This window comes from Macrotis lagotis, chromosome X (genome assembly GCF_037893015.1).
Source record: "Macrotis lagotis isolate mMagLag1 chromosome X, bilby.v1.9.chrom.fasta, whole genome shotgun sequence".
In the NCBI taxonomy this organism is placed as follows: Eukaryota; Metazoa; Chordata; class Mammalia; order Peramelemorphia; family Peramelidae; genus Macrotis; species Macrotis lagotis.
Window position 1 is genome coordinate 278796327 of NC_133666.1, and position 250611 is coordinate 279046937.

Below are 250611 nucleotides of genomic sequence, written 5' to 3' on the forward strand. Positions count from 1 at the left end.
TTGTACCGGGGGCTGCCAGCCAAGCCCCGTGCCAGCCCCGATTCCTTCTGACTCCGCTGGTCTGCCCTCGCTAGAGTCCCACTGCGGACCAGGGTTTTCTGTTGGAACCTTCTTCAGACTAAAGACACAGTGTGGGATAACTAGACTCGTAATTTAACTTAATTCTCGGCTTTCTAGGAAAATTTCAACTGAATCTGTAAGAGGACCTCAAAGGGGGAGGAGGGGAGAGCTATGGGGGACGGCGGGAACAGGGTGCTTGTTTTTCCGTTCGAGGAGGAGTTGAATGCTTAGGAAACTATGTCAGAGCTGTGAAATGCAGTCCGCATCTGTGCCCCCGGGCACCGGAGGGGCCTGTGGGCACGCTCTTTTCCTTGGGGAGTGAACCTTCCAAGAAAAGTCTGCACGTCAGCTTCACCAACTCGGGCAAAGTATGAGGGGATTAAAACAGATTAAATATCAGCTTTTTTTTTCCTTCACAGAAATGGGTAGGGTCATAAGATTTAGTTTAGTCCAACTTCCTTATTTAACAGACCAGGCAATTATGCCTTTAACTTTGTTGCAATTTTGTTATTTAGTCTGTGGATGCCTTGTCCTTAAATAGGAATAAGGGACATTTTTTGCTTATGGAATAGAAATTTAAGTATTAGAGATTTATGAACAGAAAACAGAATTTAGATATATTAAGTGATTCTTTTTTAAAAGAGAGAACAAGGATTACTGTGTGTTCCTTGATGCAAGGTAAAAAGTTCAATAGCAATCAAAAAGACTAAGTATGGAAAGACAAGAGGCTAATAGAAGATTAGAGCAAATAAGTTTCTACTTAAAAGAAGTTCAATTAGAACCAAGAAAGACTAAAGCAAATCTCAGAGGACGTTACAGTTTCACACTGCTCTTTATCAGAAATTAATAGCAAATTAAACTCTGAAGGGACTTTTTTTTGTTTTTAGGTTTTTTTGCAAGGGCAATGGGGTTAAGTAGTTTGCCCAAGGCCAAACGGTAGGTAATTGTTAAGTGTCTGAGGTCATATTTGAACTCAGGTATACATGACTCCAGAGCCAGTGCTCTATTCACTGTGCCACCTAGCTGCCCCTGCCCAAGTTTTAACAGTAGTCCTTAAAATACTCAGAGATGGTCAAAAGCTTAACAAGAAGTATTGAAATGAGTTCAGCAGAACTGAATGATCACAGGACAACACGAAAGGAATAAGCATTTATTCATCACTATTATATACTCAGGTAGTTATGGATACTATTATTCCCCTTTTACAACTGAAAAAACTAAGGCATGAGTTGCTTGACATAAACAAGGCTGGATTTGAACTCAGATCTTCCTACTCAAGACCCAATTAGCTATCCATTTTACCACCTAGCTGCCTATCTGACAGCATAAAAAACTGTCAAAATAAAATTATATTATGAATTTGCTGACACTGTCCAAGATCAACAAATTTGTATTGACAGATGGGGGGAAGTGTATCTCTCAATCTAAATTTGTTATACTTTATTTGGTGACAGGTCCACAAAATGGGTGCTCTAACAATGGATACAATTTATCTTGATAAAATTTTCAACTATTTTATAGATTGCTTATGTGTTATGAGAAATCCCCCCCCATAGATATATTTCCTTTGGATATGGAGTGTGTGTGTGTGTGTATTATGTATATATGTATGTGTATGTGTATGTAAATTTTGTTTCCCCTAGACTGTGATCTCTGTTTTATTTTTGTCTTCATATATTCAGTCCTAGTACAATACTTTACACGTAATGGAGCTTTAGTAAATACATGGTTGATTTTTTTTAAGCTTACTCTAATTCTTATTACAGCTTATATTGAATTTATCTTTGTATGATTTTGTTTTGCATAATACTAGCCTTAATAAATGTTTGCTGAACAGCATAACAATGTAAATTAAAGGATCATTAAAAGGAAATCTCTGAGTAATTGAAAATAATAACAAACATTTATATATTATTGGACAGACTTTCAGAATTCAATAAATTGCATATTTGTTTTTATCAAAAGAACTCAATACAGAGGAAAGGTTGAAAATCACTGTAAAGCAAAGATGAAATAAATTAATAAAATATATTTTTCAAAAGGGACAAAGCAATTTAATTTTTACTAAATAAACATACATAGACTTCCAGTGCCAAGACACTAGAGTGACGAAGGAACCCTTTGAAGCCCTCCCAAATTCTCCTCCAAACAACTAGAAAACCACCTCATATTTGATGTAGGAGCAGGGAAGCAGTATAGCAGGAAAGTCTGTATAGGGACCGGGGGAGTCAAGGTCCAGGAGCAGCAGCCAGTCTCACTGCAGGGACCTGAGCCTGGCTCAGTCCACCAATGAGGTCCCACCCTCCAGCAAACTAACAGACCTCGAAGAAAGCAGTCTATGCAGCAGAGCAAGGTCCCATCCAAAGACCCCACCCCCTATATAGGCCACCATCCAGGTCTTGGCCCCATTGCTCATAGAGGAGAGAAAGGGGTAGTGATGAAGACCTGACCCCCAGGGATGGTCAGCAGCAAGACCCTACCTTGGGGGTCTGTAGTCTTGAAAGCAAGCAGCAAGCCCTAAAGGACAGTGAAAAACAGTAGTAAGACCCCCATAGCCCCAGCATAAAAAGTGTAGGACAATATAGGACCAGAGCCCAATTCTTACATAAAAACATCAAGTCACAAAAAAGGCTGAAAAAATGAGCAAAAAAGCCAAAAAACAAAAAGAGCTGGACTATAGAAAGTTACTATGCCAATAGGGAGGATCAAGGCATAAACCTAGAAGAGGTATCAAAATGGCTACACATAAAGCCTCAAAGAAAAAATGTTATTTGGTATCAGGTCCAAAATGAATTCCTGAAAAAGTTTTTTAAAAGATTTTAAAAAGCAATTTAGAGAAATAGAAGAAAAATAGGGAAATAAATGAGAGTAATACAAAAGAATTACAAAAAAAGACAATAATATGGAGAAAGATATGCAAAAATTTGCTCAGGAAAATAACTCCCTAAAAAAATAGAATTGGCCAAATGGTAAAGAAAGCAAAAAATTTCGCTGAAGAAAATAATTCCCTAAAAATTAGAATTGAACAAGTGGAAATTAATGATTCTATGAAATATCAAGACATGATAAAAGCAAAAATAAAAAAGTTTTAAAAAAGAAAATTTGAAATTTCTCACTAGGAAAATACCTGACCTAGAAAACAGATCCTGGAGAGATAAATAAGAATTATTGGACTACCAGAAAGTCATGTTCAATCAATCAATAAATAAATCCTGAGCAACTGCTTTCAAGAAATTATCAAAGAAAACTGCCATGATGTATAAAAACCAGAGGACAAAAGAGAAATTGAAAGAATTTAATGATCACCTCCTGAAAGAGATTCCAAAATGATAACTCCAAGGAACTTTATAGCCAAATTCCAGAATTAACAGATCAAGGAGAAAGTATTGCAAGTAGCCAAAAAGAAAGAATTCAAGCATCATGTAACTAGAGTCAGTATTACTCAGTATTTTGCAGCTTCCACATTAATTAAATTAAATTAATTAAGGGCAGCTAGATGGCACAGTAGATAGAGCCCTGAAATCAGGAGAACCTGAGTTCAAATCCAGCCTCAGACACTAGAGTGAGGAATGAACCCTTTGAAGCCCTCCCAAATTCCCCTCCAAATAACTAGAAAATCACCTCATATTTGATGTAGGAGTGACACACCTAGCTGTGTCCCCTTGGGCAAGCCACTTAACCCCATTGCCTTGCCAAAAAAAAAACTTAAAAAAATTTTTAATTAAAAGACTCAAGCTGAATAAAAATTTGACCTTCAAATACAAGACTTATGGGAAAGATAAAAAGGGAAAGAAAGAAAGAAAGAAAGAAAGAAAGAAAGAAAGAAAGAAAGAAAGAAAGAAAGAAAGAAAGAAAGAAAGAAAGAAAGAAGGAAGGAAGGAAGGAAGGAAGGAAGGAAGAGAAAGAAAGAAAGGGGGCGGCTAGATGGTGTAGTGAATAGAGCACCAGCCTTGGAGTCAGGAGTACCTGGGTTCAAATCCAACCTCAGACACTTAATAATTACCAATTACCTAGCCGTGTGGCCTTGGGCAAGCCACTTAACCCCATTGCCTTGAAAAATCTAGAAAGAAAGAAAGAAAGAAAGAAAGAAAGAAAGAAAGAAAGAAAGAAAGAAAGAAAGAAAGAAAGAAAGAAAGAAAGAAAGAAAGAAAGAAAGAAAGAAAGAAAGAAAAGAAAGAGAGGGAAGGAAAGAGAGAGAGAGAGAAAGAAAGAAAGAAAAAAGGAAGGAAGGAAAGAGAGAGAAAGAAAGAAAAGATTTATAATTCTATATGGCAAGATACTATTTGTTATAATTCTATATGGCAAGATACTATTTGTTATAATTCTATATGGCAAGATACTATTTGTTATACTTTACTTTGGGAACAGCTAGGTGGTGCAGTGGATAGAGTACTGGCCCTGGAGTCAGGAGGCCCTGAATTCAAATCCAGTCTCAGACTGGGTGACCCCACTGCTTTACTAAAAAAAAAAAAAAAAAAAAAAAAAAAAAAAAAAAAAAAAAATCTTAACTACTTTATACTATAAGAGCAATTAGAAGTAATAAAAGTAGATGAAGTGGATATAAGGTGACTTTGATGGAATGATAGTCCAAAGAACAAAATAAGAGAGTGAGAAAGAAAATTACACTGGAAAAAGAATGGAGGTGATTGAATAGTTTAAATTATCCCACATAAAAGAGGTATGAAAGAACTATTATAAGGAAGAAGAAGATAGAGGAGAGATGGCAGACAAAACTCTCATCAAACCTGGTTTAAAGAGGGAATATATCTTAACTTATAAGGAACTAAAAAGAAATGGGGATAATAAAAGGGAGAGAGAACTGATAAAAAGGAGAGTATATTGGGAAAAGCACTGATCAGAAATAAAACATTTATGAGGAGGAAAAGAGGGGAGCCAAAGTGGGGAGAGGGGGAGAATAAACAAGTCAAAAATAGAATAAAGGGAAATGCACAATTAGTTATCATAACTATAAATGTGAATACGAAGAATTCACCCTTAAAAGGAGCAGATAACAGAGTGAATCAAAAAACTAGAATCCTACAAAATGTTGTTTCCAACAAACACATTTGAAGTGAAGAGATACACACAAGGTAAAGCTAAAGGGATGGAGCAGAATCTATTATACTTCAACTGAAGCAAAGAAAGTAGCGATAGCAATCATGATCCCAGATAAAGCAAAAGCAAAATATATCCAACTAAAAGAGATAAAGAAGGAAACTATCTTACTGAAACATATCACAGACAATGAAGTCATATCAATCCTAAACATATAAACATGAAATGGTATAATATCTAAATTTTTGAAGAAGTTGAATGAGTCACAGTAGAAAATAGATAATAAAACTATATCAGTGGGTGACTTCAACTTTCCCCTTTCAGATCCAGATAAATCTAGTTTAAAGTATATGAGAAAAAAATTAAGCAGGTAAATAAAATTCTGAAAAAAATTAGATATGATAGCTCTCTGGAGAAAATTGAATGGGAATAGAAAGTAATATACTTTTTTCCTCAGCTACATATGACACCTACACAAAAAAGACCATGTATTAGGACATTAAAAATCTCACAACTAATTGCAGAAAAACAGATTATAATGAAATAAAAATTACAATGGAAAGAAAGATTAAAAATTAATTGGAAATTAATCTAATCCTAAGAAAAGTGTGGGTCAAAGAACAATTCATAGAAACAAATGATAATTTCATTAAAGAAAATAACAGTGAGGTGGCATACCAACATTTATGGGATGCAGCTAAAGTGATACTCAGAGAAAAATTTATATCTCTAATTGCTTCCATCAATAAAAGAGAGAAAAAGCAGATCAACGAATTGGGCATACAACTAAAAAGAACCAAAAAAAAGAAAAAATTAAAAATCTCCGATTGAACCCCAAATTGGAAATCAAAGGAGAGATTAATAAAAATAAAAGTAAGAAAGTTATTGAATTAATAAATAAAACTATTAAGTTGGTTTGTATAAAAAACAATAAAATAGATAAACCATTGTTTGATTTTTAAAAGCAAAGAAGAAAACAAAATTGCTAATATCAAAAATGAAAGGGGTGAATTCACCACTAATGAAGAGAAAATTCAGACAATTGGTAGGAGTTATTTTGTAAATTATACACCAAAAATTTGATAATTTAAATGAAATGGATGAATACATACAAAAATATAAATTACCCAGATTCACAGAATAAATGAAATATTTAAGTAACCCAATCTTAGAAAAAGAAGTTGAACGAGCAATCAATGCATTTCCTAAGGAAAAAATCCCCAGGACCACAAACAAAAAAAATTTAAAGAGCAATTAATCCCAATATTATACAAGCTATTTGGAAATAGGCAAAGGAGTCCTATTAAATTCCTCTTATGACACAAATACAGTACTGGTACCAAATCAGGAAGAGTCAAAGCAGGGGAAAAAAATTATAGACCAAGTACCATAATAGATATTGATGCAAAAGTTTTAAATAAAATATTAGAAAAGAGATTGCAGCAATATTTTACAAAGATCATATACTATGACAGGGAAGGGATTTATACCAGGTATACTTGACTACTTCAATATTAGGAAAACTAACAGTATAATTGATCATAACAATAAAAGTAACAGAAATCATATGATTTGTTAGAAAATCCTAGAAAATCAACTAAAAAACTACTTGAAATTATTTTGGTAAGATGCAAGATATAAGATATACCTGCATAAATCATCAGCATTTCTGTATATTACCAATAAGTCCAGCAGCAAAAATTAGAAAGAGAAATTTCATTTAAAATAACTGCAGGGGGGTGGCTAGGTGGTGCAGTGGATAAAGCACCAGCCTTGGAGTCAGGAGTACTTGAGTTCAAATCCAGCCTCAGACACTTAATAATGACCTAGCTGTGTGGCCTTGGGCAAGCCACTTAACCCCATTGCCTTGCAAAAACTGCAAAAAACAAAAAAAACAAAAAACTGCAGACATATAAAATACTTATGTACCTGCCAAAATAAACCCAAGAACTATATGAACACAACTATGAACCTCTTTCCACATAAAGTCAGAATTAAATAACTGGAAAATTATCAATTGCTCAAGGGTAAGCTAAGCCAATATAATAAAAATGACATCTCCCTAAATTAATGTTTATTCAGTGCCATACTAATCAAACTATCAAAAAAAACTTATAGAGATAGAAAAAATAATAAAAAGTCAACTGGAAGAACAAAATCTCAAGGATAACGAGGAAATCAATTAAGAAAAAAATACAAAGGAAGATGATCTAGCCATACCAGATCTCAAACTGTATTATAAAGTGGTAATTATTAAATCAATCTGGTACTAGTTAAGAAATAGATTGGTAGATCAGTAGGATAGATTAAGTACAAATTATATTATAGTAATTGATCAATTGTATCTGATAAACTCAAAGATCCAAGCTTTTGGATCAAAGGTTCATTATTTGACAAAAACTACTAGGAAAACTGAATATAGTATGGCAGAAATTAGATATAGACCTCATATCATATAGCAAGACAAGGTCAAAATAGGTATATGATTCATATTTAAGGGTGACACCATAAGTAAATTAACAGAGCCTGGAATAGCTTATTTGTAAGATTTATGGATAAAGAAAAGACTTCAGGATCCAATAAAATATAGAGAGAATTGAAAAAATGTAAAATAGATCATTTTGATTATATAAAACTTAAAATTCTTATACAAACAAAACCAATGCAACCAAAATTATAAGGGAAAGTAGATAACTGGGGCGGGGGGGGGTGGACAGTAAATTTTTGCAACAAATATCTCTGATAAAAATTTCATTTCCCAAATATATAGAGAACTGAGTCACATTTATAAAAAAAAAATAGAAGTCATTTTCCCAATTAATAAATGGTCAAAGGATATACACAGGCAGTTTTCAGATGAAAAAGTCAAAGTTACCCAAAGTCATATAAAAATTCTCTAAATCACTACTGATTAGAGAAATGCAAATTAATGCAATTCTTATAAAACACCTCACACCCATCAGATTAGTTTTATCAGATTAGTTATCAGGTAGTTTTCAGATGAAGAAATCAGAGCTTTCTATAGTCATATAAAAATGCTCTAAATCACCATTGATTAGAGAGATGCAAATTAATATAATTCTCATAAACCATTTCATACTCATCAAATTAACTAATATAAAAAGGAAAAATATTAGATATTGGAAAGCATATGGAAAAATTGAAGCCCTAAAGCATTGTTGGTGAAATTGTGTCCTGATAGAGCAATTTGGAATTACTCCCAAAGGGTGATAAAACTGTGCATACCCTTTGATCCAGTAATGCCACTACTAGCTCTGTTTTCCAAAGATATCAAAAAAAAATGATCTATTTTTACAAAAATATTCATAGCAACTCTTTTTGTGATGGCTAACAATTGTAGAATAAGAGAATATTTATTAATTGGAAAATAGTTAAACAAACTATGGTATATGATTGTAATGGAATATGGTTGTGCTATAAGAAATGGGATTTGGGGAATTTGGCTATAATATTCCTGAAAGTTTTTATTTTGGGATCTCTGTCAGGAGGTAATTGGTGGATTCCCTCAATTTTTGCCCTCTGTTTCTAGGTTATCAGAATGCTTTTCCTGGAGAATTTCTTTAAAAATGAAGTTTAGAGGGGCAGCTAGGTGGCGTAATGGATAAAGCACTGGCCCTGGAGTCAGGAGTCCCTGGGTTCAAATCCAGTCTCAGACACTTCATAATTAGCTAGCCATGTGGCCTTGGGCAAGCCACTTAACCCCGTTTGCCTTGCAAAAACCTAAAAAAAACCAAATGAAGTTTAGACTCTTTTCCCGATCATGGCTTTCAGGTAGTCCAATGATTTTTAAATTATCTCTCCAATATGAATGTAATGAAATATTGTTGTTCTATAAGAAGAAACTAAGAATGATCAAACTCTAAAGGATCATAGAATGAATTACAGGAACTGAGGCTGAATTAATGGAGCAGAATCAAGAGAACATTGTACACATTAACAACAACTTTGATGAATGCAGCCCCTCTAGTACTTCAGAGAGCTAGGACAACCCTAGGAGACTGGCTATGGACAATGCTATCTTCATTCAGAGGACAAAAAACAAAACAAAACAAAACAAAAAAATCCTAAATAATCTGAAGGAACACTACATTCACTTTTTTAAAAATTTATCTTATGTATTTCTTTCCTATCTCATGGTTTTCTTTCTTTTCCTCTAAACCTAATTCCTCATTATAAAAATGACTTATCTGTAAACATGTTAAACACAATGTGTATGTACAATATTTACCTGACCATTTGCTAAATTGTTTTTCCAATGAGCTATTGTACTTTTTCTTCTTGTTTTGCATTCTGTTGGTTTTTTTATTGTTTTATTTGTTTCATTTATTTATTTTTATGTTATATTGTATAATTATACATTTATTTATTACATATTTATTGTATATTTGTTTGTTTTATTCATTTTATTATTTTATTAATTTCTCAGAGTCATCAGCTTCCTTTAGCTCCATTCTACATTTGAAGATATTATCTTATTTAGAAAGCTTTTGTATCTCCTTTTCCATCTGGCCAATTCTGCTTTTTAAGACTTTCTTCTCCTCATTGATCTTTTAGACTGTTTTTTTGATTTGACCTAAACTGGGTTTTAAGATGTTATTTTCTTCAGTATTTCTTTGTATCTCCTTCACCAAACTCATGACTTGGTTTTCATGATTTTCCAGCATTGCTCTCATTGCTCTTTCCATTTCTCCTCTACCTCCCTTACTTAATTTTCAAAATCTTTTCTGAGTTCTTCCATAGACTGACACCAATTCATATTTTACTTGTAGACTTTGGTTATAGAAGCTTTTGACTTTGTGGCTTCTGGGTGTGTATTTTGGTCCTCCATGGGACCAAAATAATTGTCTATGATCAGATTTTTTTTCTTCTTCTATTTGCTCATTTCCCCAGCCTATGACTTGATTTTGACTCTTTGTTAAGGTGGGACTCTGCTTCCAGGATGGAGGATGCACTTTCCCAAATTTTTTGAGGATTTTTGCAGTTATTTTCAGAGATTACCCCCCCCAACCTCAATTCCTTGAAGACCCTTCAGAAGCTCTGACTGCTCTCCTGATCTGTGCTCTAGATTGTGCTTGATCATAAGCACTCCCCTCTGTCCTAGTTCCTGTTCTGCTATGAGAGTAAAGCTCCCCTTTCTGGGCCTGGGATCTGAATGTGGGCAAAGCAATAGAGACCTGCCTCAGAGACAGCAGAGAGATCCCTGAAGTCTCCCCCATCCCTGGGGTGAGTGCTCTGGAAGCAGTTGCTGGGCATCTCCACAGCCTTGTTCTTGGTTCCTGGGATGGGTCTGCACTGAGGCTGGTGCTGGGCTGGACTGGGTTCCACTCTCACTCTGGTATAGCAATTTCCCACTGAACTTCCAAGTTGTCCTTAGCAATCCCTGGTCTGAGAGGTCTGGTAACTGCCCCAGCTGCCATGGAACCAGGTGCAACCCAGACGCCCCTTGGGCTGTTCCTGGATAGCTGAAGCCAGTTTACACCAGTGGTCAGGGCAGGTCTGGGCACCCAGGCTGGTAGGCCCTTTCCAACCCTAGCAAAACAGACCTTTCCACCCATTTTCCAAGTTGTCTTGGGTTGAAAATTGTTTCAGTCAATCTTTCTCTGGGTTCTACCACTCTAAAATTTGACTAGAGTCATAATTTAAAAGCATTTGGAGTAGTCTGGGGGAGTGCTGCCGGGATTTCCTATCTTCTCTCTGCCCCCCCTTCAGTCCTTCATTTTTGAAGAGGACCATGCATGACATCAAGTAAATGACCACATAACATACACATAATTTGAATTAAAGTGAAGGGCCATTATGCAAAGACACCATTCTTCCAATCTCTTCCAGAACTGCATGAATCCAATGGTCTGATATAGTAGGAAGAAGACAACTGATGTTAGCCTGAATATAATGGGAGACATTGGCCTTTTAGATGAAGGTTTTTCCCATATCACTGAGACACCTCATTGCTGCTGCAGTATTATCAGGCATAGGGGTTTGACTTAGCAACATTTAATCAAAGTTCCACAACTAGTTAGCTGTACCCCCTTTGGATCCTCATTCAAGCAGAAACATTCCTCATGTTAGGCAACAAGTTTTTTATCAGAAGGTATATTCAATGTATGGAACTATGGTTTCACACATACTAGGCAACAAATCTTCATCAGTAGGATAAAACTATCCTAACTTGTTTCATGACAGTCTACTAATGTGGAAATGTTTTACATAAGAGCACATATATAACCTATATCTGATTACTTACCATCTCAGGAAAAGGGGAGGAAGGGACAAAGGTATAGAATTTAGAACTCAACATTTTAAATAAAATAATGTTTAAAAATTGAAATATACATATATATAAATTTCCAGAGAGAGAAAGAGAGAGAGAGAGAGAGAGAGAGAGAGAGCGCTCTATACGGTGGCTGCTATAATTACTTTTCAACACAATTTCTAAAATTTCTATAATTCTAAAACAGCTCCTTTTAGGGGAATACTCAATTTTTCAAGCCATATGATCAATTTTTCCTCAGATTGGTCCTCATATTTAGCTGAAGGTGAAATTTACACCTGAAACTAATTTAAATAATAAATTTCACAGTGTTTTTATGGGCTGATCAGTTAATATAGTTCTGAAAACAGTGTTCTAACAGTGTTTCAAAGGCAATTATATACAAACGGGAGATGAAGAGGCAGTCCTCAAATAATCACATGAAAAATGCTTAAAATCACCAACAATTAGGAAAATGAAAACCAAAAACAACTCCATTGTTATAGTTCACAAATATCATATCAGCAAAGATGATTCCCCCCAATAAAAAAGAAAAATGCCATCTGTTAGAAAGGCTACAGGAAAGTGAACACTTTAATGCACTGTTTTTGGAACCACACATGATGCAAGCACTCTGGAAAACCATTCAAAATGATGGTCCAAAAGTCACTAACTCCTTGATTCAGTGTCCAAAAGAGACCTAATATAAAGGAAAAGGATTCATATACATAAAAATATCCACAGCAGCAATCCCTGTCGTTGGAGGATGAGAGAGAGAGAGAGAGAGAGAGAGAGAGAGAGAGAGAGAGAGAGAGAGAGAGAGAGACCGAGACCAAGGAAGTGTCCATCCACTGGGAAACAGCCAAACAAACTACTGTACATGAACAATGGAATGAAATTACTATATAATATCGTTACTTTGAAAAAGTCATGAATAAAGACAACATAAGGTTTTAAAAAAGTGAAAGTTAGAAATGAACTCACACCAGTTACAGCAGTTACTCAAATTATTTAATCCATTCCAGTGAAAACATTTTACTTTGAAAATTAGTTAACACAGCTGCATATACAAATGGAAGAGCAATAAGTTTCAAAAGTGTATAAAATTTTCTTTTCAAAACAGATTCTCTTAATTTTACAACTAAAAGTCCATAGTTTGAGGGGGACCTTTCTCATTCTCATCCCTTCTGAATTGTTCTCATCTTGTGTCTTCTCCCTTTCCTTATCCATTCGTTCTTTTTACTCCTTTTTCAACTGTTTCAGCCTGTGTGGAGCAAGCTGCTCCTGCCACACCATATTGGAAGCTAGGAATTTTGAAGTGAGACTTTCCACCATGGCAAATTCAACAGCTTTAGTTGCTGTCACTTCTCAGATGTGTTTTCCAGAACTAAGAAGCTGGCCTTGTTTCCCTGCTACGAAACTGTCCAAGTTCAACATTTGCTATGATTCTGACATGTCAATTAGTCTGGTGATATTTGGCATGACCTTTCAGATTATGCCATCCAGTTCCTTCTTGAAGTCTCAGACAAGGCTGGCACTAGGAATCATGTCCACAAACAAAATAGTTTAACCACTAAAAGAATATTATGAATGGTTAAGTTCTACAATATTTTGTTTGATGGTTATCTGGTACCAGTATAACCAGGCAAATATAAACAGCTCATTTTCATCATACTGCTTCACATACTGTATCAGTAAAGAATAAAAAAAAAGTTTGTCTGTTGATAAGTGGTATGTAGATATACATACCTTATTTGGCGGCTTAAAGGAATATGCTAGATCAATTTGCTGAGAACTTAAAATGGCCTATGTTGCAGATAAAATACTATTTGACGGGCAACTAGGTGGTTCAGTGGATAGAGCACAAGCCCTGGAGTCAGGAGTACCTGAGTTCAAATCCAGCCTTGGACACTAAATAATTACCTAGCCATGTAGCCTTGGGCAAGCCACTTAACCCCATTGCCTTGAAAAAAAAATCTAAAATAAAATGATAAAATAAAATAAAATACTATTTGTCAACTTGGGGAAAGTCTATAAAAACATATATAAGATTGGAGGAAGTGGTATTTGGGAGACATGTGAACATTTTAATCCAAGTTGTCTTGGATTGCAAAATTGTTTCAGTCAATGTTTCTCTGGGTTCCATCACTCTAGAATTTGACTAGAGTCATAATTTAAAAACATTTGGAGTAGTCTGGGGGAGAGCTGCCAGGATTTCCTATCTTCTCTCTGCCCCCCTTCAGTCCTTTTTTTTTTTTAGGGTTTTTTGTTTGTTTTTTAGTTTTTGCAAGGCAATGGGGTTAAGTGGCTTGCCCAAGGCCATGTAGCTAGATAATTATTAAGTGTCTGAGGTCCCATTTGAACTCAGGTCCTCCTGACTCCAGGGCCAGTGCTCTATCCACTGCACCACCTAGCCACTCCCAGTCCTTCATTTTTGAAGAAGACCATGACATCAAGTAAATGATCACATGACATGCATATAATTTGAATTAAAGTGAGGGACCATTATGCAAAGATACCATTCTTCCAATCTTTTCCAGAACTACAGTAGAATGATGTAGAATGATAGTCATCTGTCTCTATAGGTTTGCAGACTTATTCAAAACGTCCTTAAAATAAATTCAAGTTTTTAAGATAATTCATATTAAACTCTCCTTCTCTAAACTTGAAGCTGAGTCTGTCAGCTCTGCCAGAAATCTGAAGAACCTATGAAGTGGTTATTGACTACATTTCCTTTTTCCCTTTTTCATTGCTACTAGACTTTATGAGGTTAAAAATAATTCTCTTTATGTTCAATTTCAATTCCATGCCCATAGCATATGTAACAACCTAGATTTTGCACAGATCATCAGGATCATTAAACTTTTTTTGTCTGGGCAAGTTTTATCCCAGGTGAGAGAAACATTCCAATCCCTGAATCTGTCAGCTCACAGAGTAAATACCATTCTTGCTCAGACAATGCAGTCAATCTCCAGGCTGAAGGCTATCTAAACTCACATGCATGATTCAATATGATGATGAAGTTAAGTCTCTTATAGTTTCAAATCTCCTGTTAAATGTTACTTACATCACTATATCAATAGTAATAGCTTTTCCATAAATGGATTTCTTCAGCATAGAACCTTCTAAGTTTTCTGGTACAGGTTCATCCTCTAGCTGGAACATTACTCATTTGAATTTTATTAATCACAATCGCTTCATAAGTGATTGTAACATCATACAACAGTATAAGCAATATGAGCAGCTTGTTTTCCTTCTTAATCTGTGATCACCAATACATTCTATTACCAACTCACATAAAACATTGATAGCATTATTAAAATCTCTTTTCAAAGATATCATAGAATAACAGCTTTAAAAAGCAATAATAAACTCCAGACTTTGCACTACATATCTTCAGGGCAGGTGGTAGAACCAACATGAAATGCTGTTATTTTTGTCTAATTGATTTGATTTCTGGGTATTGGTTGGATAGAAGTTATAAGTGACTAATTTTATGAAGATTATGCTTGTGAAATCAGGACTAGTCTGCACATTCCCAGGTTGGGCAACATGGAGACCTGCATGCCTTGCCAAAAAAAAAATTGTGGGGGCCTTTTTTTTGGAAAGTCAATGGGGTTAAGTGACTTGCTCGTGGTCACACAGCTAAGCATTATGTGTTTGAGTTCAGAATTGAACTCAGGTCCTCCTGACTTCAGAGCCAGTGCTCTATCCACTACCTCTGTCCTCAAACATTTATAAAAATATTTCATTTAGACCTTGAACAAGAAAAATTTCCTCATTCTCACAAATCCCGGCAGTTGTATTTTAAATGTTTTCCACAAAACCCCCTTTTCTTTGTATTTGATTTCCCCTACTTCTACCCTTTTCTCTTTTGCAAAAAGTGTTATCCTAAATCTATACAGAACACTGCTGATATATTAAGGGGCTTTGAAGAGTTACAAAAACTGAATCAGTGCCCAGAGATGCTAAAGCTATTAGTAGCACACAATCTTCCTTAACATACTAATAAATCTTTTTCTTAGTGAATCCACCTGGAGTTTGAAATTCTGAGATCTCCAGGATCACAGATTGAAAAATTCCTCAAAAGTAGTCATTTTAATTTCCCAATAGTAAAATTTTATTGTTTTGTTTTTCTTTCCATTTACAGTTATAGTTGTGCATATTTTTCCCATTTCTGCTTAATTTACTTTGCCTGGATTTATATAAATCTTCCATGCTTTTCTATGTTCATTATATTCATCATTTCTTAAAGCATAAAAAGTTCTGTTACATTCATATGCCACTTTTTACTTTTTACTTGGGGAAGCTAGATGACCTGAGGCCTAGAGTCTGGAAGACCCGAGTTCAAATCTGATCTCAACCACTTAATAGGGTCGGCTAGGTGGCATAGGGGATAAAGCACCAGCCCTGGAGTCAGGAATACCTGGGTTCAAATCCGGTCTCAGACACTTAATAACTACCTAGCTGTGTGGCCTTGGGCAAGCCACTTAACCCTGTTTGCCTTAGAAAAACCTAAAAAAAAAATAATTACTTAACTGTGTGACCTTGGGCAAGTCAGTTAACTCCATTGCCTTGCCAACAAAAAAGAATATGTCAAGTAGTGTGAGATAATTAAAGTGCTTGGAGGTTCAGGTAGTTTTGTGGGATCATCAGATTGCATGTGGAAAACTACTTAATATAAGGGTAAGAATTGAGGAGGAGGCAGAGGAAACAGTGAACCAAGTCCTGCTCTCCTTAATAAAAGGAGAATAACCTTGGGTTCAATAGACAACGGTTACCATGATTTGTAAAGGATGATAATTCTTCAAAAGAGAAGCTGTTGAATGATGGTGGCAAAGGGGTAATTTTGACCAATTGATTAATTAAAAAAATAAAAGCCTCCCTATATTCTATTACAATTGATATCCTCCAAAAGAATACAAGTTTCTTGAGATCAGGCACTGTGTGCCTTGCACATTTTTATTTACTTGAAATATAGTTTTGTCATCATTTCTGAGGGACTTCTTAGTTCTGATGCCTTTTTTATAAACTGATTAGGGATTTATCCTAGATTTAGACAAGAGCTTTGGGAATTTCAATTTCTATTTTAGCACAGCTTCTTTTTCTCCCTAATCATACAAATCTGCATTAAGTATAGTTATTTAGCATTAATTTCCTTTCCTGGGTTACCAATTTTAGCCATAAGGTGGCACTAGTGTACTGTTTATAATGTAGTTTGCCTTGCTAAATTCATCTTACCAGGTCACTTGTAGTTTGATTTTTAAAGTGGAAGCCAATTACAAAACATTGTTATGGTAATTTTAAATGTTTAAATAAGACTCTAATCCTGAGTCTTATATATTTATACATACATACAAATATACATGCATACACCCATTCATACATGTGAGTATCTCTGATTAGGAATTCAGGCACCCTGAGGTGGGGAGATACTGGGGAGGCTAGTCTGTTGCCAAGGATTGTTGATTTTACCTTTCACAACATCTCTCCGATACAATGATACAACGGTCCCTTCTATCTTCTGATATTGCCATTACCTTGGGACAGACCCTGATGATTTCATACCTGGTTTGATCCAATACTCCTAAGTGATCTCCCTACCACAAGCATCTTCCCACTCCAATCTAGCCTCCATGAGCTGGCAAAGTGATTTTCCTAAAGTGCAGGCCATGTCACATGCCCTATATTCAATAAACTCCAGTGTTTCTCTATCAGCTGTAGGAGAAACTAAAACATCTTTCTGCTTTGCATTCAAAATCCTTTATAACCTAGCCCCCTTTTATCTTTCCAGTTCTCATTCGTTCTCTCTCTCTCTCTCTCTCTCACACACACACACACACACACACAATTTTTAATTTTTCCTTATACATTTGGTCTCAGACTCTTGACATGCTCTCCTTTCTCATCTCCTCCTTCTAGATTCCCTGGTTTCCTTCAACAGGAAGTATTTCTTGCTTTCCCCTTAATTCTAGTGATTTTCCTTTGTTGATTATTTCCAATTCACCTAAACAAAGCTTAACTGTGCATAATTATTTCTTGTTGTTCATTTTCTTTTTATTCCAAACATGTAGGGCAATGCCTTACTTTTTTTTTTAGGTTTTTGCAAGGCAAACGGGGTTATGTGGCTTGCCCAAGGCCACACAGCTAGGTAATTATTAAGTGTCTGAGATCAGATTTGAACCCAGGTACTCCTGACTCCAGGGCCAGTGCTTTATCCACTGCGCCACCTAGTGACCCCAATGCCTGACTCTTGACAATTTTTATTGAATGACTGAAGTCAAACCAAGAGGATCAATCCAAACTACAGAGGAATTTGCCAAAGGCACCCGAAAGCCTCAAGACTCCATATCTGATACCCACCAGCCTTCATCTTCATTCAGTAGTTAGATGCAATCACAATTATGGAGGCACAGTTCATTCCACAGAACAGTCTGACATTTCTTCAAAAACTCTCAAAATGTTTGGCTCATCGAAGCTGTACCTTTCTCCCAAAGAGGCAGGAGAAAGGAAATGCACAACAGTCATCTCCATCAAGTCTAAGATGTGATCAACAGAAGAAAAGGTACCTGACTACTATGGGTGATGTCCAAGACCAGGGGCATCAGTAGCAGTTTCTATGAATGAAGGGTTGAGGATGTACCCTGAAGGACCTGGAAGAATGTACCAATTTATATCCCAAATCCTCAGTCTTCTCACTCTCCCTCCTTATATATTCTAGACTACTATACTTCTGCCCCCTTGCTATAGTAATTTCCTCTTGATAATGGGCCTATTACTGATTTTGGAACTTTTGAAACTATCTGAAAATCTTCCCCTCCTTTAACCTTAGTCCATCAATCCATCCATCCCTCTATCAACAACTTCCATTTATCAGGCACAGGGAACAGAAAAAGTCAAAAGAAAGTTCATAAAATAGTGATCAATGGATGGTTGGAAGGAATGGTTTGTTGTCCCTTAATTTTGCAGTATTTTTATACTTCATTTATGTCTTATTGTGTCCTTAGTGGTTACCTATCAGATATTTTATGTATTCTGTAGTGATTTTAAATAGAATTTTATTTCTATAGTTTCTTCCTAGTTTTGTTTTGATTTATTTTTAGTATCTATAGGAATGTTGAAGATTTATTTTGTCTATTATTACATTGAAGGGCAGCTAGGTGGCATTAGTAGATAGAGCACTGACCCTGGAATCAGGAGGACCTGAGTTCAAATCCAGCCTCAGACACTTACTACTTAAGTGATCTTGGGCAAGTCACTTCACCCTGGCTGCCTCCCATTCAGGGCCATCTCTAGTCCTCTACATCCATATCTGGCCACTGGAGAAAGTGAAAAGGAGAGAATGAGGCTGGTGACTTAACATACTACTATCTTACTCAAATATAATTTACTTGCATGTCATAACATCGCCTCCCTAATGTCATGGACTTCTCTAAGAATGAAGGATAAATAATAACAACTAATGCATTGCTGTTTGTTAATTATTATCATTAGTTTGTCTGAGGCAGAGGTTCTCAAACTTTTTGTCCCTTTACAATATTAAAAATTATTAAGGATGAAAAAAGAGAGAAGAGTATCAATAAAATATTAAAATACACAGAAAGACAAAAAGAAATACATAAAGGGATATAAACAAGTAAAATCTGGTGCTATTATGTTAAATTTAATTAATTATAATTAATAAATGATTATTATTTAGCAATTGCTAAATGATAATAATCAATCAACACAAAAATAACAAAAATTCATGTTTTAAAATATGATCTTTTTTGCTCTTTGTGGACTGAACTGTTCATATTGGTAGATAACATAATTTCACAAAAAAATTATTTTACTTGTGAATTTAGTCATTCAATAGCATTTATAAAGCATCTGCCCTCAAACAGCTTACAACCTAGTGGAGGAAGAGAAATAGAACTAATTTGGCTGAGTAGAGGCAACAACTCTCCCTACAATATCCTTCAAACAATTTTAAAATAACCTCAAATCTAATCCTGGACTGCAGAGTCAAGAAAAAGTTAATGTGAGACATTTTTTCCTAGTCTAAGACAATAAAGGACATTGACAGGTGAGGTTTGGGATACCAAAGTGGGGACTAGTCTGAAGTACCCATGGCAGCATTGCAACCATGACAGTGGCAGTGGCAGCTTTGGAAGTTCTCAGTCCATAGATGGTAAGGTGGTCAGATAATTGGTCAGAAAGAAATTATTGAGGATTCTTTGCTGATGCTAGGCACAGGGTCTTCCACTGTTTGCAACTCTATTGCCCATCTACAGTTCTGGGTCACAATTCCAAGGCAGAGATGTGCACCTGTAGAAAATAACAAAGAAATAGAGGGCCCTTGGTCAAAATTCTAAGACAGAGAAGAACACTAGTACTTGTGGCCTTAGGGGAGCAGGGGACCTGGTCACAGTCCTCAAGTTGAAATGAGAGCTTGCATTTTCAGCTATAGGGAAATAGGGATCCTTCCTAGGTAAAGACCAGAGCATAGATCAGAAGAGCAATGACTATATTTCTTCCTATGTTGCTCCATCTTTGAGGCACTGAAAATTTACAGACTGCCAGACTGCCTAACTTTTTATTTAAAGATTTTATTTATTTTGAGGTTTATAATTTTTCCACTAATCTTATTTCCCTCCCACCCCCTACAGAAAGCAATCTACCAGTCTTTATCTTGTTTCCATGTTGTTCATTGATCCAAATTGAGTGTGATGAGAGAGAAATCACATCCTTAAGGAAGAAACAAAAGGTATAAGAGATAACAAGATTAGACAATAAGATTTCTATTTTTTTCCTAAATTAAAGGGAACAGTCCTTGAACTTTGTTTAAACTCCATGGCTCTTTATCTGGATACAGATGGCACTCTCCATTGCAGACAGACCCAAATTGTCCCTGATTGTTGCACTGATGGAATGAGCAAGTCCATCAAGATTGAACATCTCCCCCTGTTGCTGTTAGGGTGTACAATGTATTTCTGGTTCTGCTTTTCTCACTCAGCATCAGTTCATGCAAATCCCTCCACGCTTCCCTGAATTCCCGTCCCTCCTGGTTTCTAATAGAACAATAGTGTTTCATGACATACATATACCACAGTTTGCTAAGCCATTCCCCAATTGAAGGACATTTACTTGATTTCCAATTCTTTGCCACTACAAACAGGGCTGCTATGAATATTTTTGTACAAGTGATATTTTTACCCTTTTTCATCATCTCTTCAGGGTATAGACCCAGTAGTGGTATTTCTGGATCAAAGGGTATATTCATTTTTGTTGCCCTTTGGGCATAGTTCCAAATCTCTCTCCAGAAAGGTTGGATGAGTTCACAACTCCACCAACAATGTAATAGTGTCCCAGATTTCCCACAACCCTTGCAACAATGATCACTATCCTTTCTGGTCATATTGGCCAGTCTGAGAGGTGTGAGGTGGTACCTCAGAGAAGTTTTAATTTGTATTTTTCTAATGAGTAATGATTTAGAGCAATTTTTCATATGGCTATGGATTGCTTTGATCTCCTCATCTGTAAATTGCCTTTGCATACCCTTTGACCATTTGTCAATTGGGGAAAGAGAATTAGTAATATGGTGAAAGAGGCACAAAATAGCCTAAAGAAAATAATAATTTAAAAAACAGAATTGACCTAATGGTGAAAAAAGCACAAAAACTCACTGAAGAAAAAAAAACTCCTTAAAAAGTAGAATTGACCAAATTGAAAAGGAGGTATAAAAATTCACTGAAGTAAATAATTTCTTTAAAAATTAGAATTGGATAAGTAGAAGTTAATGACTCAGTTATACATTAAGAAACAAGAAAATAAAGTCAAAACAATGAAAAAAAGAGAAAGTGTGAAGTATCCCACTGGAAAAATAACTGACCTGAAAAATAGATTGAGGAAAGATATACTAAGATTTATTGGACTACCTGAAAGTCATGATCAAAAAAAGATTCCAGATGGGGCAGGCAGGTGGCACAGTGGATTGAGCACCAGCCCTGGAGTCAAGAGGACCTAAGTTCAAATCCAGCCTCAGACACTTGGAAACAATATAAAGACTAACAGACTGCCTTCTGCAGGGGGTGGGGAGAAGGTTTCAAGAATAGGGGAAAAAATTGTAAAATTCAAAATAAATTAATTTTTAAAAAGAATGTAAACACTTCAATTTAGCCCCTCTAGTTAGGCTTCTCTTGTTTCTTTAATAAATGAAATATTTGCAAAGCACTTAGCATCACCTCTCACCTGTTTGAATTTTGACGTTTCTACTCAAAATCTGATCTTTCTTAAAGAGATCTTAAAAGTCTGCTATTCTTTTTTTTCCTTTTCTCCTTCTTTATTTTTTCCAAATACATGCAAAGATAGTTTTCAACATTCATCCTTTTGCAAGCTATTGAAATTCAAATTTTTCTACCACCCTCTCTTCCTTCCCCCTTTCCCATTACAGTAAACAATCTGATACAGGTTGCACATATAGAATCATGTTTAATATATTTCCATATTAGACATGTTGTGAAAGAAAAATTAGAACTGAGGGGGGAAAATCATGAAAGAAAAAGAAACAACATAATAAAAGAAGTTTTAAAAAATGAACAAAGTATGCTTTGCTCTACAATCAGACTCCCTATTTTTTCCTCAGGATGTGGATGGCATTTTCTTTAACAAGTCTTTCAGGATTATCCTTGATCATGGAACTGCTGAGAGGAGTTGCATCGATCATAGCTGATCATCTCACAGTGTTACACTTAATGTACACAGTGTTCTTCCGATTCTACTCAACTTCACTATCAGTTCATTCAAATTTTTCCAGACTTTTTCATTGTCTGTTCACTCATATTTCTTACAGAAACAAGCTGTGAAAATTGTTCCCCAGCTTTCTGCTAATCTTGGTTGTATTAGATTTATTTGTACAAAAATTTTTCTCTTTCTCTTCATCCTATCTTCTCCCTATTTGTACTTTTCTTTCTCCTTTCTCCTTAACACTCCTCACCAATGTTTTGTTTTTGACTGCTTATCTGTCGAACACTGTCCTTTCCCGTTTCCTTCTACTTCCCTGTGAAGAAGGAAAATCTGTTAAGAGTAAGATTTACTCTCCCTACCTTTGCTATAGTATCCTTTGTGCCTCTTCATGTGTTGCTAATTATCCTCTAATTCCTCCACCTTCTTTTCCTAGTATAATCGCTTCTCTGGTCTTAATTGTTTTTTATTTATTTTATACACACAACTTCTGTCCAAGTATACTCTTTTCACTTGTCTTGATGGAAATACAATTCTCAAAAGTCATAAACATCGTCACATCATAATCAACTTATACCCACATCCTCTGTCCAAGTATCCTCTCTTCCATTGTCTCAATATAAATACCTACATTCTCTATGTTCTTTTCAACTGATCCAAGAGAAATAAATTCTCAAGTGTTACAGGTATTTTTTCCCATTTAGTCTTATTGACTTGCATTTTTTTCTTTCCATTTACCTTTTTTATGCATCTCTTGAGTCTAGTATTTGAAGATCAAATTTTCTGTTCCATTCTGGTCTTTTTTTATCAAATAACTTTGAAAGTCCTTTATTTCATTGAAAATCCATCTTTTACTCTAAAAGAATATATTGAATTTTGCAGGTAGCTGATTTTTGGTTGTGATCTAAACTCCTTTGCCCTCCAGAATATTATATTCCATGCCCTCTGATCCTTTAATTGAAGTTGCTAAGTCCTTCAGCTCCCTATTATTTGAATTGCTTCTTTTTTGGCAGCTTGCAGTATTTTCTTCTTTAGGTGAGAATTCTGAAATTTGGCTATAATATTCTTATTTTTTATTTTAGAATCTCTTTCTGAAGGTGATTGATGAATTCTTTAAAGGGCTACTTTATCTTCTTGTTGAAGAATATTGGGGGAGGGAGCAGCTCAGTGGCAAAGTAGATAGAGCACCAGCCCTGGAGTCAGGAGTATCTGAGTTCAAATCCAGCCTCAGACACTTAATAATTACCTAGCTGTGTGGCCTTGGGCAAGCCACTTAACACCATTGCCTTGCAAAAAAAAAAAAACTTAAAAAAAAAAGAATATTAGGGAAGTTTTCCATCATTATTTCCTGTACAATATTGTCCAGGTTCTTTTTCTGATCATGGCTTACAGGTAGACCAATAAATCATATATTATCTCTCTTGGATCTATTTTCCAGGTTGAGTGCTTTTCCTAAGAGGTATTTTGCATTTTCTTCTGGTTTTTTTCAGCTTTTTGGTTTTATTTGAAACTTAGTGATTCATAGAGTCATTAATTTACATTTGTCTAGTTCTAGTTCTTAGGGTTTTATTTTCTTCAATTAGCTTTTATGCTTACTTTTCCAGTTGGTTAATTTGAATTTTAGATGAGTTATTTTCCTTTTCCAATCGGTAAATTTTACTTTTTGATGACTTATATTCCTTTTTCAGTTGATCAATTTTGCTTTTTGACAAGTTCATTCCTTTTCAAATTGACCATTTTTACTTTTAAAGTAAAATTTTTTTTCCATTTGAACAATTTTACTTTTAAAAGTATCATTTGGGGCAGCTAGGTGGTGTAGTGGATAAAGCACCGGCCCTGAAGTCAGGAGTACCTGGGTTCAAACCCGGTCTCAGACACTTAATAATTATCTAGCTGTGTGGTCTTGGGCAAGCCACTTAACCCCGTTCGCCTTGCAAAAAAAACAAACCTAAAAAAAGTATTGTTTTCTTCAATCAATTTTTCATAATTCTTGTTCATGACTCTCATTTCTTCTATTTTCTTCTTCCTCTGTTCTTTAGTTTTTAAAGTCCTTTTTGAGTTTTTCCAAGAAGTCTTTTTGGATTTGAGACCAATTCAAAAGCCTCTTTGAGTTTTCACATGTAGGCATTTTGCCACTACTTTCCTTTTCTAAGATGGAAATTTTTTGTTGACCCTCTCAGAATAAATAGCTGCTTATGGTTATTACCTCTTTTGCTGATTTTGATGGTTGAGCTCTGCTCCTGGGGCACAAGCTTTTGTGCTGGGGGCTGGCACCTGGTTCTTGGCTTATCACTTGCCTATGATATTGCCCATGTTTTACTTGCTAGCAGTTTCTTCCCTGTATTAGGAAAACCCAATTCAGTCCCATCTATTGTACTAGCATTTCAGGGGTTCAGCCTTGTCTTCCCTGATGGTCTATTATCAAGTTGGCTTGCTAAGCCCTGATTTGAGTTGTGCTGTAGTTAAGAGTCTCCCACTGACTTTCCAGTTTTCCTGCCTATGCTTGGTTATGTTTTTCTTTTATCTCTATGAAACAGACCTTTACTGAACTTCTTCCATGATATCTTGTGCTGAGAACTTGTTTCACTCTTTTTGCTGAGGGTTCTGTAGCTTTTGGGTCTGAGTAGAAGCATCATTTAAAGTTGGTTAGGGAAAAGTTCTATGGAGTTTCCTAGCTACTCCTACCCTTCACACTATCCCCCCTCATCTTGGCTCTACCCCAGAAGTCCTTTCAGTTATTCTTTTAAAAGTCCCCACCTCACCCAACCACCTACAACTCATAGAATTATGATCAATCTTTCTGAGAAAGTTATTTTTGATTTTAAGCCTTTATATTTTTGTCTTGGAATATTGCATTCCAAGATTTTATCTTTTCTTCATATCCTGCTCCTTCCACTCTAGCCCTCATCCTTATATCCCTTCCACTGGAACCCTGGATTCTACCCTGAGAATTCTCAACTAGGCTATCAAGACACTTCTTAGCTAGCTTCATACCATGCCACTACCAGTCTACCTTCCCTACAGCCCTTTCTTCATCCCCTTGATGGTCTTCCCCATTAGAATTCATCTTCTTGAGATCAAGAACTGATTGAATTGCTTGCATTTATAAACCTAGCCCTTCCCATGGTGCCTGGAACTAGTAGGTATAATAAGCATACTCTTTTTATTTATCTACTTATCTGTCTTTATAGTTCTATGGCCAGAGGGTCCAATCCCTAGAGCAAGCAAAATATGACATGGAGATTCAGTGAGGGGGTGGCTAGGTGGCGCAGTGGGTAGAGCACCAGCCCTGGAGTCAGGAGTACTAGAGTTCAAATCCAGCCTCAGACACTTAATAATTACCTAGCTGTGTGGCCCTGAGCAAACCACTTAACCCTATTGTCTTGCAAAAACTAAAAAAAAAAAAGAGAGAGAGAGAGATTCAGTGAACCTATTGTGCCATGTGCAATGGAAGGCTCATTACCTTCTCCCACTCAGAGTATGCATATATACATATATATGTGTGTATGTGTGCATGTATGTGTGTGTGTGTGTATATATTCTCTGACTTTTTCCTTTGGTCTAACTACATAATGAAAAACAAAAAACAAAAACCCAACCTTTTAATTGGCTTCTGAGCTGAAACTGAGTGTAAATACAAAAGGTTGGAGTAGATGGACTCTCACTGTCCTCAATATCTTTCAAATAAAGAGGAAGAAATGCTACTCCTAGGTAGGGAGGAAAAATCAGTAGAAGTAGCCACAGGTGCCTTGTCTCCCTATCAGGTACCATATAGCCAAGAAGCTGTGGTAGTCTGTTCTTTGGGACATAGCAGAATCTTCTGGCAGCCACAGCACCAAGTCCATTGAGGCATAAACCCTGAGGAGTTTGAACCAGCCCAGCAAGGAAACAGCTCAACTAAGCAGGGAAACAATTCATTCATTAGTCATGCCACAGATAGACAAGAACATTTTCTTCCAGCAAGGGAGAAAAGGACTTCCATTGCCAGGGAAGAAATGTCATTCCCCCAGTAAGGTGAGAAGAGGGCTGGAGGAGAAACAATGTTCTAAAGCAGGTCCTTTAAGTTTGAATCTAATACTCCAGGAACTAAGTGAACATGTGAGTGAACAAGCTTGTTGTGGGGAATGCTGATATTCTTTGATCCTTATTATAACGCTCATTAAGTATTACTTTATAAAAGTCAATTTATGTTAATTGCTTAATTGATATTAGGGAGCTATCAGATAGATGATCAATTGATATTGAGGAAAACACACCAAAGAGGGACTTGTGAATGATATTAGAGAATTCCTACCCTGCCATGTTAACTGAAGAAACCTTAGAAGAAACCCTTGGAAGAAACAAGTAGTTTGCCTGGGGCACTCAATCTGCCTGTGCCATTGGGAGTTGGGAAAGTACACCCAAATCTATATTATAAAATATTAGCAGCAGTAGTAGTTCTTGTTTGAATCTGACTTTCATTTCTTGGTTATTTAATCTTATTTTGGGGGGGGGGGAGCACACTACTTTTTTTCCTTTGAAGTAGAAGCTATGGAATTTAGCTATATTACTGAGAGTTTTCCTTTTGGAGTTTCTTTCTATTTTCATTTTGCCCTATAACTAATAGTCTTCATTTATGCTTTCACAAAATATAGTATCCATGTATTTTTTTGTATCTGATAATTTCTTAGGGAATCCTATCGTTCCTAGATTATCCTTCTTTAACCTCTTTTCCAGATCAAAGAACAGAAACCTCATATGTTTTCTAATTTCTAAATGTGCTATAGGCAAACATCTAACATAAAGGCAATTTTACAAAGGAAGAACAAGTCACACAATCTTGACAGGCTCTTTTGCAACAAGACTGCTGGGTGAACTGTCAAACACATGGAGTCTGTAATGATGTAGTTTTCTAACCTACAAGTTAGTACCTAAAAATCTTGAAGTTGGAAAGATTCCTATGGCAAAACTGAAGATTTCAGTCTCTAGGAATTGGAAATTAGGGTAAAGTCTTTATTGTCTGGTTGAATTGCTGGCTAAGGTAGTCCATATTTTAATGAGAGTTGAACAGAATGACAAGAAAATTGAGCCAACAGGAAGCTAGGGAAACCAAAGTAGCATGAATAAATGTAGATTCATAAAATCTGGTCTGCCTTATCCTATATATACAAAGAAAACTGTGATTTCTACATATATGGAGAGCAGGAAGACAGCCAAGACTGGTAGATCACTTTACCTTCCATCTTCAAAAAAAGAGCATTGGGGCAGATAGGTGGTGCAGTGGTTAGAGCACTGGCCTTGGAGTCAAGAGTACCTGAGCTCAAATCCGGCCTCAGACACTTAATAATCACCTAGCTGTGTGGCTTTGGGCAAGCCACTTAACCCCATTGCCTTGCAAAAATCTAAAAAAAATAAAAAAGAGTATTAGGGCTAGAATTATGATGATGATGATGATGTTTGTCCTTTGTTTTCAAAGAAGACCATGAATGACATTGGGGGGGGGGTGATGACATGACAAAAATGTGTTTGGTTTTGAGTGAGGGGGTGCTGTGCCAGGTTAACAGCCTCACTTTCTCCTCCAGTCATCTGGATCCAGTGGCCAGATATGAATCAGGACAACTGGAGATGCCCTAAATGTGAGGCAATCAGGATTAAGTGACTTGCCTAAGGTCACACAGTGTCAGTTGTCTGAGGTTGGATTTCAATTCCTATCCTCCTGACTCCCAAGGACAGTGCTCTATCTACTGTGCCATCTAGCTGCCCTGGCTAGAATTATATCTACCTGTTAAATAGCAGATATTTTAATTCAAGGAGTACTATGCCTTAAAAGCCATTCTCTGGTCACTGAGAGTAGGAAGTGGTACCATCTCATATTGGAAGGGTAATTACAATCTTACTCTTGATCAGCCTGACTCACTTCTCCCAAACATTTGCTACAAAACAAAAGCCAGTTATGGGTGGTGAACAAACCCAATTCTCAAAGTAAACTGAAAAGGAAATTGGAAAAGTTTTATATATTAGTATAGCTTTTAGAGTACACAGTGGAAATTAGTTTTTGGACTTAGGAGAGAAATGAAATCACAAATCAACTAAGGAGAAAATAATCTCATCCAAGAAATATGTTCTTCAAAGTATCTGGGTTTGCAGGTATTAAGAATGAAGGAGGGGCAGCTAGGTGGTGTAGTAGGTAAAGCACCGGCCCTGGAGTCATGAGTACCTGGGTTCAAATCTGGTCTCAGACGCTTATTACCTGGCTGTGTGGCCTTGGGCAAGCCACTTAACCCCATTTGCCTTACAAAAACCTAAAAAAAAAATGAAGGGAGATATTGGGGGTGGGGAGGGGTCAGCTTTCCTTGACTACTTTTGACTCCTGGGACTACTTCCATTCACCATTCAAAGTTCATCTCTTGCCCATCTTGACCTGTCTCTCTCAAATACCATTTCTCTCTCCTCAGTCTCTTTGAAGCTTTTTTCCCCACTGTCACTAAACTGGTAGGTTCAGAGACCTCTTAACCCATCAAGAATCAATGTAGAAGAAAGCAAGGGAGTTTGGACATGCTATCTTTATTCCACCAAGCTAGCCTTCCAAGATATCCAAAAGTCTGGGTATCTTATAACTGAACCCAAAGAGCACTTCTTAATCTCATGAGAGAAGGTCACTGCCCCATTTACCAAATTTCCAATCAATCATGTTGTTACCTGAACCTCCAGCTCTATAATCAATCATATGGTCAATAATTCCTTGATTTATCTTACCGAGGTCTTTATTCTAAACTACCCCCAAAAAACATATATAAGGAACTGTCCTCATGCTCAGGGTCTTGGGCATTAATAGAGGCAAGTTATGGTGCCAATTATTAACAGGTAGCATGTCTTTCTGATATATGTTATCTCTCAGTTTACTCTTTTGCTAAAATGCTAATGAAACACTGTAATAGGTATTGAACCAACTGAACTTAGTTCTTTTAACTGACTATTCTTTTAACTCAACATTTTATCTTCCAGGTCTACATTTGCAAGAGTCATTTCCCATACTTGGAATATGCTCCCTCTTCACCTCTGCCTAAAAGAACCTTCCTGTGCCACCCTAGTTAAGTATAAGTTCTTTTTCTTTTTTTATTAAAGATTTTATTTGAGTTTTACAATTTCCCCCCATCTTACTTCCCCCCTCCCACAGAAAGTAATCTGTCAGTCTTTACCTTGTTTCCATGTTGTACATTGATCCAAATTGAGTGTGATGAGAGAGAAATCACATCCTTAAGGAAGAAACAAAAAGTATAAGAGATAACAAGATCAGACAATAAGATATCTAGTTTATTTCTAAATTAAAGGGAATAGTCCTTGAACTTTGTTCAAACTTCACAGCTCTTTATCTGGATACAGATGGTATTCTCCATTGCAGACAGCCCAAAATTGTTCCTGATTGATGGAACGAGCAAGTCCATCAAGGTTGATCATCGCCCCCATGTTGCTGTTAGGGTGTACGGTGTTTTTCTGGTTCTGGTCATCTCACTCAGCATCAGTTCATGCAAATCCCTGGAGCCTTCCCTGAATTCCTGTCCCTCCTGGTTTCTAATAGAACAATAGTGTTCCATGACATATATATATACCACAGTTTGCTAAGCCATTCCCCAATTGAAGGACATTTACTTGATTTCCAATTCTTTGCCACCACAAACAGGGCTGCTATGAATATTTTTGTACGAGTGATGTTTTTTACCCTTTTTCATCATCTCTTCAGGGTATAGACCCAGTAGTGGTACTGATGGATCAAAGGGTATGCTCATTTTTGTTGCCCTTTGGGCATAGTTCCAAATAGCTCTCCAGAAAGGTTGGATGAGTTCACAGCTCCACCAACAGTGAAAGTACTGTCCCAGATTTCCCACAACCCTTCCAACAATGATCATTATCCTTTCTAGTCATATTGGCCAGTCTGAGAGGTGTGAGGTGGTACCTCAGAGAAGCTTTCATTTGCATTTCTCTAATAAGTAATGATTTAGAGCAATTTTTCATTTGGCTATGGATTGCTTTGATTTCCTCATTTGTAAATTGTCTTTGTATATCCTTTGACGATTTGTCAATTGGGGAATGGCTTTTTTTAAAAATATGACTCGGTTCTCTGTATATTTTAGAAATGTGTCTTTTGTCAGAATCAGTAGTTGTGAAGATTGTTTCCTAATTTACTACATTTCTTTTGATCTTAGTTACCGTGGTTTTATCTGTGCAAAAGCTTTTTAATTTAATGTAATGGAAATCATCTAGTTTTTGGTGATGTTCTCCATCTCTTCCTTAGCCATAAACTGCTTCCCTTTCCATAGATCTGGCAGGTAAACTACTCCTTGGTTTTCTAGTTTGATTATAGTATTGTTTTTTATGTCTAAATCCTGTATCCATTTGGATCTTATCTTGGTAAAGGGTGTAAAGTGTTGGTCTAATCTAAGTTTCTTCCATACTAACTTCCAATTTTCCCAGCAGTTTTTATCCCAATAGATGGACTCTTTGGGTTTACCAAATAGGAGACTGCTATAATCATTTCCTACTATTGCACCTAGTCTATTCCACTGGTCCATCAATCTATTTCTTAGCCAATAACAAATAAGTTTTGATGACTGATGCTCTATAATTTTAGATCAGATAGGGCTAAGCCCCCTTTTTTGCACTTTTTTTTCATTAAATTCCTGGAAATTCTTGACTTTTTATTTCTCCATATGAATTTACTTACAACTTTTTCTAACTCATTAAAGTAATTTTTTGGAATTTTGCTTGGTAGGGCACTAAACAGATAGTTTAGTTTTGGTAGAATTGTCATTTTTATTATATTTGCTTTACCTATCCATGAGCAGTTGATATTTGCCCAGTTATTTAAATCTGGTTTGTGTGAGAAGTGTTTTATAATTGTTTTCAAAAAGTTTCTGAGTCTGTCTTGGCAAATAGACTCCCAGGTATTTTATATTGCCTGAGGATACTTTGAATGGAATTTCTCTTTCTAGCTCTTCCTGCTGTATCTTGCTAGACATATATAGAAAAGTTGAGGATTTATGAGGGTTTATTTTATAACCTGCAACTTTGCTAAAATTGCTAATTGTTTCCCAGTAGTTTTTTGGATGATTTCTTGGGATTCTCTAGGTAGACCATCATGTCATCTGCAAAGAGTGAGAGTTTTGTCTCTTCCTTCCCAATTCTAATTCCTTCAATTTCTTTTTCTTCTCTTATCACTGAGGCTAACATTTCTAATACAATATTGAATAGTAGTGGTGATAATGGGCATCCTTGTTTCACCCCTGATCTTATTGGGAATGACTCTAGCCTCTCCCCATTGAATATAATTCTTGTTGATGGTTTCAGATAGATACTGCTAATTATTCTAAGGAACAGTCCATTTATTCCTACACTTTCTAGTGTTTTTAGTAGGAATAGATGCTGTATTTTGTCAAAAGCTTTTTCAGCATCTATTGATATGATCATATAATTTCTGATACGTTTGTTGTTGATATCATTGAGTATACTAACAGTTTTCCTAATATTGAACCAACCCTGCATTCCTGGGATAAATCCTACTTGATCATAGTGATAACTTGTTGTAATCGTTTTGCTAAGATTTTAAGATTTTTGCCATCTATATTCATCAGGGAGATAGGTCTATAATTTTCTTTCTCTGTTTTAACTCTTCCTGGTTTAGGTATCAGCATCATATTGGTTTCATAGAAAGAGTTAGTCAGAGTTCCATCTTTCCCTATTTTTCCAAAAAGTTTATATAGAATTGGAACCAATTGTTCCTTAAATGTTTGGTAGAATTTACTTGTGAATCCATCTGGCCCTGGAGATTTTTTCTTAGGGAGTTCAATGATGGCTTGTTGAATTTCTTTATCTGAGATAGGGTTGTTTAGGTATTTAATCTCCTCTTCATTTAACTTGGACAACTTATATTTTTGTAAATATTCATCCATTTCACTTAGATTATCAAATTTATTGGCAGAGTTGGGCAAAATAATTTCGAATTATTACTTTAATTCCCTCCTCATTGGTGGTGAGTTTACCTTTTTCATTTATGATACTAGCAATTTGGTTTTCTTCTTTCTTTTTTTAATCAAATTGACCAAAGGTTTATCAATTTTATTGGTTTTTTCATAAAACCAACTTTTGGTTTTATTTATTAATTCAATAGTTTTTGTGAAGGCAGTATTTTTAATAATTCAATGTTATGTTATTTTCATTTCCAACTCTCTCTTCCCTCTCCCATCGTTTGAAAAGGCAAGAAATAGGGGCGGCTAGGTAGCGCAGTGGATAAAGCACTGGCCCTGGAGTCAGGAGTACCTGGGTTCAAATCCGGTCTCAGACACTTAATAATTACCTAGCTGTGTGGCCTTGGGCAAGCCACTTAACCCCATTTGCCTTGCAAACACCTAAAAAAATGCAAGAAATGCAATATCCATTATACATATGAAGTCATGCAAAATATGTTTCCCCATTAGTCATATTCAGGAAAAAAATAAGAAAAATGTTTCAATCTGCACTCTGAGTCCATCAGGTGTCTATTTGAGTCCATCTATCTAGAGGTGGATAGCATTTTTCATCATGGGTCCCTTGGATCTATGGTAAATCATTGTATTGATCGGAGTAACTAAGTTATTCACAGTTTATTATCCATGTAATATGTCGTTCTTAATGTAAATAGTTCTGATTCTGCTCACTTCACTTTACATCAATTCATGTAAGTTTTTCTGAAATCATCTCCTTCATCATTTCTTGTATTATTATTCCATCACATTTATATTCCACAACTCGTTCAGCCATTCCTCAACTGATGGATGTTCCCTCAGTTTCTAATTCTTTGCCACCACAAAATGAGTTGCTATAAATATCTTTGTATATATGAATCATTTTCCTTTTTCTTTTCCTCTTTATAATAGACCTAGTGGGACAAAGGGTAAGCACACCTTTATAACTTGGGGGCATAGTTCCAAATTGTTCTACAGAATGGACAGACTAATATATAGCTCCACCAAAGATACATTAGTGTCCTTAATTTCCCACATCCCCTCTAGCATTAGTAATTTGATGGATGTGAAGTAGTACCTTGGAGCTATTTTACTTTGTATCTCTCTAATTATTAGTGATTTAAAGCATTTTTATATGACTGCTAATAATTTGGTTTTCTTTCTCTGAAAATTGCCTGTTCACATCTCTTGACCATTTATCAATTAAAGAAATGGCTCTCATTCTTATTAATTTGATTCAGTTCCCTACATAATTGAGGAAAGAAATCTTTATTAGAGAAATTTGCTGGAAAATCTTTTTTCCCCTAATGAAGGAAGAATTTCATTTAATGTTGTTGTTATTTTAGTCTCCTGCAATAGACAGAGGTTTTTGCCCATATTCAGCCCTTATTAAATGCTTGTTAAAGTGAAAGAAATTGAGTAAAATCTCTAAATCTCTAGATAATTACAAGCACTTCAGGTTGGCAATATGCCAAGCCTATATATAAAAACTACATAATAATCTGTAAAGGTTATGTGAATAGTTAGAAAAGGGACAGATGAGCTTTAGAATGGGGAAGTAAGGTGATGAACTTAATAAAAAATAATGAAAATGTACTTAAGAGTATGATGGACTCAAAATGATAAATTACAGCACAGAAAAAGGGATTGTCAAGTCATTAGGCTAATGAATTCAACAACCTAATGTAATATTGTGATCAAAAGAAAAAAGGCAACCTAGCATGATCCTTAAGAGGATCATGATTTTAGAGCTAGAAGGGCATCAAGTCCAGGCTCTTCCGTTTATATGAAAAAATTAAGGATTTGAAGTGACTTAGCCAAGACCATGCAGCCAATATGTTTTTAAGGTGGGATGAGACAAGATCTGCCTGATTGCAAATCCAGTGCATTAGCTACTATACATATACTATTTTTAATTTTTAGGAAAGGTCCTTTACTTTGATAATATGATGTCTCTGTAAGTTTCTATGATTTTACTGCAGCAGATCAAAACTCTTCTATACCTTTATAGTCTATGGAATTCTTATCTGAGTTTTTCCATAAAAAATACCATGCAGGATAACTGAACATACTCTACATTTGGAGTTTTTTTTAATTTGCTTTTGTGTTTTTACTATTTTGATGATGATGATGATGATGATGTTTGTCCTTTCTCGAAGAGGACTAAGACATCAAGGAGATGATTCCATGACAAGCACATGAATTGGATTTGAGTGAGGAAATGCTGTGCTAAGTCACCAGTCTCACTTTGTCCTATAGAGTCAGGTATGAATCAGGAGGTTACCCTGGATGTGAGGTAATCAGGGTTAAGTGACTTGCCCAAGATCATACAGCTGGTGTCAAGTATCAGAGATTGGATTTGAACTCAGGACCTCTTTACTTCAGGGCCAGTGTTCTAGTCACTGTGTCATGTAGTTGCTCTGGCACTATATTATGTCTCCATCTAAACTGTATTCTGGGTGGAGCCAATATGGAAGAATAAAGGCAGGAATTTCCACAAGCTCTCCCCCAGACCACTACAAATACCTTTAATATACTGACCCCCTAATCAAATTCTAGAGTGGCAGAATCCACAAAAAGACTGAGTGAAACAATTTTCAAACCCAAGACAACTTGGAAATTCTGAGGGAACAGTCTGCTGCACCAGGATTAGAAAGGGCAGCAGCGCAGCTTAGGCTGTGCCACAGCAAATCGACTCCAGTCATCCAGGAGCAGCCCCCTGGGAGACAGGGTCCCTGGGGGTGCCTTTGTCCATGGCAGCAGTGGAGGTTTCCAGGGATTCCAGTCCAGGGATTACCAAGAACAATCAGGAAATTCAGCAGGAAAACTCTGCTGCACCAGAATGAGCATGGAGCCCAGTCCAGACTTCAGCACAGACCCGGCTTCAGGAGCCAGGAGCTTGAGTCAGCAGGAAGCCACCAGCAGATGGTAAGGGAGTCAGGGGAGACTACAGAGACTCTCTGCTATCCTTGAGGCAGAACTCTGTGACTTTACCCATTCAGATCCAGGTGGCAGTCAGGGGCCCCTGACTCAGGAGGAGGAGCTTTGCTGCCATGGGGTGGGGAGTGTCCCTGAAAACAACTGTAAAACCCTCAAAAGCCTGGGACAATGTGGTCTCCTCTGGAAACATAGCCCAACCTTAATAGTTAAAATCAAGTCACAGGCTGGGAAATGAGCAAACAATAAAGAAAAAAAAATCTGACCATAGACAATTACTTTAGTCCCATGGAGGATCAAAATAAACACTCAGAAGATAACAAAATCAAAACTCTTATATCCAAAACCTCCAAGGAAAATATAAATTTTGAGCTGTGGAAGAGCTCAAAAAATGATTTTGAAAGTCAAGTAAAGGAGTTAAGAGGAAAATTTGGAAGAGAAATGACAGTGATGCAGGAAAATCATGAAAACCAAGTCCGCAGCTTAGTCAAGGAGAGCCAAAAAATACTGAAGGAAATAACATCTTAAAAATCAATTTGGGTTGAATGGAAAAAGTAGTACAAAAGACCAATATGGAGAAGAATGCCTTAAAAAGCAGAATTGGCCAGTTGCAAAAGGTGATACAAAAACTGCCTGAAGAAAATAATTCCCTCAAATGTAGAATGAATGGATTTAAGGGAAGCTGATGACTTTGTGAGGAATCAAGAAACAAATAGCAAGACCAAAAGAATGAAAAACTAGAAGAAAATGTAAAATATCTCACTGGAAAAACAACTGACCTGGAAAGACAGACAGGAGAGATCACTTAAAAATTATTGGCCTATCTATCTGAAAGTTATGATCAAAAAGAAGAGCCTAATTTCATTTTTCAAAAACTTCTCCAGGAAAATTGCCCTGAAGCAGAGGGTAAAATAGAATCCACCAATCACTTCCTGAAAGCGATCCCAAAATGAAAACTGCCAGGAATATTAGAGCCAATTTCTAGAACTCCAAGGAGAAAATATAACAAGCAGTCAGAAAGAAACAATTCAAATATCATGAAGCTACAAGGAAAGCACAAGATATAGCAGCATCTACATTAAGGGCATGATGGAATATGATATTCCAAAAGGCAAAAGAGATTGGTTTATAACCTATAATCAACTACCCAGAAAAACTGAACTTCTTTCAGGGGAAAAGATGGATATTGAATAAAATAGGGGACTTTCACCCTTTCCTGCTGAAACGTCCAGAGCTTAACAGAAAATTTGACCTTCAATTACAGGACTCATGTGAAACCTAGAGAGGGTAGATGTGAAGGGTAAATTATGAGGTATTTAATGATGTTGAACTTCTTGTATTCCTGCATGGGAAAAATGAAACTGATAACTCATATGAACCTTCTCATTTATCAAGGCAGTCAGAAGGAACATATATAGTATGAGGCACAGGAGAGAGTTGAATTTATATATTTTTAAAAGATGGGGTTAATGGGCGAAAAAGGAATGTACTAGAGATGATTTATGTTTTTGTTATAATCTGACAACTTTGTTAAAGATTTTTGTTTCAAGTAATTTTTAGTTGATTTTCTAGGATTCTCTAAGTATACCATCACATACATCACCTGCAAAAATTGAGAATTTTGTTTCCTCATTGCCTTATTCTATTTCCTTGGATTTCTTTTTCTTCTCTTTTTTTTTGCAAAAGTTAGTATTTCCAGTACAATATTGAATAATAGTGTGATAATGGGCCTTGTTTCACTTTTCATCTTTTTAGAAATGCTTCTAGCCTATCTCCATTAATATAATGCTTGCTGATGATTTTAGATATTCACTGTTTATAATTTTAAGGAAGATTCCATTTATTCCTATATTCCCTAGTTTTTTGATAGAAGGAGTGCTATATTTTATCAAAAGCTTTTTCAGCATCTATTGAGATAATCATATGATTTGTTAGTTTTGTTACTGATATGGTCAATTTTGCTGATTGTTTTCCTAATATTGAACCATCCCTGAATTCCTGGTATAAATCCTGTTTGATCATAGTGTATTATCCTGGTGATAACTTGTTATACACTCTTTGCTAATATTTTATTTAAATTTTTATATCAGTATTCATTACAAAAAATTGATCTATGATTTTGTGTCTCTGTTTTGACTCTTCCTGGTTTAGGTATCAGCATCATATTTGTATCATAAAATAAATTTGGCAGCACTCCATCCATTTTTTTCAAAAGGTTTATATGGAATGGAAATTGTTTTTTAAACATTTGGTAGAATTCCTTGTAAATCCATCTAGCCCTAGAGATTTTTTTTTTAGGGAGTTCATTAATAGCTTGCTCAATTTCTTTTTCTAAAATGGGCTTGCCCTAAATGTCATTTCTTATCTCATGATATCCTCACACAGCTCCTCTGGGTACAGAATCTCTCCTAGGGAGGAGACTCCCGAATAATCAATTTTGCTCCTCAGTGTAATATTCTGGAGCTTCACTCCATTGTATGTGGTATTTTTTACTGGGATAGATGCCATTTCAATGGCAGGGATAAGTAAGAAGAGAGAAATGTTTCTGAAAGAAATATTCCTGTTTGCTGCATTTATAAAGAGACTCATGGGGAAAAGACAGAATGATTCCAAATCAAGAGCTGGATTCTTGTTCCATAACTGGCTCTTTTCTCAGCTGCCAAAATTAACTTTTTAATATGAAAAGAGAGAATATGTCTCTAGAGCTAAGTTGCTTATTAAAAAGTTACTATAGATGTTAACTGATTCTTAAGCCAGTCAATAACTAGCCATCCCATATTACCATCAAGTTTGATTGAGGAACTTCTTGTTATTTCCTAAAGGAGCAATACATCCTTTACAAGCAAATTCTACTCCAAATCTGTAAGAGGCAAAACACCCCTTAAGTATTTCATCAAGTTGGGACTTAATTGAACAGGAGACCCCCATGATCCATCCTTATTACATTACCTTGGGAGGTATCAATGTAGGTCCTGAGTTGTGTACTTGCTCTCACTCTCAGTACAATGTTATCTTTTGGTAGGATAATAGTTCTAAAATTGGAAGGGACCTCAAAGGCCATATAATTGAAACCTCTCATTTTGTAATTGAGGCCCAGGGAGATTAAATGAATTGCCCAAGATCATAGAGATAGTATCAGTGGTAAGATCTGAAGCCAGATTTTCTTTATTCTAGAACTTAAGTTCTTCATGGTATGAGATCTACCCAAGTCAGATCCTCCCTAAAAAATTTCTAGATGAATTTGGAAAGAAAAAAATATGAAATAAAGCAGATCTACACGTTGATCTTTCTCCAGCATACTTTTCCATCATTTCTCTTGGGCAGGTCACCACTGGTAATATACTTGCTATTTATTTGCACATACCATGAGTATTTTCTTTGCCATTTGGGTTTCATTTAGTTAATTTTTACAATATCATGGTGAAGTACAAGTTTAATAAAGCACCACTAGAAAAATACTAGTGCTAAGAAATAGGATTTTGTGAAAGCAGAAAACAGATTATGATCTTTGAAAGCACTGAGCAATTTTGCAAATGGAATTCAATCCAATTTCTTCTTCCTACTTAATTCTGGGTCCATCTTTTCCAAATGTTCATCTTCTTCATGTCTTAATAATTTTATTAATTGACTAGAAAGGACTGCTCATCTAGCTTCAAAGCCTAGATAACATTCTTTTTATTTACCCAATCTAAATTGTGGGTATCTATAGCAAATTGATTCCTATGTCATTTTTTTCTTATTTCTCAAGGAGTTTAGTACCTGGCTTACTATTTTCCTATCTTCTTACTGCTTCTATACTACATAGATTCTACTACATAGATTCTCTCAAACTCCCTAACTTTCCCTAGCCTCTTTAAATTTTAAAGCCTATGCCTCCATTCCACCTTGGTCCCTCATAGGGATATTCTCACATTAGATCTTACCATTATGCATTCATAGTTTACTTTTTCCTATTAGAATATTTTCCCTTTCTTACCATAACTTCCTATAACCATTTCTCTGTCTCTCTCAAGCTCTCTCCCTCTCAATCTCTTTTCCTCCTCCCTCCCTTTTCTTCCTCCCCCTCTCTCCTTGCCCCTTCTGAATTCTTTGTCCTGATTAAAGCCTCCAGCCCTCGCATCCCTTAGTACTTTCTCATGTCACTGCCATCAGCTCCATTCTCTTTACTCTTTCTCCAAGGAGCCCAATAGTTAGTCATTTAAATTCTACAATATACTGTTCCTGAATCCCTTGCCCCATATCCTATCAATTCCCATCTTTTGTTCAACTCTAGCCCCATATTATTCCCATCATCTTTCTCTCCCATCAGCTGCCTCCTCCACTCCTGCTCTCCAATCAGGTAAAACAGCTGGAGAAATTCTCACAAAAATGATGACTGGATACATTACAAATTCATGTCACCTGGGCCCTTATGGAAACAACGTTATCCTTTTATTCCTCCTAAAATGCTTCCCTTCATTCTCTCAGAAATGATTTTAAACTTCTTCTCCCTCATCAATCTTCTCCCATTTCATGCTCTGGACACTATTCCCCCAACCAAACTGGACTAGGGACATTACCTCTTACTTCACTAAGAAAAGGGGAGGCACTAGAGGTATTTGGAGAGGTGAGTTTCTAGCTGGAACTTGAAGGAAACCAGACAGGAGGTGGAGATGAAAAGGGAAAGTATTTTAGGAATGGGAGCAACCAGTGAAAATGCCTGGAGCTCAGAAATATTCATGGAATAATAAGGAAGATAGTTATCACTGGTTTGCAGGGCATAATGGAGTGGGGTAGGGGAGAGTAAGATATAAAGATTGGGAAGGTAAGAGAGTACTAGGATATCAAGAGCTTTGAATGACAGGATGTTATGTTTAATCCTAGAGGCAACAGGTTAACACTGAAGTTTGCTGAATAGGGAGAGGGAGGGGTAGCATGGTTGGACCTGTACTTTAGGAAGATTACTTTGGCAGCTGAGAGGATAATGGATTGTAGTGAGATGAAACCTGTGACAGGGTGACAAACCAGCTAATCCAGGTCTGAGTCAATGAAGGCCATGTACAAGTAGGTGGTGACATTGTCAGAGGAGAGAAGAGGCATATCAGAGAGATATTATGAAAGTTAAAATCAATGTGCCTTGGCAATACTTTAGAATGAATGGGAAGTAAGAAAGAGAGAAGAAGAATCAGGCCGAAATTTCAAGTTTAATGACTTGTAGCATGGTGCTGCCCAAATTTCTCCTATCCTCAAAAAAGAAACAAAAACAAAAAGCTTCACTAGACCCTCCATCCCCTCCATCTATTATCTTCTTTCTTCCCTTTCTCCACTAAACTCAGAAAAACCTGTATATATTTATCTCCAGTTGCCCCTTTCTCATGTTTCACAACCCTTTGCAGTATAACTTCTGACCTCATTGATTAAAACTCCTCTCTCCAAAATTACCAGTGATTTCTTGATTGACAAGGCTCATGATCTTTTGTCATTCTCATCCTTCTCCAGCCCTCTGTTGCATATGATGGTGTTAAAAGCTCTCTTCTCTCGGATGCTCTTTGGGCTTTCCTTATACTACTCTTTCATGGTATCTTTTTACCTATCTGATCTGGCTTTCTCTAGGACATCAATCTCACATCACTAATTCAGTGTTGGACATCTCCAACTCAATTTGTCCAAAGCAGAACTCATTGCCTTTCCACCCAAATCCTCCCCTCTTCTAAACGATTCTAATTTTGTTGAAGGTACCATCACCCTTCCAGGCTTCCTGGTTCATAACCTTAGCATGGTTCTTGAATACTCACTCTACCTCACCCATGTTTTCGATCAAGTTGTCACATCATCTCATTTCTATCTCAACAACATATCCATGATCCATTCTCCCCTCACATAGCTTTCCTTACTTAGTTCAGGCCCTTAGTCACCTTCAGCCACTACCTCTTAATTGGTCTCCCAGCCCAAGTCTTTCCCCTACTAAGATAGATTGGAATCTACCTTACGTGCTGTTTTCCTTATTCCAAAAATCTGATCATGACTCCCTTTACTCAGCCAATTCCATTGACTTTTTGTTGCCTCTAAGCCCAAATATAAACACCTATGTTTACAATATTAAATTTAAATTCATTTTTAATGACCCCCAAACATGTTTTTCCAAATTACATGCAAAGATAGTTATCTTTATCCTTTTGCAAGCTTTTGAGTTCCACGTTTTTCTACCTCTCCCAACCCCCCTTTCCCATGCAGCAAACAATCTGATATAAGTTGTACATGTCCAATTTTTTCCAACATATTTCCATATTAGTTATTTTGTGAAAGAATTAGTGCTAAGGAGGAAAAACATGAGAAAGTAAAATCATAAAAGAAGTTTCTAAAAGTGAATATAGTAGGCTTTGCTCTACACTCAGGATCCATAATTTTTCTCTGGTTGTGGATGGCATTTTCCTTAACAGGTCTCTAAAGACTGTCCTTGATCACTGAATTGCTGAGAGGAGCTGTATCCAGCATAGTTGATCATCTCACAATGTTGCTATTAGTGTGTGTGCTCTCCTGGTTCTACTCTGAGTCATTCAGCATCAGTTCATGCAAATCTTTCCAGGTTTTTCTCAACCCAATCATGATTTCTTACAGAACAATTGTACTCCATACCATTTATATACCAAAATTTGTTCAGTAATTCCCCAATTGATAGGCATTTCCTCAATTCCAGTTCTTTGGTACTGCAAAAAGAGCTGCTATAGATATTTTTGTACATATATACATGTACTTTTCCCCCTTTTTATGATTTCTTTGAGTTACAGACCTCGTAGTGGTATTGCTGGATCCAAGGGTATGAAGAATTTTATTGCCCTTAGGCATAGTTCCAAATTGTTCTTCTGAAAGCTTGGATCAGTTCACAATTGCTGGATTAAAAGGAATGCAGTTTTATTGCTCTTTGGGCATAGATCCAAATTGTTCTCCAGAAAGGTTGGATCAATTCACAACTCCACCAACAATGCATTAGTGTCCCGGTTTTTCCCATATCCTAACATTGATCATTTTCCTTATCATTTTAGCCAATCTGAAAGATATTAGGTGGTATCTCAGAGTTGCTTTAGTTTGCATTTCTCTAATCAATAATGGTTTGGAGCATTTTTTTTCATGATTATAGCTTTAATTTCATCTGAAAATTGCCCGTTCATATCCTTTGAAGATTTATCAACTGAGGAATGACTTGTATTCTTATAAATTGGACTCAGTTCTCTGTATATTTTAGAAATGAGTCCTTTATCAGAAACACTAGCTGTGGAAAAAAATTTCCCACTTTCTGCATTCCTTCTTATCTTGGTTGTATTGGTTTTATTTATGCAAACCTTCTTAATTTAATGTAGTCAAAATTATCCATTTAGCAATTTATTATCTCTTCTTTGGTCATAAACTCCTCTGGTCTCCACAGGTCTGACAGATAGATTATTCCTTGTTCTCCTATTTGACTTATGGCATTACCTTTTATGTCTAAATCCTATACCCATATCAACCTTCTCTTAGTTTAGCGTGTGAGATGTTGGGCTATGCCTAGTTTTTGCTATACTATTTTCCAGTTTTCCTAGCAGTTTTTTTTTCAAATAGTGAGTTCTTAATCCAGAAACTCAAGTCTTTGGGTTTATCAAATTGTAGATAACTATGGTCATTTATTACTGTTTCTTTTGTGCCTAATATAGTCCACATATCCATTTCTCTATTCTTTTTTGGCCAGTACCAAACAGTTTTGATGACTGCCACTTTAATATAATTTATATTTAATATAATATAGTCTGGTATGACTAGGTCAGTCTCCTTTGCATTTTTTCCCATTAATTCCCTTGATATTCTTGAACTTTTGTTCCTCCAATTGAATTTTTTCACTATTTTTTCTACCTCTATAAAATAATTTTTGGTAGTTTAATTGCTATGGCACTGAATAAGAAATTTAATTTAGAAACAATTGTCATTTTTATTATATTAGTTCAGCCCAACCATGAACAACTGACATTTTCCCAATTGTTTAGATCTGATTTTTGTGATTCCCAAGTATTTTATGTTGTCTAGTTACTTGAAATGGAATTTATCCTTTTGCTGGACTTTGTTGGTACTCTATTTGTTTTGAAAGCTTTCCACAAGCTTCCCCTAAACTTTGTATTACCAAGTAAAAGGGAATCCCTTTCCAAATTTTGCCAGCCCAACAAACTGGCTTTCTGTGCTTCACTGGCTATCTCCTATGGCTGGAATTCACTCCCTCTTGATGGCCTCTTATAACTCTTTGCACTTCTCAGTCAGTTGTGCAGATGTGGTAGGAAATCATCTACTAAAGCCTTCCTGCTCCTTTTTTTTTATAATCAAACCTAATACATAATTACTAATGTCTTCTTAATCTTTTTCAAATAAAAGCACCACCTGTGAACTTTTTTCTTTGGAATCATTCTGAGTTTTGTGGGGGGGGGGGGGGTTTGGTCCCTGTGCCATGAAAATTCAGTCACTCTAGCATAAAAATTATTTTCTATGTAGTGAGTAAATCTAGGTAACTGTTCTCAATTTCATCCTCATAAAAATCATTATTGCTTCCTCAGTAAAGTGCTTAGGTAGTAGAACTCAAATGTTTTTCTGCCATTGTCAATAAAAATAAAACAAAAATTCTTGCAGAGACATTCCATTTCACATCTGCTTGCTATTTTCCTAGTTTTACCTACAAATTCTCTAGGAAGTATCTGGTTTAGTCAGATCTTAGTGCTGCTCTTAGACTTCTGTGTTCTTTCAGGGTTAAAGGTTTTTTGTCTTAGAATATAAGTAGATGATCTTACGCAATTTTCTTGAATGTTGGGAATTTGTTTCAATGGCAAAAAAACCCCTAAAACAATGTATACCCATATGATAGTAATTCTTTGATTAGTATGATTGAGAAAATAAATATATGACAAAAAGTTATTGCAAATTCAGTAGTTCCTTTAAATGAATTTGTATTTTTAATCATAATAAAACATGTACATATATTGGAAAAATTCATATTATTCAACTCATAATTCAGCTTATAGAGCAATGATTAATATGATAGTGCTTGGTGCATATAAAAATTCAGACATCTTACAATAATCTTATGGGACCTTGACTTTCAGGTTAGAAATCTAGTCTAGCTAGCTCTCTTACTTTATAGATGAAGCCACTAAGCCCCAAGGAAATTGAAACGACCCACTTAGTATTATATAAGTAATTAGTGGTATAGAATCTGTCTGGGAAGGGACTTTAGTGACCATATTACCCAAACCCAACTCAAATAAGAACTCCCTTTACAATATACCAACTGCTGCTTATAGACCTCCAATCTATATTTCACCATTTTTCTGCTCTCTTTAACCCTTGAGATTCAGATCTTTTGTTCATCTAAATGAATTTTATTATTTTAAATAACTTCATAGAAGTACTGCAGAAAATCTTGATCTTTTTCGAATAGAAGCATCATCTGTGATCTTTTTTATTTTTTGGAATCATTCTGGGATTTTTTTGGAACCTGGTTACCAAGAAAATCTTGTTACTATAGCATAAAAATTACTCCTAATATTCAAGAAAAATATTTATCTGGTTATTAATTTAGGTAATACAGCCATTTTATCATTATTAGTACATCTGAATCACAAGTATTGAATAATCCTTTATGTCATTATTTCCTTAAAGTGGTTTAAATTAAATTTCCTTTTCTGTTATTTCTTCTAGATTTTGTTATTGCTATGTAGAAATGCTAATAGACTTTTAGAACAATGCCTAAGAATGGTAGGAAACAAAAAAAAACTCCTTATTTCTGTTTTTCTTGGAAAAAATTCTGTTTCCCCATTTTAAGGTTTTTGTAAATTTACAAAGGCAAGTAGGAGTGTGGTTGGAAGGTCTTTTCACATGGGGCTCAAAGTTTCCTAAGCATCAGGGCTCTAACCTCCAATCATTAATCCTGTTACTTTGCCCTTAAAACACAGGGTCTGAGGATAGGTGGTGCAGTGGATAGAGCACCAGCCCTGGAGTCAGGAAGACCTGAGTTCAAATCTTAACTCTGACACTTAATAATGACCTAGCTGTGTGGCCTTGGGCAAGTCCCTTAACCCCATTGCCTTGCAAAAAAACCCTAAAAACAAAAAAAAATGAAGGACAAGGGATAGCTAGGTGGGACAGTGGATAGGCCACCATCCTGGCCTCAGACACTTAATACTTACCTGGCTGTGTGTGACCTTGGATAAGTCACAACTCCATTGCCTCGCAAAAAACTTCTAAAAAATTTCGAAGAGCCCCCAAAACACAGGGTCTCCCAACAAAGATCGCCAGGGCAGCAACGGGGCAACAAGAAGGAAAACTCACGGCTCCTGCTCCGTGTCTGGCCTGCAGCAGCCTCACATCCGAGCGCCCCGGCACCCGCTACGCGCGGGCACACAGCGTCTGCCCGTCCTTCCCCAAGAGGGCCGGGCCCGGCTCACGTCCTCCCAGTCACGGGGGCCCCGAGGCCGGGCATCGGGACCGCGGGGGGCCCCGCGGCGGGGCGCCGGCCGGGACAGAGGCGGCACGCCGCCGCTCATTTGGCCGGCCGTGGCCGCGGGCGTGTGGGCTGGCTCTGGCAGCGCCGCCGCCGGGCTCGGCTCCGGACTGGGGCGCTCCCGGGGCCCCGGGGCGAGCAGCCTCCCCGCCGCGGGGCCGCGGGGCGTCTCTGGGCCCGATGCCCGGGGCCGCACGGGGTCCGGCGCGGAGGGCGGCGCCCAGGCAGCGGGCCGCCCCGCCGCGGGGCAGCCTTTTCTCCCCGCCCCCGCCCGCAGCCCGCCGAGCGCCGCCTCCCGGGGCCCCGAGACTCTCGGGCACGGCCTCGGGCTGAGGGCGGCCCCGGCGTGGCGCGGGGCAGGGCCCGGGCTCCCCCGCAGGCGGCGCCTCGGGCCGGGCCGAGACTGAAGGAGGCGGGGCCGCGCCGCGGGGGCCGCGCCTCGTCCCCTCCCACCCGCGGGGGGCGGGGCTCCGGCGGGGGCGGGGCTCCGGCGGGGGCGGGGCGCACACGGCGCCGCAGCCTCCGCGCCCGGCCGGCCCCGTCCCCGCCCCTGCGCCCCCCCCTCTCCCTCCAGGAGGCCGGGGGGCGGGGCGGGCCGCGCGGGGGGGGGGGGGCCTCGCGGAGCGCGCAGCGCCGCAGCCCGGGCTCCCGCCCTCTTCCCCGCTCGGCCCCACCCTCCTCCCTCCCGGAGCGGCGGCGGCGGCGGCGGCGGCGGCCGGAGGAGGAGCATGTCGGACGGTTTCGACCGGGCCCCAGGTGCTGGTCGGGGCCAGGGCCGGGGCCGGGGCCGAGGAGGCGGAGGGGGCGGGCCCGAGGGCGTCGGTTTCCGCGGCGGAGGCGGCGGCGGCGGCGGCGGGACCGCGGGGTCTGGCGAGCGGCCGCGTCCGCAGCAGCCTCCGCCCCCCGAGCCGCTGAGGCCGCCCAAGACGTCCCCTCCGCCCGGGGCCCTGCCCGAACTCCCGGCCGCCCCCGACCGGCCGCCCTCGGGCGGGCCTCCCGCAGGTACTCAGCGGCCGGTGGCAGCCTCGGCCCTTTCCCTGCCCTCCTCCCCCTCCTCCCCCGTGCGCCTCGCCCGGGCCCGGCGGCTCCCCTTCCCGAGCGCCCCGGGCCGCGGCCCCCCGACAGGGCTGCTTCTCGATGACTTTGTCCGGCCGGAGCCGGGGAGGGCGGGCGGCGGGCGGGCGCCTTTGTGCCGCGGGGCCGGGCTCGGAGCGCGCCCGCCCCGAGGGAGGGGAGCAGGGCCCCCGCTTTTGGAAGCGGCTCCGGGACCGGCCTTCCTTGCGGCCCCCCGCGGCCTCGGGCCCCTGCCCGGAGCGGCTCGGCCGCGCGGCCGCGCTCCGGGGCTCGCGCCTCCCCCGGAGGAAGGGCCGCGCTTGGGGCCGCGCCGCGCTAACTTTTCACCCGAGGCTCCTCCGCGGTCCCGGGGAAAGCCGGCCCACAGGCGGCCGGAGTTAACCCCTTGCTCGGTTCTTTCTTAGAACACCCGAAGCCCACCAGAGCTCCACCTGGTTCTCAGGATAAAGTCTCCCCGCGCACCTCGGCCATGGCCAAGCCCCAGGTGGTCGTAGCACCTGTGCTCATGTCGAAGCTCTCTGTCAATGCCCCAGAGTTTTATCCGTCGGGTTACAATTCTAACTACAGAGTAAGTATCGGCATGCTTCCGAGGCTGGGCAGCTTCTCACGTGTGGCCTCAGACACTTCACGCCTGTGAACATTTGATTTCGGTATACACGCAGGTTACTGCAAAGGAAAGAAAGAATGGATTTTTAAAATCATATGTGTGATATGTAAAATATTTCAGGGTTAAATTTCTAGGGGGTAGTGTTAAGTGCAAATTTCTACTATCCTTCATATTTTCTAAAACTTCTAACGGTTCACTTCTTCTGAAATATAATTAAGGACCTCTTCAAAACCTCTATTTCAGAAGAAGTGAACCGTTAGAAGTTTTAGAAAATATGAAGGATAGTAGAAATTCAGTATGTCATTACATCTCTTGGTAACTATTATATACAAAAAGCAAAATGTTTTAGCACTGGAGCTCTTCCTTTAAACAAATTATGTGGCTGATATTTTGACTAATTTGATGATCTTTAATGACCCTGTGACTAACCAAAATTTAAAATAGGGCTTTAAAAGCCCTCCAATGGATGCATTTTAAGTATAAACACAATTCAAATATAGCATTTTTAGTAACACAATAAATGAAAAATGTGTGGAAGAAATGTGATACTTGAATTTTATCTTTTTCATTTGTATCAAGATAAAAAAATGCAAAAACTGCAGTCATCTAGGATTTGTAGGTATTAGAAACAGTACTATTTATAGTAATATAAATACTATACTATATGTTTATATATAGTAACATAAATACTGTTTATAAAAAGAAATTTACAATCTCAAAACAGCTTTTAGTTAAAGAGGAATGAGAAGAAATTTATTCAATGCATAGGTTAAAGAATGGTTGATCCCATCTCCTGGCCATTTCACTTAGTAGCTATGTATCCTTTAAGTTTACAGAGCTTCTGTTTTCACATCTGTAAAATGCAATACCTATTTCAAAAGCAGCAAAGCAATTTGGAAGTCTTAAAAAGTTCTCTATAAAGTATAAATTGTAATTATGTTCATTCTTAGATTATAGAATTAGGATTAATTTGTTGATTCAGAAAAATTCTTATGTTGAAGACACCTTGAAAAAAAGTTGAAGTGGTAAAAGAAAATAAGTCTAGGGAGACAAAGAATACAAACTAATCTGTCCTAGAGGATTTGAAAGTGGAAGCTAGTCTCTGAGTAAGTATAGTACAAGTGAGAGTAGACACATAAAGACTTTGCTGAAATTAATTGTGCCACAAAATACAAAGGAAGCTATTGAAGGGTTATGAGAGTCATTCCTTACAAGAGAAATGGGTGAATTTCTCCTCTAAAAGTTGACTCTTTCCCATAATGTTCATTTTTACTCACTACTTAGCAGAAAAATAGTAATTATGGAACTGAACCAGAAGCTAGGAACACTTGGGTTCATATTCTGCCTTTGACAGATGCCACTTAACCTCTCAATATTCTAGGTGGTGTCATTCAAATAAAACCACAAATTAATTTATCTTTGCTGTATTTTTATTGTTAAACATTTTCCAATTGTATTTTAATCTGGTTCACACCTTAAATTTAACACCACTGCTCTTGACAGCCCTGTAAGATTGCAAGTTGCAGCAAAAATGCTGGCCTTTGTTGGTAAAGGAATTTTATTTGTAATATGTTTTGATTGATATTGCTACCTTAACATGATTGGTCATAGCACAGATGACTCCCAAGGTATGGCACTGTAGGTATGCCCAGTTAGCCAGGGCATCACCAGCTCTGAAATATGTGAAGTTTTTGCTACTACAAAGTGAATTTGTAATTAAAAACTACATACAAGGGGCAGCTTGGTGGCTCAGTGGATAGAGGACTGGCCCTGGAGTCAGGAGTACCTGAGTTCAAATCTGACCTGATACACTTAATAATTACCTAGCTGTGTGGCCTTGGGCAAGCCCATTTAACTCCATTTACCTTGCAAAAAAAAATACATACAGAGTAAGTTTTATCACTCAATTACATTTGACTTTAAAGCATTGCTCAATCTCTTCCAGACCCTAGAATTAACAACTGTTAGAATTGTAAGGGAGTTTTAGGATCATTTAATCTAATCTCATTTTTCAGATGGAGCAGCAGGGGAGTCCAAGTTACTTGCTCAGAGACTACTATAATCTGATTTTGGAAGGGATCATTTTTTTTACTTGCTAATTCACTCTTATTTGCCCCACAGTCTTGTTTTGCAACCATATCAAAGCCTCAACTTCAAATAGTTTTTTAGCTACCTAAACCTGACTTAATCTGCCTTGTTTTGATTACAGAAATTCCTGAACTAGGAGGTTTTTCTGGTGTATGTGCCTGAATGTGCTGTTAGAATCTTTTCAAACTTTTAACTAACTAGTGCAGGCAATCTCATGCCATCCTTTCAAACCAGAAGTTCTTTAACCTGGTGAAACCATCTTCTTTTCCCTCCAGCCCCAAATGACTAAAATGACTAATTTTGGGGGTGAATCACTGTATCCTGGCACTGTTTGCCATTGTTTGCTCCTTAATAATGACACTACTGTAAAGATGAATTTGGAAAAGGTTCCTATATTTTGCTACATCTGATTAGTTGATAGTAGATTGTAGATCTGATTATTTCTTCTTTGAAAGTTATTTAATTTGTAAGTTAAATATATCTGGATTTGGATGCTAATTGCTTATGTCCCAGTTGTTTTAAGATTAAATGAGGATGGATTGTTGCTAACCTATTCAGAAGACACCTTGTGGAAGACTTATGTATTTTTAAGAATGGGAACCTTAATGTTTAAGGACTTTAAAAATAATTTTCTACTAGTATTTTTTAAATTAATTTGCCCCTCCTATTCCTACCCTCCATTGAGGAATGTTTACTGGATTTAGTTTTTATTTTTAAATACCTTAATCTCAAAGTTCATAATCAGGCAAAACATTTTCTTACAATAATATGTCTGAAAATTTGTGTCCCTTTCTATATTTTAATTTTGTTGCTCTTTTTTCAGGAGGTGAGTGATTTGTTTGATCTTCATTCTTTTGGATTTAGGATTTATCAATTTGTTTATCAAAATTCTCAAGTCTTTGAAAATAGTTTTTCCCTATAATGTTACTATCATATAAATTGTTTCCTATTTAATTTCACTTAGCTGTGCATCATTTTATAAAGAACTTCCCATTTTCCACAGAAATCATGTATTTCATAATTCCTAATGACACTATAATATTCCATTACAGTAATATAACACAGTTTTTCCAGCAGTTCCCCTAATCTGTGGCTTGCATTGGCAGAGGGATTATCTAAAATTTCATTGTTTGTATGGTTATCTTACAGGATTCTTCCTATGAAGATGGATGTGATAGTTTTCCTACTCTTACAGAATATGTACAGGAGTTTTTGAATCATCTTACAGAACAGCCAGGAAGTTTTGAAACTGAAATTGATCAGTTTGCAGACACTCTTAATGGCTGGGTCACTACTGATGAAGCTTTACAAGAGCTTGTGGAACTCATCTACCAACAGGTATGTGCAAGATTTTCTTTGGTATCATTTTATCTTTTAAATATAGCTTCCTTGGAGCCCAGAGGGAATAGGTAATATCCAGTGCTTGAGAGGCTTAAGCTGTAGCCTATCCTTATGTCTCCTTTTTATGCTTCTGGTATTGCATTAAATCACATTAAGCAGAGGATTCTTCCTATCTCCCTCCTTTTTATTATAGGGTTTAGAAGTAAATAATATCCCTTTACTTTTTTTCCTTCTTTGGCCTAGAGAGTGAAAGAACATGCAGGAACAGTATTTGGAGAAAACAATTTAAATATGATGGTCTCTGACCTCATGAACCTGAAAATCATTACCATTTCCTCCTCCTTTTTCTCCTGTTTCCCTTGTGAGCAATAGATAGGGAATTCAATAAAAGTCATAGAATAGTTTCAAGTTTCTACAGAGTATTTTTTAATTAAAAAAATGGTCATTTTATAATCAATGTCCTTAATCTCTTTCTGCAATAAAGTGATATTCAGAAACTTTTCAATTTATTTAGTTGAACTAAATATTACAATTGGGCAGTGTGATATAATGGAACAGTGCTGAATTTAAAGTGATACAACCAAAATGAAATACTGGCTTTTCAATATATTATGTGATCTTGGGTATGTTACTTAATCCCTCTGGGCCTTCATTTTCTCATTTGTGAAATAAGGGGATTAGAATTGTTCTAGTTCTAAACTTGGAACCTCTATGCTCTTAATGTTTTCCCATTTAGCCCCAAGTTTGTTAGGCAGCTAGGTGAGAGAGTAAACAGATCATTGGACTTAAGAGTCAGGGAGAAGAATTAAGTTCAATTCCCATCCCAGACATTTAACTAATTGTGTTACCTATTTAAGTCACTTAATCACTATCTGCCTCAATTTCTGTAGCTGTAAAAGCAAGATAATATTAGGGCCTACCTAACATGTCATTGTGAGACTCAAAAGTACCATCTATAAATGACTGTAAACTTTAACGTGCTTTATAAATGCTAGTTCATATAATAAGGCTTCTATGATTTTTAAGATATACTTTTGCTCAAAATGGTCATAATATGAACAGAAAATTTACATTTTCTTTTGCTTTTATTTTTCTACATATTGGCATAGATCTTTCCATATCAGTGGAAATAATATTTGACGATTACTGGAGCTGGTTAACTTGGCTAATAAGACTAATAGACTAATGGATCAGAGTTTGAATGTGATTCTTGTATAGTACTATAGTTAGCTTGAGAGAATTTAACAGGCATCGAATTCACCCTTAATTAGCCAGGAATCTTGTAAATGGATGTAGTGAGTCATAGGGAATTGAGTGAAAGAGAATAGAAACTTCATTTCATTCCATCATGTCTACTAAAAAAAAAGCTTAGGCTTCAAAGACTGCTGATAATGGATTTTTGTATGTGGAAAACACAATTTTGGAAGATTACAATCTAATTAAAGCCCTAATCCACATTGTTATGTCCCCATTATTTATTTATTTGTTTTATTATCTTCATCACAATACCCAGGAGCTTTTTAGCAAGCATATTAATTAAAGACCTTAAGGAAAGTAGAGGAAGGGGGAAAAAATCCAAAATACTTCCCATGGTTTTTTTTTTAATTGCCAAAGTTTTGGTTTCTTTTTGATGAAAAAATGAATCTTTTAAAATGTTTTCTGTTGTGTTAGCCTATTAGAATTTATTTCCTGGAGCAGCTAGGTGGCACAATGGATAGAGTACCGGCCCTGGAGTCAGGAGTACCTGAATTCAAATCCAGCCTTAGACATGTACTAATTACCTGGCTGTGTGGCCTTGGACAAGCCACTTAACCCCATTTGCCTTGAAAAAAAAAACAAAACCTAAATTTTAAACCTAAAATTTTAAAAAACCTAAAATTTTAAAAAAAGAATTTATTTCTTTACTAAGTATTTTCAGGGATTCTGTTCAAGTCAAGTTATATTTCTAACTTTGTGTCATGGAGTCAGCATATAATGATAAAATCAGTGTCTTTTTAGATTTTGAGGGATTTTCAGATTTGTGGATTATTTTATCTTCTTTTGCTTACTTTAAAAAAATCTATTAAACTTTATTTTTAATTATCCAGGATTTATATTTCCTCTGTGATACACAAGGAAAGAAAAAACCCTAAACTCTTAGAAATAAGCAAAAAAATTCCCCATATTAGCCCTGTCTAAAGATGTATACCCAGTTTCCTTATTCCTTATGAAGCTATAACATTTGCCTTGAATGAATTTATTATCTACTAGGGAAAATAAGACCAGATACAAATAACTAGTCCAAATAAAAATGAGTTTCATTTAGTTATTTAACCAATTACATGGAGAGATAATTTTCAGCATTCGTTTTTGTAAAATGGTTCTCCTACCCATCTTTTCCTCTCCCTTTCTTAGGATAGCACATAATCTGACACACGTTATACATGTACAGTCTTGTTACACATATTTCTATATTAGTCATGCTGTGAAAAAAAGAATCAAAAAGGGAAAAATCAAGAGAAAGTAAAAGCAAAAACAGTTAAAAAGAAGATATGTTTTGATTTGCAATCAGATTCTATATTCTTTCTCTGGATGTGGATAGTATTTTCCATTGCAGGTCTTTAGAATCATCTTTGATCACTGTATTGTTGAGAAAGGAGCTAAGTCCATCATAGTTAATTTTTGCATAGTGTTGCTAAAAATGAGTTTTGTGGTGTTTTTGTTTTTGAAAACTTGCAAGAGATAAAAATATGTTGGGTCACATAAAACTTGTTTAAAAAGACCATTTTCCCCCTAGTTTTTAACTTTTTACCATTGGGCCTTATAGATGAAATAATATAATAGTAAAAGCATGGTGAAATTAAAAAACATAATTGTATTTAAGGCTAGTGGGGGACAACAGAAGTGCTTACTGTCAGTCTTTTATTTATTTTAAATTTTTAGAAAAGTTTTTTTGAGATTTGGTTTCCCAATCTTACCTAGACTGAAAGTGTAGCAGCCACATACTGCTAATCAGCATAGAAACACAGAACTCCTCTGTTTTTGCTCTAAACTGGTTCAGCCCTTTTTTTAGCAACTTGGTAGTCCTTCTCTGAGGCTCACCATATTGATATCAACTCTCAAGCCGACAACCAATTAGCTTTAGCTCACTATTTCCCTAGCTTAATTTATCTGTCAACCTTAGTGGAGATTACAGGTATGTACTTCCAACTCTCTTAACCCTCTTCTCCCTCATTCCAAAATAGTGAAACCTTTTCCAAAAGGTTTCAATATGACTTTTAAGTTTTAAATATGAAAATATTAATGAAATGGAGGAAAATTGGGTCAAGAAATAAATAGCATGTCTATATTTCTATGGCAAGAATTTTTGGATCCATTTTCCTGGTACACATTTGGAATTCCTGGTAGTATTCCTCAGAAAGATTTGCTCAGAGAAATCAGCTCTTTTATCTGATATTTTAATATCAAAGGATTGAAAGATAGAAAAACACTAAATGAAATAAAGGAATCAAAACTTAGTCCCTGTTTGTTTAAATATTTGGTCAGGAAGTCCTGAGATCAAATCCCTCATCAAACATTTACTACCTATGTGAACCTAGACAGATCACTTTTAGGTCTCAGTTATCCTCATCTGCAAAATGAAGATAATAGCATCTGCTCCCCAGGTTTGTTAACAGAGGATCAAATAAGTGCTTGGAAAAAAACCTTAAAGCAATATATATGTAATATATATAGTTTAACTTTTATGAGACTATGTTTGTAGAGGCAGTTTTTCAGATCCTAGTGGAGGAGTGTTCTTTTTTGATTACCTTGAGCTAGATCCATGAATATTTCAAAAATTAAATTTAAATTTTATGTAAAAAAAGCACTTAAAATTTTGTAGGAACATTCTGATGTAAAATATGTAGCATCTTGCTAACAGAAATTTCTGAAGATGTTACTTGACTGCAGTAGTTTGCAGAGTGCTAGTAGCATTAGAAGTCTTTATATACATAAACAAGTAATCTAAAGTACTAATTTAAACTTACAGTGTCTTTTCAGATGCTCTGAGAGGTAGTTGTTGCAAGTAGTAGAATTACCCTTGTATAGATGAAGAAGCAGTGACTTGACTGCAATCATATAATGTAGAGCTAGAACTAAGACACAGGTCTATGATAAAAAATCAAGGGTTATTTTTCCTCTCTTTCACCATCTAGCAGTACTAGTGAGAGATGAACCATTTTTTTTTACTTTCTCATCACAAAAACTTTTAAGCGACCTAAATAAGTAAAGAAAAAAAGTTGGAGGTTGGGGTGGGGTGAAATGATGATGATCATCATCATCATTATGATCATCATCATCATCATCATAATATAGTAAGAGATGTGATACAGTGTTGTGTAAAGAGTTCCAGATTTGTAGTTTAGAATATGAGTTCAAATCTCAGCTTTCCTACTTATTTACTTACAGCAGTTTTTATAGCTACAACATAGAGTTAGACTAGAACAGGAGTTCTTAAACATTTTTTTTTGTCATGGATTGTCCCCTTTTGTCAGTCTGGTGAAGCCTATGCACTGTGAATGTTGTTAAATGAATAAAGTAAATACATAGAATTATAAAAGGAATGTAATTATATTGAAATGGTTGTGGTGGGTTTTTTTTGTTCATGATCATAGGTTATGAATCCCCTATACTGATGATCTCCAAGTTTGCACTTCTTACACCAATATTCTGTCATGTCACAAGCTTTCCAAATTGATAAATATTGATTGAGTGCTTTGTATGTTGCTAGACTCTTGGATGACTTATGATTTGTTGAGAACAGGCAACAGAAAAACTCTTTCTAAAGAAAATTAACCTATCAGATACAGAGCAATGCATTGACCCTAGGTCAGCCTATAGAGTTCAATGATTGATAGCCACTGTACCTCAAACAAAGAACAAGAAGCTATTGGCTTAATTTTTTTTGAAGTAGTGAAGGGAAAAGAAAGGAAGTCTTCCGTGATGATCCAGTGTTCAAGACATAATCATAGAAAATAGCACCTGTGGAGATGGAGCTTGGCAACTGTTTCATCAGGTTCCATAGCCACATTTATTAGAAATGAAGTTTTTGACTCCAAAGTCTTTGACACTATCAAATGGTTCAATTTTAGAAACTGATGGAATTTTTATCAATGAAATTGGCAATATTGTTTTGCCCCACTGCTGCACCCTAAGGACCGTTAAACTTTTCCATCTGACTTAACAGTTGAAAGCTTCCATGTGTTCTCTCCCCCATTAGAGGGGAGCTCCTTGAAAGACTGTCTTACTTTTTTTCCCTTGTATTCCCAGCACTTAGGATGATACTTTTTGCATGGAGTGGTGCTTAATAAAAGTTTCTTTTATAGATTCACAACATTGAAGGTTAATGAGAAAGATAACTAAATCATGCTTTTTTATGTTATTTCCCCTTTAAAAATTTGTTCTTTTTAGTATCACTGTTAGGGCAACTGGTGGTAAAATATACACAGATCTCACAAAATACCTTCAATGGATGGATACTGACATCATTTTATTGGTATTATGGCCTCTAGTAATAGATCTTAGTAGGAGAGATACTCTTATTTTACTGTTACTCTGCCAACTAGAGGAGGAACTGTATGTGTAGCCAAAAATAGACTTGTCAGTGATTTCACTTTAGCTTTACAAAGCTAGATCTAAGGTTCTGTTGAATGTGGTTACCAAAATTGTGGCAGTTATTAAATTAAGTGCTGATGTGATGAGTAAATAAAAGAATAAAAAACTATTAAGTACTTACTGTGGTCCAAGTACTGTGCTAAGCATTAGGGATACATAGGAAAAAACTCGAGAAGTAACACAATTTGCAATCGAAGAGAACAAGCTGACACTGTCCACTTTCCTTGACAGAAGGAAGAGTTTGGAATTTCCTTACAGCAGTAATAAAATGGCTTGCTTAAGTAACTATAGATTAATTTCTGAATCCAATAGATAGGAAGGCAAACTTTTTCTTTACTAAAAGTTGAATCAGTCCTAAATCTCATTTTATTTTATTTCAATTCTCTTACCCATCAACAAGAAACAGTCCCGTTCCCCCCCACCACCATTTTTTAGTATGTATTTATGCATGGTCTTTAACAGTTTCCAAACAAAATTCCAAAGGATCTCAATAAATTGCTGGTTTACATGGTTACCAAAATTAAACAATTTGTTCTTTATAATAGAATACTTTTATGATATTGGCATTAGGAATATAATTACCTTACTTACATTAACCTTGCTATAATTGAGATTTTAATGGACAATTTTACTTATTTTTGTAAATTGAAAAGGGAATTAAGAACAAGCACAGTTTTCCCTTCTATAATTTCTCATAGACACTTTGAGAAGCTTTTATAGATAGATAATTTAACCCTAGGGTCAGGCATCTAGATCTACAAAAAATCTACATAAATGAAGCATCAAGGGGCTGTTAATAAATTTTTCTATCTACTGTTTCAAAGAAAGCCCAAGTGGTTGATGAAGAAATTATTTACTTGCTTTGAGATAAAATAAGCGGAAAAGCCAGGAATTATTTTCATTCTCTGTTAGGCCAAAGATAAAAATTTAGAATACACTCTCTTATTGGTTATTAAAACCAAGGACAGTGTTCTAAATTAAATATGAAGTTGACTATCCTAATGTCCTTTTGCTGATAGGAGTCTTTAGAAGAGCTTAAAAAAATGTTTTCTCAAAGTGAAAATAACCAGTCTGTTTATATAAAATCTGGCCTTGCAATTAAAACACATTTTAAAGCTTTGCAAAATTATGTATTACACATGTATGTCTGGTATAGCATGAAATATATTGTGATATTTTGCAGAACACATAAAGATATTTTAGGACAGATAAATTTGAGATATTAAGAAACTGATATTTGAAAATGGAAATAAGGATTCATATCCCAGATTATGTTAACCTAGATAATGTTGCTCGATAGAAAACCTAATTTTCAACAATATATACTTCTTTCTTTTAATGTGGTAAATTTTGTCATATGGCATTAATTATGTAAGGCCTTTTATAAGTCTCAAATGGGTGGGACTTTTTTATATATTTGAAATTGAGTTATGAGTTCTTTATAATTTAAAAATTCCTACTGATTTTGATATATAAATTATTATAGATTGTAGTTTCTGGAGCATTATGAATGTGGTTTCATTATACTTTCCTTTAGCTCTTTTGCAGCTCAGAATTTCCCTAACTTAAGCAATGCACCTGCCTCAGACTCCCTCAGTAGAAGGGATTACATATCACACATAATTGAAAAATGATTTCTTAAAAGTATGTCATTTCTGCTATCACTAGTAATCTAATTGACTTGGTGGATTTTGAATGTACTACTTTGTTGAATGTAGGTATTTATACTTTTTTAATGCAGGCAAATTTTAAAGTTCAGTTAAAGGTTGTTTGTACTCTTAAATTAGTTGCATTAAGTGTACATTATGGAAGGCTATTTTCTTACTCCATCAGAAACAGTTGGAGATTTGTCTACTTAGTAATATAGCCAGTTCAGTTCCTTAGGTTAAAATAAATCAATTTCTTAAGTGCATTTATTCCTGGACTATTTGTTGCCATTGTTTAAGGATTTTTTAAAAAATTAATTCACGTATTTTGCTTTGTTTCATATAAAAATTATTGTATCCCTATTTTCTATTAAAGGCCACAACTGTTCCACATTTCTCTTACATGGGAGCAAGGCTGTGTAATTATTTGTCTCATCATCTAACCATTAATCCACAAAGTGGAAATTTCCGCCAGTTACTACTTAAAAGGTAAAGGAAAATGTATGAAATTCATAGAGTTCTAACATGTTTCCATTTTCATTTTAAACTTACAAGTATTAAATTAGCCTTGGAATTACATCCTTTTTGTTAATAATATTCATTTATGATACTTTATTCTTATTCTCTCGATGTACCCAACTGTTGCATTTCTAATTAAGACTAGACAACAGTCTGAAATTGTTAGCCAGGACAAAAGCAAAGTCAACCTAGATTGTATATACTCAGTGTTGGGGCTTAGTTATTCTGTCACCACCCCCTAATCTGCACAGAATACTTCTTTCTTCTAAAAGAAAAATAAAATTAGTTTTTTAAAATGCCTAACTTTTTTATTTAAATTTTTCTTCAAAGCTCATTAATATAAACAAATAATTTAACTTTTGATACTAACATACTTTAAATTACTGAGAGCATATTCAAACAAATTTTTATTAAATTTGATATGCTTATTCAGTTATAGAAATCTATAGGAGTAAGAGACCTATTTACACTGCAAGTTTGAGAAACCATCTATTTAAAGAATCTCCTGACAGAAGGCTAATGGGTTGAAAATATAAGGTTGTCAAGGGGTGGCTAGTGGCACAGTGGATAGAGCACCAGCCCTGGAGTCAGGAGTATCTGAGCTCAACTCCAACCTTAGACACTTAATAATAATTACCTAGCCTTGGGCTAGTCGCTTAACCCCATTGCCTTGCAAAAAACCTTAAAAAAACAAATGCCCCCAAAACCGAAACTATAAGGTTGTCAATTTGAATTTTTTTTCTTTGAAATTTTTACATTTTTGATATAAGAAAGGTTGAATTTAAATTCCTTGACTTTTAAATAGGATAAAAATTTCTCCTTTCTTTACAAGTAAAGCTAAACTTAGATATAAATAGAAACTTCTTAAGTGAATTGAGCTTTTTTACTTAAGCACATAGTACTTCCTGACACTGAAGTCCCACTCTATTGTCTCACTGTGGGATGGAAAAGGCTAAACTTTAAGAGGTTAGCTAGAAAGCACAAGCTCTTACAGATTTCACAAGTGTATATCTGGTAGTAAACTATATGTATACTAAATGTTTTGTCATTTGGGCATCAGCTTAACTAAAATCAAAGAGGCTTGACCCCAGATTGACTGAAGGGCTAAATTGTTTGACTGCAGTAACTCTTGAAGGATTATCTACTAAATTGTAGAGAGATTGTCCTGGAAGAAATGCCCAAACAGGTGAAATCAAGGAATTCAAATTGAAGGATTGAAAAAAATGTATAGGATGGGGAGGATTCAGAAAAGATTTATGCTAGATCAGTATATTCAACCTGTGAGTTTTTTTAAACTTGATTAAACTTTGAGGTTGTTAGTTACCATAAGGAGGCAGTTGGCAGTCAAAGGAGTTCTGAAATCCCAACAGAACACATCCTTACTAGTCTTCCTTTCTCCAATCTTTTCTCCATTTCTGCTTTTGTATATAGCTGCCATATTATTTTTCCTAAAACATATGCTAACTCCCCACCCCCACTCCTATCTCCATGGCTTGTAATATAAAATAGAAAATCTTTAGCTTGCCTTTCACAATCTGACTCCCTATCTACCTTTCCTCTTTCTCCATTCCTGACAACTGGCCTGTTAGCTATTCTCATTACTTGGTGTTAGATTTCCTGCCTCTGCTTTCACAGAAAATAGTTACAGCATTTTGTATTTGCTTATCTTGTGTTTTTTCTTCTCCCTCCTCTCCCAATAGAATTAAAGCAGCTTGAGAACAGCAACTGTTTCTGTCTCTATTCCTACCGCTTGGCTTAATACCTATGCATATTAGAATTTTTGTGTGTTGAATTGCTGAAGTAGATGGGAAAATTGAATTTTATAGGAGTGCATTTTACTGCCATCTTCACTGATTTGATTTGTGCAGTGTGTGCGTGCTCACCACACAAAAATTATTTTTAAGATCATTTTCTAATTTCTTTTGTAGTAGATTTTGTGAGAATATAAAACTCAGAAGTTAACTTTAAGAAAGCATTTTAAAATCTTGAGAGGATTTTGTCTGTGTGAATGATAGGTGTCGAACTGAATATGAAAACAAAGATCAGGCTGCAAAAGGAGATGAAGCTACCAGAAAACGATTTCATTCCTTTGTACTTTTCCTGGGTGAACTTTACCTTAACCTGGAGGTAAGAAAGCACAATTCTTATTATCAATCTATCTTGAAAACTTTTAAATTGTTGAGTAACTTTTGTATCAGCCATTTTGTTGCTTTTAAAAAAAAACATTTAGAAAAATAAATGATTTAGAAGTCAGCTTTTTCAAAAGAGTTTGGAATAGAAGGCACAGTTATTCTTCTAATATTTTAAAGGTTAAAAGTAACTAAAAACTAATTTGTGTTTGTTTTCATGCGTATTAAGAAATAGATCATTGTGTACTGTTGTACTATAAGACAGACAATGGAAACTTCTTTATGTTAATATTGTCTTGACAAAATGATATTCATTGGTTAAAATTGCAATTGGTTAGAAAATATTTGTGGAATGTATTCTTTGAAAGTAATCCACTGCAGAATATCTTAATATTTCATCATTGTACATAACAACCAAAATTGAACTAAAAGTAATTTTTATTAGACTTAGTTACTATTTCTCTTGCACTATGTTTTTGGATCAATAATTATATCATGATCTGTATTGAATTAGGCAATTTCTGCTATTAACAGAAACTACATGCTCTTTACCTATCATTTACAGCTCTTCACAAACTACTATATACCTCCTTCTATTTCATTAATTAAATAATGAAATGATTTAAATTGTAAGACTCCTCAAGGACTTTGAGCAATTTGTTTAACTTTTATGGTCCTCAGTAATTTTCTCCTCAATAAAATGAAGTGGGACTATAGATAATTTCAGATCTCTCTACTCCTAGTTGTAAATCTCACTATTCTGTGACAGGAAATTGGTTGTCTCTTCTTCTGTTATTTCACATAGGACCTGAATTCAACGTGATGAACATAATAGCTCAAGTAGATGGTTCCTTTAAATGCTTCCCAGTACACATGGTAGAGAACAGTATATGAAGTAAACTATAAGTCATACTTTCTTTCCTCCTTATGTTGCCCCATCTCCCTTAAATTCTACCTGATCCTTTGAGATTCAGTTCTAGCCCTACTTCTCTGAAAGTTTACCTGCATTACCTGGCTCTAAAAATAATCTTTCTGAAATAGCATTAACTATTGTTTATCTTCTATTGTAGTCTATACATAATCATATATCTTTGCTTCCTCATCTAGTTTGTTAATTATATGAAGGAAAGGTCTCTCTGCTTTATTTTTAACATTCCATTGAAGTAGTTCATACCAATTAAATGTTTGGTTAATATAGATTGGTTGTTTTATCCTTAAGGCATAATCTACTATGTGGACATTATCTAAATCCTTTTAGTTCCAAGTATTGGAGACTAGTGTGAAGAAGAAGAATGTTTGAAAATAATAATTAACCTTTGTAGTATAAAGGCAATAAATTCCATATACTTAGAAAGTATACTGATTGTACTGATTTCAAGAATTTCTAGTCATTCAATTCTGGTCGCCTTTTAAATTGCAATAGTAATAATAGTCTGTGAAACACTATCCTTAAAATAAGGATATCGTACCTCTTAGTTTTCTATCTGATCCATTTCAAGACCATAAGCACTTAATTATGACATCCATTCTATCTTTATTGAGTTGTTAGTTCTTATTTCATATTTACCACTCTATGACTTAATGAATAGTAACTAAGTGCTTTGTCACTGTGATAAAACAGAAGATAGATAACTGATTATCATGATTTTTGGAGAAAACTCAGAGTTGTTCCTCTGACTCATTTTGGGTTTGACTATAATTTTAATTGGTAAATTAAATAAAATTGGGTTTTTAGGAACCACACCATAAAGTGCTTATTTTAAAGCACATACTTTTGAATGTAATGTAAGTATAGAAGAAAATTTAAAAATTTAAAACATTGTTCTTGAATTCATGGAGTTTAAAATCTGGCAGGGAAATTATATAAACACCATTTAGCCATAATTGATGTAGTATCATTAAGTGCTTAAGAATTACAAAGCAAAGTACTCAGTAAAGTCTACAGGTAAGGTAAGATAAAATAATGATCAAGAAAGTCAGAGGACGACTCATGGAGAAGAAAACAAAATTTTAATACTAATTAAAAAGGAAAAAAATCAAGAGGAGATAGCTATTCCAGGCAGAGGGAACAGGGTGAGCAAAGCCTTTGGTGGTTTATGCGTTTGGGAGCAGAAAGTAGTTGTTTGGAGCAAAGGTTATGGGCAATATCTGAACAAGGGAGGGAACAGATTATAGAGGGTCCTGAATGCTGGGAGAAGAGTTTGGTTAGATTATGGGGAGCCATTGAAATCTCTTGAGAAGAACAGTGGCATGACCAGATATATATGTGTTCAAAATTGTTTTGGTATCAACTTTTAAAGGTGAATTGGAACAGGTTGTATTCGTAAGAATTGTGAAAAGGCTGTTGCAGTAATTTATGTGAGTAGTTATGGTCTATATTAAAATGATAGGCATAGAGTATAAAGCAAAGATATAAAATGTTGAGCTGACATGAGCAGTATTTGATTTCAAAATAAGAGAAACATAAGGGAGACCAATTGTCAAAGATACTGAAGGTGTTGATTTTTATATTATGCATGAGATTGCCTTGCCAAAAAAAAACCAATTAAAAAAAAGTAGAAGATTGTGAAGAACTACCAGGGGTATGAAACCTATAGTGAAAAAAAAGCTTGGCCCATACACAGTTTCATATTCTGTAAGAGAACCACTATTTTTTTTTTAGGTTTTTGCAAGGCAAACGGGGTTAAGTGGCTTACCCAAGGCCACACAGCTAGGTAATTATTAAGTGTCTGAGACCGGATTTGAACCCAGGTACTCCTGACTCCAGGGCCAGTGCTCTATCCACTATGCCACATAGCCACCCCAAGAACCACCATTAAAAGAAGTTTTGACCTTTTAAAAGATTAATATCTATTCTATGCTTGCTCATTCTATATGACTTTAATCCACATCCTCATAAGTTTGTCACAGGAAATCGTAATTTTTAACTGGTATTATGAGGATTACACTGGAGTATATAGTATATAAACCAGAACTGTCCAAAATGCCACATGCAGCCCACAGGGCCCATCTGTGGGTTTACTAAATGCTTTACTAAATGAAGCTGAGCTATAGCAGAGCTCTTGCTAAAATGGCAAACCAAAGAATATTGTCTATTGTTTCAATAAAAACTTTTAAAAGTAAAGTTGGACAGCCCTGATATAAACTACTGTCTACCTGTTATCCATTGTTCTTGCCACATGAAAAGTCCATTAATATTTTCCTAGCCTTTGTTTCCCTGATGATATCCTTGAATATGATTCTTCATAGTTTTTTAATAAAATTTTATTGATAACTTTGTTTTTACCTCATTGAATTTCAGTATCCCTTTATCTTTTCTTCCCAGAGAGTTATCTCTTAGCAAATAACATTTTTAAAGGGGGAAAAAAGCAAAAAAGGGGAGGTAAATCAGCAAAATAAATCCTCACATTTCTTTGTTCTCTATACATTTTTAAGTGATATTCCCCCAATTATATTTAAATATGATTTTAAACATTTGTCGGGTTTTTTTTTTTAGTTTTGTATTCAAGATTCTATCCTTCCTCCCTGTTCTATCCCCTCCCAGGCAGTAAACAATCTGATTTAGGTTATGAATGTACAGTCATGTAAAACATTTCCATATTAGTCAACTTGTGGAAGAAACCATGAACAAAAAAGGAAGAAAGTCAGTAGTATGCATTGGTCTTTATTCAGATGCCATCAGTTATTTCTCTGGAGACAGATAGCATTTTTCTTCATAAGTCATTTGGGATTGTCTTGGATCATTGTGAATCAATACTTTTTTTTTTTAAGTCTGAAAATATATGCAGTGCTGCACAGTGATGAACCTCTGCACAGGATGGAATTAGGGTTAGCTTCTCACATCTTTCCTAAGGCAGTTAGGTGATACAATGAGGGGAAAGACCCGGGCCTGGAGTAGGTAAGACAGGAGCAAGTAGTTTATTCTCTGTTTCAAATTCCTCAGCTGTAAAATGGGAATAATGATAGCCCCTGCCTTCCAGGGTTGTGATCGAGGACCAGATGAAATCATATTTGTAAAGTGCTTAGCAGAGTACCTGTCACCTAGTAGCTACTGTAGAAATGCTGACTTCTCCTCCCCCCTCTCTTATTCTAATAATTTTCCATTTTTCTAAGCTGAACCCTCCTTTGTAAGAGAAACAGAAACTTTTTCTGATAATGAATATATTATTGCATACTGTTGTTAGCCTCCCCACTTTTCTGGCATAAAAGAAAGAGCTATAATTTATTATCTTGATCTTTATTGATTCTCCAAACTGAGCTCCTCTCACCTCCCACCCCCCATTAGAGGTTTTAAATTTCCTTTTAGTGATCCTTTTATTCCTATTCATGTTGACATTCTTTGTGCATTTTTATTCTCCTGTAATTCTGTTTATTTTGCTCTATATTAATTCATACAAATCTAATCCTTGTTTCTCTGAATTCCTCACTCAGTAATTGCTTACAAAGTGTGATTATGTAGTTGTTATACTCTAAGTGTTTAGTGTAAATTAATCTTGTAATTCAGTAGTCAAATGTTTTTAAAATATACTAAGTCATTATATTCCTTTCTTGGAGCAGAGTTATACTAAGAAAACAGTAGCATGAAATCTTCACTTAAAATATTGTTTCCCCCAGACAGTACATAATCTAGCGAATCAATACTGAAAAGTCAGTGTGCAAGGAGCAACTTTATCTGAACCCTGGTTGATTCATTTGTTTCTTTTTTAGGTTTTTGCAAAGGCAAATGGGGTTAAGTGGCCTGTCCAGGGCCACACAGCTAGGTAATTATTTAAGTGTCTGAGGTCACATTTGAACTCAGGTACATCTGACTCTAGGACCAGTGCTCTATCCACCGTGCCACCTAGCCACCCTGATTCACTTGTTTCTTGAGCTCATTGCTTTGAATTCTGTGCAGGGTTTATTTATTCATCAAATGATTGTTTATATTTCTCTTTCCTTTTTAAGTTTCAATTTTTGTGTTGCCGGTCAGCAACCCTATGTTTTAAAACATAAATCACCAAGTAATGTACACACATTACTTCATCTTCCTTATATTTAAGACTCTTTTTAGAACTAAAAACCATTATATCATTATTGGTACAAAAGAGTTGTACCAATACGTTTACTTATAACTTTTAAAGTACTTTTTAAAGCACTCTAAAATCTGACTTTTGCCTGTCTAACCTTTTACATTACTCCTCTTCACAAACTATATTCTGGTCAAACTAGACTACTAGTCATTTCCTTAACTAAATATTCCATCTCCCAACTCTATAGTTCACACAAGCTGTTTCCCATACCTAGAACGCACTCCCTTCTCATCTCTGCCTCTTATATTGTTAACCTTCAGGGCTCAACTCAGGAGCTGTCATCTCTGAAACTGTCACTGATCCCTATGTTTGAGAATATTCTTTCTCAATTTTTCTTGAATTATGCTTTCTTTTGGTATGTGTTGTACTTGACAATAGAATGTAAATGGTTTAATTTGAATCATTGTGTGCCTTTTGCACAGAAGGTGCCTAATTGTTTCTTGAATTTATAATTTTAATCTGTGATACCTATTTCTCTTTATACGGTGATAAACTTTATTTTGCTAGGCATTGGGCTGAAACTAATATTAGCTGAAATTAAATAGTAATAAATATAAAATCTTGCTCTTGAGTACAAAAAATAAATTCAACAAGTATAAGATAGTGAAGACATAGCTATAGATATATGAAAATGTTCTTAAAGTTTTGCTTCTGAAAGAGATCTTGGTGTTTTAGTATACTTCAAGTTTAATATGACTTAATTGGGATAGTGTGGTAGTCAGCAAAGCTAATGTTACTTTGGTCTGTTATCAGGAGAAGCCAAGAAGTTCCCAATATTTCCCCAAAAGTCCCATTGTACTGTGCCCACATGAGACTTCCTCTGGAGTATTTCCTAAATACAGTTGTTTAAATTGGATCTTGATAAGCTAGGGAATATCCAGTGTAGGTGAAGCAGCTTTGAGTCCATATCTTGAGAATTAGTTGAAGCAACTAATGGTTAATCTGGAGTCATGATTAACTTCTAGAGTCATGATTAACTGTGGTACTGATGGAGTTCTAAATGTTGCGGATATTTTTATTTGCAATATTATTGTTTTTGTATAAATAATTCCTCTGATTCTGCTCACTTCACTCTGCATCATTTTATACAAGTCTTCCTAGGTTTTTTTCTGAGCCTATCCTTTTGGCAATTTCTTAGAATTGTAATATTCCATTATGTTAATAGACCATAATTTGTAATTTGTTTAGCCATTTCCACAGCTGACAAGCACTCACTTTGTTTCCAGTTCTTTCAATAAAAAATGATGCTGGAATTGTTTTATGGGTCTTTTGGGGACAGTCTCTTTTACTGGAAGTTGTTCATCAAAAGTTTCCTTTTACTCCAAAATATTGTAGCAGAAAATTTATGCTCTAATAAATGTTGGGCTAGTATTTCAGGCAAAAATTGTAATTATGAATTTCCATACCTTATCTTCAAATCTCACATAGTCCACATTGCCAAATCTTATATGTATCATTACAACAAATCTCATATCCAAATCCACTCCTTATTCTGCTTCAAGATTATCCCAAGTTTATTATAGGACCCTCTGTAACAGTTAAGTACTTTTAGTATATTTCACATCAGTTTGAGAAGCATTGAACTAGTTAGTCTCCAATATCCTTTCCAACTTGAAAAATTCTATAAATGTAGTTGTTTTCTATTTTATGTGTGAATTTTAAAGTGCAACTAAAATATTTCAACTAAGTCTATAAGAGAAGGGAAGGATTAGGTTATAAAACTGCATTTAACCTCTTATTCCTATTAATATTCCCAAATGATTGCCTAATTTAAATTGAATTTGCAAAGAAAGAAGACAAATTTTAACACCTGCAGAAATTCCAATAAATGGAATTTCCCAAACCTATCCTTAATTTTTGCTACAACCTCCAGTTAACTAATTGATTCCCTGCTTTCCTCTCTGTTGTGTTCTCACTCTTCCATTCCCAGTCTTGGCCCTATACTTAAGCAGTTCAGTTTTATTTTGTAGTATACACTGGAATCTCTTGACTTCCTGACCTGTTTGCTACTCATACCTTTCCAAACAACTTACCTAGTTCAGCCCTGTTGTCTGTCTAATAACTTTCTACTCCTATGCTGCTGAAAATTCCTTGAGGAAATCATCAAAAAATGTTGATTGTATGCACTTCAAATTTATTAACTAATTTTAACTGAGTTTTTTTCTACTACATGGTAATTATTTTATTCTTCCCTTGTTAACTCCCTATTATATTCCTCACAGTATGATTCTTGTCTTCTCAAGCCACATTCAGTCTCTCTTCGCCTTAGAAAATTGAGGCCAACCACCATAAGCTGCCTTTTCTCATCTGTTCTACCCCCCCCCTTAGATTATTTCAACATCATCCTGCATTTTCTTCTTTTGTCTTGTCTTGGAAGAAAAGGTGGCCTCTCTCTTTGCCAAAGCCAATGCCATGCTTTTTTGCCTTTGATCATATTCTCTCCTTGTCGTCTCCCCTTTGGAAATCTAGTTTCCCTTCTCTGTCCCTAATATATTTCACTTTGTTCACTGATTTTTTCCCTTCTGCCTCCAAATGTAGTCACTTCATCCTTAAAAAAGTTTCACTTAACCCTGTCATCAATTCAAATTACTGCCCTATAGCTCTCGTGCTTTTTAATAGTCAAACTCCTTCCCTTTGTCTCCCTCCTCTCACTTTTCAAGGTTACCAGAGAGCTCTTTGTTATCAATTAACTGGCCCTTTTTTCACTCCTCATTCTTGACTCTGTTGCACTTGGTACTGTGACTATCCTTTCCTCTGGAATATTCCTAGGTTTCCATGATTCTCCTCCCCCCCCCCCCCCCCCCCCCCCCCCGGTTCTCTCTTGCTAACCATTTCTTTTAAGACCACTTTGCCAAATCATCGTTGATGTCTTGCTTCCATGCATACATATTCACCAGGGCTTTGTCCTGTGCCCTTTTTGGTTCGTATTCTGTCTCAGTGTTCTCATGGATTCCCTAGAATTTAATGAGCCTTGAGATCTCAAATGCTTAGCACAGTCTGACACGTGGCAGGTGCCTAATACATGCTTCTTGACTTGAAGTGATGTACTCAAGGTCATATAGCCAAGTGGTGTCTAAATCAGGATTCAAATTCTTTTCTTCCTGAATTTAAGTTGAACATTATCTATCCTTGTAATGTTCTTAATTTGGTTTTTGTATTACAGACATTTAAATTTCTTATTTTTACAATAAAATGTGGTATATTTGAAATTTTTGAAGAAAATTCCATTTTATAGTAACTTGATCAATTTATAAAGATAAACTTTACAGATACGTGCAAATTATGATAATTCCAATAAGATATCAGTTTATTCAACTAAAATATATTTTTTAGTAAGTTAAACAGAAATATTCTTCCATAACCCTAAGTTAGATTTTTATTAGAGGATAGCAGTGTTTTGATCATTTTGTTTTGTTTCGTTTCATAGATTAAAGGAACAAAGGGGCAGGTTCAGAGAGCGGATATTCTTCAGGTTGGTCTTCGGGAATTACTGAATGCACTTTTTTCCAATCCTGTGGACAGCAATTTAATCTGTGCAGTAAAACTACTGAAGGTAGGGTTTATTAAACATTTTCTTTTATATTTTAATTTTTTTTATCTCTTGCATGTTTAGAATAAGAGAAGTTGAGATCATATTATATATTACAATACACGTTAAGCATTTTTATCAAGGACTTCAGATAAATTTTATGCTCTGTACATTGTAGGGCTAAAGCATAAGCACAGTGTTTGGTATATGCTAGTAGCATGTTTGTAAGTACATACTTATTGTGAGTTGATTAAAAATATTAACACCTGAGTGACTTTTTTGTGAAATGTATTTAATTTTTATAATTTTTCCTGCTGTTTAGTGGGGATGTTTTATACCATGTACATAACCAAAGGTACTGTTACTTTATATTATATATAATATACTCTTAAAGTCAGTTATATGAAAATCTTTCCACTCACATAAATTTCTAAAGAAAATTGCCTGGAGGCATTCCCTCATTCACCTCTTAAATTGTAATAGAGTCTAAGGTAGTTTGCACTGTTTATAGCTTTTGTCCTTTCTAGTGATAAAACTTCCTTTTGCCCTCCTTAACAAATACTCCTCAAATACTTTTGATTTTTCATTAGCCTGAAAATGTATACATTAAAACTTGTATAACATATTCAGTGAAAGCAGAACTTTATTCCAATGAGCAATTTTTGTAGCAACTCTTCCTAAATGCTAAGAAAGAAATATTTTGGCAATAGAGAAAGAGGGAAAGCCTGATAAGAGAAGCCACCTGATACTTGACTATTTAACTTAAATATTTGTCTTCATATGTAGGCCCATGAGTTCAAAACATATGACCCATGAGCGTCCTGTATATAAGATCAGCCTAACAGCCTCTTCACCTTGAAATATCCACAGACACAACAAACTTAGGTTAAACTGATCCCTAAAGAGAACTTCCTACCCATTATCTTTTCTTTCCCAGAAGGGTTATCATAACCCCCCTTTTTTTTCTTTCTTTATTCATAGTTCTTTTTGTTATTCATAATTCAGTATTTCATTTTAGGCAGTTTTACTATTGGTCCCTTTCTCTCCCAACTCATCTTAAGTTACTTTAAAAAAATCTTAACTAAAAATCTTACTAAAAAAATTGATACTATTAGCTTCTCCTAGCTCCTGAACCATTGAAAAAATCCAGAATCTGTACCAAAAAAGGTTCCACTTGATGACTTTCCTTCCTCGGTTATAGTTGACTTTCCTTAATACTGACAGCATTCAAGAAAAATAAAAACTTTATTCAACTTTGATTTTTTTTTATATTTTGGTTTATGGTTGCAGTAGTGATTATTTTCTATTTTTTTCATATTAAACAACAGTATATTTCTGCTTTATAGAGTTGAATGAAGGAACTTTTTTTTTTTTTTTTTTTTTTTTTTTAGGATTTTGCAAGGCAAATGGGGTTAAGTGGCTTGCCCAAGGCCACACAGCTAGGTAATTATCAAGTGAAGGAACTTTTTTGAACTCAAGCAGGCCCTTACCAAGGACTTGCATTTTCCTGTAAGAAAAATGAAAGATAATCAGTTTCCTCATTTTTCTGAAGCAGCTTTTAAAATAAATTTTTGAAACACAGCTCAGTTACACTTGTGCACCAGTGTGTATACATACATAAATATATTTATATATATGTTACACATAATATAGTTTTTAAATATCCCTACCTTTTTAATAATTGGAAGTCTAAGTCTGATGAAATGCTTTATGAATTTTTCTCTAGATTTTGCTCACTTAACTTCATTTGTGAAGTGTTCTTAAGTTTTGTGATTCATAATACTGGCTATATGTAGCCATGTAAAATGTCAGAAAATAACTGAAGCATTTCTTTTACCAAATAAAAGTTGGTTCTTTTGTGTCAAAGTTTGATTTTTATGTGAACAATGGATAAAGGATCAGTGAAAATGCAGAAATAACCATTAAGTTTTGTGCTAATTATTCTCACTTAGGTTTTTATTATGTACATAGAAAATCTTATTTTCTTTTTGGCTGAAAAAAAGGAAAAATTTTAAGATGCAGAAAATGTCATGCTGATTTGGGTGGGGTTATATATTCATTTATTGTAAAAAGCATAGATATATTCCAAATTTCACTAAATGTCACCTACTGTATTTAATACTTAATTGCTCCCTTCGGTATAAGAGCTAAGTCACTGTAGATTCTAATTTTCAGCTTTATATAAAGAATGGAGTTTAATTTTGTGGGTTTTTTTAATTGGTATGCCATTTAGGGTACCCAATCAATTTTTAAAATTTATTGGAAAAAGTTAACCCTTTTTAAATGATTACTGATCTGAAAGCCTAGGTACCAGCAAAATGAAAGAAAAATTGTATGTTTATTAGTGTCATGGCTAAATTGAGAATTTTAGCTGTTCTCCAATCCAGAATAGAGCCATAGCCAGTTGAAGATCCAGAAGTAGTATTAGGAGTTTTGTAGACAATAAAGAAGAAATTAGGGAAATAAGATGGATTGCTATAATGGCAACTAGTGTTAGTTCTTTATTTGCTATTAACTAGAAGTATCATCTTGAGAAAGCCATTTCATCTAAGATAATCAGTTTCCTCATTTTATAACATGAGGTTGGGCTAGATCATCTCTTAAAGTTGTGTCTAGCTCACTGAATCTATATTTGTCAGAGGATATTAGGAATGCAACTAATAATCTTGCTTTTTTAGAATTTCTATAGTTTACTGAATTCTTTATTTTTACTAATAACCTGCTTTCTTAGTTGACAGGGTCAGTTTTGGAAGATGCATGGAAGGAAAAAGGAAAGACAGATATGGAAGAAATGATTCAGAGAATTGAAAATGTTGTCCTAGATGCAAATTGCAGCAGGTGGGAAGAGAAGTGACATAGATAGCAGCCTAATTTTGATGCAATTCATCCCTGCTTTTATTTGTGTGGGGTGTTTTGTTTTATTATACTTTATTTAGGGCCATTTTATCTTAAGATTAAGTGAATTCACTATCATTAAATATTTTGCAAAGATTCAAAAAATTTTCTACAAAGGATTATTACTTTTATTGATTGACCTTTGTTCATCCAGTCATTTTGCTTTAATTCTTTGTGCCATACCCCTTATTCTACAAAAGAATCAATTTAAGACCTTAGTAAGATTTATAGATAACTAACAGAGTAGGGTGTTAGTGTTGTAACTAGGTAAAAGTACCTCATTAAAGATGTTTTTAATTGCAGTTATAACTTAATTTTGGACTTGTTATAATAATTCAGTCAGCAACTTCTAATATTGGATCTATAACTACTGCATTTACAAATACAATTATTGTTCTGATAATGTTATATCAGTAGTCAGATGTATACCTTCTTTTAGAAATTCAGTAAATGTAATTTCCCAAGTAAATTCTATTTCCTTACATAGTTTTCCATAAATAAGACAATAATAGATAACACAAGAAAAAAAGCCAATAATTTCCTATTTATTCTACACATATTTGAATGTCTGTGCTGCTTTGACTAATACAGAATTTTTTTAAAATGGCACAGTCAAAATTCTCAAAGAACTAAATAATCACTGTGTGTTAATGAGAGTTCAAGATGTACTTTAATCTCAGCCTCCATGTTCATTCAAGTTTTAGAAACTGAGATAGATTGACTGTATAGGAAAATTCAGAAGGTAAGGCCAAGTAAAACCCTAAAATTTTAAGGACTTTGAGAAACTAAATTATTTGTAACTAATTGCAAAAACAATTTCCATTATTCTGACATACTATAAACTTGTGTTTATTGCAGAGATGTAAAACAGATGCTTTTGAAGCTAGTAGAACTCCGATCAAGTAACTGGGGTAGAGTTCATGCCACCTCAACATATAGAGAAGCAACACCTGAAAATGATCCTAATTATTTTATGGTATGACAATGTTCAAAATTGAAATACTTTATTTGGGGTATGATTATAATTAATGAATTCGCTGTAATGTTTGTCCCTCTAATTTGATGTTAGTCCATTGTTATAACTTTCTCTTGTCCAAAGTAGCAATCAAAACTGTATCTAAGGGCAGCTAGGTGGCGCAGTGGATAAAGCACCGGCCCTGGAGTCAGGAGTACCTGGGTTCAAATCCGGTCTCAAGACACTTAATAATTACCTAGCTGTGTGGCCTTGGTCAAGCCACTTAACCCCATTTGCCTTGCAAAAAACTAAAAACAAAACTGTATCTAAATGAAAACAAGTGATCTAGATAAGGGCAATAAATAGCAGATTTGTGGGTACTAGAACTATAAAACTCCAGTTCTTTTTATGGACCACATAGATTTTTATCTGCTCCTACAAACTTACCAGTGTAGAGTCAGTGATTTCTTTTTTCAGTATTTTCTTAAGAAGTAATAACTGAATAAAACTATAGTCTATTCCATAAATTTTTTTGCCATTTTAATTCTAGAATGAACCAACATTTTATACATCTGATGGCATTCCTTTTACTGCTGCTGATCCAGGTATGTGGTTTTAATAACAATTTTCTCTAAAGTAGATGATAAAAAGCATCTTATCAACCAATCAGATATAAGATTGGTTGATGTCATGCTTTTTATCTTCTACTTCAGAGAATTCTTATAGAAAAATAAATTTTGAGTTTCTTAAAATGTATATGTAGGGGGGCAGCTAGGTGGCGTAGTGGATAAAGCACCGGCCCTGGAGTTAGGAGTACCTGGGTTCAAATCCAGTCTTAGACACTTAATAATTACCTAGCTGTGTGGCCTTGGGCAAGCCACTTAACCTTACCGTTTGCCTTGCAAGAAAAAAAAATGTATATGTAGGAAGTCACTAAGACATTTATCTCAATTTCTTACTGAATACTACTTTAGAAATAACTGTAACTTGAATTTTTGTCAGTTTAACTGGAGGTGACATAAGATTTCTATGTCTTTTGAAGTAACAGCATTGTTAATTACCTTAATAGTATTATCTAATATTTGACATAATTAGTACTCATACATGTATATAAACAAAAAACTAGTTTTATTTTATCATTTTTAATATATGTTACCTTTACCTGATAATAAGATGTATAAAAAGACTTAATATACCCTAATATAATCCTATTTCCAGGGAACTGTAAAAAATAAAAATTGACTTTTTTAAAATATGTTACTATAGTTAGAGCAGTTTTATCTTATTGGTTATATTTTGTTTAAGGCTAATATTAAAATTATTTGGCACTGTGTTGACGTGCGGGAGAGGAAGTGAGAACAGCACTTATTAAAGTGCCATAACATCATTTGTCTTAACCAGTCTAATTCTTAGGAAAATTCCCTTTAACAAGAAGAATGAGAATTTGTGGAGGTTAATCAAAATATGTACTCATTTGCCAGTTGTCTGGGATTGAGCAAAATTGTTTTCATAGGATTAAAATTTTAAAACTGAAAGGGATCTTATGGGTCATCAGGTCCAATGCCTTCATTTTACAGGTGAGGAAATTGAGGCCAGATTTAAGTGACTTGGCTAGGGTTATAGCTAGCTATAGCTAAAGCTAGCTAAGTTTCTGCAGCAGCATTTGAGCCTGTTTCTTCTTGACTTCAAATATGTTGTTTTATTCAATACAACCAAATGTTCTGTTTTTCCATTTCTTCTAAGATGGAATATGAGTAAACTATAAACATGAAAATGGTATATGTCATATTTATTTTACTGGTAAACTAAAAAAACTAGTCTGATAGAATAACCCACTGTTACCAAGCCCTGTGGGTCTAGGCCTATATCATAATATATATAGGTTTACTCTGATGAAGAAGTACCACATGGTCATTGATTCAAAGTAATAACACATAAAACCAGGAATAGGAACAAAGGGCATATTATTAAATATATCCTCTTCTGGCATCTTTAAATTGTGTCATGCACTTTCATCTAACTTTGTCCTTAATATTTCATTCAAAAAGCACTGTGTTCAAGATACCATTGGTAAAAGGAGAACAAATACATCGTCTCTTTACCTTCATAAAGCTCATTTTCTAAAGCATGTCAGCAAACCACGACCTGAGGGCCTGCCATCTGTGTTTTTGTATGGGACCTAGAAATGGTTTTTATGTTTTCAAATTATATTTTGGCCATACAAAATAAAACATGCTAGATTTAGCTTGAGGGGGCTGTAGTTGCCAATTTCAGGCCTAGAAGGAAAAGTAAGACAATACATAATAAAAGTACACAATGAGAAATGTATAAAATGTTTATAGGATTGAGGAATTTCCTTTTATCTGAGACATTGTGGGGGGGGGTAGGAAATAGTATTGATTTTTTTTTCTTTCTATGGTAAAACTTTTTTAAAATGTTTTTAAAATATAGTATAAGAATTCTACACCTTGTGCTACCTGAAGGATCCTTATCAATGGTGACTATTATATGAATATGACTAAAAAGAGATATTTATTTAGCACTTCAAAATTTGCAGAAATCTTTACTTGCATTTGTCATCTGATCTTCAAATAACCCTGTGAGATAGATGAATAGTCTTCATTTTACTGATAAGCAGTCTCATTGAGCTGTTAAAAGTACCAAAGTTCTTAGTGACTGAGCCAGTATTCATTTTTACTTGTTTTACTTCCAAGTTTATCACCAGCCTCTATTCTTATTCTTACCTCTTAGACCACACATTGTTTATTACAAGGGCTCTTTAACATTTTTTTTGTGGATCCCTTTGTCAAATGAAGCCTATAATCCCTTTTTCAAAAAGAATGTCTTTAAATCCATAAAATACATAGTATTTCAGAAGATTCCCAATTAAATGTTGAAATACAGTGAACAGAATAGTAAAAACAAAAAAATTTACAGACCTCAATTTAAGAATTGCTGTGTTAGAAAGCCTTGTCCATCTTGGAAATATCGCCTAACCAGGTGTATAAACTAGGTTTATAAATTTCAGGATTTTATCATTGTCCCTATTCAGCAGGATATGGGGTATATTTTACATAATTCATATTTGGACAGCAGAATTAAATAAATTATCATATAATATGTGATCAATATTAATAAATCTTAAGTTTTTTTTTAAATAGTTCGCATGATAAAAATGTAATGTTAGTAATAAAACTGGGATTAGAATTCTGTTCCCACAGAAGCTATTTAAATTTTGATGCTCCATTTTCCCAGACTCTACCCTTAGTCTTAGATAATTCACAAAGCAGGGAAGGGATGGGATGAAAGTGTGTGAATTCACATTTTCACCACCATTAGGAGGAAAAGAAAACCACTCTGTCTCATAATTATAGTTGAATTACTTAGAAATATTTGTATATAAAGAATTTTTTTTAAGTATCTTAAGTTGTGATGTTTGTGTTTTTTATATAGATTATCAAGAAAAATATCAGGAGTTACTTGACAGAGAGAATTTCTTCCCAGATTATGAGGAAAATGGAACAGACTTATCAGGGGCTGGAGATCCGTATGTTTCATTTGTAGCTGATTTTTTTTTCTATAAAAAAATCTCTCTATAGTAGAGCTTTTCTAAAATATTCCATCACTGCTATGGAAAGCATTTTCTTAGATAAATTTGGGGTCAAAAAATTAGATGTTGAGGGGCCATATAGCTTGATTACTTAGAGTTGTATTTGTTTGTTTCCTGGTATTTGACACATGACAATTTAAAAAATTTGAAGCTTAGTAATTATCAAGTGAAAACAGACTATAAAACTGTAAAATTTGCTATTTACAGTTTGTGTCAGAAAGTAACTTTTAACTAAAAGAAAAAACATCTTTGCTTCCTTTTTCCCTTCAAAATCTTGTCTGTATTTTCAGGCTTTGATAGCTATTGTTGTTTAGTTTGTAGCAAGTATTTATGTTATTTTCATTCTACTTTCTTCAGTTGTGTTATATATAAGGGTTTATATGTTTACGTTTAAAATTTTTATGGCAAAATAGTAATACATTACATTAATATGCCACAATTTTATTCAGTCAGTTCTCAGCCAGTTGACTTAATGTGTTTTCAGGTTTTTGCTAGAATAAATAATGCTGCTAAAAATATTTTGTACAAAGAAGTCATCTCCCACCAAAGTATCCTTTAAAATATATTCCTAGTAGAGAGATCACTGGGTTAAAAAGTCACAATTTTGTAATTATTGTATGTTGGCAGTAGTTTATTTTATTTAATTTATAAAAAAGAAAATATTTCCTTAATATCATGATACTTAAAACATGATCCCTTCCCTTCCAAAAGTATTCATTCTAGAACATTGTGTTTTTGGGCTCAGTACTTTTAAAATTGTATAGACATATATAGAACTGATGTTTTGCACTTGAAATAAGCACAGGGTGTTAATTCTGAGTAATCTCATTAATATAAAAAAAGATCTGTGATGTAATTAGTGTCTTATGTGTGAATATAAAATATTGGATGAATCCTAGGAGTTGTCTAAGACACACAGAGATTACACAGCTGTCATTAGTGGTAAAATTTGAATAATACTCTGCTATAGTATAAACTATATTCTCAAGACTTGGTGTGAAGGGTAGATTTTGAAGTTAAAAAACCACAGTAAGCATCATAGAATGATAGAATGACTACTACAGTATAGGAGCAAAGAGATGAGTTCTCTGTCACTAACAGGTTGTGTGGCCTTGCCCAAATCATTTAACCTTTCTAAGCCTCAGTTTACTAGTTGTTAACTTCCTACCCTAGAAGTCTGATTCTGAGTAAATGCACTGTATATTTCAGATGGAATAGTTTTTTTAAGGGGATCAAATTTCTGATAAGTACCAGGTGCTATAATTAAAAGTCAAATGGCAGAGCCAAACTGCAACTCTAGTATTCTGTGTTTGGAATCGTAGTTTATGCCAGATTGCTATTGTCAGATATATATTTATGGGATTAGTTTTTAAGAATAGTTTGTTTGAGGGAGAGTCTTTGATGAAATATTTTTATGTTGATACAGTTTAGGTTTTACCATGAATTTGAGACAAGAAAACTTCAGGAAGTAGATAACCAACCGTTTCCATGTCTTAGAATTGAAGCAGCTACTTTCTGAATAAATGATAGGTATATAAATAATTTAGAATCATCATTGCTTCTTTTACAGATACTTGGATGACATTGATGATGAGATGGACCCAGAAATAGAAGAAGCCTATGAAAAATTTTGCTTAGAATCAGAGCGTAAGAGAAAACAGTAAAGTTAGATTAAAGGATATTATCTTTATAAGGCAGTTTAGGTTTGATGATTAGCAAAACAGAAGGAAGCAAGGAAACATGTCACATTTATACCAAATTAAGGATGTTGAGTTTAAGTTACTAATGTATGCAATTTTAATTTTGTTTAACAATGTCTGCCAAAAAGAAAAAGTAAACTTATTTCCTATAACTTAAATTGTGTATATATATCATAGTTTATTATGTACATATTATAAACTGTTTTGGCTGCAATAAAATTTATTTGAAATAAGTGACATGTTGAAAGAAAAATTTTACTGATTAGAAGCTTATCTTACTAAAATACTATTTTCCTTGAGGAAAAAATAAACCTAAGCTTATACATTACTACATAAATATAGCACCTTTTTATTAGCTATGAATAATTCAATTTCAGGTTAAGAAGTATCCACTAACAAATTGGGTCTCAAGTTTGACTCATAATCATGAAAAAAAGCTTTAGCATTCAGAGTTTGAAATCATTATTAACTATTCTTACATATGCAAAATAAATACTACTTAGGTTACCAGGATCTTTAAAAATTATTAGTTTGTGGAAGAAAGTTGACAGCTAAAGCATTTTATAGGAGAAAGCTCAAACAACCATAGTGCTTCTTGGTAAAATTATTTCAAGAACTAAGTCAAGCACACATTCTGTGCTACTTTGGTAACCTTTTTTTTTTTTCCTTTTTAGTTCTATAAGCATAATTTTTTTCACATCGCTAACTTGATTGTTCTCCAGAACAGAACTGGAACATTGTCTTTTGATTTAATTTATATAGCTTCAGTTTTATTTTGTAGTACTGAAAATTTTGTATTTGGGAATTTTAACAAGTTTATTTGTTTACCACTTATAATTTCATTTTTCCCCCTGCTTTATAATTTTTAAACAGTTATTTTTTTCCCTAATACTCTTTTAATTTTAATTTGGTTCTTTACTGATAACTAATTTAAGTAATTTACCTACTATACTTGAACCTGTACTTATTTCCAACTTCCTAAAAGTAGGTAAAAAACAAAAACTTAATGTATAAAAAAGATGTAAATATGCATGTAAATAGTTCTGTTAATAATGCACTGTAACACATTTGAAACATTTGTGTCAGTTAATACAGTTAGCTTTTGGACTAAATTTTTTGCCTGTTTTATTTGTTGAACCATATTAGTTTAAAATGATTTTTTTAAAATAAAGAAGAGTTTGGGTTTCTTTAAGTGAAGTTTTGTAGTGGTTGCCAGGATTTTTTTATTTTTAAATTGCTTTAAAAGGAGCTTGTCCCACATGACATTTGTTATAACAAGATTCTCAGATTTAAACTTTGACTATACTGACCAAAGACAAATTTATTTTCATTTCTTAGATGTTCTATTGATGTTTTTTCTAATATTGCTTTATTTCTTATTTATTCCCCCAAATCATTACCTTCAGTAAGAATCCTCTCTTGTAACCAAAAAGTACAGTTAAGCAAAAACAAATAAACATATTGGCCATGTTTTGACACCATATTCCTCTCTCCACTCTTAAATTTCACCAGTTCTGATTTATTGAAGTAAAAATCGATCTTTTCAGTGTTGTTTTCCTATTTTATATTCTGATAATCCAAAACAAATGTTTATGTGAAGGGGGAAAAAAACTTCAGCTAAAAAAAAATTTCCCCCCCATCATTGTAGTTAAGGAAAAAACCACCAAATAGTACAACAGCATTTCAAAGTATATGCCAGAATGCCTGCCCCAGGTATTAAGGAAGTATTTCTCAAACTAGAACTCAGGAGAGGTGAACATTTCATTTAGCTTTTTGAGGTCGTTACAGATGTTAATATGACCTCTAGCCTTCAAATTATAACTATGGTATCTCCAAGTGTAAAACATTTCCTTCAGACTACAGTTCTAAATGACAGACGACATGCAAACTTAACATGTCCAAAACTAAACTAATCTTCCTTTGAGGAAGAACTTGTCTTTCCTCCAGACTTGAATGTTTTTGGTATTAATATCTATACCTATATGTCCTCAGAATTTCAGTTATTTCCTTTCCTCTCCCCTATTCATAATCAAATGCATAAATCCTATTGGTTCTTTCCCCAGAAAAAAAAATCTTTAATCCATTCTTTTCTTTTAAAAAATGTTTCCACTGCCACTTTCCAATAATTCTTCCTTCCCTGAAACAAAACCTTTTTTTATACATTCATAAACATATTGGCTGTCTGAAAACTGAAAGATGGATAGTTTTATTTGTTACTCCTCTGAAGTAATGATTGCTCTCTGCATTGATCAAAGTTCTAAAATCTTTCAGCATTACTTTGCTTTACAATATTATCTTCCTGCAAATTGTTTTCTTAGTTCTTCTGTTTACTTTGCTCTGGATGAGCTTTTACAAGCCTAACTTCTTTGAATTATATTCATTCATTCCCTTATCATTGAACACCTATTTCTCATCTAGTTCTTTGCTAACAGATTGCTATCAGTATTTTTGTGCATATGAGACTTTTGCTTTCTTTGTAAGATAAACTTATTGGTAGTATCACTGGGTCAAAGGACACAATACTATTTCACTTAGTGACATTTTGCGGTATAATTTAGATTGGTTGGACCATTTCACAAGTTCAGCATTGTATTACTGTATCATCATAGCTGTAATAACTTTACCATTTTGGTCATTTTTACATATCTGATGAGATAAACTCTTTTCATTTACATATCTCTTACTGGAGGCAGCTCATTGACAAAGTGTATGAGTCCTGAACTTGGATTCAAGAAAATTGATTTCCAAGTTTAGCCTTGGGCATTTAATATGACTGTGTGACCCTTTGCCAATTAATTTTTCTTAGCCTCAGTTTACTCTTCCATAAAGAGGAGGTAATGTGAGGATAAAATGAGCTATTTGTAAAATGCTTTGCAAACATTAAAGCCCAGTTAGTTACATTGGGCTATTATTATTTGTGACTCGTAGTATTTTTTCCATATAATTGCTGATAGTGGTGAAAATTGCCTATTCATATACTTTGAATTCATAGGTGTCCTCTATCCTCCCTCTCTTTCCTAGTTTAAATTCTCATTTCTCAGTTGGAAAATTGGTTAGCTTTTCTTCCTGCTTTTGGTATATCTCCTCTCTAATGCATTTTAAGCATTTTTTCTTAAATAATCTAATTCCCTGGTCTGATCTAATGTCCCCAAATCTCACCCACTGAACAAATAAAAACACTACATCATGGTATTCAGGACCCAGTAATCTGGCTATCTCCTCATCTCATAATCAACTACCATTAATCAACTTCCCAAACTGAATAGATAGTTCTGTATTCTCTATATATCTCTTGTCTTTGTTCTTACTTTTATCCTGTGCCTGGAATGGACTCTTTCCCTTCCAAATCCATCTTTATCTCTTTACACACTTTGCACATAACTTTTCTGCACTTAATTACTTTTTTGGATATATCTCTTAGATAGTAAGCTCCCAGAGCCACCTGGTAGAAAGATGATTGGACTTGTGGACTGGTTTTGAGACATTTTTATTACTTGTGACACCAATCAATTCACTTAACCCTCTTTGAGTCTGTTACACAAAATCCCATAATTTTAAAGTTTGAAAAAACTTTTACCATTTCAGTACAACTCTTAATTAAAAAAAGGAAATCTTCTATAACATATAAATTAGTCATCTAGACTCTTATTTAAAGGCCTTCAGTGAAGATGAGTGTAATAACCGCTGAGGCAGCCCGTTTCACCTTCAGATACCTCCTAATTGTTAAGTTTTTTCCTGTAGGCCTAAATTTTACCCTTTGTGATTTTCACCTATAGTGTCTTCAGCTTTTCCCCTCCCAGGCCAAAGAGAACAAATATAATCCCTCATCCACATGATAGCTTTGCAAATATTGAATACAATTATCATATAAATAAGTTTCAGTCTTTTTCTTAAGTCTAAACATTCCCAATTCCTCTGTTGCTCATTATTTGACTTGGACTCCATTATGTATACTCTTTCCCATGTCAAATGTCCTCCTTTAAATATGACATCCAAAATTGACCACAGTAGAACCTGGTCTGACTTGGCAGAGTACAGCTCTTCTGTAACCATGGTCATTAGCTTTATCATAATATATCCCGAGATCCTTTAGTTTTTTAGATTGGTTTATCAAACTGCTGTTCACTGAGCTTGCAAACAAAAGCTTTCAGCTTTTTCTTCAGATGTTGCTACTTAAAAAGTTGATCGTGAAAATCTATATTGAACTTTACATTTATCCCAATTGAGTTTGATCTTATTCAATTCAATTCTCTAAACAGTAAATATCATTATTTATTTTGACTGTCAATCCTTATATTACTTAACTTTCTTTGTATTCTGTCATCTACATATTTAATAGGGATGCCGCTATACTTCTGACAAATGTTAAAATAGATCCCTAAGGTACTCCCATCTTCGAATACTTCCAAATTGACATCAACCCCTTAAATATCATTATTTTGTATGCAGCCATAGAAACAGTACTGAATCCTATCTAATTTTACTATTGCTTTATCCCACATTTTTCACAAAAATTGTTTTTTAAAAAAACCTTAAATGAACTAAATATCTTCATCATTCACCTGATCTACCTACCAGCTTTATAATCTGTCAAGAACATTATTCTAGCATCCAGTGAAGTCTCTTAAAGACTTTGAAGGCAGTTTCTTTCTAAATATTTATCAATTGTCTCTGATTTGTTTTAGAATTTTTCCAGTAATCTAAATCAGGTTCAATGGCAGATTCATAATAATTGCCTTTTTCCACTATGTAGAAACTCCCTTTTACCTATGCAGTCTTTTAAAGATCATTATGCTAAACTAGCACTCATATTTAATTATTCTTTAATTACTCAAGGTAAAAGTTTCAACTAGACCAAATGACCTAAAATCATCAAAGATTGCTTAGTGTTCTTACAATCTCTTAATTTATTTTCGGTATCAACTCCTTAAAATCTTGTTCAATCTTTTTTTTTTTGCAAGGCAATGGAGTTAAGTAGTTTGCCCAAGGTCACATGGCTATGTAATTATTAAGTGTCTGAGGCCGGATTTGAACTCAGGTACTCCTGATTCCAGGGCCAGTCCTCTATCCACCACACCACCTAGCCGCCCCTTAATCATTTCAAATGCAAAAGTCCTCTCTGGCAAAAACAAAAAACAAAAAAAAACCAATAGTAGTGGCAGTAATAACTAGCTTCAGAGGGAATTGCTATGGCTCTGGAGTCTGAGAACCTGAATTCATCTCCTACCCCTAATGTTGCTGTCTGTGTGCCTTGGACAAAATCACTTCAACTTGGTAGACTTGTTTCTTCATATTTAAAATGAAGGAATTGAACTAGATGATCTCTGTGGTCCCTTCTAATTCTTGATTTATGAATTTAATTGAACTAGGTCTTTACTTTCAGCCTGTTGTCAAGTCATCATCATTCCATCTACCCCAAGCAACAGTTCTAGTTCTTGTTGATCCTTTGCTCTTTCCCCTGTATTAGCTATTAATTAAAACAATAGCAACAACAACTTATCTGTAGTTTGCTACATGTTCAGCTTATTCTGGGTGTTATCATTTCTTATACTATTTTATGGGATTCTGCCACATTCATATTTGTTGTCTTTTTACCTTTCTCTACTTCCATCTTAGGATAGTGGGATCTCATCCTCACTTTATTGATGAGAAATGTGATACCCAAAATTGACCTCAATATGATATGGACTGAAGTTTAAGGAGAGGTGGAATTTGAACATAAGTCCTGACTTCACAGCTCATCACTATATGATTTTTAAATCTCAGTTGGTTCCTTGTATACTCACATTTGTCTTTTCAAACATCAAGTTTTCATTAGAAAAATTAAAAATAATTGTATTGTAAGTATTCCCTTTGTCCCTTAAGATTTACATTCTTGTGCTTTCCATCTCTTGGGATAATTAACCTTAAAATTTAGTACTTGGGATCTTACAGCATGGTGTAAATTAACTGGAACAAAATAAATTATTAACAAAACAATTCTTTAAACTTACTACATTTTTAAAAATACTTTCAGTATGTAATCAAGTCAATCCTGTAACACTTGTTTTAAAATGCAGCTCTATTACAACACATATATATTATGGAACAATTAGAACATAAAATTTGTGCTGCTAATGTATAATTTCTTAGAGAAAGTGTGAAAACAGAACCACACCACTTCAAAATAATTTTAAAACTGCAACCATTTTGACACTCTTTCCACAAGCAAATTTCAGGGTTTTTCCCCAAGGTAAAGTGCCATGTTTTCATTTATTTTATGATGCAGTAGAAGTCAGAAGAGAACTGGTCTATACCTATACATTCACTTATGGTTATTAATTATGCTCCTACCTCCCAATTTCATTGGTGAAGCCACCCACCAATTTTGCCAGCTGAAGCCCCATTGGAATCCATTGAATAGCAAAAGTTCCACAACAGTCCCTATTGTAATATTTATAACTATAGTATATTTAATTATAGTATTTAACCATTTAACCTGTATAAAACTGTCTAATCACCATACATTCATCTATCACAATTTATATGACCATTCCCCAATTGATGGACTTTGATTCCTTGTTTTTAATTTTTGACTGTCACAAAAAAGTGATGATATATATATGGACTCTTTTCTTATCAAAGGTTTCCTTAGGGGCAGTTAGGTGGCGCAGTGAATAGAGCACTGGCCTTGGAGTCAGGAGTACCTGGGTTCAAATCGGACCTCAGACACTTAATAATTACCTAGCCGTGTGGCCTTGGGCAAGCCACTTAAACCCATTGCCTTGAAAAATCTAAAAAAAAAAAAGGTTTCCTTAGGGCATAAGCCCAGAAATAGGGAGTTGGGTTCAAAGAGTATAGACATTTCAGGTATTTTATTTCATAATTTTAAATTGCTTTCAAAAATTGTTACATCATTTTACAGCTTCACCAGCAATGTTTAGTGTGCCTCTCCTTCCACAAACCCTTCAGCATTTAACTATTGACATTTGAGGATAATTTTTGCCAATTTTGGAGGATATGAAATGAAACCATAAAGTTGTTTTGTTTTGCATTTCCCTTAGTATTAGAGATTTAGAGCATTCTTTTCCTTCATCTCTTTTGAGCATGTTATTGGTTTTGTTTTAGACACCAAAATATCAGAGAAATTAAGATTTTTTTTTTCCCCATTTGACCACTTTCTTATCCTAGATGCAAAAATGTCTGTGCAGAAACTTTTCAGTTTCAAGTTATCAAAGTTATCTATTTGGCCTTTGTAATTAGCTTTTTTGTTTGTTTGTTTAAGAATACATCTTCTGGGGTGGTTAGGTTGCACAGTGGATAGAGCACTGGCCCTGGAGTACCTGAGTTCAAGTCTGGCCTCAGACACTTAATTACCTAGCTGTGTGGCCCTGGGCAAGCCACTTTAACCCCATTGCCTTGCAAAAACCTTAAAAAAAAATACATCTTCTACCCATAATTCTGAGAAATATAGTTCTCTTCTAATTTTTTATAGTATTATCTTTAATCCTAAGGTGACATCTCCATTTAGAATGTATTGTGGATTATAGTGGAAGTTATTAGTCTAAGCCTAATTTCTGCTCTACTGCTTTCCAGGTTCCTCAACAGATTTTTAATCAAATAAGGAGTTTATTCCTAGGTAATTTGTGTTTCCTACTTTATCACATACTACATTATAAGTTGTATTATTTCTTAATTACCTTTGTCTAGTCTGTTCCATTGATCTATCCCCTCTATTCTTTAACCAGTTCAGTAGTTTTGATGACTGTTGCTTTATAATATAGTTTAAGGTGTGCATGTGTTATTGTCCTTTCATTCCTACTTCTTTTCCTCATTTCCTTTTATATTCTACCTTTTTTGTTTTTTTCAAAATGATTTTGTTTTATCAAATTCTTGTAAGCAACAGATTTTCTTATCCAATCTGTAACATTTTTATTTTATTGTTTAATTCACATTTATAGTTAATGTTAGGTTTGTATTCTTCTCCACCTGTCTCTAATAGTTTTTTTTCCCCATTATGGTTTTTTCCCTTCTCCTACAAACAGTATTTTGTTCCTTCAGTTACATTGATCTTTTTTTAAGGTGACCCTTAAAAAGTGGTTCTCTTCTTTCCAACCCCTCATTCCATCTTCTCATTTGTTCCCTCTTTCTCTTTCGAAAAGGTAAAAGATATTGGTTCCTTTTTCTCTGTCCTGTTTTCACTTGGTTTTATAATTCTCTTCCTTCTAATCCCCAGACCCTTTTTCCTTTCAGTCAATAGATTTTAATTCCTTCTCCTTTTCCAGCTAGTCCTGTTCATTAGTTTTGTAAATTACAATTGTTGTGCCCCTTTCCAAAAATTGATTTTTTTTCTTACTCTCTTCATTTGTCTTCTATTTCTGTTTGCACTAGACCTTCATTCTCTGATTTGTGTCCACTATAATTCTCTCTCTCTCTCTCTCTCTCTCTCTCTCTCTCTCTCTCTCTCTCTCTCTCTCTCCCTCTCATGCAAAGTTTGCAAGGTATTCATTCTATTCTCTGCTCTGGTTTTTGCTACTGCCTTATAGGACTTGCCCCATGGATTCTCCTTTCCATTGCACTTTGATCCCAGAATACCAATTATTGCTAGTGTCAGAGAGTACATATTATCATAATATTAGCTATCAAATCCGTAATTATGCAGCCCATCCCTGATTTATTGTCTCCCCTTATTATCTTTTTCTACCTGTTTACCTCAAAAGCTTCTCCCTAGGTCCATGTTCTCTCCCTCAGATGTTAGTTTCCTTCAGGAGTTCCAATTTCACCCTCCTGAAGTAATATGAGTGAACCCTCCAAGTATCAAATCCCCTAATCCACACCCAGCAAAGGCCCCCATTCCCCTTAACAGATCATTTCTCTTCATTCATAGGGAACAATTCATCTGTGGCATCTCCTACCACTAGCAAAACAATGCCATTTTTCTCCCTCTGAATCTTCCCCTTCTACTTGTTCTGTGGGCTCTTTTTCTTAGCCCACCTTCCCCCTCATTGCTTCTTTGTTTCTCTTCTTTTCCCTCATGTACCTTCCTACATTGTAATATAATCCCACAAACAGTGATTCACCTTTAAGCAGAAGTCAGTAAATTCTTTCTCTAATACCCCGTTTGCCTCCGCACTATTGCCTCCACCTGATTTCCACCCTCCATTTCTGCCTTATATACATTTGGAAAGAAGTGTCTTTTTGGTCTTTCTGCTGTTTACTCTGCAGCTGTTGGTGTCTTTGGCAGCTACATTTATTCATTTCTGTTTTCTGGTTTTCTTTCTAAAACTGTTTCAGATACTTTATTATTAAATTATCCATATTTTTTCCTGTATGGTTAAACTCAAATTTGTAGCTTATGTTGCCATAGCTGTATCCTGACCTTCCTTGTTTTTCAGAATATATTTCATTCTTTCTACATTTTCTTGTGAGTGCAGTATAGTATTTTATTTTATTTATTTATATTTTATTTTATTTATAGTATATTATTTTAATATCCTTTGTATTTGAAGATCTTCTGGTCTCTTATTGAACTTGTTTATGAATTGAATGTGTCTTGAAATTTTAAGTTTAGGGGTTTTTTTGATTTTTTTCTAGAGATGATCTGTAAATTTTCAATGTTTTTTCATTTTCTATTTTCAGAAGTTCTAGGCATGTTATATTTTAATGTTACTATTTTTTGCTTCTCTTCTTTTAGAATGCCCATCTCTTCTATTTGTATTCCCAACTTATATTGTTCTCTTTTATTTCTTTGTTGAGGCTTTCCATTTCCATTCTAGTTTTTTTATTTTGCCCATTATTTTTTTGTTTTTCAGAGCATAAATTTTGCTCTCATAATTTTCCTCTTTTGAGGAATAGTGTGTTACGGTTCCATGTTCTGAAATTCCATAGGATCCTCTGTCTCCTCAAGCGTTGAATCACTTTATTTTCATTCATAGATGCTTGAATTCATTTGTTCTGGAGGGCATATTTCTCTCCTGCAGTTAGTTTTTTTTTTTTACCTATTGGTTTATCATTTTATATTCAAGATCTGTGAGTTTTCTTCCTGAGATCTATGGTTATTTCAGTCTTTTCTCCCCCTCCCAATCCCCAACCCTCGATTCTTCACTTACAGTTCACTTTTGATTCTCTCTGATTGTTATTTCTTTGGGGACTGAATCTCAAAGCTTCTCAACCTCCTCCCATGCTAGACATTTCACAGTTCATTAATATAGGTCATTGCTCCAAATGATTCAGGGTAGTCAGAACTAGTTTCAACTATAATACTATGCTTTTTCCCTCAGACTTAGTGGAGTACCATATATACTATATTCCTCATGCATCCCTTCCTCTATGTTGTCCTGCCCTACTCCCTCTATACCTTAGTTTTTGGGGCCACAAAGTAGGCAGTTCAGAGCTTAACTGCACTGGTGTAGGGTGCTACAGGATTATAGTCTTTAGTAGGCTTCTTGTTCTTAAAGAACCAGGGCTGTGCCTAGCTGGCTATCTTGGCCAAGGGAAATTTCTGCAACCTGGAAAAGGGGTTTTCACAAAACTGAAAATAGGGAGGGGGAATCAGTACATGGAGGTAAGGTAGATTTTATTGTAAACCTGTGTCATATCTTTGGACTTGCTAGAGCAGCCTCTCTACTAGTATCATGAGAGGTAGGGGAGAGGTGTTAAGTGAGCTCAGGATCAGTAACCGTGTATTTGTGTCTGTGTCTGTGTGTGTGTGTGTGTGTGTGTGTGTGTGTGTGTGTAGCCTTTTCTATTCTAGGTTTTCTAGAGCATAGCTACTTTATCTTTGGTTCGTAATTTCTCTTGGAAAGATTTGTGAAGACATGAGGATCAGAGAAAATGTTTAAATCTTTTATTTGTTGATCACATGACCAGGAATAATATACCTTTTTATGTGTCTAAAAGATTTTGAGTGTGATTTCATTTTCCCATAAGCTCTGTGGTTTTTATGGCATGATTTTTCATAGTTGGGTGATTTTTAATAATGCATATATTGTCATAGCAGAAACTGACTTTATTATATACCTTTTGCTGCAATCGCTTGTTTTGTGTGATATTAATTAAATTCACAGTGTTTTCACACAATTTTAAATTTTTTATCATGAAGCCATACTTCCTAGGATATTAGATAACAGGCCTCTATTTTTCTGAGACTAGAAAGAAGTATATCACATAAGTTTTTCACTTAGGATTTAAATTACATAAGTTCCCTAAATCACTGAAGCATGTTTACCTTTGGCTTTTGGAGAAACCTTTCGTACAAAGGGTAGCATAGTTGTAAGTTCATTTTGCAACATTCCATCTTCATTTGGGAATTTCTGTAATTCAACTGTTCATTATAGCGGTATATTTATCAGAGCTCATAATTTCTTCTATGGAAACAAGACTTTGAAACTAACTAGAAGTCAAGTCTGAAGCACTGTGGGGTTATGTTTTAATCTGAAGATTCCTAGATATTACAGGCTCACTCAAAAACTACTTCTTGACAGTTGTTTTGCTACATGGCCTTGAATGAAAAAATGAGTTTGAGTTTTATCAGTAAGAATTACTTTCTTTTTTTGAGTATTTTAGCCTGTGGATCATTTTGATCATGACAAGTTTTTTTTCCTTCATATTAGTGGCCAGCATCTCTTTTTCTCCCCCAGTCTTACTTTTTCCAAGTCCAACAAATCTGTACCCTCTGTAGAAGAATTATTTAACAACCCCTCCAACTGCTAGATGCCTCCTGAGGTCTTCACTTGTATTCTGCTGAGTTCATTTAGCTATTTCACCTTTATAAGTTTATTCATTCTTGGCATGAGTCTCTGGCCAAATGGAACCACTCATATTACAGAACCAATTAAAAGGTGGAGAAACCCATTTCAGTCCAGTTTCAACTCATCCTGGTCAGGTGTTCTGATTCAACTTAAGAGTTGGAAGCATACATGCCTGTCATAAAATTAAAATTTATCTACAAAATTAATCAAAAATACTACTTGTCCCAAGTAATTTGAATATGACTGCCTTCTTCTGATTCCTTTCAGCCCTTTTTAAATTTCTCAGACTTATGAGGATGGATCCAGAACCCTGGACTTGTGATAAAGATGTTTGACAAAATTTTTTGTTTCTTTCATTTTCACTAGATGTTTGCTACTACTGATTTCTGGATTTGTTCAGATAAGTATCTTTTTTTTAAGAATACAGTGCTACTTTACCTATCCTGATATTTTGAAAAGGTTATACCTTTTCAGAATCCTATTTCAATATCATTGCACTAATAAGTCAGTGATTTTTGAGGTCAAATTTACTTCCTTGCATTAAGGTTTTAGTCCTTTAAGTTTTTCCTGGGACTTAACAGACTTTTCTAATGTTATTTTAAGAAATTATTTTAATAACTGCTTCAGTATTTGTTGGGGGAATGACCAGCTCCACTTCTCTTCCTTGGAACCTTTTTGAATGATTCTTCCATTTAACTTTTTCTTCAATGACTCCTTTTTAGTCATTCTTTGAAGAACAACCTGCTCCTTTCTCAGAACATCCAGTCCTCTTCTTAAGGAAAAGCCTAATTTTTTTTTAGATTCAAGTTGTTATCTCTTTCTTTGTAATTTTTTTCCATTTGACCTGTCAAAGGTCAAATATTCCTTCTACTTAAGATATATGTAAAAAAAGATATGTATATATATTTTACATCAAAGCTTCATTCTTTTTTTTTAAACTTAAGGGTAGGGGTGGCTAGGTGGTGTAGTGGATAAAGCACCAGCCCTGGAGTCAGGAGTACCTGGGTTCAAATCCGGTCTCAGACACTTCATAATTACCTAGCTGTGTGGCCTTGGGCAAGCCACTTAACCCCATTTGCCTTGCAAAAACCTAAAAAACAAAACAAAAAAACAAAAAAATAAACTTAAGGGTACTTCATTGTCCTTGATAACCGAAAGTCTGATAACTTGATAAAGAATGCATTTTATAAACTATTAAAGCTGTTATAAATATTAACTGCTCTTTTAATACTTCCTGGAATGTTTGTTAAATTTGTTAAAATGTTTCTGACATTTATGGACACTGACAGCTTGGATTCAGAAATTTCAAAATAGTAAATTGCTTACATCAGAATCACTGCAACAGTCATAATATTGTGTTTTGAGACTTGCAAAATACTATTGCATTTTAGCTTCACAACAGGTTATGAATGAGTTATAGATGCTGCAGGTATTATACCCATCATACAGATGAAGCAGTACTCTGGTGTCCACTTGTCATTACTTACTACAGGACCAACCCATTTCTTTTCTAATCGCACATTTCTTTGATTTTGTTACAAGCAATTTTTCATTGACATATTCCCATCTTTTATAGTCTCTTACATGTGTCTCACAACTTTGCTCTTTGGTTGACACTGATTTTGATTCCTTTGAAATTCTGTTCCATGATTCCACATAGCCTTGGATTAATGTTGATATTTAAAAGATGAGGTTTTTATTTTGAGAAGAATCTGGAGTTTATTCAAACCCACTGTTCAGTTTCTCAAATGCATTCTATCTATCATTAACTCAACACTGGATCAAGCTCATCACACATCTGTATCATTTGTGGCAAAGGATACCTATTGAGAGAGTATTCTACTCACAGCTTTTCCCAGCCCTCTTGCTCAGTGGGGCTTTTCTGTGTGCTTCTGTGTCTCCAACTTGCATACAGTCCGAAGAATGGGTATTCGCTTGGCTTCTATTTCCTGTCCGGATAGAATAATCCTGAAGTCAGATCTGACTTCAAAATAGAAGTTTAATAACAAAGCTAGGTCTCCTATTTATTACCTGCAGCCTTTTAAATGAGGCCTCAGGTGTCTTCCTCTACATCCCAGCAGCTGCTACCCCGTTTATACACCAGAAAGCCTTACAGTGAAATGGGGTGATTTTTGCCCATTTCCTTGATGCAGAATTAGCAAGAAATTGAGGTTTTATATAGTCTTAAGAAAACCTTACGCCGTTCATCCCCCGGACCCCTCCCTCCCTCCCCTGGGTCAGTTGCTGGCGCCTTGGCACTTGGGGGCGCAGGTGCGGCGGAGGCAGAGCGGACCTCGGCCTTGCACGCGCTCCCGATGGAGGCCGCAAACTTGTGGCCTTCGTTTTGTTTTGAATCGGAATCATCCGGCCGCAGTCGCACGTTGAGAGTCCCGCGGCAAAGGCGCTGACGGGCGGGGGAGCCCCGCTCACGCGCGCTGCGGTTACCGCGGGGAGCCCCGCGGCCGCGGCCTTCCCGGCGTGCCCGGCGCTCGCCCCCGGCCGCGGCCCCCCGCCCCTTGGCTGAACCAGCCAATGAGCCTCGGAGCCGCGGGAGGGAGGCGGGACTTCCTGCTCGCTCTCCTGCCCGCGACGGTTAAATCCTGGAGCGGAGAGCCGGAGCCGCGGCGGCGCAGCTCCCTCCCTGCGCGGCGTCTGCGAGGGGGTGTCTGGCGGCGTGCGCGGCGCTTGCCCCTGCCAGGTACGAGGGGAGCCGAGGCTTGGAGCCGTCCCGTGCCCCCCACCGGGGCGGGGATCCCCGGCCGCTCCGGGCGGGGCGGGGGCCGCTGGCGGCTTCCTTTGTTTCTGGCGCGGACAGAGCCCGGATCCTCCCCAGGTAGCAAGCTCACGGGCCCCGTGGGGCCGGGGGGGGGGGATGGAGGGATTAATGCAGTAGGGAGCCGCCTGTCCGGGGGTCCCGGGACAGCGAGGCGGCTTAGCCAAAAAGATCAAGCTTGAAATTCCGCCCTGCGGTGCGGATCCCGAACGCTTGCTTCCACGTAGCTGATAGCGGCTTCTGGTGAAATGTCTTAAGATGGATCTCAACACTGCCGTTTTAAAATCCTATCTTCATTAGCGTCTTTTGTTTTTACATCACCTCCATTGCCAAATTTATTCCTTCTTTTTCCCCAAACAAACCATTACTTTTGTAACCAAGCAAAATCAACATAAATTGTCTGCTTATCTGGCTATAGTTTGTGGCATGCTAGTTTGAGGGTTAAATGTTTGCACATGACACCAGGTGTTTACATAAGCCTTCACTTCTCCCCCTTGACCCCTAAGCCTCCCTCCTTATTCTCTCTCTCTCTCTCTCTCTCTCTCTCTCTCTCTCTCTCTCTCTCATATATATAGTGCTATTCCTTAAGCATTTTATTGAATACTAAAATAAAATGCAAGTTCACATGGAAATTGCCCGTTGCACAGCGGCATACTTTATACACACATTTGTAAGACTACTACTTATTGTCTAGGTAGACAAAGCAGTAAAGTTTTGATTATAACAATCTCAACTACAATTTACTCAACATTCCATTCTAGTACACCTTCACTCTGCTTTGATGGGGAAAGGTATGTTTTCTTATCTGTTCTCCATGACCTTCATTGATATTTATAATTATTGAGTTTGATTTCCTCTTAGTGATTTGTTTACATTGTTATTGTGTATTATTATTCCTTCTCTTACCCCTAATTATTTTGTTTTGTATCCTCACGTTTCTTCAAATTCATCATGTTTTTACTGCATAGTAATATCCCCTTATAGTTCTTATTCTTTAATTTTTCCCAGAACAATCAGTGGACACTTTCCAGATTAGTATATATTGGATTCTGTTTCTACCTTTGATTTTCTTGGAGTAAATGCCTAGGTGTGGAATTACCTTGGGATGGTGTGGTTAGCTGCCATTGTTTGAAATACAGAATTGGTATGTGTCCTATAAATGTTTCTCCAATCAGTATTTTGGTAACTGAAATCTCAAAAAATTTGTTTCTATTCCAGACACATTTTATATAATGTTCAAGGTATGTTTTTAAACAATAGTTGTATATGTGTTTGGGGTTTTTTTAATAGAGGAAAAAAATAGCTACTTTATGGAATAAATCAAGTCAGTTCACCCAAAATGACAGGTACTTTCAAAAAAACTGTTCTTCAGTGTCTTAAGAGAAAACTACTTGGGATCACCTGAGTGCATATGACCTTAAGAAAAAAACTCCATCATTTCATGTTTCTAAATTCTATGAAAAATGAAAATTTCTGAAAGCTGCTATTTTTGACAACCAAAGATTTAGGGAAGATAAGAATGATGAAGTTCTGAAAATAAATTATTGACATGCATTTTTAAAAGTATACCATTCTGAGCTAATCACTGAATTTTTAATTTATATAAATAAAACAAGCAACAAAAGGATAATAATATAAACATAGATGTAATGAATATTCCTTTTATTTAAAGTCCTTAACACTGAACATAGCACCTGGAATATAGTATGCACTTAGTAAATGTTTATTAATCAACTTATTAGGAGCTTTGTTCCCTCCTTGCTTTCAATAAAGACTGAGTGAATAAGGAATTCCATGGAAAATTCACATTTCTGATTTGAATGTATCACCTGTAGTACAGCAGAAAAGGAGTCACAGTATCTAATTTAACCACTTGTTACCTTGATGTCCTCAGGCAAGTCAGTTAATTTCCTCCTTCAGTTTCTTAATCTGTAAAAAACTGCTGGACTAAATAACTTAAGGTTTTATACAGCTCTAAATCAATAAAACTGATCTGTTCTTTTATTTTAACAGGATTAATATGTATTGAGAAAACTGCTATGTTATGGCCTATTTAGTATAGAATTGTCCTTGGAAAATTCTTAACATTCAATAGCAATGGAAAATGAAGTTCATATGGTTCTTTATGAAGATGATTCAGTAGAAGCACACTATATTGATGGCTCCAAATTACAGCTTTCTCCTTGTGGTTCTGAATTCTTATTTGAAAAGGCACCCCCTCCTTCAGCACATCCTTTGCAGCAACCAGAAAGGATTCGTCAAAGGACACAGTTTGTTATTAGTAATTACAGAGTACGTGAGTATAAGATATTGCAATTATTGTTTATAAATATTAAAGGATCATTGAGGGAGGTTGGTGAGCATGAAAAATAATTAGTGCTCTGGATAACTGTCATTCTTTCTTTATTAAGAAATATATCAAATTAATGATTTTACTTGTTTTTCTTTCCATAGGAACAATTACTGCAGGCCCTAGATTTTAGAAATTGCTTTTCTAGTCGCCCTTTTTTACCTGAAAGCATCATACCCTCTGAAAGGAAACAGGTAAGCTTTTGTCTCAGATTTTCTTAATTATAATCTGAAAAAAGTAAACTAAGTATCATTACTTCAAATTTAATTGTTCTAGTTCATTATTGTGGCACTTGGAAATAGAATCACAGATGTGATATTTATAAGCCTGTAGATTCCAGTTTTGAGAATTTCTTTATTTTGGGAGAAGAATTATATGATCTATCGCTCTATCTTCAGATCAATCCTGAGATAGCCATCTTTTTAATTCTTAAAATTCTTTGAAAATTGTAAGGTCTGGGAGTAGAGACATTTAACCATTGGATATAAAAAGATGCTATTTAAAATATTACAATTTCTTGTTCCTTATTTAATACTTTTTAGCAGTGATTTTTGCCCAGAAAGTATTGATTTTATATATTTAGTTCAATTCTTACAGAATGATTACTTAATTTGCAAAGTGCTTGAGACTGAGAAAAATACAAAGACAAATGAGACAATCTTTTTTCTTAAGTGGCTTGCAGTTTAGTAGAGGAAATAAAACAGACAAATATATATAATAGAGTTTAAAACAAAAATGTATGAAAGTTACAAAGTGCCATGAGATTTCAGAGAAAAGGTCAGGGAAGATTTCATAAAGAAGGAGGAGGTATTTAGGCATTAAATAGAGTTTCTACAAGGGCTGTTGGGAAAAGTTCATTTCAGACATGAGAAATAAGCTAAAGGTATATATATAATGAAACTCTTAAAACACCCTTATAGAAATTTTCCACTTTTCTGAGCCACAGAAAGATCAATTAACTTACACAGGCAGTTAAGTATATAGCAAACCCAAGACTGAAATTTGGGTTCTCTGAATCTAAGTCCAGTTACAGCCAAAAAGTGGAGGCCCATGTTCAGCTAAGGAGTTTGGACTTAATGTTTGGTAGACAGTGAAAAACTTTTGAAAAGTTTTTGAATAAAGTAGTGATAATAAGAAACATGTGTTAAGATTAGTTAGATATCAGTGTATGGGATGGATTGAATGTAGAAAAGACAAGCAAAGTCCAAGCAAGAGGTAATGAAGAATGGAACCAATGTGATAGATAATGTTATATTACATCCATTTTATATATATATATATATATATATGTCCATCTGAGTCTATCTATCTGTGGGTAGAGATATGTAATACTTTTAAGGTTTTCAAAGCCCTTTCCATCCATCGATGCTTATTTAAACCTCACAAAAACTCTATGAAATAGACAGTAGCAATAACAATGAAAAAGAGCAATTGGATGCAAGAGATATTGAGAAGGAAGGTTGGCTATGTTTTGGTCCATTGATATGGAGAAGGAAGAAGAAAAATAACTACTGTTTCAGTTCTTGATTACTGGAAGAATTAAGTAAATAGATCAGAAGAAAAGGTAGGTTTGGGGGCAAAGTTAAATTCAGATTGGACGTGTTCAACTTTAAAGTTGAATGTGCACAATAGACAGTATACTGTGAAATGTCAAAGAACCTGACAAAAGAAAAATGTAGACTAGCTTTGTGCCATTTGAATCACTTACTATTCTTGAACTTAGACTGGGCTCCATGGATATTGGATCTAGAGTAATTGTTTCTCTATGTAGGTTTTTTGTAAGGCATATGGGGTTAAGTGGCTTGGCCAAGGCCACACAGCTAGGTAATTATTAAGTGTCTGAGACCGGATTTGAACCCAGGTACTCCTGACTCCAGGGCCGGTGCTTTATCCACTGTGCCACCTAGCCGCCCCCTTGTTTCTCTAGGTAATAGCTTATTAGTTAGCAAAGATTGACCCATTAGTACCTGAGAGAAAAATTTACTTTCTTTATTTATTTCTCCCTTCTACAAAATCTACATGCCAACTCAAGTGGATAGCCCTGTCTCCTGGACATGCCCTGCTTTTTTTCTACTCTTACTCATTCTGTTATTCCCTGTGTTAAGAATTTTTCAGAAGACTATTAGGTCATTTTCTGTAGTTGTATCTGTAATTAGATTAGAGAAGTCAGTTCTACCATTAGAGAAGTCAACTCCTCAAAGACTTGCTCCCCTACCAAGTTCCTATGGTTCCCATATTCAGAATTATCACAGAGTAACCTATTTCTTGGAACCCACCTTTTGTCTGAAGGATTCTGCTCTTTTCCTACCCCAGTGCTGTGCAACCCTTTTCCCTCTTATAGCAATTGCCCAGTGCTACTAAATTGGTCTATTCTCTGCAGGTTCTTCTTCTACCCCTCCCCTCTTTGATTCTCTAATTTTGCCTCTTGCAACTACACCTTGAAGGTCCTTTCCCTCTGCTGGTGAATCCATTTCACCATATTGACCTGATTGATTACTAGAACTTCTTTCTTTCTTACTCTTCCTCCCCCAACAGTGTTGTCCTGATTGATTTGGACTTAAGCAATTAATTGGATGGGGGGGGGGTAGGTGTGCTTGTGGGTCAAAAAATGATGCTGAGTTTATGTGCAAAGATATGATGGTACTTTTTAACAAAAACTTGCTAATTAAGGAATGAGTAGATTTTAAGAGGGGGAAAAAAGATGTGTTCAGTTTCTAACATTTAATTTAAGGTGTTGATAAGTTGAGTAGGGAGATGGAATTTTTTTTTTTTTTTTTTTTTAGATTTTTGCAAAGCAATGGGGTTAAGTGGCTTGCCCAAGGCCACACAGCTAGGTAATTATTAAGTGTCTGAGGCCGGATTTGAACTCAGCTACTCCTGACTCCAGGGCCAGTGCTCTATCCACTGCGCCATCTAGCCTCCCCAGATGGAAATTCTTAACTAGAGCTCAGGATAACAGCCAAGACAGTAGGAATCAATTTGGAGGTAATAATTGAAACCATAAGAACAGATAAGATTGGAAAGCAGAGAGCAGAAGAGGCCAAACATGGTAGAAAAGAGGAAGAGTAATCAGAAGAGAACACTGAAAAGTTAACTCACTAAAGAAAGAAAAGCAAGAAATAGCAAAGTCTTGAAAACCAGAAGAGGAAAAAAAATCACGGAGAGAACTGTCTTTAGTATCAGATGTAGAAAAGTCAAGGAGGATATATACCAACAAGAAGCCTTTAAATCTGATGTTTAAGTAGTTAGTTATTGCTAAATTTGTAGAAACCAATTTCAGTAGCTGGGACCCTTATGGGAAATTGAGTTGGGTTACCCTTAAGGAAGGGTATCTAACAATTGTAAACAATTTGTAAAAGTTTTGAAATAAAAGGGGGAAAAGAGAAAGTCGCATTAAAAGAAGTTTGTGGTTTTTTGTTTTGTTTTTAAAGTAAAGTGGATCTGAACTAATTTGTAGATGGGGAAGGAGGTACTAAAATAAATATTTTGTGGGGCATAAGGGTTCAGGTCACTTTCACATGTTTTGATGTAAGTTCAGGTTACCAGCCACATATGAACTATTTCCCAGATTTCTATAAGATCCAACTAATATAATTGTCTAGCCAATGTGAGTGATCTTTGAAAGTATCTTGACCCTGGCAGGGTAGGGAGAAGAAGATGGTGGTTCTGAAGTTGGAGTTTGTGTACCCAAGTTAAAATCTTACATCAACCACTTACTACTTATGTTAGCTTCAAGTTATTTTTAAGGAACCCTTAGTTTTCTTATCTGTAAAATAAAGAGGATTAAAGTAGATAACTTCTGACTTGTAGCTCTGGGTCTTTGATAGAAGAAAAAGGTTGCTGCATTATGGTGGCAGAATAATGTTCTAGAAGTGATAGTGGGGAATAAGTAGTATGCTCTCACTTTTTCTTAGTTCTTTAACTGTCAGGGCAGAGGAGACTCCTGAGAGAAAGAAGAGAATGGTGAGATCTTTCCTGAAAAGTGAAATTTTAGTTTCAAGAAAATGGAAAGGGGACTATAAAAAAAACAGTTCAAAGGATGAAAAAGCGGACTGGCATGAAGGAAAGGGATCCAAAAGAAAAAAAGTGGACAGAGTGAGAGTAACAGTAGGTTCTGGGAGTAAGACAAGGATCACCTAGAATGAAAGGATAGGGAGGCATTTTTTGGTAGCCTTAAGCCATGAGAGTACAGAGTTGGAAGAGACTTATTTAGAGCTCTGAGTGGCTTCCAATGGCCTGTGTTACCAAGGCAGGGACAAATGACAGAGGCTCCAGAAGGGAAGCTGAGTTGGTCCTAGTCTTTCCTTTATAAGCATCTCTCAGAAGATTAATTATCCATGGAGCAAGGTCTTTATTCTGCCTGGTTCTCATTCTAAGATTGTAGGATTTTCAGAAAATGTTTACTATAATCCGTATTTTTATTTTTTTTAAAAGTCTATTTTCAGTGATATCTCAGAAGTCAGGTGGCCCAGTCGTGATACACATGATGCAGGGATTTGTATGGATGATGGCTCTGTGAAGATTTCTTCTTTAGATGGTCATGCCTATCTTTGCCTACAAAAACAGCAAAATGAATTTACTATACATTTTTTATGCAAAATCAGCCAGAAGTCTCACCCACTAATGGTACTATCAGAAAAAAAGAATAATAGTTTAAAGAAAGTAGATAGACAGTATGAAAAAATAAGCAATAACTGTATGTTTAGAGCAACTGATGATGGACAAAGCTTGAAGAATAAGGAAAATGATTTACACTCCCATATCATGAAATCCAAGGGATTATTGGCAGCAAATAATTTTATAAATGCAGCTGAAGGAAAAGAGATGACAAATTTGTCTCACAAGAAATATATATTTGTGTACACATGGGTGAAGCAGCGCTGGTCTGTGGGCTCCTGTCCAGAAGAATGGAAATACCCTTTATCTTTGGCATTTGACTTGCTTCATAAACTTAATAAAATGTTGAAAGTTGACCAAAATGTCAAACAGATCACAGCAACTGATATTTCAAAGGAAGGTGAAGAGGTTTCAGTTCTTCCCAGAGCTCTTCCTCTCAGCTGTCATAATCCACATTTGCACAGGTAATGAAAGTATTGCTTGTTTTTTAGAAAAGATTTATTGTCAAACTATATGTATTCATATTTTGGAAAATTCTGAAACAATTATGTTTCAAATCTTAAAATGGATGTAGTAAACTTTAGTATTTTTTTAAAGAACTTGATATTTCACTATTTTTTAGTTTATTCATTTTCAATCAAGCTATTTGTTATTTAGACCATGGATCTAGATTCAATCCCAGTAGGATTCAGTTTGTTTTTCAGTTATTTTCAGCTCTTTATGATGACATTTGTTGGGATTTTTTGGGACAAAGATACTGGGGTAGTTTGCCATTTCCTTCTCTAATTCATCCTCCAAATGAGAAAACTGAAGCAAAAAAGTCATTTGCCCAGGGTCACACTGCTAGTAAATTCATTAAGATAAGTCTTCCTAACTCCAAACCCAACACTCTATACACTGATTTACCTAACTGCCCTCTTAAGTTCAGTTAGCTGTGCACAAAAAAAAAAAATCCCATACCATTCATTCTTAAGACTATGTCAAAAATAATGTAATTTATAGTTAAAGCCTCATGTATGTTTTGCTTCTCAATCCTTTTATCTACCCTTTTAAATAGTATATTTATTATTACCACAATGTGAAAATGAGGAAAGTTGAGTCTCAAGTTGTGCCTAGTATACAGTCATTCTTAATCCAAATCCAGTGCACATTCTCAAGGAAAGATAATCTGGATGATTGAATGCCTACCTGTTGCTAGTATTAAAAGAAACTTGACATATTAATGGGGTTAAATCTAAAGAAAGTTCATCATTTTATCACAGAAAAATTGCAGAAGCTACTTTAAAGCCCTAAAATCTTGGTTAGTGCTTATGACAATAACATACCAAAACTTTTGAGATTCCTAGAATAAAAGAATTTATCAAAAGAAATTTAAGGGGCAGCTAGGTGTTGCAGTAGATAGAGCACTGGCCCTGAAGTCAGGAGTAACTGAGTTCAAATCTGGCCACAGACACTTAATTACATAGTTGTGTGGTCTTGGGTAAGCCACTTAACCCCATTGCCTTGCAAAAAAAAAAACCTAAAAAAAAAGAAAAAAGAAATTTAAATAATTTAACAATATGGATCAGTTTTTTAAAAAATATTATTGATTCCTTTAGTTTTTATATCACTTATATTTCCCAATATCCCCCCTGCCCCCCACCAGAATCATACTCTAAATAAAACAAAGAATATAAAAGAGGGAGGAAAGTTCTACTTTCAATCAAGTCTGATACATTATTCTAGTCTATAATCTACTCAACTCTACAAAAAAGGAAAGCTCGGGGCAGCTAGGTGGCACAGTGTATAAAGCAACAGCCCTGAAATCAGGAGGACCCGAGTTCAAATTCAGTCTCAGACACATAATACTCAGCTAGCTGTGTGACCTTAGGTGAGTCACATTGCCTTGCCCCCTCCACCAAAAAAGAAAAAAGGAAAGATGGTACAGTCTAATTTCTCTTCTTTGGTGCCAACCTTGGTCATTATAATATCACACCAGACTGAATTACCTTATCTGTATAATTAATTGTATTGTGATTTATTATGATGATAATACAGAGAAAATCACAAAAGAATTTAAGTTTAGATAAATATTTTTCCACTGGAATTTTCTTTTGAAAATTTAGTTTCATTTTTCATGTTCTAAATTTAGGGAGAAGTCATTAAATGATTATAGTATTATGTCTTTTTTAGGTAAACATATTGAGTATCACTATAAATAATTTTAAATTTGTTTTTACTTTGTAACAGGTGGAATTTCTTTGGTTCATCTTTACAGGAACAAGAAGAATATACCTACCCTGACCTAATAAAAGTAGTATGGGTCAAAGGAAAGGTATTTAGGTAAGATACTCATGTGGTATAGTTTGTTTATTTTTTAAAAAACATGAATTAGGGGGTGGCTAGGTGGTGCAGTGGATAGAGCCCGGGCCCTGGAATCAGGAGTACCTGAGTTTAAATCTGGCCTCAGACACTTAATAATTACCTAGTTGTGTGGCTTTGGGCAAGCCACTTAACCCCCATTGCCTTGCAAAAAACCAAAAACCAAAAAAAAGTTAAATAAAAAACATGAACTAAATTTGAAGTAAAGTGGAAAAAATATTCCCTCTTATTCAAAATTTCATTCTTCCTGACTGAGAAAAGGATTGTTTTGGGGTTTTTTTATGTCCATATTTATAACAAAAAAATTAATTTTAGTTTAATATTGATCTTCTATTTAGACTTACTCATGAAACTGTGAATTCAATAGAAATTTTTCCTGGTGATGGATCCATTCTCAAATCAGAAGGAACTTTTTGGGGAAATTATTTTACTTTTTCTTCAGTGCACAAAGAATCAGAACAAGTAGGTCTATAATCATTATCTCCACAACAATAAGTAGATTTTCTGATACTTCTAGTTTTGTTTGACCTTTTAAATTGCAAAGATATACTTCATGAAATAGTTTGGCAGTTCGCTGTGTCATAGTATATTGTCTGCAAAATTTGTTTTAATATGTCCTCATTATTAGCATGTGCACACTCATTTTCGGGAGCTCATTGACAGTGTACTTTCACTCCACTGTATCTGATTTACCTGTAATCTGTTATAAAATGTTGATGTTCTATCCTGTATTTTCTCCAACATGTGATAAAAAGTTTATGAACAAAAGAAGTTGAAAATAACAGACTTCAGCACTTTGAGCCCATACTATTTCTGGTGTTCACTTAACTCAAAATGTGTATCATATTGTTCTTATCTAAATAACTAATCAGTTACAGTTTTTTAAAGATATAAATTGATTTTAATATTTTGAGTAGTTAATTTTCTGACCAAATGAATGCATGAAGACTGTTACAGATCATGCTAAGTGTTGGTGGAAGATGAAGTGGTTGGCTTACTAGACATAATATGATGAAATATGTTTAAACAATGGTTTTTTTAATTTACCCAGGAGGTAAATGGAGGATGGATCATAATAAACAGAATTTTCCTACCATCTACAACAGGATGAAAAATGGAATGAATTTCTTTGTAAAGCCAGTGGGAACAACAGTTGAAAATGAACTTAAACCTAAACTGTAGTGTTTAAATAGGAATGAGAAAAAAAAGTAAAATATTAATGACATATAATAACACTAGCTAGTATTTTTGTAGCTTTTTAAATTTGCAAAGCATTTTACATTTATTATTGTCCTCATTTTACAGACGAGAAATTGAAGCAAACACAGGTTAATTCACTTATCCAAAGTTAGCACAGCTAGACAGTTTATGAGTCAGGGTTTCATCCAAGTCCGACACTCTTTCAACTGTGCCACTCGCTGCCACCAAGATAGACAGTATTCCTGTGTGTAAAATACAGTAACATGTCTCCTTTTATTCTAAGTTCAACTGTAACAAAGTTGTAAAAATTGTTACTCAATGAAAGTTGTATTTTCCCTATATGTTAAATTCACTTTTGTGTTTAAATAGAAAGGATTGAGGAGAATACAGCATTACCCGATTTTAGTAAGCTATGATTTAAGATTATTGAAAAATATAATTGCAAAGTGATTAAGTTTAGGAAGGTACTAACAATTAGGGGAGAGCAAGGACTGCTCAATATGGTATACAGAACTGAAGTAACTAGATGTGCAAGATGCACAAGTTTAGGGAATTTACCCCAGGTGTTCACGTGGACTAGTGCTGACCTGTGGTAGAGCATTCTGAGTTCATATTAATCTGTTCAGCCACAGTTGAACACACTGCAAGGCACTAACATGATGTTATTTTGGTCCTCTGAAAATAAGGAGAGAGCAAAAATGTAGAAGTAATGCTTGAGTTTCTTCTTGAAGGAAGAGAGAGCTTCTATTAGACTAGAAGAGAATACATTCTGAATATGTGGTGATGCCAATGTAAAAGCATAGAGATAGGTAGTATAGAGTATTATATGACTAAGAGAAAGAAGGCCATTTTGGCTCTATTGCATAGAGCAGGGTGGAGAATGTTATCTTACAAGACTGGAAAAATAAATTGGAGACAGACTGAAAGGATTTCAAAGCCAATCTGAGGAGTTCAAGTTTTCTCCTAAAGACAAAAGAGAGCCACTGGAATTTATTTCAATAGGTATGTAACATGGCCAGACCTACAAAGATCACTCTTCAGCAGCAGTGTCTTGGATAAACAAAACGAGGACTAACTTGAGTCAGAAAGACCAGTTGGATTATTGCAATACTCTAACATGGTAACTGTGTGAGTATAGAGAAGGGGTTCTATTGGGAGAGATGTTGTAGAGGGAGAAAGATCTTATTTGAAGGGTGAAGGAGAATTAATAATCTAAGACACTGAAAATGGTAGGGCCTCCCACAGAAGTAGTGAAGTTTGGAAGAGGAAAAATAGGAGAAGACATATAGTGAGTCAAGTGTGGATTTGTTGAGTTTGAGATGTCTCTGGGACAAAGAGATTGAAATTTCCAATTGGGCAGATGATAATTAAACCCAAATGCGAGATAGTGAGGTTTCCAAGAAAGAATGAAACAAGAGAAGAATGCCTAGGACAAAACCTTGGAGAATATTCATGTTCAATTATCTTTCCACAATTTTAAATAGAAAAAAAAAATGAAATAATATCTATGATTAGAGCTTGTAAAGGAACCAGGAATATACTGGAGATACTTCATACCAGCTGAAAAGAGTTTTCATTGTAAACATTTTTACCTCTGAAATCAACCTACAATAAATCAGGGAGAAGAAAATATTAATGATGGCTTGTCTTTATGAACCATGATAAAAATATTTTCTGTAAAATGCAGTGAGTGATGATGGTCCAATAAGTACATGTTTTTTAAATGTCAATAATTTACTAATTTATTTCTAACTGCATTTTCAGAGAGAAGAGAAAATGTATTCAATAAGAAACCTTCCTCCAGATAGACCAGGAAGTCTGTATTCAGTGTGTTCCCTTATTACACAGGCCTCCAAGTAAGCTTTCCACTTTCTGCTTTTTGAAATACTATATATGTGAAAATTTAGTACATTTAGTACAAAAATAGAACATTTTTTATTACTTAAGGAATAAGATTAGGAGCTGGTAGATAATAAGAAATTGTGTAATCTTGGGTGAGCAACTTAATACCTTTAAGTTTTCTCCATAAATAAAAATATCTAGAGTCACTGATTTCTGATCTCTTTGAGTTCTTATATTCATTGACTCTCAGTATATTTTTTTAACCAAAAAATACCACATACCTAAGACATAGGGACATCTTTACATCTATCTGCCATTTAGAGCTTCGATTGGGAAATAATTTTAAGTTTTGGAGACCTATTTATATCTTCAAATTATATTTATCCCCTGATAAATAATAATTCTGACATAGGGAAGGCTAAAATTGCTTTGAGATCTTTATTCCCATTGTCTTTTAGGTATTGCTATACTTCAGCTACTATGGCTTTGGCTGATTATGTAGCTTTTCCTTAAAGAGATAGGTATCTATCTAATTGACTAGTTCAATTCAGAATCACCTCATAGATGAAACATTAAATGTTCAGAACAGGTAACAAGGGAATGGAGAGGTGGCATGGCATAGAAGATACAGAGCTTACTTTGGACTCAGGAACACCTGACTTCGGTTCATTCTTCAAACATGCTGGCTCTGTGACAATTGAGAAGTTACTTAATCTTTCCAGATAACTGCTCAAGTCTAAAAATTATAAATGAGTAGCCAGTTAACATTGTTAGAGAGAGTTTCTATGCAAGCCCTTCATCAAACAATAAAAAATGTTTTTTAATAAATAAGGAAATTTAAGAAGAATTCTCCCCTAAGATATTAGGTGAAAGGGGAACAATAAGAACTCCCTTCTAGGGTCTTAAATGTCAGTCATGGGGGAAAGAAAGGTTATGGTAAATTCTAAGGGAATATTGCTTTTGATAAAAAATGTTTCAAAGTCCTGTGAACAAAGTTACTATTAAGAGCTAGAATATGCCACTTAAGTTACTTATATTTAACTAATTTTTTTTCATGTTTGCAGAATTCTTCAACATTGTGTCAAAATTAGACTTTCTTTAAGCCATAACTATAATATTTGCTGCTGGAAAATGGTATGTACTTGGCTCAGAAAAACAAAATAATTACCTTAGTCCAAAGCATAGTGCCTTCTACCACCTTTGATCTCTTCTTTTAGAATCTTCTCTTCTTATTTTTTGTAAATAAACAGATCTCTCAGTGCCCTTAAAATTGTTTTGTCTTCAATTTAAATTCCTTCTGTGGGCATTTAGTTACTTTTAACCACTGGTCCCATTTTATCTTTTGAAATGCTATTGTCATTGCCTTCCTCCATCAAATACTGAGATGTAGCTTCAGTACAGCTTCTAGACCTCCTGGTGATTGATGATCATTACCAAGAAGAATAGAACCCTAGAAATGCTGGTAGAACTGTATTATTTCACATTGGGTTTTTTCCTAGTTTCAAACACAATTACCTTAGTATAATCTGACATATTTAGGTTTTATACATAGTGTCTTCAAAGTTATTTTCACCTCACTTGTTTTTTTTGCTGTTTTTTAAGGTGATAATGCTCATAATTCAGTCAATCCTCCATAATATTTTATAAATACATTTGGGCTCCAAATTGTTCTTAACTTCCATATGTTTGAATATTTTTCATTTTTCAAAGTCTGCAACTTATTTGAATAAATTGAGTAGAAATATTATCAAACTTGGTAATTTCTCATTTGTATCTTTGATTTAGGCTAGAGTTTGATCTTTGACCAAACTAACAAGCAGTTAACTTGTCTGTATTATGTTGTAGTCAGTACATATTTTGCCATATTTCAATACCTTCTTGACTCTTACAGAAAGTAATTAACCACATGAAAACATGATCCAAATCAAATCATTATTACGAAAATGAAAATTAAAGGAATTCTGACCTTCTATCTCATAGCCACCATATTGGTGAAGGTGACCAGAAAAAAAAAAGAAAACAATAAATATTAGAAGGTCTCCAGCCAAAACAAGTGTGTTAATTGCACATTGGTGGAACCATGAATAATTCCATGCTTGATCTGTGAATTAAGCCATTCTGAAGAACAATTTGGAACCTTGTCTCAAGCATACCCCCAAGAGATCAAAGAAAGAGGAAAAGGACTAATGAGCACAAAAATATTTATAGGAATTGGGTTTTTTCTATATTTGAGGTTTTTTTATATTTGTAGAAGTAAGGAACCAGAAACTAAGGTGGTACTCATCAGTTTGGTAATAACTAAACCAATTGTAGTATAGTAATGTGTTGGAATACTATGGTACTATAAGAAATACGTGTGTGTTATATTATATGAAGGAAAATTTTCAGTGAAGTTTCAGAGAACTTGTGTAACTTAACAGTTCATGCTCTAAACTGGTTTTCCTTTACAAATGTTAATTAGTGCAACAGAAACAGACTTAACACTAATACATACAAACTTTAGTAATTTATAATGTGGACTTAATTACTTTGATAATACAAGCATCAATCCTCTTAAGAATATACCAGCCTGATTCCTAGAAATTCCAGTAAGTGGGTCTCATTCCAGTACTCACAACAAAGTACCCTCAATGCCTAAATAGAAACCATGTCTCATTCTCTTAGATGGCTAGTATCCATCAGTCATTACTGTCCTCAGACAAACACTGGTTGCTGTAAAGAGAGTGCAGGAGTTTGTCTTGGTTGTCTTCAAGGTCATTTTCTCAACTGTTTTCTGCTGTTTTTAAGGTGATAATGCCCATACTTCAATCATAATCTCCATAATATTTTACAAATAAACTTGGACTCTAAATGAGTATTGCTCTTAGCTTCCATATTTCTCCACTAAGCAAAAGAGAACATATACTCTTTTGTGTGAGACCATTGTTTGTTCTTCATTGTCAAAGAGGACATTAGGGACGTGATGCTATGACAAGCAGGTGAATTGGATTTAAGTTAGGGAGCTCTATGCAAAATCAGCAGCCTCACTTTCTCTTCCAAAACTATCTGGTATATGGAACAGACTGATCACTCAGTCCTCCAACCTGCTTTTAGGTTCTAGCTAGGGTTATTAACTTATTGTTCTTAGGTTCTGATTGGTGGCTTATTACCTAATTTACCTAACCACATATTTTGATTGGTAGTTAGATAAAACTTTTGACAAAATTTTACTATATTTTCTCATTGGTAGTCTGTCATATCTGGAGTTTCAAATGTTTTTGACAGTTACTGTGAACATACATTGTTAAACTATAGCACATGAGTCTTTGTGGTATTATTGAAAAAACCCAACAGTAAAACAAATCAAAGCATCTCAATCACAGAAAGATATTTAAACTAGAATGGAACTGGTTATGCTAAGTTAATGTACTTCATCTCACTACAGCTTGTATGAGGTGAAAAGTGAAGTGAGCAGAAGAAAATGTATACAGTTACAACATTGTAAACAATTTTGAAGGCCTTGAAAGCTTTGTTCAATGCAGTGACTAACCATGATTCCAGAAGACCAATGATGAAGCCTGCTACCCAGCTCTTGATAGTCAGATGATGGACTTGTGAAAGAATGAGACTCTACATACACATTTGTTGCAAAGGTTTTGATTTTTGCTTTTTTCAGTGATGGGGAGGTGGGAAAGAGAAAACTAATTTTTATAGACATTGTAAAAATAAAATAGTAATAAAAATATTTTTAAAAAACAAACATGATTATTAGGTATAGAAGGAGAATTTAAGTACCAAACAAAAGCTAAAATAACTCCACTTTATATAGTTTCTCTGTCTTGGACTTGACCCTGTTTATATTAAACCCACCCATTCCCACCTTGTCTTCTATTTCCTTACTGCTAAAATGCAAAAATAAAAAAGACCTAATCTCTTAAGTGTGCAATTACAGAGCCTATTCTGTTATGAGTCTAGCAGCAGGCTTGTCCAGTCAATGGATATCATATTCCCTATTCTATGTCACTACCCCCAACAACAATCCTCCCAAACCCAAGGCACCCCATACCCATTTCACTTTTGGCTAAATTGAAACCTATGTAAAGCTTTGTTCTTTTGTTCCCTTGGGGAGTCTCTTGTGTGTAAGTGAGGCTGCCTACTTGGAAAACTTAATAAACTCTTGTTGTTGCCTAAATTTATAGTATTGAATTGGGTTCTAGTTCTTGTTTGTGACAGCAATAAAAATTTTGCCCACAATAGGTTTGAGACATCTGAATAGCCTATTAGATTTTTCTTTGGAGTCTTCATGAGTCTTTTTGCCTTATACCCCCAGGTCTCATCTTTACGTTGGAAATACCAAATACCAAATACCACTCAATGTTTTTTTTTTTAACATAAGTAGAGGATCTTGTTAAGTCCTTACATCTTCTGTACTCTACCACTGCAACGAAAACTGGTACAATTACTAAGAATTATTTTCATGGTGATATATAGATATAGATATATATAGATATATATATATATATATGTATGTATATGTATATGTATATATAAGTTCATTGTGAGCAATTCCTCCCAAGATAGCCAAGTGCCCCACTAAATGATGTTTCTTATCCTTGGATGCTAAATGAAATATTGATACTACTCCTTTATTCATATCTCTGTGGAGAACCTGGTATAAGGAGCAGACTGATCACTCAGTCCTCCAACCTGCTTTTAGGTTCTAACTAGGGTTATTAACTGATTGTTCATTTAACTGTAATTCAAGTTTTTGACTTTTCATTTATAGCAAGAATTTCAGTCTGGATGTTACTCCATTAGTAGTGTTTCATTATTTAGACATTTGTATTTAGAGAAAGGTCACAGATTGAGTGTAATGAGATAAATTAATATACATGAATGTTCCATTAGTGCCCAGCTTTTTATTGCTAAGCCTCTTTTTAAAAAACTTAAAAAAAATTTTTAATGAATGAGCATTATTTTTCTCTCTCACACAAACCCACCATGGGGGGGGGGGTCCTTGTAACAGATATGCACCATCATATTGTTCTAAAACAATATGCCTTAATAGTGCATTAGCCCATTGCTTTCATCAGTTTTCTGGAATCATGAATGGCCAATGTGTGATCAAATCCAAATTATTAACAATGCTGTTATTGTATAAATTGATCTCTTGGTTCTGCTCTTCTCTTTGTATCAATTCATATAAGACTCTCTAGGTTTCTCTGAAACTATTCCTTTCATCATTTATCATTACTCTATGTTTATTGTTTGTTCTTTTACATTTATATGCCATGACTTATTTACCATTCCCCAATTGATGAAACCCCCTTTAGTTTCCAGTCCTTTGCCTTAGAAAAGAGCTATTATAAACATTTTTGTACATATTAGTTAAACCTCTCCTTCTTGAGTAGACTTGGCCATATCAAAGCTTTGCCATCTTTGGACCCAATCAAGTACTATACTTTGCTGCAGTAGCTTTCAAGAACTTAGAATCACAGATACTAAAAAGAGCCCATGGAAGGCTTTGAGAAAGTTGAATGGTTCTTTGGAGATTGTACAAATGAGATTATGGATCCACTGAAGTATAAAAAGTTCAGAATACTGACAAAAAAATGTTAAAATGCTTTAAAATTGATTATTTAAGTCTTGCTTAGATTAACTTTTTTCTTTTTTCACTTTATTTGGTTTTAGGTTTCTGGTTCAAATAAAGGGAACATACCAGTGCTTTTGAAAGAAACACTCATTCCCATGATAGGACGTTTTTTGGTATACTCTGATGATAAAGTATTGGCTATCTTTTTGGATGGTATTTCTCTAACCCTAATTTGGAACTTCAGAAACAGCCAGGTAAATATATTCAGGACAGTCTGCCTTTTTGTATTCTGGATATTCTGGGACTTCAACATTGAGGGTATAAAAATAAAGAGCATCTTTCCCCGTTATCTTTCAATAGAAATCTCAAGGTGAAATTTGAACAGAACCCTATCAAAAACCTTTCTCCCTGGCCTTCAGCAAATATCTTTGAAACCCCTCTCTCAGCTTAGCATTACCACATTGGAAAAAAGGAGGGGGGAAGCCCCTTTTACTTGTTAGGAGCAGCAAAAGGAAGAAAGAGGAATCAATTTCATCTTCTATATGATATAGGAGGAAGAAGGAATTTCTCTTTTTGAGACTGGGACAACAGCAGAGAAATTGTTCCTGGTATTCCAAGTTCCAAGATATAACTTGGGAGTTATATGAGAATATGAGAAACTATAATATTGTAATTCAGTAGCTTAAATAATAAGTTGGAAACTATGTTCATAATTAAAGAGTGGACTGGTAGAGTCTATTCTTCTACAGAATACCAAAAAATGAATGTGAAGAAACATCTTTTTTTTTGCAAGACAATGGGGTTAAGTGACTTGTCCAAGGCCACACAGCTAAGTGTCTGAGGCTGGATTTGAACTCAGGTACTCCTGACTTCAGGGCCGGTGCTCTATCCACAGTGCTACCTACCTGCCCTGAAGAAACATCTTAATGGCAACTCTGCTTCCTTTATAAAATATGGAAGCCATAGAAGGGACTATGCTTTCTTAATTTCTTTTGGTAATAAATTGAATTAACTTAATTTTAATTCTCTTTGTTGTTTTATCTCCTTACAAGGATAATTTATCAAAACTAGTGTCTATATCCCAGGGAAAGCAGCAAGTGCATTTAAATTATCAGCTAATTCTTTACTGATGCAATTACTGAACATTTCTATATTGATATTTATATAAGGTAAGATTTTTTTCAGCTTTAGCTTTATGAGGCTTTTTTCTTTTTCTTTTTTTTTTCACTTTTTCACAAGGTAAATCAGGGTGTTGCCTTAGGTTGGTGTAAATTAACTCTTCCAGATGGACAAGATCAGTTAATTCAAATTGAACATCCTGGACAATTTGAAAGGTACTGTATTAAAAACTTAACTTTTCTTCCATATATTCATGTTAGAAAATCAATTATTTACTTATATAACAAAACTGAGTTTATCGTCCAATTGTTAGCAGCTTCCCAAAATAGATATTGATAAAAAAAAAAAGTATTTTCATTAAATAGCAAAGCTTTCTCTTATGTTGGCAGATAGGGTTAACTTAACAGTTGGGTCTTGCTGAAATCAACTCTTTTTAGTCCCAGCTAGTTTTCAACCTAAGAGAAAACGAATAGTCTTCATTCAAGCAATTAGGTGTATGTAATTGTGTTTTGCTACCAATTTACCATTTTGAAATATGGGGTTGATTAGAATTTCTAAGTAAGCTAAACTTTACAAAACTTTTTGTGGGGGGGGGATATTGGAAAGAATGGACTGAAATTTCTGCAAGTCAAATTAGCAGATTAAGTATTATTCAGACACAATGGAGAAAGGTTTTTAAAATTATCTTACTAAAATTATGCCTTCTTTCTTTTTGGCCTACATAATATATTGCCTTTGGTTATCACAACATTTTTACACTATTTTAAAAGTGTGTACGTTTTAAATAGTGATAAAAGAATGCTCATCCACTTTTTTCCACTGACTTTGTTTTAGTTTTAGTATTTGTTGATGTTCAAGGTGTTCTTCCAGAACAAAAAGAGGTAGCTGGATGCCATTAAAAAAAAAAAATATCTTTTTTAAATAGTCTTTAAGGCCACATTTCCACATTTATTTGATAATTCAATGAGTCATTATTATTGATATTTATATGCATTGATTAAAATTTTCCTTTTTCTTAAATTAAGGTAGTGGGTTAAATGACTTGCCCAAGGTCACACAGCTAGGCAATTAATAAGTATCTGAGGCCAATTTGAATGCAGGTCCTCCTGACTACAGGGTTGCTGCTCTATCCACTGCACCACCTAGCTGCAGGGAGCTAGGTAACATAGTCGATAAAGCACAGACCCCGGAGCCAGGAGGATCTGAGTTCAAATCCAACCTCAGGCTGTGTGACCTTGGGCAAGTCACTTAACCCCATTGCCTTGCAAAAAACCAGAAAAAAAAACAAGAAAAGTTCTTCATTTTTAAATTTTATATATTCAAGTTAGCTTATATTAATTTTTTGTAAAACTCTTGTAAAAATAATTTAAAGTAGAAGTTAAATTGAAATTCATTTTGCTTGAGGAGGATGACCTCATAAGTGAAATTGGATTTTCTGTGCCAAGGAATCTAGAGGTTACCCTTATTTTTATTCCTGAACAAAATTGTTATGACATTTCAAGTTATTTTTTTCTTGGTGAAAGAGAATTTTCTTTTTATTATTTAGCATAAAAATAAAAGTTAAATTATTTTTAAATACAATTTAAAATTTTTAGAAATTTTCCTATTTAACCCATTATTTACTTTTTCATTATCAGCCTTTAATGGTATTTTTTTTTCCTTCTCTGAAACAGATGAGTAGTTTTTCCTTCCCTAAAACAGATGATTTCAATGATTTCCTTTCCTAATCACTTGTATTCAAATTAGGTATGTGACAACAGTAATAGCTTGGTGCAGGAGTCTGACTCACACTAATCCACAGAAGATCGTCACATATCCTCCATCATCTCCCCTTCCTGAAGAAAACTGGTATTGATGCTAATTTTCTATCTACTTTATTTGTCTAGGGAATATAGCTAGTACCAAAATCTTGAAAACATGAATTGTAAATCTTGGGAATTTTTTTCCTTTTCTGAGTAAATTATTTATTAGTCTTAATTTAAATCTGGTTGTTTTATAATTTTTCATAACTAATTGATCCTGAAAAAATATAGTTAGTTTTAAACAGAAATGTTAATAAAAATCATTTCACATAACTTAGTAATGGTATCCTCATACTAAAATGCTTGGAGCATAAAGCTATGTAATAGCTACATTATTATTTTTATAGCAAAATTTAAAAAATTATAAAAAACAATCTTCAGACAAAGGATTTTAGACCAGAAATCTAAAGTTCTTTTCAGCTCCAAATCCTGTGATCATACGATTACACATTTTGCCTTCATTATGGAAATCCCAGGTACTGGCTCAAGTATCAGATATTCTTAAGAGATTTTTGATATGATTGTCTTCCCTAAAATAAATCAGTAAATCAAGAAACTCTACGTATTTATAGGAACTTTTAAGTGATGCTAAAGAAGTAGGAGATATGGTCATTGTTCCTACCCTCTTATGTTTTCTCCAGTTAGAAATCAAGACAAACACCCTTAGAGAAGAGTCAGGCTCACTAGGAATTGAGAAGGGAGAAATCTCCCTGAGCTAGAATAAATGGGTGGAGTTTCATAGAGATTTTTCTTGGCCTAGAAAATAAGATTTGAACTGGTGAAGAGGAAAGGTTATTCTTTTGAAGTTGAATAGATTTAAGTGAACATTGGCTTATAATGGTAACAGGTAAGTGAACAACTAACTGGAGTGAAGGTTTCATTTGTGGGGTCTAGTTAGGAGGTTAGAATGTAAGGTAAGATTAGATAGAAAAATCTTCCCAGATATTAGTCATTTTATTGTTCATACAAGCCCATCCTAAGGATGCAAAGGCATATAAAATAGGACCTCACAGAACTCATAGTTAACTTGGAGAGATAAAAAATGAATTTTAAAAAGTTAAATAACAAGAAAAGATGTATTAAGTAATAATTAATAATAGAACTGTCAAAATTTAGACTATTCAAGAACTATATGATTCCTTAGAAAAATAAGAGTAGGATCTAATGTATTTGAAACTTTGTGTAAGTAAAATTGGTAAGTAAAAAAATACCTTCCTGAAATAAACATACAACTTTTTACTTGCAATCTTGTAACAGAAAGTCACAAGGGAAAAAGCATTTATTAAGAACCTTTACAAATATTAATAACCCTCTTGATCTTATTTTTTTTTTTTGCCTTTGCTGCAGGTCAGTTACTTCTGAACTTCAAAAAATACAGAAATTTAACTGTATCCTTTCAAAATAAATTCTTATTGTTCATTGTTACTTTTTTTTATTTTTAAATTTTATTTATTTAAGGCAATAGGGTTAAGTGACTTGCCTCCGGTCACACAGCTAGGTATTTATTAAGTGTCTGAGGTCAGATTTGATCTCAGGTGTCCTATTCACTGCCATTTTTAACATTTTGTTGGATTCTGTGATCCTGAAAAGATCTTTGAAGATCTTTAGTATTATAATTCTCTCATTCTGAAAAAAATTAAGGTCCAGGGGAAGGAGTGATTTGCCTTTTCACACCAAATAAGTGGCAGCACTGAGAGTCAAACCCACATCCTCTGAAAATAAATCCAGTATTCTTTCCGTAGCACCACATTGCTAGACTTGATAAAATAAAAGCAAACAACTTTGCAATTTGTAAAACTGCACATTATAACTTTTTTCTTAAACATTTTTCTCTTATGAAAGTTGCACAATATGCTGTACCTTTGGGTTCCAGTTAAGCAGAATTAATGTACTTAGAGGTCGAAGTTAGCACTGCTGTTAACCTCACAAATACACAGCTTATTCTCTTGTTTGATTTGTATTCATCTTTATCATCATAAGTGACTTATTCAAAAATGTGAAAATTATCCTTACCTCCTGGATTTCTAGAAGGTAGCTAGATTTGGCCATCCTTGGATCTTAGAGCATTATTTAATGTGGTTGTTAATACTTTGTACTTCTTTGGGGAGCCATTTTTTTCCTCCATATCTTTTGACCACTATATCCATATTGAAGAATGCCTTTTGGTCTTACATACTTGTTCCTGATAATATGTTGGCTATCAGTACCTTATCAGAAATATTTGATTCAAAGATTTTTTTTCTCTCAATCCATCATTTACCTTATCCTAGATGTATGACTTCATGTAAACACATTCTTTACACATTTTTCCCATTTAGTTAAAAAAAACAAGTCGCTAACTCAATTGTGGTAATTTTGTTTATACATAAAAAGAACATTTATTCAAATTAACAGATTTCATAAATTCTCTTTCAGCTTCTTTCAAAGTTTCCTGAGATTTCTATACTGTATAAAAGTTAACAAAAGCATAAGTTTGGGAATCTATTTTGCTAGTCAAAAGACTTCTAAAAAATGAAATGTTTACAGAAGAAAGTTCCTTAATTTAAACACCTTAGTTTTATTGGAGAATGACGATGTCCTAAATCAGATATCTACTTGGAAAGCTGAAAAGAATTCTGATATTTCCAAAGCAAGATCTTCAGAAGCCTGTAGCTTTAATAAAAAGAGTGTAGCAGTAGCATTGAAGAAAACATCAAAAATCCTTCAGGATATTGAATCTCTCCTAACCTATTCCAAAAAGTAAAAAATAAGTAAATTTTTTAAGTTTCTTAATTACATTAAAATTTTAAAGTTGTATGGTACAAATAAATGATTCTCCTCAAGAGAATTGTCTGTACAATGAATTATTAAGATTCAGTGAAAAAATTTGCCCTTGTGCTGGTTGCTCAAATATAGTATGAAAATTTTCTAGTTTAATGTCGGTGTATTTCACATTATTTATAAATATTTTTGTATCAGATATTCTAGTTAATATAAATTAAATTTGAGAATACATATTTATAGTAATCATGAATATTATATTGTCTTAAGGAATAAAGAACTATTTGAGAAATGCGAACTATTTAATATCTTTTGATTTCCCAAAAGAATTCATTCATGTAGCAACAAATATTAAGAATATCCTGAGTATACTTTACATTGCTAAATGTTGAAAGACAAAGGTGAATATGACAGTTCCTGCCCTTGAGTAGTTTATGCATAAACAAAATTTGTTTTAGTGATTATATTGTAATAGCCTTGCATAATGTTTTTATTCAAAATAAACAAAACTAAGGATTTATCTACTATCTAGTTTCTCTGATTCAAGGGTTTGATGTTTTTTCTATTAATGTGTTAGAGAACTGTAAGAAATCAGTATAGGAAAAATTTTCAGTCTTACCCATGCAGATTTCCTTTGAGATATCTTAGTGTCAGGATTCTTTTTTCTTTAAGAAACTAAAGAGAGCAATGGGTGGGGGGACAGCAGGAGAAGAACCTCTCCTAGGTGCTCTCTCCAAACTATTTCAAAAATCTTAAAAATATGACTCTCAAGTTTTTGAAAGGCAGAACCCACAGAAAGATTCAGTATGGCAATTCTCCAGCCCAAGGTAACCTGGAAAATAGTGGAAAACTCCGTTCCACAGGGTTAAAGGGACGGCTCACCAGAGTGAAGAAATTTCAACCTCCTCAGAACAGCCGCAGAGCTCCTGGGAGCCATGGGTCTCCGCAGCAGAAACAGTTTCCTGACCTGCATCCCAGGCAGCACCAGGCACAACTTGGAGGATCATCAGTGAGACCTCTGTCAGAGTGAGCCCGAAGCCCAGGCTCCCAAGGCTGTTGTAGCAGTCAGCGAAGTCAGTGCCCAGATCCAGGAAATGGAAGCAGGAGTCAACAAGCTACTCCCTGTCTCCAGGCAACTATGCCGTGAGTGCTCAGCCCACCAAAGGTAGGAGAGGGAGACAATCGAGGTCTATCCTCTGTCCCTGGAGCAGGACTCTAGGGCTTTGACTGCATTCAGATCCTGGTTGAACTCTAGGGCCCCCCCACCCAACCCCGGCTTGTGGTCATTCACAGACCAGGAGAGCAGTCAGAACCTCACACACTGAAGTCCTTGGGGGGGGGGGGGGTCCCAATAATACTCAAAAACTCAGGAAACACCCCAAAACCAGGCAAATGCTAGGGAAATGAGTGATCAGAGAAAAAAGAACCAGACCACTGACAAAAACAAAAATCCCAAGGAGGATCAAAATACTCAGCCTGAAGATGAGGAAGTACAAGCTTCTGTATCTAAAGACTCCAAGAAAAATGGAAGTTGGGCTCAGGCTATGATAGAGCTTAAAAAAGATTTTGAAAACAAGAGAGATAGAAGAAAAATTGGGGAAATAAATGAAAGAGATGCAGGATAAACATGAAAACAAAGTCAGCAACTGAGTCAAGGAGATCCAAAAAAGCTGAAAAAAATAACGTTAAAAAACCAGCTTAGGTCAAATGAATAAAACAGTTCAATAAGCTATTGAGAAGAATGCTTTAAAAAGCAGAATTGTCCAGATGGAAAAGGAGATAAGAAATCTCTAGGAAAAACAAATCCTTCAGGTGTAGAATGGAGCTAAAGGAAGCTGATGACTTTACGAGAAGTCAAGACCAAAAGAATGAAAAATTAGGAGAAAATATAAGATATCTCATTGAAGAAAACAGCTGATCTGGAAAGCAGCTTCAGGAAAGCTAATTTAAAAATTATTGGAATATCTGGAAGTCATGATCAGGAAGAGAGCTTTGACCTCATTTTTAAAGAATCCCTACAAGAAAATTGCCCTGATAGCCTAGAAGCAGAGGGCGAAATAGAAATTGAGAGAATCCACTGATCTCCCCCTGAAAGAGATCCAAAAAAAACCAACCCTCAGGAATATTATAGCCAAGTTCCAGAGCTCCCAAGTCAAAGAGAAAATATTATAAGCAGCCAGAAGGACACAACTCAAATATCGTGGAGCTGCAGTCAGGATCACACAGGACTTAGCAGCAACTACATTAAGTGCTCGTAGGGCTGGGAATATAATATTCTGGAAGGCAAAATAGCTTAAAATGCAACCAAGAATCAACTACCCAGAAAAACTGAACATCCTCTGCCAAGGGAAAAGATGGATTTTGCATGAAACGGGAATTTCAAATGTTCCTGTTGAAACGACCAGAGCTGAACAGAAAGTTTGACCTTCAGATAGGATTCAAATGGAGCATAGAGAACGGAGAAGGGTAAATTATGAGGGACTTAATGATGATGAGCTACATGTATTCCTGCATAGAAAAATGATGCTGATAATGCTCACCTCATTTGGTAGAGCAGGTAGAAGGAGCTTTTATAGATGAAGCATAGGAGAGAGCTGAATTTGAAGATATAATATATTATAAAAATGGAGTTGGTGCCTAAAAGGGAAATGAACTGGGAATAAGAGAAAGGAGAGGTGGAATAGGCTAAGATACTTCATATATAAAAGACTTTTTTTTTGCAATGATATGGAAGGGGGGGCAAGGGGGAATGAGGGAACTTTCACTCTTAGCAGAATTGGCTCAGAAAGCAGCATACACACTCAATAGGGTATAGACAACTGGAGTAAGGAGGAGAGAAGGGGGGGTGGGTGATGGAGGAGAGGCTAGATCATAGGAAAGAAGAGTCAGATATACTGCATTATCTTTTTTTTCCTTTTTTGCAAGGTGCTGGGATTGAGTGGCCTGTCTGGGACCACAGGGCTAGGTGCTTGCTGGGTCTCTGGGGTGGTGTGGGTTTGGGGACCTCTTGGTCTTGGGGCAGGTGCTTTTGTCTGCTGGGTCACTCGGCTGCCCTGAGGCACATTTTGGAAGAGGGATGGGGTGAAGGGAAAGAGAATACAGTATATGGTAGTGGGGAGGAATGGATGGAGTTGCAGTCAGTGGCAGCAACTGTGGCAAAGTATGGAGGTGGCTTCTGTGATGGACTTAAGATGAAGAATGTGATCCACCCGAGACCGCTGATGGTATCAGAACACAGACTGAAACACATTTTTTTTCTCTTTATTTCTCATGAGGTTTTATATTTTTATGGGGGAAGAGGTATTATTTTTGCTCTTAAACAAGAATATTTTAGTAATGTATAAAGAATTGTGTGGTTTGAACAGAGACCAAAGACCTTTAGGATACGGATTTCTCTCATCACATTCAACTTGGATCAATGTATACCATGGAAACGATGTAAAGACTAGTACTGCCTTCTATGGGGGGTGGGGGTGTGCAAGATTGGAGGAAAGGTTGTGGAATTCAAAATAAATTTAAAAAAAAAAACTAAAGAGGTCTCAAAATTTTATGCTAATGACACCCTATATCCATGGCAAAAGAAAACCATTTTTAGAATTTAATGAAGAACCAATTATGTTTTGAAAATGACCAGTAACCACTTTTAGAATTTGTTTACTATTGCTGCAGCAATAATTTTAATTATTTTTTCATTGCAATTGTATATCTTTTAGTATACCATAAACTATAGATTAATTTAGCCTGAAAACTTAACCTGAAACTTGTTTTACCTGTTAAAATGCTCCAGTTCTGAACTACAATTACTTAAAATTTTTGCAAAACATCCTATTTGAAAATAGGAATAATTTTCAAATAATTATGACATTCCATTCTTTTTTAAAATTTTATTCAAATTTTCTGTATAAAATGGAAGGAGTTGAAACTGAAGTGACTATCAATAAAAATACTGTACATGGTGATTTGATCTCAGCTAGGTTCTTAAGAATAGAAAGTTGCATAGAAAAGAAAGCAAATAAAAGTCAGTATGACCTTGAATATCATAAGGGAATTATTTTTGTCTAAATCATTTGATTACTGGTAAGAAATAGCCTTGGGGTATGTTCTTTGGTGAAAAGACAATGTGGCCTTTGACTCACAAATTTACAGTTTTCCCTTCCTACTTTTTCTAAGCAAGCAATTATCCATAAAGGGAAGGGTAGCAATTGGAAAAAAAGATCCTGACAAACATCTCTATAATGAAAAGAGGGCATAGCAATTGAAACCTAAATGTTAGTCACACAATTTAGGTGGTCCTAAGGTAATATATTTCAAACAACATATCCTTCAAATACAAGTAATCTTTTCCTTTAATAAGCTATCCCCCCCACCCTCTAAACTCCCTTATTTCTGTGGATGTAGCCATCATCCTGTATCTTTAAGCACTTAACATCATGACTGCCACATAGTAGGTATTTAATGATTGTTTTCTCCCCCTCCACTCCCTATATAATAAGCTGCCCTGTCCTATCCATTCTACTACATAACTCTTGCATGTATCCCTTTTTCTCCCATCTGTATGCTACCACCATCCTAATTTAGACACATCAGGTTTTCTCTACTTGCACTTTGCCCCTTTTCAATCTATTGCCTGCAAAACTACCAAAATAATCTTTATAAGGCATAGGTTTGATTGGAATATTTTTATCCAAAGTTTCTTTCACCTTAAAAATTATGATTCTGATTATGGTTACTGCATTTGCTTCCACTTTGAATTTGAAGTTGACTTTTACCCTCAGAATCTGTTTCCTCATTTGCATGTAAAGTTTTCTATTTAGAAAGAAAGAACTTGGTAGTACATTCAAGACTTAACTTTTGAATGGCTACTCTATCTTTAGGATAAAATACAAACTGTTTAGTCTGGCTTTTAATGGTCCTTCATAGGTCTGTATTATTTCATATCACCAACTCAGTTATATTCCAACCAAACCGGATATGGATTTGATGCTCCATCTCCTGCCTCCATGTTGTTCAGTCATTTCAGTTGTGTCTGACTCTGTGACCCAATTTGTGGATTTTCTTGGCAAAAATACTGGAGTGGTTTGCTATTTCCTTCTCTGGCTCATTTTACAAATGAAGAACTAAGGCACATGGGGTTAAGTGACTTGCCCAGGTTCACCCAGCTAGTAAATGTTTAAGATCAGTCTTGAACTCAGGAAGATGAGTCTTTCTGACTCCAGACCTGGCACTTTATCTACTGTGCCACCTAACTGCTTATACTATTTTTCCACTTGCCTATAGATTATTTTAGCTACTCCAAATCCTTGTATTCCTTGAAGACAGCCCAAGCAGATACCATGAGCCATTCCCTGACCACCCTCCACTCCTGTCGTTTAAATACTCTGTCCATCCTCCATCCTTACCAGTGTATAGCACCTACTTGTGAGTGTGTTATGTTCTCCAAAACACCTTTAAGGTTTTTTTACTTTGTATTTCTAGTACAATCATGTGATAAGAGTTACTATTAAGAGATAATGTTGATGAATTATACTATACTGAAGCAAAGATGATCTCATTTGTGTATTTCTAAGGCCTTTCAATAAGACGTTACCCATTAATGTTGTCATATTAACAGAAACCTTAAACCCTAATTAGATTTATCATTTCTGGTAAATGTGCTTTTACTATATTGGAATATTTTTATCCAAATTAAAATTTCAGAAACAATACAATTTGACAAAATGCCTAGAGAAATTATCATTTAATAAACAGTGCTGATTTTCCAGATTTAGCAAAGCAATTTCAAAAGGAATTTAGAGAAATAAGAAAATCACAAAATGACAAAAATAATGCATCAGAAATAAACATTGTGCAAAGTAGATTCAAGTGGATTGAGTGTAAGTAGTCACAAGTCACATTAGCAGTCACATTGGTGAGTTTTATAATGGTCTTTCCTGTGAAAACTGAGTATTTCTAAATAAGTTTTAACCTTGTTATTTTCTGAATAGTACTAGACATCTAGTAGGTAAGGCTGGAGTTTTGGCCTGGGTCCTGGTCCATGACAAGTAGCTCTAGGCACTGGCTTCAACATCACACCCTTGAAAAAGGTTCTCTGTTCTTGCTGCTTCTTGGTTGAAGGGGTGACTTCATGGTACCGGAAATTCCAATACAGCTGTTCTCTCAACCAAGTACTAATCAGACCCAACCTTGTTTACCTTCTGAGATCAGATGAGATTGGACAAGAACTTTAAAGGTCAAGTGGAGAAGGGTTCCATGTGAACAGGCGAACAGTTCAAGATGAGTCAGTCAGTCCTGAGAGATAGGTGATCACTTCCAAAACGATGGTTGATGGCCTATCAAAAGGTAGTCAAATACAGATCCTCAAATCTAGAGTGGCAGAGACGGATGTGGTGAGGCTTCCAGTGTAGTCAAGCACCTGATCCTGTAGAAGTTAGTTCCCTTTTCTTTGTGAAGGGCATGGGCACCCTGGAATAGGTGAGGGACCCATTCCCCAAGAGAGGGATGTGAGTCTTGGAAAGCATCTCGGTTCCTGTGTTAAATGAAGTTTTAATTCTCTAGAATCTTAGCAAAACCTTGCAAATGCCAAGAGTGATACAAAATTCGGGGGACATTTTATACAAAAACAATAAAGGATCATAAAAACAAATTAGCCAATGAGATTTCACACAGATGACATGGTTTTACAATATGATCTCTCAAATCTTAAAATATTTGCTCAAAATTGCTATTGATAAGAATTCCACTTATGCTGGAGAGCAAATGTTTATAAATGACAATAGGATTTTCTCTCTGATAATCTCTTTTATCTTGAGTTTTGTTGATCAGGTAAGGAATTTATTGATGCTATCACTGAGAAGACCAGATGGTACTGACAAGAGTGAAGTCAGCATTGTAGGAGAGGATTTACATAGTAGACTGACATTTTATGAACATTAGTTAAAGATTAAGAAACTAACTTCTGATCAGAAATATATAGATCAAGAAATATTAATTCTATCTTAAATATCAGATTAGAATGTACTTGCTTGTCATATATTACCATCACATAGCACAAGCTAGTGCTTGCCTACCATTGTTGATGAGCCATGGTGCCTCACTGACACAGGAGGAATCAAAGCCATTTAAGATCAAGAGACTCCCACAGCAGCAAAACCTGTTTGCTGTAAGTCAAGCTCTGATACAGAACCATTCTGGTAAAGGTAAGTGAGAAGGAAGCCTTGTACAGTATACCTCTCACTATATTAAACATAATTGTGCAACTCATACCTTCAATCATTTGGTTGGTGTGGTCCTCTTGGATACTGAAGGATTGATAAGTAGTAGTTCCCTATAGTTACTTTCACTGAAGGTGAAGTCCCCCAAAGTGAATATCAGGACAGGATCTTCAGTGTATAAAGAACCCATGGGTAGCAACTACAATAATGATGATGGTAACAGAAGTAACTAGGTGACCTGGGACATTAGAGGACAGAATCTATGTACATTGAAAATGGTATGGTCAAACTTGTTATCTGTGTATGTTATTTATGTGCTTTGAAATCTAGTGAAGGACTAACTTATATTTTTGGACTAGAAGACTCAAACTGAATTGAATTTCCTAGCTTCTGCCTCCTTACCCTTATAATTATCATGACTTATAGGTTTTGTCAACTTGTTATTAGGTCAATAACAAATTGATTATTGAAATAAAATGTTTTTCAGCAAGTTAATTCTTCTTATCCCTGACATCTTTCAATGGTACAGACTCTGGATAATAAATTCCAAATTGGAATTTGATCCAAGATTTTTTTTCAATGTAGCTGTTTAAGTTAAAGTGTGCAATGTTTGGCATTCTTTTCTTTACAGAATAAATTAATCTTTTGATGGAAGACCAGGGATTTGACAAGTTGTAAATGATGTATCATGACTAAAAGGAAAATTCAGCAAAAATGGGTTTTCTCTTAAATCACATTGCCTAAGTAGTGGTATAGCACTTGGAGAACACAAGGTTCTAATTTTCCAAAGTTTCTTTCACCTTTAAAATTCTGATTCTAATTCTGGTTACTGCATTTCCCTCCATTTTCTGAATTTGAAGTTGGCTTTTTTTTTTTTAGTCTTTGCAAGGCAATGGGGTTAAGTGGCTTGCCCAAGGCCACACAGCTAGGTACTTATTAAAATGTCTGAGGTCAGATGTGAACTCAGGTACTCCTGACTCCAGGGTTGGTGCTCTATCCACTGTGCCACCTAGCTGCTCCTGAAGTTGATGTTTAACCTCAGAATCTGTTTCCTCATTTGCATGTAAAGATTTTCTATTATTTAGAAAGTAAGGACTTGGTAGCACATTCAAGACAAATATGGGTAGAGAATGCTTTTCCTTCAGTTGCCCTTGGAACTTATCTATTAACCAAGTATTTATTGCATATCTACTATGTGCTAGGTGCTACACATTCTGAGATATTAAGAATTAAGAAATAGTCCCTCAGAGAGCTCACAATCTAGGGAGATGACTTAAGACAATTCTATCAAACTCTACAATTCCTAGTTTTCATGATAGGGTATACACTCAAAGTTATAGGATTGCAGAGAAGGGAAAATAAATGAGATTTTTCCCCCACCTTCACTCCACTCAGTGTCTTTGCCCTAGTTGAATCAATTCTCTCCTAGACAAATATGAGTCCCCTAACTTGTCTTTCTTCCTCTAGTCATATTTTCTTTTATGCCTTCTAATAAATTAATCTGAAGTTTAGATTTGTCTAGGAGAGACAAGGCCAAATGCAAGTATCCCTCCTCCATGAGTGAATCCCTTCAGCTAAAAGTCATCTTTCCCTTAAATTTTTTAAAGTATTTTGTCTTTTGCAATATGAGTTCATTGAGGGTAGTACCATTTTTTAAAAAAACTAGCAAAATGCTTTATATATATATATATGGTAGCCACATATATTTCTTGAATTAAGAGATGGAATAAGTAACCAGAGAAAGCACCCTAAAAGAGGAGTGATTTGGGCTGCCCCTGCTAAATTGAGTGGAATTTGGATGAGTAGAGGGAAAAAAGAGGATACCATAGGCAAATATGAGCAAATAATATGAGCAAAGATAGGGTATAGGTAAGATATAAGGCCTTGAAACCCAAGGCAGGATTTCAGATTTGTATAACCAAGAGTCAAATTTTTGAACCCCAGGAGTAGATTGGAAGATGGTTATGTCAGAGTAATTTGATTTGATTGAAGGTGAAGGGAATCATTCTCAAACTTCTAACTAAATAATTAAGTTCCACGTGCATTGTATAGATACATAAATGAAAATTCACACACACACACACACACACACACACACACACACACACACACACACACACACCTGGGAATCTGGCCCAAATTTAGGGATTTGGGGTCAGATTATCTTCTAGAAGAAATGACCTTGCCTCTGTACCCAATATCACCTAAAATTTGACTTTTCCTAGGGCAAACTTTGGACTGACTAGTAAAGAAGTTCCCTTTAGGGGTGGATAGATGGCTTGGAGGATAGAGCACTGGCCCTGGAGTCAGGGGTACCTGAGTTCAAATCCAGCCTCAGACACTTTTTTTTTTTTAGGTTTTTGCAAGGCAAATGGGGTAAAGTGGCGTGCCGAAGGCCACCCAGCTAGGTAATTATTAAGTGTCTGAGACCAGATTTGAACCCAGGTACTCCTGACTCCAGGGCCGGTGCTTTATCCACTGCATGACCTAGCCACCCCTAGCCTCAGACACTTAATAATTACCTGTGTGACCTTGGGCAAGTCACTTAACCCCATTTGCCTTGCAAAAAAACTAAAAAAAAGATCCCTTTAGCCATAAACCAGAATGAATCTGGTGCTGGAGAAGAACATTTCTTTTGTATATTTGGTACTTTGTTGAGTTATTCCAAGAAATTTTCTCTCACTCCAGAAAAAATAATGAAACTACTTCCAGGTAATAGAGAGAAGGAAAAAGACTTCTTTCTGAAAGGAGTGAGTTATATGAAAGCCTCTATTTTTTTTTAGTAGAAAGCCCCCAATGGGGACATTACCTACCAATAAACTAAGGCATTCACTCTTTTACCCAATTAGAGATTTCGGTTTCTGAGTAACTGTGCAAACATGGTGGTTATCAGAAAGCATTTCCATTTATTTTATTTATATAACATACCTTCAGAATCTCATGGAAGTGAACTGAGGATCAACTGAGATGGTCTGACAACTCTTACAGAAATGGGGTATAGTCTTCTGAAGGACATACCAAATAGGATAATAGATCACCTGGACATACCAGGCTGAGATGATTACAGGGTCAGGATCTGTACAACCACCTCTGTCTTCATACTTACACACATAATAAGTTAGTGACAAAACAAGGACCAACCAAAAGAACAGAGAGTGTCATTTTGCAGGAGTGACAAAAAGACTTCAATAAATCCTACGAGAATGCAAAAAGATTCTTACAGACAAGAGGACACCTGGATTAAAATATGTGGATGACAGGTATGTAAAGGATGTTGACCTATAAATGACCCTTAGAAAAAGACTGTCTTGATACATTGTGGTTTGAAGATTCTATTAATTTTGGAATTTTCCCTTGAACTGCTTTTAATAAATTGTATGTTTTTTTCCCCAATTAGTATGCAAGTTCCTTTAGGGCAGTAGGATAGGAACTGTCTTTGATTTTATTATTATTGTATCCCCAGCACAACACACAGTGCCGGATACAAGTTGCTATTGTCCAGTCATTTTTCATTTCTGTTCAATTCTTTGTGACTCCATTTGGGATTTTCTTAGCAAAGATACTGGCATTATTTGCCTTTTCCTTTAGGTCATTTTACTGATGAGTACACTGTGGCAATTAGGGTTAAGTGACTTGCCCAGGGTCATAGAGCTAGTAAAATCTGAGGCCATATTTCAACTCAGGAAGGTGTCTTCCCAATTCCAAGCCTACCATATACTATCTCCTTTGCCTGCTACCTGTCTGAAACATAATAGATGTTAAATAAATGTTTATTGACTATGGCCAGGATGCTTAAAAAAGAAGAGGTGGTGCTAGGGTTTTGGATTATACAGTAAATAGATGGTTTTCTAGGTGAGGGCTCAGATCAAATTGTGATTTTTAAAATAACTGAAAGAATCAAGGTATCAAAACCCATGGTACACAGATCACATGTTAACTAAGGTTTATGTATCTGACAAACATTTCAGAATCCCCATTTCAAGACAAGATGTGGGTTAGGTGATTGACAGTACAGGGATGTAATTTTGGAACTGGTTAAATGGATTCTCTAGGTCTTTGGGTTTTTTTTTAATCAGTGACTTAGAAGAAAGCATATTCCACATGCTTGTCAGATTTGCAAATGACATGTAAGTAGGAGTAATAGTTAGTTAACATGTTTGATGACAGAGTCAGGATCCAAAAAATAACTCAGGCAAGGACTGAGTAATTAAAATAATCTAATATGATGAAACTGAAATAGGAAGAAATGTATAATTCTACATTTGGGTTCAAAAGAACAACTTTACAATTGTTTACAAATTTACAATTTACAAACACCTGATGGGAGTGACAGAAATAGACAATAGTTTTTAAGAAAAAGATTTAGAAGACTGTCAGTTCAGTATCATTTAATGGGATCATATAGGAGCTAGAGTGATCAAAGACTCACTGAGAGGCATTATTTTCCAGAACAAAAGGGCTAATAGTTCCATTATATACTGCCTTGGTATCTTTTCAAATTCTGAGCTCCACATTTTAGGCCATTCAGAAGAAAACCAAAATGATGAGAAGTCTGGAAAGCATCCTCTAATGTAATCTAAAAGGACTGGGGTAATTGTGGATAGTCTAAAGAAGGGGTAGATAAGAGACACCTTGTGCTCATACCAACCTAGTGAAGTAAGTGTGGAAAGGTACATTACCAGTAGGCAGAAAATTTTTTTAAAAAGTCCTCTCAGTCCCACTATTACATTGTTGGTGGAGCTGGGAACTCATCCATCCTTTCTGGAACTATGCCCAAAGGGCAACAAAAAATGTGCATACCCTTTGACCCAGCAATACCACTACTGGGTCTATACCCTGAAAAGATGATGAAAAAGGGTAAAAATATCACTTGTACAAAAATATTCATAGCAACCTTGTTTGTGGTGGCAAAGAATTGGAAATCAAGTAAATGTCCTTCAATTGGGGAATGGCTTAGCTAACTGTGGTATGTGTGTCATGGAACACTATTGTTCTATTAGAAACCAGGAGGGACAGGATTTCAGGGAAGCCTGGAGGGATTTGCATGAACTGATGCTGAGCGAGATGAGCAGAACCAGAACACTGTACACCCTAACGGCAACTTGGGGGTGATGTTCGACCTTGAAGGACTCACTCATTCCATCAGTGCAACAATCAGGGACAATTTTGGGCTGTCTGTGATGAAGAATACCATCTGTAGCCAGATAAAAAGCAGTGGAGTTTGAACAAAGACTAAATTTCATTAGGAAAAAACCCATTATCTTATTACGTAATTTTGCTATCTCTTAATACTTCATGTTTCTTCCTTAAGGATATGATTTCTCTCTCATCACATTCAATTTGGATCCATGTATATGCCATGGAAACAATGTAAAGACTGGCAAATTGCCTTCTGTGGGGGGGTGGGGGAGAGGGAAGTAAGATTAGGGGAAAAAGTTTCAAAACTCAAAATAAATAAAATCTTTACTAAAAAAAAAAGTTGGGGCGGCTAGGTGGCACAGTGGACAGAGCACCAGCCCTGGAGTCAGGAGGACCTGAGTTCAAATCGGTCCTCAGACAAGTCACTTTAACCCCATTGCCTTGCAAAAAAAATAATAAAACAAATAAAATAAACAAATGTAAAAGCCCTCAGTCCCGTCCAGTCACACGCAGGCATGGATCAGTGCTAGAAATCGGAGCAAAGAAGCCGACAGCCCCAGAGTCCGGCCACCCGCTAACGCCGGCCCAACTGCCGTCCCCGCAGGCCGGCCCAGGCGGCGGCCCTGGCCCAGGCGGCGGCCCTGCCCCGGGCCGGGGCCCGTGCGCGGCCCCCGAGCAGCAGGGCCGGCGGCGGCGCCTCCGGGGCCCGAACGCCGCAGCTCTCTGGGTGCCCGGCGCATCGGACGCTGCGGGCTTCCCTCCCCGCGCCCGGAGAGCCCGCTGCCAGGGGCGCGGCCCGGAGGCGGGGCTCCCGCGCTTCCCCAGCGCCCCGGCCTCCCGGGCTGCGGGGGCGGCCGGGGCCAGCCCGGGGCGGGGAGAATGAGACGCGAGCCTTAGAAGGGATGGAGTTCAAGTGCGTCACCTGCGGAGTTCGGCCCCGCCCCGCCCCGCCCCGCCCCGAGGTCCTCCAGGCGTCCCGGCGGCCGCAGGGCGGGCCCAGCCGCCGAGGCCCCTCTAGCCGGCCCCGCGCGTCTCGCTGCCCCGCCGGGCCGCCGTGGAGCCGCGGGCTCGGCTCCGCACTGACGAGGTGGCTGCGGGCCCGGGCCGGGGCGGGCGGGCGGACCGGAGGCAGCGGCGGGGCGGGCCTGGGTCACGGCGGAGGGCGCTGGTGCGGGGCCGGGGGCCCACGACGCGCCCCCTCTCTGAAGGGTGCGGAGGGGGAGGGGCCCCGTCGGCCTGGGACCCTCCCCCGCCCCCCGCCCCGGGCCGGGAGCTGTCCGCGGCTGGAAGTGCTGAGCCCGAGCCCGACCGGGGGGCGGGGGCGAGGGGCCGGCCCCCAACTCCTGCCCCTTCTCGTCCCCTCAGGCCGCGGGAGAAGATGCCGAAGTCCCCTGGCTGAGTGCGAGGTAGGAGGGACCCCAGGGGCCTCACGCCCCCGGGGACTGGGAGTGCCCACCGAGGCCTGACGCCCCTTAAAAAATCATCGTTATCCAAGTTGTCTGCTGCTGCGAGGCTGTGACTTTGAGGACCGAGCTGGAACATCTCAAAATTTATAAGAATCTTTTTTTTTTTTTTATCAGTTCCTCCATGTGAACCTGCTGGAAGGAGGCAGGGTGTCTGACCCAGGTGCTGTTTATATATATATATATATATATATATATATATATATATATATATATGGTGTTCCAACAGTCTTTTGGAATTTTAAGCTATTAAAGTTATTCCAGTTTAAGATTGTACTAAGAAATTTGGGATACTCTGCTTCATTTAGTCATTGGCATGCTTATCTTACCTTTCAGACTCCTTTGGGAGCAATTGCTGAAAATGATATTTATATACTTTAATTCACCAGTTATTTATGAAACACTTGTGTGCAAAACACAGCGCTAGGCGTTGGGGATACAAACACAAAATGAAAAACAGTCATGGGATTATCAAAAAGCCACCAATTCGGGGGCTGCTAGGTGATGCAGCGGATAGAGCACCGTCCCTGGAGTCAGGAGTACCTGAGTTTAAATCCGGCCTCAGATACTTAATAATTACCTAGCTGTGTGGCCTTGAGCAAGCCACTTCACCCCATTTGCCTTGCAAAATCCAAAAAAAAAAAAAAAAGCCACCAATTCAAGCCATTGGTTTTACAGAGACTATAACTGAGGCTTTTGGAGCTTAGGTGACTTGCCTAATTAGAGATATCATCTAAAATTTAGAACCTCTGATTGGAGATCCTCTACTGTCACTATACTATACTGCTTCCTTCTCTGCCCTCAAAGGACTAAAATATATAAACCAATAAGTATAAGATAATTTGACACTAGTAACTAGGGAGCTCAGGAGAAACATCCTATAGGATGTTTCCCCAAAGTGAGCCTTGAATAAAATTAAAGGTACAGATAGATGAAAGAGAGTGCATTCATGTCTGGAAGGATGGCTCATGCAAAGACAAAGAGATGAAAAGAATGCTGAACAAATATTGACTGATTTGAGCAGGAGGTAGACTTAAGTGAGGAGGAGTAATTGAAATGTCTGGAAATGGAAGTTAGACTCCAATTTTGGAGGTCTTTAGTGCCATGCTGGAAAATTTGCCTTTTAGATTTATACCTTAGGATTATTTTGGCAATAGTTGAAGAATGAATTGGAAATGGGGAGGGAAGGAAAGGAGAGGAACAAATTAGAGGCTATTATATCAGTCTAGAAACAAAAAGGTAAGGTGAACTAGATGGTTGGTTGACTCAGAATCAAGAAAAGAGGATGGCAGTTGCAAGAGAAGATAGACCTGAAAGACTTAGGAACTGTTTGAATAAGGACTTCAATGAAAAGGAAGAGTTATGGCTATCTTTGATGAAATGAACAGGATAGTAATGCCCTCAACAGAATTAGGAAAAGTTAGAGGAGCAGTTTTATCAGGGAAGTTCCATTTTAGACATGTTGAAATTGAGATGCAGTGGAAATATTCAGCGGGCATTTGGTGATTTAGGACTGGAGTTTAGGGAGTGAGTAAAGCTGATAAAGCAAAGCATTGATGCTTTTTTGTTTGTTTTTTTAGGTTTTTGCAAGGAAAATGGGGTTAAGTGGCTTGCCCAAGGCCACACAGCTAGATAATTATTAAGTGTTTGAGGCTGGATTTGAACTCAGGTACTCCTGACTCCAGGGCCAGTGCTCTACCCACCACGCCACCTAGCTGCCCCAAAGCATTGATGTTTTAACTTACAGTAGCTAATAGGATCAGTAAGAGAGTGAATGTAGAGAGAGAAGAAAGACCAGAGGGAATGCATGATAAATACTAGGAAGAAAAAAGGACATATTGCTGGACTAGTATAAAAAAGTCAAAGCCAGTTCCTAGTAGAGACAATATTTTTCAGATAAACACATATCTCCCAAAATCAGGTAAGTTAAATTCATCAAAAATCAGAATTCAGATCAGTCATAAGGATTTTTTGAAATCTCTGGTCCTAGTATCATAATTCTATTAAAATAATTTTTTTTATTATTTTATGGTTAATGGTTAGCTGTAGCATTGCAGAAAATTCAACAGCCATAATTTCTCTTTTTGTGTGAAAAGATCCTTTGGAAAAGTCTTCTAGATTTTTGGATAAATGATCTTTCAAGAAGTACATAAAAGTATTATACCTGATACTTTGGGTCAGAGATTTGACTCATGTAAATTTGCCACAACCCTTTTCTTTGGAATTTTCAGGACCATTAGGTTTGTTAAGCCAGTAACCATCTCAGAAAGCAAAGGCAGGAATGGACTAGAATAGCTAACTTTTTTCCATACTAAGAATCGCTTCACAAATTTGCTTTTCATCTTTGCACAGGGGCCATGCTAATCTCTATATCATTCCAATTTTAGTATATGTGCTGCCAAAGTGAGTGCCATACTAAGAAACAAAAAGCAGATTACCATTATGTAAAGTTGTAATATTTAAGGTCTATTTTTAGACTATAGGATATTTAAGGAGCCCTGCCTTTGTCATCTTTATTTGCTACTAACTGCACATTACAGATAGTAGGCTCTTAATAAATAGTTGTGAAATATGTGAATGAGATTATAAATGATTCATTGTGACTTCTTTTGGCAGCTTTAATTCCAACATCTTCTCCTGACAAGTTCAAAGTATTTAGACCCCTTCCCCACTTTCCATGTATCCCTCTCTTTTCACATCTTATCCATGAACAGGGAAGGGAGATTGGAGGGAAAAGAAGATAACTTCTTCCCTTTTTTCTGTAAGTCCTATATTGTTAGAATTGTCTAGTCAGTTCCAATACTAATGTTGTTCTATAATTGAACCAGCTAAAGTTACTTGGAATTTACATTCACCTTCATAGTGGCTGACAAAAGCTATTGTAAAAAGTCAATGCAAGCAAGGAAAGCCATCTCTATCACCATGTATAAAATACAGATGTCAGATAGCTCTCTTCTTTCACTGAGTTCTTACAAATAAAAATTATTCTGTTTTTCTGTTTTTAGTTCCTGTTAAACTGGGTCTCAGTTTCTTATGATAAATGTTCTGGTTCATGCCCTCATGATGTCACATCAGCCACCTGGACATAAATGTAAGGTTAGTATTATAAGTTTTGTAGTTTGTTAAATAGTTAAGAGTAAAATAAAAATGAGATAAAACAGATTTGTGGAATTACTTAACAAATTTATCAGGGTTTTTTTTTAATACAGTTACAGATATAACTAGGACTGGGTAGCTGGGACTTTGCCTCTGGTTACTGACATGGAGGAATTTCTTTTTCCTGTAATGATTTAGACACTTCTGTCCCAAAGCCTTATGGTTCTGGTATGTCTATTCCCTTATCTGGGTCCCATCACCATAAAATCCCTGCTTTCCTTCTTCTTCTCTAAAAGCTCCTATCTCCTAAAATGTTTGTCTCAGGTAAAAAAAAATCTTTTTTTAGTTAAACTCTGATACCTATTTGAAATTATCAAAGAAAATAGGTATTACATGCTGTTTTCCCCTTCTTTAGTTCTGACTTTTCTTTCACAACATGACTAAATATAGAAATATGTTAAACAAGATTGTACATGTATAACCTATACCAGATTACTTGCTGTTGTGGGAGCAGAACAGGGAAGGGAAGGAGATAGAAAAATGTAACTCAAAACCTTACAAAAATGTAGAACTCAAAACCTTACAAAAAGATGAATGTTGAAAACTATCTTTGCATGTAATTAGAAAATATAAAATAAAATATCATTAAAAAAAACAGTAAGGGAAAAAAATCTTTGTGTTCTGGGTTCTCTCCCTTCCTCCTTTCCCAGTTCCCATCCCCAAGGAGAAGACAAATCTATATAAGCTATCATTTTAAAAAGTACTTTGATAAACTAGAGAACATGTGTAGAAGGGAGAACATAATGTAGAAAGTCATCAGAAGCATTCCATTTAAGGATCAGTAACTAGAAATAATTGTGTCATTAAGTTCCTTTTCTCATAAGACATAATTAATGATGAAAAGTACAGGAAAAAAAGTATAGAATGAGATTTATATTGATTATCAAATGATGAGGGACAGTGCCCATTGCAATATTTAAACTTGTCCAAAATGAGTATAAAAATAAATTTATCTTAATGTTGAAAAAAAGGAAAGGAATCATTAATTGTTGTTCAAATTAATCTTACATATATTCTGTTAAACTTGTGTATTTCCTGGCTTCCTTATGTATACATAGTTCAAATTTAGTTATATTAACAACCTGTATTACATTGATTTAATTTAAGTAAAAACAATTACATAATTTGAAAAGATTGCAAACTCTAAGGTTTTAGACAAATAATAAATATAAATAATCAGAAGCATCCATTTACACTTTGTCAGTAATTTAATCTAATTTAATGATACCTGAAAATTAGATATCTGAAAATATCACCAAGGATATTTACATAATACCTTAAGCTTTACAAAATATTTTATATGTAGAGATGTTATTTTCCCTTTGTTAATTTAATCAATGTTGTTACCATTTATAGATAATGAAACTAAAATCTAAGATAAGTGTAGTAGTTTTGTCACATATAAAGTCCTTGTGTCACATAGGTGATGTATGAAGAGGCAGGATTCAAACCAAGCCAGATCTTTTTGATTCTAAATCCAGATCTCTGGTGGCACAGGGGATAGAGCCTCAAGTGAGGAAAACCACAGTTCAAATTCTGCCTCAGACACTTACCAGCTATGTGATCCTGGACTTAACTTCTGTTTGTCTCAGTTTCCTTAGCTATAAATGGAGATAATAACAGTACCTACCTCTTGGGACTGTTCAGAGAATCAAGTGAGGTAATATTTGTTTAAAAAAAAAAGCATTTAGGACTGGCATTTTATAAATGTTTATTACCTTCCTCCCACTCCCAAACACTGTGCTGGACAGTCTTTCTATAAAAAGGTCTGAGAAGTATGTTAGTCTCAGTTCTCTTCCTAAAACTCTACATACAGAACTTGACTACTACAAAAGGATCAAGAGTTCAGGGTATCTCTAGAGACTTATTCATATATATATTCATTTGGCCTGTCAGTCCACATAAGAAAAACCAAATGGATGAATTACATTGCCCATATATCAACATATGTATAGATAGATAACTTATAAAACTTGTTCATAATTATGTATATCTGGGTCAGCAGTATAGATGGAAATGAGTTGGGACCAGAGTTAAATAGAAGAAAGGAATAGAGTTGGTTGAATTATCTGTGAGTAATTATAAATCTCTACTAACCCTGAATTTCCCAGGAAAATAATGATCTATATTTAATTTTAACCAGTTTAATATTAACCATATTTTTATTTGAACACAAGACATAGAATACAACAGTTACCTTTGAAAAATTAAAAGTGAGTATAGCTCAGAAAGCATGGCAGAGGCTTACAATAGTTGTATATATTTCATCATGAATATTTTTTTTCTGACCTGTGATTTCAGTGGTAGAGGGAGCTTCCTGTCAGAACATTCTCTTTATCAATGCATGCAAACAACTATCTTTCAATTTACAGTCTTGGAATATTTCCTGGGGGCATTAAGAGATTGTTTAAAATTAAATTTTATGATTCAGGGTCTTGTAGCCAGACTGTGTCAGGGGAAGAACTTGAACCCAGGTTCTCCTAGCTCCCAAGTTGGCCCTTTATCTACCATATACCATGTTACCTCTCTCACACACACAGATGATTATCATAATAATATTATCTAACATGTAAGTAGTGAATATTGACACAAATCTTATTCATGGTTTATTTATTCTGTTGCAGGATAGTATGTAAACAACAATAGACTATAAGTTCCCTGATGGCATTTAAAATACAGCATCATGTCGATTGTGATGGCGACTGAGACTGAAAAGACTTTTGCTCTCCTTCAGACATTTAGCACTCTGTCTGTCATTTCCAGTCTTGGTTTAGGTTTATTCTGCTTTGTAGCAGACAGACTTTTTCAGTTTTCTTTCATTCAGCAAAATGACTGGCTTAGAGCCCTCTCTGATAATGCAGTGCATGGTATAATTGGAATGTGGTCATGGGCAATAGTGATTGGACTCAAGAAGAAGAGTGATTTTGGAGAAGTCATTCTGGCTGGATTTTTAGCCTCTATTATTGATGTGGACCACTTTTTTCTAGCTAGATCTCTGTCTTTAAAGGTAAGAAACATATTTCATTTTCTTATTATCCTTCCAAATAATCTCAGCAATGTATTCTTCACATAGTTCTTAAAAACTTAGTTTATTTTGATTGTCTTTCTTTTCAATTGCTTGATATAGTTATAAAAAAATTATTACATAGCATTTATAAAAGTCCAAAACATACAAAGAACTGTTTTTTAATCCAACCCATCATTTTCTTTTTTTATTATAAGCTTTGTCAACAAGCATTTTGTTACACAAGGAACAAAGCAGAAATAGTATATAAAATTGAAAGCTTGTTACATATAATAACAAGATAGTAACAAAATTACCATTTGTATCTACCTTTGAATTTCTATAGATTCTTCTATGTATTTTTAAATGTTTTATTGATGTTGTTTTCTTTTTTATATCTTTCATTTCTCTCACTATCCATTTATTTTGAATTTTACAATTTTCCCCCTCTAATCTCGCTTCCTCCCCACCCCCCCACAGAAGGCAGTGTGTTAGTCTTTACATTGTTTTCATGGCATACACTGAGCTAAATTGAATGTGATGAGAGAGAAATCATATCCTTAAGGAAGAAAAATAAAGTATAAGAGATAGCAAAAAAAGTACATAATAAGATAATGGTCTTTTTTTTCATTAAAGGTCTTTGGTCTTTGTTCAAGCTCCACAATTCTTTCTCTGGATACAGATGTTATTCTCCATTGCAAATAGCTTAAAACTGTGCCTGATTGTTGCACTGATGGAATGGGCAAATCTATCAAGGTTGATCATAACCCCATGTTGCTTTTAGGGTGTACAATGTTCCTCTAGTTCTGCTCATCTCTATCAACTCAGCATTTCTCTCACTATTAATTAACTCTCCCCTTCCCTTAAATGAAAGTCTTCTTCTGTTTATAACAAGTATAGAATAGAAGATCAAATTAATATAGTGACCATCTCTGAAAATTTAAGTTTCATTTTAAACTTTAAACCTATTACTCCTTAGCCAAAGGAGGAAAAGCATGTTTCATCGTCAGTCTTTTAAAATCTTGATCACTGCCTTTATCAAAGTTCCGAAAACTTTCAGAGTTGTTATCCTTTACAAATACTGTGATCATCTCTATCTCTACTCATTTTTCTCTGCAACAGTTACACAGCATTCTCAGAAACCGTCATAATTATAATTTCTTTTCATTCATTTATATCCACATACCACAGTTTGTTCAGCTATCCACCCAATTGATCTTCATTATAATTAAAAAGTACTGCTAGAAATCCTTTTTTTGTATTGATGGGTCATTTTCCTCAGTTTTTGACTTAGGGGATGTGTGAGTCAAAGGCTATGTACAATCAGTGATGGAACTTTTGGGTAGAGCTCCAAATTTCCATAATGGTGGGACAAATGCATTGTTCTAATAGCAACCCCTATTGGTTTGTTTGCCTTTTCAAAACTTTTCTAGCATCACCTATTTTCTTCTTTTTTTGATTTTTATTACCTTCTCTAGTGTTATAAGTAGAACCTCAGGGTTCTTTTAATTCTTATTTCTCACATTGATTGGGAACCTTTTTAACGTTTGTTTATTGATATCTTGCTTTTTTTTTATTTGAAATGTTTATTCAAGTCCTTTTACCCTTTACCTATTGGGGAGTGATTCTTGTTCTTCAATATTGGTATCAACTCTTGATATATTTTGGATTGCATATATCTATCAGAGAAGTTTGCTGCAAAGACTTTTTTTCCTGTAATTTTTCCTTTTCTAATTCTAATTTTGCTGGTGCAGAAATTTTTCGATTTTATGTAATGGAAATTGCCCGTTTTATCTTCTGTGATCACTTATGTCCTTTGTTAATATAAGAATTCTGTCCCTGGACCATTAAAGGTATCTCTTCTCTTTTCTTCTCTACTATTTTCTTTGATAAGAATATATATTTGGTTCACACATCCATTTGGAGTTTATTGTGGTATATAGTATAATATGTTAGTCTAAATCTAATTTCTTATAAATTGTTTTCATGTTATCCTGGCATTTGTTATGTTCTAACCCCAGTAGTTGGTGCCCTTGGACTACTCAACAAAAAACTATAATGTTTAATTTTGGGGGGGGTGTCATTGAACTAATCTGTTTTTTTCTATTTTTAACCAGTAACAAAGTACTTTTGACAATTTTTATTTTATAGTTTAAATTAAAATCTGATCTTTCCTGACCCCCATCATTCCTGCTTTTTTTTGTTATTTCTGGGCTTAAAATTCTTGATCTTAATTCTCCATATGAATATCTTTGGATATTAGTAATATTTGAGTATTTTTCAATTTGTGTTTCCTCTTGAAACTGATTTTAACATCCTTTGACTCTTTATCCATTGTGGACTTGGAGTTAGTTGCTTTTATATAAATTTTAACACCTTTTAAAGTATTTTAGATATCAGATATTCATTTGTTACAGTTTACAATAACAATCTATTTTCTTTTGCTTTTTATTATGCTGAATTTTTGTTCATATATTTTAAGAACCTCATCTTTAATAATTTCTTCTATTTGTTTATTAGAAAAAATCTTTTCTTATAATGCTTCATTTTCTCCCATTCTTTTTAAAGTTTTTAAAAATGGTTGTCTATCATCTATCTGAAATTCACTAAAGGATAGAGTACTGGCCCTGGAATAGATAGAGCACTGGTCCTGAAGTCAGGAGTACCTGAGTTCAAAATAATTACCTAGATGTGTGACCTTGGGCAAGTTACTTACTGCCCCACTGCCTAAAAAATTTTTTAAAAAATTCACTAAAGTATACAAAAAGTTTATCTAAACCCATTTTCTATTAAATTACTAACCATTTTTTCAGGGACAATTGTTAAATAATGAATCCTTTATCCAATTTTCTTCAATTTATCAAAGTCTATTCTTTTTGTAGACATTTGGTATCTTTATTCTATCCCACTAATTTCTTTTTCTATTTTTTTAGTTCAATAATTATTTTAATGTAATCAATTTATGTGTTTTAAAGCTTGGAGGAGATGAGGGGATTTTGTTCTTTTTAAAAGTAATTTGATAGGAGTGGCTAGGTGGCACAGTGGATAGAGCACCGTCCCTGGAGTCAGGAGTACCTGAGGTCAAATCCGGTCTCAGACACTTAAGACCTAGCTGTGTGGCCTTGGGCAAGCCACTTAACCCCATTGCCTTGCAAAAAAACTAAAAAAAAAGGTAATATGATAGATTAATTTCACAATTATATAATTAGAAATTATTTTAATCCATGATTCTAATTCTAATACATTGTACAAACTAAATATTCAAATGATGATTTAGTTTTTAAAAACTTAAACTATTTTTGTAATACCATTATGAAATCATGACTCAGCCAGTAGGTAACTTTCATCAGGATAAATATTATACCAATCCTTTCATTTCTTCAGAATAGAATATTTATTTCCTTTACATTTACCGGTAGATGGCATAGTTCATCCTCAATAAGCATCCACAAAGATTTATTTGTTTATTTTTTCAGTAAAGGTCTTTATATTTTTTTTTTGTAACAACCTACTCTTTTTTTCCTCATTACTCATGCTTGTCTATAAACAAGTTGTATTCTAGCAAGAAACCTGGAAATAAGATGTTCCTTGCTATTTCTTTTCATATCTATTAACAACAGGATCCATTACTTTAAGTGAAGAGATAATCAATACCAACAAACTGTTTAGTCATAGAAAATTACCATCTCTATCTATAAAAGAACAAGTTGTGACTGACAGAGGTTGAAAGGACCAATTCTGGAAGCACTCATGTGATAATTGACCTAGATTTTTTTCCTTCTCATATTAAGAGTAATTTTTACTTTCCATTGAAAATTAAATCTCCCAGTTAACTGTATGATTCCATATTTTTTAACATTCATTTTTTTAAAAAAAATTTGAGTTCCAAATGCTCGCCCTCCTTCCAATCTTCCCCTACCCTTTGCAAGTCCAGCAATATAATATCAGTTATTTGTATTTGTTTCAAATTAGAATTTTTAATTGTTCTTTTCATGCTTTAGATCAGTAGTCCTCAAAACATAGTCTCAAGATCCCTAGGACCCTTTCAAAGAGTCTCCAAAGCCAAAACTATTTTTATAATAATGCTGAATTATTATTTGACTACTAAAATACTTCTTCCTTTTCCAACTACATATCTGTGTGAGGTCAGATTTTCTTCACGTACTTCAACCTGAACAATATATTGTAAAAGATCAAATGTAGAAGCAGGATAGAAATCCAACTGTTTTTTTATTATGTCAAATATTAAAGAGATTTGCATAAATATGTAAGCAATGCCACTTTCTCAATATCTTTTATTTTGGAAATATAATTTTAATGTTACTTATGTTAACATGTAATGAGTTTATTATTGTTATTTTTAAATAATGTAATAATTTAATATGTTATCAATTTTCATTTCTAATATAGTAAATGTGCTATAACCCAAAAAGCTTTTTTGGGGTCCCTAATAATTTTTAAGAATATAAAAAGGTCTTAAAATTAAAAAAAGTTTAGAGCTTCTGCTGTACATATATAAAAATACAATATAATGAATAAGTTTATATAGAAAAATGAAATAATTCAGAGATACAGAAATTTGGAATTTACCAGCATGTGAGATTCTGGCAAAGATTTAAATAATTTTCTACATTACTGTAAAAATAATTGTATTTAGTTTATTATGAGATGATCAGAGCTAACTTACTTGAAAACTAGTTCATCTGTATTAATTTTTCTCATTAATCATTTATTTCAAATATTCTTTTATCAAAGTTCTCATTATTCATAATAGTGGTAGTAATTGCTAGCATTCATATAGTGCCAGGTACTATGTTGCCAAATTATTATCTCATTTGATCCTCACAATAACACTGAAAGATAAATTCTATTATTATTACCATTTTACAGTAGAGGAAACTGAGGCAAGAAAAAGTCACATGACTTGATCAGGGTCATAAAGCTGTACATGTGAGGGCAGATGTTTTAAGGTCTTCTTGACTTCAGACTGGTTACCCATCCCTCCATTCTTTATACTATTCAGATTTGTTTAAAGTCACATGCAAATATGTTCAGAGTGTAATAACTTCTTTATGCCAGTGGAATGAATGTTCTTCAAGGTTCTAGCAAATTGGAAAGGCCTGAAAGTATGGGCCAGGCTTGGCATCTACATGCACCGCTGTTGGGTAGGCAGCGAGCTGAATTTTTTTTCCCTTTTACTGTACAGCAACTAGTAACACCAATCTTCCATGGTGTGGTGAGATTTTAATTTCTATTGATGTACTTGCACTAATAAAATTACAGATATTTTGAAATACTGGAAAAGTGTGCATAATATTGCTACATGATTCTAGTAACATAGAGGAGAAATAAAGTGATAACATAACCACTTTACTAATACGTTGTAATATTAGATTGACTGCTTTGTGTTTAGACAAAACAAAGGGGAGATTCTGGAGACATTTTATAAGCCAAATGCTTCCATTAAATAAAACATTGCAAAACATAAAATGTAATTTTTTTTAGGTTTTTTTTGCAAGGCAAACGAGGTTAAGTGACTTGCCCAAGGCCACACAGCTAGGCAATTGTTAAGTGTCTGAGAACGGATTTGAACCCAGGTACTCCTGACTCCAGGGCCGGTGCTCTATCCACTGTGCCACCTAGCTGCCCCTAAAATGTAATTATTAACTAAATAGTTCCTCAGATCTGATTATGTAAGTAAGAAAATGGTTCCCATTGCACATGCTGCTTATCTTTCTACATCTATAGTAGTTTTGATTCATGTGTTGGGGTGGTGGGAATGAGACCAAAAGAGAAAAAAACTTTACTTGGCACTTCAGTTAAGAAACTGGAAAGTAAGGGGGCGACTAGGTGGCACAGTGAATAGAGCACCGGCCCTGGAGTCAGGAGTACCTGGGTTCAAATCCGGTCTCAGACACTTAACAATTGCCTAGCTGTGTGGTCTTGGGCAAGCCACTTAACTCCGTTTGCCTTGCAAAAACCTAAAAAAAAAAAACAAAAAAAAACTGGAAAGTAACTAGGAAATATTTTTTTAAAAAACTTTCCTTCCCAAATAGAAACAATACTTGATGTTTCTTTTTCTTTCCTCCCAGGCTGCTTTGAACCTTCCACATAGGCCTTTTCTCCACTGTTCTACTCTGATACCTGTTGTGGTCCTGACACTAAAGTTGATTATGCACCTTTTCCGACTTAAAGACTCATGGTGCTTTCTTCCCTGGATGTTATTTATATCTTGGACCTCTCACCATGTTCGGGATGGAATTCGTCATGGCTTATGGATTTGCCCTTTTGGAAAAACTTCTCCCCTGCCATATTGGCTCTATGTGACGATCACTGCATCTTTACCTCACTTAAGTTCATTCATTATGTATTTAACAGGAACCAGAGAGATGATGTCTATAAAACATGGAATTCATATCGATGTCTAAGGGAACTAGGTGGCAGCTTTTTGAGAACACTGTTTTAAAAGTAATCATCATTGAATGTACTCATCACTGAAATGAATTTTTAAATACATGTCACTTCTACAGCAATTGTAGTTTTAATATTTAATTACTTTGGTTCTAGAATTGTTTTGCATGGTAAACAAAATGATTTTAATGTGAAGAATCTCATCTATACATGTCTAATCAGTCATCTGTTCTATATATGTGCAAATATTGTTTCATTTCTTCTAACCCAGATGTTTTATATCCTATTCAGTTTTTCTTGCTTTACTATCAACCTTTTGGGGTTTGGTTTTATTTATTATTTAGGTTATGTTTGTTTCCAAAAGAAATTTTAAGGGACCATTTCCAAGCAATCTTAAATATTTGTTGAATTAAATTGATTGAAGTTATGGAGAATTATGCTTTTGATAGCCTATTTCCTTATGAGAAGAAGCTCAGGGTCTGGGTTGTCCAAGGTCTAGACAGCTATGATTATGTTGAACTGCTTAACTCCTGTGAATCTTGAAGCACTGAAATAACTAAAATTGAATGCTGTTTGTGTGTAAAAATGACTGCTAGTATTTATTCCGAATTTTTATCTTTCCCAAAAATACAACTTGCCAGGTGCTAATTGTTAATTTAGGACAGAACTAGTTTATCTAGAGTATTGAAAGGGGATTTGATGGTTGGTATTGGGGAGATTGGAATTCATGAGTGACATTATCTAATGTTAGAACTAATTATTTAAGGAAATACATTCCTGTTACAATAAAGTATTAGCTGTAATGTAATGGTTATAATAATATTTCCAAAGTATTGTCTATCTGGATCTTTTGCCAATGAATCCCATGGACTGGGATTTTATCTGTTTTAAAAGAGGTACTGTTACTACTAAATATTAATATGTCTACACTGTTTACAGAATAATAGTTAAATGGATTCCTCAGTTATGTCAGCGGAACTTTAACTGACCTTTGATCTACAAACCTAACCTCTAATGTAATATCAAATATAGGATCACATGTATGCCATTAAAATTATTCCAATTGCCAACAATTTGTTTGTATGCTATGGAAAAATAATGTATTAGTTAAACAATTTTTAAAAATTAAATTGCTTGCCACTTAAAAGGATAAGTATAACTTTTCCCAAAATAGTCTAGTTTAAAAAATATTATTTTTTCCTCTATTCCTTTAAATCAATGTCTGTGAAAATGGTTAAGTTTAAAGGAGAAATGAACAACTATAACTCTTAGATTTACATACAATTTAATGCTACCTTCCTGAAGGTCAGTGCATTCAGGGTCACATGATGCACTTTATTGCACACAAAATCCATTGTCTTCAAGATGTTATTTATATTTTCTTATGGATGTGTGAACTGTAATGCCAATAATGATGATGTGTGCCTTAATCTGTGAGAAATTATGAATGATCATGGAGCCTACTTGAGAAAAAATAGATTTTTTTTGATATAACACCAAATTAATATTCAGTAAATTGTCATTAAGGTCTACCCAGGCTCTGACTAATTCATTTAAGACCATTACTGAAAGAGGACACTCTTTTTCTCTCCTTGTTTCCAAATGGGAAAAATAACCTATTTTTCAGAAATTAACAAATCAAAGCTAAATTATACTTTTGTTTACTTTCTTTTAATCAAGTTTTAAAATGCTTCATACTTTTTCTTTCTGCAAATCAGGTTGGAATTAAATCAAAATACAGGATGTCATTAAAGAATGTTACATTGGCATTCGTCTCTTTCCTATTTCTTAAATTCATTGGGGGGAAGGGAATTACTTTGAAAATTAAGTGACTTAATTTTACTAATTAAGAGCGGGTTAAAATTTCTCTTCCCACCATAATCTCTTCTGATCATTCTGTGGAAGCTGTAGTTGTAACTTCTTTTTCCTATATCTCTCAGGATCTTCTCTCATGCTGCATGAACTGTGGAAGCTATACCTGTTAGATCCCAGTGATATATTTGGTGCCAATACTACCACCACAATATTGCATTTTAAGAGTTGGAGTTGTGCTTTATCTGCCTAAATGTGTGTTTACTACTTTTAAACATTTTCAGACAGTAACTCTGCCCTTATAGTATTTTCTGTACCCTCTCACTCTTCTTAAGACAGTTGCCCCTAGAAGCTCTAATTCCTTTTCTCCTGAGGAAGGATGCTGCCCAATCTCTCAGAGGTAGTAGTTTCTTGAAGCACTAATCCCTTATTGTCAGGTCCCCATCTCCTATTTAAAAATGTAGCACTCCTACTATGAGAATGTTATATACTGGGACCCTCTCCCAACACTGAACTGAGAGTTCTTCCCTCCCTTTCTCCATTTCAACCCCTCCCTTTGTCATATCACCCATTCTCTCATAAGCCGTCTTTTTCTAAGATATTTTCAGAAGTTATTTTCTATTCATTGACTTGGGCCTACATCACACATTCACCTCTTCTTTCCTCTTTCTTTTTAGGTATCTTCCTATTATGAAATTTAGTTCCATAAAGAATTTTATTTCACTTATAGATAGGGCGTTTTCAATTTAAGTCCATGATGTTTCTGAACTATTTCTCCACCAATTTTTCTATTTAACTTGTTTCCATTTTTATCTCTTTGTGTACTATTAAAAATAAATCTATTAAAGATTCCTCTGTTGTTATTTTGTTGTTTTTAACCCCATTACTGTCTTGATAGTTTTTCCCTACTTTTTTCTGTGATAGTATATTTTATTATTTATACCTCTTTGGTTGCTATATTTGATGTAATGAATAGACCTGGCATGGAGACAGGAAGGCCTGAATTCAAATCTAATCTCAGATAGTTTACTAGCTGTGTGACCCTGGAAAAGTAATTTAATCCTGTTTGCTTCATCTGTAAAATAATCTGGAGAAGGAAATGTCAAACTACTCCTGTATCTTTGCCAAGAAAACCCCAAATAGGGACATGAAAAGTTGGACTCAATCCACTGAACCATTGTTTCTGTTCTCTGAAGTCTTTGCAAAGCAAATTCTATCCATATTTGGGGAGGGTGGGGAGGGAAGGTAGATAAGTTTCAAATGCCTTTTTATTGGAATCCTTTTTTTTCATTGATGATTAGACTGATTTATAGGGTATATCACCTTGAGTTGCATGTTAAACTCCTTTGCTTTTTCACTTATGCAGTGTTTCTAGTGACAAATAGTCTACAGTATTCAAATTTTCTTTCCTTGCCTTCATGGTGAAGGTCTTTGCTTCTAGATTTTTTTCAGAATTTATTATTGGAACTGTTAAATTTAACCATTTGTGAATTTTAGGAGTTTGCAGTATAGTTTTGGGTTGGTTTTTTGGTGGGGGGTTAGTTTTTTTCTGAATGCCAACCATGGATTTTTTGCATTTGTTGCTTTGCTTTCTATTTTCAAAAACTCTGGACAATTTTCTCATGTTTCTTGTCCTATGGCATTTGGGTTTATTTGGGGTGGGGTGGGGGTTGCATCTTTCTAGGAGATCTATAATCCTTAAATTGTCTCCATGCATCTTGTCTTTGAGGTCACTATGTTTTGCTTATATAGAAATTGTTTTCTTTTAATGTTATTTCCTTTTGCTTCTCTTCTTTCAGATTGTCCCTTACTTCTATGTGTTTTCAATCCCAATAAGTGATGTTTCTTTGGTGGGATATCTCACTGTGATTCTTTTCTGCCATTTTTTTCTACTTGTGCAGGGCATAAATCTTTATGATTCTTATTTCTCCCTTAAACTAATTGCCTCCCACAGTAGATCAGCCAGCCTAGTTTTGAAGCAGCAAAAAGGGATAGGAAGTGACAGGAATGTCAAGCCATCACCACCACTTTGACCACTGTCTCCCCTGAAGCCCCTGTGGAAACAGTCCAGGGCCCTGAACACAGGAGCTTTGGGAATAACAATCGTGCCAGTTTAATTCCTCCAGCCATCATCCTGGGAAGCAATGCCCGGTGAAGATGAAGTCTGGCTCTTATAGCTACTGAAGATCCAAAAAAAGAAGTTCTTGCCACCAAAGTTCTTGACTGTGTCAAATGGTTCAACATCATAAAATCATAAACATTTATTTTATCCATGTAAATAATGTTCAAAAGGAACATTGTTTAGCAGATATGATTTAAGGACTGTGAAATCTTTTTGACTGACTTGTAGCAGAAATCTTCCACATGCATTGTCTCTCCCTTAAGTATGAATTTTTTGATAGCGAGGTTTGTCTAACTTCTTTCTACATCCTCATCACTTAGCATAGTACTTAGTGTTTCATTCATTCATTCATTCATTCTTCTTTCCTGAACTCTTCTGGAATATTCTCCAGTATTTCCATATTCTCTTAGGAATCTACAGGGTTCTCTGCGTCATGATGTGTTGATTAATTTCAGAAATATTTAGATTCATTTAGAATTTTTTGGAAGCCAACCTTATGTTATCAATATTTTCCCTGCTGGTTTCTTTTCTTTTGCTGAGGATTTTTGTTTGTTTGTTTGGTTGGGTTTTTTTAGGTTTTTGCAAGGCAGATGCGGTTCAGTGCCACACAGCTAGGTAATTATTAAGTGTCTGAGACCGGATTTGAACCCAGGTACTCCTGACTCCAAGGCCAGTGCTTTATCCACTATGCCACCTAGCCACCCCCTTGCTGGGGATTTTTAAATGAGTTTTATTCCTTCTGAATTCTTTGGTAGTTTCAGTCTCTTGTTCCTTATATTTCCCTAACAATCACTTCTGACTCCTTCCCTTTTGAAGTTTGTTTCCCTGAGTAAATTTCCATATAAAGTGTCCCAAAAGTCTTAGTGCAGTTATAAGCTTTAATAGCTTATATATATATATTATATATATATATATATATATATATATATGATAAAAATCTCTTTAAAAGCTTAAATTTGCATTAAGGCTTTTTAAGATACCCTATATACCATCAGCTCCTATGCTCCTGACTTTAATTATAAAACTGGAGTTGTATTTCTTTAGAGAAAAAGATTCAATAATAAAAATAAAATTACAATGGAGCAACCATTAAAATTATGTCTAAAGGTAAATTATAGATTTATGATATGAATTTGTGATATGAATAATCACTTCAAATCACAAAATATAAATGGAAAAACTGCTATAATAATTTTTGGATTTAACACAATTACTCAAAACTGGGAAGCAATAAATTAAATAAAATACCCAAATTTCAATGACATTTATCTTGCTCAGTCTCCACCTCAATTTCTTCAGCATTATCTTCAAATCCTCAGTACCCTACAGCAGGATAACTTGTACCAATAGTAATATTTGGTTGTTTACACTCCCCCACCCCCACCCCAGCCACCTATAACCATAGTTCATGGGAGCTGTGAAATGAGAGGACTATTTTAGGTTCCATAAAAGAAAAAACAGCTGTGGTCCCATACTAAAATTCACCAGTCAGTAAATAGGAGAGTATTGTTTGCTATGTTACAAATGCTTCTGTGGGAAAGTTCAGTCATCAAAACATAACTAAGAAAACCTAAAAATTCTGGCAAACATACTTCCAGTTTAACCCCATTCCTGCTTCGTCAGGACTGGTTTCTTGAAAGATATTTTAAAGTGGTGCATACTTGGAGGAAGATGTGTGACATCCTATTTGGAAAAACATTGAGATGGAGAGAGTTCAGAAAAAAAAAGCTTAGGAAGAGAGAAACAGAATTCAGGAGAAAGACAAGGCAAGAGAAGCAAGGTGCAAACTTTAGAATAGCAAAATAATTTCAAAATTAGTTTTCTATGTGCAGTTAGATCAAATGACTAGAGCAGAGGTCAAAAGCAATAATAAATTTTTAAAAAACCCAAGAAGATTGAACTATAATTGCAATCACTCCAACCCAGTCTGTTTAAACAGACTGTGCTAAAAAAAATGAAAAAGATAAAATTAAAGATAATGGCTCTGAATTTAATAGAAACTTTAGAAGTTTTGGAAGTTAAACTCAACATGTGTAACCAATGCAAAACAGGGACCACAAGGAAGCTGAAACAACTCTCAGTCTGACTTAGTCAACAAACACAATCTCCTAGAAAACAAAAATCCTTTTCTTTGATTTGAGCAGAAGTTCATCTGCAAAACATTTCAGAAGAGAGGTCTATGAATGGCATAACCTCACAGTACATGAAAAGCCTTTGAAAGGAAAAGGAACCTTTAGAAAAGTTGTCAAAAGACCCAACTAAGATAATTTATGAGATTCATAAATAGACTTGGAAAGGGGACAACAAATAGGTAAACCATTGAATAAATTTCCTGGCATTTCTGAAGTGTTCTATACACATTACTAACAATAGTGTAAATACCGAATTTAGACTCCCTCATCTCAGTATGCAATAGACATGTGAAGAATGGCCCTGAAATGGTCCTAAAGAAGAAAGACAAAGCTGGAAAGCATGGCTAGACTTGACCAAATAATTTTTTAAAAAATCCCTACTAGAAGTAATACAATTTTAAAGGAATCCAGTTTGATTTTTCAGATTATCTCAGATATGAACATTCTTTTTTTTAACTTAAAAATTTTATTTTGAGTTTTACAATTTTCCCCCTAATCTTACTTCCCTCCCCCCCACCCCACAGAAGGCAATTTGCCAGTCTTTACATTGTTTCCATGGCATATATATGGATCCAAATTGGATGTGATGAGAGATAAATCATATAAAGTATAAGAGATAGCAAGATCAGACAATAAGATATCAGTTTTTTCCCCTAAATTAAAGGTAATAGTCCTTGGTCTTTGTACAAATTCCACAGTTCTTTCTCTAGATACAGATGGTATTCTCCATCACAGACAGCCATACATTGTTCCTGATTGTTGCACTGATGGAATGAGCGTGTCCATCAAGATTGAACATCAACCCCATGTTGCTGTTAGGGTATACAGTGTTTTTCTAGTTCTGCTCATCTCACTCAGCATCAATGCATGCAAATCCCTCCAGGCTTCCCTGAATTCCCATCACTCCTGGTTTCTAATAGAATAATAGTGTTCCATGACATACATAGACCACAGTTTGTTAAGCCATTCCCCAATTGAAGGACATTTACTTGATTTCCAATTCTTTGCCACCACAAACAGGGCTGCTATGAATATTTTTGTACAAGTGATGTTTTTACCCTTTTTTATCATCTCTTCAGGATATAGACCCAGTAGTGGTATTGCTGTATCAAAGGGTATGCACATTTTTGTTGACCTTTGGGTATAGTTCCAAATTGCTCTCCAGAAAGGTTGGATGAGTTCACAGTTCCACCAACAGTGTAATAGTGTCCCAGATTTCCCCACAACCCTTCCAACAATGATCATTATCCTTTCTGGTCAAAATATGAACATTCTAAAAGAAGATAAAATATCACATTCTTAATGATCACTAAAACATTTTAGATGATATGGTAATAGATGAACTATTGATTAGTCCCTACTTTCTTATCACTAAAACATATAATAATGTTTTGTGTATGCATTAAGAATATCCTTGATGAAAACCTGAGAGAATAGGCAGCTGTCAAAAGCAATTTTCTACAACAGACCATCTCTTCATAGCTAAGCAATTTATTAAGAGGTATAGAGAATGTATAATGTATCTGCTGTTTGTTAATTTAATAAAAGCATCTTGTCTCACACCTTATCTTATCTGAATCATCCTATATTCTATAATAGATTTAACTTCTTGGTTCAATTGAACTTCTTAGTTCAATGATCCAATTAAAGACAGCAACAAAAGAGTCATAAAACACTTAAGTGTTTGATATTGTCATGAAGTTCCATTAAGAGTTTTTCTGGGGGCTGCCAGGTGGACCAGTGGATAGAGCACCTGTCCTGGAGTCAGTAGTACCTGAGTTTAAATCCGGTCTCAGACACTTATTACCCAGCTGTGTGGCCTTGGGCAAGCCACTTAACCCCATTTGCCTTGCAAAAGCCCTTAAAACAAAAAAAGAGTTTTTCTGCATTGGTAAAGTTCTCCAAATACCCTTATTCAGGGATGACATTATGCTAATTGTCCCAAGTCCAAGAACACTCTAGATCCTCTTCAAAAATTCAAAAGACATTGAAAACAGATTGGTCTAATAGAAAAACCAAAGCTGATGAAAAATTCACATTAACCAAATTATGATTTGCAGTTGAGTGGTTAACCTACTGAAATAGTCCATTCATAACTGTATCTTGGATACATGTTACATATGGACAAGGATGTAAAATTTGATCACATTTGGAAAACTCTGCCCCCATACTCACACCAATGTTCTCTCTGTGATATATGGCTGTGAATCAAGGAATTCCACAATCTCAAAAGATTATTTTGGAGAAAGATACATTAGGTTAGAACATATTCCTGAGGATAATTTGCACACAAAACATCCTGTGAAATAGAGCATGTCCCAAAAGTTTTTTGGTGCAGTTGAAACTTATCCAGAGCACCCCGTATATTGTAACGGATGAGTAAGACAGAAAAAAAAAAGAAAAAGCATTCTGGTCATATAACTAGAGTGAGTAATTCTTGATGGGAAACTGAGTTCTGCACTGCTTACTCATGAAATATTAAAAGTAAAGAAGGAATGCCCTTTGTGCATTCGGATACTTCTCCAGACTCTGGATATTTACACTGGTTATTCCCTATGCCTGAAATTCTTTCCCTCCACATCTCCACTTCCTGACTTCCTTCAAATCTCAGCTGAAATCCTATCTCTTACCTGAAACCAATACACCTTAACATAGGGCTTTTCCTCAGATGATTATCTCCCATTTATCCTTTCTATATCTGGTTTGTGTACAATTGTTTGCATGCTGTCTCCCTCATTATATTGGGAATGAAAGAGCAAGGTCTATCTTTTGCCTTTCTTTGGAGACCCAGACCTTAACACATAGTAGGGGCCTTAATAAATATTTATTGACTGATTGACTAAATCAATATAGAGGATTTATAGGAGGATTTAAAAAAACATGAATCACCCAGGATGAGAAGGGGTCACAATTAATGCCAGGGCAGCAGGAATGCAACTCTTCAAACTACAGAAGGATAAAAGTGCTGGGCATCAGGGTGGCACAGTGGGAAAAGAATTATCCTCAGACTCAAGAATAACTAAGTTTAAATCCGGCCTTTGTCACCTACTATATCATGTGACTCAAAACAAATCATCTAACCTTTCCTTGACCAGAAACAACTCTACATTTATCAAATGGATAGGAGTAGATTGTTTCTTCACAGGTTGCTGCCTACACCAAGGATATCACCAGCCCAAAACTGCAAAAACAAAATGACAACCCCAGCTTATTTTATAATCTATTTTGAAGGAACAGCTAGGTAGCATAGTGAATAGAGTACCAGGCCTGGAGTCAGGAGGAACTGAATTCAAATCCAGCCTCAGACACTTAATAATTACTTAGCTATGTGATCTTGGGCAAATTACTTAATCCTGTTGCCTTGCGACAAAACTCCCAAAATAATCTATTTTTGAATCAGGCCCATGGAAATCTACAAGTTTGAATTATGTAGTTACCATGAATTTAAATATCAAACTTTAAGATTCATGATTCCATTGATGTGGATGGAGGAAGCATGAAACAATGGAAAGGGCTATGAAGTCAGAAGACCTGAATTTGAATCCCGCCTTTCATGCTTACTAGCTTGTGTGATCCTTAATAAGTCTTTTACTCTTCCCAGGGTCTCAGTGCCCTTATCTAAAATGAGAGGTTTGGGCTCTGAGGTCACTTTCAGCACTAGGTCTATCCTCCTGTGATTTCAAAAGATCATTGGGTCCAAAGTTTTTTTCCCTATTTGTCCATGCCCAAGTCCTTCCAGCTGATCATCTGCTTTATTTTTTTTTTAAGTCCAGGAATGAAGAAGCTTCACATAATCTCTTTTTTGCAAGGTAATGGGGTTAAGTGGCTTGCCCAAGGCCACACAGCTAGGTAATTATTAAGTGTCTGAGGTCAGATTTGAACTCAGGTCTTCCTGACTCCAGGGCTGGTGCTCTATCCACTGTGCCACCTAGCCACCCTTTGCATCATCTCTTGAATATCTATTCCAGAGAATGATAAAAATACTTAACATTTATAGATTTTGCAAAATGCTTTGCATATATTATCTCATGTGATCTTTATTATAATCCTGCAAAGTAGGTGCTGTTATTTTCCCCATTTTACAGAAGAGGAAACTGAGGTTGAGAGAGATTAAGTGATTCACCCATGGTCAAATAACTACCAATTATCTGCAGCAGAATTTGAATTCAGGTCTTTCTAACTCCAGACCCAGTCCTCTATCCACTTTGCCATCTAGCTGCCTAAAACAAGGAAGCATTACATTGTTCATTTCTTTGACTAGAGATGTAGGCACAAAGCCTGAAATCTCTGCACATGAAATTCTGCAGAAACCTACAGCTGGAGGGTGTTCCTTGCTTGATTGCCATCATGGTCTGATAAGTATATGAATGGACAGCAGCACTACATATTCCCTTCAGTTCTTTTAAAAAGGCAAACATTACAGAAGTCCAATCTATTTTACAGCCACATAATAAATGTAATCACACCAGACTGAGCTGATTAAAAAGCAGTAAAAATAGCAAGAAGTTGGTAAAGTACAATGACTCTGATTTTCCAATCTCTAGTTTCGAAATCCAATGGATATTAAACTCACTGAAGGAAGTTGTCTTACTTAGGCTGAATAGAATCTGTTCTGATGCGATGGGTCATGCAGAGCTTGAACATAAAACCAAATGCTTCTTTATTTAGGCAGCAGGTATGGGTAGAGGTGGCTTGCACAGATGTAAAGACTGTATATGAGGAGACTGGAAGCAGGAGTAAAACCCTCATATGGTCTTTGAGAGACACCTCCCTTTAAGTGACCTTGCCCTCCCGAGTTTCTGTCTATGCCCAGGTTATCTACCTGGGGAAATTCCCTAATAGCTCTTGCAACCTGTACTCTCCTTGGATTTAAATGGGGCAGAATTTCTTCATCTTTGCTGGATGACCTTGGTGCCCAACTGGAAGTGTTAAAACAATATCTCTTAAAAATAGCATATATCAAGAAACTTATAAATTTTAAATTGGTATATCAGGGTTCTTAACTTGGGGGGTCCATGAAGTTGTTTAAAAAAAATATTCTGGTAACTGTTTTTTCAATAAGAAACTGTCATTTAACCTCTCTTTAAGCCTATCTTGGATATTTTAATGGTCATTGGCTTGTTTAAAATCCCACTGTTTAGTTCTATTTTTCTATTAGACTTGCATAAATGGCTCTCTTCTCTTATATACTGATTTTTTCCAGACTCCTATAAAGCACTAGGAATATACCAATGATACATTGCCAAAGAAATTACAGTTAATAACTAATCTCTAAAATATCTAATTCTAGATCTTACCATGTGTCCCATTCACATTCTAAACATTCCAGCAATGATAGTAGTAATCCTTTTAAAAATGTGTATATAAACTTTTACACCTAAAGAAACTTTACAAAGAACTCTCCACATTATTTTCAGGCTTGAATTCTCAAATTACTTCTCAACCTGGTAACTGGTTACTGTCATAAGGAAGGAAGGAAGAAAATTACCATTTCTTAAGGTCCTACATTGTGGCATATCTCTTTACATATATATCTCATTTGATCTTCACAACAACCCTGTAAGGTAGGCACTATTATTATGCTAATTTTACAGTTGAAAAAACTGAGGCAGATATTAAGAGGCAGTCAGTCACTTGGGAGAGATAGAGCTGAGAGTGGGAAGGTTAGTCCCTAAATAATTTGCAATCAATCAGCAAGTGATTATTATTTATTGATCTACTTTGTACCTGACACTGTACAAATGACCAATAAGGAAACTCTTCCTAATCTCAAGGACCTTATATTCTGTTTGGAGAACTAATATGCATGTGCATAATTAGATGCAAGGTGTATGCAGATGTGTGGATCTGGATGGGAAGGGCTCCTGCAGAAGGTAAATCTTTGTCTGGGTGCTGAGAAATTCTAAGAGGAGGAGGAGGTCAGAAAAAAGGTAGGGGGAGATCCTGTGCAAAAGCATGGTGACCAGAGATGAAATACCATAACAACAACAGAAATAAAAATATTAATTAACATTGATAGGCAGCTAGGTGATTCAGTGGATAGAACTCTGGCCTTGGAGTCAGGAGGTCAGGAGTTTGAATCCAGACTCAGACACATGCCCCTTACTAGCTGTGTGACCTTGGGTAAGTCACTTAATCCTGACTGCCTCTCATCCAGGCCATCTCCAGTTGTTCTGATTCATATCTGGCCACTGGACCTGGATGACTTGGGAGGAGAAAGTGAGGCTGGTGACTTAGAACAGTATTCCCCCTCCCTCAAATCCAATTCATGTGCTTGTCATGGCATGACCTCCCTGATATTGTGTCTTCAAAAATGAAGGACAAAACATTATTACTATAAACCAGTCACAATACTAAATACTTTACAAATATTATCTCATTTGATCTTCACAACAACCCTGGGAGGCAGGTACCACTGTTAACTCATTTTACAGATGAAGAAGCTGAAACAAAAAAAGTTAAATGACTCTCAGGATCATGCAACTAGATTGAGTGAGGCTAGATGTGAACTCAGGTCTTCCTGATTCCAGGGGCAGGTGGGTAAAGTAGTGGATAGAGCGCCAGGTCTAGTGTCAGGAAGACCCATCTTCCTGAGTTCAAACCTGACTTCATACGATCTGCATGACCCCTGGATAAGTTACCTAACCCTGTTTGACTCAATTTCCTCAACTGTAAAATGAACTAGAGAAGCAAACCACAAAGCATTCCAGTATCTTTGCCAAGAAAACCACAAAGAGGGTCTCAAAGAGTCAGACACAACTGAAATGACAAAACAACTACCTAACTCCAGGTATGTTCTATCTGCAGTCATACTAGCCACATATGAGGAACACAAAATAAATCTATTAAATCATACCAAAGAGTTTTTGAAGGTTTGTCGCATAGAATTAGGTTAGAAAGGAGAGTCAGGGCCAGTCTGTGAAGGATTTTTAAATGCCAAAGGAGTTGGTATTTGACCCTAAAGATAATAGGAAGATCCCTTTGGCAACTGTATAGAGCAATGTCATAGTAGACTGATCACTTCCTTCCCTGCTGTCATCTATATCTTCTGTGTCCATTGGGAGGGCCCTGGGGTTCAACTTGGGGAGCTGTCTGAGGTCCTCCCAACATTGGGAGGGAATTAGATCTGATGCTTCACCAATCTGGCCTCTTCTTGGTTGCTGCACTTGCAAGGCCAGTGTGGTTCTCACTTGCCCAACCATGGCATTTCCTGACCACACTTCCTGTCCCCCAATGGGGGACCACACTCCTCTGACAAGGCATCAGTTATTATTATTATGGAACCCACTTAGCCACAATTCATGGTAGGGCTCAATCCAGACCCTGCACAGCAAGGCTAGGGATGTGGTGGGGTACAGGGGAGGGATGAGAGAATCATCTTAGATGAAGAATAAAATATAGCCATGGTCTAGTCAAATACATGAAGAGTCAGTGCATTCAGTGGGACCCCCATTGACCTTATAGAGTCAATCAGCCAATAAATGTTTAGTAACTATTATCTGATAGGCTAGAATGGTCAGGGACACCAATTATTTTGAAATAGCATCTTGTCAAAAGGACAGATGTTACAAAACTGGTAACTGCTGTTACCTGAAGGAAAAGTGGTCGGTCACTGGGTCAAAGAACTCATTCAAGTGTCCCTCATACTATGACTCCTGCTATGAGGGCCATATATTACACATTGTAAATGTGTTCTTCTCTTTGCAGAGGCATGCATTCTTCTCTTGCCTATGAATCACTAAGGCAGTGTACTAAAGGTATGCATGACAATCAATTCTTCCTTCTCCATACCTAACTCTTACTGGCATAGATTATTTCTCCCATACATTTCTATATTGGAAAAGTTTATGATTGTGGGTATTCTTTGGGTGCGCCCAGCTAAATCAATCTGTTCTCTGAGCTGTACTCCCTAGGTGATAAATCATTTTTAAGTAGACTTCCCCAAAGAGGAGGAGTCAATTCCCAAAACCTGCATAAAATTCTGATCATAACAGACAGTTTACATTTATAGTAAGAGAGATGAATTGTTCCATAATTTAAAAAAAAAAGCAACATAGGTTTATGGGAAAAAAGACTGGACTGAAAGTGAGGAAATCTGAATTCGAATTTCAACTTTGCCACTAAAAAAAAGCTACATGAGCAGCTTGGTGGTGCAGTGGATAGAGCACCAGCCCTAGAATCAGGAGGATCTGATCTGGGTTTGGATCTGACCTCAGACACTTAATAATTGACTATGTGACCTTAAGCAAGTAACTCTAACCCCATTTCCTTAAATTAAAAAAAAAAACAACTAAGTGGCCTTAAACAAGTTATTTGCCTTCACTTGGCCCCAGTCGTCTCAACTGTAAAATGAAGGAAGTGGACTGGAATGACATCTAAGGTCCCTTCTAGTATTAACATTTTATGATTTCTAAGTCACAAAAAGACCATATAGGGTCAAGGTACTGCATAAAAATGAGGAGGGAGAATTTCACTATTTGACTTTAGCACCTGAGGGGTGGACATTTTGGCCCATTCAGAGTTTTTATGTAAAGGCTCTCAGGATTTATTGGCAACTGTTTGAGGTAATGAATCCTAAGTTACCATGAGAGCCCCAGGGTTTCCTCTACAGCTGATAAAATAAACTATTGGCTTCAATTATAACTCCTTTGGGATCGTGATATTTTGCCCTTCCATATTCTACAGCAAAAGCTTTTCCTTTTGAGGGGGAAGCAATGGGGTCAAGTGATTTGCCCAGGGTCACACAGCCAGTAAGTATCTGAAGCCACACTTCAACTCAGGTCCAGTTTCAGAAATTTGACACCTATTAGCTGTCTGACCCTGGGCAAGTCACTTAACTCTGACTGTCCCACATGCAAAGCCATCTCCAGTCAGCCTGATCCATATCTGGCCACTGGACCCAGATGCCTCTGGAGGAGAGAGACTGGTGACTTAGTACAGCACCCCTCCCCACTCAAATCTAAATCACTTGTCATGATATCACCTCCCTGATGTCATGGACTTCTTCATGAATGAAGCACAAGCCTCATTCTTTTGATGCAGAACCAGTTGCAGTTTCATGTTCCTAAAGTTCCCAAGATTATTTTAGAAAAAAAAAAGAAAATAGGTAGTGAGGTTTAGTAGATAGGGACTAGACTTGAAGTTGGAAGACTTTAATTCAATCCTGACTGTCAATTACTAGCTATGCAACCTTAGGGAAAATCACTTAATTTTTCTGAAGCTCAGTTTCCTCAGCTGTGAAATAAGGAAAATAAGATTTCTCCTACTAACTCCATAGAATTGTGACAGAACTTTTTCAACAAGATGGGAAAATATGGTTTAGATTAAAGCACAGTTTAATATATCTGGAGATTTTTATATAATTGAATAATAGTCATTAATGGATTGGCATCTGCCTGGCAACTAGGTATCTCAGTGGATAGAGATTTGCACCTAGACTCAGGAAGAACTGAGTTCAAATGTGGTCTCAGTCCCTTACTATTTGTGTGAACCTGAGCAAGTCACTTATCCTTGTTTGCCTCAGTCCCTTCTTCTACAAAATGAGCTGGAGAGGGAAATGGCAAACTACTCCTGTGATGCTGCCAAGAAAAACCTAAATGGGGTCACAAAGAATCAGACATAACTGTACAACAACAATCAACTTGAAGGGAGGTCTCCAGTGCAGGGTTCTGGGAGGTCTCTCCTTGAGCCTGTGCCATTAGCCTGCTGATCAATACCTTAAATGACTCAGAGGAGACAAAGTTGGGAACAATAACCAACATATTGATGACAGAACTGAAAAGTTCTTGAAAAGTAAGAATAATAACTGATTCTAACAAGGTAAAAATCAATAGAGATAAATATAAAAGGTCACAAATTTTTTAAAAAACCTTTGCTAGTCAGAGAGAAGTAACTAGACCAGTGGTTTTTTTGATCATGCACTATTATTAACAAATAAATGTTGATCAAAAACTTCTTATATATGTGTGTGTGTATGTGTGTTTATTTATAAATCATGTACTTTTAAAAAATTATATACTTCTTGTTGTTGTTCAATCATGTCTGACTCTTTGGGATTTTCTGGACAAAGATATTTTGAGAGGTTTACCATTTCTTTCTCTAGTTCATTTTACAAATGAGGAACTGAAGCAGACAGGATCAAGTGACTTGCCCAAGATCACGCAGGTAGTCAGTGTCTGAAATCAGATTTGAAGTCAGAAAGATAAATCCTTTTGACTCCAGGCCCAGCACTCTATCCACTGTACCACCTAACTACTTCTTCTACAGTACTAATAAAACTTGCACAAAATGAAAAATTTTAAAAGAATAAGATAAAGAGGAGATAATATTCATCATAAGAGATAATAGGGTGGCTCAATGGATAAAACACTGGCTCTGAAGTCAGGAGTACCTGAGTTCAAATCCTGTCTCAGACATTTAATAATTACCTAGCTGTGTGGCCTTGGGCAAGTCACTTAACCCCATTGCCTTGCAAAAACTAAAAAGAAAAAAAAAGAAAAAGAAAATCTCAGATGAGAGAGACCTCACTCCTCTCAAGGAAGACCAATCCAATTTTTAGAATCTCTAATTGTTAGAAAGTTTCTCCTTATATTAAGTCTAAATTTATTTCTGTGCAATTTCTACCCATGACTCTTATTTCTCAACTTGAGAGAGAGAAAACAAAACCCCCCTTATATCTTAGTCATTTCTTCTTTGTGTGAAAAAAAGTGTCCCTCCTAAATTAGGATCCCCAAAGTTGAACACAATGCTGGCACATGATAATCACTTAATAAATGTCAATTAATTCCTTTTTTAATTACCTTTTAGCACAGGGACACATCTTTTTTTTTTGCTATTTATTCTAAACAAGAAATAAAACATGCCTTTCCATAACAAAATAGAATTTAATGAAAGGAATGCACCTGAAACTGCATAACTATTACATACAATTTGCTATTCTTTTTAAATATACAACAAACTTTTATATTTTTTCTTGTCCCCTCCCCTCCATGCCTGTTAGATACACATATGTATGTATGTATGTGTGTGTGTGTGCGTGTGTGTATGTCATTTCTTTTTCTGATTACAGATAGTAGGACCTTTGTAGTTAATTTGGGTATTTATAATAGTCAGCTGTCCAGCCAAGATGGAGGAGAGAAGACAGGCACAGTTCTAAAGTCTCCTGATCTTTCCCCATCTATCATATGAAACAAACCTCTTAACAGAAATCCAACCCACAAAACCCAGAAAGAAAAACCAGGAGAAAGAACATCTACCTCATGATTTGTCTCCCTCAGTGGCATTGGATGAATTCAGGCAGGTGAGTCTGGGCTTGGAGGGCGGATCAGCCCTGGATCAGCCAGATTGGTGGCTGAATTGAAGCTGGGAGTCTGGGGGCCTGAGAGCAGGACCTGCTGGATCAGCGGTGGGGCTAGACAGCAGGGGCTTGAATTGACTAGGGAGCAGAGGCATGCTGACCCTTTGGAGCTTGCAAACAGGGCTGGGGCGGGGGGGGGTGGGGGGGGGTGGGGGGGGGGGGGTTCCGGTGCAGGACAGCTGTGGACACCATCCCTGGGCTCCTCTGGTCTTAGGAACTCAGAGTTCATGCCTCCATTGCAGCTGAAGCCTCTTCCCGGAACAAACAATAGCAGACTACTTCTGCCTCAGGCCCAGGTGTGTGAGCAGAAGAACCAGCCCAGCTGACAATAGGGAGAGGAATGACTGAGGCCAGGGTAAAGCCCACCATTGATTGAAGGCAAAAGGATTCAATAGCTCCAACTCCTCCCTTCAAGCTAAGGGAGAAGGCCTCTCAATCAAGGTCACAGACACTCCAGAGAAAGCAACCAGCACCTCCTACTGGCCAGCTGGAGAAATTGCACTCAGTAAGTAAAGCCTCCAGTGATCCCAAGCCCCTGTGAACCAGCCCCTCCCCAACTCAAGGTCTTAGCAAAATGAAGAAGGGTCAGCAGAAAGGTGGATGCATAGAAAAATTCTTGGAAGAGAAAGACCCTAACTCAGAGAGATCTAGAACCTCTGAGGAGAATATGATCTGGTCTTCAGCACAGAAAGTCTTCCTTGAAGAAATAAGGAAGGAGTTTAAAAATCAACTGGAAAATTTGGGAGAGACAATTAATACCTTGCAACAAGAGAAAGAAATCCTTAGAAAATACAATTGGACAAATACAAAATGAAAATAAATCTCTCATATCATCAATTGGACAAATACAAAAAGAAAATCATCTCAAAACCTCAATTGGTCAAATGGAAAGCTCTTTTAAATTGGAAAAGGAGTTGCAAAAGGTTAATGAAGAAAACCACTCTCTAAAAAAAAAAGAGAATGAAGTCTGCAGAAACTAATGACTCCATGAGACAACAAGAGCCAGTTAAACAAAATAAAAAAATAGAAAAAATAGAAGAAAATGTAAAATACCTCATCAGCAAAACCACTGACCTCGAGAATAGGTCAAGGAGGAGCAACCTAAAAATTATTGGACTTCCTGAAAACATTGAAGAGAAAAAAAAGCCTGGACTTAATATTACAGGATCTAGTGATGGAAAATTGCCCTGATGTCATGGAATCAGAGGGCAAAGTAGTTATTGAAAGAATACATCGTTCCCCTCCAGAAAAAGATCCTAAAATGAAAACACCAAGGAATGTTGTGGCCAAATTCCAGAACTATCGGATAAAGAGAAAATTCTGTAAGCAGCCAGAAACAATTTAAATATCAATGAGCCACAGTAAGGATTACACAGGACCTGGCTGCATCAACATTAAGGGATTGAAGGGCCTGGAACGAGATATTTCAAAGAGCAAGGGAGCTTGGAATGCAGCCAAGAATCCACTATCCTGCAAAGATGAGCATTTTCTTCCAGGGAAAAAGATGGACATTTAACAAAATGGAAGAATTCCAAAAATTCCTGATGAAAAGACCAGAGCTAAATAGAAATTTTGGACATCAAACAGGAGGTTCAAGAGACACATGAAAAGGTAAAAAAAAAAGGGGGGGCATTATAATAGACAGAATGCCTTGGTCACTTAAAGTTGTTATTAAAACAATATTGCAGTTTTTGGGTCACAGTTCATGGTAGTGAGTGTACAACTTCTTTTGATGGTCCTGAATCCAGGTTCATCTGTTACCAGTAGTCACTCTGCAGAATCCAGGCCAAGCCTCCACCTCTGTCACCTTCATGCTGTTCAAATTTTACCCTAATGAAATTAAGGCTATGTGGGGTTTGGTTTTTTTTTTTTTTTTTGGACACTTATTTATTTATTTTTTAGTTTTATAATTTTTCCCCTAATCTTGCTTCCCTCTCCCCACCCCCACAGAAGACGGTCAGTTAATCTTTACATTGTTTCCATGCTATACTTTGAGCTAAGTTGAATGTGATGAGAGAGAAATCATATCCTTAAGGGAAAAAAAGTATAAAAGATAGCAAAATTACATAATAAGATAATGGGTTTTTTTAAAATTAAAGGTAATAGTCTTTGGTCTTTGTTTAAACTCCACAATTTGTTCTCTGAATACAGATAGTATTCTCCATCGCAGATACCCCAAAATTGTCCCTGATTGTTGCACTGATGGAATGAGCAAGTCCATTAAGATTGATCATCAACCCTATGCTGCTGTTATGGTGTACAATCTTCTTCTGGTTCTGCTCATCTTGTTCAACATCAGTTCATGCAAATCCTTGTAGGTTTCTCTGAATTCCCATCCCTTCTGGTTTCTAATAGAACAATAATGTTTCACAACCAACATATACCACAATTTGTTTAGCCATTCCTCAATTGATGGACATTCACTCAATTTCCAATTCTTTGCCACCACGAACAGGGCTGCTATCAATATTTTTGTACAAGTGAAGTTTTTATCCTTTTACATTATCTCTTCAGGGTATACACCTAGTAGTGGTATTGCTGAATCAAAGGTATGCACATTTTTGCTGCCCTTTGGGCATAATTCCAAATTGCTCTCTAGAAAGGTTGAATGAGTTCACAGCTCCACCAACAATGTATTAGTGTCCCAGATTTCCCACATCCCTTCCAACATTGATCATTGTCTTTTCTGGTCATGTTGGCCAGTCTTAGAGGTGTGAGTCAGAGATGCTTTAATTTGCATTTCTCTAATAAGTAATGATATAGAACAATTTTTCATATGACTATTGACTCACTTTGATTTTCTCATCTGTAAATTGCCTCTGCATATCCTTTGCCCTTTTTTCAATTGGGGAATGACTTTTTAAATAAATTTTACTCAGATCTCTATATATTTTAGAAATTAGTCCTTTCTCAGAAATAATAGCTGTAAAAATTGTTTCCAAATTTACTACATTTATTTTGATCTTGGTTATAGTAGTTTTGTCTGTGCAAAAGCTTTTTAATTTAATGTAATCAAAATGATCTAGTTTGTTTTTAATGATGTTCTCCATATCTTCCTTGGTCATAAACTGTAAAGCTATGCTTTTAAGGGCCACTGATGGTGAAATTGGTGCCACATGAGCTCTGGTCCCTGAAACTGGTCCCTTGGGTTTGTCACCCAAAAAGGGTGGTGATAATATGACCAAGGCAACTGGTGTCTGGAAAGGACTAAGGATCATAGTGAAACATCATTCAGAATAGAGAGGAGAGATTGAGGTTGTACCTTCTGATTCAGCCTTGATCATCAAAGCCCTAAAGGAACTCCTTGGGATAGAAAGAAGCAAAATATTAAACACAGTGGAAACATCAGTTTTAATGAGATTATCAACCTTACTCCACAGATTAAGCAAAAATCCTTGGCAAGAAACCTCTCTGGAACCATTAATGAGATATTGGAACAGCCCAGTCTGTGGGCTGCAACATCCTTGGCAGACATCTTCATGATGTTGTTGATTATATCAATAGAGATGTTGTGGAATACCCAGCAAGTTAAAAGCATCTAAAGAGACTACAGCAATAAATTAACATTTGAGAACAATAGAAAAAACCCCACCTCTATTGCTGTTATTGTATACAATATTTTCTTGGTTCTTCTCATTTCACTATTCATTATTTCAGAATAGTCTAACCATATTTTTCTAATATCATTGAGCTCATCATTTCTTACAACAGAATAATTCTTTTTTCTTTTTTTTAGGATTTTACAAGGCAAAATGGGGTTAAGTGGCTTGCCCAAGGCCACACAGCTAGGTAATTATTAAGTGTCTGAGACCAGATTTGAACCCAGGTACTCCTGACTCCAGGGCCAGTGCTTTATCCACTGTGCCACCTAGCCACCCCTACAACAGAATAATTCTATTACAAAGATATACCTCAGTTTGTTTAGACAGTCTCCAACCAACAGGCATCTACAGTTTTCAGTAGTTTGTCACCACAAAGAGAGCTGCAAAAAATATTTTAGAACATAAAGATTCTTTTCCTCTTTCCCTAATCGTCTTGGGACCAGACCTAGTAGTGGTATTGCTGGGTCAAAGGGAATAGAAAAATTAATAACTTTTTGAGCATAACTCTAAATTGTTCTTTGAAATAATTGGATTAGTTCACGTATCCATTGGCAGTGAATTAGTGTCCCAATTTTTCCACATTCCTTTCAACTTTGGTCACTTTTTTTCCTTCTTTCATTTTAGCAATTCTGATAGGTATAAAATGCTATCTCAAAGTTGTTTAATTTGCATTTCTCTATTGAATATTTTGTCATATGATCATAAATAGCCTTAATTTCTTCATTAGAAAATTGACTAATTGATTAATTCCTAATTCAAATAGCTCTATCCACTATGCCATGTTGTCTCTTTTCTCCCTTTCTAGTTATAACACTGTCTAGTCATGCCTCCCTACCTTATGTTATAAAATTGATTTTTTGAAACCAGGTATATTTATTTCTATTAAATTTCTTCATTCATTTGCTTTAATATTTTATTCTCTCAAATTAGTTTTTATTCTGGCTTTCATTTAGCACAGTGATCCTCAAATTTTTTGAACTTCAGGACTTCTTTATATTGTCAAAATTATTGAGGACTCCCCCAACAAGGTGTCTTTATTTCTATGGGTTATATCTATCAATATTCAATATATTGAAAATTAAAACATCTTAGTATGTTTATGGAAATGGGTTTTGATTTCAGCCCTCTGAGACTCTCTAGAATTAAATTTTGACTACTACAATCTACTCCATAATATCTGGTTTGTAGTTTCCATTCCTCTTTTCATAATGTATATAAAAGGATTTTTGTAACTACAATTGCTAACATTTCTTTGTGAACAAACTGAGTTTTTGTTAGAAAATGGGTTCATTTTTCTATAAGCCACTTAAGCAAAGTTTATTTTCACCAAAGTATGTACTCATTTCTTTTTTTTCTTTTTCTTTTTTTAAGTTTTTGCAAGGCAAATGGGGTTAAGTGGCTTGCCCAAGGCCACACAGCTAGGTAATTATTAAGTGTCTGAGGTTGGATTTGAACCCAGGCACTCCTGACTCCAGGGCCAGTGCTTTTTCCACTGCGCCACCTAGCCACCTGTGTACTCATTTCTTTTGGTAGTTTAGTTAGGATCTTAGAGTTGGTGGAGATCATTTGTTTTACTGCTTACCTAGTCATTTATTGCTGTCAATTCTATATACTCCATTTCCTTCAGTTGCTGAGGAGAGCTATTTTGTTTCCAGTGATTGAGGGCTTGGAGCTATGTGATTATGAAGTCTTTGAGTTGATTGACAAACTGGAAGGGGTGATGACTTGTGAATCACTCATGGCCAGAATGTGTTCATCAAGTCTCCATGTATTAGATTGAAATCAGGAAGAAAGATCTATTAGATCATTTTGGGGGGGGGGGGGGGTTTGCAAGGCAAACGGGGTTAAGTGGCTTGCCCAAGGCCACACAGCTAGGTAATTATTAAGTGTCTGAGACCGGATTTGAACCCAGGTACTCCTGACTCCAAGGCTGGTGCTTTATCCACTACGCCACCTAGCCACCCCTATTAGTTCATTTTTGGTCTTCCCTCACAGGAAAGGCAAATCAAAGTTTGCTTGAAGGGCCAGGCCCTCATTGGACAATCTCTTCTCCCCATTACACATCAATAAATCTGATTAGGATATGAATTTCTATGGATAGGTTGTTTTACTCCATTTTGCTATCATGGCTAGCTTGCCACAAAATCTCTTTTATTTTGTTCTAATTTATTTTTTAATTTTCAGTCCCCCCCCCAGCTATATGCAAAAGCAAGTTTAGCATTTACATCCTAAACCTTGAGTTCCAAATTTTTCTCCCTTCCTCCCACCCCACTCCCTTCACTGAGAAAACATTTTACTTGGTATAGGTTAATAATGTGTAACCATGAAACACCTCCAGGGTGAAGGAGTACAGATAACCATGTTGTAAAAGTATACATAACCGCCCCCCCCACACACACACACAAAGAGAAATCTCAAAAAAATAAACTGAGGAAAAAAGTGTGTTTCAGTCTGTATTCAGACACCAGCAGCTCTGTCTTTGGGATGGACAGTATTCTTTATCAGAAGTCCATCAGAGAAATTGCTTCAACATTTTTTTTTCCTACTAATGCTATTACTAGCTGAATTTCCCTTCATCCTGTTCCCCCCACTCCCATTTATTCTATTCTCTCTCACTCTCCTTTACCCTGTGCCTCCTCAAAATTGTATTGCATCTGACTACACTCTCCCACTATCTTCTCTCTCTTCTATCACTATACTCCCCTCTCCTCCCCTGTCCCCTTTCTCCCATCCCTTTCCTCTTCAATTTTCCTCTAGAATAAGATAGATTTCTATACCCAATTGGGTGTGTATGTTATTTCCTTTCTGAGCCACTTCCAATGAGGGTAAAGGTTCATTCATTCCCCCTCACCTACCCCTTTTCTACTCCATTTCAAAAGTTTTTTCATGTCTCTTTTATGTGAAATAACTTACTTCATTCTACCTCTCTTTTCCCCTTTCTCCCAGTACATTCCTTTCTCTCTTGTTAACCCCCATCATTATATTATATCTTCATATTCTGCTCCCTCCTGTGCCTTGTTGATATATGCTCATTCTAACTGCTCTAATAAATAGAAAGGTTCATCTGAGTATTATCAGTTACCATCTTCCCATGCAGGAATACACACAGTTCAACATCATTAAATCCCTCATAATTTACCCTTCTTGTCCACTTTCATTATGCTTTACCTGGGTTCTGTACTTGAAGATGAAACTTTCTGTTCAGCTCTAGTCATTTCATTAGGAAAGTTTGAAAGTGGGGGAACAGAGCCAAGATGGCACAGTGAGGTAGGAAATCTGAGAAGTTTCCCCAGACCACTCCAATTGCCTTTAAATACTAATGCTAACCAAATGCCAGAGTGACAGAACCCACAGAAAGAAAAATTTTCCAGCCTGATAACATGGAAGATCTGTGGGGAAATGTCTAATCCACCAGGGTTAAAAAGGACTGCAGCACAACCTTGATGGCACCCAAGCGAACCAGTTCCAGTCTTTGAAGAATAGCCTGCAAGGTGCCTGGGGCCCTGAGGGCTCTTGGGTCTGTGGAAGCAGTGGCAGTTTCCTGATCTCTCAGCCCAGGGATTGCCAAGGACAATTGGGAAGCTCAGCAGGAAAACTCTGCTGTGCCAGAGTGAGCTCAGAGCCTAGGGCACATCTCCAGACCCCAGGAACCAGGCCTGAGGAGTCACCCAGCAGCTGCCTCCAGAGTGTTCAATGCATGGACAGTAAGGGTCAGGGAAAACTGCAGAGGTCTCTCTGCTGACTATTCCTGAGGCAGGATTCTGTGACTTTGCCCATGCTCAGATCCAGGTTGCAGTCTGGGCCCCAGTCTCAGGAAAAGGAGCTTTACTGTCATCATAGCAGAGTGGGAAACTTCCTCACATTTCCAGGACATACGGGAGTGCTTGTGATTATCCATGGACTAGATTGCTAGGAGAGCAGTCAGAGCTTCTCATAAGACCCTGAAGGAATTGAGTCTTTGGAGGATGTCCCTCAAGGCAAAGCTTGGAAAAGTGTGCCCTCTGCCCTGGAAGCAGAGCTCTACATTAACAAAGAATTAAAATCAAGTCATAGGCTGGGGAAATAAACAACATAAGGAAAAAAACCTGACCATAGATAATTACTTTGATCCCATAGAGGATCAAAATGAACATGCAGAAGATAACAAAGTCAAAGTTTCTATATCCCAAACCTTTTGGGGAAAATATGAATTGGTCTCAGGTTATGGAAGAGCTCAAAAAAGATTTTAAAAATCAAGTAAGGGAAGTAGAGGAAAAATTGGGAAGAGAAATGAGAGTGATAGAAGAAAATCGTGAAAACCAAGGCAGCAGCTTGGTGAAGGAATTACCAAAAAATGCTGAAGAAAATAACATCTTAAAAACCAGTTAGGTGAAATAGAAAAAGCAATCTAAAAGGTCAATGAGGAAAAGAATGCCTTAAAAAGCAGAATTGACCAGATGGAAAAGGAGATGCAAAAGCTCTCTGAAGAAAATAATTCCTTCAAATGTAGAATGGAGCTAAGGGAAACAGATGACTTTGTGAGAAATCAAGAAACAAAGAAATAAAACCAAAAGAATGAAAAACTAGAAGAAACATGAAATATCTCTTTGGAAAAATAACTGACCTGGAAAGCAAATGGAGGAGAAATAATTTTAAAATTACTGGACTACCTGAAAGTCATGATCATGAAAAGAGCCTAGACTTCATTTTTCCAAGAAATTTTTGGGGCAGCTAGGTGGACCCTGAAGTCAGGTTCTCCTGACTCTATAGATCACTGACCCTGGAGTCAGGAAAACCTGAATTCAAATCTGGCCTCAGACACTTAATAATTACCTAGGTGTGTGACTTTGGGCAAGTCACTTAACACCATTGTCTTGCAAAAACAAAAAACACAAACAAAAACAAATTCTCTAGGAAAATTGCCTGATATCTTAGAAGCAGAGGATAAGGTAGAAATTGAGAGAATCCACCAATCACCTTCTGAAAAAGATCCCAAAATAAAAATTCCCAGGAATATTATAGCCAAATTTCAGAACTCCTTAGTCAAGGAGAAAATATTACAAGCAGGCAGAAAGAAACAATTCAAATTTCATGGAGCAAAAGTCAGGATAACACAAGATTTAGCAGTTTCTATTTTAAGGACTTGTAGAGCTTAGAATATGATATTCCAGAAGGCAAAAAAAAAAAGAAGCTAGGTTTACAACCAAGAATCAACTACTGAAAAAAATGGAACATTCCCTTTCAAGGGAAAAGATTGGCATTCAATGAAATAGGGGACTTTCAAACTTCCCTGTGCAAATGACCAGAGCTGAACAGAAAGTTTGATTCAGGTGAAGCCTAGAGATAGTGGATGGGAAGGGCAAATTATGAGGGATTTAATGATGTTGAATTGCTTGTATTCCTTCATGGGAAAATGATACTGATAACTCATATGAACCTTTTCATTTATTACGGCAATTTATAAAGAGTATATAGACAAGGTAAAGGAGAGAACTGAATATGAACATTAATATATGATAAAGATGGAATTAATGGGCAAGAGAGGAATTTACTGGGAGAAAGGGAAAGGAGAAATGGAATGGAGTAAGCTATTTTCTATAAAAGAGGCAAGAAAAAGCTTTAGTAATGGAGTGGAAGGTAAGGGGAATGAGTAAGCCTTCACTCTCATTGGAAGTGGCTCAGAGAAGAAATAACATACACACCCAAGTGGGTATAAAAATTTATCTTATCCTAGAGGAAAATAGGAGAGAAAAGGAATGAGGGGAAAAGGGGCATAGGGGAGGGGAGAGAGGTATAGGTGATAGAAGAAAGGGAAGATGGTGAAAGAGGGTAGTTAGATACAACACACTTTTGAGGAGGGACAGGGTGAAAGGAGAGAGAGAGAGAGAGAAAATAGATTAAGTGGAGGAGAGGGATAGGATGGAGGAAAATACAGCTAGCAATAGTGAGTGTGGGAAAAAAATATTGAAGCAATTTCTCTGATGAAGTTAAGATAAAAAATGTTATCCATCCCAAAGACAGAGCTAATGGTATCTGAATATAGTCTGAAGCATATCATTTTTTTCTTCTCTCTCACTTTATTTTTCTTGAGGTTTCTCTCTTTGTAGGAGGAGGGGGGAATGTTGTTTACTTTTACAAGACTATTGTAGTGATGTGAAAAAATAAATAAAAACAAGAGAAGTTTTAAAGTCCCCTATTTCAGGGGCAGCTGGGTGGTGCCATGGAAGCTGGGTGGTGCAGTGGATGGAGCACTGGCCCTAGAGTCAGGAGGACCTGAGTTCAAATCCAGTCTCAGACACTTAACATCTACCTGGCTGTGTGACCTTGGGCAAGTCACTTAACACCATTTACTTACAAAAAAAGAATCCAAAATAAGAAAGTCCTCTATTTCATTGAATGTCAATCTTTTCCCCTGAAAGAATACATTCAGTTTTTGCTGAGTAGTTGATTCTTGATTGTAATCCAAGCTCTTTTGACTATCATATTCCAAGCCCTACAAGCCCTTAATTATAGAAGCTTCTGAATCTTTTGTTATCCTGATTAGTTTCATCATATTTGTATTGTTTCTTTCTGGCTGCTTGTAATATTTTCTCCTTGATTTGGGAGTTCTGAAATTTGGCTATAATATTCCTGGGAGTTTTTAATTTTGGGTTCTCTTTCAGGAGGTGATCAGTGGATTCTCTCAATTTCTATTTTACCTTCTGCTTCTAGAATATCAGGGCAGTTTTCCTGGATTATTCCTTGAAAAATGAAGTCTAGGGCCATTTTTTTTTGACATAATGAGCTGCAAGTCAGCCTCAGTTGAGTGTTAATATCATTGTTACTATTCTTATAGTATCTTTCTAGGCTCTTGTATTTTCTTCTCTGTTACTTTGCCTTATTTCCATTCTATGCATGTTTTTAAAACTCTTAAGTTGGTTAATTGGTAGTCCAATAATTTTAAAATTATTTCTTCTGGATCAGTTTTCTAGGTCAGCTGTTTTTCCAGTAAGATACTCTACTTACATTCTTTTCTAATTTTTCAATCTTTTGGTTTTGTTTTATTGTTTCTTGATTTCTCACAAAGTCATCTGCTTCCCTCAGCTCCACACATTTGAAATAATTATTTTCTTCAGAGAACTTTTGTATCTCCTTTTCCATCTCATGAATTCTGCTTCTTGAGGCATTCTTCTCCTCACTGACCTTTTGGGCTGCTTTTTCCATTTGACCCAAAGTGTTTTTTTAAGATGTTATTTTCTTCAGTACTTTTTGATCTCCTTTTCCTGCATCACTTTTATTTCTCTTCTCAATTTTTCCTCTACCTCCCTTAGTTGATTTTCAAAATATTTTTTGAGCTCTTCCATAATCTGAGACTAATTCATCCTTTTTTTTTTTGGAGACTTTGAACACAGAAGTTTTGATTTTGTTATCTTATGGATTTTGATCTTCCAAGTGATCAAAATAATTGACTATGGTTGGATTTTTTTCTGTTGTTTGCTCATTTCCCCAGCCTGTGATTTGATTTTTAACTCTTTGTTAAGGTAGGGCTCTGCTTCCAGAGTGAAGAATGCACTGTCCCAAGCTTTTGAGGGTTTTTGCTGTTTGCAGGAACACCCCCCCCCAGGGACTGCAATTCCTCCAAAGTCTTATGAGGGGCTCCAGTCTGTGAGTGACCACAAGCAATCCTCTCTCTGTCCTGGAACCATGAAGAGAGTTCCTGCTCTGCTATGGCAGTGAAGCTCCTTTTCCTGAGACTGGGGTCCCAGACTGTAATCTGGATCTGAGTATGGGCAAAGACTCAGAGTCCTGCCTCAGGGATAACAAAAACCTGCAATCTCCCCCAACCCCCTTACTGTCCATGGACTGAGCACTCTGGGAGCAGCTACCAAGAGGCTCCCCTGGTCCCCTGGGCCAGGTCTGCACTGAGACCTGTGCTGGACTGGGTTCCCCTCCCATTCTGGTGGTGGCAGAGTTTTCCCACTGACATTACAATTTGTCTTTTGTAATCCCTGGACTGAAAGGTCTAGAAACCACTACTGCTGCCCAGGACCCAGTTGCCCCCAGATGCTGTGCTCTGTTCCTGGATGTCTGGTCCAGGCTGTGCTGCAGTCCCTTTCTACCTCCAGACCCCTCCCACAGATCTTCCAAATTGTCTTGGGCTGGAAAATTGTTTCACTCAGTCTTTTTTGAGGGTTCTGTCATTCTAGAATTTGGTTAGACTCATTGTTTAGAGGTATTTAGAATGGTCTGGGAGTTCCTACCTCCATTCCATCATCTTGGCTCCACCCCCAAAATGCCTTTTTTGGAGAATAATTAGTGCTAATTAGTAGAGTAGAATAACCCTGAGAATTTCATGAAAGTTTTCTGTTTTCATTTCTCTACAAGCCTGCAAAATTGACACAATCCAATAGCCATTTTTGTTCTGTTCTTTCCACATCTAAACTTCATTCTCTTTGTCAGGGAAAACATAAGTAAAATGATAATTGAGAGTTTCTGCTCTCTTCTTTGTCAACAGTTTTGTTACCAACCATTCTGAGTAACAGTCCTAGCCTTGCTCTGATCCTCATGTTTTCCCTGATATAGATATTCTCTCCTCCACCCATTCTTCTGGTCTTTAGTATCCCTTGCCAGCCTCAGTTGAGTATTAATATCACTGTTACTATTCTTATAGTATCATTCTGGGCTCTTGTTTTTTCTTCTCTGTTACTTTACCTTATTTCCATGCTGTGCATGCTTTTTAAACTTTTAAGTTGGCTAGAGAATTTTCCATACATCTATATTGTCCTCTTCAAACAACAACATGCTATATAAATGTTATCTGCTTCTTCTGCTGCTACTGATGTTGCAGAATGGTGGTGGTATAGGTAGCGATTGGTCTCCTCAGGACCTTTCAGCAAGAACCCACCAATCAACATTTTTCTTTTCCTCTTTCTCTGAACCTTACAGGATGATCTCTCACCTATGGCTCAGTTTCCTCATTTCTTGGAGGATAAATAACTGCATCTTCCTGAGAACTTTCAATTTCCTGGAAGAACTTCAGGTAAAATGGTTTATAAGCAGTTCTTTTCTAATTGGAGAATAGACTAGTCAAGTTATTAAAATTCCTTTCCAGTTTAATGACTCAGACTTTCTGTATGATCTAAAAAAATTCAATTAACCTCTGTGCTTGTCCACATTATGGAGATAACACTAACTGCCTCATATAGAGATGATGTATTTAATTTGTGATGATTCAGTTCTTTTTTTTTTTAGTTTTTTTCAAGGCAATGGGGTTAAGTGGCTTGCCCAAGACCACACAGCTAGGTAATTATTAAGTGTCTGAGGCTGGATTTGAACACAGGTACTACTGACTCGAAGGCAGGTGCTCTATCCACTGTGCCACCTAGCTGCCCCATGATTCAGTTATCTTGAAAAGATGTAGAAAGAGCGAAACTAACTGTCACTGGAAGGGATAATATAGTGTTAACCAGGAATAGGAAATTCAGAACCAGGGAAATCCCCATATAATTCTAGGTTTCTAGTTCTCTTGCTACTGATAAGTAACCCATTCTCCTCTTTTTATTTACTTTGGCACAGATGGCACACAATCCTTCATAAACGTAATGGTAGAATATAAATCTGTCATGGAATCATACCACACAGAAGGACCTTACCTTGTTGTCCTGCAGGCTTCCCCTTAGGACAAAAATATTTCTGAGAGAGACAGTATGGAATGGTGGAAAGAATTGTGGATTTGGAAGTAGATGACTTGGGTCCAAATTCTTCTTCTAATACTTTTTACCTTTGAACCTTAGTCAAGTCACTTCATCTCTAAGGTACTCGGTTTTCTCATCAGAAGAATAGAGACAGATGGATTAGATCTCTCTAAAGGTCACTTCCAACTCTAACATTGTATTTCATCTCAATTAGAGAATAATTTGTTTTGTTTTAAGGATAACAAAAGAAATTTTACATAATTTTGCTCCTAACAATTTCCTTCCCCCACCACTCTGACTCTGAGAATTATTCCAAGTCCAGCTATTGATCATTATTCTAATTTCCATTCTAGTCAGTTTGATGAAAAGTCAATATATAGCTATTATTTTAGAAAAGAAGAATTCTTTTTTTCTTTTTAGTTTTTTTTGCAAGGCGAATGGGGTTAAGTAGCTTGCCCAGGGCCACACAGCTAGGTAATTATTAAGTGTCTGAGGCCAGATTTGAACTCAGGTACTCTTGACTCTAGGGCTGGTGCTCTATCCACTAGATAGGTGCCACCTAGCCACCCCTAAAATAGAAGAATTCTTGTTCATCATCCTCAATGAAAAACAAAATGAAATTAAGATGCCTAGTACCTAGTAATTCTTTAAGCTACAGATGAGTCAAAATGGTCAAGAGTGATAAACACAAAAGGAAGGGCTTTGTTAGGAACTATGGTCATGTTACCAGGACACCCTTGTGGTTGGGTTAGCACCCAGTACCAATACCAATACCAATACCAATAATCCCTATACTTAAATTTAAGGAAGTGGGTAAAAGAGAATGTGGGTTTTTGATTCTGTCCTCAGAGGTGGCATATGAACTGTGCTTTGAAAGAAGCAAAGGATTCTAAACTAGAACTTCCAACTCTCTAACCAGTGCCCTTCCCACAACCATATAACCACAGCAGAAAGGGAGCTTCATTTGTCTGATTCTGTGTATTGTAAAAGTTCAATTCTGTATTAAGTAATCACCTTCCTTATTCCCTTACTTCTCATCTGACCTTAAACATTCATACTCGGTATGAGACAAGTGCCCATTGTAATAATGTATCTGCTTGTGCCAATGGAAAGTTTACATTTCATTTCCTTGAGGTAGAAATAGTTTGACTTCCCTTGTAAGAAAAAAGTTTTAGTAACTTCTGTGTTCTCTTTTGCCAGAAACTTTTCAAGATGAGAAATCATACAAATAGCCTAAGTTCTGTTTAGTTGCTCTTTTCAGTGATTTTAATCTCATGATTCCTCTAGAGTTTCCTGTTTTCTCTTTTTTATCACTGCCAGTCCTGTTGCACAAATGCTTTCCACTTGGTTGATCTTGAAGAAGGTCATGCCCAAACAAAATGATTCCATAGTCAAAGTTTGTCTTCAGGGCCCCTCACCTTTTTTCCTATTTTGCTACCTCCTTTTTTATTACAGATCATGCTACAGATCAATTGCAATGCAATATTGTGCTAGGGCCTCCCATTATACAACTTCAAGAACTCTCTAAGCAGCATGATGCAGTGGACAAAGTGCTGACTTCAGAAATAGGAAGGCTTGGGTTAGGAAGGTTAACATAATGGGTGACCTGGACAAATTATTTAATCTATCCATTATCCTGGGCAACTTTTTAGTACTATTTCAACTTTCTAGTACAATTCAGATTGTAGAACAACTGCTGATATATATTGAAAGAGGAAATTTCCTATCCAGAAATATTCCATACCAGTGAAATGACAGGCCTGGTTGCATTCCCAGGTGGCACATTATATTCCTGCCTCTAACATCTCTCATCAATACTTCCTTTCCTCATGAAAATTCACCATCCTTATATTCCTCATAGACCTTTCAGGTAATGGAGCTAATGTGAAAATTTTGGATTAGTAAATTTGAATGAACATTTTGACCAGGATCTCCTAGAGATACAAAGCCTTAAAACCCAAAGCAGTGACTCTAAAAGTGGCCATTCTAGATAATTTCTTAAACTGATAGGAAAGAGAATTTTAATCTTATAGAATCAGCTCTTATCTTCCAACCATGAAATAGATGTCACCCTGTCACTCACTCTTCATTATTTCATGCAAATCTTTCCATGTTTTTCTAAGATCATTAGGTTTCTCATTTCTTATAACACAGTAGTATTCCATCACAATTATATATTACAACTTGTTCAGCCATTCTTCAATCAATATCCAAATTAACTATAGAGGACATATGAGGAAAGACACTATCTGCATCAAGAGGGAAAAAACTGCTAAATATAAGTCATGTACAAAATAATTTTTCATATATATGTTTTAAATATCTAATAAAGTTACCATATAAATGTCTTCTTTTTAATATATATATATATATATTAATATGCCTATTTGTGACTAATGGTAGCCCACTCTAAGATGGAAGGGAAGGAAAAAAATGATAACTTTATTATATATTTAAAAGGAATAACAAGTTGTACATAGTAGATTTGCAGTCAGGTTGTCCTTCCCCTTCTTCACCCATCAAAAATTTCTTGTATATTTCTTTCCTTTATGATCCTACTTTCAGGAAATTTTAAAAATAATATGACAACATATTAACATTCTTAACTATTACCATTCCCAGGGAAAAGAGAACAAAGACTAGTTTTCTAATAAACAACGAGCTTAGGACTAGATTTGTGATTTCATTAATATAGGAAAGTACAACTTAGATGTGGAGTGATTTGCCCAGGGTCATGCAGAGTCTATATCAGAGGGAGGGCACATTATACATATTATACACAGACCTTACTATCATTAAGGTCAACTCTTTTTTCATTAAGCTGTGTTGTTCCTCCTCATAAACAAACCAAAACTTATACATCTAAATGAATATTGTCCCCTTCAAAGTATCTACCTCAGAAGGCCACAAATTTGTGCCAGAGATGCTGTTCTTGGTCAAAGCATTTTGAGAACTTTCTCTTTCAGAATTGTCTTCAAGACTTATGTCTTTCTTCTCTTGAATATCTGCAATGGTTGTGAATCTTTAGCCGTAGAATAAAGATTTGTTTTTTGAACCAATTTGGTGAGTAACCAAGTGATTGTGGTTCTTTGAGGGAAGATCTATTTCTAGTATTCACTCCTCAGAGAAATGTGCCTGATTTGACCATTACCCTGAGCCTCACTTTCTTCTCTACCATGGGAGAGCCCCAGGGAGAACTTAGCTCATCTGTATCTTTCCAATCTGTTCCATTCAATCAATATGAATGAAAACGCATTTGTTAGACAATTACAAGGCACTGTGCTCAGTGATGGGAAGACAAATGGAAAAAGTGAGGTGGTTCCTGCCCTCAAGAAGCCTACATTTGGATAGAGGGAGACAACATTCTTGACAGACCAAAGGCTTTTCAGTTTGAAGAATCACAGGGAAGCAAGATGACCCACAAAGCATAACTTTTCCAGAAGTTATGTTTATACTGATTTGATAATTTACCTAGATTGTGAGGTAGAAAGAGAAATGTGAGCATGGAAAACATGCCTAGTTGCATTTGGCCAGATTGTATGGATGTGAAAAAAGTCTGGTCTGGTATAGCTGAATGTATGTTTGATTGGACATCTCTGGTATACAGGGAACTTCTCCCTGCTCTAACTAGTAGATAATCTTTGGTTTAGAAATACATGTTCCTGGTGAGTCAGGTTTCTATACTTATCCAATATTGCATTCTGGAACAATCCCTGGTGTCCCATTTCTTATTTTTCATATTAAACTTAATTACTTTCAATTGCTAGACATTTATTTTTAGCTCTTTCTCACCCAGCTCCCATCTGATAAAAAGAAAAAAAATGTAAAAATATAGTCAAGTAAAATAAATTTCTCCTATGACCAGATCCAAAAACTGTAGGTCTCATTCCACATCTTGTATCCATTGCTTCTCTTAGAAGGTAAGTAGTATACTTCATTGTTAGTCCTTTGAAATTGCATTTGGTCATTACATCAACCAAAATTTTTAAGTCTGTCAAGTTGTTTATCTTCATGATGATGTATAAATTGTTCTCATTTTCTTTATTTTACTCTGTCAATTCATACAAATCTCATTTCTCTGAAACCTTTCCATTATGTTTGGGCACCATGTTTTATTCAGTCATTTCCCCAAATTGCTAGACATCCCCCTTCCTTAGTTTTTTAGTTCTTTGCCTCTACAACAAGAACTATTATAAGTGTCTGTAAAAATACTATGTGTATTTTTGGCACATTTTTTGCCCACATGGGTCATTTTCCAATTACTTTGATCTTTTGGGGATATGTAGCCCTATTTCAATACTTTACAACAAATATTTAGGTCAGAAAAAGATTTTAACAGTATTCAGTTTCTGGTCCTTGAACATCAGATTTCCAAATTAATATTAATTAGTTTAAAAAAAGCTTCTTATATTAAAAAAATAAAGTATTTGCCTTCCTAAAACTTCTTAAAAATCATTTATAGGGATAAAATTAAAAAATTGTATCTAGAATGAAAAAGAAATTAAAAACTATGATGCTTATTTAGAAGTAAATATCATCATATCAAAGTGAAAATTAAAAGCACAAATTATTGAGGGTGAAGGAAAGAATTTATTAAGTGACAAACTATATGCCAGACACCATGCTAAGACTTTATAAATATTATATAATTTGATCTTCTCAACAGCCCTAGAAGATTAATGTTTTTCTTATTCCCATATTTTTTGTAGCCAAGGTAGAGAAATATTGAGAGATTTATCCAAACTCACCCAACTAATACATGTCTGAGATAGGATTTCAGTTCAAGTATTTCTGATTCCCAGTCCCAGGGCTTCATTCACTCTGCCATCTACTTGCCTAGAATAGAAGGAAAATTTTCTTAACTTATAAGATTAACCAGTACTAATAAAATCTCTCTTCTAAATGCAGTTTAGGGGTAGTTGTATGATCCTGGGCAAGCACTTAACCCTGATCTGAAGGAAATGGCAAACCACTCCAGTATCTTTGCCAAGAAAATTCCAATGAAATCATGAAGAAACAGACATGACTGAAATGGCTGAACAACAATAAAAATGGTGACTTAAATTAAATCATAATCAATCTAAAATTGAAACAGAAAAGAAAAAAATACCTCTTAAGTTTAGAAAAGTAAAGGATGCAAGGAATGTGTTTCTAACTCATTTCTAAAATAATCCATTTGAGAAGGAGTTGCTTTAGTAGATACCTAAGATCTCCAAAAAATCTCGAAAAGATCTAGAAAATATGGTTAAAATCATAAGTTATATAAAGCTAACTAGTTTTTTGATATGCTCTAAGTAAGGGATACGTAATTACATGTCAAGTTAGCTTTCTCTCTAAAGGGTTCTCTCTGAAATGATTTAATACACAGCTGATAAAGAAAAGAGTACCCTCTGGAACTAGGAATATTCATAAGGAAAGAAGGGAAGAACCAAAAAGCAGTAATGTATGTGTATGTATGTATGTGTATGTGTGTGTGTATGTGTGTGTTTTTATATAACAACAACAATACCTATATCATCCAATGAAATATGGTGGGAAGTAATGAGGTAGACTCCACAAAAACTCCAAAAAGATGTTTCTCCAAGAATGAGATAAAAATTGTCTCATAAAGACACAAGAAGAACTCACAGGAATAGATACAATCTCTTGATCTTTCAAACTTTAAACTTGACAGTGTTGTGTGTATGTGTGTGTGTGTGTGTGTGTGTGTGTGCGCACGCGCACACACACACACACATACACAAGGCCCTGAGCCAACTGCTGAGGGTACAAAAGACAAACAAAAAATAGAACAAGTCAGGGGACTTTTTCTGAGTTAAGTCTTAAAGGAAGAAAGAGCTTCTTAGTTAGCTCTTTCATAACTATATCTTTTTTTCCACCTAGTTTCTCTCCATCCACATTCCTTTAATGACATTTCCACCTTCTTTACCACCTCTGAAATAAGTATGCCAAGGTTTCTTAGCTTTTCTAAGGATTTTTTTTAATCTTGCAAGTACTTGCAAGCCACTTAACCCCACTGCCTTGCAAAAACAAAAACAAAAAAAAAAGAGTATATGACTTCAAGTCCTTTCTCTGATATGGAATTAGGAAGATACTTAACCTCTTTGTGTTGAGGAAATTCTATAGAACTACAAGTTATAGAGAAAATACTGGTCTATTGTGATGGAAGGAGTTTTAATTCTAAGTGGTCCCTCCATTGACAAAATCATAGATCTGTTCTAAAGAAAAAAGTAGGCAACATTAGACTTCAGTCTAATGTTAATGGAGTCAGAAGTGATCTTCCTCTGTTCTTTTATTTTTTCATCATTTGTCCATTGCCTTGGGAATTAGCATCTCTCTTTGGCAATAAGTGAAAAAATTAAGTAAAGAAAAACTTTGATAAACACATACATTTATCTTTAAGTAACTGATGACTTTTTAATCATTAAAGACTAACCCCAAACCCATACTGGTGGCAGTCTTCTCCCTTTGTGTCTTTCTTTGCCTATTCTCTGATATGCTTATGTATCCTGGTTCTCTGGGAATGTATTTTTATTCCCCTTGTTAGACTTTATAAGCATGAGAGGAGGGTCTTAGCTAAACTTCATAACTCTTCTAGTGTCTGGCACAGCATATAGTAAGGACTTAATCTATGATTGTTAAATTACATGAAATCAAGAGATCATTGATTTAGAGTCCATTTTACAGATGAATATCAAAGGAAATTGTGGCTAGATAGGTACAGAGGTATAAAAAAAAAAGATAAATACCTCTTTCCCTAAGAATCATTTATGGGCAGCTAGGTGGCATAGTGGATTGAGCACTGGCCTTGGAATCAGGGGGACCTGAATTCAAATCTGTCTTCAGGTGCTTAATAATTACTTAGCTGCGTGACCTTGAACAAGTCATTTAATCCCATTGCCTTGCATGGATCGACATAAATCAAATGGGATTTTTTTTTTCTTTGTTTCATATAAGTGTTGAAAAAAGCTCTAGAAAAATAAGATTGAAAAAATTATCACCACATATTTTAGAATTCATTTTTTACAATGATGCCTATATGTGCGTGAAGTAAAAAAAAAAAATGACTTCTTACATTGAACTAAATCCCAGAGAGGAGGTTAAGCGATTTGCCCAAGGTCACACAGCTAGAAAGTACCAAAGTCAGACTGTGAAACCATGCCCTCTGACTTTTTAAATGCCATTTAAGCTCCATATCCAAGGTAACTAGAAGGAAATAATCTTTATTTATCTACCTGGTCTGTGTGTGTGTGTGTGTGTGTGTGTGTGTGTGTGTGTGTCTGTGTGTCTGTGTGTCTGTGTGTCTGTGTCTGTGTGTCTGTGTGTCTGTGTGTGTTCCCTTGAACCTTGTCAGGCCAGTGGTCCAATACAACTTCCCCCAGGAAAAGATATATGAAAAATGTATGACAGCAACACCTCTGGAGGCGGGGCTCAGCTCACTAATCTCTCCATCCACCCTCTGGACTCCGGCACACCTGAGTCTTTCTTCCTGCAAGCCAGCTCACAGGAGGAGACTGGAGGGGAGAGCAATGGGGCCAACAGGAGCAGCTGTCCTGGCTACTGCTGCCCTCCTGGTCATTCAGGTCTCAGAGGGTGAGTGGAGGGGCATCCTCCAGATACTAGCTTCATTTCTTTGTTGGATGGAGTTTAGTGAAATACTTATGATTTCTCAGATCAGGGTTAGAAAAGGAAAGGCTCCTGGGATGGAAGGATCTCCCCCTTCTTTGAAGTTTTATTTCCCATAACCTGGGGGATAGTTAAAACCTGAACTCCATAGTAGGAGAATTTCAGAGAAGGCTGCCTTATTTATTGTTAACTGGGAAGTCACCAGCTCCCTGTCAGAGCTGGCCCTGTTTCCTTTGAGTTGGGGGTTATGGGAGTATGGGGAGGAATGAAGGAGGAGCAAAAAGAGCAAGTTTGGAGAAAGCTTGGTTTGATAGATGTGGCACTGGACTGAAGAGTCAGGAAGATGTGTTCAAATTCTACCTCAGTCATCTGCCAGCTGGGTGATCCAGCTTGCCCCAACTTGGTCAACCTCTCTGTTTCAATTTCCTCATTTGTAAAATGAGGGTGTTGGACTTGATGGCTTCTGCAGTTACTTTTGGTTTTCAGTCTATGGTCCCATGACTATTTCATCTAGGATGCAGAGATTTAGAGCAGGAAGAAACCTTAGAGACCATCTTGTCTAACCTCTTCATTTTAAGTAGAAGAAAACTGAGGCCCAGAGAAATGAAGAGACCTAGTTAGGGAAGGGCTAAGCTGGAATGAGAATCCTAGAACCCTTGACTCTAAATATAATATTTTTCCAACTACTCCACATCACCTTCATTAATAGCCTGGTAACATCTCAGAAAATCTTCATCTATGTGACTTGTCACATAGCTAATAAATAGCAGCACCAGGATTCAAATCCAAGTCCTCTGGCTGTAAAATTAATGCATGTTCTTGAAAGACAGACTTGGTGGATTTAACCCAGGTCTTGACCATCTATTCTATAGACTCTTTGAAACTGAAATCTGGAGCTAGCTTTGGAAAGGGAAAGGGAGGTCTTTATCATGGGAAGATGGGAGAGAGAAGATATTAAGTAGCAAGACTAGGCTCAGAGCTGTCATTTTCCAGGCCTTGAGTTAATATTTGTGAATGATTTTAGTTACTTAAGATTTGGCTTTTGGATGAAAGTATAATAGCTAAACTTTCCTTGTTTATAGTGATAAATAGAGGACCTAAAGTGACCTGCCTAACATTCACTAAGAAAAATGTCTTCTACCCAACTCCTAAGGAATTGATAACTTTGGGTTGCATAAAACAGCTCAATATGGTAATAATAATAATAATAATAACTAGCATTTTGTGGCACTTTAAGGTTTGCAAATCACTTTACAAATATTTCATTTGATTCTCATAATAACCCTGTAAGATATCCCTATTTTCAAATATGAAGTTAATGGCTTCAATGTAAAGTAGGAGACACATAATTTGGGGCATAATCGACGTGGAAAGTCATTTTGTCCAAATATGTTAGTTGTTACAAGGGTTAGTGCTTCCTTTTTTCCAATGAAGAAGGAACATAAAAAGGAAAGAAAATAGATTTTTGTTCATTGAAAAAAAGTAAATTTAGTTTAAAAAGTAAAATGAGCTGAAAGAAATTAAAGGTAGAGGGAGGCATCTAGGTGGCCAGGGGATAGAGAGCTGCCCTGGAGTCAGGAAGACCGGAGTTCAGATGGGGCCTCAGGCAAGTCACTCAACCCCATTGCCATAATAAAGAAATAATAAATGAATGAATGGATGAAATACATAAAAAGAAATTAAGGGTAGAATTGAAGGAGTAGAAGAAATCGCAAAAGACTAAAGAATCAGACAGACAAGGAAGGGCAGGGAAGGTATACAAAGGACAATTTCATTGCTATGCCTTGGTTCTAGAGCATGAGTATGTGGGGAGGGGTAGAATTTATGACTGATCATATGTATGTGAAAACCTCAGGTCTTTTTAAAGTCAACTATCAGGGTCACCTCTTTGTCCCTTGAGTTTGGAAGATGAGGAACAAGAGGAAGTGACAGAGAGCTCAGGGATAGAGGTGTTAGCTATCGGAGAAAGGGTTGTAGTTCAAGCTGTACCAGCTAGTTCTTTAAAAAGTACTTTGCTTCAGACTGGGCTATTGTTTCTTTTGCAGCCCTTTAACATCAGGTGGGTCACTTAATAGCCTGCTAGACACCTAAATGACACATCCATGGCCTGAAGGAATCAGTGGAGCTGCCTAAGTCTTTGGAGAGTAGCTGGTCAACCCTTGGACCCTGGCCTCATAAACGGGCCTTGGCTGCCTCCAAGGAGTATTACTGGAAATTTCTTGTTGCAGCAGCAACTTTCTCCAAGTTGTTGATGTGGTTACTGATTCCTGCAGACTCAACAAATTCCTCCATGTCCACAGAAATGTTATGTATATATATTATATATATATATAATATATATATATTATATATATATATATGGGGTGAAATGACATGGACCTCTCCCAGGACACTTTCCTGTTTTTTAGCTAGTAGGCATCAATATGCATATTTCTTCCCTTTTTAAAAATTAAATGTTTTATTTAAAACTTAACTTTGATCAAAAACAACCAGTTAAATTTAATACAAATTTACATCAAAATTAATTTCAGTGCCTACTATATCATGGCACCTTTCCAACCCCTCTTGGCCTCACAATTCTTTAGCAATTCTTTCTTCCTTTTAGGTTGTTATAAGTAGTGTGGAGCCTGTTCTTCTTCTTTTGCTTCATTTTTTTTTTTTTACTTTTGCATATTGCATGAGAAACTTCCTTGTGGTAACTCTGCTTACCTAGCCATTCTTTCCAGTGCTGGTTGCATTTTCTCCAATACATCCCAACTCACTGGCCCTAGTGGGGAAATTGTAATCCTCTTTCTTCCCTTTTGCCACTCTCACCTTCCACCTTCACTTGTGAGTGAGTGAGTCACACTTATCATCAACCTCTCCTCCTTTGAAGTTCACAGTACTCGGATTTATCACCCAATTCAGATCTTGATGACCATTATCTACTTACCCAGAGTCACACAGCTAGTACAGACGTCATAATTGAATTTAGGTCCCCCTGACTAGCTGCCCATAAATGGTTCTTAAGGAAAGAGGTATCTCCCCCCCCCCCCCATTCCCTACTTTCTATATTTTCTCACTTGGTTAGCTCTCACAAGCTCAATTTTCAGAATATTTCCAGATCTACATATCCAGTTCTAATCTCTCTCCTGAGCTCCAGTCTCCCATCATCAACTGCCTTTTAAACATCTTAAACAGGCATCTCAAGTTCAACATGTCCAAAACAGAACTCATTCAACCACTACCCTCCAAACCCTCATCCTTCCAAAATATCCTATTACTATTAAGGTCACCACCATCAGTCCTCTTGGCTCATATCTCAGTGTTATATTTTACTCCTTGTTCTCAATTCTTATTTCTAATAAGAGGTACCAAATTTGGACTTTTCTACCTTTATGACATTTCTCACTTGGTCTCCTTTCTGCATTCAAACAGCTGCACCCTAATTCAGAATCTTTTTTTAAAAAATTTATTTAAGGCAGTGAAGTTAAGTGACTTGCTCAAGGTCACACAGCTAGATAATTATTAAGTATCTGTAGCTGGATTTGAACTCCGGTCCTCCTTCTTCTCTTCAAGCCAGTGCTCTATCTTCTGTGCCACCCAGCTGCCCTGAGAATCTTATTATTCTAGCCAATATTGTTCTAAGAGCCACTTAAATGTCTTGCTGCCTCCATTCTTCTTTTCTAATCCATCCTCTACACAACTTCCGAGGGGATCTTCCTAAATGATCATGTCACAACATTATCCTCTACTCATCCTATTGCTCCTTCTTACCTCTAGGATGAAATATCAACCCATTTTTTTAAGGCTCTCCACAATATGACTCTTTCCTATCCTTTTGGTCTGTTCACAATTCTTTCCTCACATGCTATGATTCAGGTACCCTGGTCTCACACATACAATGCTTCAACAACTATCTCTATGTTTTTGCATTGTCTGTATCTCATGAATGGAATATTTTCCTTTTATCCTTTATAATATTTTATTTTTTTCTGAAAATTATTTTTTAACATTTAAAAAATATTTAACTTCCAGGCCCTATCTCTCTCCTTCCCTTCCACTTACTTGAGATAGCATGCAATCTGGTATAGATTTATATATGTAAAACATTTCCTTCAATCATGTAAAACATTTCCTGAATGGAATATTTTCTCTTATTATCTCTGACTCTTAGAATAATCAGCTTCCTTCAAGACAGCTCAAACACTACCTTATCCTAATGGCCTTTCCCATTCTCTTTCCTCCTGTCCCCCCTTCCAGAAGCTGAACCTTTTATTCTGAGGTTATTTTTTAATCTATTTTTAACATACATCTTTTCTATACCATTTGTGTTCATATAGTCTCCCCCCAACAAAAGGTAAGTTCTGTAAAAGCATGGATTTGTTTTGCTTTTTTCCTGATACAAAACAATATATGTCTCTGGGCAAGTCATTTAGCTACTGAGTAGTCCAGACAATTCTCAAAAATTCTTAATTTTCAAGGAAAATGTAAAATATGCAATGGTAGAAGTCTCTCACTAAGGGTTTCCCAATATCTATAAAAATCAAAGATCTGGTATTAAAAAAATTAAAAGTTATTTCATAAAGGTCTTTCTAGATTTCTTTTTATTTCTCTGACTTGCTAGTTTTAATGATATTTAACTTTGTTAGTTTTAATAATATGAAGGTGTCACAATTTAGTTAACCATACCCCTATTCTTTGACACTTGGGTTGCTTCCAGTTTGGAAGCAATTAAATATTTTGTTTTAAAATTCAGCCCAAATCCTACCTATGCTAGAGGTGTTTTCTGTCATCATTCATCCTTTCTTCCTACTCTTTTCCTGCACCCAATACCTTCTTCTTCTGATTACTTTCCATCTATTCTATGTGAAGAAGTGAAGAGCACACCAGACCTAAAGTCAGAAAGACTTTCTTCCTGAGTTGAAATGTGACTTCAGTTACTAGCTGTGTGACCCTGGGCAAGTCAATTAACCTTGTTTGCCTCAGTTTCCTCATCTATAAAATGAGCTGAAGTGGCAAATCATTCCAGTATCTCTGCCAAGAAAACTCCAAATTGAGTCATAAAGAGTTGGAAATGAATAAATTACAACTAAATCTATAAATTGTTTAAATAACTAGTTATGGTATGTATTCCCCATTACTGTATTTCCCCATGTATAAGATGCACCTTAATTTTGGGGCCTGAAATTTGAAAAAAGTGTATTAAATAAAGTTTTTGAACTCAAGTTTTAATCATCAAAAAAATTCATGCATCTCATCATAGTACATCCATTAGCTCATCCTCATCTGTGTTTGATGACAAATCATTGTCTAAGGAGAGGCTCTGAATGCTCTCTTGCCTGTGCTCTGGTCTGGGGTTGACCACAAGCTCTCTCTGGGCAAATCTGTGGACACAGGCTTAGTCTATTTTGGTTCATGAACCTGAAGCACCACTTGTGTCGTCCTTTGAAATCAATCACTTCTTTTTCATCAGTAATTCTTCTGGCCTCCTGCTGAACCATCTTTATGGATACATGAATTCCACTGGCCCTTTGCTCTTCAATCCATTTCTTTAATTCCCTTTCTAACTCAGGCCATTTGGCTGACTCACGTCTCATGGTCTTCTTCTGCAGAGGCATTTTCAGTGGATTTCTTCTTCCTATAGCCAGTCTTGGATTGTTCTCAGTTGGAGGAGGACCAAACTTTGGTCCAGCAGCATGATTTCCATTCACTTTTGCAAACTGGATCACTTTAAACTTGAATTCAGCACCTTAAGAAAATCTTTTCTAAGCCATTTCTGGGCAGAACATGGCAAAACATAATATACCAGTAACAAATGCAAAACAGTGAGCACAAAGTCAACAAGTGTGGAAAAGCAGGAAATGAATGTAAAAAAAATCTACAACCACTATATGAGACACTCCTGGTTTTTAGACCCCAAATTTTTCAAAAAAAGGGTACATCTCATACATGGGAAATACGGTACATTAGGAATTTTTTTTTTTAGTTTTTTGCAAGGCAAATGGGGTTAAGTGGCTTGCCCAAGGCCACGCAGCTAGGTAATTTATTAAGTGTCTGAGACAGGATGTGAACCCAGGTACTCCTGACTCCGGGGTGGGGGGGCGGTGCTTTATCCACTGCACCACCTAGCCGCCACACAGCTAGGTAATTATTAAATGTCTGAGGTCGGATTTAAACTCAGGTCCTCCTGACTCCAGGGCAGGTGCTCTATCCACTGCACCACCTAGTTGCCCCTGTCCTTCATTCTCAAAGAAGACCATGACATCCAAGAGGTGATGCCAAATATGCATGTGAATTGGATTTGAGTAAGGGGGTGCTATGCTAAGTCACCAGCCTCACTTTCTCCTCCAGAGTCATCTGGGTCCAGCAGCCAGATATGGATCAGGACAACTGGAAATGGCCCTGGATGTGAGGCAAACAGGGTTAAGTGACTTGCCCATGGTCACAGAGCTAGTAAGTGTCAAGTGTCTGAAGTCTGTTTTGAACTCAGGACCTCCTGACTCAAGGACTTTTTGATTTATCCACTGTACCACCTAGCTGAAAATAATAATAATAATAATACAATAATAATTACTCACATTCCTATACCACTTTCTTCACAATAATCCTGTGAGACAGATGATATAATTTTTAGATTTTTTAACAGATTTTACAGATAAGGAAACCAACCTTAAGAAAGACTAGGGAACTTACCCAGGGTCATGCTGTAGGTCACCTAAGATTAAATGGCAGGGTCAGAGAGCCAGAGTTTGAATCCATGTCTTTCTTGACTTAAGTCAAGCATCCACTTCATTTTTTTCCTATATTATTACCAGCCTGGAGCTCATTACACCAAACTATTCTTCACAAATGGGACCTCCTGTTAGACTAGAAGAGAAACTGAAAGGGTCATCTTGACTGGTATTTAAGCTGGGTTTTCAACATCACTTTCATGTGACTTCCTGATCTAGCACAGGGGTTCCCTGCAGGGACCTTCTGGAGGTCTCCCAAGTCATGGCAGCATGGGTTTAGAGATAGATACTGCATTGAGTTCAATGCCTTTTATAAAGAGAGAGCCTAAATTGTGACTTGATTATGGTTGAATAGCTTGTACATATCAGGTCCAGACAAAAACTGCAGCCATCTGATTGAAAATCGAGTCAGCTCACTGACTGTTCATCTCTCTGGACTTTAGTTTCCCTAACTGCAAAATGAGGGAGTTGGACTAGATGACTGAACAGCCCCTCCATCTTCCAACCTTTAAAGCTGAAAGGGTCCTTTGAGATCAATGAGTTCCACACCTTCACTTTACAAATGAGGAAACTGAGGTCTACTAAAGTTAAGAGATTTACCAAGATCTGCCCACCTAGGTGGGATCATAGAGAAAGAATTGGAAGGAACCTTAGAGTCAGTTCCTATACCATCCTCTTTATTGGAAACTAAGGCCCAGAGACATTAATCAATGTGCCTAAAGGATGGGGCAGAACCAGGATTCAAAAGCATATCCATCATTCTTTCCACATTTGAAACCAAGTCATTCTTGACTCCAAGACCAGTACAGATAATAAGAAGAAGATAGCACTTACCATGTGTCAAGCACTTTAATTTTCTCATTTAATCTTCCCAACAACTCTGGGAGGTGGGTGCTATTATTACTCACATTTTACAGATGAGGACACTGAGGCAAACAGGGGTAAAGTTACTTGTTCAGTATCACACAGCTTGTAGGCATCTAAGGTCAGATTTGAACTCATATCTTCCTGACTCCAGGCCTAGTGCTCTATCCACTGTGCCACCTACATACTATGTGATGATGTCTCATAACTTATGATATATTGATGGTTGCTTCCTTGGCAAGTCACCATAAGACCCAGGACAAGTCACTTAATCTCTCAGGGCCTCAGTTTCTCAGACTTTTAACTGACTAATAATACCTGTACCATAACACTACCACACAGGATTGTTACAAGGAAAGTGTTTTGCTAGCCTTAAATCTTATATAAATGCGATTTATTTATTTATGTAGTCAAACTACAAATAAGATGCCATCAAGTTGTAAGTCCTCTTTGGAAATAAAGGCTTGTGCAGCATCCAGAGAAGGAATGATGGAACACATATCAAAGCATACTATTTTCACTTTAAATTTGTTTTGTGTTTTCCTTGCTGATGGTTTTACCCTTTTGTTCTGATTCTTCTTTCACAGTATGACTAATATGTAAATATGTTTAATATGATTGTGCAGATATAACCTATATCATATTACTTATTATCTTAGAGAGGAGGAGGGATGGGTAAAAGGAGAAAATTTTACAAAAATGAATGTTGAAAATTATTTCTAAATGTAATTGGAAAATATTTTTAATACATTGAGAAAGGGAGGGAGGGAGGGGGAGAGAGAGAGAGAGAGAGAGAGAGAGAGAGAGAGAGAGAGAGAGAGAGAGAGAGAGAGAGAGAGAGAGAGTGAGAGAGAGAGAGAGAGAGAGAGAGAGAGAGAGAGAGAACTGTCTAACACCTTCTTATAATTCTAAGATTAAGTGACTTGATGTGGTCAAATAGCTTGTATGTGTCAGAGCCAAGATTTGAACCACATCCTCTAACTTACTAATTGGGTGACCTTGAATAAGTGAGCATGTTCACCTGCATAGCTAACTTTCTACATCATAATATATCTCCTTATTCATTTGCCTTTATAAATAGGGCTGTGGTATAAATTATTCTTGGTCCTGAGGTGTATCTCTCTGGGCCTCAGTTTCCTTCTCAGTAAAACAAGAGGATTGGATTAAATGACCTAACAGATCCTTCTAGCTTGAAAACTCTGATTTTATTATCATTTATTTTAGTAGAGTGTATATTGCCTCGTTTATCTCATCCTTGGTAAGGCTCTCAAGTAGAGTGAACAAGTATCTCCCTTTTGAAAAGAATTGCTATCTTTTTTGAAATTACTTGTCTTGTAGTACATCCTGCACTAGGTACATCTGGTACATCATGTACCTAGTACATCTGGTACTAGGGAAACTAGTCCACTGTTTAAACTGCAGGAAAATAAATTCTGTGCAACCACTAGAGGACTCTATTGACCAGAATCAAAATTTGACCTTTAGCAAATTACTTAACCACCTCAGTTTCTTTCATTTATAAAAAGAAAGGGTTCAACAAAATTATTCTTCCCATTCCCCTAGGGCAGGAACCCTCTGGTCCTTAATACAAGTTTATTAACTAACTTACTGCTACCCTGGCTCACTCTCTCTGAATCCTTCATTCTTACATTGTTTGACTAACTAATTCTGATCATTTCTAAAGCATTCCCTTGCTCAAAACCTTCTAGTTCCCTGGAGCCATATCTGTAGATGAGGTCCATATTTAGCCTGGTATTCACATCCTTGGAACTCTAGCCCTAATCTTTTTTTCTCAGCTTTATTTCCTCCAGTTCATCTTCTGCTTTATTTAGCCAAACTGATCTATTTACCTTTCTTTGACTACAATGAATACTTTCTACAAAAAAAAAAAAAAAAAAGAGTGCTTCTATAAATATGGGTCCTTTCCCTCTGTCTCTGACATCTTTTGTATACTCTAACCATTTAGCTCTATCTGAACCCGCATCTCTGCTTCACATGCCTCAAACAATTTCTCTTTTTGTTGTGGTTTTTAATGTTATTTTATTTTTCCAATTATGTGCAAAGATAGTTTTCAATGTTCATCTTTTTATAAGTTTTTAAAACTGAAAACTGACTAGAATTGTTCTTTTTTTTCTACCACCCTTCCTTCCTTCCTCCCTCCCCAAAACATTGAGCAATCTGATAAAGGTTTTACATGTACATTTATGTTTAACATGTTTCCATATTAGTTATGTTGCCTCACAGAATTTCTACAAGGTGTTCCTGCAAATCACAATCAGGCATCACCTGCCACCCAGGCCCTTCCTGATCCTTTGCTCCACCTCAAATTTTAGTGCTCTCCCACCCCTCAAAATCACTTTGCATTTGCTTTGCATGTATTGCGTTTATATTTCTATGTGTATAAACTGTCTCTCCCTAATTCAAGCTAAGTTCATTGAAGCCAGGAACTGTTTCATCTCATTCTTGCTCTCATCTGCGTCTAGCACATCACCTCAAATAATAGTAGGCATTCAACAAAATACCCATTGAATAGAATTGGACCCAATATGTATTTATCTTTTACAATTCAAGACAAATTATTTTTCCCATGGAGGTCCATCTACAAGGAAACCTTGAAGCTAGTCTGACATTCACTGCAGCATTGTGAGATGATCAACTATGATGGCCTCAGCTCCTTTCAGCAATTCAGGGATCAAGAATAATTCTAAAGGGCTTGTGATGGAAAATGCAATCCACATTCAGATAAAAATCTGTGGAGCATACTACGTTCTCTTTTTTTTTTTAGGGTTTTTTTTTGTTTTTTTTTTGCAAAGCAAATGGGGTTAAGTGGCTTGGCCAAGGACACACAACCAAGTAATTATTAAATGTTTGAGGTCAAATTTGAACTCAGGTGCTCCTGACTCCAGGGCCACTCTATCTTCTGTGTCACCTAGCTGCCCCACTATGTTCTCTTTTTAAAATTTCTTTTAAGTTTTTTCTTTCTCATAATTTTCCCCTTTAGTTCTGATTGTTCTTTCACAACTTGACTAATGTGGAAATATGTTAAATATGCTCATACTTATTCAATACATATCAGATTTCTCCTTGCCATGGGGGGGGGGAGGAAGGGTGTTAGAAAAATGTGAAACTCAAAAGCTTACAAAAAGATGAATGTTAAAAACTCTCTGCATGCAATTGGAAAAAAATCAAATAAAATAACTTTTTTTTTAAAGTGTGTTCTGGCTAGTAAGTGGCAGAGCACATATTTGAACTCAGGTTTCTTCTGAGGAAAAAGAAATCTCAGATCATCACATGCCAGATGTAATACTTAAATTTTTATCATATTTAAAAATTCATGAAGCCCTCTCCAGACATAGATATTTATTAATTTCTAAATTGCTTCACTCACTTTAAAGTCAATTAAAATTTCATTAATGTAATAAAAATGCAAAGTTGTTATGGTTTTATAGTCTGCGATATAGTCTTTTTTTTTTTTTTTTGCAAGGCAATTGGGATTAAGTGGCTTGCCCAAGGCCACACAGCTAGGTAATTATTAAGTGTCTGAGACCGGATTTGAACCCAGGTACTTCTGACTCCAGGGCTGGTGCTTTATCACTGCACCACCTAGCCACCCCTGCAATATAGTCTTAACTAAAGTGAACTTTCCTATTAATTGTTCAGATGCAAAGAAATAATTCTGGTCGGCTTTCAGTTTGAAAAAAACAACGTTAAAGAAAGTGAGTTTTCATTTAATAAAGATATTTTCTATTTTTTAAAAAAAAGCCCTTCCAGATCATTGTAGCCTTGGTGATTTCTCCCTATTCTGAACTCCTTCAGTATTTATTGTCTGTGCCATTCATTTGACGATATTTTGACTTTTGATATTTAATTCCACAAACATTTATTATCCTCAACTTAAGCACCTACCATGTACTAGGTACTGTGTAAGATCCTGGTAATAGAGAGATGAAAAATAACAGCTTCTGACCTGACCTCAAGCTTACTGTCTGAGAGAGAATCGTAGGAAGGGGAATACAGGCATATTAAAAAAGTAGATAAAACAACCTGTAATAAAAAGCAATAAAAAGAGAAAGATTTTTTAAAAAACATTAGAACATTTGAGGAAGGAAAAATCATTTTCAATTATTGGTGGCTACCTAAGTTAGACTCCTTACTAAGACACTAACCAGGTGACCTTGGGCACATCATTTAATCATTTTCAATCTGTTTCCTCCTCTGTAAAATGGAATTAATAGCACAGAGTTCTTGAGAGATCATGTGATGTAACCCATGTAAAGTGCTTTGCAAACCTTTAAGTCCCGTACAAATGATAGTTATTATTTAGATAGCCCAGAGTCCCACAGCTAGCAAATGACTAGGTGTGAGAAATGACTATTGGATATTTGGGGTATTGGAGAGGGAAGAGAGGAAAATTATTCTGAGGTTAAGCAGAAAGCAAAGTATCTAGAGAAATGCACAAGCTTGATCTGAAAGAAGATCTTATTTAATTAAATTGGATTGGTAATGCTTTGCTGGTAATTAAATTATTACTTGAGGATCAGAACAGTTCAAATTTCAATCCAGGCTCAGCAGAAAAATGCTAATTACCAATTAAGACTAATTTATTTGAGAACACATAGGAAAGTAAGCCTCATCCTGGAATCTTCAGAGACCTAATTCCCTTTGCCCTAGGAATTGCCAAAAGGAAGAATGAAGCTTCAGTGATCTTGTTCAAAGCAAGCATGGGAGTTAGAAGGGATTTCATAATGAACCTTCAGGAAAAAAGCAATGTTTGTATTTCATTCAGAACTAAATAACAACTCTGTTTGCACAAAGTACAGGTTGTTCTCTATCCTCTAGGAGAAAATGAAAAGGCTTCAGGAATACCTCTGTTTTATTGCTTAACACAAATTTGTCCCTAGGGAACCTGTTCTAAGAAGTACCTAGAAAGAAAGAAACAAAGAGAGGGGAATCCAAGCCTTACAATGAGAACTGAAAAAAACAAGGATTCTTCCTCCCTTCCCTATATTCCTTGTTCTGAGTTTTGCCAAAGGGCAAAACTATGAACCAAGACTGGAAATTTCAGGGAAATAGATTTCAGCTCCTTAGAAGGAAAAAGGATTGGAGTTTTTTCTATTTAAAGGTGGATTGGGCTGTCTCAGGAGATTGTGAGTAGTCAACCATTCACAGTGGGCCTTCAGATAAAGGTAGAATGATAATCATTTGTTGGGAATGTTGAAGGGAATGTTGCATGGGTTGCAGTGGTTCCCTTCCAGCCGTGAGATTCTGTGATTCTCTGTCAAGATTGGGAAGGTGAAAGGGTGATTACAGAGAAGGAAGAGAAAGACCATAGGGTATTTGGAATATTCTTGAAACCCAAGATAAATGAAATGAACAGAGAAAACTCATCTGCCCTGAATTAATTTAATTACAATTACTAGGGCTAGATGAACTATATCTTTGTCTATCTTCTCTTTGTCTAGCTATCTATATCTATCTACTTGAATATATATATATATATTTTTACACAAACATATAATATGTTTATACATATAGATATGCTTATATATGGGGATCTAAGAGGACTAGTGAGGCAGTTATGGTAATGGTTTATCTCTTCTGTCACATGTCTACATGCTGTCTCCTCCCATATCTCCTACAGGATGCCTTGCTAATATATTTATATACATATATGTATATTCATATACATCTTGATATATGTACACACATTAAGGTATGGGTGCCTAGTGTTTGTGTGTATATACAAGTATATATATAGACATGTGTCTTCCTAGGAATAGACACAGTGTACACAATATAATCCTTGAGATATATGTATGTGTGTATGTGTGTATTTTATTTAGATATGTTATATTTTAAGGAAACACCCCTGCATTAATGAGTCAAACCATTACCATAACCTTGCCCATCAATCCCAGTAGGTTTAACTCAGGACCCTGAAACCATAAAGCAATCTATGCTATCAATATTCAATTAAAGAAGTACTCCAAATAACTTTTGGTTTGAGAAATGCAAATTAAAACAACTCTGAGGGGCAGCTAAGTGGCGCAGTGGATAAAGCACCGGCCTTGGAGTCAGGAGTACCTGGGTTCAAATCCGGTCTCAGACACTTAATAATTACCTAGCTGTGTGGCCTTGGGCAAGCCACTTAACCCCATTTGCCTTGCAAAAACCTGAAAAAAAAACAAAACAACTCTGAGATACTATCTCACATCTATTAGATTGACTTATATGACAGAAATGTTGGACAGGATGTGGGAAAATTGGAACAGTAATGCATTGTTGATTGAATTATAAACTGATCCAACCATTCTGGAAAACAATTTGGAACTGTGACCAAAGGGCAACCAAACTATGCATACCCTTTGATCTAGCAATATCATTAGAAAGTCTCTATACCAAATAGATCATAAAAAAGGGAAAAGGATCTACATAGGCAATATTTATGACAGCCCTTTTCATGGTGACAAAATGTTGGAAATTGAGGAATTGTCTATCAATTGGATAATGCTCAGGCAAGCTGTGGTACATGAATGCAATGTAATAATATTTTGCAATAAGAAATGATGCATAGGTAAATTTCAAAAAATCCTGGAAAATTTTGCATGAACTAATACAAAGTGAAATGAGCAAAACCAAGAAGACAATGTACGCAGTATCAGCGACATTGTGAATGATTTGGTTGTTTTCAGCAACACAAGTTGACCTAAGACAAGTACAAAGGAACTCATGAAGGAAAATGCTATTGATATCCAAAATAAAGAACTGATGGACACTGAATGCTAATAAAGAATATTTTTTCAATCAAAAAAGAAAACAAACTATGGAAATAGGGCCAGGCAACAATTTCCTCCCCTAATTCCTCAAAAATCTCAACTACTAAAGTCCCAGAAAAGAAAGTTTTCACTAGCAAAGTTTTTGACACTTTCTAATAGTTTGACATTATAAATAGATAATGATTTTAACAGTGGAAATATGTTTAAAGGAGATGCATTGCCATCTGTTTTGTTGTTGTACCCTGAAGACCAAGGGACTTTTACATCTGACCTGCAGCTGAAGTCTCCTATATGTGTTCTCTCCCAAATTAGAATATGAGTTCTTTAAGAACTGAGATTGTCTCCATTTTCCTATTTGTAATCCCAGAATTTGGCTCAGTTTTTGTACATTGTAAGTACTTAGTAATTGCTTTTTCTTTCCTTTTTTCCTTCCCTCCTTCCTTCCTTTTTTTCCCCTCCTTTTACTTCTCCTTCCCTCACTCCTTCCTTCCTTTTTTCTCCCTCCCTCATTCCTCCCTTCCTTCCCTCCTTCCTTCCTATATCCATGTCTTAGATATTAAAGGAACTGGCAAATAAATGGCTTCTGTTGTCTTCACTTCTAAATCCTTTTTAATCTAGCTTCCACTCTTCACTCAACTATTATCTGACTCTAAAAAGATAATAATTAAGACAATTAAGTGGTACAGTGGGTAGAGCACTGGCCCAGGAGTCAGGAGGACCTGAGTTCAAATCCAGTTTCAGATACTTATTGTGCAACCTTGGGCAAGTCTCTTAACCCCATTATCTAATTTTTTAAAATACAAAAAAAAAAATAGTAGAACTACAAAAGATACCAATGAACTCCAAACTTCCAGAGAGAGACAGAGACAGAGACAGAGACAGAGACAGAGACAGAGACAGAGACAGAGACAGAGACAGAGACAGAGACAGAGACAGAGACAGAGACAGAGACAGAGACAGAGACAGAGTGATCACACTGTGCTTCCAAATGCCTCAATTTAGAAAAGACATCGGAACAAATCCAGTAGAGGTAAAAGGAGTGGACACTATGAAATATGAGTATAAACTGAGGGAACTATGGGTATTTAACTTAAAGAAGAGAAAAGAAAATTCTAGGGCACACAAGATAGTTATCTTTGAGGTTTGCTCTGTTTGACTACAAAGGACAGAACTAAAAGCTGGGAGGAGTGAAGAGAAGGGGATGATTTTCAGAAAGACTTGTTATAAAGAAAAACTCCCTGATGATTTCATTTTTCCTAAAGTGGAATGGGTTGTCTTAGGAAATAGCAGGTCCCCCCCCCCCCACCATTTGTGGGAAGTTTTCAAGTGGAGACTCCATGAGCATTTGACAGAAAAGTAGAAAGACTTCTTGATCAGGCACAGAATTACTCCTGAGATCCTAGAGATGCAGCTTATAAAGCGGAGCAGAGAGAACTGGACTTGAAGGGGAGAGCTGAATCTGAAGCCAAACTCACATTAGTGGTTGTGTAATCAGGGAAAAATTCCTTAACCTCTCTAAGCCTCAGTTTCCTTATCTGTAAAATGGGGATAAAAGATGGGAACTGCATCAGGGGAGTTAATGTATGTAAAGGTACTCTGCAGTTTACAGAGTCATATAAATGTCAGCTTCTGTGATTCTCAACTTGGATGACTGATAGAATGTTGGTACCAGCCACAAAAATAATGAAGCCAAATAGGAATAGGTTTTGGGGAGGAATAGAACGAGTTCTGTTTGGAACATGTTGAATTTGAATTAGAAAAATATTCAAGGGGAATGGTTCTGAAGTTCTAGGGTAAGAATGAAGCTAATTATACAGAGTTCAGATTATGCTGTGGATAACTGAAGCCATGGTGAGGGGGGAGGTGAGAGAGACAAATAAACAGACACAGTTAGACAGAGATAGAGGGCTGAGAAGAAAGGCAAGGATAAATCCTTGGGGACATCTACATTAAGGGACAAATAGGGTGTGATAAGAGCATTAATAGGAACCATTCTCCCTAGTCTTCATGTAGATTAGACTAATTCTTTTTTTTAAATTAATTTTCACCTTATTTTTCCAATTACATGTTATGAAAGTTTTTCAAGTTTCATCCATATGCATATGCACATTTTTAAATTACATAATTTCCTTCCACCTTCCCTTCCTCCCCTCCTCCCCTCAGCAGTGAACAGTCTGATAAATATTATACATACACATTTGTGTTTGACATGTTTACAGATTAGTCATTTTTTGCATGAGGAATTAGGATTAAGGAAAAGAAAGAGAACCATGAGTTAGGAAAAAAATACCTAAGAGAAATTTTTATAAAGTGTATGTAGTGTTCATTCAGATTCTGAAGGGGTTTTTAAGTTTTGTTTTGTGTTTCTTCCTCTGGATGTGGATAGCATTGTCCTTAACTGGTCTCCTGGGGTTATGCTAGCTTTCTGAACTGCTGAGAGAAGATGCATCCATTAAAGTTGATCATCTCACATTGTTGTTGTTAATGTATAGAATGTTCTCTTGGTTCTGCTCCCTTTGCTCAATATCAGTTCCTGTAATTTGTTCCATGCTTCTCTAGAATCTGACCCATTCCTGGTATCTTATAGAATAATAGTTTTCCATAATATTCTTATACCACAACTTGTTTAGCCATTCCCCAGTTGATGGTCATCGCCCCCAATTTCTAATTCTTTGCCACTATAAAAAATTGCTATGAATATTTTGGAATGTATGGGTCTTTTCCCATTTTTTATGATTTCTTCTGGAGATAGGCCTAGTATTGGAATTGCTGAGTCAAAGGATATGAACAGTTTTATTGCTCTTTGGGCATAGTTCCATATTGCTCTCCAAAATGGTTGGATTTGTTCACAACTGAACCAGTAATATCCCAATGCATTAATGTCCCAATCCTTCCAAAAACCTCTCCAACATTGATTGTTTTCCCTTTTTATCATCTTGGCCAGTCTGATAGATGTGAGATGGAACTTCATAGTTGTTTTAATTTGCATTTCTCTGAACAATAATGATTTTGGAGCATTTTGTAATATGATTTAGAATAGCTCTAATTTCTTCATTTGAAAACTGTCTTTTCATATCCTTTGACTATTTATCAATTGGGGAATGACTTGAACCTTTTAAATTTGATGCAGTTCTTTATATTTTAGAAATGAGATCTTTATCACAACCCTGAGCTGTGAAAATTGTTTCCCAGTTGTCTATTTTCCTTCTAATTTTGGCAGCACTGATTTTTTTAAATGCAAAAAATTTTAATTTAATTTAGTCAAAATCATCTATTTATGGTGTACTTTATTTCTTACTTGATCTTAAATTTCTCCCCTTTCTATAGATCTGATACTAAAAAAAATAATTTAAATGCTATACTACTAGGTGCATACGTGTTTAATTATGATATAGCTTTATTGCCTATGGTGCCTTTTAAGATGATATAGTTTCCTTCCTTATCCTTTTTTTTAGGTTTTTGCAAGGGAAATGGGGTTAAGTGGCTTGCCCAAGGCCACACAGCTAGGTAATTATTAAGTGCCTGAGACCGGATTTGAACCCAGGTACTCCTGACTCCAGGACTGGTGCTTTATCCACTGCGCCACCTAGCCACCCCTACTTAACCCTTTTAATGAGAATGATTTTTGCTTTTGCTTTATCTGAGCTCAGGATCACCACTACCCCTGAATTTTTTACTTCAACTGAAGCATAATATATTTTGTTCCAGCTTTTACCTTTACCTGTGTGCACCTCTCTAATTCAAATGTCTTTCTTGTAAATAACATATTGTAGGATTCTGATTTTTAATCCATTCTACTATCTGCTTCTGTTTTATGGGAGTGTTCATCTCATTCACATTTACAGTTAAAAAAAAATCTATTTCCCTCCATGCTCTCCTCCCCATTTGTATTTTTCCTCTTTTCTTTCCTCTTATTCCTCCTCCTCACCAAAGTTTCACTCCCTTTCACCTTTAATTTTTCTTTTAAATTTTCACTTTCAGTTTATTTTCATTTATACCTTCATCTTCCCTTTTATCAGTCCCTTCTTCCCTTTTCTTTCCCTTTCCACTCCCACTTCTCTAATAGAATAAGATAGATTTTTAAACCCAAGTAGGAATGTATCTTATTCCCTCTCTGAGTCAAATCTATTGAATAAGGTTGACTCAGTGTTCACACCGTCCCTTCTTTCCCTCTACTATAATAGATTTTTGTGTCTTTTCACCTGGTGCTATTTGTCCATTAATGCCTTGCCTTCTTCATTTTATGTTTTTATTGTTTTAACCCTATCTTGTACTTACATTCCTTTTATCAAATTTTGCTTTTTTTATCTGACTTGATAAAAGTTTTATCAATCAAAGTTCCATCAATCAAAGGTTGATTATTGATTGCTTGATTGATTGATAAGCAGCATTGCCTCATAGTCACTAAGAACCTTCCACTCTTTTGACTCATTAGAAATACACTTCTCAAGAGTTATGAATCAATCAAATTATAATCTCCTTATTCCTTTATACCTTACCCCCTTTTCAAGTATCCTCCATGGACACCCAGTCCTCATGAGCCAAAGCATCACACAAAGTCAGAACATTTCATGAACCACTTGAATTTCCCCCTCCAAGCATACTCTCTCCCACACTTCCCCCACTTTAGCTCCCCAACCATGGTACTTAATCCCTCCTTAACTAAAATAGGGATTAAGATAAAATCATTTCTTAATCTCTTTATGTCCAACCTTTCTAAGTAGCTTTCTACCCTCTGCCCCTATGGTACTTGTAAAGTTAGGTCACTTCTGATTTAGTTAAATATAGAGTATATAGTATAGAGTATAACTATAGAGTCTCTAACTACTGTAAGTACTGGGACACTCTGAAGGTCTCTCCTAAGAGTTTTACAATTGGTTATAAGATATGGGAGACACTGACTCAGGACCTTCCATCATAAGATACCCTCATCAGAGGTATCTAACCTCTATGAGCAAGACAGAATTAAAATAGGTCAAAGGAAACAAGACATATTAGTTTAGAGTAAGCACCTCAGCTTTTCACCTGGGCTATTTATCTCAAACACAGTGATATCATCTTGGTCCTCTTCAATGAATAACAAGAACCAACCATATCCATATCCTCTAAATCCAATCTCTTCAGCTATATTCAACCCTTTAACTATCCTAAGAGAAATACAATTCTCAAGAGTTAGAAGTGTTATATTTTCCCTTATAGGGTTGTATACAATAAAATGTTCTTGTCTAACATTTGTTTTGTATTTTTTCCCCTTTCTGTTTACCTTTTTTATGCATCTCTTAAGTCTTGCATTTGGACATTGCAATGTCTGTTTAGTTCTAGTCTTTTTATCAGGAAATTTTGGAAGTCCTCTGGTTTTTTTTTGAAAAATCCATCTTTTTCCCTGACAGAATATACTGAATTTTTCAGGGCAATAAATTCTTGGTTATAATCCTAGATCCTTTGCCCTCCGAAATATGGTATTCCACGTCTTCTGGTCCTTTAATGTTGAAGTTAATAAGTCCTGTGAAGTCTGATTGTGTTTCCTTTGTACTTTGTATTTAAATAACTTCTTTTTTGCTGCTTGTAGTATTTTCTCCTTTAGCTGAGAATTCTGGAATTAGACTGTGATAGAGTTTGGAGTTTTAATCCTGGGGTCTCTTTCTGGAGCTCTGTGTATTCTTTCAATGCTATTTTGTCTTCTTGCTCTAGTATATTTGGACAGCTTTCTCTGATATTTTCCAAGTTCTTTTTTTGATCTAGGCTTTCTAGTAGTCCAACAATTCTTAAATTATCTCTTATGGATCTATTCCCCAGGTTGTTTGTTTTTGTAAAAGGTAGTTTGCATTTTCTTCAATTTTTTTGCAGCCTTTTTACTTTGATGGAACCTTGTCCCAATTCTGATTTTTAGAGTTTTATTTTCTTCAGTTAGCTTTTATGTTTCCTTTTCCAGATGGTTAATTTTACTTTTTTGCTGAGTTGCATTCCTTTTCTAGTTGGTCATTTGAGTTTTAGATGAGTTGCATTTCTTTTCCAGTTGGTCAATTTTATTTTTGAATAGTTACATTCTTTTTCCAGTTGGTTATTTTTACTTTTAAAAGAGTTGATTTCTTTCAATTTTTCATAATTTTTCTGCATGGCTCTTATTTCTTTTTTCCATTTTTCTTCTTCCTCATTTCTTTGGCTTTTAAATTATTTTTTAAGTTCTTCTATGAGCTTTTGGATTTGAGTTCAATTCATAGACTCCTTTGCTTCCCCTGTAGGTAATTTGTCATTGTTTTCTTCTTCCAAGGTGGCATTGTTTTCATATTTATCTGCATAGTACCTCTCTATGGTTAGCACTCTTTTAGCTTTTTTGCTCATTTTGATTGTTTGAACTCTGTTCCTGGTATATAGGGAGTAAAGACCCAAACTTTTTATGCTGGGGCTAGGGATTGATCCCTGGCTTATTGTTGGCCAAGATGTTGCCTATGCAACCCAGATGTTTCCTGCTTTATGTCCAGGTTCTGCCTAAGCAGAGGTTTGTTTCCCAATCCAGTCCTGACTTTTGCCCCAGTGTTCCCAGGGTTCAGAATTTGTTTGGGGTTGGGAATCTCCCTGCTGGCTTGCTATCTAGCTGCCAGGACTCATGTTGTTGTCAAGCTGTCTGGACCCAGATTGCATTGTGGCTAAAAGCCTCCCACAGCTTTCCCACTTTCCCACCTGGCTGGGCTTCAGGTACAAACCTTCACTGAAGAATCTCTATAAAGTGTACAGTTGACAACTTGTTTCAATCCTGTCTTTTTTTTTTTTTTTGTGAATCTATGGCTTTAATGTTTTTGTAGAGGCTTTATTTAGTGTTGTATAGGGAAAAGCTTGGGGATCATGGCAGCTTCATGCTGCCATGTTGGCTCTACCTGAGAAGTCTCCATTAGGCTAATTCTAACTAGAACAGGAAGTTGTCCCCAAGATTTGATCATCCCTGGGAACCAAATAAGGTTCATGCAGGTTCCTGGTGGTCCCAAGCAATGATAATTTGGAATCAGGTACTTTCAGACTAGGTAAATGTTTGATGGCCTACTCTTTCCTGTTGGCCAATGCATTTCCACATTTGGAGTAGGGTGCGGTAGGCATCTCTATTTAAGGTAAGTGCTTTATAATTTCCATGCTAAGTAAACCTTTTTTTTTTTAATTATTGAATTACCCATGAGTGCCTCATGTCAGTTCCCTATCAAACATAAATTACCAAGAAACCTAACTGAGTTAGGCCCAGTCCATGATTAGACATTTAATGAACCTAGGAAGGAAATGATCAAGGAATAGTTGACTAAGAAGAGACTGGGTTCATGGAAACAAAGGAAATAAACTATCAAGAAAGAGGAAATGGTTGAATCCAAGGCTACCAAAAGTTTAAGTCAATTAAACAGAGGATTTTGGATTTGACAAATTGGAAATGATTAACAATTTTTGCAAGAGAGTTTTCAGTAGAGTGGTGGGCCTGGAAATCAGATTGCAGAAAGCTGAGGGGAAGCAGATGTACTGGTTTAAAGGAATATATACCCCAGTATCATCCACACTGACCTCTAATGCCTTCAGGTTTCCTGGTGGCATAATCAATGCCAGATCCATATTAATTGACAATATGTCAATAACATATCAACATATTAATTAACATATTAATTTACATTAATATGTCAATGACATTCAACTGTACTGTCACCCACATACCACAATTTACAAAGAGATTTAGTGTTACAAAACAGAATTTCGATGAATAACAGATCTTTCATCCTATAGGTCTTGATTTCAACCACACAAACACAATTGGCCTTACTAGGTCTGACAAAGGAGCATAATAATTTCTGACCTAATAATATAGTTAATTTGTCTCCCCCCTCACCAAGCATGCCCTTTTTTAGAAACAGTGGTTTTTTTCCCCCTCTGGTTTTTCCCCTTGTTCCATCTTTAGCACTACCATCCTTGTAGTCACAGATAAAGTTGCATAAGTTATGGGCTGCCTAAAGGAACTTGGAACATCAACTCCAAACAAAGTATGGGATGTCGACATCTATTATAACTCCAAATAGCCTTCAGGCATAGGTGATTAGATCTATATATTTTCCCATAATCTCAAAATGGAGAGATCTTGCCAGAAACATTAAGGATACAGCAGCAGTGGAAATTGGGGGAAAAATTAATACTTGTTGTAAAGTCCTTAAGGGAAAGAGATGAATTATTTCAAATATAATATCCAGCAAGAATTCAATAAATATTTGTGGTTTGATGAAGGTTGAATTGGCACTGCCTTTGCGCTATCTTTAGGATTCAACTCAGAGAACATGAGAACTAGCAAAGGATCTCGGGGATTGTATAGTCTAGAGATTCCTAACCTTTTGGGTGTCATGGACCCCATTGAAACTTGGTGAAATCTATGGGTCCTATCTCAGAAAAATATTTTTAAATGCATTAAGTATATAGGGTTTAAAAAGGAATCCAATTATATTGAAATATAATTAAAATATTTTTGAAAGTTCATACCTCTCCAGTTACCTCTGACTTCTATTTCAACCACTTCATTTTAGAAGTTGGAAAAATGAGACTCAGGGAAACTGCCACTGGAAACAGGTAAGGGGCAAGTGAGATACAAAGTTTGAACATTCTTCTTCTTTTGTTCTTTTAGCCATTCTTCCTGTAGCCTCCAACTGTTGCACAGAAGTGTCCCATCAGATTTCTAGAAGACTTTTAGCAAAAGTGAAAAGATGTTATATTCAAAAAGCTGATGGAGTTTGTGACCTACCAGCTGTCATGTGAGTTTCAATGAGGCTTCATATGATGTCAAAGCAAACAGAGGGATTAATATGTTCTATCATCTATCTCTAACCTATTTAAAAATACATAACCTTCACATTCTTTACCTGTTACAACTCAGTTCTTTATTCACCAATACACAGTATGCATCAGAAAAGAAAAAAAAAACAAAAAACAGTAATGACCACCCCCAAAAACCAAAAACAAGAATGCTCTTCTAGAGAAATTGCTTGTACTACTGAGACTGGAGGGGAAAATGAGCTTCCACCTGTCACTGACCCTCCCAACTCCCATTCTCAACTTCACTGTCTGGATGGAAGAATGAGGATTCGAACCTTTAGACTTGAGATTGCTGGGAAAAGATAACTCTGTCCATGGCAAAGGGAAAGTGACTTCCTTGATTCTCAGAGACACGAAGGGCTTCACTGAAATCTCTGTTGCTAGCTTACCCTCAACATCTACTTTCCTCCACTGCTCCTCCCCTCTCAACTGCTGCTTTATACTTAAGATGATGAAAAGTATTTTATTCTCCTAGAAGAGTTAATCATGCTCCCCAAGTATAGCCAAGGAAAGACTTGACAATATGTCTAGTGGTTTGGTACTGTTGCAAGAACATTGGATGTAGAGTTAGAGCATGGGTTTAAATCTTGACTTTACCACTAAGTGACTTTGAACAACTCATTGACCTCCCTGGGTCTCAGTTTCCTCATCTGAAAAATTCAGCAGTGCACTAGGTAAACTCTTGCTTCCTCACAATTCTAATCCCACCTATCAATGAAGAGATAGAACCTGAATCAGTAAAATCTGAAAGGGAGACTCTGAGGTCAAGAAATGTCAATTATCTTTTTTATTTCTCTATCTCCTTCTGGAAACCTGACTAGCTGTTATACTTACAGAGCTCTCTGGGGAAGGAATATTTAAAGAATAAATATTAGTATCTAAGACTACAACAAGATACTAAGATACTTTTGCTATTATAGGGTATTTGAATAGTCAGATGACCTTGACATTCCTTAAAAATCTCTCCTTGGGCACTCCTCCCAAAGCTTCTCCCAAGCTCAATTTTTTCTAGGTGCCAATCAATGCACTGCTTATTTCTGAGATAAAGGAGAGACCTTTATCCCCTATTACCTGAGAAAGAACTACATTTCTCATCTCATTTAACTGCCAATATTCTCATTCTTATGTCTCATTCATAGGCAGGAGAACGTCACAACATAACTTATACTCTGGCTGTATAAAACCAAATCTTAGAGAAAACATTTTTGTTAAGGTTTTATTTATTTTGAGTTTTACCATTCCCCCCCCAATCTTGCTTCCTTCCCCCCACTTCCCACAGAAGGCAGTTCGTTAGTCTTTACATCATTCCCATAGTATGCATTGATCTAAGTTGAATGTGATGAGAGAGAAATCATATTCTTAAGGAAGAAACATATAGTATGAGCTATAGCAGAGTTGCATAATAAGACAACTTTTTTTTAATTAAAGGTAATAGTCTTTGGTCTTCGTTCAAACTCCACAATTCTTTCTCAGGATAAAGATATCTCCATTGCAGAAATCCCAAAAATGTGCCTTATTGTTGCCCTGTTGGTATGAACACATCCATTAAGGTTGATCATCGCCCTCAAGTTGCTGTTAGGGTGTATAGTGTTTTTCTGGTTCTGCTTATCTTGTTCAGCATCAGTTCATGCAAATCTTTCCAGGCTTCCCTGAATTCCCATCCCTCCTGGTTTCTAATAGAACAATAGTGTTCCATCACATACATATACCACACTTTGTTAAGCCATTCCCCAGTTGATGGACATTCCCTCAGTTTCCATTTCTTTGCCACCACAAACAGAGCTGCTATGAACATTTTTGTACAAGTGATGTTTTTACCCTTTTTCATACTCTCTTCAAGGTTAGAGAACACATTTAAAGGGAGGAGGTTATATGAGTAATAATTACTCTATGTTTTCAATTATGTTTCCTAAAAATCTTCCTCTTCTCTCCCCTCCATTTTTTTCTGGTAGTCTCTATGTCCATCATCGAAAATACTGTGTCAGTCCAAATAATCACACTCTTAAGACGTGGATGAAAATGCAAAAGAACAAGAAAAATGCAAAAGGAAATATTTGTCACAGGAAGAAACACCCCCACAGGAAGAAGAGGAAGAGTAAAATGACAAAGCAAAGATGGCTTCATAAACATGGACAGAAAACTCTTTATTAACAAATGAGTCTAAAAAAAGGGCTTCCCTGCAATGAACCTCTGAAGTGACTGGTTATATGGATTTACCGTAAATTATACAGAGACAAAAAAAAAAAGATCAGAATATTAGAAATCAATTCTCAAGGAGAAAGAAAAAGTAGGAAACTGTTTTCTGCAATATACTAAGTAGTTAAGAATAAACTTGGATAGGAAAACAAAACCAAAAAAATGCTATATATCTTAGAAGAAGAGGAGAGCCATTTTGAATGGGGAAATTGATGCTAGATTATAAATAAAAATAACAAAAGATTCAGACCAATTCTCTCTTGTGATTTCACTCTTTCCCCAAGGTCAGATTCAAAGAGGGTTTTTTAACTATTTTTCCCAGTTACACATAAACATTCATTTTTTTGTTAAGATTTTTTGTGCCACATTTTTCTCACTTTCTTCCTTTCCTCCTCCCCTTGACAGCAAATAATCTGATATAGATTACACGTGTACAACTCTGTTCAACATAGGTTTTAATCCTTAACTTAGTTCTCCTGAATGTCATCAATTTCTTCCCAAACTTTACACCCATACCTTTCTTGTCAAATGATATAATTATCTGACTTCTTGAGTATCAGAGGACAGGAACCAATGAACCCTTTATTCAGTGCCCTAAGCAGCATTATCTATTGCTGAAGGCTGATTTGGGGATGGAATTAGGACATCTGTAGGATCTAGAACCAATCATTGGCAAAAATACCCTGAGACGGGGCAGCTAGGTGACATAGTGGATAAAGCACTGGCCTTGGAGTCAGGAGTGCCTGGGTTCAAATCTGGCCTCAGACCCTTAATCATTACCTAGCTGTGTGGCCTTGGGCAAGCCACTTAACCCCATTTGCCTTGCAAAAACCTAAAAAAAAAATACCCTGAGAGTAGCCCTTGCATTATACTGGAAAGTACCAAAGCAAAGGGTGTGGAGAGAATGTCTTGTTTTGGTTGGCATAAGCATAAAGCAAGTCCCTGGAATTTTTTTGTTCAGGAGCCCAGAATTCAAATTTATTTCTGCTATTACATTTTTAGTTTTAATAAGAATTGTTTGGAAAACATAAAAAAAAGCCTAAAAGATACACAATTTGTACAAATATGGGCAAAGAAACTCTAGAGAGATTAAACAGAATTTATCGTGATTTTCCTATGATTTGTACAAGAGTATTCAGAGTCAGAATTGAATTCAAGGTATTGAAATGAATTATAAAGTCTTCATAGATAAACTTCACATTTGCAAATTTTCTGCAACCTCTTTGTTTCATTTTAACCTACCAGATTGTAAAGCACTATGTTAGCTTATAAAGTTTACAATATGCTTCTTTCACAATAAAGGTGTTGAAAATTCTATTATGTTTTTATAAATGAGCAGGCTAAAATTCAGAAACTGAGTCACAGGAGTTCAAAAGTGATATTCAAATCTAAGCACTCTCTGTCTTACTGCCTGATGTCTTGCAATGGATTTACCATACTGCTTTTGTTCAGACCCATCATTTTAGTATGCAAGTAGAACTAATAAAGAAGACGTACTTTCATGGTGTTTGTTTCCTTTCTACTACTAACAGCCCAGCAGACATCAAATTTTATAAGACCGATTTTTTTGCTTTGAGTTTCTTCACCTTTCTGATCTATTCAGCATACAACCTATCAAAATCATTTTTCTAAGGTACAGGTCTGGTCATGTTACTCACTTACCTCAAAACCCTGAGGTAGTTTTTTATCACCTCTCAGGTGAAATATCACCACAATCTGTCTCAGTCTTATTTTATATTATTTCTCTACACATATTTTGTTCTAACCAAATTAGCCTCCTACCTGGTTTTTTTGTTTTTTTTGGTTTTTTTTTTAGATTTTTCAAGGCAATGGGGTTAAGTGACTTGCCCAAGGCCACACAGCTAGGTAATTATTAAGTGTCTGAGGCCGAATTTAAACTCAGGTACTCCTGACTCCAAGACCAGTGCTCTATCCACTGCACCACCTAGCCGCCCCAACCTCCTACCTGTTTGCCAAACTCGAAACTCTCTTTAATGCTACCCCATAAACATAATACAATCCCTTCTCAGAATTTGTCTTTCCTTTTCTCCTTTCAAAAATCAGGTCAAGGTGTCCCCCCTTCTATAGAATCTTCACTCTTACAACCAATTCTTAACTACTTCTTCCATTTTTAGTGTTTACTTCTCTATGTACATGTTATTGCCTTTCAATAGATTGTAAGTTTCTTGAGGTTAGATTCTGTTTTGTTTTTCTCTAGTGCTTATCACCATATGAAATACATATATTTCTTGCATTGAATTAATTTTTTAAAAAGTTGGATGCTATTGCATGAGGGCTAAGATTTGCATGTGAGTTTTGAGGCAGAATTTGATTCTGGGTACTAGAGGTTATCAAATATTACTCAAAGGTAAGCTTTGTTTTTGCAAAATCTCCTACAACCTATCTTTATTTCATTTTAACACACTATGTTGCAAAGTAAATTCATCAAATATTTTGACAAAACTCATTTTATTGTGAGGTAAGTATACTTCAGAAATATTTAAACAACTTGTAATTTTCCTACAGCTTCACAAATTTAAAACAAGCTTTTTTGTTGCAAGTGTGGTTGAATTTAAGACCAAAATTTGTATTTGCTGGTTTTTAACTTTGAACACTATTCCTGTTCTCCAGTTTCCTTTGCTAGATCCTGTTAAAAGAATTAAAAGTTATTTCCATTTATTTATTTTTAACTAAACAATCACTTCTCAACTTTTCCCTTCCAAAGAAAACCAAAACAAGATGTTTAAGCAAGTCTGTAAGATAGAGCAATCAAATTGCCCAAGGGTAATGACTTTATTCACCTACGTCCTCCAGCTTTCATTCAGTTCTAAGTGGATTTCAACATCAGTCATCTGGAATTAAAAGTGTTTCATTGCACTTGCCCTGGCCTTCCTTTATCTTTTAGTGTTATCTTCATTTTTCTGCTAGAGATTGACATTGTTCAAATTGACCTAATATAGTGTTTCTGGGCTAAGTTTCCTTTTATCTTTTTCATTCTTGTCTTGAGTTTACTCCACTTGAGCATACAGTACTGCTTTAGGGACCTACATTTATGCTATCTTTGTAGTATCTCCTCTAATAGATCATAATCTCTATTAGGGAATTAAAACCATTTTCCAAATCCATTGGACTAATGGTTTGCCTTTCATTTTCAAAGAAGATCACATTAGTATTGGACTACATAAGAAATTAAAGACGGGGAAGAGGAAAGCCAGAATTCTGACCCTAGAAAGCAAACAAACTCAGAACATGTTGGTTCTTGTCCTTTGTCAACAAAGAAGACCAAAATGACATCACTATGTCTGAGACAAATTACAATATGTCTCCAACTGTGGCTGATCAGACCACTACAAACTTGAAATGCTCTGCCACAGGTTGGGCACAAATAGTGCATGTGTACTCTAACACATGTCATATTTCCTTTGAGCTGCTTCAATTCTGCCTTCCTCATAGCATACAGCCCACTCACTGATGAGGACATGCCATGCTATGCGATCCTGTTGCCAGTGTCTCCCATGTTGTACAGTTAATTCTAAAGTTCTTCAATGAGTCTTGATATCTCTTCTTTTTTTTTTAGGTTTGTTTTTTTTTTTTTTTTTGCAAGGCAATGGGGTTAAGTAACTTGGCCAAGGCCACACAGTTAGGTAATTATTAAGTGTCTGAGGCAGGATTTGAACTTAGTTACTCCTGACTCCAGTGCTCTATCCACTGTGCCACTAGCTGTCCCTTTGATATCTCTTCTTCTGACCCCCTTGTGAACACTAGCCCTTTATGAGTTCTCCATAAAATAGTTTTTTTGACAAGTGTACTTCTGGCATTCTAACAATGTGTCCAGCCCATTGTAGTTGCACTTTCTGTAGTAATGTTGTAATGCTAAGAAGTTTAGATAAGAAAGAACCTCAGTGTCTGGTATCTTCTCCTGCCAGGTAATCTTCAGATCTTCCTAAGACAATTTAAATGGAAGTGTTTCAATTTTCCTGACATGGTGCTAGTAGACTGCTCAGGTTTCACAGGCATACAGCAATGAGGTCAGCACAAAGGTTTTGTAGACCTTCAGTTTGGTAGTCAGTCTAATACCTCTTCTCTCCCATACTTTCTTTTGGCGTCTCCCAAATACAGAATTAGCTCTGGCAATGCAAATATCAACCACATTATAAGTGAACCTCCTTGGAAGGACACTGCCAAGTGAACTTGTCTACAGTACTGAAAACTTCTCCATTTGCTGTAATCAGTGGTTCCACATATGGATGGTGTATTGCTGGCTCATGGAGCACCTGTGTTTTCTTGATGTTAATTGTTAGACCAGAATTAGCACAAACAGCAAAGAATTGATCCATATTTTGTTGCATCTCATCTTCAGAGGTTGCACTGAGTATTCAATCATCTGCAAACAAAAGATCACGCACCAATACTCCCTCCACTTTGGGTTTGTAGCCTTTTCAGGATGAAGAATTTGCCATCAGTACAGTAGATGACTGATGCCATGTTCATCCTCAGTGAAGGCGTTTGATCACATGGCTGAAAACATCATGTTAAAAAGCATGGGAGCAAGGATACAGTTTTGTTTTACTCTATTGGTGACTGGGAAATCTCTAGAGCATCATCCACTATCCAGAACCTGGACATGCCTGCCATCATGGAATTGATGTTCAATACTTGTAGAGTGAAGGTGAACAATATGATTTTACTATATGGTTAGTAATTAGAATGAGTGGAGATTGTGAACCACCAAAATGCATGATGGCACAGTGTATAAAGTAGCAGACCTAGAGTTAAGAAGACTCATCTGAACTCAGATACTTACTAGCTATGTCACCCTGGGCAAGTCACTTAACACTATTGGCTTCAGTTCCTCATCTGTAAAATGAACAGAAGGAAATGGCAAACTATTCAGTATTCTTGCCAAGAATACCCCCAAACAGGTCAGAAACTGAAACAACTAAACAATAAAATAGCAGAGGAGTAAGAAAGGAGAGATATATAACAACTAAGTACCTTCTTTAAGAATTATACTTATTAGAGAAATGCAAATTAAAGCATCTCTGATGCTTTACCACTTCACATCTCTCAGACTGACCAATATGACCAGAAAGGACAATGATCAGTGTTGGGAGGGATGTGGGAAATCTGGGACACCAATATATTGTTGGTGAAACTGTGAACTCATCCAACCTTTCTGGAGAGCAATTTGGAATTATGCCCAAAGAGCAACGAAAAGTGTGCATACTCCTTTGATCCAGCAATACCACTACTGGGTCTATACTCTGAAGAGATGATGAAAAAAGGGTAAAAACATCACATACAAAAATATTCATAGCAGCCCTATTTGTGGTGGCAAAGAAATGGAAATTAAGTGAATGTCCTTTAATTGGGGAATGGATTAGCAAACTATGGTATATGTATGTCATGGAACACTATTGTGCTATTAGAAACCAGGAGGGATGGGAATTCAGGGAAGCCTGGAAAGATTTACATGAACTGATGCTGAGTGAGATGAGCAGAACCAGAAGAACACTGTACACCCTAACAGCAACATGGGGGTGATGATCAACCTTAATAGACTTGCTCATTCCATCAGTGCAACAGTCGGGCACATTTTTTGGCTATCTGCAATGGAAAATACCATCTGCATCCAGAGAAAGAATTGTGGAGTTCAAACAAAAACCAAAGATCATTACCTTTAATTTAAAAAAAAAAGTTATCTTATTATGTAATCTTGCTACCTCTTATATATTTTTTCTTATTAAGGATATGATTTCTCTCTCAACACATTCAGTTTAAATCAATGTATAGTATGGAAACAATGTAAAGACTAACAGACTGCCTTCTGGGGGAGGGGGAAGCAAGATTAGGAGAAAAATTGTAAAATTCAAAATAAATAAAATCTTTAAAAAAAAAAGAGAAAAGAGTTAACAATTCAGTTGTTTTTAGCCACATTCATATTTATGTTTACCAAGATCCATACTTTCTACTCTAAATATGTCCAAGTTGTATTTTGGTACCTAAAAATAAAAATAAATAAATTTTGAAAAAAATTCATATGAGGAAGGTGGTATAGTGACTAGAGCACCAGCCCTGGAGTCAGGAGGACCTGAGTTCAAAGCTAACTCCAGATACTTGATACTTACTAGCTATGTGACCTTGGTCTAGTCACTTAACCTCATTGTCTCACCAAAAAAAAAGAATTATATAGGGAAGTGTGAATTGCTGTGACTTGTAAACATATTCAGAGGAGGCATAGATCATAGGAATGCAGGAAAGCAGTAACAGTCTAGGGAAGGAAGATGCAACTGGTGCATGCAGGATGATTTGGTCTGTTTTAGGAAAACATTATTGTGGAAATAGACAATGCAAATCAATGTCTTACCTCTTTTTTACCTTGACATACATATTGGAAGTCAAGATTGTCTAAATACTATAAATTCAGACAGCAGCACTATTACTCTGCTCCTTTCAGAAAACAGACTTACTCTGTGTCTACTCCATCTGTATAGTAAGATAATTCTTGGAAAAAGGACACGTTAATCTCAGAAGTATTTTCATAATAGTTTTTAAAAATAACACTTAACTTGGGGCGGCTAGGTGGCGCAGTGGATAAATCACCAGCCCTGGAGTCAGGAGTACCTGGGTTCAATTCCAGTCTCAAACACTTAATAATTACCTAGCTGTGGCCTTGGGCAAGCCACTTAACTCCATTTGCCTTGCAAAAACCTAAAAAACAAAAAGCACTTAACTTATTTAATTCAAGTTGTTCCCAAAGATTTCTCTCATCCTTTCCTTATCCTTCCTCCAAATATCTATAAATGAATGAAGCTAATTATTTCCTTCATCGCAAAAGTCCTAGGAGGCAAAAAGCTAATATTCTCCCTAAGAATAGCAAAAATAGTACATAATCTTCCTGTATGCTATCTTATAATTTCATAAAGGATGGAGAAAATGTTTACTAATATTTTCAGTTGATCCAAAATCAAGTTTTCCTTTTAATATGCTTCCATACCTTCCAGAAAGGTAACAGTAAAAGTTCTTTTCTGTATCTCTGTTCTGCTGTGAAGATCAAGGGAGATCATGTCCCATCTGTACTTTGCCCATCAAAAGATCTTTAAATGGTCATTTCTAATTTTCACCCCAATACAAATCTTCAATCTAAAACTATCTAGTAATAAGCTCTAGTGTCCAAAACTAGCTAAACAAAGAGTTTTTTTCCCTTTAGGAAAGTATGTAAAAGTTCAAATTCAAAAACAGACACTAGTCTACCCCACCCTTCTCTGGGAGAATGAATTAAGAGTGCTGTTAACCAAATTTAGAACAAGAAATTTCTCTTATCTATTTGAGATTATGGTCTTCTCCATCCCCTGAAGAAACTGATGTTCCAATTACACCTATTGGCTGTACCCACTTTGTTTTCCAATTCAGGACAGTACAGTATACTAAGATACAGAGGGAAAGTCCCTATGAATCTTAAGGGGAATGGTCCACCAAAGGAGATGAGTAGTTTAGGGCTGTTGTTCAATTAAACTAGGTACTCTTAGCCTGAAATCTGTGAACTTAGTCTTTAAAAAAATTACATTTATTTCAATTGGTTTCCTTTAGAATTCTAGCTGTTTTATTGTATACATTTAAAAAAAATTATTCCCATAAAAGGGCCCATCAGCTTCACCAGACTGCCAGAGGGCTGTGAAGACTGCTTGGGCAATAGATCTTTGTGACTTTTCAAAACTAATCTTTCCAGTTCTGGTTTTCTAGACTGATCTTTTTTTTAAATTTATTTAAGGCAATGGGATCAAGTGACTTGTCCAAATTCACATAGCTAGGCAATTATTATGTGTCTGAGGTTGGGCAAGTCATTTAACTCTGCCTCAGTTTTCTTATCTATAAAAAGAGCTGACTGTGTGGCCTTGGGCAAGCCACTTAACCCCATTGCCTTGCACAAAAAAAAAATATAAAAAGAGCTGGAAAGAAGGAAATGGTAAACCATTTCAGTATCTTTGTCACAAAAACAAAACAAAACAAAACCCTAAATGGGGTCCCAAAGAGACAGCTATGACTAAAATAATTGAACAACAGAAAATTTCCTTGGACCCAGGAAGACCTGAGTTCAGGTCCCACCTTTGACAGATATAGGTTGGGCAAATCATCTGTCTTCTCAATACTCTAGGACAGAGGTGAATGGGGTATTCTTGTGCAAATGCTTGCTGGGCCTTTTCAGGGCTACTTCATCTACCTTTCACCCAACTGTGATTCCAAAGATCTGTAGTATGTACAGTGGCCATAACTTGACAAAACTATATCGGTCTAAACTAGGTCGAGGGTAACCAAGAGACCACAAACCCATGGGTGAGGTAAGTGTTGTCCACCTCAAGCAGGGGAAGACTTCATCTGGTGTATTGGGCCAATGAGAACAATTTGATCCAATAGTCATGAAGGTTGCTGAAGGATGTTCTTTGGAGCATTTAGAGACTGGTCAGACCTTAAAGATACCACAGTCACCTACTACATCCCACTCTATCACCAGTCTTCCTGACTTTTGTCTTGCCACTGGACTTTGATGATTTGAAGAGAGAGTGAAGCTGGGAACTTCATGCAATTCTGCCTGGATTTAATCCAATTTATAGGCAGCTCAAGACATCACCCATCACCTCAATGTCATTGGTTCTTTTCAAAAACAACAACAAAAACTCAACAGTTCCACAGCAGAGGTGTCAAAGAAGTGGACTACACACTTCTGAGGTCACATACTGAATTGTAATTAGGAAATTAATAAATAAATTGGGGGACAAAATAAATCAAAATATTTTAAAAGTAGATAATGTAAATCTGTGGTTTCTTTAGTCAATATGTGTCCATCATGGATCCTCATGTACAGTTAGTGGCCCTTCATTCTCTTTGAGTTTAAGCCCCTACTCTGGATAACTCTGGACTAGGGCTATAAATTGCAGAAAAGGTGGCTTGAAAGGTCAAAAGGTGGAATCAGAAGACCCAAGGTTTAAGGAGGATAGCAATGGAGGAATATAAAATTGTTTATTGAAGGAAGGAATAGCACAAAACAGACTTCAGCAGCAGGTTATTGAGGAGCTCAGTTTTATAGGGTATGGGCTATAGGAAGCAGGGAGATATGGTTTTCCTAGGGATTGAGAGTTATTTGGGATCTCCATGAAGGAGATGTTTGGGGCGGGGGGGGGGGGGGATCTCCTTGTAGATTGAGAGATGTTTGAAGTTTCTATGGAGGTTAGGATTTGTTTTCTCAGGAAATGATACTCAGTCAGACCCAACTATACAAGAATTTAACCTTCCACCCTTTTATGGGATTATAGTCAGTATAGGGATTAGGGGTAGTTAGGTGGGAGAGCACCAGTCAAGGGAAAGTCCCTTTTCCACAAAGACAATGGATGATTGATTAGACTGTCATCTCTGGACAATGATGAAACAGTGTTGTTAACTTCACATCATGCTTGAAGGATTTCTAGCTGCAAAAGATGGGGGGGGGGGGGGGTGTTGTAAAAGATGGGGGAATGCTTCATGGGAATTGGGACAATGGCCCAGTCTCTGCTGACTGCTTCCTAATGAAGAGGGGCAATGTAGGGTATGCAGGAAGGTCAGTGATGGCTTCAGTGGGGATGGGAAGGAGGCAGCAGCTTGATCTGGAGAACAGGGTATGAAACAGCAGTTAGAATTTTGATTTGAGATAGTCATTTTGCAATAATATTGTATGGAAGGGTCAAGAGAACCTTTGGACAATAAGAAGTAACTAGGACATGACCAAGGGATGGCCATAAGGGCCACATGTATCAATAGTTTTGAAGAACAAAGTCAATGACAAACAAGAGGAAAAAAAGCAAAAGCAGGAACATCAGGGGTGAATAAGCAGAAGTCATCAAAGATAAGCATTTTCCTTTTGAAGAGAAAGTGAAGGTCTTCAACTGTGGTCTTTTCCATGGTACACTTAATCCAGAGTACAACCTATTGGGAACTGATAATATGCACATAACAATAGCAGAAAGGAAAACAATAAGAATAATAATAATAATACAGACAAGTAGGGATGACAAAATAGTATTCCACGATTTCCATGGTTGAATCAAAGTATTTAGTATGTATCATGTAGTAGTTATTCAATTCAGGCAGCATTGGTCTTATCAGTATGTAGGGGAACAGTGCAGGGTACCAGGGCATGTTGTGCATATACCCATGTCTTTCATTGGCTGCTTGTTCTGATTGTGGAAATCTGCTAAAGAGAGGAAAAGCTGGGACACAAAACAAAATCAAATTATTCCTTGGTAATTCAACAAATGAACTCTGTCTGACTTTAGTGAAATGTCACAGTTAGGGGCAGCTAGGTGGCGCAGTGGATAGAGCACTGGCCCTGGAGTCAGGAGTACCTGGGTTCAAATCCAGCCTCAGACACTTAATAATTACCTAGCTGTATGCCCTTGGGCAAGCCACTTAACCCCATTGTCTTGCCAAAACTAAAAAAAAAAAAAAAAGTCACAGTTAACAGTCAGCCATGCAATCATGGCTCCGGAATAACCAGGTGGGAAAAATTCCTTTTCAAGGAGCATAATGGGGAAACTGAGCCAGAGGAAACCTGTCTTAGACTGAGACTAAAAATTATTCTTTAAGCCTGTTTCTAGACCCCCCCTAAACTACATTTCCTCTGAGTAGCTTATGACCTTAGCCTAAAGAAGTTTTTCCAAATGGTAGATCACTGATTTAATGATTCATCAGACAATACCTAAAATCACAGTCCAAAGACTTTTACCCCAAATAGCAAACTCCATCAATTACAGTTTAAGGCTAGATGCAATTATTTCCTTTCATGATAATTATAAACAATAAAAGTTTACTAGTCCAAACATACATAAGAAATTTCACTTAAAATTCATCACTTTCTTTTATTTTCTCCTCTTTAATTTGTCCTGATATAAAGATAAAATTATTAAATATCATTTCTGTATAAGACAAGAATTTGCAGGTCTGTAACAAGCTAGGTTCAATGTTTAGAAATTGCATGACTAAAGTTAATTTATTTCCCCAGGGCTAGTTGACCTTGCCCATACTGAATCAACAGGAATCTCAGAGAAAGGAACTGAGTTTGTTGTCCCTGCCCTGGTCTGGATCTAACAGTGTTGACCTACATTGGTGAAGGGAGGGGAGATTCAACCTCTACCCCTAACTAATTTGTACATCTGGTATAAGTGGCACTGAGATACCTTCAATTAATTAGCAAGCAGTTGTTGAGCACTTATGTCAGACACTGTGCTAGAAGCTTGGGATACAGATATAATAAACTACACAATCCTGACTAGCAAGAAGATTCCACTGTAACAGGGAAGACAAGTTCATGTCACACACACACACACACACACACACACACACACACACATATGGGAATGGGGGAAATAATACTGTAAATACAAAGCTGATGAACACAAAGTAGGTTGAGAGGGAAAGCATTCTTGTTGAAGGGATCTGGAAGGGTCTCATACAGAAGATGGTGTTTGAATTGTTAGAAAAAATGAGGAATCCTTTCAGGTAGAGGGTGAGGATAGAGTCCATGAATGGATAGGGAAAATGTATGTGAGGAACCAAGAGAAGGCCAGGCTGGCTAGATCTCAGAGTATGAGGAGAGAAAGTTTCAATCAGGATGTAGAAATAAGTTTGGGCAAGGTTGTGAAGGGCTTTAAGGGTTAAGCAGAGAAGTTTATATATTTATCCTAGAGATAATTAGAGTCCCTGGGAATAATTGGGTGGTGGTGGAGGGAGGGTTGTCACGTGGACTGATGTGCTTCAGGAAGGTCACTTCCACAATTGTGTGGAGGTAGTTTGAAATGAGGAGAGATTTGAGATAAGGACAACTAGAGACTGTTGAAATAATCTAGGTGAGAGATTTAGGTGTAACTGTGTGAGCAGAGGGCAGGGCTCAGATGGGAGAAATGTGGTATAGGTAAAACATATATTTGGTAATTAATGGAATACAGGGAGTAAGGACAAGTCAAGAGGTGAGAATAATGCCAATATTGTGAACCTGGACACTGGATAGACAGCAGAGGCTTCAACAGAAATAGTCATCCTAATAAACTTCAAAAACATAGAAGACCTGAATGTGAAAGGTCCTATCATAAACAAGTTAAAGGAGCAGAGAAGAAGACACCTTTCCTAACTGTGGCTAAGGAAGAGTTCTTGATCATGAGAGAGAGGACCATGGCAGATTAAAATGGACAATTTTGACTATATAAAATTCAAAATCTTTTGCATGGACAAGATCAGTGAAGTCAGAATTAGAAGGGAAATAATTAATTAGGAAGAAAATATTTGCAGCAAATTTCTTCAATTAGGGTCTGATGCTGCATATTTAAACTATATAGGGATATAGAATAAAGCAAATAGAATCAGGAGAGCAATTGATACATTGCCTACAATACTGTGAAGGGCAGTAACTTTGAAAGACTGAAAAACTCTGATAATATAATGACCAACTGGGTCTTTTTGTTTTGTTGTTTTTGCAAGGTTTAAGTGACTTGCCCAAGGTCACCCAGCTAGGTAATTGTTAAGGGTTTGAGGTCAAATTTGAACTCAGGTACTCCTGACTTCAGGTCCGATACTCTATCCATTGTACTACCAAGATGCCCACTATCATATTAAATACGCTTTAATAAGGGGCAGCTAGATGATGCAGTGACTAGGAGTCAAGTAGATCTGAGTTCAAATCCATCCTCAGATACTTACTAGCTACATGTGGCAAGTCACTTAACACCTATTTGCCTCAATTCCTCCCCTGTAAAATGGGAACACACTGGAGAAGGAAATGGCAAATCACTCTACTATCTTTGCCAAGAAAACCACAAATGGAGTCATAAAAGAGTCAGACATGGCTAAACAACAAAGAACAAAACTGCTTAAAATCTATACATTGTAGGTTTATGGTTTTATAAACAATCCTCTTTTCCTGTCCTTCTTTGTATATGGGAATGTTCTTCTTTGTTGATAGCTATCAAGTCGCTTCTTCCAAACTTCAGTATTTCTATCAAAGGCACCATCATATTTCTCGTCTTCCAGGTGTGCAACCTCAGTATTATACTAAATTCTTCTACCTGTCTTGCCTCATACATCTAATCAGTTGCAAATCTTATTGTTTCTCTTTTCATAACAGCTTTCACATCTACTTCCTGCTTTCACATAGTTACAAGCTTAGTTCAGGTCTTCATCACTTCTCACCCAGATTATGGAATCAACTTTCTTAATGATCTTCCAGTCTCAAATCTCTTAGTAGCACAGTACATCCTACAGATATCTAGCTAAGTAATTTTCCTTAAGCACAGCTCTGAACTTGTAACCCTTCTACTCAATCAATTCCATTGGTTTCCCATTGCCTCTAGAATTCTCCTTTGTTTAACTTTTAAAGTTTTTCATAACTTGACCCCAACCTGTCTTTCCAGTCAAACTGAACATCACTCATATTCTTTTAAACCCAATTTAGTCAAACTGGCTTTCTCTCTGTCCCTCACATATGTTACTCTATCTTCCATCTCTGGTCTTTGGACTAGTCATCCTTCATGCCTTGGAAAGCATTCCCCCCTTACCTCTACCCCACTATGTCTCTCTTTTCCTTTAAGATGCAGCTCAGATACTGTCTTCAGCAAAAACCTTTCCCTGGTCATCTCAACTGTGAATGCAGTCCTTCTCAAAATAGCTTGTATTTAACAACTTTGCATAAATAAACTTTTTTATTCACTTTATATTTTTGCTGTATATATTTATATATGAAATTGCTATGTACTTCATTAGTAAATGTTCCTAATCCCTGAGAAGGGATTGTTTCATTCTTTGTCCAATTTCTAGGACCTAGGATGGTACCTGGCCCATAATAGGTACTTAATAAATACTTGTTGATTGATTGAAATTCATAGTTAAAAATTATTTTTATAAAGTGTATATTAAATTAACAAAGCAGGAACAAAATTGCTATATGTCCCCTTATTTTTTGTTTTCTTCCATAAAAAACCTCACAAAATTATTATAAACAATAAAAACCAACAAACTTGAAAATGTCTATATGTGAAGAATGAAAGAGTTGTTTGTGAAATCATAATTCTTTTATGTGTATTTTTTAAAGTATGTATTAAATTTATCTTGACTATATATATATATATGTGGCAGACATTCAGGGTAATATATATATATATATATATTACCCTGAATGTCTGGGTCTCAACTTCTATGTATTTTTAAAAATATTTTATTAATTTTATTAATTTTCTTTTCTTTTTTCATCTCTATCACTATCCACTAACTTGCTTCCATCATAAAATATTTTCCAATATAATATATGAGTATAGTCAAGCCAAACAAATGAATACACTGTCCTTGCCTAAAGATGCTTGCTTCATTCTACACCTATAGTCCTTCCACTGCTCTGCCAAGAGGTGGGAGGCATGCTTCATCATCAAACTTCTGAACCATGATTAAATTACATTGGAGGTCTGAAGTCTTTCAAAGCAGTAGCCTTAATTTTATTATGATCATTGATTAAATTGTTCTCCTGGTCCTGTTCTGCTCATTCTGTTTCAGTTTATCCCTAGTAATAACTACAATTTTCACTTTTTGGTATCTTTGCCATTCTAACAGCTGTGAGGTACAACTTCAAAATTGTTTAGTTGGCATCTCCTCTTATAAGTCATATATTTTATATATGTTTATTTTATGAGTCATAAAAGAATATGAATTCTTTTATAAGGTGATAGCTTGACTTTCTGTATTTGGAAATGTCTAGTTGATATCCTTGATTATAAAACTTCCTTCTCACTAAACTTTCTGCAGGTAAGTGAGGAAGAAGGAATAAGTTATCAGTCCTATGCATCAGAGTCAGCACCAGTCATAAAAGTTTTGGTTTTTTAAAATTTAATTTAATATCTTATTTTCCCAATTACACATAAAAACAATTTTTAGTATTTTTAGTATTTATTTTTAAAAACCTTGAGTTCCATATTCTCTCCCTCCCTCCCTTCCTTTCTCCCCTTTCCCTCATTGAGAAGGCAAGCAATCTGATATAGGTTATCCATGTACAGTCATACAAAACAAATTTCCATGTTAGTCATTTTGTGACTTAAATGTTGTGAAAGAAAAGAGCCAAAAAAAAAAAGATAAATAAAGTAATGAAAAAGCATGCTTCAATCTGTATTCACACTTCATCAGTTCTTTCACTCAAAACTTTTTTCATCATAAATTCTTCAGAATTATCTGGAATCGCATAAACCTTTTAAACATTCATGTTATTTATATCTACCACCCAATCCAAATCCTGGGAAGCATTGTCTACAGACCTCTAGGTCATTCCCCTTCCTTCCTTAGTGATATTTATACCTAGTTCACAATTTTTCTCCCCTCCTCAACTCTTGCTCTCATACTTGAAACATACATAATGTTTCTCCTTTGAATACCCTAACCACTCATCTTCTCAACCTACTCACATCCTATGAACTACTCCTCCATCCCACCTCAGTTACACATAAAAATAGTCATAAACTTTTGATTGTACCATCACCCACAAATGTACCACCTCTGGGTTCAAGAAATCACTTTATCTGACAAAATACTGGTTTTTCTCCTCTTCCTCTGCCACTCTACTTTCATTTGCATCATGACCTCTAATTCTTTGATCCTTAAATTCTCTCCCAAAGCACCTCCCCTGTACTAGTTATTCTCTCTTCTCCCCATGTTAATTCCTTGGTGAGATTTCCACCTTTGCACTATTCTCTCTTGAATCCCCTTCTCCCTTAGCATATTGCTGATTACACTCAGCCAAGGCTCAGCCTAGGATTGCCCCACCATCATTTATCACCTTTGCTTCTATACATGTACTGCTGAATGAAGGTGGAGAAAATCAAGTATCCTTTCTGCCTGAGTCCACTACAAATTTATTTTACATAACCTCAACTGGAGCCTTACTGCTACTAGTCTTATTATAATTCTTTTATCCACTTACTATCCCATTCTTCACAGCATCTCTTCCAATCTTTTCATTCTTTCTCAAACCTCCCATGGCTTCCACTCCCTCTTCTCTACATATTCCATCAGTTCTTTCTCTTAAGCTGAATAACATTTTCCAGCATGAGTCTTTTGGGATTGTCTTAGATCATTGTATTGCTGAGAATAGCTAAGTCATTGATAGTACTTCATCACACAATATTGCTGCAACAATCTTCTCCTAGTTCTGCTCACTTCACTCTGTATCAGTCTATGGAAGTCTTAACAGGTTTTTTAAAAAACATTCCTGCTTGTCATTTCTCTTAGCAAAACTACAGTATTCCATCACAATCATATTCTTGTACAAATAGATCCTCTTCTCCTTCCCCACCCCTGCCCTTTTAAAATCTCTTTGGGATACAGGCTTAGTAGGGATACTTCTGAATCAAAGGGTATGTAGTTTTATAGCCTTTTGAGAAGAGTTCCAAACTGCTCTCCAGAATGGTTTGAATCAGTTTACAATTCTACTAATAATACATTAGTGTCCCACTTTTCCCCCATACTACCAACATTTGTCATTTTCCTTTTTTTGTCATATTAACCAATTTGATAAGTATGAGGTGGTACCTCAGAGTTGTTTTAATTTACATTTCTCTAATCAATAGCAATTTAGAGCATTCTTTGTCTGAAAACTACCTATTTATATCCTTTGACCATTTATCAATTGGTGAGTGACTTGTATTCTTATAAATTTAACTCCATTCTCTATTTGAGAAATTAGACCTTTGTTAGAGAGACACTTGCTATAAAATTCCCCCCACCTTTTTCTCCTTTCCTTCTAATTCTGGTTGCACTGGTTTTTGTTTGTGCAAAATCTTTTTTACTTTTATATAATCAAAACCATCCTTTTTAAATTCTGTAATGCTGTCTAACTCTTGTTTGGTCCTAAATTCTTCCCTTAGCCATAAATATGATAAGTAAACTATTTCATGCTCTCCTGATTTGCCCATGGAATCATCCTTTATATTTAAATTTTATACACATTTTGACCTTATCTTGGTATAGGGTGTGAGATGTTAGTCTTATACCTAGTTTCTACCATACCCTTTTTCAAGTTTCCCAGAAGTTTTTGTCAAATAGTGAGTTTTTAATCCCAGAAATTGGAGTCTTTGGGTTTATTAAACACTAGATTGCTATGGTCTTTAACTATTATATCTTCTGTACCTAATCTCTTCCACTGACCCACCACTCTATTTCTTAGCTAGTACAGATAGTTTTGATGTTCACTGCTTTTAATATTGTTTGAGATCTCTTATGTTTAGACCACTAGCTTCCCTTTTTTACCCATTAATTCTCATAGAAACCCAGCAGAATCTTTTCAACTTGTAAAAATAAACTCTAACAGATATATGGAAGCCCCAGGAGAACAACTTATTCAATGACCACAATAATGTAAAGGATATTACCTTGAAAGATTTCAGATCTCCAATCAGTGGTGTGATTAATTGTGGCTTCAGAAGACATGATGAAGCATGCCGCTCACCTCTTGGCAAAGAGATTAAGGATTATAGGTATGGAATGAAGCATGCATTTTCCAAGCATGGACAATGTGTTATTCTCATTCTCACAGAAGAATTGTACAATTTGTACAAGTATCATACAAATAACTCCTAACAGAGGCTAGAAATACTAGAATCCAGGTACCTTAACAGTCAGTTTGTATTCTTTCTCTGATACTACAGTTATTATTCTTTCTTTTTCAGACCGATTGGTAGTAACATATTAATGCCATTGTAAAGCCTGAGGCAGATGGAAAGGAGAAAAGGAAAAAAAAGTAGAGGCAGAAGAAAAGGAAAGAGAAAGAAAAAGAGAGAATATGTATCCTTTATTCCATCAGACCAATTATAGCTGTTACTAGCTTATTTTTTCCTTTCTTCCCAATCCCTTCATTGACTCCTCTTCCTCCAGCAACCATCCCACATCTGTCTTGGATTGCCTTTTCTTATATGTGGAGGCTGATGTGCATGCCCTTGGCAGGACAAGGTAGGGCAGGCCCAGCAATGCACATTTGCTTCAACAAACCATACTTTGTTTGACTTAACTTAATAGAAACATCTGTCCCCTTAACATTAAGGAGATTATTTATCAAGAACCTGTATAACTGGCCTGGGACTGTATTTCCAAGAACTAAGAAATCTTAGATGCATAAAATTTTAGAGCTTGAAGGGAATTTCAGAGGCTATTTAGTCCAACTTCCTCATTTTACAAATTAGCAAACACATTCTGAGAGCTTAAATGATTTGCCCAAAAGCTCACCCATCTATTTTATTACAGAGTTGACTCCAGGACTGTTTTCCTGCTCTTGATAGTGTGCTCATATTCATTTTATCTACTCAATCAAAAATTTTCACACATTTTCAAAGGTTTCAACTTTACCCTCCATAACAAAAAAAAAAAGCAAAGATTAATTTATTTCATTCCAGTTGCCTAAGTAATCAGATTAAAACATGTCATTTCAAGAGAGGGGAGCTTTTTCTCCTTCCAATTTTTTTATACTATTAATATTAATTGCAAAAAAGGCCTTTTCATCCACCTCTAGAAATATATGAGAAAAATTGTTAAATAAAAGTAGTTAATAATTTGGAGAGAATCAAGTTCTCAATCATTATATAGCCTTACTTAAACATTCTGTTTTATGGATAAAATTTTTGTTGTCTAATTTTCTAAGTCATGAGTTGAAAGTCATTACCCATATTTATATCCTAAAATTAATTTTTATTTTATTTATTTATTTAAATGACAATGTTTATCTTATATCTAGGTCTTATTGATGTAGCTTTTAGCTTGCTTAAGGTGTGTGTGATATATGTTCCACTGGGTATTAGCCATCAGAAGAGCAAAGAGATACTACTATAATTGGAGTCTGATGGCAGGAGAAAGAAAAGGTTATCTTATTTTTTTTCAAAATATAAAACTTTGTACTTTGGACCCCAACCATGCAAAGCCTAAATTATGAGAAGTGTTGAGAACAGTTTCTTCCTTTTCTTGTGTGTTTTTAAGTTTTTGGTGTTTACCTTCATCTGTTAAACTGGGTTTGGAAGACAGCTAGGTGACAACACAGTGGATAGAAATACTGACCCTGTAGTCAGGGAGATCTGAATTCAAATCTCTGTGACCTTGGGCAAGTCAACCATAATTGATTGCCTTGCAAATGGATAGATAAATAAATAAACTGGGTTTGTTTGGCAATTTAGAATCATATAAGAAAATTGTTCACCAAATTATTCATTCCCTTAGCCCCAGTGATTTACACAAAGTAGCAAGAAAAAAGGGGAGAGACTGGTAAAATAAAGCTTCATTTCTCATCTGTCTCAGCTAAGCACATGAAAGTCTGCCTCTTCCAAAATGATATGGTTTTCAAATGAAGAAATCCAAACTATCCAGTCATACTGATAAATAAAAATGCTCCAAGTCACATATAATAAGAGAAATGTAAATCAAAACATCTCACACCCATCAGATTGACAAAGATGACAAAACAAAAGGAAAATCACCATTGTGAGAAGGGCTGTTGAAGCATTGTAAGTGAATCAGCTGTTCGAGAAAGCTCTGAAAGTCCCTGTACTGTATTTACCCTTTGACTCAGCAAGACCACTGCTAGGCAAAAAAGATAAAAGATCAAAGAAAGAGGAAAAAGTCCTATATGTACAAAAATATTTACAACAGGATTTTGGTAGTAGCAAAAAGGAGAGAAATAAAAAGGATCCTTGAGTAATGACTAAAAAATTATAGTACATGAATGTAATGGATTATTGTTGCCATAAGAAATGACAGACTATATTGTTTCTTTAAAAAATGGGAAGACTAATATAAACTGATCTATATAATGATACAAGACAATTATGATGAAAAATGTTACCTCCTGAGAGAGAATTGATGAACTCTGAATACAGATTGAAGCATACTTTTTTCACTTACTTTATTTTTCTTCCCTTTTTTGCAACATGACTTAATATGGAAATTTTTGCATAACTTTTCAAGTATAATTCATATCACACCATTTGCCTTCTCAATGGGTGGAAAATGGATTGGAGGGAGAGAATTTGGAACTCAAAATTTTAAAAATGATGGTTACAGTTAAAAAAGAATATTAAAAAAAAAGAGGAGAGGAACAAGATTCTGGAGCAATGAGAAGGAAGTTGTTTTGCAGGATTGGATTCATTGCAATTATAAAGTATCCTTCTCTCCCCCTCATTGTCATGGACTCTTTTAAGTTAGTAAAATGTCAAAAGGGAAAAAAATTTGAAATAATACAGAGTGAAATGAGAATGAGTATATAAAATAGCAATATGTATTTGCTAGAGATAATAGGGAACCAGCAGAGTTTACTGAATAGTTGCATGACATATCAGATCTGCATTTTAGAATAATAATTTATAAATCAATATAAACATCATAAAGAAAATCAACTTTGAAAGACTTGAAAACTTTGACTAATACAATGATAAATCATGACTTCCAAGGACCAGAAATAACACCCACGACCCTTTCCTTGCCAGAGAAGTGATGGAATAAAGCTTTACAGGAAGGCATACATTTTGAGCAATGACAATTTGGGAATCTGCTTTGCTTTACTATGCACAATTTTTATCAAAGTTTTCCTTTTTTGTTGTTATTGTTCAATGGATAATTGGGGGAGGGGGAAAAAAGAATGGTCTTGACTGGAAGCAAAGAGATTCACTATCTCTAAATGTCCTAGAAGGAAGAGTCCATGAATTCATGCTGTTATATGTAGGGTTGATCTTTCTGCTTTTCTCAAAGAAAAGGGGAACTAGGCTAGAATTTCATCTTCCCCTTTCGAATATTGTTGGTCTAAGGGAAATAATCCCTGGATTCAGAATGAACCTCTGATCACTTTACCATTACAAGAAAAACGCTCTATTAAGGATACACATAAGTACCAAATAAATCAATTTACCTATGCTCAGGCAAACAGAGGTATGTTGTTATTCAAGCATTTGGTCATGTCTAATTCTATGTGATCCCAGGGACAGAGTCCAAACTTTTCTTGGTAAAGATACCAGAGTAGTTTACCATTTCCTTCAGCAGTGTGTCTCTATTTTACAGAAGAGTAACAGAGGTAAATAGGGTCAACTTGCCCAGGGTTACACAACTAAGATTTATACTTAGATTTTTCTAACTTCAAGCTCAATGTTCTATCCACTGCATCATCTAGCTGTACACCTGGAAGTATGAAACTATACCAGATAATACACAGAGAGAATGAGCACTTCATTTGGAAAAGAGATATATCTCAGCTCAACCAAGACAGAAAGACACAGATTTCACTCAAAGGGAAGTTCCCTAATACTTCTTGGGTTAAGTGACTTGTCCAAGGTCACACAGGTAATTAAGTGTCTGAGGCTGGATTTAAACTCAGGTCTTCCTGACTCTAGAACCAGTGCTCTATCCACTGAACCACCTAGCTGCCCTACCTTCAAGGATTTAAATAAAGTTGGGGGGGCAGCCTCAGACACTTAATAATTACCTAGTTGTGTGACCTTGGTCAAGTCACTTAACCCCATTGCCTTGCAAAAACAAAAAAAAAATCTTTTTTCTCAAATTTGGAAGCCAGGAGACCAAGATCTCCCCTTTCCCAAACCCTCACAAACTCCACCCCTCACACAGGTCTGGAGTATTGAGTAATCAGTCTCCACCAATACAAATTGATTTTGAGCATGAAATGTTGGAATCCTAGAACCTGAGGTCTAGTCCTAACTCTTCCTCTCCTGGTAGTGTTATTTCAGAAAATCCCTTTGACTGTTTAAGTTGCTGCCACCACATCTGTAAAATGAGGCAATTGGATTAGATTAGAATTTCTTTTTTTTTTAATGTTTTTGCAAGGCAAATGGGGTTGAGTGGCTTGCCCAAGGCCACACAGCTAGGTAATTATTAAGTGTCTGAGACGGGATTTGAACCCAGGTACTCCTGACTCCAGGGCCAGTGCTTTATCCACTGCACCACCTAGCCGCCCCTAGATTAGAATTCTTAACCTGAGGTTTATGCATTTAAAAAAATATCCTGAAAAATTGTATCACAATTATTAATTTTCTTTGTAATCCTTTGAATGTTATTTTATGCCCTTAAAAACATGATTCTAAGACAGGGTGTGTCAATGGGATCTATGACATAAAGAAAAATTAGGCACCCTTGGACTAGATAATCTCTGTTCCAGAATTTTATGATTTCTTGGTCTTGCTATCTACTAATGAGATTTTTGCCCTTCCTCACACAACTGGCAATCCTCTTTCCACTAATTACTTGATGATAAAAGAATCACCAGTAATTAACCAATCTATCCATAAGCATTTATTAAGCACCTACTGTACTCTATACACTGGGATAGGCGGTAGGAACTACAAAAGCTAAAACAATTCCTACTGTTAAAGAGTTTTTACATTCTATCAATAATTCCTCTTTCCATTTCTAGCTTACTACCAGATGATATGACTTGAAACTAGGGAATTGTGAGTAGGGGAGGAAGTAGGTCAAGGAGATATTTTTCCTTATCAGAGTCAACACAGGGCAGGTCAGACAAGGTCAGGTCCTTTCTCTACCTGAGGTCTGGGGCATGAAGTATTCTTGGACGTAGAGTCCAGCTAGGTGGTATAATGGATAGAGCCCTGGGCGTGGAAGATTCATCTTCCTGAATTCAAATCTATCCAGCCTTAGACATTTCCCTAGTTGTACAACTCTAAGCAAGTCACTTAAACCTGTTTGCCTTAATTTCCTCACCTGTAAAATGAGCTGGAGAAAGACTTGACAGTCTTTGCCAAGAAAACCTCAAATGGGGGGTCACAAGTTAGATCAAAAACAACTCCTGCTAGAGGGGAAGACAAGAAGTTGTAGTCATTATAGGAAATCAAGGTCAATTGGGTTTCAAGTCCTCCCGGTTCCATGGAGGGCATGAAGGTCAGATTCCAACATGCAGTAGGGAAGCATAAATAACATCATATGCATCAGAAACAATAATAACAACAACAATATATAAATAGAGAAAGCTGAGAAGAGAAAAATAAGTTTGTAGAGTTCTTATATATAGAATCTCCTCTGATCTTCACAATAAACCTTGCGAGGTACAACTATGATTCCTATTTTATAGATGTGAATGCTGAGGCTGAGAAAAGTTAAATGACTTGCTCAAGATCGCTCAAACTAATAGTCTGAGGTAAGATTCAAAACCAGGTCTTCTTGACTACAAATTCAATGCCCTATCCCTTATATGACCTAGGGGGTCAGCAATTAGAACTGACAACATTCCTGAGGGCTATGGACCCTTGATAGTTTTGACAATTCTTAGTTTATATCATTCTGATTCTTAAAAATGTCTTTCCCAAGCATGAAAGAGTTAGCAAGGACCTTCTTTTGGTGTTGAAGCAACATTACTATCTGATAGAGCCACCAGTAGATAGATATAACCAATCAGGATAGTCATTGGCTGCCTGGATGTGGATTGATACCTCAACCAGCCAGCTGTATTATTGGAAAGGGGGAGAAAAGATGTTATCTTCTCTTTGCTCTATAGTTATATCTGAGATCCTAGTACAAAATTAGTATTCCTACTCTGTAGTAAAGTAGGAAGTAAAAAAAGCAAACATTCATTTTTTTTTCTTCCAAGAGATTTTATTATTTGTGGATTTTATGGCTTGGATGTTTTAGAAAACTGGAAACATAAGGAGGAAGTGATTTGAAGATGAGAATGAAACTTAGAGATGCTTGAGGAAAGTAAAGTGAGAACAATTGAAGGGGAGTTGCTATTTTATTTTTTAAAATATTTTAACTGAATTTTCTTCCTTTCTTTTGTACTTACTTTTTAAATTGATATTTTATTTTTCCAGTTACGTGTTATGAAAGTTTTTCAACATTCATCCACATGCATATGTACATTTTTAAGTTACATAATTTCCTTTCACCCTCCCCCCCCCACCCCCCCTTTGGCAGCAAATAATCAGATGAATATTGTACACATACATTTGTTTTGAGGGATTAGGACCAAAGGACCAAAAGATAAAGGAAAATAAAGAAAACCATGAGACAGGAAATACATAAGAAAAATTTTTTAAAAGTGAGTGTAGGGGTGGCTAGGTGGCATAGCGGATAAAGCACCAGCCTTGGAGTCAGGAGTACCTGGGTTCAAATCTGGTCTCAGACACTTAATGATTACCTAGCTGTGTGGCCTTGGGCAAGCCACTTAACCCCATTTGCCTTGCAAAAAAAAAACAAACAAAAACCTAAAAGTGAGTGTAGTGTTCATTCAGATTCTGTAGGGGGGGGTTATTTTTGTTTTGCTTTGCTTTGTTTTGTTTTTCTTCCTCTAGATGGGTATATCATCGTCCAAAGCTACCTTCAAAGGTTGTCCCAGCTCTATGAACTGCTGAGAGGAGTTGCATCCATCAAGGTTGATCAACTCACAATGATGTTAATGTGTACTATGTTCTCTTGGTTCTGTTCCCTTTGCTCAACATTAGTTCCTGTAATTTGTTCCATACTTCTCTAGAGTCTGACCATTCATGGTTTCTTATACAATAATAGAATTCCATAGCATTCATATCCCATAATTTGTTTAGCCATTCCCCAATTGATGGGTAGCCCCTCAATTTCTAATTCTTTGCCCCTACAAAAAGAACTGTGATGAATACTTTGAAATGTGGGACTTTTCCTATTTTTTATGATTTCTTCTGGATATAGACCTAGTATTGGTATTATTGGGTCAAAGAGTATGATCAGGAAAAAAGAGTAAAAACATCACTTGCACAAAAAGATTCATAGCAGCCCTGTTTGTGGTGGCAAAGAATTGGAAATCAAGTAAATGTCCTTCAATTGGGGAATGGCTTAGCAAACTGTGGTATATGTATGTCCTGAAACACTATTGTTCTATTAGAAACCAGGAGGGATGGGAATTCAGGGAAGCCTGGAGGGATTTGCATGAACTGATGCTGAGTGAGATGAGCAGAACCAGAAAAACATTGTATACCCTAATGGCAACATGGGGATGATGATCAACCTTGATGGGCTCGCTCATCCCATCAGTGCAACAATCAGGGACAATTTTGGGCTGTGTGCAATGGAGAATACCATCTGTATCCAGATAAAGAATTGTGGAGTTTGAAAAAAGTTCAAGGACTATTTACTTTAATTTAGGGGGAAAAAAATTGCTATCTTATTGTCTGATCTTGTTATCTCTTATACTTTATGTACAACATGGAAACAATGTAAAGACTGACAAATTGCTTTCTGTGGGGGGTGAGGAGGGAAGTAAGATTAGGGGGAAAATTGTAAAACTCAAACTAAATAAAATCTTTAATAAAAAAAGAATATGATCAGTTTTTATTGCTCTTTGGGCATAGTTCCATATTGTTCTCCAGAATAACTGGATCACTTCACAACTCCCCCAATAAGTATTAATGTCCTTATCCTCCCACAATCTCTCCAACATTGATTGTTTTCCCTTTATGTCAATTTAGTCAATCTGATAGGTGTGAGGTAGACCCTATAGTTGTTTTAATTTTCATTTCTCTAATCAGTAATGATTTTGGAGTATTTTTTTCATTTGATTATATATAGTTTTAATTTCTTCATTTGAAAACTGTCTCTTCATATCTTTTGACCATTTATCAATTGGGGAATGTAATTCTATGTAATATAATTGTCTATATTTTAGAAATGAGACATTTATCAGAACCCCTGGCTGTGAAAATTGTTTTGCAACTTTCTCTTTTCCTTTCAATTTTTGGTGGCATTGGTTTTATTAGTGCAAAAACTTTTTAAAATTTAATTTAGTCAAATCATCCATTTTGCAATTTATAATGTACTCTATTTCTTGCTTGATCGCAAATTTCTCCCCTTTCTTGAGATCTGACAAATAAGAGTATTTCTTGGTCTATTGATTTATCTATGTTGTCATACTTTATGTCTAAATCCTGTACACATTTTGAACTTATTTTGGTATAGGGTGTGAGATGTGGGTCTATGCCTAGTTTTTGCCATACTATTTTCCAGTTTTCTCCAAATTTTTTGTCAAATGGTGAGTTCTTATCCCAGAAGCTAATGTCTTTGGGTTAGTCAAACAATAGATTATTGCAGCCATTTACTACTGCTTCTTTTGAACCTATCCTAATCCACTGATCCATTACTCTATTTCTTTTTTTCCCCCTTTTTGTAAAGCAATGGAGTTAAGTGACTTACCCAAGGTCACACAGCTAGGTAATTATTAAGTGTCTGAGGCTGGATTTGAACTCAGATCCTCCTGACTCCAGGGCTAGAGTTCTATCCACTGAGCTACCTAGCTGCCCCCATTACTCTATTTCTTAACCAGGATACTTTTGATGACTTAACCAGGCAGTTTTGATGTCTGCTGACTTTATAGTATAGTTTAAGATCTGATAGAGCTAAGTCACCTTCCTTTACATTTTTTATCATCAGTTCCCCTGATATTCCTGACCATTTGTTGCTTCAGATGAATTTTGAAATTAATTTTTCTAGCTTAGTAAAATAGTTAGTTGTTAGTTTGATTAATATGGCACTGAATAAGTAATTTAATTTGGGTAGAATTGTCATTTTTATTTTATTAATTCAACCTAACCGTTTGCCAATAGACATTTTTCCAGTTGTTTAGATCTGACGTTTTTTGTGTGAGAAATGCTTTGTAATTGTGTCCATACAGTTTCTGGGTTTGTTTTGGGAGGTAGATTCCCAAGTATTTAATGTTGTCTGCAGTTGCCTTAAATGGAATTTCTCTATCTCTTGCTCTTAGACTTTGTTGTTCAAATATAGAAATGCTGATTATTTATGTGGGCTTATTTTTTATCCTGCTCCTTTGCTGAATTTGTTTTTTAGATGATTTTCTAGGGTACTCTAAGTATACTATCATATCATCTGCAAAGAGTGAAAGCTTTGCTTCCTCATTGCCAGTTCTGATTCCTTCAGTTTCTTCTTCTTCTTCTCCTATTGCTAAAGTTAGCATTTCTAATGCTATATTGAGTAGAAATGGTGATGATGGGCATCCTTGTTTCACCCCTGATCTTATTGGAAATGTTTCTAGTTTATCCTCATTGCATATAATATTTGTTGATGGTTTTAGATACTGCTTATTATTTTAAGGAAAACTCCATTTTTTTGTTTTTTTAAATTAATTAATTTATTTTTTTTGCAAGGCAATGGGGTTCAGTGGCTTGCTCAAGGCCACACAGCTAGGTAATTATTAATTCTCTGAGGCTGGATTTTAACTCAGGTAATCCTGATTCCAGGGCCAGTGCTCTAACCACTGTACCACCTAGCTGCCCCAAAACTCCATGTTTTCCTATACTTTCTAGTGTTTTCAATAGGAATGGATGTTTTATTTTTTCAAAGACTTTTTAAGCATCTATTGAATCACATAATTTCTGTTGGTTTTGTTATTGATATACTCAATTATTTTGTGTTTCCCTATTATTGAACAATCCCTGCCTACTTGGTAGAAATCCTACCTGATCATAGTGTATTATCCTTGTAATAACTTGCTGTAATCTCTTTGCTAAAATTTTATTTAAGATTTTTGTATCAATGTTCATTAGGGAGATTGGTGTATATTTTTTTAAATTTTATTTATTTATTTAAGGCAAAGGGGTTAAGTGACTTGCCCAAGGTCACATAGTTAGGCAATTATTAAGTGTCTGAGGCTAGATTTGAACTCAGTTTCTCCTGACTCCAGGGCTGATGCTTTATCCACTGCACCATCTAGCTGCCCTGGTCTATAATTTTCTTTGTCTATTTTATTTCTTCTTGATTTAGGTATAATCACCATATTGGTGTCATAAAAGGAATTTGGCAAAATGCTTTCCTTCTTTCTTCTTCTATTTTTTAAATGGTTTATGTAGAATTGGAATTAATTGTTCCTTATATGTTTGGTAGAATTCACTTGTAAATCCATCTGAACCTGGAGATGTTTTCTTAGGGAGTTTATTGATGGTTTCTTCAATTTCTTTTTTTCTGAAATGGGATTATTTAATTATTTTATTTCCTTTACTGTTAATCTGGGCAGTTTGTATTTTCATAAATATTCACTCATTTCCCTCATGTTATCAAATTTATTGGCATACAGTTTGGCAAAGTAGCTTCAAATTATCTCTTTAATTTTCTTCTTCATTGGTGGTTAGTTTACACTTCACATTTTTGATACTAGTAATTTGATTATCTTCCCTTTTTTGGAATTAGATTAACCAAAGGTTTATCTATTTTGCTGGAGGTTTTTTCATAAAAACCAACTCTTAATTTCATTCATTACATCAATGGTTTCCTTGCTTTCAATTTTATTAATCTCTCCCTTGATTTTCAGAATTTATAATTTTATATTTAACTGGGGATATTTAATTTGTTCCTTTTCTAGCTTTTTTAGTTGCATATCCAATTCATTGATCTCCTCTTTCCCTATTTTATTCATATAAGCATTGAGAGATATAAAATTTCCCCTAAAAACTATCTTGGCTGCACCCCATACATTTTAGTATAATATCTTATTGTTTCCAATTAATTTTGGTTTTATCTTTCCATAAGCTTTTATTACAGGTAATTGTTGTTGTCTCATGATCTGAAAAGTATTCATTTATTACTTCTGCCTTTCTACATTTGATTGTAAGACTTTTATGCCCTAGTACATGGTCAGTTTGAGGATGGGTACCATTTACTGCAGAGAAAAATGTTTATTCTTTTTTATCCCCATTAAGTTTTTTCCAGAAGTCTATCACATCTAAGTTTTCTAAGATTTTCTTTACCTTCATAACTTCCTTTTTGTTTATTTTGTGGTTAGATTTATCTTGTTCTGAGAGAAGGAAGTTGAGGCCCCCCATTATTTAAGTTTTGTTTTCTCTGTCTCCTTGTAATTTAATCAGCTTTTCCTCTAGGAATTTGGAGGCTATAACACTAGGTGTACACATGTTTAATAATGATATAGCTTCATTGCCTATGATACCTTTTATAAGAACATGTATTTTTGGGGGTAGCTAGGTGGCGCAGTGGATAGAGCACCAGCCCTGGAGTCAGGAGTACCTGAGTTCAAATCCGGCCTCAGACACTTAATAATTACCTAGCTATGTGGTCTTGGGCAAGCTACTTAACCCCATTTTCCTTGCAAAAATCTAAAAAAAAATATGTAGTCTCCTTCCTCATCCCTTTTAATGAAATCAATTTTTTCTTTTTCTTTTTCTGAGATCAGCATCGCTACCCCTGATTTTTTTTTATTTCAGCTAAAGCATAATATGTTTTGCTCCAGCCTTTACCTTTACTTTGTGTGTATCTCTCTTTTTCAAATGTATTTCTTGTAAACAATTTATTATAGGATTCTGGTTTTTTATCTGTTCTGCTTTCTGCTTCTATTTTATAAGAGATTTCATTCCATTTACATTTATAGTTAAGATTACTAATTTTGTATTTCCCTCTATTCTATTCCTATTTATATTTTTCTCTTTTCTCTTATTCCTCCTCACTAAAATTTTACTCCCTTTCCCATTTAACTTTTAATTTTTCTTTAACTTTCTCTTTTTTTAACTTTCAGCTTATTTAAACTTATATCTTCACCTTCCCTCTTATCAATCACTCCTTCCCTTTCCTTTTCCTTCCCCTCCCCAACTTTTCTGAAGATTCCATCTCTAGGCCAAATCTATTGAATAGGATTTACTCAGTGTTCATACCCTCCCTTCTTTTCCCCTACTATAATAGATCTTTGGGCCTCTTCACCTGGTATTATTTATCAATAGAAGTACTATCAATCAAAGGTTGATTAATTGATTGCTTGATAAGCTCAAAGTTCTGTCAAAGTGGCCTAGCAGCAGAAGTAGTTTCCTTGACCTACCCCCCCAGGAAGCACCAAGCACAACTTGGAAGATCATCAGGGTGATCTCTGCCAGAGCAAGTGCAAAGCCCAGGCCAACATGGCCCTTCTCAGCAATGCTACAGCCCTCAGTGCAGTCCAAATCCCAGGAAACAGAAGCAGGTCTGTGGAGCCACCCAGCAGGAGCCAATCGGCAGCTTCATCCTGAGCACTTAGCCCATGGAAGGTAAGGGAATAGAGGGAGACTACTAAGGTCAGTCCTCTGTTCCTGGGACAGGACTCTGGGGCTTTGAACACATTCAGACCCTGGGACTCCAGTCCAGGCAGTCTGGAGCCTCAGAGGGGCTCCAGAGGCCATTCAACAGACCAGGAGAACAGTCAAAGCATCATATACTAAGTGTCCCAATAATACTCAAAAGCTCAGAAAGCACCCCAAAACCAGGCAAAAGCTGGGTAAAGGAGTAAACATAAAAAAAGGAACCTTATCACAGACAATTACTTTGGTCCCATGGAGGACCAAAATACACAATCCAAAGATGAGAAAGTCCAAACTTCTGCATCTAAAGACTTCAAGAAATATAGAAGTTGGACTCAGGCTATGACAGAGCTCAAAAAACATTTTAAAAATCAAGTGAGGGAGGTAGAAGAAAAATTGAGAAGAGAAATGAGGGAGCAGCTTAGTCAAGGAGATCCAAAAAATGCTGAAGAAAATAACATTAAAAACCAGTTTAGTTCAAATGGATAAAACAACTCAAAAAGTTATTAAGGAGAAGAATGCTTTAAAAGGCAGAAGTGGCAAGATGGAAAAGGAGATAAGAAAGCTCTCTGAGGAAAACAAATCCTTCAAATGTAGAATGGAGCTAAAGGAAGCTGATGACTTTGAGAGAAATCAAGACCCAATATTTCAACACCAAAAGAATGAAAAAACTAGAAGAAAATGTGAAATATCTCATTGAAAAAAACAACTGAACTGGAAAACAGATCCAGAAGAGATCATTTAAAAATTATTGTGTTATTGTGTCAGAGAAGAATGACTTCATTTTTAAAGAATTTCTACAGGAAAATTGCCCTGATATCCTAGAAGCAAAGGGTAAAATAGAAATTGAGAGAATTCTCCAATCTCCTCTGGAAAGAGATCCAAAAAAAAAAAAGCAATACCCAGGAATATTATAGCCAAATTCCAGAACTCCCAAGTCAAAGAGAAAATATTACAAAAAGCCAGAAGGAAATAATTCAATTATCATGGAGCTACAATCAGGATCACACAGGATTTAGCAGCATCCACATTAAGGTCTCATAGGACTGGGAATATAGTATTCTAGAAGGCAAAAGAGCTTGGAATGCAACCATGAATCAACTACCCAGCAAAACTAAACATCCTCTTCCAGGGGAAAAGATGGACTTTCAATGAGATGGGGGAATTTCAGATGTTCCTATTGAAACAACCGGAGCTGAACAGAAAGTTTGATCTTCAAGTACAGGACTCCGGTGAAGCAGAAAGTGGACGAGAAGGTTAAATTATGAGGGACTTAATGATGAAGAACTGCATGTATTCCTGCATGAAAAGATGATACTCATAATACTCATATGAACCTTCTCATTTAATAGAGCAGGTAGAAGGAGCTTTTATAGATGAGGCCCAGGAGAGAGCTGAATTTGAAGATATAATATATTATAAAAATAGAGTCATTGGGTGAAAGGGAAATGTACTGGGAGTAAGGAAAAGGAGAAGTAGAATAGGCTAAGATATTTCATGTAGCTTTTGCAATGCTATGGAAGGGGGGAAGGCTAGGGGGAGTGAAGGGACCTTCATTCTCATCTGAAATGGCTCAAAGAAGAAAACAGCATATATACTCAATAGGGTATAGAAACCTAGAAAAAAAAGGAGAGAAGGGGGACAGGGGAAGATGAGGGGGTCATGTCATGATAGAGGAGAGGGTAGATCATAAGAAAGGATAGTCATATTTAACACATTTTCTTTTTTACTTTTTGCAAAGTCATGTAATTGAGTGGTTTGTCTGGGCCGGGGCTGAGTGGTTGCTGGGTCTCTGGGGTGGCATGTAGGCTTGGGGCCTCCTGGCCCCAGGGCCACTACTTAGTCCTCTGTGCCACTCAACTTCCCTACAGTACATTTTTGAAGAGGGACAGAGTGAAAGGAGAGAAAAATATAATAGATGGTAGTGGGGAGCAATGGATGGAAGGAATTACAATCAGCAAATATGGAATTAACTTCTGTGATGGACTTATGATAAAGAATGTGATCCACCCAAGATAGAGTTTGTGGTATCAGAACATATCCTGAAACACATTTTTTTCTCTTTCACTTTATTTCTCATGGGGTTTTATATTTTTGTGGGGGGGGTATTATGTTTACTCTTAAACAAGATTATTTTAATAATGTATAAAAAATAAAGAAAATTTAAAAAATTAAAAAAAATTCTGTCAAAGTACAATCACATGAGGGCAGCTAGGTGGTACAGTGGAATCAGGAGGACCTGAGTTCAAAGTATAATCACATGTTGATTGATTGATTGATTGATTGCTTGAATACTTGATCAGCAGCTTTGCCTCATAGTTACTATTCTCCCCTCTTCTGTCTCAGAAATATACTTCTCAAGAGTCATGAATTAATCAAATTATAATCACTTTATACCTTACCCCCTTTTCAAATAACATCCATGGATACAAAATCCTCATAAGCCAAAGCATCATGCAAAGTCAAATCATTTCATGAATTGTTTGTAAACACCCCACACACACCCCAAGCATGCTCTCTCCCATACTTCTCCCCCTTTAGCCCCCCAACCATGGTACTTAAACCCTGGTTAACTACAGTACGGATAAAATCACTTCCTAATCTCTTTATGGTACAACCCTTCTAAGTAGGTTTCCACCCTCTGTCCCTAAAGTCATTTCCAATTTAATTAACTCTAGAGGTTCTGAGTGCTCTAAGTACTGGAATACTCTGAAGGGCTTGCTTACGAACTTTCCAATTGATTGTAAGGTATGAGAGACACTGACTCAGGACCTCCAGCCTAGGATGCTCTCATCAGAGAAATTGATAAGTTCTATGAGCAAGGCAGAATTAAAATAGGGTAAAGGAAACTGAGACTCATAAGTTTAGAGTAAACACCCCAGGTTTCCATCTGGGCTATTTGTCTCAAACATAGTGATGTCATCTTGGACCTTTCAATGGAAAGACAAGAACCAACAATACCAGATACCATATCCTCTAAATCCAATCTCTTCAACTATATGCAACCCTTCATCTATCCTAAGTGAAGTAAAATTCTCAAGAGTTACAAGTGTTAAATCTTCCCTTAAAGGATTGTATATAATTTTAATGTTCTTGACTAACATTTGTTTCATTTTTTTCTCCTTTCTGGTTATCTTTTCATGCATCTCTTGAGTCTTGAATTCTCTGTTCAGTTCTAGTCTTTTTATCAGGAAAGTTTTGAAGTCCCCTATTTTTGAGCATCCATTTTTTTCCCCCTAACAGAATATGCTGAATTTTGCAGAGTGGTAACTTCTTGGTTATAATCCAAAGCCCTCCAAAACATGGTATTTCATATCCTCTGGTCCTTCAGTGTTGAAGCTGGTTAAGTCCTATGTAAGTCCAATTGTGTTTACTTTATATTTAAATTGCTTCTTTTTTGCTGCTTGCAGTATTTTCTCCTTTAGTTGAGAATTCTGAAATTTTCCTATGATATACTTGAGAGTTTTTATCCTGGGGGTCTCTTTCTGGAAGTGTTCTGTACATTCTTTCAATGGCTATTTTGTCTTCTTGCTCAAGCCGATTTAGACAGATTTCCCCTGGTAATTTCCTGAAAGATATTTTCTACATTCTTATCTTGATCTAAGCTTTCTAATAGTCCAATAATTCCTAAATTACCTCTCCTGGATCTATTTTCCAGGTTTTTTTTTTAATTTTTGCAAGGCAAATGGGGTTAAGTGGCTTGCCCAAGGCCACACAGCTAGGTAATTATTAAATGTCTGAGGCCAGATTTGAACTCAAGTACTCCTGACTTCAGGCTGGTGCTCTATTGACTGCCCCAGATTGTTTGATTTTTACATTTTCTTTAATTTTTTCAGTCTTTTTACTTTGTTGATGTAATCTTGTAGTCTTGCAGATTCATTGGTTTCTATTTGTCCTATTCTAATTTTTAGGGTTTTATTTTTTTCAGTTAGCTTTTGTGTTTTCTTTCCAGGTGGTTAATTTAATTCTTTGCTGAGTTGCATTCCTTTTCCAGTTGATCAGTTTCATTTTTTGAAGCATTGCATTCTTTTTCCAGTTATTTATTTTTACTTTTAAAGGAATTGATTTCTTTGATCAATTTTTCATAATTTTCCTGCATGGTTCTCATTTCTGTTTTCCATTGTTCTTCTTCCTCTCTTCTTTGGTTTTTAAATTCTTTTTTAAGCTGCTTTTCAATTTGAGTTCAATTCATAGACTCTTTTGAGACTTCCCCTGTAGATAATTATTCACTGCTTTCTTTTGATTGTTATAATATTTAAGCATAGTAACTTTCTATAGTGAGCACTCTTTTTGCCTTTTTTGTCATCTTGATTGTTTGAACTCTAATCCTGGTGTATAGGGAATATAGATCCAAGTCTTTTATGCTGGGACTGGAGTCTTATCTCTGGCTTGTCATTAGCCAAATTGTTGCCTATGCATCAAGGCATTGCCTTTTTATCCTTCATGTCCAGGTTCTGCCTTTGCAGTGGTTTGTTCCCAATCCAGTCCTGTCTTTTACTCTCCATGTTCCCTGGGTTCAGAATTTGTTTGGGGTTAGGAATCTCCCTGCTGACTTGCTATGTTGCTGCTGGGACCTATGCTGCTGTCAAGCTTTCAGGACCTGGACTGCATTGTGGCCAAGAGCCTCCTGCTGGCTTCCTGCCTCACTGGGCTTTGCTTCCCCTTTTCTCCCAGAGAGGCAGACCTTCACTGAAGATCCTCCACAATGTCTCCTGATGAAAACTTCTTTGGATCTTGTCTTTTTTTTGGAGGAATCTGTAGCTTTCATTTAGCATTGTGTAGGGAAAAGTTCCCGGAGCATTCTAGCTTCATGCTTTCATCTTGGCTCCTCCCTGGGTCTTTTGCTTACTTTTACATACTGTGATACTTAATTGAAATTCTACAAGGAACGATAATCAGCCACTCAGTTTACTGAAGAAATTGTAAATTTAATTTTTGCAACCAAACCTTAGACTTTATTCCAGCAGAGCTCTAAACCCTAAATTATATTTCTTTGCTTTCATAAAAAGCATTATATCCATTTAATGGGAGAACATGACTCAGGTTGATCCTCTGTTCATCTGGGTTTGGCATTGGAAAGAAATTGGATACCCATAGGTCGTTCAATTGTTATCAAAAGGAGGTATTCTTAACTCTGAGATAGAAAAGATATAATGAGTATGCTTCAGAATTTATATTATGAAGATTAAGATCCTTTGACTCCCATATGGAAAAATATCTGGTGAAAAGGGCAGAGACGTAGCTTCAGGTTATTAGCCAAAGACCCAGAGTTGACTAGAGTGGACCATTTCATTCCTAGGGACCAGGAGCTCTTTACATTTTTGGCAAAGACCCTGGAGTAGTTTGCCACTTTCTGGTATCTTGTGGTAGACTATAGTTTGGTGAAGGTAGTCTATCACATGCCTATCACTACAAATGTTCATGACCATGTCAATGTGGGAGACCAGTTATCCCAGGACTAGGGTAAAGGCTATGGGATTATTGACAACATCAACACTTTTTTCCTCTATTTCTGTGGATGAGATCAGAAGTTCACTTTTACTTGGGAAGAAGTCAAATTTAACTTAATAATACTTTCCTAGGTCTACCTGAATTCTCCCTCATATTGCTACATTTTGATAGGCAAAGACATGAAAGAGACTTTCCTTCCTGAGGGCACTGGTGTGTGATACTGTATTGATGAAGAATGTTTATCAGGCTAGATGATGCCTATGTATGTGAGTGACAGCTTTCTATATTCTAAAGAGGAAGTCTAGAAGCTTATTAGCCTGGGGGTTTGGGAGAATTCACATTCTATACTTGGATATCCTGAGTCACTTACCAAGTCACTTTGAAACCAGTCTGTTTTGACAGGAACCCAGAACTGGTCACAGTTTGTTTGTTTGTTTTTTTGTAAGGCAATGGGGTTATTAGTGACTTGCCCAAGGTCACACAGCTGAATTTGAACTCAGATTTTTCTGACTCCGGGGCATGTGTTCTATCCATTGAACCACCTAGCTGCCCCAGTCACAGCTCTTGAAGATCTACAGCAGATCATCCCCAGCCCAAGGTCCCTGCGCATTAAAGGCCAGGCTGTATGAAGCTTTTGGTGGAGACTAGGGGGTGTTCTACATCAGGGGCTATTAGGCTTTTGTAACTTCAAATTCCCCAAAGAAGCTACTCAATATATCACTTTTAAAAAGCAATAACTAAAATTAGTTACTAGGTCCTAGTTACTACTGAATAGAGATACTATACAAATTACCCTTTGTTCAGAATGACCAATTGTGAGTTGGGTGATGCAAAAAAGTTCCTATAACAAAATGGGTAGGGCCTTTATTAAAAATAATCTATTCATAACCTTGATGAATGCAGCTCCTCTCAGCAGTTTAGAGAGCTAGGACAATTCTAGGAGACCTGCTATGGACAATGCTATCCCCATCCAGAGGAAGAAAAAAAAACCCTTTGGAATCTGAATGAACACTACATTCACTTTTTAAAAATTTCTCTTATGTAGTTCTTTCCTAACTCATGGTTTTCTTTCTTTTCCCTCAGTCCTAGTCCCTCATATCAAAAATGACTTCTGTAAACATGTTAAATATAAATTGTATATGCACAATTTTCACCTGACTGCTACCAATGGGGAAGGGGTGGGAACGGAGAGTGAAAGGAAATTATGTAACTTAAAAATATGAATATGCATGTGGATGAATGTTGAAAAGTTTTCATAACGTATAATTGGAAAAATAAAATATCAATTGAAAAAAATTCATTCAAAATTGTGTCTACCTAAGCCCCTCCAATGTCAGTGTCCTTTGTGATTATATCAGAGATAGAGATAGCCAGTTTGGATCTTGACATTCTGCCTCCTCTGCTAGTCTAATGAACTCTCCTCTGTCTCCCATATGGACCTGACTCCCAAGGAATCAAATTTTTCCTGATTACCTATAACTCTATAGGTAGAGTCAAGAGACGTGGAGAGAGATACATGTAACCTCAGGACCTGTCAACAAAGAATATACTAGAGAATAGGGTTCCTGGTAATTCCTCCCAGTAGGCATGACAGAGCCTGGAGGGGTGGGACAGAGACATTCATGTTTACTGATTCTTAGGAAGGAATCAGCTCTGGTCATATATCTTTTGGGGGTCTGGAGAAAACAAGACTGAACAATCAAAGATCCTTCTCTTTGGGTCAGGACTAATGGAGGAAATTAGCCAATGCCTTCCATGCAAACCATTATTTGAAAGGCATAGCAGTACCTATCTTAGACATGATATGTACTATTAATCTAAACAACCATATTAGAGCCATTATAAGAGTGATAAGAATTTGAGAATTAAATTCATCACCAACCTGGGCAAAGGAACGATGATTCCTTATTGTGTTGGGTGTGGAATCATATTATCTAAGAATAAAACCATCTGGGCCCAACTTCTAATCAACTAAGCTCTTGTCCTAATTGAAATATCCACCTATTGTAAGTGTTCCATAATTTATCCCCAAATGGCCCTCTTACTCAATCTTAGGCTAGAGGTTTGTTCCTGCTAATCAACAACTATATCATCATGCTCCTATCTTTATAGATCATATGCCCTATCTCCCAGCAATTATGTCTATTACAAAACAATGCCATCCTCAGAAATGGAAGTATCTTTCTGGTCCAGTCATGGATGGGGTGGTTGAGTGGGAACAAGAGGTGGTAATATTGGGAGGTATCTTGCTTTCTAATATTATGAGGGTGATTAAACTTACATAATTTAATTATGCTGAATGTTCCCTTGGAACAAAGGGGAATTCTCTAGTCTACTTGTTGGTAATCCTGACTTCTTGGTTGGTGAGGGAAGAGTTCTTGTCTAGGTCTTAAGGAAGGAGAAGACTGATCTCTCTGGACAGGCCTCTAAAGGGCAAAGATTTTTATCATTCCCCTGATGGGGATCCTGAGGGGAGTGGGGATATTTAACAGATGAACCAGGAATATTGAGTAGGCGGAAAGATCCTTGGCATCAATCTAATTATCAGGATAGGTCAAATACAAGCAATTTATAATCTCTTAGCCTTTTACTACAGATGAACCTAAAATTTGATGATGTGTGCCAGAGGTATTATCATTTATGCTCTGGGGCTTATGTCCTGGTATTGCTTATCATAGCTGTCTTACATCAAAGGGATCCACTGTAAACTGCAAAAAATTGACATCACCCAAGTACATGGAACAGATTACTGAGATCCTGAAATAAGGTTTCCTATTTGCCTACAGGCATTAAAAAAAACTCATTTATGTCAAGTTGGAGATTTTTAATGACCTGCATGGTTGTTTTTCTTTTTAAAATCTAAACCCCCACAAACTCACAGATAGTTATAGCCAAACTTTAAGATTTAATTGGAAATGTTTAGTCATTCTGTTTAACATATATATCTCTATCTATCTATGAAGTCAGGAATGAAATGAATTTTGTTCTAATAGCATCTCCAATTAATTAGGTGATTCATAAAAATTTTACTTCATAAAAGTAACTTGTGGGACTTCCAACTAGGGCTTGAGGTTTCCCAAATTAGGCAATCCCCCAATGATCCTATATGACTATGGACTCCCAGCAAATATTTTTTCAAAGTACTTTTATTTGCTTGTGGATTGTTGAGGGCGGGGGGAAGAGGCTTGGCGGTCGCTTAGAGGGGGAAACATAATCACCTTATAAGGGAATGTTACAGAACTCGGCCCCTCATTGAGTAAGAGTTCATGGGAGGGAGGACAGAGGGGATAAAAGTGTCTGCTGAGAGGTGGGGGGGAAGCGGGATGTGATCACAGAAGAATAAAGACTCATTACCCACCTCAGGCACTCTGTCTGGTTCTTCCCCCATCAAAGAGTGGGGGCCGGAGGTACCCCGAAGACTCATCACGCGTTGGACTGGTGAGTAAGAGGACGGACTAGCATAAAGAAGCCGGCGTTGTAAATAAAAACCCGGCAAGTGGCGCCCGGAACAGGGACCTGATTTTGCTAGGGAACGTCTGAATCCGCTGGTCGGATTCTCCAGACAGCCTCGGTCGTTTCTGACCGGGAGGAAGGAGAGGGCGTTTACTCTCAGATATTGCCTGAGGGACATATCCCTATTGTGTTGACTATGCTTCCTTTCCCTTCCCTTTCTCCTTCTGCTCTAATCACGCTCCTTGCCGTGCTGGCCTGTCTGATTGTGCCCTGCTGCCTCCTTCTCTTTTGCCGAACGGGAACTTTCCAGTTCTGCCACCTGTTAGGATTGCAGCCTCGGCTAGTAGACAGCATGGGGGGCCGGAATAGTATTCCTGCCTTTGAGCCGGAGGAAAAAGAGGTCGTTGCAGGGCAGCTTTATAAACTCTGCGCTAAGCATGGCTGTAAATTACCTATCAAGACGTGCCGTGCTTTTGTTGAGAATATCTGGAACATCTGCCCTTGGGTGCAACATAGTGGGATCCAACCAGATAAATGGAAGGTGGTAGGGCAGCAGATGGCCTCCTATAATGACACCTGCCCGGGAAAACTGACCCCCAAGGATTTTACAGTGTATAAGATAGTGGATGCAGCCCTGCATCCCCAGAAGGTGACTTTGGCACGAACAATCAGCACTCAGGTGGGTAGCTCGTTGGCGGGATCGGATTCAGAGAGCTCAGAGGAAGAGGGAAGGCCACCCCCTCCCCTGTATCCGTGGGAGGAACTTAGAAGAAACAATGGGGGAACAAGGGGCCCCCAGGGAGAAGAAAATGCCGCATGCCCCTCCTTACCGAGAAAGAATGAAAAGGGGGAGGGCGATGAATGTGGCACACTTAGAGATTCAGGGCCGGAAGTTTCCGAGCGCGGGAAGGGAGGGGTGCAAACAGTCCTCAGGGGTGGCAGGAAGAGGAGCGTGAGTAGGTGGGACCGGGAGGCTGCTGACGAGGAGGGAGGAGTCCGCGCTGATTGGACAGCTGCCGCGCCCCAGGCTTGGCGGCCCAGCCAGGAAACAGAGGCAAAAAAACCCCCCGTGTTCCTTGTCCGCCCTTCAGAGATCCCCTCAAGGGCTCCGCCCATCCGGCCTACTTGCCACCAGTGCCTCCATAGCAATAGAGAAAGGGGAGGAGGTGGACTGGGATGACTGGGGCCTCTACCCGGTATTTACGGACCCCCTTACCGGAGCCCGAGACTACCGCCCTGTCCCTTTTAAGATGCTTAAGGAACTTAAGGAGGCCGTGAATACGGCCCAAGCTCCCCTTATGTAAAAAGACTGATGCAAAACCTCTTTGCTACGCACCCTTGGACCCCTGCTGACTTTGACGAAATTGCAGCCGCGTGCCTAGATGCCTCCTTATATTTAGCTTTTAAGGCTCAGGCCCGCAGAGAGGCCTCTAAGCTGGCAAAATCCCGGGGTTATACTCCCCTGGATTTAGCCATTGACCTCCTGTGTGGAACTGGAGCCTATACTGACCCTGCTGTTCAGGCCCAGTATGGCCAGTTTGAGCTAGAGACTGTTAAAGAAACACATGTTGCAGCTTGGGATAAGATTGGAGCCATGAAAGGGGGGAGAGCCACACAGAAGTTGGTTGGGCTGAAGCAGAGAGCAGATCAGACACCCCTCTCATTTGTGAACGAGGTTAAAGAGACAGTGACTCGTATAATGGGAGACACCCCGGGATCTGATCTACTTATGAGACAATTGATTAAAGAGGGTCTTCGCCCCAAAGGGATCGCAGCCATTAGCAGCCTTCCCCCCGACGCTTCATTAGAAGAAATTGTTGACAAATTGCTGGACATGCCCAGCGAGGATTCAATTCAAGCCTTAGTGACTGCCATGGAGAACCGGGAGGATAGCCTCCTGACCGCCCTTCACGGTATGCAGGTGAGACCCACCTGTTTTGGGTGCGGAAAGCCAGGGCACCTCAAAGCACAGTGCAGGCAGCGGCCCCCCTCCACTTCAGTTCCGACCTGTTATTCCTGTGGAAAGCCAGGTCACATAGCCAGGTTCTGCCGATCCAAAGGGAAGTCGGGAAAAGGGAAAGGGAGGGGCCCGGCCGCGGGCCCCCCCCCCCCCCCCCCCCCGTGCTCGAAGACAGCGGCCCCATTACTGTGACTATCCCCGTGAGGGTTGACTATAGAGAAGGGACACAGCAGAGAGAGATCGGGCCTTGGGAAACCTCGATGATTCCCATTGAGCTAAATATTTTCCCAGCGCTCATCACAGGGGCTGAGAGATGTGTGGACTTAGTCACCCATACCCAGGTCATTTTTGGTCCCGGAAGTCCCACATCCGTAAGGGTCACAAACCCCCACCCCTTTCCCACCTTGGTAAAACAGGGCCAAGAGGTAGGAAAGGCGCTGCCCTTGCGGGCCCCTCCCGCTCATGTGAACTGGGTCCACCCGGTCAGCTCTGGGCGACCACTGTTAACCGTCACGGTGGAAAATCAGAAGCTCGAAGGGATAATTGACACTGGAGCCGATTGCTCTGTCATAAATAGGGGACAGTGGAGGCGCGAGTGGCCACTCCTACAGAGCCCTCAAGCAGTGACGGGGGTGGGGGGCAATAGATCTGCCATGAAAGCAGCACACGCCCTACGGTGGTCAGCTTTGGAAGAATCTGGACTCTTCACCCCACTGTGCCTACCCGACCTCCCTTATGCATTATGGGGTAGAGATATCTTGAGCCAGCTTAACCTGACACTTGCCACCCCTGATAGCCTGCGGGGAAATTAATTGGGGCCACTCTAGAGATGAGCTTTTCCCCCAGAATAACATGGATTAATAAGAAACCTATTTGGGTTGAGCAGTGGCCCCTGACAAAAGAAAAGCTCATCGCCCTCACAGACATAGTAATGACCCTCCTGCACGAGAACAAAGTGGAACCGTCCCTTAGCCCGTATAACTCCCCCGTCTTTGTCATAAAAAAGAAAGGGGGGAGTTGGAGAATGTTGATTGATCTTCGGGCAGTAAATGCCAACATGGTACCCATGGGGACCCTCCAACCTGGTCTCCCTATGCCCACTGCAGTCCCGCAAGGGTGGACTATTATAGTGATTGATGTTAAAGACTGCTTCTATAGCATTCCCCTCCACCCGGAGGACAAAGAAAAATTTGCCTTTTCCCTCCCCGCGATCAATTTCCAAGCCCCCAGTAAACGTTATCAGTTCACCGTCCTACCTCAGGGAATGGCCAATAGCCCCACCCTGTGCCAGCTTTACATGGATACTCTGCTACATCCTATCTTTTTAAACAGAAAGGGGGAGTTGGCAGGTCACTGACCCATTCAGACCTGTCTCAGGTACTATTTACCATGAATTTCCTACAAGTCAGGGATGACGGCACTACAGCCGCCCAGAGATTTTTCTCCCCAAAAGGACATGCTAATAAAGAACCAACGCTCCTGCCCTCTCCCACCAAGGCCCTACCAGGCTCTAAAGTCATGTGGAGAGATGAAGAGGGAGGTTGGCATGGCCCTGTAACGGTAAAGAACAGAAGACAGGGCCACCTGTCATTTCATCCCGAGGATAAGATAGAAGAGCCAGAAAGATGGCTCCCTGTTTACAAGATAAGAGACCTTGATTAATGCCCAACCCTACGGGGTGAGAGGAATTTCTTTCTTTTTCAGGCTTTCTGATCATCGTAGGGATCCTTGGAGGTGCTCCATCTGAAGGAAATCCGACATGGGGAATACTCCGAGTTATTCCCTCTCCCCTTCCGGTAGCACGGAACTCCCCGATCTACCCTCGCCTGCTAGTGACCAATACATCGATGGGGCTCCCTTCTGCCTCGGTGGGGCCCCTCATGTGTGGCCACAGGGGAAGACATCGAGGATCCCATACCATGGAGGGATTGCCAGATGGCGGGAGGATACCCCCTTGAGGGTGAACAAGGACGCTGATTCTGGGAATCACCCTACTTGTTGTCTGTTTCTGCCGCCTAGCTAGGCGACAGAGGGGCTATATGCTTCTTACTCAGAAAGCCTTCATGGCCATGGAGACGGGGGAGGATCCCCAAGTCTGGCTAGCCGCCATGCATGACATGTGACACCTAGGGGTAAGACGAGGTAAACCCCAAGACGGGCAACTTCTCCTGACCCAGCCACCTAAGACAGGCCCTGAGGGTGTCGGGTGCCTAGGACGGGCAAGGTCCTGGGTTGAAGGAGATGACCTAAGACAGGGTTCCTCGCCCCCGGCTATCAGAGGCCAGTAGAAATGACACCGCTTAAGGCTAACCTCAGCACCGCTTAAGGTCACACCAAGTGATAACCTTGTAAAACAGAAAGGGGGAGATGTTGAGGGCGGGGGGAAGAGGCTTGGCGGTCGCTTAGAGGGGGAAACATAATCACCTTATAAGGGAATGTTACAGAACTCGGCCCCTCATTGAGTAAGAGTTCATGGGAGGGAGGACAGAGGGGATAAAAGTGTCTGCTGAGAGGTGGGGGGGGAGCGGGATGTGATCACAGAAGAATAAAGACTCATTACCCACCTCAGGCGCTCTGTCTGGTTCTTCCCCCATCAAAGAGTGGGGGCCGGAGGTACCCCGAAGACTCATCACGCGTTGGACTGGTGAGTAAGAGGATGGACTAGCATAAAGAAGCCGGCGTTGTAAATAAAAACCCGGCAGTGGATCATATCTTATTCTTTAATTTCTAAGATTATATTTCTTAGATCCCCTGACCTTCCCTGAAGGGGAAGTATTTAGCAAAGAGCAATCTATTGGGAAATTCTTTATAGCTTTCAATCAATCAATTAATGTGATTCATTAAGTGCCTTCTATGTGCTCTGAGATGATAAGGATAAAAAAGACAAAGACCCTTCTCAATTAGGTTTATGTTTATATTTTTATTGACAGCTATACCTACCTATTTGTAATTTTTTAATCATAGTATTATTTTATTTGTGCATGATTTTCTTTTCTAAATATATCTCTTACTTAACCACTGCTCCTTGAATCATCACTTGAAACAAAGATTTTAAAAGATAAAAAGTTCAACCAAACAGTCAACACATTAACCATGACTGATGGAGTATACAATTGTCAACACATATAGTTCCTTTACCTTTTTGAAGAGAGCAGAATATATAGTCT

The 250611-nt window shown here is 36.4% G+C and overlaps 4 protein-coding genes, 2 long non-coding RNA genes, 1 other non-coding gene and 1 pseudogene across 15 annotated transcripts; 5 read left to right on the top strand and 3 right to left on the bottom strand.

The window, feature by feature from the left end:
• Positions 1-11969: 11969 nt before the first annotated feature.
• LOC141497349 (uncharacterized) lies at positions 11970-45694 on the bottom strand. The gene is made up of 3 exons (XR_012471302.1): positions 45204-45694; positions 29290-29346; positions 11970-19696 (listed from the first exon to the last, which is right to left on the bottom strand). It is a non-coding gene; the product is annotated as an uncharacterized LOC141497349 (long non-coding RNA).
• A 440-nt stretch (positions 45695-46134) lies between these two features.
• On the top strand, positions 46135-78546 carry PAIP1 (poly(A) binding protein interacting protein 1). Of its 2 annotated transcripts, none has more exons than XM_074206245.1 (11): positions 46135-46519; positions 46996-47159; positions 50436-50624; positions 58284-58396; positions 60442-60553; positions 69052-69177; positions 71885-71991; positions 72907-73024; positions 73554-73608; positions 76457-76550; positions 78184-78546. In XM_074206245.1, exons 1-11 carry the CDS (start codon positions 46246-46248, stop codon positions 78275-78277), a joined length of 1446 nt encoding a protein of 481 aa, XP_074062346.1. In that variant the 5' UTR covers positions 46135-46245; the 3' UTR covers positions 78278-78546. The 2 variants fall into 2 exon arrangements, with proteins under 2 accessions (XP_074062346.1, XP_074062347.1); XM_074206246.1 differs by having other exon boundaries at positions 46143-46273.
• Positions 46665-92634, bottom strand: LOC141501866 (uncharacterized). Of its 2 annotated transcripts, none has more exons than XR_012472323.1 (3): positions 92074-92634; positions 91890-91991; positions 46665-47257 (listed from the first exon to the last, which is right to left on the bottom strand). It is a non-coding gene; the product is annotated as an uncharacterized LOC141501866 (long non-coding RNA). The 2 variants fall into 2 exon arrangements; XR_012472324.1 differs by lacking the exon at positions 46665-47257 and adding an exon at positions 87722-91132.
• CXH5orf34 (chromosome X C5orf34 homolog) lies at positions 92490-119113 on the top strand. 4 transcript variants are annotated; one of them, XM_074206240.1, is made up of 13 exons: positions 92490-92875; positions 94829-95107; positions 95270-95359; positions 99600-100246; positions 102012-102104; positions 102482-102605; positions 105108-105199; positions 106250-106319; positions 110856-111011; positions 111997-112091; positions 113623-113724; positions 115026-115066; positions 116234-119113. In XM_074206240.1, exons 2-13 carry the CDS (start codon positions 94913-94915, stop codon positions 116419-116421), a joined length of 1893 nt encoding a protein of 630 aa, XP_074062341.1. In that variant the 5' UTR covers positions 92490-92875; positions 94829-94912; the 3' UTR covers positions 116422-119113. The 4 variants fall into 4 exon arrangements, with proteins under 4 accessions (XP_074062341.1, XP_074062343.1, XP_074062345.1 ...); XM_074206242.1 differs by having other exon boundaries at positions 92490-92740; XM_074206244.1 differs by lacking the exon at positions 92490-92875 and adding an exon at positions 92932-93959.
• A 10656-nt stretch (positions 119114-129769) lies between these two features.
• On the top strand, positions 129770-145451 carry TMEM267 (transmembrane protein 267). 4 transcript variants are annotated; one of them, XM_074200825.1, is made up of 6 exons: positions 129770-129875; positions 130154-130194; positions 130369-130414; positions 133257-133347; positions 136032-136414; positions 142504-145451. In XM_074200825.1, the coding sequence occupies exons 5-6, from the start codon at positions 136091-136093 to the stop codon at positions 142837-142839; spliced, it is 660 nt and encodes a 219-aa protein (XP_074056926.1). In that variant the 5' UTR covers positions 129770-129875; positions 130154-130194; positions 130369-130414; positions 133257-133347; positions 136032-136090; the 3' UTR covers positions 142840-145451. The 4 variants fall into 4 exon arrangements, with proteins under 4 accessions (XP_074056926.1, XP_074056925.1, XP_074056924.1 ...); XM_074200824.1 differs by lacking the exon at positions 130369-130414; XM_074200823.1 differs by lacking the exons at positions 129770-129875; positions 130369-130414 and having other exon boundaries at positions 129898-130194.
• Positions 132559-132662, bottom strand: LOC141503731 (U6 spliceosomal RNA). The gene has a single exon (XR_012473057.1). It is a non-coding gene; the product is annotated as a U6 spliceosomal RNA (small nuclear RNA).
• A 17871-nt stretch (positions 145452-163322) lies between the features above and the next one.
• LOC141501535 (large ribosomal subunit protein uL11-like) lies at positions 163323-163776 on the top strand (annotated as a pseudogene).
• A 17111-nt stretch (positions 163777-180887) lies between these two features.
• On the top strand, positions 180888-213225 carry CCL28 (C-C motif chemokine ligand 28). Its single transcript, XM_074208568.1, has 3 exons — positions 180888-181092; positions 204117-204243; positions 206257-213225. Exons 1-3 carry the CDS (start codon positions 180903-180905, stop codon positions 206453-206455), a joined length of 516 nt encoding a protein of 171 aa, XP_074064669.1. The 5' UTR covers positions 180888-180902; the 3' UTR covers positions 206456-213225.
• Positions 213226-250611: the final 37386 nt, after the last annotated feature.

Bases quoted from the DNA above. Each gene is read 5' to 3' on its own strand.
- PAIP1 (XM_074206245.1), top strand. From the start codon at position 46,246: ATGTCGGACGGTTTCGACCGGGCCCCAGGTGCTGGTCGGGGCCAGGGC. The intron at 46,520-46,995 runs GTACTCAGCGGC...GTTCTTTCTTAG, and splicing joins CTCGGGCGGGCCTCCCGCAG to AACACCCGAAGCCCACCAGA. The intron at 69,178-71,884 runs GTAGGGTTTATT...CTGCTTTCTTAG, and splicing joins GTGCAGTAAAACTACTGAAG to TTGACAGGGTCAGTTTTGGA.
- CXH5orf34 (XM_074206240.1), top strand. From the start codon at position 94,913: ATGGAAAATGAAGTTCATATGGTTCTTTATGAAGATGATTCAGTAGAA. The intron at 102,606-105,107 runs GTAGGTCTATAA...CTGCATTTTCAG, and splicing joins TGCACAAAGAATCAGAACAA to AGAGAAGAGAAAATGTATTC. The intron at 105,200-106,249 runs GTAAGCTTTCCA...TCATGTTTGCAG, and splicing joins CTTATTACACAGGCCTCCAA to AATTCTTCAACATTGTGTCA.
- TMEM267 (XM_074200825.1), top strand. From the start codon at position 136,091: ATGTCGATTGTGATGGCGACTGAGACTGAAAAGACTTTTGCTCTCCTT. The intron at 136,415-142,503 runs GTAAGAAACATA...CTTTCCTCCCAG, and splicing joins CTAGATCTCTGTCTTTAAAG to GCTGCTTTGAACCTTCCACA.
- CCL28 (XM_074208568.1), top strand. From the start codon at position 180,903: ATGACAGCAACACCTCTGGAGGCGGGGCTCAGCTCACTAATCTCTCCA. The intron at 181,093-204,116 runs GTGAGTGGAGGG...TTGTTCTTTTAG, and splicing joins GGTCATTCAGGTCTCAGAGG to CCATTCTTCCTGTAGCCTCC. The intron at 204,244-206,256 runs GTGAGTTTCAAT...TTTTTCTGGTAG, and splicing joins TGTGACCTACCAGCTGTCAT to TCTCTATGTCCATCATCGAA.